The following is a 273133-nucleotide window of genomic DNA, read 5'->3' on the forward strand; positions in this document are numbered from 1 at the left end:
GATAATGTAGTTCTGAGAGCTGTGAATGACTGTTCTGTCAGGCTTTGCAGCTGAAGGATGTGAGATTGCCAGCAGCACTCCGTGATTCCCTTGCCCCCGCTCCTCCTGCTCACTGGCAGATTGGTCATGGGCACTTATCATGTTCTAAGTATTTTTTTTTGTTGACAAAGAGATTTTAAAAGCCATTCAGGTTGGTTGGTTGTTTTTAGCTTGTCTGAAGAAGAAAATTAATAGGCACAGTGTTAATGCTGTTATGTCCCTGAAGACTTTGTGGATATGGTGGAGAATAGCTAGAAAAAAAGACATTGAAATACTTTTGTCTGTGTTGAAAACTGTACTAGAATAAGTGCCTTGGCAAGTTCTGCCACGTTAGCAAACCTTTTAATCTATAAATCCAAGGTACCACATATGTGATTTTTGCCCTCCACTAAGACCAGTATGACTCATGAGTCACTGTGTTTGAAATTGTAATTACCTTGAACATTACTTGAACATCTTATCTGCGCTCTGCCCATTCCTCTGTTTCTGCTGGGGTGGTTGTGATGTTCTGAACTGGTGAGAAGGCTGCAGCACCTGCCTCTTGTTCTGAAGCCAGTACGACACAGCTAAAGAAATGGCTGACTAATATTCTCTAAGATTGCCTATCAAAAATCAGCTCATGCAGTCTCTCACATTGCTGGCAGACCCATCGCAGTATGTGAATGCGTACTATGGATATATATTTCCTTAAGCTTTAAAAAAAAGTCATATTTTTTAATTGTAAAATTGTTGATCTCAAAGGAACACCAGAGTAATCTGCCTTTGTTCATGAACACCAGCATTCAGTTACTGCTTGCTTTGAAAGTCTTCACCCAAGAATGAGTTGCAAATAAATACAACCTCCTCCCATACTATTTGCACTCTCGTTGCATTGGAGGTATGGCTTGGCAGTGCTTTTGAGTACAAATATTAAACTCCCAATTGACAAATTTCTCCTCTGTGCTGGAAAATGAGTTTTCTGCCTTTGGATGAAGCCACACTCTTTCTGACTTAATTGCATTTGCTCTCTGTATGGAATGGTGAAGTTCAAAACATAGGATGAAAATAAATTAAATTTAGTATTTAAAAAAAAAAAGTTTTGATCTTTACTTGATGCAGAGAAGTCTTCAGAAAAACGTGGAGGAGCATACTGCTCTGGTGACCCCTCGTTTTCAGTATGAGGAAGCGTGCAGTGAACTCTCACTACGCTATATTCTGGTAGTGTTTGTGGTTTGGACCTGTTACAAAAATATCTAGTTTGACATGATTAAAATTAGTACAGCGTAATTTTACTTAAGTAGTTCTTTTGAGTTAGGACTTGTACTTCTGCATCTTTTTTGGCTGGATTGAATGTATATCACCATAACGTTAAGTTTATCCTCAGTATGGTCATTTCAGCTGTAGCTTAGAAATGTGCTGAACATTATTTTCCTTGTGACACGTGTCTGTTCAGGAACAGATGATGTCAGAAAGCAAGAAATCTTTGTGTTGTGCAAAGGAGAGATGAATTAACTAGGCCTGCTGCAAATGTGTGTTTAAAAAAAAATACTGTAGTTGCATTGGGAAAAAAAGAATTGAATATGTCCCCAGCTGAAAGGAAGGGAGACGACAACTTGATAAATTTCTAGAGTTTTTATGTAGTGTTTTTGTGATGGTACCAAACCACTATTACATTTGGAGATGTTAGTGAAATCTGATGTGATTTTTCTTTTTTTTTTTTTTTTTTTTTTTTCCTGTCTGAATGTGTGATCACTGGGAGTTTTCTCCGTCATGAAACAGCAGTGGTATGGAATTAATGACAGTAGGTAAACACAGTGCCTTCTGTGGAAGGAGTGGAAATGAGGAAGGGTTGAAATAGTTTCAACAACTTCTCCCTTTATTATCTACACAGTTGAGAAGTGAACACGTGAGAAGAGATTCTTCTCCGCAAGGTGTAGAGGAGCTTTGATGTAATGATTAACTAATTGGAGAAACTTAGTGGGTAGCAAGATAGTTAAGCAGCTTGTGCAGTATGCAGCTGCCTTGAAATGTCTGGGATTATGGTTGAGAGCTGGAGTTTCCCGACAAACTAAGAAGCTACCTCGTACTTTTTTACTTTCATAGAAGTAGATCTTCTGGCTTTTCATCTGGTGGAGTATCTGGTAATCTTGACTTCTGTTGTGGTTTTTCTCCAGTTTGCTTGCAAATGAAAAATGTAATTGCTGATAGAACTTTAATAATGCAAATTTCTTAAGGAAATTTAAATTTCACTTTTTTTTTTTTTGCTAATCGCTTCGTTATCTCAAAGATTTTTGAGGAAGCAGAAACAATGGATAATGCTAGTCTTGGATTTCTTATTCTAAGTATTTACTCTGACAGATCCTGATATTATTTCAAGATTTCCTTTAAAAAAAACCCCAAACATTTGTTTTCCATTTGTCCTGTGCTATTTCTGTCAATTCTGTTAGTTCTCTCACTGTCGATGTTTTCTGACTGAAGCAGTTTAATGTTTGTTTTAGTAGTTGCTGTAGATCTTTGGCTTAATTTTTATTTATGCAAGATTTTAATAAAGTCAGTCTCTTAAAATTTAAAGACAAGGTGATTTATGTCTTAGCTCTGGTCCTAAATTAGGGCAAAGCTATGTCCAAACATGAGAAATCTCCCTTTTTATGTCATCATTTTCATTGCAGTAGTTGGAGACAAGACCACAGTTTATTTTGATCTTGTACTTCCTAAAGTTGGCCAAAGAATGTACCTATCAAGTTTAACTGCTTCTTGATAATGAATTTAAGAATAAAAATTTCATTTATTTGAATAGTTTTAGCATTTTTCCTTAGTAAAAGATATTAGTATAGGTGCTTTTGCCACTTGAAGGTAAAAGTAAATTGCAATGATAAATTGTGCACCTTTAGGAACATACATTTGAAAAGAAATGAGAGTTACGTATGGGAACCTTTGCAGAGCTCGTAACTCTTTATTTTATCTGGATACACACATCCTATGAATGTAGTCTTTGGGACTTTGTACACTTCAAGATAATGTTTACTTTTGTTATTGCAAAGTTTGAATATGTCATGTTGCCAAACTATCATTAAATTTATTACAGTAAATGACAGCATTTGTCTTTAAGTCTAGTTTTGGAGGAAAGCATTCATGTAAGGGCATCACAATTGATGAGTATTTCAGCAATATTTTACACTTAGAAGTTATTATCTTAAGCGATTATCCTGAAGAAGCCTGAATTTCTGGGTAATGGCCTATTAAGGTGTTCTGTTTCTTTATTTTAAAGCCATATTAAGTTGCAGTATGTTTCCGTAATTGATTAATATAGAGAACACAGTCACATTAAGCGAAACCTCAGAAAGTCACCTTGTCCATATGTTTTTCCCCTGGGTAAATGTTTGATGTGGTGATAGAAATTGATGTAAATTATACAAAGTAATCACTGGTATCATGGTGCTACATGATACATAGCTGTATAAATGTCTTGCGTAACAGGAGACAGAATTTCCTTAATGAAACAGAGCAGAACAACTTCTTTGCAACAAGTACAAAATCCTTCTGGAAACCTATTTTTAATCTAATTTTTACTATTTTTATGAGTCCATTACATTAGTCAGGTTTTTATTATGGAGCAGAGAAGTTTTTTGTTGGTGGTGGGTTTTTTGGGTTTTTTTTTTTTGTTTGTTTGTTTGTCATCTATGACAGCAGCAATACTAAATAAATATCTTAATTCTGTTGCTTTTGTATTCTAGTGAGTCAATTTGAGCGTCTTGGGACTGTGTGTGGGTAATCATTTCTCAGGAATCTTTCCCTTGATTGCACTTTATTATAAATATATTTTAGCTTAGCACTTAAAGCAGCAATATGCCTTAAAAATATCTCAGCATCTTCAGGATGATAATTTCACATAGAATGAAAGTTGTACCTGAGAATTTTCGTGTAGACTGGAAATAAAATAATTTTTTTATTTCCTCAAGGAAGTTATATATAATTAGTACTGAGCTGGGGAATTTTTTGTAGGAAACTTTTCTGTTTTGTCTATATTCAGAATGGAGTTGCATCTCCTTTTCTGAGACTGTTAATGGCCTTAATCTGTTTTTGTGATTTACTTACAAAAGGCAGTTTTAAAGCATGGCATATTTGAAGGGACATACTTGAATTCATCTGTGAAGAGAATAAATATAAAATTTTTATAGCTATCCTGAAACTATCCAGCATTTGTAGCAGAAGGCTAATTTTTAGGAATTCTTGTGAACTACAAGGACAAAAGTTCAGTAAAAGAGGTCTTGTAAAGAGTAGCAATTGGTAACTATGGTGACAGATGTCTCACTGTAGCAAGTCAGTCAGCTATATATAAACCAAATTATTTGTAAATTAGAACTCTTCCTCTAGATCTCATCTTTTTAAAATAGCCTTTTGCATCAAAACTAGTGACATTGATGTAGAGAGAGATCTATTTTTGTACCGTGGTGTTAATTTTGTGGTAAAACATTTTATGTTGAGGTTTTTGGAGAGTATCTTGTCATTCTGCTCATTTTGGCAGTGAATGCATTTCTGGATTATTTGCATAATCTACGGATAGATCAGCACTCATGAGTAACTTTTACCTTTTTGGACTACTTTATTCCACACCTTCTGTTTACCACAGAAAACTTTATTCAGTAAGAGGAATGAATATTGTGTACCATGCCTAGGATTCCTTCAGGTCACGTCCTTCAGCATGAATCTTCTACATGAATGTACTTATTACAGAATTTTGGGGAATGAGGTGTTACTACATAATAGAGGATGGTCAGGACTTGTTCTTCTGTGACTGGGGATCATATTGCATTTTGCAGTTACAGAATGTGATTACTGAGAGGAGTTAACTTCACAACTGTCAAGTTCAGTTACAAATTGTTTCTAGAAAATAGGAGTTTGTGAGGTTACTTGAATGCCAGTAGTTCTGCCAGAGGAGGGTGAGGGCAAATAGGTTAGCAAGGGGAACCATCCGCTGATGTTTCTATTCGTGTTGGTTGGTTACAGGATTTTTTTTTAGTTTATTTAAAAAAAAAAAAAGACAAGGCTGTGCAGAGTTTTGGATGAGTGCAGAATTATGGAGTAAAGCGTTGTTTTCACTATAAGCTATCACTTTAATATTGGTATTCTGTGATGATAATCTTATATGAAAGAATTTTTTCCATATAAATTACCATCACCATATTACTACCGTATTTTTTTTTCAGAAGTTTTGTTGTTCTAGGTGTCTGGAGTGTTGATAGTTCCTTTTAGAGCTAAAGTAAATAAAAGTAATCTGAAAGTGGGTTAGTGATGTTCATATGGTTCTGTACTGACCATTGGGGTATTGGAAGTTCCAAGAATTGTAAAGCAGTTTGTTTACTTACATTTTATGAAATCAAAGATGATGCAGGTCATAATGTTTGTTTGTTTTTTTTTAATTTACTCTACCTTCAGCCAGCTATCTCCTAATACAGAGAACTCCAAATGCAGGTGGTGAAATGTACTTTAAGGTCTTAAGATTCTGACATATAGCAATTGACAAGAATGAAGCCTGCTCTCTCTCGTTCTCGTCTTGAATGATGCTGCTGTTGCAGGAGGTGTGATTATATGGCTTAGGAACCAGCTTCTAAAGTATGCTCATTTTTAGCCCAGGTCATTGTTATGTACCAAACAAATTAAGCAAACTGAAAATGATAGGAATTCTGAAACCATGCTGAGTTGTGCAGCTGTCCCTGCCATTGAGCCAACTTTGCTTCATTCTGTGATGGGTAAGGAGCAGATAAGCAGGATGGTGGTGGGTTCAGCTGCCTCATTTCTTTTGTCTATCACCACATGTGAGTCAAAGACCTTAGTCTTGAATGGTGTAGAGATTGTCACAGATGTGTGAGACTATGGTTTGAAGTTGGGGACATCAATGCATAATTACAGCAAACTTTCGGAGACAAGCGGTAGAGATGTTAACCCTCATTCTTTTTATATATATATATATATATATATATATGCACAAGCTTTAAATTTTGAGTATGCGTTTTTGCTTTTGTTTAAAACCAGAGAACTTGGATTGTGATACAATTTGAAGTCCTAAACTGAAACTTTTAGCCAACCTCTTTAATATTAATTACTTTGAAAAATGCAACAATACTGTGTGAGACTTTTATTGTGTAATAAATAGCCCAAACCATTTAAATAAAATGTTTTCAAGGTCCACATAGCTAGTTCTAAAACTGAATAATTAAAAAGTATTGCTTAATGTTTTTAGTAGCCTTTCTGTTAATAATGACCACTTCCTAATACAAATAAAAAAAAATTAAAGCATTTAAGTAAGTTTTATGTTTTTAATATTTAAATATAGAGCTATTGACTAATAGTAGCCTTGAGTCCTCAGATTTTCACCTTCAGACCAGTAAGTTTGGTCTATTAGCAAATGTGAGATTCGAATAGTGAGTTTGAAAGTAAATACTTCTGCCTGATGGGCACAACAGGTAGGAGATGATATTAACTCTGCAAACATCCTTTCAGGTTTTTCTTTTTTTTGTGAATGCTTTTAGTATATGATAATTTAAAATTCCTCGAGGTGTAAGTGTGTCTGTAGAACTCACCAATTAAAATAAGCATTGCAATGTCATGTGTCAAAAGAAAGGTCTGTGCTGAAATGTTTGCGGGTACAACGCACCTGGAAATGTTTGCTCTGCTTTGTTCAGGAGGGTGACATTTTGCTACTGAGGAACATGCCAGAGCAACTCAAGGTGGTAGGCAAACGTATGTTTTGTGCAGAGTTTAAGCTTTTAGTGCCTCTCAGTATTCGGCATTGCCCCTCTACCTAAGGTGGTTCCTCCTGTTCCCCACAGATCCAACCTGTCTTCCCTTCCCTGTCAGAGCCCCTGTGTCCGTTTCAGGCAGTCTGCTGACTTAGCTCAGGCAAAAGTTAAGCTGAATGACAGGGCCTGCAGTGAACTTCAAAGCACTTGAACTATCAGGACACAGCAAGCAGCAGAAGGATTAATACTTTACAGCACTTCAAATAGATCCAGAAAAGGCTGAACTCTGTTTATACCCGGACTCAGTTGTGCTGGCACAAAACTGCTTGTAGTGCCACAGTTTATTTTGCTTGACAACAGGTATGAGCAGCCAGCAGGGTTGTCCTAGCAGTACAGTCAACAAAACTTCAAGGTGTAAACAGATACAGAACAACTTGGTCAGCAGAACAGCATATTCCCTGCTGTCCTCTCCCTCCTGCCTCTTGGAGCTACTGGCAGGTTTGGAAGGATAGCACTGAATTCATGGGGGTAGCTGAGGATTTTAACCTTTTTCATCAGAATAGCTGGAGTTACATAAGGCTTACACTTCCAGTTGAAAACTTAAGAGTGAATATTTTTTGTTCAGTGCTATATCAAAGAAGGTTATTTTTTTTTCTTTTATTCCTTGATTGTGTAGAAAGAGTTATTAAGTTTATTCTTTTCCAAAGGAGTTACTGAAAGCTACTAGCAAGTTGTGCTTCTCTCTGGGGATCTTGAATACTTACAGTTCCTGAATAGCCAGCTGCCACTCCCCCAATCTGTTCGATCTGACTGGAAAATCCCTTTCTTCACAGCTGGTCACTTCTAGTTTCATAGTGTGTGTCTGCCTCAGGTAGCTAGAATCATTTTAAAAAAGGAGATTTGCTAAGAACTCAAAAGTTAGTGTGCTAGTTAAGAGCTATTAGATCCATGTGTTTAAGAAATATAAAACTAAATAGAAAAACAATTTTGCTTGATGTGCCCCACCCTATGAATTATGCTTTCTTATGGAGAGAAATACTTCTACTTCCTTGATAGATGGGTGGAGTTAGACAAGTGAGAGGAAAGGAATTCAGGATGTGTCTAAGCAGACCAGAATGAGGAACTCAGTCTATTGGCTCTGGAGATAATTTAGCATTTGAACTTCTCTATCTTGCAGCCAAAGGACCGACCTGGAATTCGGTATGGTTTGCACAGTGTACTCTGCTAGCAGATGTGCTGCTCCCAAAATGAGAAAATATTCTGTGTTAACACTTCAAAGAAGATAAAATGATCTTTGAATTGTATGGGTGAAAAAGCAGTCTAGCTGCATGTGATAAATGTTGGCCATATTGGTTTGATCCTGTTATGTATTGTTTTAAAATCTTTGTGCACAATTAAAACTGTGTAAAGCCAATGTACTTCACCTCCTAGTAGAATACTTAGGATGACACAAATAAACAAACACAGTCCTACTACTACTCAGTCCAATTTTGAACTGCAGTATTACTCTAGGGCAAGTATTGCAGTTTCCAGATTCCTATTTGCTGCGTTTGAGTACTACCTTTTGTGCTTCGGGGGTGCACTTGTAGTGCCAGCGTTAGTTGTTCAGTGATTGATCATGTAGTTTCTAGCATGGGTAGGGGAAGAATCTGTCATCATAACTGCAGCATTTTATGGCTTAACTACTCTAGCTGACAGCCTTGCTGCCCCTTTGTGGTAGTAAGCATGGCAAAAATAAAGGTGTCGTCTTGGTGGCTATAGTTCAGAATTCAACAAATTAATTTAAATCTTTCTGGTTTAAACTAGTGCCTCAAAGCTTGTGTAGCAGGGCTCTGAAGCACATGGGAGTAGTATATACTTCTTTTACACAGGAAATAAGAGATGAGGAAAAGAATAGTAAACTAGGAGGTCCTGAAATTGGGGTTCTTTTTCTACATTAGTTGTCTAGGCAGTTAAAATATATTGAATGAATAAAATACATTAATGATTGACTTTCTGTAAAAAGCAATGGCCTACATTTTGGTGCTTATTATTTACTTATTTCAGCTATGGAATAAGGCTGAAATATGTTTAATTATATGCTGTGGTCAATGTCTGCATTTTTAGATGTAAAATTTGCTCCTCTTCATGGAGCAGATCTCACATCTCTGCAGACAAACTGTCTCAGTTCTCCAGTAACTCTCCTCACTGTAATTCTCAGTGTAATTGTCCTGAACTGCAGTTTCAAGCTGGGTTAGATGGAGTAGCAGCAATGTGCTCTTAAAATGAAAAAGGATGGCTGTATATTGTGATAGTAGATGTTATGTGAGTCTGTCTTGATCACCATTCTTGATTTACTGCCTTACTGCACTACTGGTGCTCATTAATAGAGCAGTTACTCTTTAAACATTGATTTTTCTGTTGCCCTCTGTGTGGAGCGCTTATTACCTCGTACCTTGTAATGAACAGTTATACAATAGGAAGACTTCTGATGGATTTGACTTCTGAGCCTGTGTGTGATTATTATGCACTGCTGTTATTTTGAGATTAACATTTTAGCTTTCTCAGAACAAAATTTAAAACTAGCAGTTTAATTAGAAGTTCATTTGCAATGATGCATTTGTCTACACTTCAGGCTAACTCTAGAACTTCATGTTAGATTTCTAGTTTGATCCTCAGTGAACTAATGCAGTATATTGAGAGAAATGCTGTGTATCATGAGGATGAAAAAAAGGCAGTGCTAAAAGCAAGTATTGTAGTAAGATACTAAACCAAAAGCTTGTTAGGTGTTTGTTCTACCATTGTGTTGTACTGTAATTAAATCCAAGTAATTAAATCACTGAAGAAGCGTGCTGCTTTCTTTTCTAAATTTTCTGTGCATTTCTGAATCCATGTTTTGTCTTCTCTGCGATCATTCAGAAGTGTCTCATCCTGTATCAGGAGGGTGTATGGCTTGGGGAACAAAACGCTTCATGAGTTTCTCACTTGTCAGCCTAAGTAAGGGGTCCTCTTCAGCCTAGCTCTTGGAAGGTGTTACCACAGTAATTGTTAAGCAGAATTATTTTTTGTTGTTGTTGTTTGGTTTTATTTCTTTGAAGAAAACAGTTACCTACATTTCATAGGTGACGTTAAAATCCGACCTTCTGGAGCATAGCAATTTTGCAACTTCCTCAGACCAGCTAGGATTCGTATGTTGTATGTGCATAAATTTAATGCATTATAGTCTGGGATCTCTGTGGAATAATTTTTCTATTTCAGTAAGCAGGAAATATTATGAATTTTTTACAAGGGGGAAATTGTAGTGGTGCCTAGCTGCATGAAAATAAAATGTGAACTGTGCTTTACCAAGTTGTTGGTACTTTTCTGAGTCATTGACCTAGAAAGCAATGGAACTTCAATGGAATAAGATTTTTATACATCACGGGTCAGAGCAGAGGAGGTACTTTTGTTCAGTTTGCAAAACTGAACAGTGACTTGAAATGTGATAAATACTAAATTCGTAAAGTTAATACATAATTCCTTGCAAAGCATGGAAACAAACCATATTGCAGTTTCTAAAGATCGACTATGCTGGAGAAGTCTGAGTGTACTGATGAGCTACAAGTTTTACTTTAGAATAAGGTCTCCATGAGTTTTGTGGAAGCAGCGTGGTAGGATATCTGCAGTTAACTGAGTTTGCTAATGGGGTATAAATGAGAGAGGATGCAAACAGTCATGAGAACGTAAATTACTAAGAAAGAAATGTGGCTTAGGATTTATTTTTTTTGTCTGAGAAAGTGTTATGATATTGGAGAGTAAGTGTCTTAAATAGTTTTATGTTACCTTGTATTTTAAGAAAGAGGGGAAACTAGCACTCGAACATACATACAGTTGTTAATCTGAATTAAGGATGTAATAGTTCTTTAACAGTACTCGGAAGCTGAGTTGTTTTGAATGTGTGTGAGCTACTATCTCTGCTCTGAATTGGGCTAGTTGTTAGTATGGGGCACAGAAGGGCTGGGACTTCAGTTTTATAAGAGAGGTCTGAATTATCAAAGCAAGCATAATTAGGTCAGTATACGCTCCCCTTTTTTCTGGCCGTACTGGCTTAAGCACTTCCTCATATAACTTGCATCAGCTCTCAGAACTGGTTTGCTGTGACTAAACAAATGCTTGAGCCAGTAGAGCTGAAGAGGTGGTGGTGCAACTCAGCCATGAGAACTGGGAGAGGGAAAGATTTATAGTTACTCTTTAAGCTGGCACTACTGCTAAAGTGCGTTGGTTTGCGCTGGAAAGTAGGAAAACAAATGGTGCTGGTTTCACAGGAGGCACTGTATTGCGTAGCTGCTGTTTTGGGAATTGGAGAACCCACCAAGGATACTGCATGGTTAATAGTACATTAAATGCCAGTATATGACCACAAATACTAGTTACTGTACACATGTGTGTGTTTCGGGGCTTGTACTTGACTTTGTTTTTTAAAGATAACTTTTAGTAATGATACAGAAGTGATGGAGGGATTGACCTTTAAGATAATTTGAGCTAGTGAAAACTAGTATGGAAATAACCTTTGAATTTGCTACATGAAAGGGAGCGGCACTCTGGGTTGCTGACCAGTTGCTACGTTAAACACAAGATGACTGAATCGTTTTTGCTAAATCTTGAAGTCAGTGTTTTTCTGCTTAGACATCAGCTTATTAACGTGTCGCTGGTATCATTTATTTCTTTACTAGATGCAGCAAGAAAGGTATTTTAATCCTGTTTGTAAAGACTTCAAGAGCATCACTTTTCTAAAAGTTATACAGTAAAATTCAGTAGCATACAGTTAAATGGACATCGGTTTAATAATATTCAGTTTAGTGTATTTTCTATGGCCATTTGTTTACAGAGATTTTTTTCCAGTTTGAATTTTTGGAGTCTACTGGTATTTTGTAAGTTTTGTGTTGCTGATGCTCTGTTGCACCTTCCTTTTGTGTGATCACTCTCTTGTATTGCCCTCTGCTATCATGTCCTTGCTGCATCTGCAGGTTCTGCAGAAGTGTGTTTACAAAGGGAAGTGATTAGTCAAAAATGGGAGGGATAAAAGGCAGGTGTTATGCATAGGAGAGGAAAGGGTGGGTGAAAACAAATAAGCACAAGCGTGTTTGTTTCTCCTTGCTTGTGACTCACTTTGTCATAACAGAAAGATTTTCAAATGGAGCAGAACACTAATTGATAACAAACAGGAAGTTAAAGAAGAATTCTCTCTGCACTGAGCCGTGAGAGGGTTCAGTACTTTCAGATTAGTAAATTAACAAGCTAATTAATTTGGCTTTTAAACTTATAACTGTTATAAAAGCTATATTATATACTATTATTATATATTAATATGTAATGTTTCATAACATGCAGAGTATTATTTAGAGTAGGGTAAGGCTGGTTGTTAATGCAGTGAATGCAGCCATAATTTCTTGATCTATCCATAATTTGTGTTTACCTTCATCTTTATGAACATATGACTATTAATTATTATTTTCTTTAATTTAATATCAAAGGCATATATGTTGGAAAAAATCTTTCATGTGCTGCTTTTCATCCTGTTATTACGTACATCTAGCTGCGCTTTCCTGTGCTGGCATTCCCCTTGATGACTGTATCGAGTCCCGTCTTCTGAGGACCAAGTGGTGTTTAAGCTCTCAGGTTAGGGGCACCGCTTTGTGCTACTTGAGGCGAGCATGTAGGATACATCTCATACGCTCAGTGTCATTTTCCAGTAGGAGATCTAAAGAGCCCTAGTGCTGGTCTGTCACTACAATTTAAACTCACCTTTTCCCTCTATACTATTTTTTTGAGCTATATATAACTTTTTTTGATAATAGAGGCAAATAAAGGCATGGAAAATTTTGCAGGGAATCCTGAAAAAAAAGTCAGTTGCTTTTGTAGGAAAAACATGTGAATACATTAATTTCTTTGAAGGCAACATCTCTCCTCCAGCCTTATGCTTGCTTTGGGACTTGATGGGATTCCTTTGAAATGCCTCCCTTCCAGCATTCATACTGTCCCATCAGGTTCCTGTAATAACTATTGTCATCTTGAACTATGAAGGTGACTCCTTTGAGTAGTTACACTTGGCAGGTTGGTAACATTCCAGTCCCTTCTTTCATGCCGTCTGCTGATCAGGTCTCAGCCAGTGACTCTGGTCTTCTGCCAGGTGACTCACTTGTAACCTCTTCTCAGATGCAGCAGTTTTGACTAGAAGTCTTGTGTCATAAGCAGTTTCAGATTCAGTAAGTTGCTATTAAAATTTAATTAACTCTACAAATGGATATTTACAAAGATACCTGATGATGTAGCAATCTTGAGATTAACTTAATGGTGTGAACTAGTATCCCTGAGAGGTAAAAACATCCTAGTTGTTTGTTTTTTTTTTTTTCTTATTTTCAGGGTGGTCTCATCTTACAATTCCTTAATTCTGTCTTCTGCCAAAGCTTTTTCTGGTGCCCTCAGTGCTAGTCTTTGCTAGTCTTCTATAATGGAATACCAGTACCTTAAATGTATGAGCAGTTGGAATTTTTGTGTGTTCACCAACATAAATATAAATTATTACATATGTGTGGCAGAAGGTGGTGTTGCTAACAATGTCTGATCCTTTCCATGCAGACACTAGATTAAGCACAGTTTGTAGGAATTATTTGCGTAGTGTATGTGCTAGAATTCAATCATGTGGTAAAAAAAAAATGTAAATAGAATACAAATATTTGTAGATAATATGAAGATGTTGTATCCTGAGGAGGGTGTTTTGAGTTTGATACATTTTCGTCTTCTACAATGGGGTGTCAAGCTATATTTTATAGAAAACAAATTTTTACTGAGAGCTTAAGTTTCATCATACTTGGTTTGTTTTTTTCAGATAGTTTTCTTTTTTGTTTGTTTGTTTTTACAGTTCTATCTTCAAGACACTAAAAGTAGTAATGGTACCTTCATTAATAGTCAGAGACTGAGTAGAGGATCTGAGGAAAGCCCACCATGTGAAATTATGTCAGGTGACATCATCCAGTTTGGTGTAGATGTGACGGAGAACACGCGGAAAGGTAAGGGTATGGATCCTTTTTTTGTTTGTTTTTTTTCAAGTGTGTTTATTTAGAACAGCTTATTACAACGCAAACTTTAAGAGTAAATGGTATTCCTGTTGTAAGAGATTTTTCTTGTTACCCTTTCCCTCCTTTGTGCTGGCAGAGACTCTTGTTGCCACGTTGTAAACTGTCTCAAGAAACTGCTCTGCTGAGAACACCACCCCTATATCCACACGGCCTCCCCAAATAGATTTTTAACTGGGTTGTTTCCATGGCCCACCTTGTGTGGCTGTATGTGCTAGTGCATGTAGTGGAAATGCAGATCCAGAAATGGAGGCTGAGCTGGGACCACATGTTTAGCTATTGCTTCACTTAAATTGACTCACAGCAATTTTAAAAGTGCAGCATGGACATGTGTGCATAGTGCTGGAGGTGGTGGTGGTGGGGGGGTTGAATTATTTTTATTTTAGTTTTGTAACTACCTTTCCTTCATACTTACAAACCCTAAAGTTTCAGCAAATAATGTGGCAGAAGTATGAAACTGCATTTCTTGACAAAGTACTCAGCATAAGTTTGAAACAGGCTAATTTAATTCTTGTCAAAGTACCTGGATACCTATTTTTTTCTTTCTGTGACTACTGATTTTGGATTCTGCAGGTACTTTAAAATGAGGATAGAAAGATGTTACTAGCTCAAAAATGAGGTGATGAGATTTTTGTTTGTTTGGTTTTCTTGCTGTCCTTTTCCCAGTATTGCATGTTCAAGAAATCTTATATTACGGTAATAGCTATATGTCTGTGTTAATCAATAAAAATGTGGGCTCTATCTCTTTTCTTTTGCATTTATGTACAGTGTTTCAGGAGTAATTTCTCATACTTTCTTAAGACTGGTCAGTATGTGAATTATTAGGGTGTAATCAATATTGTCAAAACTTTCCAAAGTTAGTGAGTGTGTTACTTTCTGTAAGCATCAAACTTTTGGCCACGTTCTGAAGAATCCTAATCCAGTAACACAGAAATTTGGCAATAAAATGACAGAACTGCAATCACTGCTCTTCCACTTTACTACTTTTCTGAACAACACCTTCATAGAGCTTATCCTTAAAGAGGAATGGATTAGGAAAGAATGAAATGAAAGAATTGTATTGATTTTTACACGCTGATGGTAATTTTTTTTAATAAAAACAAACAAACTCACCTCACAAACCAAACCAAACCAAGCTCTTAAAACCCAACAAACCAACTCATAGTACAATAGTAGAAATTTTAAAGGGCATTAAGTGAACAAAATAAAAACATGAAGCCTGTTCCATCTGTTACTCGCAAATTCTATCAGTCTTTAGCCATGCAGGTTATAGTTCTCAAAGTCTGAAGTATCAGAGGAAGGTTAATGAATACATGTTCAAGGAAAGCGTTGTTAAGCAATGGTTAAATATTTTGTGCTGAAGATCTGCTGGAGCAATAGTTTTTTTTGAGTCATTCATGGTAGTGAAGGTTACATTACACTGTTTCACTTTTCTGAAAAATGATGTTCCGAAGGTTTAACTCCGGGATGTCTAGTTGGAATTGTCTGGGAGTTAGTTAAAATGTTATTTCATGTGGAGTGATTGCAAGTATTTATTAATACTAGCAATATACATGGAATAAATCAGAGGAATGCATTGCATCTAATTAACCTGGAACTATTAATTTGACAAGATGCTGTCCTCACTAAACAAAGCTATATTTCTTCATGTGTATTTATACCTAAAGCAATTTTTATTTTAAGATGTAGTTGGAAGAAAAAATGGAGTTCACTTGTTTTATCAGCAATTACTTGCAATTAGTCTATGTGAAAGTTTGCGGGAAGTTAATCGTAAGCAAGTTATTGCCAGAGGTTCTTGCCAGTAGTAGTTCTTCCTGGTGGTTTTATGTTAGTTTTACAAAACATGATCCCAGCAACCTGGCATTTGGCTAATGAGTGATCAGGTTGTGCAGCCTTCCTTTTCCTCTTCCCTAGCTTTGAATGTTGGAACTGTACTCATGTTACTCGTGAATGTGTTGAGCTAGCTAATGAGGAAGAGCATACAAGTTTGCTTTCTTCCCTCTCCGTGCTCCCGCAAGCAATGACTGAAGATTGTATCATCATGCTGAGGCATGAAACAGTTAAAGTGTTTACCCGTGAATGCAGTTGGAATGCATACAAACATTTTTATTTCCACCAGTTCATTTCAGTAAGCTTAGATGTTACTGTTAACCTAATCTAGTAATGAAACAGACATGAAAGTATTTCTTAAGTTAGTGATTCTGTTTAAAAACCATATTGCATTCTGGTATTTACATAATGCCTTACTTGCACAAGACATTTCAGCATTTTGCTGTGTAATTATAAGGTAATGGCAAAGGCAGAGTTTACTTGCCTATGCAAATTCTGAATTGTGTAAATATTGCTCGAATACATTTATTTTTATTGTTCAGTCTGTGTTTTAGTAAGCAGTTTCCTTGCAGTTACGATGTTAGTTTGGTTCATTAAAACAATGGCATGTTCAGTATGTGATTTTTTTCAGGATAACTTACATGAGCACCGATACTCCGTGTTCTGCTGCTGAGCTGAAGTCGTTAGCAGGCCCAGAGAAATGTTTCCAACCCTCCCGCTTCCTTATTTGTCCACTTGTATTATGAACAAGCACACAGGCCTGCTCATTTCCCTCTTCTTAATACAGTGCTTGTCTATTAATCATCTTGCCGTGCTTTCCCCTGTGTTACTGTGGTTTAGATTCTTCCACCGCTTCCTAAATTTCCCAGTCAGTGCCAGGGCATTCCAGGAGTTAGCTGGCGGTGACGTCCCCACGAGGAAAGGAGCAGCAGGCTTTCAAGTAGGGTCAAATAATACCCGATGATTTAGTTCAAATACAGTTTATGCACTTTTTCGTCTAGCCAAATTTGGACTCTTGTTTGTAATACATCTTTTCCTTTGTGGGGTGTACGACAAGGGCTGTGCAGATGAGGAAACCCTGCGCATTCAGGTCCGCAGGGGAAGGAGAGGGGCCGATTCTTAGCGCTGTTTTGGTTATTGCCACGGCTGCTGTTATCACGTTAACAAGTGAAAATAAAAATGAGAGCATCGTTTGCAAATTGGCTCTCCGTGAAGCAAAAATTTTCAGACAGACAAAGATTATTTCTGTATTCTCGTTTTTTATGCTCCTTGGGAGCATAAACCCCTCATCAGGGCTCGGGGCAGCTCTTGGTGAGTTTTGGGAGTTGCGTGGCGAACCGTGTGGCCGTCAGGTCACACCGGTGCCGCACGTCTGTGGCTGAAGTTCCGCGGAGCAAACGGAGCAGGGGTCGGTTTTTACGCCGTTCGGGGCTGGGAAGCGGCGGGGGGAGGCTCCGGGCCCCGCTCCCGCTGCCGCCGCCGTGCCCGCGCGGACGGCCGCCGGCCCTGGGGCGCCTTCTGGCGGCGGCGCCGCCGCGCTGCCCGCGCTCGCGCCTGCCCGTGGTCGGGGCGGGAAGGGCCCGCGGCCCGCTCCCCTCGGCGGCGCGGAGGTGAGTGCGCGGCGGGCAGCGGGACGCGGGGGAGGGAGGGAGGGTGGCAGCGCTTGAGAAGGGTTTTCTTCATCCCGTCTGACAACCAGAGGTTGCCTTCCTGCTGCTGCTTTTTTTTTTTTTTTTTTTTTTTTTTTTTTTTTTTTTTAAATTATTCCCCAAAAGGAATAGAGGAATAGACTTGCGTTTAAGCAATTACTGCTATCCAGTCATTGCTATAATAATGTTTTATATGTTGCTTTACCTTTCCCGTAGGCTGTCTCATTATTCTGCCTATTATAATGAACTGATAGCTAAAAGGCAGAGTGCGGGCTTTTTTTTTTTTTTCTTTTTTAAAATTATTTTTATTTATAAATCTATCCAAATGCTTGGTACCTGTCTATTTGACATCCTCTGCTAAATCCTCTTTATCTCTTAATTTTTTTTTACACAAAGAAAGCTCCTGCAGCTTTTAGGAGATTTTTTTTTTTTTTTCCCAGTCTAAGTGTTGATGGGGAAAAAACTTCAGAATTTTATAATCTCACAGCAGACCCACCTGATATATGACCTAAAGGTAAAGCTGTCTATTGGTCTTTAATTTCAGGTACCCTAATACTTCTTGAAATCGCTAATTTCCTCTTAATGCCTTAAAGGAAATATTGTTAATTATTAAAACTGTGAGAATTACATGCTACAGCTAGTATTGCTAATATATTTTTTTTTTATATTTTTGCAAGAACAGATTTTTGAATTCTGAGGACTTAAGTCTAAAGCCAAAAAGACCCTAATACCCATGCATTAATCTATTCTGAGAATGGGATCCTGGCTCTTCCCTGGCATGTGAATTTCATATTTTACCAGGTCAGCTTGAAAAACAAGGTGCTGTAGCCAAGAGGATACTTCTCCAATTCTTTAGCTTTTAGCACTGCATAAAGGTTAAGAACAACTCTTTTTAGTTGGATCATTTCTCCTGTATTTTTAGATTCTATTGAGGTAGCTTCCTCAAAGACCTATCTTGATTCCCAGTAGTACTGCGGAGTACTGCCATTGTCCTAGTCCTAAAACACCCATTGCCCTTTTTTTTTTTTTTTTTTTTTTCCTCTTTCCTTCCCCTTCCCCCAAGGGGAGATTAACTGTTTTGCCGGTATTAATAACCGTGAAAGTAGAGCAGCTATTTGTCTTTGTATGTTGGTGGGTGCTTTAGCTGTAGTGTTAGATGATAGGTGACCATATACTTATTTGCATCTAGCTTGCAGTAGTATTTTTTTGGAACAGTGTCTGTCTATATGTCCATGTAATCAAAAAGTATTTTTACTTTGCAAATCATAGAACCATACTAGGAAAAAGAACACAGAAAAACCCAAACTCAAACCAGATGTAATTTGACTGTTTGCAATGTCCTTGAAAGTGGTATCAGTAATGTTTTTCGGAAACATTGTGAAGAGAGATTGAACTTAATGTAATAATCAAATACTACATTTCCTGCTCTTATTCCTTAGGATCTTTCTTGAGTTCAAAGAACCTTGAATTTAGTCCTGGAGAAGCAGGACTAAATTTCTCCTTCTGAAATGAGAACCATTTGTCTAGGGCTATGCATTAGATGTGTGTGTCAAGCATACCAAAACACAGATATATTGTCTTCAGTGATGCTGCTCAAAGTGTTCAAGAGGATGTACTTCTGCATGGTTCCTATACTCTTCCTTTGCATTCCCTTTTTGATCCTTGTGGTTGTAAATAACAATCACTTGGCAAGTTCCAGGTGTTGAAGTGAGTGTCTAGTGACATGAATTGGATGTGTTAAGTTTTAAATCCTGGGATATGCTCATTGGAATCTTGCCAAAAGAGTAGCTCGTTATTTTGTTCATACTTCTGCATTCTTGTTACCTAGCACAGGCAAGGTGCATGCCTTTTTTCTCATTTGTGATCAAAACATACAGTTAACTTTTGTAACTTGCTGCAGTAAAGACAACTTGCAGGCATTGCTGCATGTGGAAGAATTGGAACTGGAACTGCTTCACAGCCAGGACTCGGTACACAGCGTAACCTCTTCAAGTTTCTAATGATAAAGTTTCGTGTCTCCAGAGGAGGGCTGAGAATGCAGACCCAGGCACTGGTGCTTGAAGGCATTCATGCCTCTTCTTGTTTGCCTGCCTCACAGTTTCTTAAGGCAGTTCACTTGGTTACTGTAACATTAACCGTTGAACTTACAATTAAGTAGTAACAAATCATGATGACTTAGTATGTGTTTCTTTTCAGTTACCCATGGATGTATAGTCTCCACAATCAAACTATTTCTTCCAGATGGAATGGAAGCTCGATTGCGATCAGAGTAAGAATAAGTATCTATTCATGTGTAGCAAAATTAAGCTGCTGTATAATGAGAATTTGATGGATTTTATGTTTCAAATCAGCATAGGAACAGTTTATTTTCCTGTGATCATGTGAAGAAAATAATGGGGAGCATGGTTCTTTTGCAGGCATTATGAAAAAGAAATCTCATATGCTTGTTGCTTTTAGGAATTAAGACAACTCTGAAAGAATAAAGAAGTTCTATAAAAGAATAGAAAAGTTCTTATCAAGTTGGACTTTTCTGACTGGCTGTGGTTTAGTGTACTGGAATGGGTATTACAGACAGGAAAATACAGGAAAAAGGAAAGCAAATGAGCGTTCTCCTTCCCTCTTTTTTTTTTTTTTTTTTTTTTTTATTCGATATGATTATTTTTCCTCCTTTAAATGGAGTTAAGTGAAGTTAACGGTGTATCTGTGTGTGTACACGTAACACTGTGTATTCTTCAGGTTGGTAATACAGTAACGTGTCCTTGTGGGGCAGTTATTTGGTATCACAATGAAGGAAAGTTTTGCCTGGCGTGGGGGAAAAAAAAAGATAGAATATGTTGGATGGAATAATGTTTGGAAACTCTGAGAGGGTTTCTGTGTATATGTGCACATTTTGGAGAAAATTTCGAAGAGTAGTAGAGACAAAAAATGTAAAGATTTTGTTTGCAGTAACTGAATGCCAGTTACAAATTACATAATTTTAATCATATTTTATCCTTAGCAGTTGTATGTTTTTCCTTGTTTATTTAAATATTCTTTTATCATTAGTATCCAGAAATATTTGCATGAAGCTTTAGGATATCTTTACTTCTGGGAAGATAAGTCAAAATAAATTATTATGGGAAATTTTCCATGTAATTGCATGTCCTAATAAGAAATAGTAGAAATGTGTGGTATTAAATTTTTAGTTCTGTTGAAGATGTGCAAGTATAACATTTGATCTAGTGGAAGTGTACAAAATTCTGTAAATTACCAAATATTATTCTACTCAGTTTGTTGAATTTGTGAATGAGAGTAGTATATCCACTGTCTTTTCATATCTATTATTTTGTGCGTGTAAATTTATTTAAATCTTAATAAATTAGTTTTTTAAAAGTCAAATACTATGTAACCACTGAAATAAAAGTTGTTTTTTAGAATAGACCTTGCATTTATAATTTGAAAATAGTTCTGTAACTTTGAAAAAGTTGCTCAACATACTACTAACTGGTTTTGCACAGGTGTATATTAACTCTTCATTTTTATCTGAAAAATAAACTTTAAAATGGAAAACATCTTGATTAAATGAACAGTAGTAGGGATCTTCTGAATTTTTGAATTGCCATTCTGCACTTTGTGTTCACTTCTTAATTTTTTTTCTTTAGTGTCATCCATGCTCCATTACCAAGTCCTGTTGACAAGGTAATTCAGTAATTTGCTGGTTTCTGCCTTACGTGGACACATGCTGTTTTCTGACTTGTTATGAAAATGAAGAAATGGTGAAGTCTAGTTACATGTAGATATATATTTTCCTCTGCCTGTTTTTACCTGGTTTAATATTTTGTGTGACATTTAAGGTAGAGAAGGTAATGCAGTGTCCCGGTGTGTATTTCAAGGTAGCTTGACTTCTTACAGTATGGCATCTGAAACATGGCTTTTGGGGGAAAAAAAAAAAAACAAAAAAAAAACCAAAAAAAACCCAACATATTTATGTTAAGATGGTTAGGTTTCCAGGTACAGGTTGACTGACTAACAGGTCTTGGATATTGCATGACTTGTTACTTGATCTGTGAGACCCAAGAGTAGCTCATGATTTAGTGTTTGAATGAGATCTGTTGTCTTTGCATCTGGTTTTTAATGAAGGAGGAGCTGCACTGCACAGGCTGGAAACGGGGTGTTCCAAAGGAAGACTGAGACCAAGCCTCTCTGCTACTGTTGTACAGATACAGCCAGAGTCACTCACTGCAGAGTCGTGGAGGCAGTTTAGTGTAATTTTTTAACTCAATTTTGATAGTGTGGGTGACTTGTCGAAAAGCTGTTAATAGGTAAACTTTTGACACAAATAATCAGGAATTTATCTGTCTAGCCTCTAAAAAGGATTAACTTAAATAGGTTCAAATCAGAGTTTTGAACATGAAGAACAAAATTTTTAGAAACTAAGGAAATGTATTTGTGAAGTCATCATCCCAAGGAGTTCACAGACTTTGCATTTAAATTGAGGTTTCAAAACAGCGTATGTAGCTTGAATCTAGGGCAAGGGCAGAAATTCTGAGGAGGGACTGCAGATGTAACTGTGAGAAAAACAACTTCAAATTTATGTCAGTGTAGGAAAAGCCTACAAGAATTAGTAAATAAACACATTTGCCACCACCGCACTCTCAAGTCCGGAACAGTTTCTGGGACTATAGAAAGTATAAAGTAAGACTTACCAAAAGCCAGACTTTGTCAAGCGTGGCAGAGGCGATGGCACCGCATAGTAAAACTTCCTTCAGTTGCATGTGAATAGAAATGAAGTAAGGTGATGATGCTAATATGCAGCAAGAACAATTATGATTAAAGATATTGTAGATATTCCCCAAATCTGAAACAGATGGTTATAAAGGGAAATGATGATGAGTAAGTTAACAGAAAACGTGATTAAATATGTGTGTTTGGGGGACGATGACATTGAATTGAAATATGAGAGACACTATTTTCAGTTTTGGAAATCCCTGCTTTCTGTTTGTCCTTAGGATAAATGGCTTTACCTTTGTGCACCTTGTTTATTTTTTTGTCTGTTTAATCTCAAATGAAACAAAAGCTTTCAAGTCTTTGGTGCTTTGGTGGTTCAAGAACTTTTAAAGTCATTAACGCAGTGAGGCCTCAGTCCAGATTTGGGAAGTTCTATTTTTTCTTTTTCTTTTCTTTTCTTTTTTTTTTTTTTTTTTAAAAGATAAATAGTGGCAGAACATGATTGAAAATGCCTGTTGTTAGAGGATCTTAAATTTACTTACATGACTGGATTTAAATGATGAATTTTGCATTACTTGAGTTTAATGAAACATCCAAAACAATCTTTGTTCTTAAATTCCGATATTTTTCAGGTTGCTGCTAACACTCCCAGTATGTATTCTCAGGAATTGTTTCAGCTTTCACAGTATCTACAGGTAACTTTTCTCTTGACAGCATTAGTTTGGCTGAATATTTAATCTTTGTTCAAAACACAGAACTTAGGCTTTGTATATCTTTCTTTAGCTTGCATTTTGTAAACTGGAAAATGTGATAAGCATTTAACTACCTTTTTCTGTAGTGAAATATAAAGCATTACTGCCTAGAGAGGTGGTGGATGCCCCATCCCTGGAAACATTCAAGGCCAGGTCGGACGGGGCTCTGAGCGACCTGCTCTGGTTGGAGATGTCCCTGCTCCTTGCAGGGGGGTTGGACTGGATGAGCTTTGAAGGCCCCTTCCAACCCAAACTGTTCTATGATTCTATGTTGTAATTGAACATAGTATACTTCTATGTAAACTTTTGGGGTTTTGCATGAGCAGTATGAATGATGACTTCTGTGAATGAAACGTGAAAGCTCCCTGTTTTATAGAAGGCCCCCTGAATGCTATCTACCTGCTTTTCCTGGCCTTTCCCCTATCCTACGTTATTGCCCTGATATTCTTCTGATCGTAACATTTTTTGCATCATCCACTGCTGTGGATGTACTGTGTACACATATAAAAGTTTTGTTTCCACCAAAGAGTGACAAAACAAGAGGTTATTTCATGGGTCAAGAACTAATTTATTTCTTTGAATGTAATTTCTTAGTATGAATGTTTTTGTCTCTGTGTTTATTGGAAAGTATAAAGGAGGGAGCAGTGCTGGCAGCTCTTCTTTCTCATTGGCTTCACCAGCCTTTTTGTACCTGCTCCTGTCTCAGGTTTAGTAGGTGTGGTTTTTTTCTTAAGATGTCATGTCACAACAGGGTAAGACTGCAAAATGGCAACATATTAAAGTGAGGGCTAATATATAGAAATAAACTGTTTAGAAAGGATCATAAAATCAACTTTCTGGAAAAGATGTGAAAACATTCTTACTGGTAATTTCTGTGTAGCTTTATGTATAGTTCTGCTGACTTACTTTGGCTGTTTTTCTTTGGTAATGGCAATTTTTATTTGTTTACGTCAATAATGAGGCTTTTGAGATGGATACTAACATTATATGTGTTTGCTGACATAGCAGGAAGCAGCTCGGGCAGATGCTTTTTCTTGGGAGGCCAAATACATACTTGCTCACCAATCTGCTCATTCTCTGTGTCCTGGAATTGTTAGCAAAGATGCTCTTCTATCTTACTGTCATAAAACAAAAAATCAAATAAAAATAATAGTTCTTGCTTGGCATTTTTCTTTTGTGACCTTATTTGAGGATGAACAGCTCATTGCATGGGAGCTGCCAAGCTGTCTTTTGTTGTTTACAATTTTGTTACTCAAATGAATGACAAAAGTCAAAGTGGTTTTAAGTCTTGGAAGAAAAAACTTGTTACTGTGTGTACTCAGCATGTGCAACATATGCATGGAAAATGAAGATTTTTAGAAACTTGAGGTTATAGATAACATTTTCTAATTAAAATATCTAAATAAATGTATGGATGGATAAAATGGGATGTGCTTATTATAGTTTTGAATGTCTGACAACGTTTGCTACTCATACTTCCTTTTGTTTTTTTTCCTTGTATTTTGATATCTCTTATGTTGCTTCTGTTTTTCTCAGTTATTCTAACTGAATTGACTGTGCTCTGCTCTCTTCGTAGGAAGCCTTACATCGGGAACAAATGTTGGAACAGAAGCTGGCAACCCTTCAGCGACTACTTGCTGTCACACAAGAGGCTTCAGATACTAGTTGGCAGGTATCTGCAGGCATGCTTTTCCTTTATGGACAGAAATACGCAGTAGCATATAAATTTTAGCTATTAACTTAAAAACAATGGGGGATAAAGCAGCAGAAAGAATAAAAAGCTTATGGTGGTTCCCTTAAACTGTGCAAAAGATAATGTTTAATAAATTTAGTAATTATGTACCAGTTTGAAATAACTATTAGTAGTAAATACGCCCAACAATACTGAAGTCTTTAAAGCAAAGCTCTACTGGAACTCCGTAAAGCACGTGTTAATACTAAGGTGATACTTGTTTTCTGCTAGGCTTTAATAGATGAAGACAGGCTGCTATCAAGATTAGAGGTTATGGGAAATCAATTACAGGCATGTTCAAAGGTAAGTGGTTCACTTCAAGTTGAATGCTAGGAATGCTGAAAAATAGCCATTTAACTAGATTTAAAATGATTGCATGAAGTACAGAATAGATCTACAGTTTTCATACTATTCAGATTATCAAAATTGCACAGGCTCATTTCAGAAAGTTTATGTTCTAACTGCCTTCCTATAATTAACTCATTTCAAAACCCTTCAAAAGAGCTATTTTTCAGCATTTTTTAGTGTGAACTGGTTTCTTTTGTGTATGCATATAGACATGTATGTACCGAAATGCAGAAAAGCAATTTATCTTATCAGTGAAAAGTAATCATTCTGTCCTGTTCCCTGTGGGTGTTTCTTTCCAAGTAGGGATTTGAAAAAAGGCATTATAAATGAGCTGACTGATATTCCGAGACAGAGTAACAAGTGTGTCCTACCTTGAATGTTGTCTAGGCCATCTATAGCTGCCTTAAATTTTTATTTTTAATAATATACTCTCAAATACTTACATTATAAGAACTTTTTTTGCAGGTCCTGTTTGAGGTCTTTCAGAAGGGACCTTGTAGGTTTCTGGTCTGTTAAATAGTAGGTCTCCTAGGCCTGACATTGTCTTAGTAGTGTCCCAAAAAACCCCTGTAGTTTTCCTGTAATCAAAGCTGATCATTGAATGTGTGCTGCCATATGTACAGATCAAAAAAAAAGACTGGTTTACACCCAGTCAGGTCAAGAACACTTGATTTCTGATTTGTCCATAACATTTTACTATCTGCCAGAAATTGCTAAACATTTTGGAATAGAACAGATACTTACCACAATCTAATATATTTAATCATCAAAATAGTGATTTATATTCTGTCTTTGTATCTGAATTTTCTTACATGTACAGAACCAAACAGAAGACAGTATACGAAAAGAGCTTATAGCATTACAAGAGGACAAACACAACTATGAAACAACAGCCAAAGAGTCCCTGAGGCGGGTCCTTCAGGAGAAAATTGAGGTGGTCAGAAAACTGTCTGAAGTGGAGGTATTGAAGTTTCATGCCTAGTCTTCTAGAAATGCTGAAATAGTTATAACTGCTGCTACTTAGATCTCTGTTTTGTTGCCTGTAATACGCGAGTATTTGTTGTACTGTGGCACTTGTAGTATATTAAGTATATTAAGTAGTAGTGTTTTTTCTCCTGTTGGATGGTACCTTAATTGTTAAACAATTAGTGAGAAACTATTCTTTAATCTTCTCCTTTTTCTGCTAGGTTTCAAAATTCATTAAGCTATCTTACAGAAGTTAGTATGTGTGGGAAGTAAGTGAGGGGAAAATGACGTACATACATTAGAAAAAATGCTGTTAGACCTTGTTTCAATTGTGAAACTTATGGAAATGTAAGCTTAACCACTCATGAATTGCACTTAAAAATGAGCTTTTAAGATAACAAAGTGTTAGATGCTTTCTTCAAATAAAATTTCTGCCTCTGTAATACCTCTCATTACTGTATTTTGCTTTATTTTTCTCTTTCTGTTGTCATTAGATGTACTGTAAGACTTAATTTCAAGTGCTCAAAGTGTCTACCCTCTTCATGCTTTTTAGAGAATGAGATGCATGTAGTGCTGTAATAAATAACCTTATGAGATTTCAGTTAAATGCATGTTTTCATATTGTAATAGTTCTTGACAGGTTTGTTAATTATTGGGTTTTTATGTTTACTGCTAGCTTTCTTCTCTTTTCCAATCCTGTACTAAGAGAAGAATCTTCTGACTTATTTGTTATACTTTTTCCTCTTTACCTTGACTCTTAGGGCAGAAATATTAATTTAATTTTAGTAAGAAATTTGTTTGAGTGCTTCCTGCCACGTCCTTTTCTCTCTGTACAGAAGAATCATTGGCTCCTGGTTGATACTTGACCTTTAGTAACTATTATATAATGTAGTTTTGAGTGCACTTTTGTTTAAAGGTGTTTTGGTCGGTTTCAGTGGTGACAAACTAAGTCAGAGCTTGTTACAAAAAAAAAAAAGTAAAAAATTTTAAGAATGAGGAAATAAATCTTGAGCTATGAGGAGGAAACTCTGTCCGCCACTTAGTTGTGCTGCTGTCACCAGCTGATGCGAACTTCTGGAACATTCCTTGCCTCCTGAAGAGCAGGTGCCCCTTGAGTAAGGGGCTCTTATTTTAGATGCCTTTCCACATTGTGGAGTTCAGAAAAAAAATTAGAACACTTCCTTGGAGGTGTTTAGCTTATATAATGTGTTAAATCTTCTTTTGCTGGGTGAAAAGTATGATGAAATCTATTGATTACATTGAATCACAAAATATAAAACTTTCACAGCTTATCATAAAAGAGAAGAGAATGAGGGAGATGGATCACACATTTTAGTTCTTTATTCCTATCAATCACAATTAATTGTGTAACCTACAACCTGTTGTTTGGTTTGTTTGTTTTTTTTTTTTACACATGCATGAAGCTAATATCTTCTCACATCATGTATTCTTTGGGTAGAACATTACAAAGGTTTGTATAAATAGTGTTTTTGCCAGGACTTGATCAGTTTGTTTAGCCTTAGTGATTAGGAACAAAGCAGTTCAATATGATTAGTTACATATACTATTTGGGAAAAAAAAAAAATAGATCAACTTCAGTGTTTGATAGATTATCAGTCTCTGTTGTTTTTTTACTTATTGCATAATAATTCTGTCTTACAGCGGAGTTTAAGTAATACAGAAGATGAATGTACTCACCTGAAAGAAATGAATGAGCGGACTCAGGAAGAATTAAGAGAATTAGCCAATAAGTACAACGGAGCTGTAAATGAAATTAAAGACCTTTCTGACAAGTTAAAGGTAATGACAGAATTTAATCGTCTGACTTATGGTGATACTATAATGTGTGGAACAAATAACCACAATTTAATATCTAATGTAGCAATCAAATTAAGAAACTTTTTAAACAACAGGTAAATGAAAGAAAGATGCGCACAATCTTTTACATATTCTTTTGTTTTACATGTAATGTAAATTGCTGAAAAAGTTCTCTTTTAATTCACTTTGAAAGTTACCGTATTTTTAGAGCTCCAATATATTTTACTATGAACTTACGTACGGTATAAAACTTTATATTCAGCTGCTTTTATATAGACAAATAACTTTCAAGTTAAACATCTTACAGTTAATGAGAATGAAAACTAGAGTTGGAAATAAGTTTATATTTTGTGTTGCCTCTTTGTGCAGTTACAAACGTAACTAGCCTACCACATAGTAATAATATGGCTTAGCTTCCAAGGAGAAGGAGCGTGCTGTCAGGTTTGTTATTAAACTAAATGTCTGAGTATATTAAAATTTAAAGGTACTTCATTCTGGAGAACAAAATATTCATAGTATGTTAAAGTCTGTTACCAAAGAGTCTCCTATCTAAATAGGTAGATGATGTGAAGGAGGAAGGTAGTTGTGTTCTCTTTGTAGACCTGAGACAGTTGTTGCATTTGTCTTGGATAAGTACTGGAATTTGAACTTAGGTTCTTTGAGTCTGTGGTGGTTTAGCCACCTCAGACAGAAGACTTTTCTTCCCACCTTAAAATGATAAATTGCTGCTCTTAAGGCCATTGATTCCCCAGTTACGATTTAATTGGTTTCCTAATTATGAGTTAATGACTGATGATGATGATGAGTATACACAGAAGGATCAAAATTGAAACTTATTGCCTAGCTTTGAGGGAGGACAGTCTTTGAAACTTATGGTGAAATCCAGCAAGGAAAGAGATGTGGCTTTCAATTAAGTTGGTCTGTGCAATGTACATTCAGTTCAGAAGGAGTTGGGTTTTGGTTGATTTGAGATGTTGGGAGACTTTGGGTGTTTCTTAGTTCTTGGGCCCTGGTGCTGTTCTTGTAAAACTTAGGTTCCTCAGATAAAAAGTTAATTAAAATATTTTGAGATTCATTCTCTCTGTTACTGTGATTGAAGTGAAATTTATAGAAAAATATCAGTACAAAAATTTTGCATTGTTTCAATTTTCCTTATTTGACTATCAAAGAAAGTTACTTATGTAATTTAGTTATACAAAAATCAAGAAACTTATTTACATGCTAATTTTTATTTGTTGGGGCTTTTAAAAATCTTTTTTGAGCAGGTAGCAGAAGGAAGACAAGAAGAAATCCAACAGAAAGGCCTGGCTGAGAAAAAAGAATTGCAGCATAAAATAGATGAAATGGAAGAGAGAGAGCAAGAGCTTCAGGCAAAAATAGAAGCTTTGCAGGCTGATAATGACTTCACCAATGAGCGACTAACTGCTTTGCAAGGTTAGTCACTAGTGGGGAAGAAACTTTGGTTATTTGTTTTTCTTTTAATCTGTGAAATATCTTTTTCTTGGACTTCTGTTTACAGTACGGTTAGAACATCTTCAAGAGAAAACTCTTAAAGAACACAACAGCTTAGGTAGGTGTGATCAGTTTCTTGTTTCAAGGTGGTTTCCAGATTTTCTGTTCAATTACATTTATAATTATTATCTTGTGGTCTGAGAGTCTGGCAAAATAATGTTTTACAGGTATCCCAGTAGTGCATCTTCTTGATATCACTTGTTAACTTTGAAAGACGTGGCCACAGCAGAATGTCAGTAGAGGGCACTGCTGTCGTGAGTGTTCAGTCTTCTGGGTCATTGCTCAATTTAGAGCTCTGTTTGTGCCACTGCAGCTCCAAGATTTTGAAGGCTTGAAGGATTATGTATATAATATATAAAATATTCTTTGTATGATAGTAACCTCATGTATATTTGAACAAACGGACACAGGATCTGTAGTGTGGGAAAACACATGAAATTTTGCCTGTTTTGATTAGATTAGGTACTTAGAAGAAGGAGGTAGTATGAAAAGCCAGATGCATTTCACAGTGCTGTATTTATAAGGAAACAACACCCAAACCATTTTACTTGGTTCCACAAATAATACGCTTTCTTAATCCTAGGCATACAAGTTGACGACTTCATACCTAAAATTAATGGGAGCACAGAGAAAGGTAGTGTATCTTAAGGCTGCCTTTTGTCTTATGATTGATGTTTGAAGTTGAACAAAATCAAAATGTTCTCTAAAGTTTTACTTTGAATAATATTCTCTTTAAAAATGAAATGGAATTTGTCCACTCCTCTGACCAGCGTTTTTTGATTTAGACTTTCAGTCTAGGTATTTTTAGAAAGTTCTGTAAAACGTAGCGAGCCAACTTGGAAGCAGTCTTTTTTTTTTTTTCTTTTCTTTTTTTTTTTCTTTTTTTCCCTCTTGTTTTTGGACTCTCACTGGAATCAGTAGGAGTCTACTTGAATGATGTCCTACTTGTGGCACAAGAAAGTGGAAAATTCATTGACTTTTTTCCTCTTAATTTTGTTTTCCTTTGCAACACAGACATATCATTTTTCTAGTAAATTAAGTATGGTAAGTGAAGTCAACAAAATATATTTTTTTTTCTAGCTATAATGTTTGAAAAATGTGAGTATATTAAATATATAAATAGTGGAAACTAACTCTTTAAAACTCAGGACTGTCTATGTAAAACAGGAAGGAATACAGATTGAACTAACTGGTGGGGTTTTATTAAGACTAATTAGTTACAGCTAAGTATCTTAACTAATATGTCTTAACATACACTTGAAGTTTCTTTAAATGAAATTGTCTGATAAGACTATGCCAAATATCACATATAGCATAGATTATTCCAGCTATAACTCTAAGTTCACTAAATTGTTCCATTGGCTACGATATATTTGCCCTCTTACATTAATTTTAAGTTTTTCCTTGATGTAGCTTTCTTGAGCATTTGCTGTGTCTTGCTATATAGCGAAAGCTCTGAGGAAGGCTGGTAGTATTAGTTGGAAGGCTGGGGCACTTATGTAGACAACTCATGTTTTTAACTAATATTCACAGTGTTATATACATTTTTGAAACAAGATTTTAAAACTCTCTATGCTCTAATTATTAGCTTTTTACCTTTTTTGGTATTTCAAATGAAGAGCTTCTTAACTAAGGGAGACTTAATAGCAAAATAAAATAAGTTAATACTGTTAAATACCGACAGGAACTGTACAAAAACCTCCCCTTAATCTAAGTAGATCATTAAATATGATGTTCTCAATTTTTGTCAGGAATGTCTTGTTAGTTTTTAAAATACTGCTGCCTCTTATCAGTCTGAGTTTAAAAACTATTAATAATACTATTTTAAATTTGAATTATTATGTGATTATAACAAATATAATTACATCACAGATACTTACTTTTTTTTGTCAAAGTTCAAGTAATCCCTTTTTGACTTATTTTGGATTGCATAAGAGTCAAAATGTCATCGGGATGGATACATGAAAATAATAGGTTCCTCCATCCTGTGAGTAACAGTAGAACTTAAGCTTAAACCTACGAGTTTTAGGAAGTTGTCTGGCAATTTATCTTCCTTTGTGAATATAGACAACATATAACTGCTCGTTCAAGTTCTCTTTCTGTGTGTTTATACAGTCTATCACCTTTTTCTGACAATCTACCACACCACATACTATTCTGTGTTTTAGTGTAGTTTTCCATTATTCTATCTGTTGTACCACATTATTCTGCATCTCTGCTATACCTGGTCCATCCATCCACATTTCTCTGGCATTCTAGAACTTGCTGGCCCATGTTCTCTTCATGACAGTCTGTGCCTTTCTGTGTCTTCCTGTCCTTTATCTTGCCCTTGTATAACAACAAATAGGCAGTAATTTCCTCTGCCAGATTTTGGATTTTGCTCTCTTGAAAGCAGCAGGAGGCAGTTACTGTGTTGTTTTTTGGGTTTTTTGGGGTGGTTTTTTTTTTGTTTTTGTTTTTTTTTTTTTTTTTCCCTGAGTAGTCTTGCATTGTTTTAGAAGAGCTAAGAATTTAGGGTTTATAACATAGATTCAGCAACTTTGGCAGTGAAAGAGGTTGTAGATGTTTTGCATAAGGGAAAGACTTCACAGAAGTCAAAAATTCAAAAATTTTGGGTTTTGTGCTAAATAGCCTGTAAGGGAATTCAAAAAAGTCTCCTCTAGCTGTATAAAAAGGTATCTATACCTTCCCCTCGCCTTCATCAGAGGAAAATGCTAGGAAAACAATGTGAAATGAGTATGCTTTTTAAGATTTCTTTTGTCTCTCCAACTCTCAAAACTTGAGGTGAAGTCCTCAAACTGTGTTTATAGGTATACTACGTATCTGTTCCAAGAATAAGGATTTTTAAATTAACTTTTTTTTTTTCCTGTAGCTGTCTGTAACATTAAAAGAGCTATACTTCAAGTAGAGGCACTAAGAACTCATGTTACAGTCTCTCTAGAGTCTTCCTTTAACAAAGTGGATGATGATGATGATGGTTAGGCATTCATTTTCTCTCATTGCACATGCAGAAATTCTGGTACAGAAGAGTAACTTACACATCAAGCCACTTAAGAAAGGTTATGTAGAACTGAGTTATTTAAATAAGTGATATGTTTCTCGGTGAGTTGCATCACACCTAGCTTTCATATTTAAGTTTTGTGAGCTGTATATAATATAAAGAAAGACAGGAGAAATTTGTCACTTACAGGATCATGTTAAAAGCCTAAAAAAAAAAAAAAAGTTTAAATATGGAAAATACGTGTTATAGCCATGGTGCTGTCTTTTAAAAGCCCTGTCCTTGTGGGTTAGGAAAAAAGTTTACTTTTTAGAGTAACTTTGGAATATAGTAAAGCTTAGTATTACATATTTGATCTTAATGGCTACGCTTCTGATGTTGGAAGTTAATGATTGAACAATTTTGTTAGTGTAGCACATTTTGCCGATTTGTTTACTAAAAAGCAACCTTTTTAGATTGTGAGACTCTTGAGCTCAAACGATTTTTGAGGTTCTTTAGAAAGGAAGTGTTAGCACCTTTTTAGTTGAAGATGCAAAGTTCTGATGGAGTTGGGAGCTGAACAAAGTCTCATAGAAAGACCTGGAAATTGAGCCCAGTTTTAGGATCTCTGCTGTATAACTGTCCTCCTTTCAAGAATTGTTGTTTCAGTGCAGTGAAACTTTGTTTAAAAAGTAAAGGGAGTTATTGAATAACACTTTCAAAATAAATGTTGTTGCATTTCAAGAGATATGTCTTCATGTCTTCAAACATGAAGAATGAAGAAAAACTTACTAAATGCCCTTTTAAAGCAAATAAAATGCTGAAGAATATAGGTTAAATACATCTTTCTTATTTCTTCAATGTTTGAATTTGCTATTTGCAGTTATTTGTGATTATGAATTAACAAATGGGAGGAACTAGAGACTTCAGTGCTATGGAGTTGCATGTTTCAGTACTGTATCATTTGTATTCTAAATTTACTGTGATTTAAATATAACTCCATGTGCATTAGTATTTTTGCCTAAATTATGTTGTCATCAATGGAAATTTAGTGGAAGTAATTTGTCATCACCTAACCTAGAAGAATGATACAGCAAATGCCAAATGTAGGATGTTTGGACTTTTAATAATTAATTGGTTCTTACTAAATTTTGTTAAAAGAAGTTGTTTTTTTTAATAGCTTCTATTGAGGTAAGGGGCTCTTTATTATGTTCCAGAATTGCTGTTAGGTTTTAGTATTTAAAAGTACCCTTTAAAATGCAGTTAAAGTACTTCTTTCTTCTGATCAGTTGAAAAGAGTAATCTATTTTCAAGTATCACTCAGACATCATTTCAGTTACGTGTCTTGTCTGCTTGCATATTAACCCAGATTTCAAAAGTTCACTGTAAATACACATTTACAAATATTGCTAATATACCTTTCAAATTTTTTGTTGCATCAATTTGAAAATGATGAGAAGGTGTAAACCTAAGTGTTTCTTTCTTTACTAGAGCACTTTCTTTCAAAGAGTGGAGGGGACTGCACTTTTATTCATCAGTTCATAGAATGTCAGAGTGAGTACAAGAGTGTTCATCACATTTGCTTTAAAACAAAAAAAAATCAAACCAGAAAACCCAGAAAAGGTGGATAAAAACAAAAATTTGTCACTACTATTTAATATTTCTGTAGTAGCAGAAATTTTCTAAGCATGGAATTGTGGCATTGTGATAGTAAGCAGATGCCTGTAGTAGTCAGTGTATCTTTGCTCTTGCAAAGCGATGATCACATTGTATCTTCTTAGTAGTTAAGCTGTTGTTGTCTTCCGACCAATAAAAAGTCGGCCACACCATGTTTAAAACTGAGTGTAATTTTTCACTTGTTACAAAGTAAGAAGTTGAAAGCCTGACATTGTCAGTTTAAGCAAGCATCACAGGCAGCAGTAGGACAGAGATAAGGTAATGATGACTTTTCTTCATTTCGCAGGTCTATAATTTCTTTGATAATTAAAGATCTTACACATTCTTCAAATTAGCTGTTAAAAAGAACAAAAAGGAAAACGAGACCTTAATTTTTATGTGGAAATCTAAGAGATTCTTCTAAGAACAATAGAACAAATATGCAATACCGGTCTTGAAAAGATGTGTTATTCTGGAATGAGAAACATGTTTTTCAATGCAAATGGCTTTTGAAAATGAGTAATGAAACAATGCAGTCTGCGTATCTATAATTAAAGAAAAACTTAAGTTGTTAACAGTTTTTGTGCACTGGGAGAAAAATATCATTAGGATGACGACATAAGAGTGCTATTAAACTTCAGAGAAAACTTCTTTGTAGCACAGAGAATTATAGTTTCAGAGATAACCAAAAACTGTAGCTTTAAGACATGCAGCAAATACTTAAGTGTAGAACAATATCATAAAGATTGGAAATATTGAGAGAAAATATAGTTCATCGTACAACACTATGCTTTTTTTTTTCACAGAAGTTTAGGTATTGGCAGAGGAGCAGGTTTATTATTTAAAAAATAATAATATTATTAAAATACCAGAAATAGGAATCACTCATTGAGGTTGTGTTATATAAAGTGTGCTGTTTCATAATAGAAGCAGAGGAGTTAAAACTATAGGCTCTGCAAACCATAAGAGAAATGTAAAAACAAAGGAGATTTGAGACAACTGTGCAGTTTGTCTAGAAGAGACGGTTCTGACTTGTGCTGGTACAGCAGGGAAAGTGCGCATCCCCATAGTTCCGGGGAAGAAGCACTGGGAAAGCCCAAGCAGAGAAATGAGGAAAAACACCTTGAGTCAAGGAAGTGGAGTGTGTAAGATAACACAGGAAGGAAAATGAGATTATTAAACAATCTGGTATTCATACCAACAGTTGCTACAGAGGTATAAGGCAATTGAAAGTTGCCTTCAGTTAAGAACAATCAAGACCTCAAGATACTAACCCTAGAATTTTTTTGGTAAGGGAGAAACAATAGGACACTAAAATCTTAGTTGCAGTCCAACTTGAATGCTTAACTTGGGTAGCATTGTTTATAAAATCTGGCTTCTGTAGGCTCCTAAAGATTTTGTTTTCATTATTTTTATTTTTCAAGCAGAACAGGCTGACTATATCATCCAGTAACCTGTACTGATCTACAACATCTGTAGGATGTTACAAAATCTTGCTCTGAATGATCTGGGAAGTCTGTTACTTTCTGATCATTACATCCAGTTCACTTCTTGTTCATTTCATAACTTTTTTTTTTCAGTAACCACTAGTGAAAAACAGTGACATCAACAACAAAAGTCATGGTGCTTCCTTTTGATTAGTACGTGGTAGGAGTTATTACCAGAATGGTGATGATGTATAGATGAAAGATTGGATCCCTGACTAGCTTCCTATCTTTAGCTCCTAATTTTGTGATTTTTGCCTTTATGATTTTAAATGCAAGTCAATTTCCTGCCCTTTTACTAACTTAATTTTTTTTTAAAGTTTATCTCTCTAAAATTAAGTAGTTTTTGGATGGATTGAATGACTGTTTTCTACTTTTCCATTAATTTATGACCTGCAGGTGACAAGTAAAGTTAAAGCCACTTAGTATGACTTTTTTCATATGGTTTGAAATTTTTGTATTGGGGGCTGGGTTTCCTTTCACTGGTCTTCAAAACTGGCCTCCTTCAAAGACTTATTTGATACAAAAACATAAATGTTTTGAAGGTATGTTACTTAAGTGATCATTGTAATGTTAACAGATCTTTGCTATTATATTACACATAGCGATAGGCAACCTAAATCTGAAGGGGAGTCCGTACCTTGAAAAGATCGGAAACACCTAAAAATGTAAAGGAAACCTGCCTTTGAACTGCATTCCCCAGCAAAAAGAAACATAGACTGTCTTAAAGATTAACTGAAAGCTTAACTTCAAAGCAGATTGTTTCAGTAAAAAATATTATTATTTATTATATATATAGATAACTCTTAGCGTTTAGTTAAGTACTGATTGGATAGCATGAAAACTAAAAAGTATTTGTGCCAGAAATTAAAGCTAGGACTTTGATTTATATTTTGCTAGACAAAAATGCGCATCTTGATTCAGGAAAAATGTGGATTAGTTAAAAAAAAAAATCAAGTTTATGACAAAGATTTCTGAAATAGTAATATGAAGATATGCAGAGATCTGAAAAAGGGAAGTTTAAAAGATGCAGGTACATCTACCTTTACTTTCCAATTGTTCTCTGGATTTGACCAATTATAGTGACTAGGCTGGTAACGGAGTGCAGAATAAGATTCTGTTTCACTCAGTGACATCAATATCCAATTTTCTGTTTGTTGTCTAAATATATACAGGCATGCTGAAATAAACTATTTTTTGTTGGCTTTGAAATATACTAATGCTAGCATTCCGAAAACAGAGAGAATGCTTACTTGTTTTTTAAGTTCGGAGAGATGTCAGCCACCAAGTGAAAGACACTGGTTGTACCAGCTTTTTGTCACGCTCTGCAAGGGGACTTGTGTGTTACTGCTGAAGTTCTTTGCTGAAGAGGTAGCGTCAAGAAGAAAACTTCTGTACAAAAGTTGAAATTCATAATGGAGACTAGAAATCGGTAAACCACCATGGAAAAGAAAAAAAAAAGAAGTCTGCAGATTTTTTTAGTCATAGAAATTGGGAATTCTTAAAAGCGTAAAAAGCTGCTGCAAAGGTTTAAGTTTAAAAAAACACCTGGGTCAAGAAGACTAGTTTCTTTGTTTTGTACTCTGATGATTCTGATTTTAACAGTTACTGAATTGTGAAAACTCCCAAGATCCATCAATTCATAATACTAAGTTTTCTTCTGTAAACTGATGATAGAAGCTTATTTTAAGCTAACAGTCTAGCACAGATGAGGTGTTACCGCTTCCGATCAGGCAGTTGATAGCTCCTTTGAGTGTATGGCTTTTTCATTCAGCTAATTTTTTCAGACATGTGGGCAGAACTCCTCAGCTGCGTTCTTGCCGACTTCCTCCCCACTTGCCTTCCAGCCTCAGTTGAGTCCTGGAATAATCAAATATGAAGACTTTTGTTTACAGATTTTTAACTTTTTTTTTTTTTTTTTTAATGGAAGAGGGCTCATAATATCACTCAGTAACTGTTCACTTGTGGCTGCAGTAACTTGATTCCCTCCACAGTGCCTTCCTCAGTCTAGTCACAGTGACTCTCTAGCTCTGATGAACTCGAGACTGATGACGAGTGATCTCCTACAGTTAACTTGAGACCCAAAGTCAGTCCTGAAAATCCAGTGTGCCCTTCAGTGTGTTTCTGAAGCAGTATTTGTAAAATGTTATAGGAATACAGGACGATATTTGTAGCTAAAAGTAGACGGAGACTGGTTTGTCTCACTGTGGGGGCAGGAATGGGACAGGACAAGCTTTTGGCCATGCAAACCCTTCTTCAGACCTTATGGCTTTTTGTCTGAAAGCTTATCTGCTGTCTGGAACTGAAAGATATCTCCATGCAAATGATGTCCTGCCTCTGTCCTTAGATTGTCATGGTTACAGCAAGATGCCATTGGAAGAGTACAGAGACTTCTTAATCTTCAGAGCTACTTGAAGCTGTACTAAAGCTCACTATTGTTTTGGTTTTTTTAAGTAAAATTTTGAAAAATATTTACTCTCACCTAGCTTCCTTAATCTGAGCTCTCCTGTATGCGCTGTTCATCCAGTCTTCTCTGGGTCTCAGTTTCTGTTAGCAGCACATGGGGTAACCAGCAAACTCACTTCCCTGCTGCATGCTCGGGGATCTGGCAGGGAGAGCACAGAGTGGGGGCAGAGGCAGCTTCAGGCCTGGTGTTTCAGGGGGTGTTAACAGCTTTCAGCATTGTCTAAATGGCAAGATCTACTGCGTAGAAATGTTCATGTGATCTGTAAGATATGTGACTCCTGATGATTTTGCATGTTGGCATCGCTAGCTGGTTGTCAAGTAATTTGAAATAATGAAATCTCCTCTGAAAAAGAAATTAGTTACTGGTTCTTTTGGTGTCTTTGATTAATCCAAACCTTTTCTTCCCTTGGTGTTACTGTTTGCCTTTGTGTCCCAGCTGGAGTTAGGATGAAGTTAGCAATCTGGTCTCAAATTCCATGTTCTAGGTTTTTATGCACCTGTCATACATGAATAGGCTTCCCTGTCAATCTTATGTTTAAACTCAGTTTTGGTGAACCTGAATGTGATGTATGCACAACTTTTTCGAAGTTTGTGCAGCCCTCTTTTAAGTTAAGAAATGCCATTTCTGTGTACCTTTCATAGGCACTGTTTAAGAAGTTGTGATGTGGAAGTGGCTTCTCAATTGCTGTTCTACTGTGGCATATTTCTAGATTTCTTCTGTCTGGTGGATTATCTATTTCAGGCAACCAGCTCTTAGAATCCCTTTTTGATAACTATAACTTTCAAATTTATTAATTATTTATTGATCCCGGTTAGATTTTTTAAAAGTCATAAAAATTCATTTTCCTTACTTCTCATTAGTGAACTGAAGCATTAATAATGTAAGCTAATAAATTGCAGAAGAAACAATTAGGCACTGTATCACAAAGTTCCAGTAGGCTTGTGTGCTCTGTTTCATTATTCTATGCCAGAATAAAGTTTTTGTTCAAGCCTGAGTAGGAAGTAATATTATCAGCTTTTAATTTGGTCATGGAATGTAGTCTGCGTGGATGTGTGCAGGGAAAAGCTTGCTTAATTTGAGCTTGGAAAGTAACACTTATTTTGTTTGGCAGACAAGATCATAGATGAAGGACATCTAACCAAAGTGGAAGAAACAAAGCTTTTGAAAGGTTAGACTTCTGGATTATTTAACTGTTTTTGAAGCATGTTTTTGTGTCACTTCAGTGCATGTTCTGTCTTAAACTAGCAGTTTGGTTTTTTTGTTGCATACTCACTTAAAAAAAAAAAGTGAAGGGGAGGTATATTGTTTAATGAACTCTGCTCCAAATACTTTTGTAGGGTAAAAAGATTTAAAAGAAATAGATTTTGAAGATTGAGTGCATGAAATGCTAGTCTCAGTTTTGACTGAGTTATCACCTCAATGTACATTTTAAAGAGTATAATAACTTTTATAAATTTATTTAAATCTTTAGTGCCTCTATAAATTTCAAAGAGATTTTTCTTTTTATTATGGAACTAAATAGAAATAATGTTTGGCCTCATTTTAAGTTTTAAATAAAAGTGTATTTTAATTTTACTTTTTTCTAGCTTACACCTTCATAACTTTAAAATAACTATTAACCTCCTAAACATACCTTTTCCAAGTAAAATATAAATGTGCATCTCTAACTCTTTTCTGTATAAAAGCAGTAAAATGTAAGGAGCTAATTAGAAAATATTTATATTGTCAAGGCACAGTCATCCTTATCTTGCTATCCCAAAGTCAGGAATGCTCCAAAGTGTGCAGATCTGTATTTCCTATCTCTCTAATAATGTAAGATTGTTTGGACTTGTAGACTGGCTCCACTCTTGTAGCGTTTTATTAAGGTCTAGACATACTAACACATTTCTTTACCCTCTGTCCTTTTGCAAAGTGTTACTGTATTATTATGTTAGCTTGTTAAAAGTTCTGGTATTTTAGTGACTTTTTGGTTTATCTTCTCGTAATGTATGAAACTGCACCTTTAATTTATTTCTGTACATGAGTAAGCTATAGACAACACGCCATGTTTGGCAAAAGAATGCATACAATAACTGTAACATAACACTTGCATGCCAGTTATCTTGCAAAGCGGTGAGCTATTTTTAGTGTTTGTTAATGTATTCTAACTCATCGAGTAAGTATGATGTCAGCACATTTTAATATACTTCATCATTTTGGCTATATTTATTCAGCTCAGTTTTATTATGGGAAATAGGGACAACTGCTGTGAAATAATACAGTACAGGAAAGAGTTTTGTGCTTATGACTCTAGTGCCAGAAGAGAAAGCAGGTTTCTAAACCATTTATCTTTTTGACTTCTGCTGTTTCAGATGTAAAAACTGAGGTATCTTTCCTCTTGTGCCTCATCTTGTTCCTTGTTTCAGGGGGAGGAGGATAGGAGGGAGGAAAAAGCTGGTGTACCCGAGGGTGGTGGGAGGGCAAGTGCGGGAGGGAGGTGGGGAGAGAGATAATTTAATTCAGTGGTTGGACCTTGCAGTGTTCCTCCCATTTTGCTCAGAGCAAGAAAGCTGTGTTTCCATGTATGACCAGATATGGTAAAGCTAGTTGGATACAGATACTGCTCAGCTTAGCACCTCTGGAGTGGCCACTAATAGAAACGACATGGGTGAGGCTTTTAGGATATACTTTTCTTAATACTTTAAAAAGAATATATTACTTGGTTTAGTAATTATTTCAGTTTAATGGCAGTCTTGTGAGCTTGATTCTGTGTGATGCGTGTAAAATGCTTTGTATTGTAACATATTTAGATATTACTTAAAAACCATATTCCTAAAAATAGGAAAGTACCTTTTTTGTTTTAACCAAGAACCACCGCCAAACTTGGAGTTTTTAGCTACTCCAGTCATAATGAACTTTTAAGTCTGCTGAAGTCATATGAGAGATGTTTGGAACAGCTGCCAGGTCCGAACCCCTAATGCACTTTAAGTGTATGGGTGCTTTCCCCTTCTCCCTCTCCAGTGATTTCAGTTACATTAAGATTGGAAGAGTCTGGCTCTTGATCAGCTGCTTTGTTTGTACTTGCGTTCTGTTTCGTGTATCAGTGGATGTTATTCTGGCACAGAGAAATAGAAAACTTTTCATGTTAGATGAAGAAAACTTTTTTTTTTTCCCCATTAACCTGTCTGTCTTTTGTCATCTTGTTGATTTTTCCAATGTAAGTGCACAGGTTGTCTTCAGTTTCTGCTTCTTTCAGTTTGGGGGTATTTAGTTCTATTTGTTCTCTTGTTACTTGAAAAAATGATGCACACAAGCTTTCTCATTACTCCTTTGTTTTTTACATATTTTCATATACTAATTCTGTTGGTATAACACAATTTATTTATTGCTGTTCATCTTTCTTCCCATATCCTGGTACTTTTCTGTTGCACGTACAGTATCTATATGTGAAGAAATTATTTGTGTTCGCTCTGGTTTTCTGCATGTGTGGTAGAAGTAAAGTCTCTACAGGGAATGTTGTGATTATGCCTTTTGATATATATCTCTCCACCTGGAACTTGAGACTCAGAGGAAACCTCTATTACTCTATAGGTGGGCGGCGATGCTGTCAAACCAAGGCTTTGCATAGTCAGCCAAGAAAGACCTCATTATGTATAACCTCGCCTGCATGTTAGTGACATGGTTCCTCACTGATAAACTTACTGGGTTTCCCCAGCCTAGCTATGGTGTACTTCTGTTTAATGGACCCGTCAGAACTGAACTGGAATGACTACTAAAAAAAAAAAAATTACAGCCTCGTAAAGTGTTTAGACTCTTACTCTGGGATATTTCTGTGTGGGGAAAAGGATGTGCTAGTATAATTAAGTCCCCTTACCTTTTGAAAATGTCTGGTCTCCGTTAAAAATCTAGAACTGGTCAAAACAAAAAAAAAGAAACAAAACCAACTGTCTGGCTTCGCTAAGCTGCATGTCATAATGTGGTGAATTGTGTATGAACAGACAATTCATGAAGGTATTTTTTTGTGGAAAGAACATAGACTGCCTTCTCTTAATATAATTTGAGCTGGAAATTCTTTCTAGAAATTAGTGTATTAATTTATATTGCTGTGATTCTTTACTGGTTAATACCCACTTATTTTTAACAGTAGAGTGTATACAAGACTTGTTGCTGCTATTTTATTTGTCCAAAATACTAAAGCACAGTTTTATTCTTTACAGCATTTTCTTTACGACTTGTTATAGTATCTGTATTGTTCTGGTTTTCTTTTCTTATTTGTTCCCTGACTGAATCAGCTTTTGCACAGAGATCCAACTGGCAAGAATACAGCTTTAACAAAGGTCAAGCTGTGCGGGAGGCAGTTGCATCCCCTGTTAGATGCTGGGCTGGATTAATGACTGTGGTAATGCTGATTCCATTTTAGCCCAGACTTACAAAGAAATAAGCAACCACCGAGTTCTTAGGTGTTTCTTCAACTATGTTGTTTTCTGTTGACATTTAGCAGTAGTTAAATATATAGATGTGTAGAAGAAATTATGATTAAAGAGTCTGCACAAAGCATTTACTGATTTTAGTTGATTTCTCTTGTCTACGTTACAGAGAATCAAGCAAGAGTCAAAGAGTCTGATTTGTCGGACACTCTTAGTCCAAGTAAGGAAAAAAGCAGCGACGACACTACAGGTAAGTGTTTGAGGTTCCTGTAACATCTAATTAGTTTGAATTAAATCACTTAATCACGAGAATTTTCTAAAAGACCAGAGGAGATGTGTATTACGCAGAGCCAGATACAAGCTTAGAGCGGTATTGTCTATTTTGTGACTTCGTAATTAACTCTTGTAAAGTAAGAACGTAAAAGCTTCTCTTCACATAAAAAATGTATATATGAAAACTATCTTCAATCTAACTGCTCTCTCAAAGATGTGAGGCTTTTTTTTTTTTTCAGATGCCCAAATGGATGACCAAGATCTAAATGAACCTATTGCTAAAGTAGCTCTTCTAAAAGGTAAACAAATTTATTTTTGTAACTTTAGAAGCATAATCTGTATATATATCTGGTTTACTTGTTTTTTTTATCAAATGTGCATCAAAGTAGAGTGCTGAAATTCAAATGTTTTAATCATGGTAGGACAAAAGAGTTGCATTTAAATATCAATAATGATTCCTTTGGGGGATGTGGAAAGCATACTTCTAAGTATTAGTAGTTAGTATAGAAATAATTTGTACTTAAAGCTAATTTCTGCTCTCACAAACACTGTTCTAGGAATTTACATGCTGTAACTTCAAGTAGAGTTGAGAAACAGTTTCAGCATACACTTAAGTTAGGGTTAATAGCTGTGAGGAGGAGAGATTATTCTGTCACTGACGTATTTTAAGCGTTAGCAAATTTTACTTGTATAGTTTCCATCACTGTGAGAAATGCTTCTCCTAGTTTGCATCTCAAAAGTTAAAAAGAAAATCTAGAATTTTTTTTAGTTAGCACACTCAAGATTTGAATTTCATTTTGGATCTGTATTTAAAATTATTGCTGAGCCTTGGCTTTGAGCTTCATAGCTATAAAATTAATTATTCTACTGGTCTTTACGCTGAAGGTATGTAGTTAAAACTTGATTAGCAAGCTAATATTTACATATTCATGAACTGAAAAATTTTGTGGAGTATTAATTAGTTGTTACATTCAGCAGCCTGAAAGTTAATTTTAAGCTTTATTTACAATTAGACATTTGATAAGAGCTGATAACTGATGCTTATGTCAGAATCACAAGTAAAAAGAATGTCACGGTTCTTCATGGTGCAGAAAGACAGGAAACCATAATGAATTTTAAGACATCTGTAAAGTCACCTTTTTCCTGTAGTCGTTTACACTTCTCTAATTTTATGACAGAACGACTTCCAAAAATTGCATTTATTATATATATTTCCAAACAGCAAAATTAAACTTGAGTTTGATATTTTTCCAGTGGGTATCAGTTCAGCAAAGCAGTTTAAAAAGGAGTGTTTGAGATACTGAGGATTCATTTGGATTTTGCTTTAATGTCTGCAATTAATATTAACTATATTCAGTGACTTCCTCTGTTAGAAGGTAGAATCTGGTAATATTGTTTGTAGTGATTATGGTAGTCTTATTTTTGGTAAACCACTGATTCCTGAATTCTGCTTATATGCAAGTGAAGTCTTCTGAAGTTCTGTCAAAAAGGTGGGGTTTTTTTAGCAGCACAAGACCAAGATAAGGTTGCTGTGAGCATTCTGCTTCCTGGATTAGAACAGTCTCATGTCGTAGCAAGGATCGGGTGTAGTCACCCTTTCTCTGTCCAGGGTATATTAAACTGGCAGGGAGGGTTAACTGAACTCTCAGAGGTTATTTAAACCATAACCATTACTGACCTTCTAAGTAAATAAGTAGAAAAATACCTATTTGCATAGATCAGTTTGCTATTGAATTGCATATTGCAATGAACTAAAATAATTGGAACAACTCTTTCTCTTGAGGCTATTTATGGACCTTCTTATTTTGCTCTCATGAAACCATTAAAAAATATCTGTACAATGAATCATTTGCCCTTGTAATTTTTATGAAGAGCCCATAAACCCACAGTTTTGTTTGAGGTTTTGTCAGAGAGCTACTTTGTATGCCGACTTTGCCCTAAAAAGGATCCTGTTTGCCACAGAAAGACTTTCAAGTGGATTTGTTATGCAGTCATATAATTAAGGAAGAGTGAGAACATTTCTGATCTGGCCGCTGTTTGGAATGTGGAAACGGCTGCTGGAAAAGGCAGTGTTCCTTTTTGTTTAACTGTTGGAATTTACAAAACAAATTTATGGAACAAGAAAACGATAGAGACTTTAATTGCTGTAGTTTCCTCCAAGTGTCTTTTCCATCAATAAATTTTGAGTGCATTCAGGATTTGTTTTAACTTTCTATAAGTCAGAATCTGGCAAAAGGGGAAGGGGAAAAGCTGTCACAGATAGGTAGAACTGCTTTTTTTCCCCATGAGGTTAGCAACTTCATTAGCAATTAATAACAGTTCCCTGGACACTTCTATTTAGATAGGCTGTTTCTGACTACTTATTGCAAAGGTAAAAATCAGATAAATGTTAAACAAATGGAAAGAAACAATAAATATCACTGGAAAGTCAGTAGTCTTGTTCTTGTCAACTTCCTTTATAGCTTCCTAGTAACTACAAGACTGATCCGTGGGGTCTTAATAAAAAGTGTTTTCAGTTGACTATTTGCTGAATGGTGGTAGTCTATGTAACACACTTTGAAAACCAACAACTGTCTGTTGATTTTAGGAACCATTGTTTTATGTTACAATAGCCAAATATTTTATTTTAAATACATGATTCAGATTATTTTATGTGGATCTTATGAAGGTGAAGAAAAAACAGGGTTTTAATTGTTTATCTGGCTTCACCTGAGTATTCTGAAAATAGTCACCTGAATAACTTGAGGAATTCTGAAAAATTCTGAAAGTGAACTACTGTGAGACCTGGAGAAACACAGCATTCTCATAAAGTTGCTTCCACAGGCCAGGCACATACAGATAAGGGATCAGTTAAGACCACAGCCTATGTGTGGCTCTGTATAATCTCTGTTACCGAAACAAAAGTGTACAGGCAGATGTATAAGCAGAACTCTGTTAATATCTTAATGTTTGTAAATATTAATTTAATCTTGAGCTTTGCTTTTATTTTGACTTTATTGACATTTTATTTTATAGAGCCTGAAATTGCAAAATGTTCGTTCACACAACATCGTATTTTTTAAGGATTTGGAAATGGTCATTTTTCCCAAAAACTTAAACCATGGGTTAGACTTCTTTTCTTGGGCCAAACTGAAGGAGGAGAAATTTTCATGTGCTTTGGGAATGATTTGTACAGATTGTGCTAATTTTTTAAACAATTTTAAGTCAACCAGTAGAGTTGATACTAAGGAAAACCTCATTGTGTATGTATGAAACAAAGTGGTGTTAATTAAGGACCTTTGTTGTAGCATGGAAAACAATCTGATCACAGATGAAAATTTTCCATGAGCTAGAATAAGTGAATGACAGTTTTCAAACTGTTGATTTTTCTTTTTTTTTCTTTTTTTTCTTTTTTTTTTTTTTTTTGGGACCCTGTTGTAATTAATGATAGAATTGTTTAGACTTCGCTGAGAACAGTTAGTCCAGTGCTGAGTGCTTCTGGAAATTGCTCTAATACTTCTTTAATTGCAGCCTTTTACATTGGTTCTCCAACCAAGTTTTAGTGTTGAGTTTGCTTCTTGAGGGAACTAATTCGAAGCCTGATGATATTTAGTAGTTCCTTTATTTATAAATTAAGCAATCCTGCGCACTAAGGAACTTTTTTTCAAAATTAGAGTTAGCACAAAAATGATATTTGCTTGGAACTAAAAGACATTTAAAGACATTTTCAGTTTGTATGAGACTGAAAAGCTGTTTTCTTCTGCTTATATTTCTTGGCTTTTGATTTAGAAGCATATGGAAATTCCCCTATTGCATTTGAGTAGGAAAGATGTGCCTTTGCTAAACTGATTATTTTGTCCCTTGAGTTCCTCTTCTCCTTTGAAGCAGTATTATCTTTTATGATGTTTGCTTTCATTGATTGGAAAATACTGTCCCCCAGAATGTTCATTTAGGGTGTTTATTGTTGGATTTGGGACACTGCTTCTTCATCAAGCATGATTTGAGCATAATTTGTCAGCTTCCTCGTCCATTTCTTCTGAACAGCCTCATTAAGGAGAATTGAAAGTCTAATTGCCCCAAGTCTTTATCCATGAGAAGCTAAGAACAAAACATATTCAGTAAAGAGAAACGGGGATTTGGAACTCAAACTATAAAATAAAGTATTTGGGTGAAATAGGTAGTCCTCTTTGTTCTTTCTGCTCTCATAATTTTGTTCTGGAAAAGTCTAAAAGCACATGTGTGCCCTCAGCTGTACTCGATCCCCACAATTAATTACTGAGAGAAGAAGAAAAACACAGCCTCTTTTCTTAGAGGGATACAGTGTGAGTACTTTACATGATTTGATAAACAATTTTTTTAAATGCAGAAAACAACAAACTATTTTTTATAGTTACTTTATTGGTGACGTATGCAGTCAAATATGGATGTCAAAAGTATAATGCTGAACTAAATTATAGCTTGTATTTATTTTTTTTGTTTGTTTTTAGTGAAAGGTCCAGACAACCAAAGTAATTTATCTTTAGGGGTTTTTATTCTGAGCAGTGTGCCTTTATCATAACTCCACATGGGCTGTAGTGGTAGATGTTTATTAACCAGTCAGCTGTGTAACACACCTACCCGATTGTTCTCCCTCTCCTGTGATGTACAACTGGGCTTTTTTCACTGATTTCCCTCCTTTATCTTTCTTACCTAACTGGCTTTATATAAAGTTTTAGCCCTCTACCTGTATAGTTTATAAATGCTGTTTGTGCTTATTGAAAGGTCTGTTTCCACACAGACACTGCTTAAGGAAAACTTAGTGAATGAGAGTTTCCTGGATCCAGTTCCTGGCGTTGCAGATGCCTGCTGGCTGGAGCGTTGTCTTCCTCTTTGTTGCCACATCTGGTTTCTAGTGGGTGCCCATTAGAGGACACTGCTGTTAGTTACAAGTACTTATTTTTCCCTCTTTTAAATCCCCCAAAACTTCAACTTTAAAAATACTTAATTTGTCTGTGACTGCAAGTCATCTCTTACAAGCCCAAGAGGTATTTAATATGCATTTTAGTTAATATAAAACTTGTAGGGAAGAGCAAATGTTTTTATTTAGAGTTTAATAACATGCATAGGTATCTCTTTGTGTTAAAGGTATACCTAATATTTTAAGACATACTTAAAAAAAATTTAAGGGCAAAATCTAGCTTAGTATTCACTAAGCCACTGAATGAAATAAGGGAGGGTAGACTTTTCTTCATTTTCTTAAATTTATTTTAGAAAATTTCCCTAAATTTTTCCTTTCCTTGTAGTTATGGCCCACAGAGGGAGAGGGGGAAGCCAAGCCTTGCACAGTAGCAAGCCAGTTGGCAGCAGCAAACAACCCCGTAGGAGCTCTGCAGAATCTCTTGCAGCTGCCTTGGCAGTACCCACCCCTCGGTACAAGGCTGGGTCTGTGCGTGTCCTGGTACGCTGCCTGCCAGCGCTGGGACACGTGTTAGGAGCAGGACTGCGGGAGGGTGGGCTTGGGAGGCAGGGGACATAGGATCGTTGCTGGTAAGTGTGTGCTGGAAGAGAAGGTTCGAGAAGTTTCTTTTTAAAAACAGACAAGTGTAAACACAGTCCAGGATTGACTTACGCTGCTTGTTCCTTCATTTTCATCAGTCCGGGAGGCTGTGTCAATCTAGATAGTGTTTTTATAAACTCTCTAATTTTTGTTTGTTGTTTTTTGTTTTCTACTGCATGTTGTATATCGTGAATGCTTTGAAGCTTGTGTATGTTTTCCTCCTTTTAAAAGTATATTAATATTTTTGCTAATATTTACCTAATCCAATTTTGATTTTCCTTTCACTTTTAGTGATTTGAATTTAAAAATTGCCAATCATCACATGGCAGTGCAAATTAAAATGATGTACAAATTAATGATTTAAAGAAAATGTTCTTTTGTCAGATGAATTGCATGGTGCACAATCAGAGACTGAGGCTAAGCAAGAAATTCAGCAACTGCACAAGGAGCTGATTGAAGCCCAAGAGCTAGCTAGGACAAGTAGACAAAAATGCTTTGAACTTCAAGGTGAGACCCAGCTCAACTTGGTTGTTTAGGGTGTCTGTTAAAACTGTATTTATCAGGTAGTCTTAAAAGGGAGTCCAGTTTTGCTGACTGTTAGATAAATTTGTTTCATAGTATTCACATCTGCTGCACAGAATGTCATTTTTTCTGGACTCTATATACAGTCCGATTGAGCGCTGACGTTTTGGTTCAATATAAACCAGCATTTTTTATTAGTGGAATATGTACTTGAACTCCATGTATTTCATCCTTATAAAATATATACATCTACAGATATTGATTAATCCTTGTTTCAGTCAGATAAGGCACATAATTTAATGTATTCAGTGGTCGTTCTTTGTTGAGATTGCCTATCAGATATGTAGCTGTGCCATTATCCTCAGCAGAACTGAGGGTTGGTAAAATGCAGTTTAATTGCGTGTTGTTCAGTGTTCTTTATGGGATGTATTAACAGCTTTTTTTTCCCCTCCTTGCACACCAGTTTGCAGTTAGCACACATGGAGTTTTTGGATCAGGCAATAGATTATATTAATTTCAAATTAATTGTAATACTACCACAATAATGGAATGATGTCTTTATTTATTAAACTACTGTTTTTATTAAACTACTTACACAGTTACTAGCTTTGATAACTTACTGAAATAGTTTGGTTTTTTTTTTTAATCTTTTCAGTTAAGGGGAAGTTGTAACTAAAATTAATTACAACTGAAATACTTCTTACTAACAAAAACTTTTGGGCACATTTTCACTTTCATTTGTAGCACTATTGGAAGAAGAGAGAAAAGCATATCGAGTGCAAGTTGAAGAATCTAACAAGCAAATAAATGTTCTGCAAGGTAGGAAATATTTTTTTTTTCACCTCACTCTTTTAAGGATCATATATAGCTTTGTTTGTTTCTGCGGCACCATAAGCACTGATAAAGGAAAATGTGAATTGAGTGTATGTTAAAAACCTGATTTATTTCACCATATCTTTGAATTTTATTGTGAAATGTTTCCTGTTAATTCCTACTATTCTGGTCATAACTTAGAAGATGCAAAAGACCTAATCTGTAATGAATGTCTCTTCTCCTTCCTCTCCCTCCAGTCTTTTTCAGCTTTGAATGATCTTACTGTGACTATTTTATCTTCAGAGCACTCAAAGTTTAGTCTCTTTTGTGCCCTCAATCTCTTCACTTCATTGGTAGAATCCTCTTAAATAAAGTTTTAATCGCTCCAGATCTGCATCCATCAGAGCATGCAGTAAAATTTCTGCAATAGAGAAAGACACTGTCTGTGCTTTTTGAAAAAACAGTATGGCCAATCATGCTTTTTCAGCCTAAAATAATTACAGCAAAATGTAAAATCTGTATCAAATATTCTGTATCGTGTTGTCGGCCTGAGCAAGCATTAGTTTGAACATCTACTCAGCCATTGATTGTTATGAAACTTGTAGGAGCTTCATCCCTTAGTATCTTTGTCAGCGTATCATTTGGTTTGGGTCGAAAAATGTTGGAAGGCAGATGCGCAGACAGGCAGAGGGACTAACAATCCTCACTTCCTTAGGAAATCAAAATAGCTTTAGCAATTTTTTTTTTTTTTATGGGCAGTAGTTTGTTGTGGAATGTGGTACTTGTCATACACTGGTTACACTGAGAAGCTTATATAATAGCACTGTTTTATATGAATGTTAGCAAAGAATATTTACGTTTTTTGCCATTGCTCCTGTAAGAAAGAGGAGCTTACGAAATACTCATTTTCAGAACAAGAGGAGCAATTTTTAATCTTGTCCTGCTAGTAGTGAAATTTTTCCAAGTCAAAAATGCTATAGCAAAAGCTATAAATTAAGATTTGGTAGTTATTTCTATGCAGGAAAAAAAAATAATAATTACAAGAAATCTATGAAGTTTACTTGCGTTCCCCATGCTGTCCTTTTTCCCCTTTACTTCTGAAACATTTCATTTTAAATGTGTAATTCTGACCCTCTACATATCTTATAATAGTTTTTCAAGTGATGTTGAGAACTTGGCACTTTTCTTCTCAGAGCGGTTCTTCAGTAATTTAGTAATTGCATTTTCCTATGTTAAAAATCAATGAAATACGTGTGCACTCTGGTATGTGTTCTTTAAAAAGCAAAACAAAGACACTGGGAAAATTAAACGCTTTGCTTGCATCAGTCAAGGTTTTTAACTATAATTGTGTTCTTCTTTCTTTCATACTTCCCTTTCCTCTGTACTGTACTTTTTTTTTTTTCCCCCCAACTGTTTGCACTGGATTCTATTTGCATGTGTGTTTGTGAAAAGTAGTTTGTTCAGAGCTGTGTTTAATAATGAAACAGCTTTGAATGGGAATAATTTATAAGGTTTGTTTTATGCAGAAATGTGAAATAACCTAGCATGTATGTGACTGCTACACATTTACAGTAAAGTGTAAATGCTAAAGGACAACTTATAGCTCAGTATATTCAGTGCAGCTGCCCCTTTCAATTCGACATTAATCTTGTGCTTTGAAAAATGCTTTTTGCAAAGAGGAAAGGTAATTATTATTTCCTTTACCACATGATGAGACTGGGGTAGAAATTGGACTCTATGCCTCAAATATTTATAGATATCATAAGTTACCTGCTGAACAGGCAAACATTTGCAGTCTAACTTTGCAACTGTTTGGCTTGTCACGGAAGCTTTCCTGCTTTTGCTCTTGTCCCCGAACCTCACAGTGTCCTTGTTCCATAATACTTACTTTGCTTGCAGTGAAGTTTGATCTGAACCTTGGTTTCAGATTTTGAAGAGTTGATTTAGTATCCCACACATAGCACAATCCCATCTGAGAAAGCTTCATCCAACCATAATTCTTGTTTCTTTTGACTCTGTAATACCTGACCCTACATACATGTCTCTTTAAGGGTACAGCATTTGACACGTTTAATATCATTTTCAATTGCATTGGGATTCTTTAGTCCTGTTAAACACCAGAAGTTGAGAAAGGGAGTTATGTTTTTTAGATTTTCCTGTAAATACAATTTTAAAAAATATTAACATTAATGTATGCTTTCCAGCTCAGTTGCGAAAGTTACAAGAAGATATTGAGAATCTTTGTGAGGAAAAGGAGAATGAAATATCAAGCACTCGAAATGAATTAGTCAGTGCTCAAAATGAGATTCTGTCACTTCAGCAAGTAGCAGAAAAGACAGCATCGGAAAGAGATACAGATATTTCTGCGTTGCAAGACGAGCTGCAAACAGTGCGAGCAGAACTCGAACGGTGGCGGAAAGATGCCTCGGATTATGAAAAAGAAATTGTCAGTCTGCAAGCCAGTTTTCAGCTCAGATGCCAGCAGTGTGAGGAACAGCAGAAGGAAGAGGCTACTCGTTTGAAAGGTACTTGTTTAAAAGGGACTTGTTTGTCCCAGACCAGGGCTGACAGTAGCATCCTTCACGACGTGATGAATGTCAGTCATTCAAATCACTGTTTATCTGTCTCTCTGTAGTCATTTACTGTGTCTCTCTGTATATACACGTGTGTGTATTTATATCTGTGAGCCAAGGCTTGTAGTGTTACAAAAGCTGTTTTGCACACTTCATTAAATAGTAATTGTCAATTATGCTTAAATTAGCTTAGGTAGCCTTTGCTATCAAAAGTAGACCAAGTATAATTCCACTTATAAAAGATGGAAAACTTGTATTCTTTGAGGGATTGATCCTGCAACAGATTTCCGAAAGGACTTGTGTAACTTCTGTATATTTTAAGCCCATAAATGGGTAGCTTCTAACCTTTTTATTTTTCTAGCAAAACTTTACTTGAGACAAATAACTATTTTATGGCTTAATAAAACTGTTCATACCATCTCATTTTTGACACAAAAATGTTAAAACAAATTTAAAATTCAAGCTTTATTCTGGACGCGTGAGGTAGAGATACACAAATATGTTGTGCTGAGCCAGCATAGGGCTTCTTTTAGGCTCATTTCTTTGCATTTCACTTTACTTGTAATGCACCCACATCTCATGAGGGTTAGTTGAGATCTGCTGCTTCAGGTCTTGGAGAATCTGCTCATAGAGTTCAGAAGCTCATGCTGAAACTTTGTCCATGCCACAGAGAAACTGGCATATGTAAAATATGCTTTACATTCTGAATTGGTTAATCTTTGTGAAGTTCTCAGAGAAGCCTTTTTCTGGTTCAGACTCCAGTGTCTGTCACTTTGTTACTAAGATGTATCTAGCATTGATTTTTATCTGTTTTACTAGGGACTCATTTATTTCAAAGGTCTCATTTTCATCCTTTAGTTATTGCTTTGAACTTAAACATTTAAACATTTAGTTATTGCTTTAAACATTCTGTTTCTTTTAGCAGAGGCATGGTATCTAGTGATTCTAGTTGTTTGCTGTTTTTGAAACTGGGAAATTTTTTTTCTTGAAATACACTTTTCTGTCACTAGAGTAGACCCATAAACAGACTGTTTTCTACTCCTTTGTGCCTTAGAAAAACCCCACTAGTTTCCATTAAAAAAGCACACTAGCTTGCATAAAAAAAAAAACAACGTGGCTCACAAACCTCGTAACAGTAGAAGATGTTGTAATGTTTTATAGGTGCTTCTGAGAGAATTCACATGACATGATTATAATCAAGTGTATTTGAGATTTACTACTGATACCAATTTTTCCTCCATTTATTAGCTGGTGATACTTGGAGCAGTCATGAAATAATTTTACTCAATTCAATTAATTTTTATTTGTTGCAGGTGAACTTGAAAAGTTGAAGGCAGAGTGGAGTGCTCTGGAAGCTGAATGTGTTACACTAAGGAAGGAAAATACTTTGCTTACATCTGAACTTCAGCGACAGGAGGAGGAGCTTTCTAGGTAAGGAGACAATGAATTTGTCTAGGAAGGTAAAATAGTAACTGAAGAGGTTTTTTTGTTGTTTTTTCTTCCCCAAAGTGGTACTAAATGCCTGATGATGTTTCAATAAATGTATTGAAGTCTTATTTATATCACAGTATTGGGCTGAGCACACTTTCATGCCAAATTGTTACACTGAGCTATTTTTTCTGTTTTGCAAACGCTTCTCTATCACTTGTCAGTCATGTTATATGCTCATAAGGTAACCTGACTTACTCTGCTTTTAATAAGGACTTGGAAATGTGCATTGTGGAAGTATTTAGGTTTAACACTTATCCTTCTACTTAAAAGACAGTAAACCACATAGATTTCCTAACCTAAAATTTTCTCAACATTCAGTGTGTCTCATGGAAGTCTGTCACATCATAAATAGTAACGATGGGCAGAAACAGTGTTCTGTATCATCTTTTACTTAACAGAATAATACAGATCTTTTTATTGCAAGCTCTATACCTATTGGGAGGGATTTTAGGGTGTAGGAGTACTTTATTCTACTGTACATCTTTTGCTGTTTGAGCACATGACATTGCTAAAGGCTATCTAAATCTTCTGCCTAGAAGTAACTTCCCCTCTTATCCCTTCATCAGCCATTGTTATCTTGTTTTTCAGTTTCAGATATTGGAATTTCATTCACAAAGTAAATATGGGACAGTGATTTTTTTTTTTATTTTGTTTTTGTTTTTGTTTTTTTTTTAAATTGTGGGTCAGAATTTTAGCATCATGCTTAGATATCTCTGGTTTTTTGTTTGTTTGGTTTGGTTTTGGTTTTGTTTTTTTTTCTTCTGGCTTCCTCACGGTTGTAAAACCTAGTTGAAAAATTTGAAATTTTCAACAGTAAAACATCTCTAGAAGTAATGTGTTATTTTACAGGAATCAAACCTTTCTTTTTTGTTCCATCATGCCCTGATTTCCACTTGTTTGGGTTTTTTCCATATGGAAGGTCACATGAGCAAATACGGGATTTGCATAATGGCAATATGTGAGATCTCTGTTATTTTTCTTTGTCTTGCACAGGCACAAACTAATACTAATTGGTTAAGTTATTACTCTGAAGTTTAATTTAGGCTTAATTTAAAGCTTTCTATGACTATTACACAATTGTACTAAACACTTTAAGAATATACTAGCTTTTAGCTTATGCAACTGGAGTAAGCAAAGAAGTGTGTGTGCAAATAAGTGAAATACTTCTCAAAGCCTTGGACAGGCTACTTCTGATTACAAATTTGTTTCAAAATACTTTGGAGTATATAATAAATACTTAGAAAATAAAACATGAAATAAACTAAAATTTATGAATGATACATTAGTAAAATTCTAGTTATGATTAATTGTACAGACTAAGCACATACATTTAAAAGCAAAACTGTGACCAGCCTTTTGTATCGGTACTTTGTATAGGGAGTCCATGGTGATCTGCACTTCTGCGATTGCTCTAAGCTAATATTTCCGTAATAAATAAAAATAATGTGTGAAGCTTTGGAGGATGAAAGGTACTTTAAAAAAATCTTGTTTGTTTAAATTTAAAACACATGAAGAATCAATTGGATTTTGTTTTTCAGCTCTCAGAAGCAGAGTTTAGCGCTAACCAGCGATATAAGTGTTCTTGAAATGTCTCGAAAGGAACTTGAAAATCAGATGGGATCTTTGAGAGAAAAACATCAGCGGGATGCAGCTAGTCTAAAAAGCCAACTCAGTGAAGCTGAGAGTCAAGCAAAAGATGTTCAGAAAGAGGTAACACAAAATGTTATTTCTGTTTTGAGATAATATAATGCCTAATGACTTTGATTTTTAAGCCAAAAGAAAAGGAAGAATGTAAGATTTCTAGTAATGAAGTTTTCTCATACTTCTATTGTGAGTACTTTTATGGTAGTTAACAATATGTCAACTGGGAATTAAATAAAAAAAGATTTCAGATAAAATGACTTGCATGTCTTTGGGGAACTTCTTCAAGTTTACTTTTGTGCATTACCTCAGTGAATTTACTTTTAAGCTGTTCAGACAGGTACACTCTTATTCAGAGTCTTCCTGAACATCATGATACAGAGTTTCATTAGCTATTGTGGGTCAAAATTAATTTCTTTTTAGTCAGTATGATCTTCCTAGTTAGATTTAAATTATTTTATTTGGCAATGGAACCACATGTTCTTTACAGAAGTCTCCTTTCATCTTACTGCATCACTAGGCTGCTCAATATGATTAGCAAGTGCCTAAGGAAAAGATAGCATTTAGAGCATGTATTTCATCTGCTTAGCCTCTAAAGATGGGCTGGAAGAAGGTCATGGTCTCCAACAATTACTTGCTTTCTCTTATGAGCATTTTGAGTTAAGTTTTGCCCAGTCACTGCTTTTAGTTTCTTTTGCAGTCCTTTGCTTTGCTTTGTCATTAATTCATCCATGTCACATTCCTTACCGCATTCAGAATTTCAAAAACCCGGTCTTGTTAGTCTGTGTTTTTGTAATCAGATATATGTGTAAAGATGCTTAATCTTTTAAATTTGTGGTAAATGCCAGTGCTGAGAGTCGTTGGTTCTGACCTTACTAGTTCCTGTCATGAGGACTACTAGAAAGCTTGAGATCTACAGAAAAAAATTAGTGTGAGTTTGAAAGAGGAGAAGCTGCCTGTACTGTAGGAAAATGAGACGCATTCACCCAGTATTGTCTGTACTTGACCCACGCTGAGGATTATGGCATGATAGTAATACGGCATAATATTTTTTAATGCCTTTCTTGCTCTTATGTTTGAGTTTGCTGTGTGGGAAGAGTGTTTGATGTACTTTGTACAGAATATTGATTTTTGTACTTATTTGACTGTGTAGGTATTTAAGCTACAGCCTAGATGTAAGACCACTATTTAAATGTAAAGAACCCTTGTTCCCTTGTTTCTTGTTTTGTCTTCATAGTTTTTACAGTCTTTTCCAAATGATAACAAGTAGTTGTTTGGGGTGAGAGATGAATTAAGGCCTTGCAGTTACTTCATATTTCCTTTTTTTTTTTTTTTTTTTTTTTTTTTTTTTTTGTTATCCTAGCCCCTCAAAGTCAGGGACAAAAGTCTTAATTTAGGGGAAAAAAAATATCTAACCTAAGATTTATCTACCCTGTTTTTATGAAAAGAGAGTTTACTGACAGGATAGGAAGCTGTATGCTAATCAAGTATAAGCATGTGTTGGGTGTCCAGGGGTCCGCAGACTGTTTTCTCTTTGTCTTTAGTATGAAAGAACACAGACTGTGCTCTCGGAGCTGAAGGCAAAGTATGAGATGGCTGAACAAGAAAACCAGTCACTCACAGAAGAGCTCAAACAATGTAAAGAGAACCTGAAGCTGCTACAAGAAAAAGGAAACAACGTAAGTCTGTATAAAATGTGTGAGGAAGTCAGGTTATGACACTGGCAATTCTGTGTAAGTGTCAAATAGAAAAGAATGGACTTTAAAAAAAAAAAAAAAGCTGTGTACTGTATTATAAACAAAATTCCCGTGCAAATTTGCAGGTCATTACACTGTTACAGTTATACATGCAAGTTAAGTTTACAGTTTTGTGACAGTTTTAGATATGGCTTTAGATATCTGGTCTGTTGAAAACATCTGGCTTAAATACTAGTGAACCAGAACAAAGTGAAACTTTTTAATTTCAGAGAATGATACATGGGTAAAAGCTGAGAAACCTGTATCCAAGTGAATTAAGCAATCTTTTTCAAGATGTTTTTATTTTATTAGTGTTTATTACAACGGATGTTCCCTCCTTGCTCTTGCTTATGCTTCTTAACAGTGGTTATCCCTGATCGACTCATGCTTTAAACAGTGCAGTTGAACTGTCCTTTCTACTCGCTAATGAAAATATTATTTTCCGTTGCAATTAATTTAAGAAGTTGTATCATTAGAATTGAGTTTACAGCTATGGACAACTTTTTTTATACTGCGACATCTGAAATCCTCCAAACCTTAAGTGTGTGGCAGACACGTTATAAGATGGTCATTTTAGATACCTTTCTACCCTGGAATGGCTGCTTTATCGTCTTCCTGTACTGCCCCTAAGATCACTGTAGCCTGAACAATTCCTGTAGTGGACAGTTCAAACCAGGAGGATAATGAATGCTCTGTAATAACCTTGTAGAAAACTGTTTCTCTGACTATGAAGAAAGTTTTACAGGTCCTATGCTCTAAAATCAACTGACTGCTAGATGCCCAAAGTTTGTATGAGTACTCTTGCCATAGCCAGTTACTGAAGGTAAACCTCTAACATAGTGGGGCTGTCAAAGATGTGAAGAATTCAAAGCTTTTCTCACTTTTCTCAGCCGTATTTTCAGGAATATGATATTACAATTCTCTTGGAACCTGCTTAGAATTCTTCTGCAATGTTCAGGTAATACTGGGTTACTAAAGTAGGCAGTTACTAAAGTCAAACAAACATCCCAAAAAAACTCCATTCTAATAGAAGGATCACACTGAGTAAATAATTGTGAATATGAGATTTTCTGCTCTGTTAAAAACATGAACCTCAGGATTAAAATGATCAGTGGAAAAAGGGGGGATAGTAGAGGGAAGAAATACTATGAAGGGAATTGGCACACCTGATGAAAGTGGAAAAGCTTGCAAGGTAAGGGAAACTTTAGGAAGAATTTGAGGTGAGTATTTAAATGAAATCGGGAACCACAGCAGAGGAGGAGTTATGACAGTTGAAACCTGGAGGTCAAGATATGATGAAGAGCATCCAACCATACAAGGACTTGCAGGACAAGCTTACTGTTCAGGCAAGCATTACTTGCAATCAGTAATGTAAAAGATATCTATCTTGGGGATTATAGGAAGCATCATGGATACTGGGCTGAGATCCAAGGTCAAATTTTTAAAGTACCGTTGTCCACTTATGCTGGAATCATTATATGCTGCTTCATTTCTGAGGACAGTGTCCCACAAGGTGACTTCCCACTATGGGATTTGTTCCTTTTTGCGGCCCATCTGTATCTGAGTTTGTATATCTTCATATTCTAATACAGGATGCACATTTTTGATAAAGCACCTAGTTAAATGTTTCTCAACGATAAGATTTGTTATACACTGATAGGTTTGTGAGGGGAAGAACTTAATCGTTTGGAGGCAATTTCATTTAATATGGTGGATATTTATCATCTGTTTCATTTGCCAAGATGACACAGCCATGAATGTGTATAACTTTACAAAAAAAAACCCAAACCTAAAACAACAAACAAACAAACAAAACAAAATATGGAATTGTTCAGTGACCTAACAAGTGTTAGATAAGACAAGGCTTCCGTACTCCATTTGGAATATCATATAACTATTAAGTTTTTTATACTGAAGTTTTACTTTAAAAAAAAGAAGCAGTGTTGTGTTCTGAAATGCTTAGCAGTGCGGTGTACCTACTTGTGCTTGCATGCTTGTAGTCACTGATTGTTTCCTGATGCGCTTTATATGACAGATTTGTTTATGTGAATGGTTTGAGAACATTAGCTGCTCTGGTTGACTTAAACTTCTGGCACTTTTTTGAACACTGCTGTGATTATTTCTACCAACATGCGCTCTCTGGGAAGGTGGCACTCTGATTTGTGGCACCAATGACACAAAAATAATCCTGCATGAAAATGACTTGAATAATTAAGCATCATTTGTCTATTAAATATTTGCCTTGATTAAAACAAATTTGAATTGAATGGCAGAGACTAGAATACCTTCTAAGATTCTTGTGTTTTGAACCATATTGGAGGTTCTATGATTAAGTAACTTCTACATATTCGTAACAGAATGAGATTTTATTTATGAATTACAATGTTTTAGAAAGCCTTCAGACATGAATTTATTATTTATTTGACTGAACAAAATCAAGGTGGCTTCAGCACAAAAAAAGTTCTTAAGAAAATACTTAGCATGGTTTGAATTTAACCTCTGTGTGTCTGTGTGTGTGCACGAATATATAGGCTAGGTTAGGAAGACATGTCTTCCAAGGACAGCTTAAAAAGAAATTAGGTCCATTTTTGCCTTTAATTTATCATATTAAGGATAGAGGCTATCCATCCAGAATGTGAAGTAAAGTAGTTTACAGTTAATTTAATGTAGCTGAGAAAATGTGTAGATAGTTCTAATGAGGCCATAAGCTATGAACCCTGCCATCTTACCAGCTGGTAATTTGGTCCAGCTGCAGCATTTGATCAATTTTCAGAATTGCATTTGGTCACAAGGCTGATGACCTCCAGAGATGCTGATCTTTGTGGTATCTCTGATAGAAGTGTACTTCCCTGCTTTATAGTAACTTAGTGTTCGTTGTACAGTTGTGTTACAATCTCATGGAAAAGTTGGAACTGCTGGGTTCATCTGCAGACATAGTTGTAATTGATTCACTAATGGAGGAAAAAAGATTGTTTTTCCTGGAGGCTGGTGATGGAAAATGGGAAAGGTTAACTTGCAAGGAATGAAGAAGTAGCTGAGAAGTTCAGTGTCTGGTATGAGTCTTTCTGCCTTAAGAAATCCAGATGGGATTTCCTATCACTTAAAAAAACTAAAACCAACTATAATTAAGATACAGGCAAATCAGCTTAAGACTTGTATTAGTTTTAAGTGCTAAATTCCAAGTTGTGACAAGAGGTTTCTTAGCACATTTTCTGCTTACTTCCCTTTATTTTTAAACATCCCTGTTCATTTGAGTAGAATGGTGTACTAACTTTGTATACCAGATTAGATAATGCTGTATTGTGTTAGATGTCTTTAATACATTTCAATTAAAACAAAACTCACTGACTTATTTTCCCCTCTCTAAATCATCTTTACCTGATTGATTTATAGCACAAAGTGATTTTTAATATCCCTTCCCTTCTTTAGCCTTCCATATTACAACCCGTCCCAGCCGTATTCATCGGCCTAATCCTGGCTTTCCTGTATTGGTGTTACGGCCCATTGTGGTAGCGAAAGGTACAAGCACTACTGTTCAGTCGATGTATGTTTGTCCCTCTCACCTGTGTGTGCCATCTCTGTATAAAATAGTGCATGGTGAAATGCTCACAGGTATTTCTTTACCTGAAGCAAACCCTTCATTTAATATGCCATTCTGTTGATACTGACGAGCTGAGCAATCAACTAATCATTTAACATCTGTGTGATTTCTTTAATTCTAACAATGAATTTTGTTCTAACTGGTTCTGAATGTGCCTCTTCTAACTTGGTCTCAGTTTGTCTTAAGCAAATGCACAACTTTTTGCACAATGCTGCAATGCTAGGGCATGTAAGAGAGCTTAATTGCTTAATTAACTATGGAAAATGAAGAGTTTGCCTCTAAACAATAATAAAAATCAACAAGCTTTGGTTCCTATTTATGGACTAAGAAATTCCTTTCTGGCTCTAAACACTTAAATTTTTCTCACTGTTGCTATGAAGAAGACGGAAAAAAAAAGACGAGAAATAGGTGGTTGGTTTGTATTCTGAACTCTCAGCTTGCATTTCCTCTAACGTCTCTCACTGTGTCCTCCTCTTAAAATGCTATTGTTGTCATGAAATGTTATGACAGTCCGTTAGAAATGATGTTGTTAGGATCTGCCGCAAACTAACTTCATAGAACTGGATTTAATCATTCAAAAGTTAAGTTAAAGATGTCAGTACTGCATAAACTTGTGTCTAGCAATTACTTGGCACCAGCAATGTTTTAGACACCTTAAGCCCTCACTTGTTTAATAGCAGATTTCTTTGAGGTGCGTACGGTAATGAAGCTGGAAATACGGAACTGCCAACAGTTCTCCTGATGATCCTCAGTCATGAAGAGTTGTGGAGTTCCCTTTGCTAGAGAAACACGGTTTACTGTGATGCTGGAAGTCAGGACTAGCCTGCAGTAGGGCTCAGGGGTAACATTTTAGTGATGCCTATCAACAGGTACTCAGGACTTTCAGGAACCACGGTGTAAACTGATCAGTATGAATTAGAACAAATATGATATTGATTTTTTTTTTCTCTCCACACAGAGACAATGGCCTTGGATGCCTGTGATGGCAGCTTTGGTTGCTGTAACAGCCGTGGTGCTGTACCCAGGCCTAACCAGAGCTTCTCCATGAGAACTGTTGTTGAATCCATACACCGTCCTCCCTTTAGAAGCTGGCAACATTCATATACTGAGGGAAAACAGATTAATTCTCTTCCTTTTTACCTCTTAATACAGCACAGCTCTGCGTGAGAACAGCAGTAGGGTCATTTGCTTTAAACTGTATAAAATGTATCTGTCTATAACGAGGGAATAAAATTGTGATTCATCATACTGTGAGCAATATTTTTGCTTACAATTTCATGCAAGTTTTAAATTAGTATGTTGGGATTCTGAATACTATAATGGTGGCCTAAAGTAGGCTTTTTGGTACCAAATTATTTATAATGGCTAGGGTTGTGGACACTTACTTTAGAATCTGATTGCCAGATTTAAAAGAAAAACACATTTCTGATTTGGACACCCAAGCCAAGTAACTTTGCAGATACTTGGAAAAGAGATACAGTGTGCTCAGTGCCTTTCAGTACGACCTTTTTTTTTTTTTTTTTTTTTTTTTTTTTTTTTTTTTTTTTTTAAAAAAAAACAAACCAACAAACTAGTATACCATTTTACTTGCTGTTAGTCACTGAGCTGTTGGGAACAAGACTTAAGAATACCACACCTTTTGAAGGAAGTATATTTTTCTTTGATAAGGATTGCTTTATTAATGATTTTTGGGAATAAACACAATTCATATCCAGCCTTAAAGAGATAGAGATATTGATGGTGAAGACCAGCCTAGAGTATTTAGTGTGCGCGTGTGCGAGTGTAAGCATGTGTGTGTTCTTGAGTGAACTAAGGTATTTCTGGGAGCAAGTACTCGGTCATTTGATGGACATAGTGCAGTGATTCAACTTACGTTAACTTCAGTTTGAATGTAATTTATTAAATTTCATATATTTAAAGAGATGCATTCTTTAAAAGTATGAATACTTTCTCACATATCACATGTATCAATTTATTTTTTCAGTCATTTGATACTTCCTGACTTGAGCTGGAGAAGCTCTTTAGATAAGATTTGTTGACGTAACTTTATTAAGAGAACTGCTACAGTACGTCTGTGATTAGCTGAAAAAACATCTAAGATACATAAAATACTACAAAATTGGAATCATATACCTGGTGAAGTATTGTCAGGTGAAGATGATTTTAGTTTGGTAGTAAAATTTTGTGCATCCTCATCACGTGGCTGTAAGTAAGATGCAGTGGTCCCCATTACAAAGTTTATTTTCCTTATCTAAGTACTATAACTATTGCTATTTGCTGACTTTTGGTGGGAATCACTGTAGTTAGTGCTGAATTAAATGTAGACTATAGTTGTCTTGTTCAGCTCAACAGTTCTGTCAAAAAAGTTTATTAAAGACTTAAATAATATGCTAAAGAATGGTAAAGTAAAATGGCTCTGCTAAAGGAAACTTCAAAATAGGGAGGTAATCTCAGCAATTCAATTGGCTTTAAACAATGTTATGGCAATCGACAGATAGTTTAAATATTTAAATAGAAATTTAGCCTATAATTTACTGTGTGAGGTTTTAAGGGTCATTGTCCTTTAATTAAAGATTCTATCTTAAGTTACATGGGATTTGCTAATGGGAGGATTGCTAGTTGGAAAATATAGTCCACAAGTGACTTGTAGAAAATAAATATTGTCATTTAGTTTACTCATTTCATCCTTTTCAGTTGCAGGAAGCCACCCACCCACAGAACACTCGTATGCCAGTGGTACTTAGTACCTCTTGTATATAGGTTATTGCAAATATTGTTCTGAAATGCTTAACTTCAGAATTACATTTTTTAAAGTAAATAATTGTTTTAAATCTATTTTGTAAAGATATAAAAATACAATAGAATTTCTGGAGTACAGATTAAACTATTTGCACTAACACACGTGATGTGCATGATTTAATAAAATAACTTTACTCTCCCTATGCATGTTTGAGTTGAATGTCATTTGAAAACAGAAGATTCATGCTAAGTTTCTCTTGCACTAGATATTGCCACAGTTACTAGGCACAATGTCTGCAGCATGTCCAGTAATAGAAAAATACTTTTTTACCTTGTATTTCACATTTGCACTGGTTTCAGTTTTTTGTCCAGCTGATTCTGGCTGTGGTTTTCAGCAAGAAAGTGGGGAGGAGAGCACCATGGAAGGCTTGGGAGCATTATTGCCACGGGTGGGGGGGAAAATAAGTGTTCAGAGCTGAAGGGTGGATTGTGCCTGTGGCAGAGGTGGTGAGATTGGAGGAGCAGTGGCTGCAGATAGTGGGGCAATAGTGGAAAGACCTCCTAGGAGAAGGGAGCCTGATGCTGCCTCCTCTCTTTAGCATCTTGAACTCCCTCTTTGTCCCTTTTTCAGCTGCTGCTTCCTTTCCAGTGGATTCTGTTCCCTCCTCCTTGCTGGTAGCATGTAGATGTGGTGTGAGGAGGTGGAGTGGAGCCTGGTGGAGCAGTGGTCCCTCCTGGCTGGCAGTGGGGAAGGTGCTGAGTTCCCTGGGACCATCCTCGGGCTGGGCCCGCACTGCCAGTTGGTGCCCCATACTGAGCAACACTGCCTGTGACATAGGTTTGTTCCTGTATTAAAGACAAATGTGATTTCAAAAAACTTTAGAGCATCAGGGAGCTGAAATTGTTGAGACAACAAATGGTTGTATTAAAGGAGAAAGATTTCTAATTCAATCATGTGCATGTGTGCATATTTATATTACATACACAAGTGCATAGTACACGCTGCATGGGGGTTTGTGCTTACAAGTGTACCTGTGGTTCCCTAATACAGTGCCTTTCCCAGGAGTTCTTGACATTTGCATGTTCAAAATGATCAGGAATGAGCTAAAATGCACAGCTCACTCTTTTGGTGTGAGAATCCCTGGAGAAGGATTGGATAACTGGGAAGCTACTGTTCTTCAGTGCTTTGATACTAAAGCAGCAAGTGGAGTTATTTTTCAGGCACTCTGTGCACAAACTTTTCCACTTTTTTGTTAACATTTGTTTATGGTAGATGTGTGTGCTCTCTTATACTCACATTTAGGTTCTTTTTAGTTGCAAGGCTTGATTAGCTAAGCCTTGGAGTTACTGTAATGAGGAGCTTCACACAAAGATGCTCTAAGTCTGCTTCTAAAATAAGTGCTCTGAGCTTGCACTGAAGTTTGTCATTTTTAAAAGATTCCTCATACTAGAAAAATTAGAGTTGTTTTATCAGTTGCTAGTTCAATTTGGAAGATTTAATATAATAAAATATTGAACACTTCTTCACTTTTGTCCTGGTGTTGTCCCTGAGGCACCTGTTTATAAATTTTAAAAGAATTCTACCTACATGGGGACTACGACAGCAGGCCTTTTATTTAAAAATATACATATACAATATTTTTTAAATAGTGTAATTTTCCTGTTCCTTATAGCTGAATTAAATGCATTCTTCCAGAGTCCTAGCCTGATCCTTCTTGCAGAATCTCTGGATTTTTTGGTGCTAAATGGAGAATTGTGAGCCTGCACAATATATTGCAAAGTTTTTTCATAAAACAGTCTTAGTGAGACTTAGTATCAAATGGCTGATGGCTGAAGCAAAGGTAATCATCTGTGCATGTATTTTTGGGGTATATTCCTAAGTTATTTTTATTTTACTAATCAAGTCTTCTGAAGTATGTTACCTGCTCATGGTTTCAGTGTGTTTTACATAAGATTTTGAACGTCTCCTGCCTTAATCTGTAGGGTTCTACTACTTGCAGGAATCATTTCTTCAGCTTGAATCTTCTCCATGACAAACCCACTGCTGAGATTCATTCCACCAGCAGCATCTGAGTGCTTTAAAACACCAGGTCACCACAATGGCTTTTGGGAAGCCGCTGTAGTTTGCTCTAGCTCTACAACATGGGCTGGCTGCTTTCCACCAGGGGCCTTTTTTTCCCCTCTGGCTTTTCATCCACCATTAGTATTTCATTAGCAAGTGTCTCAAGATTTTGAGTCTCCATTGATACAGCAGTTGATAATATGAAAGAATTAGAAGCCATATTCTCTCCCTCTGTCTCTCAAGCATATAGCTCTGGATCTGAAGTGTGATTGCTTCCAGCAAACAGCTGCACTGAATTCCTCAGATACAGTTGATTAACTCATCCCAGTTCTTCTGTGTGTGCTTGTGGACACAGAATTCCTTTCTTCTCTGGTGGGGAATTGTGCTGCAGTATGGGTCTCCCAGTTCTTCCTGCCTTTCTGGGCTTTTAGTTTACACCAATTTGTTCAAATTAGTGAGCAAAGTTTTGCCCACGGAGCCAGATTCCTGTGCTTGGAGAGAGGGTGGCACTGCTACTGCTTTAAAAACAGTGGGTGCTCCTAGTATTGGACTAGAGGCTCCCAGAAGTAGAAGACAAATTAGCAATTGAAACGCAGGTTCCAGTGGTAAGAGCCACCAGAGGCTCCATTTGTTGGTGAAGGGAGAGGGAACTCACATCTCTTCGCTTTTCTGGATATCACAGTCATAAAACTTCACCAACTGATTTTAACATCAGAAGCATAATTCAAGAAGTTAAGTGTGTATTTTAGAAAAAAAAAAAAAAAAAAAAGTCTTGCTTCAAGAACTTCAGAAAAAGAATCAGTCACCTCTTTAGGTAAGTTACTGGAGCAACTACTGTCCTTTCAAAAAAAAAAACCCATAATCCACCCCTGTGTTTGAGTTCATCTCGCTTTGGCTGCCAGCCACTGGGTTTCAATATATCTCTCTTGGAGGATGTTCTACTGCTACGAATGTTGTCCTTATCCAGGGATTTGACATGCTAAGATCAAAATACTTTCCAATCTTACTTTATAGGAATTTTTTATTTTTTTCTTCATCCCTCTAGTTTTTATTGTCAGGTTTTTAAACTACTTTTAATTTTCTGAATGTTCTTTTTTGAAGAGTAAATGCCAGAGCAGAACATGTCCCTACAGTAATGACCTTACTAACATCATATAAATATAAGCTTTATGTCCTGCTCAGCTATTCCTGTTTGGCTGTCTACGAGAACCCTTTTTGGGACTCACTGACTTCTAGCATTTGAATTTTCATCTTGTGAATCAAATCTGTGCATTCCTCGCATCACCCCAGCCCCGAAGTATCTGACTTTGCAGTATTGTTTGTGAAAAAACCACTGTAGGCAAGCAGTCCAAGGCAGCAGCCTGTTCCCATTACTGTTCAGCGCTTCATCAATGAGTTTGGCTTGTTTTTTCTCCTCTTCAGGTTTTAACAGGGATGACTACTGAAGCTTTTCTAGGTTGTTCATCGTACGTGGTTGGATGATAGTGAGCCAAAACCAGATCCCTGCAGCACAGAAGGGAAAATACTCTTACAATAATTCCTTCGCTTACTTTAGCAATCTGTCAGGTGGTTTTTAATCTGGATTATTAGTTACAGTGCTAGTAGTGCAGTGATCACTTTTACTGGAATGTCAAATGATTTACCAGTACTTATTCACATTTTAAAAAGCTTATTAAAGTGAAATTTTATTTTAAAATGCTTTGACAGGCATGAATTATCCCACATTCTTGAATTCTGTACTGATTGCTTCCCATAGATTACTCCATGATTTGCTTAGATCTTAAGGTGAAGCAAAACCAATCCTTTTCCCAAGATCATACACTTTACTTTCTTCCTTCAGCCCCATCACATTACTGACACTTCCCTCTCTAAGGCGTTTCTGTTTCTAAATGATTCATGTGACTGTGTTTAAATTCTTTTACTCAGTTTGGGTCACCATTATTCCCAGTGCTGGGAATGGAACACTTCTGACGCACCGAGGGGGTGTGTGCATGTGTATACGTTGCTGTTCTGAGGTTGCGCTTGCATGTGGTAAGATAGATCATGATTACTTGCACTTAGCAACCATGCCAATGGAGATGTAATTGAGATTCTTGGTTAAATAATTCTCAACTATGGGAATGGAGATGTTGGTGCAGACATGTAATTTATTATGTCGGGTGACATACTGAAAATGCGGATGTGCTTCCATGCATGTTCTCTCTTCATCGTGTCCGATGAAGATGAACAAATCCAAAGCTTCGGTAAAACTAAAAGTAACTTTTTCTTACCTGATCATATTAATTAGTAACTTGAGAGAAAAGGGTTAAGTGATCGTTTATTTTTGTTCTGTTGGAATAAAACTTATGCAAAAGCTAGCTCGTATTTGTTTCAGTACCTTCTGTTAAGAAATTCCCTCCTCACCCCTCACCCCAGAAACACCACACACATACTATGAGTGGTTAAGTACTACCTTCAGTATGGAATGGATTTACAATTTTAATCTTTTTGTGCTAGATAATTTATGAAGTTTATATTCTATTTATATTTCTTGTAAAGAGTTCTTGCTCTGGAAAATACTTTAATTGGGTATGTCATCAGTTTTGGTCTGACAAAACTACCTGAATAATATAGTGACTCTTATTTTAAAATGTTCCAAATATGCAATATGTCATTTGCGATGAATAAATGGTAAAAATTATGAAAATAAATTTACAACACACCAGAAAGCTGATTTGCATTGTACATAGTCTTTCATTCAGCCTAACTCCAAATTTCAGCCCTCCACAACATCCAAGTAACCTGCCATGCTCTGTTCTATTGCAGTAGAAGACAAGTTACTAGTTAAGGTAATCGAGACTTACTTTAAAATTGGGATCTGTTTACGTGTTTGTGCAAGTGGGGTGCACAGCCGTATGACCTTCCCCCTCCGTGTGATGTGGCAAAGCAGTGCTCCGACAGGTCTGCGTGCAACCCAGGGAGAGGGGCTGGATGGCATGGTGTGAGTGTAACCCTGCTTTGTGCTGCGTGTTTTCTAGTGACCAGACACCCTCAGGGTGTCATTCACAGATCATCCTTAGGAAAACCTACAGTCCTACAGTCTTTAACCTGCACTGTGAATCGGATGCACTTCTGGAGCTCTGCTTCAGCGCTGGCTCAGGAGAAAGGACCTTTACTGAGTCACTTACGTAGTTTTCAGCAAGTTTGAGCAGTTTGAGGAAGGGAAGTCTACTCCCTGTTTGGATCCACCCCAGGGTGCTGTTTAAGTAAGCGTGGTTCCACTCCAGGCTGTGATAAGTCCTGGTGTCACAGCCTAGGTAGCTCCCTTCTGTTTCTCTGTTTAAAAACTTAACACCAAAGTTGGCATTAAAACATTCTATTAGCTGTTCAGGTTTTTTTGAGGGGGGAAAAAAAAAGCCTATAAAGAGTGTTAAATATGTCTGTCTAGCTGCTCTTCATGGGATGCTGTTGGTAGTAGAGATCACACCTAACATCTACCAATAACTTTGTCTCGAATTCCTGTCTCTTAAATACCAGCGCAGAGCGCTTTTTCCTAGACCAAGGAGGCAAATGCTGAATTAGTTTATTTCTGAGTAATGCTATGGGTAAAAAGTAGTGAGAAAAAAAAGGTTTGCTTATTCTTAAAGATTCAGTGTCGGTATTACAGGCTTGTTAGGTGTGGTATTAAGGCGTTGTTTTTTTCTGTTGTGTGTGTAGCAGTCACGGTTGGCAGTTTTTCTGTTGCAGAACTTGACTGTAGTCCAGCTGTAGCTGGGCATTGTAATAGTCATTAATTGCTCAGGTTTTTTCACTTCATAATTATTGTAATGGCATGTAAGTGAAAATGCAGCCTGCAGCAACTTCACAGTGATTTTTCAATTCACCTGCAAACTTGGATTGGCCGGGTGTTGGGGCTACGCTACTTGTTGCAGCAATTGTATGTCCCTCCTCTGCAGGCTGCTCCCAACAGTAGTTCTCCCTTAGCTTCCAGTACTTTCCCATTGAAAGGGCTCTCATCCATCTGTTTAAACAGGAAATGTGAAGTTGCTGTCATGGTGCACCTGCAGGGTAGTATCATGTTTATGCATTCCTTAATTATGTCCCAGCCAATAACAAATTGTTAACAATCTCCCATATTACTTTATGTGAAAAACTGCTTATGCAGGGAGCGAGGGTGTTCCTTAGCACGCCCGTGTCCCTGCTCAGGAGGAGACTTAATAGACAAATAGCAAAAAAAATCTTTGTGACTTACATGGTGTTTCTCATTTCAAATCTAGAGAGAGTGGTAAAAAATTACTTGCCCCAAACTGATGCATCCCCTGGTAATTAAGAAACAAATCCTGGGATAATTCCAGTGGAACAAGTGCTTCTGGGATATTTCTTTGGTGAGAACCGAATTGCTCTGTCAGACGTGCAGAATGTTGCATCTGCTTGGAATGTGGGTCTGCTGGGCATCTCTGCTCCTCACCACACTTAGAAGGGCGAGGAAATTCATCAGTGAAGCCTTTGATGTAACGTATGTCAAGATGGAAGATGAGACTGCTGTACAGAGATCTTTCTCGACTGAGACACCTCAGTTCTACTCACATGCGCATGGACTCATCTAACAGTGGTGTTCATTTAATGTAAATGGTTTCCAGGTCCCATGAAATACAATTCACTGGAGATTATTAAAGCATGTTAAGTTTTTTATTCTAAAATAAAGAACAATAATTGAGCATTTAGTCCTATCCTGCAGCTATGTGGGTTAACTTTTCAATTTCTTGTACTGTAAGTAGGGCTTCGGCTAGATCCTGCTGGCTGTGATACTTCATCAGAAAACTGCTATATTATTCTTTAGATTTTGAGCACATATTGGAGGTCTTCAGTCCTTTTGGTTGTGAAGATACTGTAAAGATACCAAGTTATAACTGTTTAATGTGAAGGTTGCATCCTGCAGCCTCTGAAGAGCAAGCTCAGAAAGCAGTCTGTCTGTCCTGATGAGTGTTACCATAGATGTCCAGGCTCCAGGTGCGAGCAGCCGTCTCCAGTTGAGGAGAAAGAGGATGGTGACTCAGGGTGGAGTCACATCCTGTTAACTCTTGTTAGGGACACCACCACTTCACCCTTCCTGGTTCTGACTAATGAAGATGAAAAGAGGTAAAAAGAGGACAACTGAAATACAAAAAAGGGAAAGCCAGTCCTTCAGAGATCCGTACAGAACACTGTAGCAGAAATAAGTTGGTGTACCAGAGCGTTGCATAAAACTCAACTTATCTATGCAGTCTGTCTTAGCAGGATGAAGCTTTGTGCTTCTCAACGCAGTTTTAAGGGGAGAGGTTCAGGTAAAACTATGCCAGGCTCTTAAAATTCAGCATGTTGGAAGGGTAAGTTGGAGTTGAGATGTGCGGTGCTTGCTGTGTTCACAGATCTCTGCTGAGGCATCTCCTAGTTTGCAAGAGGGAGTTTAAAAAGCTTCCCCAAATGTATTGGCTGCCTCCCAGTAACTTTTAAACTGACATTGAAGCTGGAAAGGTTTTTTTTTTTCCTTTTCTTTCTGTGCTGCATTGCTCATTGCATGCAAAACTGACTCTCTAAAGCAAGGAGCTTCTACTAACAGCTTGAAATGTCAAAATACAAATTTCAAATACATTTTCTCACATATTTCATGATGGAAAATACTTCTATGGCCTTCTGGAGGGAGGTAGTTGCTGCTTCTGTTTTTCCTCAAATATGTCAGGCTATTTTTGCTGAAGTAAGTTACTTGTCATCTCCCATATGTGAAAGCCCTCGTATCCGGAGTTGTGTTGTCTCCGAATGCGCCACCTCAGCGGCCCCGTGCACTGTGTGGTGTTTTGGTTTCATAGACAATAAGCCGCTGCCCTGGGAAGCGCGGCCTGGCTCCTGTCACTGTGAGGTGGCTGGAGCCTGTGGGAGGAAGTTCCAGGTGTCTTGAGAGGAAGGAAATGAGGGGAAAACAGTGCATTTTGGGGAAAGTTCCCACACAATGCAAGGACAGGCGTGGGGCTGGGAGGCCATCAGGAAGGGAAGGGCCAAGTAAGCAGGTCTGGGAAGATCGGGGGTGTTCCTGGGTTTTACCTCGGAGGAGAAAAGTACTGTTCAGGCCTTGAGACAGCATCTCCACCTTCTCTGTTCCTGTCTGCCCCCTCCCTCACTGGCATGGTGGTGGAGAGCCTCCAGCCACCAGCTGCCCCGTGCAGGGAGAAGCTGGCCCTGCCTGGCTTTGGTGCAAGAGAGGGGCCTTGGAGACAGGATCTGCCTTCCTGCCCTGTGCCTGAACCTCGGGGGAAGCCTACTCCATTCTTCTTCCCTTCCTGGCATTGACCTGTGGGGCCACTGTGTCCCGAGGCTTCCTCTTGCCCGTGCGAGCTCAGCACCTTCCACTGCCACATGTGCGCTGGGCCCGCAGGCTTCCCTCTCCCCGAACGCAGAAGACATCTGCTTTTTGCAACAGCACGGAGATGGCGTGGAGCCTTCCTTGCAGCATTAAGCAGGTGAACAATAAAGAAAGTAGCTGCCAGTTAGGTGCTGGTGGTTTTAATTAGAGGCACCCTTCTAGTCACTGAGGTCTCCAGCAAGCAAAGACTTCTGTCCCGGCAATTGCTGCTGCAGGAAATGTTGTGGGGTAGATTTGGTGGAGCTCATCTTGCAGAGCACAGATGCGTACGCTGCCGTGATGGCACGGGGCCATTGCAGGCGTGAGCACAGCCCCAGTAACAGCGGCTCTGCTGGTCCAATGCCAGAACTTGTTGTAGGGCACAATGAAGGGTGGACCTGTGCCTGACTACGTCAGGAGAAGGTAAGATCTGTGGACCTCTTCTGCTGTAGGAGGAATGATGTTGGTGTCAGTACGTCCTCTGCGTGGTCTTGGTACTGCTTTGGCTAAATTGTGCGTTTCGAGTGAGATGCCTTTGATGCATCTGTCGCCTCATTCATGCCTCATCCATGGAGCTTTGCTGAAGCCATCCCTATGGCTGATAGACAAAGATTCTTTTGAAACTTCAAAGAATCTTTGTTCTAGTTTTGTTTTGTCTGATTCTCTCTTGTATATAATAATGTACGTAATATATATGGAAAATATTATCTTCACTTAAATGTTTTGTTCTCTATACACATGCAAGTGGAAAATGCTTCATAGATACTTCCTGCAATCCCAGAGATTCAGACAATGCAGTTCACAGTACTGTTTTAATCTACGTTTAATGTTAAATAAAATGAGTTTGTTAATTTTACCAGAAGCAGATGTCAAGTATAGCAGACTCAAAGCAAAAAAAAAACCACAAACCAACAAAGCCCCCCAAAACAAAAGGAAAAAAACTTGAGGCAGCCCTCAGTGTGTGGCCTAAGTGCAGCAGTCCTTTTGACTCTGCAGCCCCCAGCTGCGCTGCTAATTGGGCCCTGCTTTCCACCCCCGACAGCCCTGGGACTGTGTGTGCTGCCCAGAAGGAACCCCCGTTACAAGGCGCTGTAATACTCCGTTGTTACGAGGATGTATCTCTGTGGGAAGAAAAATTCAGTTCACACCCTGTAAGTCCAAACTATAAGGTAAAAATAATCCCTTTCTATTCTCTCCTAAACAGAACTGCTCCTGGAAAGCAGAAACAAACCCTAGTAATTGCTCTATGTCCCTGGAGTCCTTAACAGAGCATCTGCAGACATGACAGGAGCAAGACCTGCTACGGGATCCCTGCAGTTCTCAGCAATGGCAGAGATCAGTTCATGCGTTACTGGTTGAGTGCTGTGTGTCTGCTCAGTGCTGTGGCATTACAAAGAAGATGACTTTATTTTCCTGCTGCAAGGAGGTTGAAATCTTAACATCCTGAACATATGGAAGGAGAGTTTGCTCTGACTGTCCAAAATCTCATAAAATGTAAGCTGGGGGGGAGAGGGGAGGCCACGTGCATGCTCGGTGTTCAAGAAAAAGCTCTTTGTGCTTAGTATAATGGCGATATTTTTCGGTTGCAGCTCTCCTGTGCGGAAGTTTAATCTCCCTGATATGGACAGAGGGAGATGAGAACTATATCACTTTTACTTTAGCCAGTTTTCTAAAAACAAAAGAAATGTGTGTCAAGTATGTGTTTTGGGTACTTTTGCACCTTTTTCATCTTTCTGTTTCTATTTATACCCTGGCCAGTTCTTACACTCTCTGACCTGGTAAGAAAGTTAGCGTGGTAACAAAGCTTGTAAGAGGGAAGAGACTAGTTTCCTAGATTTCATCTGAGCACCATTACCTTTATTAATACAAATAATGACATCATCTTTTATTGCAGAACGGGAACCTTAAACAGTTATGGGAGAGCAAATTTTAGGAACAGTGTCCTAATGAGACATATGTGATTCATCTTCAAGTGTGCGTATTTAAGAAAGACGCTGTATCCTGAGCCAAATCAGCTCTGTGAATCTGACTTTACTCCTTTTCAAACTGTAATTTATTAGCAAAATTACTCACTTTTTTTTTTTTCTTTTGAACTATTTGAAAATTGGTGCTTGCAGCCTGCTGGGGAGTGCTAGGCAAAGCACAAGCAGCTCTTTTGTTCTTCCAGCTTCCTCCAGAAATCTGCTTTTGCACTCCTCCAAAAGCCTTTTGTAAACGATGCCTGAACCATAAAGTAACGGTAACCACTGTTTCATTTCTGGGATTCAATGTGTTAGTCATTCCGAGTGGTGGTGTTCAGGGCACTGATGAACTGCCAGTAAAGCGCTTGGTTTCCTACCAGAGAAGTTTGCTGATGTCTGTCAGAAAATATCCCCACGTTCAGATTGAGTCTCTTCTACATAACACAGCGTGGAGGAAATATGCATCCTTTTTGGCCAGAGCTGAAAAAGCAAAACGATACACCACAGTATGGCTGTAGTTGCTGCCAAGGGTGAACATCTGCTCTACAGCTTGTCATTCAGCTTTTAAAGACGTCCTGCGAGCAGCCAAGTGCACTGGCCTGGCTGAGTTTTGCATCTGTTTTGTACCTGAATGGGCGATAACTCGCTCCGAAGGGGAAAGCCGCAGACTGGCAGGCTCCACCTCTGCGTAAGCTGCACGTTGGCAGCAACACACCGGTCTGTCTGCTGCCTGCTGGAGGGAGAAAACCCTGGGTTCTCCTCACTTGGATTTTCTGTGCCATATTTACTGAAAATAATTGGTCCTGTAGTGAATCACCATGGGGAAAGTAGACAGATGCTCCCCGTTTCCTAGCACCTGCCTGTGTGCAGGGACATGGTCTCAGCGTGCCTCTCGTCTCACTGTCAGTGAGCAACTTCTTCTGCACTGGTCGTGCAAGGACAGAAGACTGAAAGTTGTTTGGGTTGGTTTGTTTGTTTGTTTAAAAAAATGGAAAAGTGTTTAGCAAGCATTAGTGATTGTTTTCAGTGAGTTTGTTTTCAAACTTGACCTCATGCCCTCAGGAGGCTCATTCATCCTTACGCCCCTGCCTTTACCTCTCTCCTTTCCTGAAGCTTAGGAGAAAGCTCTTCTGCCACCCCCCCTGCCCTGGCCTCAGCCCCTTTCCTTCTGGACACCGGACTTTGCTTGGTGCTGTTAATGAGGAGCAGGACCCCTGTCTGCTGGAGAAGTTGTGCCGCATAAATGGGGGGGTGCCATGGTCCCAGCACCCTCCAGCTGTATCCTGAGCCTGCATACCTGCTCTCCTCTCTGAGTTGTTTCCTCAGTAAATTAAGACAAATTTGCAGCCAGGACTGGCTCAGCAGACTTTTGGGTCAGATCCCTGATTTCTCTCATCTGGTCTTTGCCTTTTTCCTGTTGCCACTCACGACGCTGCCAAGCTGTCAGCTGGAGCGGGGAAGCGCTCAGGGACTGACCCATCAGCCTGGTGTCTGGCCCTGTGAAGGGCTCTGGTGCTGCCAAGTTGTTTGGAGGAGGCCAGCAACTTGGTTTTTATGGCTCCTGCCATGTTTCATTTGCTCTAAAGCCCAAGTCTCACACTAAAACCTGTGGAAGACCGCATCTGCAGATGTTCTGTCTGTTCAGTTCCCTGTGGGAGCAGTAGTTCCCTGATGGCACTTCATGCCTCATCCTGAGCTTGTCGGGTGTCTTCACCCTCATCTCAAAACCGCAGCTTTTATAAAAGCAGATGAGCCCAGCCGGCGTCGGGGCTGAAGTGAGATGTTTTAGGGCATCTCGCAAACATACGTCAGCTCCTCGCTGGGTCCAGCATTGTCGGTCTTGCAGCAGTGCCCCAAAGAAATCCTCCCCAAAGGGCTCAGCATTTCCCCTTCTATTTGCATGAGTCTGCCCAGCCTATGGGCTGGTGTCCTGGCTGACATGAAGCAGTTTTCACTCTTCCTGCTTCCAGGAAGGTGGGGAGATTTTGACCAGTTTTGGAGAGGCTGGCCCTCCTTTGGAGAGGATTTTGGGTGCCACAATTCGTGTGACGATTCTCAAGAGTACCCTTGAGATACCATTTATCTAGAAAATTTGCTGTGCCTGGTAGCTTTATGGATGCGTGTTTCTTCCCTGGTCTTACTGAGATCCTGGTTAGCCATCTGGAAATCTCATCCTGTGATTGCTCCAAAATCTGGAAGACCTTTTGTAACTACTAATCCCAGAAACAGATTTTCCCTTCATCCTGTCTGTCAACACAGCCTTTAACTTATTTTTATGGGCTTCAGCACATGTTTGAGGCATCACTGCCTTAGGATACGGTCTATGTTTTCCATACTACTTCAGTGGTCCTCATATCTACATATAGCACTTTCTGAAGAAGGGCTGTTTACTGGGTATTTAGCAGGATCTTCTGTGTCCTTCAAAACTCGGCACATCTCCATTTGCACATCTAGAACAGGAATCAGCGTGACTTAGCGTGCCATGAGCATGAAATCCTGGGAAGTTATATTTTGTGATGCAATCTATTTTGCTTCAACAGAACTGAGTTATGCTTTCATTAATAAGATGTGATAAAGATCATATTAAAAAGTACTGATCCAATTGAAGCAAGAGGGGTAAAGCAAAAAGAATATTCTAAGCTAACTGGTGCCATACTAGGCTTAGTTTTTTGCCTTCTTTTTTTTTTTTTTTTATTAATGCCTTGTCCACTGGTGATTGTTTACCCACCGAATAACTTGTGTATGAAGTTTGCTGTATGTGTCTTAACTGCTTTATGGAGGCAGCAGGACATGGCAGGTAGGAATTGATCCTGTCTGCAGTGAAAGGTGTCTGATAGAGAGCCAGCTGCATCAGGGTTGTTCAGGAGGGTCTGTGTTGTGATCTTGCCTTGAATCGTGGCCCCGTGTTCCTGCACGAACATAAGGCCCTAGAGAGGAGTTCAGAGAAACTTGTAGGATGAGGTCTGCAGGACATCCTCCCCATGGCTGGAGCATGCCTGCGTAGTGCAGAGGACAGGAAGATGTCTTTGCAGGTACGCAGACCAGATCCATAGGCTCACTTCAAGTCCACAGTGCTTGCCAGTTTGTTGGCATTTGCTGCTTTGTAGGAGTGGGCCCTGGACTGCGTGTGCTCCTTGAGCCCATCCTTGGGCATTTGCATCATGTAAAGCCACCCTCTACCAGTCAGGAGTGACACAGGGAGAGTTGCCTCCTTTTTCTCTCTCATTAAGGAAGAATTCTCAAGAAATGTAGAAATGTTTCTTGTTCTTCTAGAACAACAGAAAAATTGACCTAATTGCTGCTCTAAATATATGCCCATGGCCCCTGAAAGGCCCATCAGGATATAAAGCCACCAGTTCCAGTTCTCATTTTTTGCCAGAACTTCAAAGCCTTTCCTTCTATGCAGTAATCTTAAAACTAGTCCAAGAAAACACTCACGCGATTACTTAGATATTCCAGTTATGCCACCAATATGGAAACTTAAATTATTACATTTTCCACAGGCAAAGCTTCCATCGTTAGTTAAACACGATGGTCTTCTGCTCGCTTGTAGGGAAGATACAACCTCCTTTCCATGGTCTGAGAAACGACTGCTGCTCATAAACTGAGCCAAGAGCGATGACTGATGGATGAAGAAAACGGGACCGTAATGCAGTTACCAAAGTTCTGTTTAGGCTTTGAATGTTTTTTTTTTTTTTTTAATTATAATCATAACCTTCTCCGGAAGAGCAGCTTTGTATGGACTAGCCAGTACTTATTTAGTAAACACTTTGCTATTTTAGTATTTGAGATTACAGTTACCATCTCTATCAGTTATGCATCACATCCAAACTTTAGAGATGAAAGTTCGTGTACCTCAATTGATTAAAAGCAAAGTTAGTTGGGCAGGACCCTCTCCTATCCCCCAAGTCTTAGTCTGGTTTTGAAAATGTTGTGAGCTGTAGTTCACCTGCCTCTGCCAGCGTGGCCACGTGGAACCTGGCAGTGTGTCCATTTTGTTCGCGAGGCCGTTGTGTAGGCTTAATTTGTGTGTACTCAATGAGCCACTGCTGGTCTGCTCCAGAGATTATAACTATATAATATGAATGTAATATAAAATTGAGAGGGATATGGGGTGGTTTTTTTGGGGGTTTTTGGGAGTTTCTTGGTAAGTGCTGTTATGCAGGCAGGGTCTGTTTTGGTTTTTTTTTTAATTTTATTTTTATTTTCTGCTGGAATGACCTCATGGTAGCACTTGATCTTGCAGTCAGGCTGAGGTAGGTTTGTCCCTTGACTGCTGGGCCCAGGAGAGCCACAGCAGATGCTCTGCATCCTGGTCAGGAGGAATTCCTGGAACGCCGAACGGCAGCCACCGGGGTCAGCAGAGACCTGCTGTACTTAAAGTGGTTTCAAGGGCTACAGGAAATGTGGTCAAAAAAGAAGAGATCGTTCAAGGATCGTTTAGATGTAGAGAATTCCTCCTGGTTAAGCAAATATCCTGCTGAGTTTCTCCTGGAGAAGAATTCAATGTGTAAGGCATGTATCTTTTCCAGATTATGAGGGATGGGATGCAAGAGAGAGAAACTTCTATTTCTACAAACTTAGAAAGCATGTGGGCCCCAAACTCTTTTCCCAGTTGGAAAGTTTGCTGTTATGAAAAGGAAATAGATTTTTTTATAAGCAATATTTAATTCAAGCATTTGGCTAATTCTCCTGCTGCAAAGGTTTTAGGTCAAAGTCTGATTCACTGATGTGGAAGTGGAATGAAAGGGATTAGGAGAGGAAGCAGACTCTCAAGTTAGGAAAACTCTCTGGTTTCTTGTCCACTAATCATTATTTTCCTACCCATCAAATGTACATTTGACCTATGTTTCTAATTTAAGTGTTGTACAGAAACTTATTCCTACAGGCCTTCTTTGCTCTTTTTCTGCCCATTGTCATCAGTTCTGCCATGGGTGTGTTCCATTTTGCTCTTTCAGGAAGGGATCCTGATTTTTCCATATTTGGGGAAGTTTCTGGACGTGACGTACAGATGCTGTGAATTTATACATTTATTCCATTAGGTTAGAGAATGGAAAATCGGTGGTTTATTATTCTTATTACTCATTAAAAATAGTTGTTAAAATAGCGCCCTGCTCACAATGGGATGTTCTGCGGTAACGCAGGCGCTGGGGGAAGCTGGAGCCAGTACCTTCCTTTTGCTGCTGCGCGTGTCTGTATTTGCATGGGTGCGTGTGTTTTCTTCAGAATTCCTACTGGGACCACTTCGGGGATCCATCTGAAAACTGTTCTTCTGGCAGTAAGGTGCCTCTCCCTCTCTCTGTCCTTGCAATCTCCCCATGTGTGTGTGACCCCCAACTCCTGGCAGCTCCTGCTAACCACCGCCCCGCTCCCTCCCGGCCTCCAAAACCTTCCCTTTGTCCCTTGTCGGTACTCTCATTGCTCGGTCTTAGAGACCTGGCAGTCATCAATCAAACGTTGCGTACAATATCCCGTAACATCATGAGCGGTGGCTGTGAGTGCTTTTCCTAACTGTGTTCATAAAGCAGCTACAAAAAGAGACTGTCAGAGGAGACAGGTCCACCTCCTGCCCTGCCTCTGTTACTGGGGAGCTGTGATGGATTTACAGCTTTCATAAATGCAGCAAACAGCATTGCCAAACCCAGTGGTTTATCTGGGGCCACCCATGTGCTATGCAAAAAATAGCTCGGAGAAAAGAATGAGGTGGGTTCCCCCCCCCGAGTTTGCAGTAATTACTTTGGGAGTAATTACGTTGCTCAAAAGAAGAAGAGCTGCTTTTTGTCTTGTGAAAAAATGGAGATAAGAACAAGGGGAGGTTACATGGGACAAGTCCTCAGGCTGGCGGCAGCGGGGCTCCAACCCTGCCCCTGCTCTGGAGAGCGGGGAGCCAGGTTCACCTCGGGGCCAGTGATCAGCTGGGTGGGAGTTTGCCAGTAGATTGAGGGCATCCCAGGAGGTCACCCAACAGGGAGAAAACAGGGGGCTTGGCAGTGCAGAGGACCTCATCGTTTTTCTCCCGGTTTTTACCATGTAATTCATGCTTTGCTCTGTAAAGCATTGTGATATAGTTTGTGTAGATTATGTAAAATAAATTGTATTCTATTATATTGAGGAAATATGAAATGTAAAATAAAGTGAAAGGATGCAGTAAAGTAGCTGTGTGGTAACTGGACCCCCAGCCCCTGGTTGCACTGGTTGTCCCACTCCCCAAGGCTGCAAAGCCTCTGGAGCAGGTCTGTGCCATCCCTGGGATGATTTAGTTTTCCACATGAAGATATGATGGTAAATACATTCTGTCCTGGACAAAAAGGGAAGCACAGATCAAATTCTGTCGCACTTTGCTCACTAGCAGGACTTGTCTCCAAGATCTGAGGTTTTCCTCCTGTTTGTGGCGCTGTGCAGCTCTTGTCTCCAGGAGTTTAAAGAACCAATTTTTAACTGTGCTTCAGTTTTTTGAGGCTGGAAAAGCTCTATTATTGCTGCAGGCAAAAGAGGTATGTGGGGCTTTTATGGACAGCATGTGGCAATTTGTAACCCGGGGAAAATAAAACCTCAAATCTCCAGGGTTTGTATGGGGAGAAGGCTGGGAGGGTGGTGAGGATGACTGCGAGCGCTTCAGATAGGCAACTTGCTATTGCAGAAGGTGGAATCTGCTGGAAATGCTAAAGTCAACCTTTTATGGGAGCAAAGATGTCATTGTGAGCTGCCCAACACCAGGATGAGACCCTGCTTCTGTATTTCGTCCCTGAGACACAAATTGCAGCCCAAACCCCATCACCTGGCATGCGTTGCAGGAGATCCAGCCTCCAAAGGCCATTGGGAAGAAGAGCCCTAAATCTCAGCAGCTCCTGAGCATGGCTGCTGGGTCGGAGGAGTCGGACATTTGGCTCCGCAGGGGCTGCCAAGGAGGTCAGCGCAGGGGGGCTGCCGGCACAAATCCTGCTCTATGGGAATTTCCCCTCTGAGCGACTGCTGCGCTTTTTAACCAGAAGATTAATGGAAGGGGGCCATGGAAAGGGCCAGAATGCCGGGTATTAGTTCATTAGTCTCCAAGCAAGCATGCAGCCGGTGAGTCACCAGCACTGCTTCCTGCGCGCTGACGCCGTGCTTGGAGATCTCCCAGCGCCGAGTGATCTGGCCCAGCCCTGTAAAGGCTGGGAACTCGCAGGACCAGATCACCACATGCTGTGACTGCGGGCTGTTAATGCTATAAAATAAAAACTAATCTAGATTAATTACACCGCACATGTTACTCATCTATAATCCTGCTCCTCAGCCTCTTCCCCTCCCGGCGCAGCTCCCCGTTGGTGTCTGTTCCTCTCTGAAGGTGTCCTTGACTCCCTTTGGGTTTCTCCTTTTCTTCCAAGGGCTGGGAGGAAGGTGCCTGCTACTGGTAGCTCTGCCCGTTCTGCTGGGGTGGACCCGTAGCTGAGTATGTGGAGGCGTAAGTAGCCGGTCAGAGCTGTCACTTGGCTTTGAGGGGTCAGCGGCCGCAGCAGCGGTTGGTGATGGCAGCAAGGCGCCGCAGCACAGCAGGGCTGGAAGTGCCGCTGGTGTCTGACAGCAGAAGTGATGGTCCCATGAGAGGACGCACACAGGATGTGTCTGCTTCCATGGTTTTACAAAAATTCACTGCTACATCCCACAGAAACAGGTTGAAAATTAAATTCAGTGTGGAGAGCCAGCCTGTAGCTGCCACCGCTTCTTACTCAGAAACAGAGCGTTGTGTCAAACCAGTTGTCTTCCTCGCATAAAAGCGGTGCTTGTGTGCAAACTCATGCGCTGTCATGGGCCCGGCCGGTCCTGGCCACAGCGCTTTGGGGTGAGCCAGCCCTTCACTGCGCTGGAAGGGCCGGGAGAGAGAACGGGAGAGCTCGAGCAAAATGCCAGAATTTCTCATTCCTAAAACACGTATTACACCCTGGTGCTGCCCCATGGCCAGGCAACAGAAATCCCAAATACAAGGCCGGAGCTGGAGGGCTGGGGCATCCCAGGTGGCCTCTCCAGCTCAGCCCCCAGCACAGGGGGTCCCAGCACAGGGTTTGTTTTGCAGCTCGGAGGGACCCACATCAGTGGTGACCGAGCATCGTCACCTGCCTGTGCGGCAGCAGAAAGCTGCTGCCTGTCCTGCTCTACTTGTAGCAATGCTCAGCTCTGGCAAATTTATTGTTACAATAGATGCTAGGAAATTAAAAGGTGTCAGCTCGACAGATAAGCATGGAGGATAAGGTCTGGTTGCCGTCTGGAGCTCCTGGCAATGTTCCTGATGACTCGAGTGGGAGAAGCATCAAGACCCTGATCTCCTGAGATGATGAAGAGCCAAGACTTGCTAAATCCAGACAAAATAAGCCAGACTTTTGTTTAGTTGTGAGTTGTTTCAGGCAAGAAGAGGTTTTGAAAGAATCTTTGTACCTCACAAAGGATTGTTGTGCTTTCATGTGGTGCCAGCGGGATCAGAGGATGCTCCGGTGGGGTCCCCAGGGTGAAGCATCCAGAGGTCCCCAGCTCCCTTAGGAGCAGTGGTGGGTTATGGGCATCATCCTCGTGTTTACCAAAATATTCTGAACTGTTTTCTGCTGCAGTCACTTCCAGCAGGTGTTTTTGAATGTGGCGACCATTTGTTCTTTTCCCAGCCCTTGTTTTCCTTCTCTCTTCACCTATTTGAATGTTGCTACCACAGGAGAGTGGACCAGGAGTGTTGGACCACTGGGCTGGATTTTTTTTTACTTTTATTTTTCTATTTTTTTTTAAACAACTGCATTTTTAAATTACGTGTTTGTAAGTATAGACCTTATTTTCAAAACAAAGCCCATCGTTAACTTTGCTAACAGCTGTTACAAAAGAGAGCTCAGACTGGAGACCTTCCACATCCGTAACTCTGACCACATCCCTGCAAAAGAGTGCAGAGGACTTCGTCCTCAGGGTACGTCCAGGAGAAGCTGGTGAGCACTGCAGGGCTATAAGGGGCTGTGCTTTGAACCACTTGTTTTAGCCTGGTGTCCCCAAGAGAGCCGGGCCCTAGCTCGAGCAATCACTTCACTTGAAATTGGTGAAAATATTAAACCCCTGGGAAGTGAAGGGCCCCCTCGAGAGAAGCCCCCAGGGACCTGGTTAGGAGGGAAGGGGATCGACGGCAGCGCTGGCGGTAGCCGAGGTGGCAAAGGCCAACGTGGGGCGGCCACGTGGTGCTGGGTATCTTGGTATAACCAGGTGCTGGGGATGTTGCAGAGGAGGTCTCCACTCCCAGTCCCCACGTGGGGTCAAGCTCTTCCACCAGCTCAGTCATCCCCAGCACCAGTCTTCCTCAAGAAAACTTGCACTTTCTTAAATGGTTTAAATACTGCAATTTGGGGAATCTACATGTTGTCTTGGTGAAACAGATCCTGTCAGCACCCGAACCCCTTCACCCTGTGCCTCAGCAAGAGGAGATCACGGATACACCTGGAGTTTACAGGCAAACATAACGACATGTGTGCAGGTACGTTCTCAGTGGCACTTTGTGCGTCTGCTTTAAATTACAGCAAGGAGTTGGCTATGTTTAAGTGGACTCAGAGGTGAGACCGAAGAAATGAGGCTTAAAATTCAAAGCAGTCCAACCTGCCCCGCCGCGGCATGACGGCCTGAGTAACTCGCTGGCGTCCAGCCACGGCCCTGACTCCTGGGAGAGATACTTTAGAAGCTCCCCACATGGGCAGCTCGAATGATGTGCACATGGGGGAAAAGAAAATAGTGTTTAATTGAAGCGCTGCACATGTATGTATGTTTTTAGGATAAACAAAACATATTGGGCAAATATTTATTTCTGCCCCTACTGCTACAAAGCAAACTTTCCCACAGCTTTTGACAGAGATAATCTGGTTTTTAGCCACAATGGTGAATTTGGAATGACAAGTTTTCATTTTGAATGTTTCGGGATTTCCTGATTGGTTCTCATGCAATTATTTTGATTAACAGTGAGGTTTTCAGACGAACTTGAAAGGGTCTCGGAGGCTTAGGAAGAACCTGGCTCTCTGTTACTTCTCTCTCACTGGGATTATTTTCCACAGCTTTCTAGCACTTTAATAAAATTATTTGGAAATCAAAGAAAACTCCATCTTAGAAATATTTCATATCTCCACCCCTTCTAAGAAAGGTTTCACTAAGTTTATAAAAATGCCTGTTCCCATATAAAAAGCGATAAAAAGATTAAAATGTAGGGCTATAGTAAGAATGAAAAAAAAACATAACTTTTTTAATGAAAAGGTGTTTTTTAAACAAAAAGATTAATGCTTTAGATCGTCATTTCTGTGAGAAGGCAACATCTGAAAACAGAGATGAAGTGTTCAGGGTGTGTTTCTGATTAACAAGGAAATGAGATCTCAAACTAGGAACCTCTGGATGTTTCTCTTCAGTTTATAAACATAGGACCTTGCTTAAGAAATTAGGCAAAAGTCCATTAATGTTGTTTGCTCAGATTCCATTGTTTTATTCTTATCATTTGTATTTTTCACCCTTTTTTTCAAGATGATGTGTAAATCTCAGACTAGCTTTAGAGTGTCCGTGCCAGCAGATCCCCACTGCGCTGCCTGTCCCTGCACCCCAGCCGATGGGAACGGTCCTCTGGAGCTCCCGTTCCCCCCAGAAAATGCCGTCAATGGCAGGTAGCCGTAAGCAAAGTGATGTGTAACGTGCTTGTAGCCAGCGTACCCTGGGCAGAGTCCAAATCAGCCGGGGCTGCACCCCCTTGAACTGCCCCCCCGAACGCCTGCAGCCCACTGGGCCCCCTCCTCTGGGGAGGGAAAAATAGGAGACCCTGCTTCTGCCCAGGAGAGCTGCACGGGGAGGTAACCCAATCTCTCTGTTGTCAGCTGAGAAATCACCAGCATTTAATGCAACTCCTTAATGAACCCCCTCAAGCTCTAAGGCCAGGGTGGCCGGGGTGCTCGAGCTGCCTTGTGCCGGTGCCCCTCTGTCCCCCCAGCCCCAGGGGAAGGTGGAGGTTGATGTCGAGCAGGCGAGCATCAGCGTTTGCGCTGTAAGGCTGAGAGGCCGCTGCTGGGACAGGCCCTGTGTTCACTGTTCACCTCCTAGGTTAATGTATCACCTTGTAATAACTTAAATGTAACAGGTTTAAGCATCATAGTGGCAGAACCCAGGCAGGACTGAGAAGGATGGCTTTGATACAAGCTGAGAAGCCTGTAAATGAAAAAAAAAAAACCCGGTTTTAGCTTTCTGTGTGAAAGTGAAGCTTTCTGAGTTCAAGCAATTACACAACCGAACTATCCAAGTTCAGCGAACGCGTTAGCTGAAGGTAAGTACGGTTAGCAGCCTATTTTCTTTCACACCGCGGGGAGTGGAACCGTAAACCGTGCATCTGATGTGATCTCCGTACAGATGGGTTTGAAACACTGGCTCTGCTCTAAAACATCACTGCTTTTGCGGTGGACTTTAAAAAAAAGTGTATTATTGCTGCTAACATTATGTGTACGTATTTTAAAAGTAATTTCCCTGGACTCCAATAAAGTGTTCTAACAGAGTTTTGTTCTCTAAACAATTTTAACCCGTGTTTTGCCTTTTGGGGAGTGCTTTTGGCCCCCAGGCAGCACAGAAGAAAAATTGCTGGCTAAGTAACACCAGATGCAGGAGAGACTGCTGGCCGCTAGAGAGCTCCCAGATGAGAAGGGCTTTCAGGCTGGAGTACAAATGTGTTTTGTAATGAAAGCAGAAACCCTCTTGTACTTCAGGACATGGGAACCAGCCATGAAACACAGAAAGGTTTCTTGCTTGCGCTGCAGCGAGAGGCGTCATTATCCGTTAACTACATTTTTCGTACTTGAAATGAAAAACCCCAAAGCTGCACTCTATCCTGAGCAAGGCTTGAGAAAATACCTTAAATGTTGGCCTTTAAGTCAAGTCATGTAGTGGGGCTGATCTCAGGGGTGACTGCAGAGCTGCCACAGCCCTTCGATAAGGGTGTCTGTGCGGGGAGTACGTGCCGGCCGTCGTCTCGCGTGCTGCCAGCGGTGAAGCCCCGAGGATGCTGTGTGTCACCTGGAATTACAGCGCTGCAGTCAGAGTCTCTTGCTGTGGGGAAAAAGGGCGGGGAGGCACCTCTCCCCTCTCTCTCCCCCTAGTTGGGCTTCTCTTTCATCGAGGCTCCTATTACTGGGGACAGAAGATGCCTTTTGTGTAGCTTGGGGTGCCTGGGTGCACAAGGGGGTTGGCCATGGCGTGCACCCGTAGTCCTTTGGGAATCACCCAGGGAGGAAGAGACGTTGATGGGTGCATCCACCCTGGAGCAGCTGGCTGAGGTTCATGTTATTTGTATAAATTTGTGTAATGTTTATGCTAAAATGCATCAGATTCACTCAAGGGCCCAGGCAAAGCCCCTGCCCCAGGGAGCTCACAAGCGAAGCCCAGATGCAGGGTGCAAGGTGGGACGTGCTGATGTTGGAGCCATGGGTTGCAGGAGCCTTGTGTTTGTCCTTTGCTCTGAGCACTTCGTCACCAGCGACGAGGACCAGTACAGACTCCTGCGGGTGTGTGGGCTGATGCACTGGAAAGGATGCGGAGATTAAGCAGGCGTGGCAGTGCTGCCTGGGCCAGTGTGCAGTGTGCCTACAGGGCACTGCAATGTCCCGCTGCGCGTTGGGTCTGTGAGACACCGTCCACCGCGGCTTGGCCCTGCTGCCTTCCTGCCAGCCCCATGAGATGCTCCTGTCCATGCCATGCATGGCCGTTCCCGTGACGGCCTGACCTGCAGCCTGCCCACCCAGCATGTCCTCCCGCAGAGGAGTCTGGGATGTGTCCATGCCTGTCCCTTTCCTCCGGCTGCCACCACAGCCATGTGTGACAGCAGCTCCGAGAGCAGAGTTTATATCGAGCCATGATTTCATACCTAGCAAGCAATGTTTGAAAAACCCTTCACCACGGCCAGACTTAGCTCCAGGCTTTCCTGGGGGACAGGAGCCCCAAAATTCCCATTTTCCAACTCTGAACATTCTGTGTGGGGCACGTGTGGTGGCTCAAGGTGAGGGCAAGCCTGCAGCAGAGGACAGAAAGCAGCACCTCAAAACGCAGAAGGCATTTCCATTGCTCAACAGCTGTACAGCAGATCAGTGCAAGAGGAACATGGAGGTCAGGGCTGACATCATCATGTAACCTTTTTATGCATCTTACTGGAAACAGCAGTATTTTGAGTTCCTGGTGGCTGGCCCTACCCCACCCTGGGTGTTTTGGTGGCACTGTCTGCGGGGCCAGTGCCAGCACACAGGGAACTGGAAACCCAGTGGGCTGCGAGGGCTAAGCAGGGGCATCTTCTTCCTTCTGCTCCTTCATGAGCAAGCACAATTTCATCTTGAGCTGGCCCACCAAAGCCCATCTCAATCCCTGGGAACCTCTCTCTGATCAAAGTAAGGAGGGAGGTGGGTGCCCAGGAAGGGGCATGGCCAGGCTGGCGGCTCCTGGCTGCAGGCCCAGGGCTAGGATGTTTTAGGGCCACCTCCCAGCATGTCCTCATAGATCCAGGTTTGTCCTCTGCCAGAAGGGATTTCCACCCCCTGCGATTTCCCAGGGGCTTGATGAGAAGGCAAAAAAGTGCTGTCAAAGGTTTTCCCCTTCCCTTCCCAAGCATAAGCCCCTGGGGTCCCCAGGGGGATTTGGGCAGCCACAGGAATGCGTGGGAATATGGGAAGCTTCGGGATGGGGCTTGGCGGGGGTGTAAGTTGTTAAGAGGAAGGTTTCACCATGGGCTTCTCTGCAGCAAACTCACCCCCAAGTCTCAGAGTAAAAACCACCCACGCCAACCCCTCACATCCTGGTTGCACTCAGGTGCACATCCTGTTTTTTGGCAGCCTGGCGCAAGGGTGTGCTCAGAGTCCCTGGCAAGGGACGAGCACGGAGGCGCAGCCAGCCCTGACGATATTTTGCCTTCCAGGGCGTGAAGGAGTTAAATTTTTCAGATGGAAAATGAACTGAAGATCAAACCAGCAGCCTGGTGACCTCCCGCTGCCGGAACAGCAGCGGCTCCCAGCCCAAGCCCGGCAGTTTCATCCATCGGCTTGGCAGGGAGCGGTGGCCGGTAAGTGCGAGGGGTGGCCATGGTTGGGTGTCGCGCGGGACCTGCCCTCAGCTCCAATGGGACCCCTGGGGCTGGGGCAATGGCGGGGCGCGATGGTCCGTGGGATGGAGGGTTGTCCCAATCCACTTCAGAGGGGATTGCTCAAAGCGAGCTTGTCCTAACAGCGCCTGGGGAAGCGCAATTTCTTGCCTTTTGGGACTGCCAGGCAGCAGATCCTGAGGCTTTGGGAACAACACGGTTTTGTAATTGAGCTCCTTGCATGCAGCAGGGGAGGACGTTGTAGGTTTGTTTCTCCCTGATGAGGAGGGAATGATGGGCATATTCTTTAATCCTGTCCTCTAATGATGGACAGTTATTTACCAATAAATGCAAAAAGTGTGGTGTGTTGGTTTACAGTTTCTGAACAACGAAAGATCTCGGTATAAATAGAAATTGGCTTTTTTTTTTCCCTTGAGCTGAAAACATCGTGGTTTGATTCAAAGTAATATCAGGCATAGGCTGTTGTGCTAGATCTGTGTTGTCTCCCTGGCTCTTCAGTTTACCGAGCAAAAGCAAACACTCACTGGTTCAAAGGCACTCTGTCAGTAATGCAGGTGTTTATTCTGCAGTAATAAAGTGGTGCAGTCTTACCTAGGATTTGCATAAACATGTATCATATTATTTACATTGTAAAATGTAATGATTTTACATTATAAATAATTCCTCTTGTTCAGAAATCAAGGCTGAATCAAAACTCACAATAATTTCCGGTGAAGAAACAAGGATTACACTTAGTTCAAAGAAAAGCAAGTAGAACCACATCCCTATTAAATGAAAACTGAAGTAGTACGTTGTTCCACACGTCCTGAGAATACCTTCAACCCTTATGGCGTTCCATGTTTTTCCTTAGAAAGAAAACAGAATATATTTCCTTAAAATCTGAGACTTTTTATTTTTAATTAAACTGATCGCGGGATGGTGTCTGAAGGAGGTTGCCGGGCGGATGGCTGCTAAGCAGTGGTTTCTGACCAGGCGAGTGGAATTGCAATCGCCGTGTTTCAGAGTCAGAAGAGCTCAGGTTGCTCTTTACTGGCCTCCCAGTCGCTACAACCAAATTCCCACAAGGTGTTTTCTGGCCAGAGATGAGGCTCTTGATTACAGAAATGCAGATTTCCTGGTAACTGCGTTTGATTTATTCTCTGTATCACGAAGGGCAAGTCAGTGTTATTTTTTGGAAGCATTAACTCTTCCAAATGCTAATGTGTGGGGAGAAAGGAAACAGCAATTTTAATTTTCTCTGTAACAACAGCCCGCAGGAACGTGCTTTGCAGCGAGCGCAGCCTGCCAGTCCTCCTGCCTCAGCCCCAGCGCCCTTCCCAGGGGCTGCTGGCACAGCCGGGGACCCCTCCGCTGGCCATCCGAAAACCAAGCAGAGGAAGCAATAATCCGAGCAGGGGAAAGGAGGCTGTGTGATATGATAAGAGGGGAGCTCAGAAAAGTCATTAGTAGAAACACAGCAGGAGCCCCACTCCTGAGGGCACCCCAGAGACAGCCTGCAGCTGCTCAGCAAGGCCAATGGGGGATTTGGGGGCATCTCCTGGGGCCAGGCAGCACCTGGTGTAGGTGATGTTGGATGGGTCCCTGCTGTTTTGTCCCTTAGGACAGCCAGGAAGGGATGCTGGATGCTATGGCTTTTGCCATGCAGCTCGTTGGCTCGACGCCTTCCCGCAGTGGTGGGGTTTGCCCTGCCGACGTCCCCGTCTGCCCTCCTTGTGCGTAACTGACGTCACACGAAACGCCCGTAGGCCGACTGTAATGCGCCCAAGGGGAGCAGAACCTGCCCGGGCTGGTGGGGTTTATTCAGCAGGGACTTGACGCTACTCCCACCCAAGTGGATAACAAAACTCCCATTGATATTTTTAATTTATGTATGACTTTCTATGGACTCTGGATCACCACTGCAATCGTGCCCGGAGCGTGCGTGTGCGTGGGGGTGCACGGTGCAGCCGTGCAGAGGAGTCTGCTGTATCCTGTTTTTGTAAAGGGCTTTTCCTCTTAGCAGTTGTAGTGAAAACAAACATGTGGGAGAACAATAGGAATTTTTTTTTCTATTTTCCTCTACATTTTCGAATACAATAAAGCAGCCTATTAAAATAAAATAAGGCGTGGTGACAAAAAAAAAGGGATACCTATATGTTAATGAGGAAAATAAACCTAATTACATGAACGTGCAATCACAAGCACAAAGGTCATTTGCCTTCCTGATCTCAGCCTGTGTATTTGCTGTTGAAAGCCCATTTGTTAAATACCTTGTGAAAACAGGGCACTGGCAAAGCAGAGCAGTTCCTGTGTCACAGAGCTGCTGTCTGCAATAAAGGAGGGTCGGCTTCACACCCCAGAGAAACACCCTGGCGCGCTGCTGCCGGACCTCGCTGTCTTCCGAGTCCTCATCTCAGCAGGGAGCAGAGGGGAGTCTGCAGAAAGGATTTCCTTTCTTCGGATAAACCGGGAGGTATTTTATTTGTTGTGTCTAAAATATTTTGCAATAAGCGAGTAAGAGTAATTCTAGTTCCTGTGGAAATGGATGTAATAGTAAGACATTAATTCTGTCTAGGAGTAAAACTTGGGATCAGTGTTCCTAGGACAAATTACCCCCAAGGAAACAGGGACTGTGAAATCAGTGACGAGATACGATGTCACAGGCGGGACCACCACCTGAAATTGTTCCTATTTAAATTACACGTGTTTTAGAGAAACATCTGATGTTGATTTTTCCATGAGAGAGGTGGAGGATCTACTGTAGTAAGCGGAAAGGGTACAGTGAGTTGCTCACAAGGTTAAGTCGCTCCTGTTTGCAATTACATTTCCCTGGTGCATGGCTCTGCCTGGCTGCAGCTTTCTGGCTGAGTCCTTTTCCCTCTGGGGAGGGAGCACCCCTCGCCCCCACACTGCTCTTCCCCGCAGCCCGTGACTGCGTCTGGCTTCCAGCTTCTCAGCACCAACTCGGGCTCCTGAAGTCGTTCGCTACAAGATGGGTTTTCCGTGCCGTAGCCGTCCTCCTCGCCACTCTCCCTTTTCTTGTTGTCTTTTCTGGGTGGCAAATGCCACACCTGGATGCAGCTTTCCGGTATGCTTGTATGGGATAAGATTATTGATGCCATTAACAAACTTCAGTATTCTTCTGACAGAGAAACTTGCACTAGACTCAGAAAAATACGAGATAAATTTCACTTTTGAAACAGAGCACATCCATGGCTCTCCAATATTGCAGACTTGGGTTTGCTTTGTGTTCGGCTGTCACCAGTTTATTAAGCAATCGCCTGTTGTCACTGCTGCCTGGAGCGTGGCTGCGTGTGGGCACCAGGGTGGGGACGCCTGCCTGGCCCGTCCATCCATGGGCGGGTCAGAAAGCCTAGGGACACATAGATTTCATCCCAGTGTGCGTCGTTTCTCTGGAGATCAAAGCGCTTTGTGATATAAATACGAATTTGAAGGGATTGTTTAAAGGATGGGAGAAAGGAACAAGGGTCAATAGTGTCATAATACTGGACTCAACATTATTTAGGCGGTAACATTTTGGATTTATTTTGAAACAATGTATCCTTTCAAGAATTGGTTTGCTTTTATTCTGTTCTAACACATAATACAAAGTCAAAAAGAACAGTTTTGAAGTGCTTGAAACTGAGGCAAGCAGCTTTTTACCATCCTCCTCCTGAGAACCGTATGTGTTGGGGTTTTGGCTCCAACTCATAGCAATGCTAAATTTAAAAATCCTTTCAAAATAGGGCTCAACCTTTCTCACAGCTCTCTTCATAAAAAGCTGAATGTTGAAGCGATAATGTTCTGAACAAAGAACACTTAATATAAACATTTAGTTTGTACCAAATAAATTAAATTGGGTCTTACAGTCACGTTACTGGTGACAGCTCACACAGCCTGCACCCTTCCCCTGTAACGCAACAGAATGAAGCAAATATACATCGTTGGGAAAAATTCCTTCTCTTTTGTCAAAGAGCCCAACTGCTGTCAGCAAACATATTGTGGGAACATGAATCTGGAAACAAACAGATCATTAGAGGGTGAGTTAAGGTTTTGTGATTTAATTCTAAACATGTTGAGTGAGGGAACCAGAGATATGCAATGCCAGGAAAACCAAGCAGCAGAAGGGTTTTTTTTCCTCTAATGAAAGCTGGTATTTTTATTGAACACAAAGTGCTTTGGGTGGCAAAGATGGTTACATATGGAAAATATGAAGTTCCGTTTGTTCTGGAGAATTATGAAGATCACTTGATTAGAAGTAACATTGTGCCGATGCAAGTTTTACATTTTTTCCTTTGTGGAAATTATTAATCCATTTACAGAACTTTATTAACAAGGTACAACCATTTTCTGATGTTAGAAAGAGAATGTATATGAAGGAGCTCTGCTTGCACAGAAAGTATTGACTTGGGCTTCTGCAGTCACATCTTTGGATTACATCTGTGCTTTGCTCTATGGCAACTGTAACGGGGCTGAGAAAATAAAACGCCTTCCCCGTTTGGAGCGTTTGTGGGAAGAGCCTGCGCCGTGACCCGGCCCTTCAGCTGTGCTGTCTGTGGTGCGGTCAGGCTTTCAGTTATTTAAATGTTGAGTTTTATTTGCTGTCAATTTTATAGCAAGGCAGAGGTTGATCAATAATTCCTTCAGTTTCCTGCCTTCTCTCACAATGCTGGTTCAAATCGTTATTAACAAACCAACCCCCCTCCAAAAATCCCCAGCCAGCTCTGTGAACACAGCCCTGTGCTCAGGGTAGCAGTTACGGGGGATGCATGGGATGCACTGATGCTCGTCTCAGGGTGAAGGACCAGCTTTTTGCTGCCCTTCTTTTTGGCCTAGGAGAGAGCACCAACGCAGGAGTGGGCTGTGAGAGCACGGGAGCACTGCCGGGAGATGTTGTGCTGCAGCGAGAAGATACCAGATGACGGTTTCAGAAAATCTGCCCGTCGGGATCTGAGGCTGCGTTCAGAAGTGGTAACGGCCGGGATAATGTGTTTGTTTATTGCAAACAGGCATCTGCAGTGGCCTCAGAGGTCTGCATGTCCGACCGCCCTGCTACATGCATCAAAACCCCCATGAAAAGTTTCAGCCCCCAAATCAGCCTCCAAAGCCAAACAGTGATGGTATCACATTCGCTTTTCATTTCTGTGTGGGCACCATGCCCGGGCAGTTATAACACAGCTGATTCTGATTTTCATATAGTTCATTGTTTACTTATGACTTACTATAAAGTGGAGCTTGTCTTATTTATGAGCAGCCATGAAGAGATGGGATTTCATCCACTGGGTGATGACTCATTCATTGGGTTGGACTCTAGCTCCTCATACGTGACATACTGTTGGATGAACAGCATTTCTGCGTGAGCCTCAATTAAATGCAGTGAATGGAAATGATTAGTAATTTGTTTTTAAAATCATGTTTGTAGTTGGAGTTGCGCTGGTTTGGCTCCTGGCTTGTTCTACCGATGTGCACAAGGGCAGGACGCGTGGCTGTGCGGCTACGGTGGAGAGGTGATGAGCAGCATTTCAGGGTCAGACGTCTAAACGCGTCAGGGGCGAGTTTCCTTTGTTTCTGTTGCACAAGGAAAAGCTTTGCAGCGCTGGAGTGTTTGATACTTTCTATGAACTTCAATGACTGCAACATTTCTCGTGCTGCTGCAAACAATTTGAGAAACTAATTTGTAAAATCACTCATAAAAATCTCATGTTCTTTCTGCAATAATAAAGCTTCTCAGCTGGAAAAAGAAATACAAAACTTCAGAAAGAGCAGCTCAGCAGGAGAGTACTTCAGCTGCTCTCGTCTCGGGCGTGCGTTCCCCTCCCGTGGGTGCGTCATGCCAGGGAGTTCGGCAGGAAGGATTCACACACAGTCAGAAATATCGCCCGCAGTAACGCTCAGCTACGTCAGGAACATGAAAAGCTTTTTAGAACCTTTTCCCTCTCCTGCTCACGGCTCTCATGGATGGGACAGGTACCAGGGGAAATGCTGGAGGAACTTCATCGCAACGAGCAGTTGTTACGGCTTACAAGTTTTTGCAGCCAGGAGCCCTGCCAGCAGAAATTTATGCCTCCATTTCGGCAGTAACGAGGCTTCCCAGGGCTTTCGGCTGGTGGATGGCTGGGAGGCAGTGGCAGGGCGTGTGGGGGACTCGCCATGACATAACCGCATTCCTGCGACATTAGGAGATATTCCCAGGCCGCGGCAGGGGCAGCACATCCCCTTCCCTGCCTCCAACCCAGCCGTGCTTCAGCAGTTCTTGAGGCTCAGGGAAAGCGAGTGAACCCTTCGCCTGCGGTGGGTTCGGGCGATTTCCCTGCTGCAGGGTTGTGGGGATTTTTATCAAATTAAACTAATAACTTGGTTCGCGGGGGCTCACCTCATGCTGGAGCTGGGAGAGCTGGCCGGTGCGCTGCGCCGAGTGGGGCGCAGGGCAGGTTGAGGGCCAGCCATGGCAGGGCCACGCGGGGAGCGTCCCGCGGCAGCGGGCACGGCTGTGGGCGCTGGCAGGGGCTGGCTGGGCTGGCGGCAGCCGTTGGCAGCATTGTGAAATGTTTTACACTGGCAGGCTGAGTCCCGCGTGGGGCACCCAATGGTGGCCATTGCCTCGCCGTGCCCCGCCCGGCTGTACGGCACAACCGCGGTGCACAGCTTCATTCCTAACCCTCAGATAATTTACAGGCTTTTACCCAGCCCTGGTTTGAAGCGCCCTTCGCAGAGCCCTCTAGGGCAGGGATTGCCTTTACTGCATCCCTTTGCCTTCCAAGGCCAGCGGCTAAACGGACTTTGTGCTCATTAGTGTTTCTAACAGTTATCAGAGGGGTTGGGATTTGCCGGGAAGGGAAACTGTGAACTTCACCAGCCACTGCTCTCCTGCCTGGAGTCTTCTAGGCCGGAGAACAAATGACGAAGCTGTTTTCCAGTTGCACTTCACCAGTTTGCAACCACTTCATTACGCCCCCCACTTTGCGACTGGAAACTTGCTGCTGTCAAGGAACCAGGGAGAGGATTTTTGCTTTGCAGAAGGAAAATTTGCTGCTGCTGAGAGGACTGTAGGAAAGAGAGTGGGCCAGAGCCTCCTCGAGTTTGTGTGTGGCTGGACACACCACTGCCGACGCTGGTGAAGGAGTGGGAGGAAGGCTCTGGTAGGGCTTAACCAGCTGTCACAGGGCAGGGCGCAGCTCATCCATCTGTACAGAGTTCCCGGGCTGCGGCCGCAGCGTGATATTGTGCCAGCCAGGCACTGGCAGCACCAGTGGGTTAACAGCCAGATTTGTGCTTTTTCTCACAGAAGCGAAGGCTCTCGCTGCAGAGCCTTCCCAGCTACTGCTCCCAGAGAGACGGAGATAACACAGGTGTGCTGGCGCGCGCCCCGCTCCGCCCGACGCTGTAAGACACAGTCACAGCAGGGGCTTGCCAGCCAGCACGGCTGGTGCCAGAAGAGCCAAAGTCCCTGCAGAACGGAAGGAAAGATTTCCATACAAAGTTCAACAGAGAGGAGATAGATCCAGAAGATCATTGCTGTGTGGAAAGCAGGAGAAGGGGGCTTCTTGTGGGTACACCTGGCCTTGCTGGCATGGGTTGCAAACCTGGGGAGGGGGTTGTTCTGGTCCCCAGAGGGGCTACTGCCACCTCCCTCCACAGGCTGGAGCCTCAGAGAGGCCGGGAGCAAAAAGGGGCCATCAGAGGGGCCTGGGCGGCCACGGTGCTGCACCCGTGCAAGCAGCCAGTGCCCCTGAGAGGGCAGCGGCGATGACCCAGAGCTTTGCGAGGCTCCCGCAGCTCTGCCCGGGCACTGGTGGGGTCCCAGCTGCCAGGCTCACACGAGACTCCCACGTAGCACGACTGGCCCCAGCTGGATCGCCTCCAGCCTGCTGCAACCCGCGTTATCGCCACGGCTGTAAAGATAAACCCACTCACCTGAGGCTGCTGTACTTGTATCTCACTCGTCCCTCGCCCTTCCCTAACAGCACCATTGCGGCAACGGGGCAGCTGACACTAGGGAACAGTGACCACCCTCAAAAAAGGGTCTCAGGCCATGCCCCAACCCTGTTCCCCTGTTACATTTTGCTCTTGCTCATTCCAATTAGCAGGACTGGCCTTGGTAGGGCTCCTTTTTTCCCCTCTGTGTCATACCAGCCTCACTGCTGATGTTTTAACCCGCGGGGAAGCCCGGTGCGTACGGCTTACAGAGGGGAGGCTCCTTGCCGGGCGCACTGTACCAGATGGCCGATGTGAAGTGCAGTGCCAACTACTGCAGCATGGCCGAACTGCCCTTGGAAATACATCGTTCTGTGGTTGAAAAGGATCTGTTTTTACTTTTTGATCCTTTCCAATCAGACAGCGCGTGACTGGGCTCATTCTTGCTGTTATTTCTGGTTTCAGGTCTCTGCCAGGCACGCAAGGAGCAAGAGGCACCAGCTGCCCAGCTAGCTCCACCAGTAACACCTTTCTGATGCCATCTTCTCCCAGTACCATACCTTTTATTGCCTTTTTTTTTAGCTGGTGATTTTGGAGCAGCTTTGCAAAAGCTGGGAATCACGGTTACCCTTGTTTTACAGTGAGACAAGCAGGAACATGGGAATCACAGGTTTTGCCCTATGAGACAAGAGCAGAGCCAGAGCAGGGGGCCCCGCGGGAGAATCTCAGAGTTCTTAGGAAAAGTTTGTACCCAGAAAAGCTCCAGGGAATAGGTAAGGCACAGATTGTGCTGTGGGGATGGGTGATCTTCTCAGCTTTCTTCCTGCCCTGTTTTCTCCCTTCTGGGGACTCCAGTTTCTCCAGCCAAACCCCGCGAGCCCTCCCTGGACACGCAGACCCCCAGTTCCTGCTGGGGTTTGTGCCAGCACTCACAGCCCAGGGGTTCCCGGGCTGCCGCCCTCCTCCCACCCATTCTCGGGGTGGCGTCTCCCATTATTTTATGGGACAGTGGCAACACCCTGCCCTTTTCCCCCGGCTGGTGCTTCTTGCACCCGCGCACCCGCCTCCGCCTTTCCTCCTCGCAGGGTGTTGCTGGGCAGAGCTCAGCCGCAGGACATTGTTATGCTGCAATATATTAACGGCAGAACTGACTGACAGCTGCGCGGGAGGAACGATGGCTGGAGGCTGGCAACTGCTGGCCAGGTCCAAGTGCTTTTCTTCCACCCTTTATTGTTCCTGATTCTCACCCAAATCAATGTGATGCTGCCCACAGAGGCATCTGCCATTCCTTCTGGTTCTGCGACATGTTTAAAAGGTTAGCTCCCTTTCAAGCAAAGAAATGCCCTCAAGTATATGGCCTCACACACACAAGTGTTTATGGAGGAAGTTAAATTCTCTAATTGCTTGGCTGGATTGAGACCAGGCGGCCAGCGCCGCACCGGGCTGAGCAGGAGAACAATGCATGGCCCTTGTGCTCTTACGTGCCGGCCAGGGCTTATCAGCCCGTGGAGGGGCTAATAAAGCAGCTTTCAAACTGAGTCAGTAGACTTAAGGCTTGTCATGCAAGATTTCTGTCTGGGAATATTTTTGTGAGAAATGTTTAGAAAAAAGAAAGGAAAGTGACTTCAGCCTTTTGCAGAAAGCAAATCCATTTAAAGTCATTTTTTGTTGATTATTCACCATCATGAGAACATCACAGCGGAGACGGTCGATACGAGCACTGCATAGCATCATGCCTTTCCTCTGAAACAGCCAGGATGTGTGTGTTCTCGCTCACCCCATGTACTGGCATCCTCATCTGTGTGGCTGCTGCATCCTGGGGAGCATGCCAGGAGAGCCGAACGACCTCCCCCTTGGCCGCACGTAGGTCAACAGTTTTGTTTATGTCACACAGAAGGGCTTCGGTTTGCTTAAAAAATATACACTGTTCCCCTGGAAAGCGTTCCTTCCTACGCTTCATCCAGCTGTCCCAAGGAGGAGCTTGGCCGCTCCTCTGCAGTCAAACACAACTATTCGTCTGTATCCCAGGTTAAAGCAACTCCCGAAGAGTAACCAGGGAACACCTGGAATTTCTGCAGTCCATGAGCCCTGGCAGATGTGAAATGTTTTATTCTGGTTTTACACCGTCACTTCTACAATCTCCACCCCATGGAGTAAAAGCATGAGAAAAGAAGCTCAAACCCTGAGAAAAATGGGTGTGCCACCTTAGGAAGAGAGCCCTGGTTGCTCTGGATGCAAACACAAGCAGTAGGTAAAGCTGGAAGTAAGCACAGAAAATGTCTAATGAGGACCGTGCCTGCGGTATCTGATACGGGCAGGAAGCTGTGATTAGCTGCATACTGGAGCATTGTGTGGTTTTGTATAGGACCTGACTTCCCAGGTCATGAAATCAGATCCTGAGTTATTTTAAAAATGAGTTGCTATTTCAAATTATTTTTCAACTTCGTGTTTGATATGTCAAGTCATGTTTATTTGGGTAAGCTATGTTTCGCTCGGACACCCACAGCGCGGCCATCGCTGCGTTCTTGGTGCTCGGCAGGGGCTCTGGCTGAGAGCAGGCGCTGCCGTGGGGATGGCTGCACTGCCAGGCACCGTCCCCAGGTACCAACACAACTTTCATTTGGATTTTGCAAAGAGAGAGATGCCTATCCATGGCTGTGAGTATACACAGAAGACGGTTTTCACTTAAAACCATCTTCACAAATTAGAAATAAAATTAAACACCCTGTGGCAGTTTATCAATCAGAAAAATAGATGAACCTGGAAAAACAGATGAACTTCGCAGCATTTCCATAGGAACAAGCAGCGAGGGTATTTTGGACAAAGAAGCGAGGTGAATTCCTGAATGAGACACATTCCCAGGGAATGCCCTGTCCTTGCTCTTCCAGCGTGTGCTAAATGGATGCCAGTTTGATTGTCTCCCCTGATTTCTGCTGCTCCAGGATAGCAAAAAGCACAAGCAGCCTTGCTCCTGCGCCATGTACAGCCTGTGTCCAAACCAGAGCTTTAAATTCCAGCTGTGAGTCTTCCTGGGATCCAAAGCAAGAGTGGCACTGTAAGTTCTGGCAAAGCACTGTTTGCCAGATGGATGGCTGCTTTTGGCACCAGTTTCAGCTTCTGAATACATATCTAATGCAGCAAGATACAGATATATATACATATAATGCAGCAAAACCTCTATATATACAGAAGAAAAATCATATTCTTCCAGACACAGATTAAAAGAATGCCCCAGACACAACTGCTACTACAAGCAACTGTTGCCTAAATAGACCTTCGAATGACAAATTTCAATACAAATTCCAGGACAGTGTCTTACATTTTCAGCATACTTCTAGAGATTTCTGCGCCTAAAGACATCCCTCTGTCCAGTCTGGGCTGAACTGCTGCTGCGTGCTTTCATATTGCTGTCTTTCCTGGATACCAGAGGTAGGAGGAAAAAGAAGATGGAAAAACTCAGAACAAGTTGTATCAAATGTCCTAGCCAATATTTGTTTAATGCAGAACTCCTTTGCCTTCCACAGAGCTGCTGAATAAGGAAAATGCAATTCATGACGCAATCCATTGAATTCATGCTTTGACTTGAATGACTTGTCTCAGTTTTACTTTGCTTGGTAGCGATCATGGTAACAAAAGGAGAGGCTTAATGACTACTTCATCAATCAAAAAGAAACACTTCTATTGTCTTTTAAAACGCAGCAAATAGTGTACGAAGGGAGGAAAATGCATGGGGTGTTTGGAAAGCTTTGACGCGGGAGGCTGAGCGCTGCTCCCAGGGACCCGGCTGTGGTTGCTGTGCCGGGATCAGTGCTGCCGGCTGCGCGGTGATTCCATTTATGGTCACGTAGTCACCAAATCCCATCGAGTTACGGTGCACGCGGCTTCTGAAAAAAACCAAACTTTAACTAGTTTGAGCCTCAGCTTCTCTGTCTTTAATGCTGCTGGCTGAGTGCTGGGTTAGCAGACGAGTCTCCCTGCGGCGCTGCGAGGATTAGCATCTGCACAGTGTTCTGAATGTGCTATCATTTATTTTATGGCATTTGTTGTGCATGGCTTTTGTTGCAGTGCACAATGCTGTCCTGTGTTTGGATAAGGCTATTACATGCCAAAAACTTATAAATATTTAAAATCTCCTGATAAATTTCTAAAGCTAGCTGGGTGCTGTAGCCCATGGCCCAGTTATTCCTTTTCCAAGCCATTGCCCTGACAACACCCAAGCTTCAACAGCCCCAGGGTACAAACCCTCAGGGTGCTGCGGCTTTGACAGGAGACTTCAGAAAGGATGGAGGGATCTTGCTGACTTTTCACCACACATTTCTGCTGAGATGTGTTACATCTTCAAAGTTGTTTGTGTGGGGTTAGTTGTAGTGTGGGAAAAAAAAAAACCATCAGTGCTCCTCACGTATTAGCAGCACCACTGAAATCTTTAAAAGATGACATTTCTAGTTGGACAGGTCCTCAGAGAAAAGTCCTTCCACCTGCGAAGACTCAGCCCTGAATGCTCAGCCATGGCCCATTCCTGCTCTAAACAAACTGTGCAGATATTGGATTAACATTTGATATTAATTCTGATTCTCGTCCTTTTACGATCAAAGTAAGCTGTTGCTGAATAACGCATGGAGCAGAGAGCACGTACAGTGCCCCAAATGGCCGTGATCTCTCACAAATAGCCCATGATTCGGAGGAATCCAAGAATGTATCATCACATGAGACCATGATAACGTTGATTACCCAGAAGCAGACCTCAGACTTCATTAGTCACCCCATCATGCGCTGCCTGTCCACTGATGTCAGGGAGGGCCCGCGCCGCCGCGCCCCACACCCTTCTGCTTTTGCAAGCCAGGCTTGAGCAGACCTTTCCTGGGTGAAACAGCCGGTGGTCAGAGCTGCTACTTCCCCTTACTACTAGGATGCTCCAAAAAACTAATGGCAAGTGTCCGCTGCAGATTCCCACAGTACGCTTCCAGGGCCCCGAAAGATGTGATAAATAATCTGTGCTGAGATTAAATTTCCATTAAGGATTATAACGGATTCCAGCAAGAGCAGCAGCAGACCTGTAAAGGCCAGCCAACTTTTATTTAGGTTTACAGTTTAAACTATGTGCCTAACTTTTTTATTCCTGGACTCCCTGTAAATTCACAGAGCCTAACGCCATATTCTGGTTTAAGAGACATTCTTCAATGTCTTTTTGCCAAAAATAGAGAAACCAAATGCCGTTGCAATTCATTCCATTTGTCAAGGCTCTGTTTTCAAACCCCAAATATTCAGAGCAGTTCTATGATAAAACAGTAAGCATGCGGCAGTGGAAGACCTCTGCTGCTGAATAAATGGGGTCTTAAGTCCAGCCTTGCAGTGAATTATCATGAAGAGGAGGGAAGAGTATTTTTAAAACAGTGGAAAAAAGTTAATGCTGTGTTTTTGCAACTGCTTAAAGAGAACCAAAAAAACAATGACTGTGTTCTTCCTTCCTTATATCTGCATCTAGTGAGCAAAGGAAGAGCCAGGATGGAAAGATCCTCGTCATACAGGACAAATCAGAAGAAAAAAGTATTTGCCCCAGAGCGCAGTGTTGAAATCTCCCTCCCTTTCAGCATATATACACACGTCCACGCAAACATCTACCCGTATATTTATACACATAAGGTATTTCTGCAAGGCATACATGAGTTCATCTGTAATAATATACAGTACCAGGATGGTATTCCAGCAAGTACAGCTTCACGGGTTAGCTTGTTTTTACTTCTCCTGCTGATGAAACTTGAAACACATGTTCACTTGTGTTAAAGTGCCTTCCAACGTAATTTCAAAGGGAATCCAGTTTTTCAGGCCAAACATGACCCCAAGAAGAATCTGATCACTAAGCAGCACACGGCAGAGGAGGACAAGGCGTTGGTGCCGGAGGAGCTGCCAGCACACTGTCACTGCCACAGCGGGCGCCAGGCTTGTGGCCAGGCAGCTACCAGAGACGGTGCCTCTCCTGATCTCGAACACGCGTGCAGGCGATGGGGTGCATGCAGTGGCTGCCCTCCTCTGCTGCCCATCATACAAAAATGTGGCTCAGACCACAGCTGTGAATTGGAAGGAAGGAAGGAAGGAAACAAGATCTGTTCCTCAGAGCAGAAATTTTTTTTTGCCTTTTTTCATTCTCTTCCCATAAAGCAGTCTTTGTTTCCCAATAATCATGAAAGCAATCAGGATGCAAAAGGCTGAATTCTGTCAAAAAGCCCTGTGATGGGCAGGGAAGGGCAGCTGCAACATGCTGCTGCATCCAGACCACCAGCATCCCACCGACCCCACGCGGTCCTGAGCAGCAACAGCCCCAACCACGTCACTGCCCTTCTGCCGAAACTGATGGGGCGAGCTGGGCTCGCAGCTCCGCACCAGCGCTTCGCAGGTCCTTTTGTGCCTCAGTACTGCTGGTGGGATGGATGGATGGATGGATGGACGGGGTGGTGCAAAACCACTCAAAGAAACTGCTGTCCTCGTGTGTGCAGAGCATGTCGTTGCACATTATGTCATTGGGATGAAAATTTTCTTTGCTGGGTCTGTGGAAAAAAAGATCTTTATTGAAAATTTTAGCTAAATATATTAGTTAAAAATGAAGGTCTTGATACTGATTCGCCTTTTTCCTGTTTAACTTTTAAATACTTATTTTGTTACAGAAAAAAATGGCTGAAGCTTCAACTTTTCAGTATGGCCTGGGCACAAAACTTTATTAAAGACAGTGTGCATTACTAGGTGCAGGAGTGGAAAGGAACTGTAATTAAAATGTTATAAGCAATCAGCTAATCCGGAGGTGGAATGGTTGCTAAGAAGTCCCAACCCAGGCCAAAGTCAACAAGCAATTAGCATCTATTAAAAGATGAAGTATAGGATGATGGGAGAAAAGCCCTTGAAAAAAAGGCTCAGCTCCATGTTTCCAGCCTGCTTTCCCCTGGGCTGGACCAGCCTCTGCCGATGGCAGCGAGCTGCTTGCGGAGGCACAGCCTGCCCCGGCTGGGACGGGCCGTAACCGGTGCTGCTCTGTAAATAAAATCCCTCAGGTAAAGTTGGTTTTTATTTGAATCCTTCTTGCTGGTTGGCTCAATAATTTGAGAAAAGGACAGTTACTGCTGTGCCATGAGATACACCTCACCGTTTCAGTATATTAAATCTGCTCTCTGATTTCTCTGGTATTTTTAAAACAGGAGGTGATGCTGCCTATTGGTTGGGAAGCATCCCACTTTACCTCATCTCCGTCTTTGCTTCTTTCTTATTTTCTTGTGAACAAATTTATTTGATAAAACTTACATAGTCTGGGAGAAGATGTTAGGTCACTGGACAGAAACCACAGTGCTATAGTTTAGTAAAGGCGTTAGAGTAAAACTGTTAGAAGAAAATCATTGGAAATCTGCATTCTAATCTAGCAACGAGTGGCTATGGTCATCTTAATTAAACTAGACTTTATTAATTCTGTTGTAATGGGTTTGCTCTCTCTGACAGGCTCCCGCGTCTTTCAGTGTGACGGCCTTGATGTGAGCAGGTACGCACGCACGCACTTCGCCCAACATCGCTGGAGCAGCTCCTGGCAGCAGAGCCAAGACCGTGAGTGCGTGGGATCAGCGCCTGAGGGGAGGGCGAGCGGGTGGGCGCGGGCTTCCCGCAGGGCAGGGACACCCAGGGACGCCCCACGGCAGCTTTCACTGCCCCGGCGAGAGTCATGAGACGTCCGGGCAACCTGCAGAGAGTCAGCGTGTAGCGACGGCAGACGGGGCAGCTCTGGTGACTCTCTCACCAAATGAGTCAGCGGCAAGCCACTGCCTTGTACCTCGGCAGGGAGTGGCACGGCAGGAAATCGGTCACTATAGTGGGGTGGGAGGGTGGAGGGGAAAGGTGAGAAACCCCCAAGAATTCGAGCCTCCACCGCTTTTTGGAGTGTCTCTTTGCGGTAAACGGTTGCTAAAACCGCACACGGGTGCCCAGCACCGTGCTGCCTCTCGGGCCAGCGCAACCAGCCCCCGCTGAGCCAGGCTGCGCCCTGCGCGCCGCGCCCGACGGCTGCGGTGTTTTACAGATGTGCAGCAACGTACCTCTCCCGCACCGCCCCGCCCCGCCCCGCGCAGCGCAGCCCCAGCGCTGGGGTCACCCCCGCGGCCGCAGGGCCCTGTAGGGCACCGTCCCCGCCTCGGGGAGGTGGACGTGGGACCCAGCCCGGCATCTGGGAAGCCCCCCCCTCACCCCCCCCGCAGGGCTGGTGCGGCGGGGCGCGGAAGGCTGATGCACCCGAGGGCGTGCCGCTCCCGGCGGATAAAGGGCGGGCGGCGGCGCGGGGTCCGCGCAGAGGCGGGAGAGCGGCGGAGCAGCGCGAGCCGAGCCGAGCCGAGCCGAGCCGAGCCGAGCCGAGCCGAGCCGAGCCGAGCCGAGCCGAGCCGAGCCGAGCCGAGCCGAGCCGAGCCGAGCCGAGCCGAGCCGAGCCGAGCCGAGCCGAGCCGAGCCGAGCCGAGCCGAGCCGAGCCCCGCGCTCCTTCCTCGCAGGCGAGTGGGCGCGGCCGGGCGGGGCGGAGCGGATCGCGGAGGAGGAGGCGGAGGCGGAGCGGGGCCGCGCCATGAGCACGCAGGCGCGGGGCCAGGGCGGTCGCAGAGCGGCGGATCCCGACGGCGAGATGCCGGCCACCGAGAAGGATCTGGCGGAGGACGCGCCCTGGAAGCGGATCCAGCAGAACACCTTCACCCGCTGGTGCAACGAGCACCTGCGCTGCGTCAACAAGCGCATCGGCAACCTGCAGCACGACCTGAGCGATGGGCTGCGCCTCATCGCCCTCCTGGAGGTGCTCAGCCAGAAGCGCATGTACCGCAAGTACCACCAGCGGCCCACCTTCCGCCAGATGCAGCTGGAGAACGTCTCGGTGGCCCTCGAGTTCCTGGAGCGGGAGAGCATCAAGCTGGTCTCCATCGGTGAGCGCATCCCCAGCGGCTGGGAGCTGGGTTGGGTTGGGTTTTGGTTTTTTTTTTTTTTTTCCTCACTTTATTGGGCTTCCCCCCCCGCCCCGGACCCAGGGTTCTACCGGCCGCGCTCCCCAGGTCTGCGGGGTCAGACGCTGAGGAATCTCTGCTTTTTCTTTCTTTAAGGAGCGAGCTTTGGTCTAAAGCTGTGTGTGCCGTGGGACTGTCCCACAGCCCGGCTGTCAGCGCTCTCCTCGGTTTCTCTCTTAGTCGCTGTTTCCTAGGTGAGGCTTCCCTTTCAGGTCGTTTCCCGGAGAGCCCCAACGCCCTGTGCAGCCCCTTTCCCGCCGAGGCAGCCGGGCCGGGGGTGCCCGGGCTCTGGCAGGGCGCTGGAGCCCGGCTTTTGCGGGGCGAGCTGCGGGGAGCAGCGGGAGGGGATTTTTCTTGCTCGGTAGAGCCCAGTAGATGATGCCAGTCGTTCAGGTTAGCGTGGGCGCTCGCCGCGGTGCGGCTGCAGCTGTTGAACGGGCTGCACATTCTCCTGCACGTTCTCCTTCGGCTTTCTGCTACGGTGGGAAACGTGTGAGGGCCTCTGCTAACGCCCGGAGACGGGGGCTGCGAGCTGATGCCCCCCCCGGCTGTGCACACCGTGCGGGGGTGCGGTGGCCAGGTAACCGGTCGTCTCCTGGGGAGGTGAAAGCCGTTGGCACGCACATCACATCGCAGAGGATCCCTCAGGAATGCGTGTGGTGACCGTTTTGGGAATGGCTCAGGTGTGGCTGCAGTACAGCCTGTAAAGCAGTAATTGGAATGCCTGAGAGATTTCTGGGAAGGAATGTGAATGCCTTTTCTAGCTCTTTGCCAGATAACTCTAATTACTGCCTCCCAATGATTCTGGCCTGGATGAATTGCACAGCTGAATTTGGGTGAGTGCAGCCCTGCTCAGTTGCCTAAAACTCTTGGCCAAGGTGAAAACTGTTTCCTTTCAGAGGCTTTAGCTACAGTAGCAAGAAAGTACAAACTTCTCCAGTTTGGGAGAGACCTATCCCTCTTTGGAAGCCTGTGGCTGGGTGGGCTAGGTGGGTACCCTGTTGCTTCTCTCTGCTGATGTGTAAAAAACAGCTTTGGACGAGTGGAGACTGGGTCTCGAATGGCTGATTATCCTCCTGGGGCAAAACAGCGAACAACTTACTCACAGCTAGGAGCAGAGCTGGTGCTAATTATTTACTGAGATGCATTCCCTCTGCACACAGTGGGGTTTGAGTTGTGGCTGCTGACTGCGGGCCGAGCTTGCTTTTGCTAACATCAGAGCTCACCTTTCCGCCTCAGCCACTGGAATTGCTCCTTACCAGCCGCCACGCTGACACTGTCCGAGTGCTCCCCTCCTATTGTATTGTTTGCCCTGGAAAAATGTTGCTGCTCCAGCTGCTTTCCTATTTATCTGTGGGACTTCCCGAGGGCTGTGGGTTTGGGAGATCAAGGTCAGTCCGGTCAGGCCTGGCTTCCAGCGACTTCCTTTCTAGAAATGCTGCTGTGGCGGCACAGCTCCCTTACAGGATTAGACTGGGCTGCAGGGTGGCCATAATCATTTAAGACTTGGCTAACTGTATTGCAGTTTACTTGCATTGTGTTGGCTGTTTTTAAAAAAAAAAAAAAAAAAGGCAAAAACCAACCAAACACCCTACAAAATGACCAAAACCCAACAACAAGAGGGGAAAAAAAAAAAAAAGAAAAAAACCCAAACAAACCAAAAAACCTGTCATTGAAGCTTTGGAGAATGCAATGGCTGTGGCTGCTGGTGCCTTTGCCATATCCCAGCCTCTGCATGGAGGGGTTTACAGCTCCATCCGTGCTGTGCTGCCAGAGCCAAGTGGTAGCACAGGAGCCCAGCCCTACAGTCCTGGATAAACTGAGCTGCTCCTGAAAAAACATCCTGAACTCACTTTCCAAAAAAGATGTTCAAAGCAAGCCTTGCGGTACTCCGCTTGGTTGAAGGGCGTGAAGCCCACAGCACCTCTCCTGCGGGCACAGCGTCGACTGGGATCACTACCTGCCCCCAGTGCGTTTCTCCCTGCAGGTTCTAAAGAACATGGAGCTTTCTTTTTGTTTCTAGTTTTTAGTCTCTTCTTTTGTGTTGCTGACTAAAGAAGAGGCCATTATGGGGTCTGGAGGTATGTACTAGTAGAGGCTTTTAGGAAGAGAACTTTTATGACCAAGTTGGTGTTTAGGGCCAGCTCTGAGCCAGATCAGCTGGGAAAACCTGACAGCTGCAGCTACTGGATTTCAGGCATTAATAATGCCATCAGACCTCTGCTAAGTGGATGCAGTGCCTGTTCCAGTTATTATTTAACTTCCAGGAATGTTTTAGAAGCCATGTATTATGGCTCAGCTACTGCTGCTGTACTACAACCCCACTTTCAAACCTTTTTGGTAGCAAGCTTTTGGCATTCAATTTTTGTCCATTTAAAATAAGTCTGTCTATGCACAGAGAAATCAGTTTGTTTATAATGTCTGACCACATCCCTTTCTGGATGCACAGTTAGCAGTCCAACCTCTTCTGCTGCTATTACCCCTTGTTTAGTCTCTGCTCAGAGTCTGTTGGTAGTTTCAAGATGCTCTTCTAGATGTGAAGCACCTTCACTTCAGTGCAGATGTGACCACATGTGTGGTCTACTGTAAAAATGACCACAGAGCACATGGGTGCTTTTTGCCATCCAGCAAAGATAGGATTGAAAGCTCTGAAAAAGCTGCTCTTGGGGCAAGTGACTTGAACACAAAGAAGTCTTCTGCTCAACATGAGGTAGCTGCTGTGCTACTCAAGTGTTAACAAGTATTAAGTCTAGCTTTTTTTTTTTGGTTTTTTTTTGTTTTTTTTTTTGTCTGCTAGACTGAGATAATTGCAGATTCCTGGGTGCTGAGTGGCGTGTGGTGTGACAGGCGCTGGGGAGTAGGATGCCAGGAATGCAGAGCACAAGGGCTTTGCTCTTGGCCGAAGGAGCTGATTGACTCCACAGATAACTTTGTACGGGAGCCACATCGTGCTTTGGTAAAAGCTGCAGCAAGTGGCTGAGAAGGGAAGTTGAAGCTAATTTGGCTCTGAGCTTTTTCCTAGGAACCCTGATACCAGGCAATAGGAGTCAACTGATTTAGCTTAGAAACAGAGGACTTCAGTGTCCGAAGCCTGGCAGGCAGTTTCGGGCTGTTTCCTGCCAAATTGCTCCTGAGCCTGCAGCCAGCAGGTCCTAGGTGGATGTTCTGGTGCTGTTTGGTGCCTCCTGGCAGTGTCCTGTGGTCATTGCTTGCCCAGCAGCCCTGAGTCACTGGCAGAGGCAGGATGGGTGCTGAGCAGCTGGCTTGCTTCTTTGGTAAAACTGCAATCTCTGATCAATCTGACTGCTGCAGTCTAACTGAAAAACATGTGGTTTCTCTTTGCCAGACCGTGCTTTCACCAGATAAGTGAGCCAATCTGGCTTGCCTCCCGACTGCAGGGTATACCAGGTGCCAGCCTCAGCTACCGTTGTGTGGTTGGTTTTAAGGTTTCTCTTTGTGGTGGTCCTGAGTCCCACTGCAGTGCCTGGAGGGAGCTGAGCCATGCCAGGAGGGAGATGGCTGAGGTTATAATCATGGTCTGTTGGTACTTGCCTCGTGGAGACCTTGGTGTCTTGGGATGTCCCAACTGCAGGAGTGCTTCTGGAAGGGCTGCCTTTTTCTGACCGAGCTTAACCTGTGTATCAGGTGGGTTTTTGGTGAATGACCGAGTGCTTGATGAGTGCACTGTGCTCTGTAGCGCAAACCTCCAGCGTGCTCTAAAGAGGGAAGTATCTTGACCTGTGAGTCCTTTGAGTACCTCTTTGAAATCTCATTTTAGGAAAACGGTTAAAACCCAGCTTTCTTCCCAAGCTGTTGATACACTCACTGAAGGGTAACAAAGCAAATCTTAAATTTTTAGAGGAAAATCCATGTTTTCTAAAACTTGTTAAATGTGCTGTCCTGTAATGCCTAGAGCTAGGTGCTTGAAAACTGAAAAAAGCAAAAGTTATTTTCAGCCTGTATACACTTAGGGTCTCTCTCTGTCTCACTCCAGGTGCTATTAACACATCATGAGGAGGCAGTCAAAATACACTTGCATTTTGTCTGCCACTTACCTGTGACTTCCCCAGAGACTGTTTTCTGGAAAACATCCAGTGTGTCTTGGAAGCGGGTTTCTGCTTCTTGGAAATGTGACACATAATCCTTCCCCTCGAAAATTACTTTTGATAGACTGGCAGTGGGCCTCACTGCTGGAGACTGGAGGGGGCTTTGGTTTCTGAGAGTGGCTGATTTCCTCCGGACCTTCTGTTTCAATTCTTGGACTGCTGGTCTAAAGAAAAAGTGGCTTTGCATGAGCTATTTGCTCCAAGTTACAGGAAACTTTAAGGTAGCTTACACAGACTGTTCTTGCATTCTTTTACATATGAGCGGAGACTTGTAAAGTGATCAAACTTCAGTAAAATTACTTGAGACCAGTTAGACTAATGTGCTAAACAGCACTTTCATTGAAGGCACTGAACACTGTGCCAGCTATTCAAGAAGGACTGAAGTCTTAACTGCTCCATATTCTAATGCCATGTCTTGTATTGACTTACATGGGGATGTTTAAATCTAAATGGGTCAGGATAACTCTTTTCCTAGTCTGCAACTGTAATCTAAGAAGGTGGTTAGCCTTGTGTGTGGCCATGCTTCTGCCTTGCCAGTATTGTTTGGCGCCTGCTCCAAGCCAAGGGAAGCAAAATTGTGATCTCTGAATCCCCCAAGCTGCCCCTCAGAAACAGACTTTGATGTGCAGCTGGTTTGGGACCTGAACAAGGACCTACCAAGCTTAGACCACTAATTATATATATATATATATGCTAAGCGAGCACACCGGAGTGAAACTGTGTGTTGCAGGCGATGCTGGTGTGAGCAGACCTCCGCTGTACTGTGACACGCGCTGGGTCTCTGCCGCCAGCATCAGGCGGGCCTGCCTGTGGACCTGCCTTCCTTTACTGCCTGGCGTGGTACACAGCGCACGAGTACGGCACCTGACCTGTAAGTCATTACAGTAATGAAGATGCAGAGCTCAGTGACGCGGGGTTTGGCTCTGTTAGCACTTGGTACCGGTGTGCCTGGAGAGCCTGTCCCTGTGGCTGCTGCTTACAAAGCATCAAGCCTGATTTTGGCTCTTGGTGAGGTAGCCAGGCTTTCTGTGGAGAAACCTGTAGATTCCTGTGAGATTTTCTTCTTTTTGTGTGTATACTCTGATAGTACTGTGGGTCCTCTTCCAGAGCACACATCCGTGGGGAGGGTGAGTCCTCTCCGTGCCGGTGCACCAAGGTAGTGATGGGCACGCGTGGTAGGTGGAAGTAGGGGAGGATGTGTGGCTGCAGTCTGCTTGGTCTGGCAAGAGAAACAGAATCAGATGTTCCAAGTGTGTCTGTGCTGGAGAAGGAAATGCTGTGTAGCAGAGTGTTAATGGTTGGGGGAAGAATCCATAACAAAATATATGTAGAAAAGGCTGAGGGAGAATCCTTCTGAGGAGATCTGAGCAGTCTTTCCTACAGCCTTCACGATATGGCAGTGCTTGCAAGGCTTACTTTGTTGCAGGCTGTATTCAGTGGGGGGAACAGCTATGTTGTGTTCCCATTGTGTTTGGAGAAATAAGAGTAACAGTTTTAATGAAAATACTGTATCTGTGAAACTTGTGGTAGCTGCTCCTGTATCTTTTCTCCATCGCTCTAGTAGTGTGTGTGTGGTAGAGGTGAGTACTCGCCCACCATTCTTGCAACGGCCGCCTGGGTGGGGTGAGCAGAGCTGCCCTTGCTCTGCTGGGAACTTGACCTTGGGTTCAGAGTTGAGTCAACTGAGATCTGAGGTTATCTCTTCAATGGGCTAAGCGAGCTCTGCCTGATCATTTGGATTAATGCAATGAAGCTTGAGTGAGGTTTTTCCCTACCTCTTGCTTCTGGGAACTTGGTACAGGGTTTTGTGTTGTGTTGTTTTTTTTTTTTGGTTTGGTTTTTTTTTTCCCTCCTTAAGGCAGAAGTTTCTGTAGCTCGCACTTCTGTCTTTTTTTTTTTTTTTCCTCCTGAGGAAGGACCAGTGCTCTGTAATCTCATAGGGAAGATGCTTTCTTCCAGGTCATTATTAGGAGATAAATCTTAGTTCCTGTACTTGAAAGCCTTGCAGCAACTGTATGTTGCGTCATAACCAGATGGTCCTCTGGGCTCTGATGTGGTCTCTAACCTGTCTGTGGGCCTCCCTCAGCTTTCTGTCTCTCCTGCAATTACCTGGGAGTTTTGGAGGTGTTTGTGTAATATCTGGTACATCATGCCTAGGATGGGATCTGCTGCAGTGGGCTTTAGGTTCAGCTATGCATCACAGTTCCTTGTGTAAATGCTGTTCTGTGAAGTCTGACATCCGTAGTGAGAAGTATGCAATGCCCCATTCCCGCTGTGCGAGTACATGGCAACTGTAATGCTGGCAACCACTGCAGGAATAAACTGGATTTTTTTTGTGTTAGAGAAAACAAGCTAGGCCACTTCAAACAACAGCCAAACACAGCTTTGCCCAAGTTCCTGGGGAAGCAGGGGTTGGCTTGCACGTCCTGCCTTGTGCTGAGTAACAGAGCGGACACTGCCCTGGAGCTGCCTGGTGTGGGCAGAGGACGGAGCAGCTGAATCCCATCTCCCCTGGTGTGATGGGTTGGGGAGGTTTGGACCTCCTGCTGATATTGCCCTTGGAAGAAAGCAGCCGTGGCTCTCTAATGAACCCTCTGAGGAGAGTGGCCACACATACTAGTTGCTAGTGGTGGCTAGTTGCTAATGGGATGCTTCCGCTGAGCTGGATAGGTGATGGTACTGCTGTTCCTTACAGCTCTCAGAAGTAGATGACTGATCTAATGGGAAGGAACCAATAAATACTGAAGGCAATCCCTCACTTTAAAGCATAAATTCAGCTGACATTTCAGAGTTGTTTTCTCTGGGTCACTGAAATATAGGAAGTTTTACTGATCAGCCTGTTGAGTTGGTAGTGGCAGAGCTTTGAACATCCAGGCTGGGATCTTTCTTGCAAAGGGACAAGCTGTTTCCATCTAACAGCACCAGCAGGTTGCATGAACCCTCCTGCCAATGTTACCCCATAATAGCACAAAAATGGCTGCGGGCTGCAGTGACATCATGGGCTGTGGCTCCTTCTCCTTTGCTTCAGGGCATGCCATAAATCATGACACATTTATTTGTCAGAGTGTTGAATTACTCCAGCATGAGCTGGCTGGGCTGCGTGGCAGCACAGCTCCCAAGCGCTGGGCCCTCCGAGGGTGACGTGGGCACAGACGGCCGGGCTGCTGTGCTGACACCCAGCCTGCTGTGCTGCGAGGGGAGAATTGGGCAAGAGCTGCCACAGCAGCAGCGCGTCCCAGCATCCCCCAGGCGTGCGCTATCGGGCGGCGCGTTGCTGCAGACGGTGCTTGCGCAGCGTGGGCGCTGTGCTGAGCCACCCTCTGCTCTGGCCACGCTGTTGGGGAGGCTCTTTATGTCTTCTGCAATCCTGGGTGGGGTGCGAGCGTTTGCAACACTGGCTGCAGGCCCTCTGCGCTGCTGCAGAGCAAGAACCAAAAGCAGTGGAGCCACCCTTCCTGCTAGCCCGCAGCTGGTGCGTTTCCACCCGCTTTTTGTGCTGAAATCTGGGGGGGCTCGTCAGAGTGTCTGCCCGCGAGATGAGCTATTACGTGCTGTGCTGAAACACCAACTCCTGTACCTTGTGTAGGGGCTGCAGGCATGGCTGGAGCTGGGGTCTGCTCCAGCCTGGCCTGGGCGTGGGATGCTGGTGGCCGACTTGCAGCCCATGGCGATTTCGGGCCCCCCTAGGCGCTTGCAGCTGCCTACTGGTTTTGATTAGTCTGTGGCCGCTCTTGTGAGGAGACAATGTGTGTGTCTGTATTTCTGAGGTGATGTTAAAGGGCACTGTCGTGGTTGGTGGGCTGAAGGCGAGCCGTAGGTGGCGAGCGGTGAGCGGTGTTAAGTAAACAGGCTTTGGAAGTGGCCTCTGGACCCCCGCGGCAGAAGGCATGGCGCGGGGAGCTGCTCTGAGCAAACACCCATCCTATGTGCATCTGAAGGTTATTCAAATACAGAAGAGGAAATACTGTTCCCCTCGGCTAGATAATAACGTGCTGTATCTAGGCGTCCTTTAATTGGTGTAATTAACTGGTATACATTCCCTTTTCTCACAGCAGTAGGTGCAGCAGTTTTAGTGGACTTCCCGCAGGCAAATACTGGTACGCCAAGTCTTGGAGCTGGTTTAGGTCTCAAGGCTAAAATGCTGATGAGTATGTGTGGAGGCGCGGGTTACCTTTGTGCAGATTCTCCTGTTGTTATAAGGTGAGCGGTAGCAGCAGGTCACTCTGGGCTTGGACTGCAGGAGCCAGGAGCCCAAGCTGGGGAGTATGTGCAGGGTCCTGCATTTTTCTAATGCATCTTCCTGGCTGGCAACTGTCAGTGTAACAAATATGCCTTGTGTCTGTCATGATCTGAGACACAAATCTTGGATTAGTCTGACTGCTTTTCATCCTCACTACAGAATGAGGAACGCTTGCTTGCTAAATAACGTTGCTGTCTAACTGTTGTCTCGATGGTGCAAGGTATCAAGTGTTGCTTCACCGTCATAGCTAGACAGTCAATTTCTGTAGGGATTCCTTCTCTTTGTAAGACTCAGAGTAATTCTCCTTGTCGGTCTCCCAATTATTCCAAAGCCCAGGCACCTCTGATCTGGATGCTCCTGCGGAGCTGCTGTTTGCTGGTGTCACTGCTAGTCATGGTGGCTCTCTGAGCAGTTGTCACTTGCTCAGACGTGGCTTGTTATCAAATTCCTCTGTGGGGGAAGAGTTGGTGTCTGCGCATACTTACATACTGGCTGTGGGAAGACTTGGGATGCTAATCGTGTTGTTTCAGCTTTGTTCCGGCTGTTGATTAACAGTGTGGCTGCATGCAAATATCTGATAGCTTATGTAACTGCTTGAACAAGATCAATGATTAATTAAAAGTCAAATAGAAACAGCTTTAGCTGTCTCTGAGGATTATTTCTTTTGGTAACTTTTTAGGCTTGTGGTAAAAATGCAGCTATGAAGAAACAGAAAAACTAGGCTGGTGACTGCTAGGGAAACTTGTGGTGACTCTTGAAAGGGCGGTGACTTCCAGTGCCACAGCCCGAGCTCAGCAGTGCCAGACACTGCGGTTGTCAGATGTCAGAACAAAGACATAGAGGCTTTTAAACTGGGACCACAGGACCCTCTATAGTGGTGCTGTCTTAATGCTCTGTGGTTACTTAGCCCCATGATATCTAGTGCTGGCTGAAGTGTTTGGCACTGTTAACAGAGGATGCAGCATGTGTGCTGGACAATTGAACAGCTACATCAAATATGGGTGGCCAAAGGGAGAAGGGTAACTCCTACCTCAACCCAGTACAGCTGCTGTTGGAGAAGACCCTGGGGGGGAGAGGTTGTCTGCATGATGATAAACCAGGCGTGGCTCATAGGTAGCCAATTACAGTTCTTGCACCCCAAAAATGTTGGGAAAGGCTCAGGTTGCCTTCCAGTGATTCAGATTCTCCCCCAAAATGCAGGGGTGAAGCACTGATTGAAGTTCTGCATTCAGCTCGCTGCCACGGTGAAGCCGGGCTGCTCAGCTCTGCCCTGGGTGCTGTCACACCGGGTGATTAGTGGCTGCTAAGCGAGCATTACTGAGCACGCTAATGACTTGCAGACATCTGCAGTTATGGAGATATGGGACTCCTGGACAAGGGTATAGCAAAGACCTTGTCCGAGAGAATTAACCACATCGCCTCTGGGATCCTCACTTGAGCCTATCCCAATGTACCACTTTCTGGGAGGAAGCAGTCTGGAGCTGTTCTGCGAGGGTCAGCTCATGAAGGTGGTTTGCTCTGCCATGAAAGCACCAGAAGCAGCAGACTCCAGTGAGGAGCTGCTAGTTCAGGCCCTGGAAACAGTGGAGATGTCTGGGCTTTCCCAGGTGGAAAGCTCTGCTGAACAGCCCTGACTCAACCAGGGAAGCCCCCTGAAGTTAGTAGCGTAAAACCCTACTTCAACAGATCTACTTCAAGTTTTGCTGTGGTTTTGTAGCCTAGCTCTGAGTTCAGTGTGTAAAACTAAAGAAATACCTCCTCTGATATAGAGAAATAACTGAAGAAAATGATGTGCCTTTAACAGGGTTTTAATTGCAAGGAGGAAAAATGAACTGCTTCACATGAAGTACTGCAACTATTGGTTGAAAACACTGCCTAAGGCAGAGGAAGCTTAAATATTTTAATTAACTAGCTTTATTACTTAAACATAGGCTTTAACAAGCTGCAGAATATTTCATACTCACAAGAAAAGTAGCTCAGGCTTCTGAAGCAGTACCTGGACAGCAAAAGTATTCAGGGTCAGATGTAGAAGCTAAAAGGAGCGGCCCAGTCTTCATCTAGGAGTAGGACAAACACTTGTGTGGCTTTTGCTCTGTCTGGATGGAGGTTACTAAACATTTTCATGGTGGAATGGAGGAATTGATAACAAATGAGGTGGCCTGATGCTGTACCTAACCTGGGAGGTGACTGGCAGGGGTATGCGAGATCAGGTGGAGCAGCGTTGCTTGCGATGCTGCTGCACCTATTCCAGCTCTAGCATAACTGCCCCTAGAGCCAGCGCTTTATTTCTTTGTGTTGTGTGAAAAATGTGAAACACAATAGGCCTGCAAATGTGAACAATGTGAGACTGCAGATTAAAAATGAGGTTTTGCAGCTGGTGAGGATTTGGGTAATTGCCTGCACCCTGCTCAGTCAGCATGTGTGTGGTGGAACGCTGTCCCCGGAGACTAGGGAGAGAACTGTGAGCTTGTGAAGTTTGGAAAGCCTTGTGTGAAGCCTCTAGTTGGAAGATTTGAAATCCAGCCTCTGCAGAGGAAAGGTGGCATCCCTCTGAGTGCTGGCTAGCTCGGAAATGCTGTTAGCAGCCAGAGCCTGTTACGGCCGAGCAGCTCCAGACAAAGTTGGATTAGGCTGATGGTGTTGAGAGAGCAGAACTACTCCTGCCTCTCTCTGCCTCCATCCTCCTGGACGGCTCCCGTGCAGACCCCGTGCATGGCATGGGACCCACAGTGTGGGAGAGCAGCTCCGAGGGCCAGGGCCAGCCAGCTGGCGGCAGCTGGGGTGAGCGGGGGTCCCGTAGACTGCTTGGAACGATGCAAGACTCGCACATCTGCAGAAGCCCGCGCTGTGCGGTGAGCGGGTACGTGGTCTGCACAAGCGTGCATCACACAGCTGTGGCTGATATGTGCTCGAGCTGTACCGTTAGTCCCATATGGTGCTCGGAGACCACCCGTGCAGGCTGCGCCTCTGCGGATTCACCACCGCGCTCCTGCTGGTGAAGGCTCCTCTCAAAAGAGGTCTGTCTGATAGTGGCTGCCACCGTCGGATCAATTACCTGGGCCTCAAGCCAAGCGTCTGTTCCTTATGTTAGCGGCTTGTAGCTGAAACCGTATAAACACAGTGCTGTCCTGTGTGGGATGTTAAACACACAGGGCTTAAACCTCCACCGTGCCGGGGCGAGCTGTGCGCTGTGTGCAGATGGAAGCGTGTTTACTGCTGGGTTGCACAAGTACACAAAAATATGTTCAAACAACTTCACTGCTTTCCCCAGAAGGACGGGAAAGCTGCTTTCTTCAAGAAGCAGCTGCACAACACTGAATATTTTTTTTTTTATTTAAGCATTGATTTTCCAGGAAGAAAGTGTCCGCCTTCCTTCTTGGACAGAGGTGGCCCTGGCTGCCAGTGGAGGGGAGGATAGGTGTCTGTATGTGAAAGATCACGAAGAATTAACAACTGCCTGACTTACTCAGAAAAGCATTGAGACATCTTCACAGTGGTCATGGAAAAGCAGCAGAGCCTGCCAGGGCTGCACAGCGGCTGCACGTGTTGGTAGTGGCCGTGCAGCTGCCCTGAGTGTCTTCACTTGGTACGCAGCCGTGGAGAGCAGCCTGGCTTGTGCAGAGCTGTCACTGACCCCTCCTGACGGCCACTCCCATGGCAATGCTGTGGCGGTGGCCGGAGAGTGGAGGCAGGGCGACGGCTGATTTTGGGCGTTTCGCACCACCACGGCGGGGCTGGGTGGCAGCGGCCTGGTGAGACGCGTTCTGGTGAAACGCGTTCTGGTGGCAGGGCTGCTCTCAGTGCTGTGTGTGTACTTGCGTCTGCATGTCAAAATGAACTGTTGAAACAGCGCTGATGTTGGAGGGAGATTTCCAGAGTGACTGTTTCTATCTGTGGTGGGGGCACAATTGCACGTTAGAGATTAATTACCTTTCCTGTTGCTTCTCAGGGGAATGGTAGGACAGAGCTGGCCTGCTGATAAATTCAGGAATAACTTTGTCACTAAGCTACAGAGCCTCTGTAGCAGGGTGTCTGCGCTTAAACGCTTCAAAACAAACCTGCACGGAGTAGTGCTGTTAGGTGCTCACAATCAGTGATTACCAAAATTGAGACAAACCACAAATCTTTTGCACAGCGAAAGCAACTGGCAGGATATCCTCTGATGTGTCACCAATCCCAGGCCACAAAGTTTTCTCCAGTCCTGAGCTCTCTGATGCTGCAGTGTGGGGTGGAGATGGGTTGAGCCATGCAAGGCTGCATGAATGGGGATTTCCTTCGAACAGCCCTGCACACACTGAATCGCAGTCAGTAAGATGATTCAGTTTTTCCATCTGAAACCAGAATTTTGGTGGATGTTGGGGCCAAGGATTTCCCCAAACAGTAATCACTTCTGATAATTTCAAACGTGTTGGTTTTGGCTTCAGAAACTCCATCCATTGCAGCTTTTGTGCCTGGCGTCTGCCGCACAGAAGATGTTAGACAGCCCTATCTGAATGGGCTCATTTATCTCAGCAGGATTTTACATGCTGTTTCTTATAATTATCTTGACCTACCCCCAGTGTGAGTAAACATGCTCTTCAGTAATGCAGAACGCAGAGGTCACACTGGTGTCTGGAAAACTCTGGATTACTTCTTGCTCTTCAGCCTCACTGGGGCATTTTTCTGTTGCAGCCGCATCTCTTGGACCTTTTCCATCTCCAGTGCGTGCTGGTGCCTGGTGGTGGACCTTCCTGTCTGTCCCCTGCACTGAAGCTTGGTAACCTTCCTTCAGCAACGTAAGATACAATACAGAGCTAGTGACTTGTCACCTAATGTCTCTGCCAGCCCCGGGAGGTCTTGCAAGAGCCAGCCGGGTTGTTAACCTTGGTGCCACCTGAAGTGACCTGCTGAGATTTAGGATTACCTTAATCCTGCAGAGATGGTTACAGTACTCTCATGCTTCAGAGGCTCTTCTTAGTTTTGTTGTGTTGCAGAATTCTGACTCCAGCTGTTTTTATCAGTTCAGCCTTGCTGATCAAGGCTTGGCTTTCTGGTTGCGTAAGCACATCATGTGTTGTGAGGAGGCGCTTTTTTGTTTGCACACATGTATGGAATAACGACCTCGAGTTTATTGGGCTCCTAGACAAGCATTTTGTGCTAAGCTTAGAGAATTTTGCATTTGACTAAAATTTTAGTGTCTTAGTGATACTTGTTTCCTGTGAATTGGGTGGCGATGTTGCTGACCCGGACATAGCTGCCTGCTCTGATGGGAATGCCAAGCCTTGCTGTGCTGTGGCAATAAATGTACTGATCCCTGGAGAGCAGAGACCTGGCACAGGATCATTCCCCTTTCACTCCCATGCCCTGCCCAGTGGAGGGAGGTGTAGTTTGTGTTGGTTTCAAAAGCCGAGCCAAGCATTTCTCAGCAGAGTGTGGCAAAGGCAGGAGGACTCCTTTCTTCGCCGCCTCCCTCCATCATTTAACAGAAATCTACTTTCCGGTGTGCTCATTTTCCCACTGCAGGGACTTTCCTTCACCAGTCATTCCCAAATGATTAATCAGCACCCGGGTGGCTTGTGTTGCCCTGTCCCCATGGCTTCCTGGTGCCTCCCACCTCTGGGCTTTGACTCCAGGGCTGTGGGAGCGAGCAGCGGCGTGGACCCAATCCTGCAGCCCTTCCCACAGCCCGATCCCACGCTGCCTGGCCCTTTCCAGGGGCTTTCCCAGGCAGCCTATTGCCTGTGGGATTGATGCAACCGGTCTTCGTTGTGCTGCCAGCCATGCCATCCTGGAGGATGGGGGGCTGCTGTGTCCCCCCAAACCGGTGGGGAGCAGGAACGTCCCGTGCGGCCTCGGACTCCCTTTGCGCAGTGAGGCAAGAAGGGGTTGCGAGCCTGTTCCTGTCACTGCCACCCAGCTTCCACTCCATTCTCCCCCAAAACACAGAGCTGTGCAATCGAGGGTGCTGAATTCCAACCGCTGCATTGGGCAGCAGCACGGGGCAGTTCCACCATCCCTGGTAGAGGCAAGCAGGAGCCATGGTGTCCCAGCCGGCACCGGAGGGTCGGTGGGATGAGCTCAGCAGCAGGGAATGCGCTTTGCTGGGCGCAAGGGGAGCCACGCTTACAGGGCCCATTGTCGGGGCGGTTTTGGCAATGATGTCATGGACAGCGGCGTGCCGCAGCAGGCCCCGCGTGCTTGGGAGGGTGGCCAGAGCCCGCTTCTCCATCGACAACACGCGGGCATGGGGAGCCACAGGTGGGGCGCGGGGGATTTACAAGAGCAGAGAGTGTCACGGTGCCTCGCGCCTCATGGCTGCCGAGCGCTGGGCTGTGTCGGTTAACGAGCTGAGCTGGGGTTTTGGGGTCAGAGCGTGGCGGTGGCGTGCTGGCTTGCTGCCCCGCGGAGCTGGCGAGGGGCTTGCTCACTGTGAACAAAGCAGCACTCATGGAAACTTGCTGCTGTACAAAGGCTGAACATTCAGACACTTTTTTTTTTTTTTTTTTCCCCTCTATTTTTTTTTCTTCCCCCCGAAAAGGATCTCCAGTAATTAGCACAGCATTCCTGTATGCAGCTCAGCTGGGTATGTGCACTGCAGCCCTGCAGTGGTGAACAGGGACCTGCTTGGCAGTTAGCAACTGAGTCCAAAATAGCCGGTGTGAGGGGCAGCTCTTCTGTGCTGCATCCTTGCTCGCTGGCACTCCCATCCCGGCAGCGTGCAGATAGTGTGAAGCCCTCCTTGTGCTCCTCGTGCTGGTGGTGGAGATCCTCACCAGGAGCACTGGCTGCAGGAATCGGATGTGCCCTGACACCTGCCCGAGGCTTTTCTTTAACATCAGATCCAGACACTTATCTTCTCATACCCGTAATTTGGTAAGGTTAAGGAAACAGAAACCCTAGGTGTGTTCAGACTGAAATAAGGAATTTGACTTCTTTCCCCACCCAACTGAACAATTCCTAACTTTGAAATTCTTAGCTTCTCCCTCCAGTTCCCTTGGGTTTCCACTTTCTCCTGGAGAGGCTGGGTTGGTTGCTGTTGTTGTTATACTGCTGGCTTAAACTTGCGTCATGTTATGGTTTTCTCTTCTGGATGAGAGACTTAATGGGCACCTGGAGTCCAGTTAAGAGGTTGGGCAGAGCTATTTTAATGTCTCACTCCTGTGAGCTTCACTACTTTGATTCTTTTTATTCTTTTCTGTATTAAAAGCCTATGTTGTTTTGTTTTGTTTTGTTTTTCTCCCTTTCCAAGCCTACACTGAAAGGGCTGGATTTGACCTTTGTTTTACAGTTGCCTGTCCCACCTCATCAGGCATCCTTTCCAGAGGCCCAGCATGCACCCGTAGACAGTACAGAGCGGTGGGCGATAGTGGCCTGAAGTTGTCTGATCTGGGTGGTTTTAAATCCAGTTAAAGCAAGTACTATTGAAAACCTCTGAACTGTAGCATTTAATATCTGAAATCCTAAGATGAGTCTAACAAAGGAATTTTTTTTTTAAATAGCCAGACACTCTGGTAAGCATAGAGGAAAATGGTTTCCATCTCCTTGCAAAAAAAAAAAAAGTCAACATTCTTTTTCTGTCCTCCTGTCTGTGCCCAGGTCAGCACTCAGTTCTTACAACCCTCCAGTGAAAAGGCATTCCTCCTCCGAAAAACTCAGCTTGTAAAAAGCTTAATGGATCTGCTCTGGCCATGGCGTATCACTTACACTTCCTGAAGATACGCTTCCTCAGGTGACGAGTGCCCTGAGGCTCGTTAGTGAAGCTGAGCACTGGCTGTGTCTTGGCAGGGTGCAGGAGCTAAGCTGGGAGCGGATGGGCTGAAAGTCTGCTGGTGTTCAGGTAAGCTGGATGCCGAGGAATGACTCTTCTACGGGTTGCAGCACCAACGGCGAATGCTGCTGAGAAGCAGAGACAGTGGGACTGGAGCACATTGCCGTTAGAGGCTAGCAGGTCACAGCCAGGAATCCACAAAACTGGCCGGAGCTCAGCAGCCGAAGCTCAGCAGCCCGGTGCCAGCGCTGTGCAATTGGCACAGCCTGCGCTTTCCCCGTGTAAGCCGGCGGCACGCAGGCAAGCGACAAGCTGTGTGCCCCGCCCTGAGATGCGATGAGGTGGACCTGGGCTTCAGGGTCACTGGAGGAAATGGTTGCAGTATGTTCTCAAAGCACAGAGGAACCCGTGTAATTGATTTAAAGACATATTATCCCTACAGAGGATGTTGCTAATGTCTTTAGCAGGCACAGTAAGTCTGTGAACACATACTGTATGCCTCAGCAAAGAATTTCCTTAGACAGCGTGCTCAGCTCAGTCTCATCTGCATACTTCTGTTTCATGTGCATGCAGCGTGGAGCAGGGCTCGTGAAGAGCTCGGTTCAGTGTGGAGTTTCACTGTTGCAGAAGATTAAGCGCTCGTTAGGGCTTAAATTTTTCTGTCTCAGTTGCTATAGCTATTTAACAATAGGTGAGAATAATCAGAGGTAGGAAAGTACTCAGAAACTTCAAGATACCAGGATTTAAAATTCCTACAGTCTGTACATAAATGATCCATGACCGAGATGAACTTTGTGAGCTATACAAAATTCCTTCTGTGTCTGGGAATGGAGTAGGGGCTGTTGAGACTGCTCCTTTGTTTTGTAATAAAGACCATGCCGTTTGCGTTCTTCCTCCATATAATGCATAAAACAAAACCGTAAATGGGGAAGACATCAAGATTGGAGAGGGTGACTGCTTTTTAGAGAAGCTGGACGCAAAGATCGGTGCTGGTTGTGGTAGAACTTCCATGTGTGGAGATGAACAGCAAAACTTTGGAGATGCCTTTGCCCGGACAGCAAACAAGCTGCGTTGACTGCAGCCGCAACCAAGACACTGGCTTTTTTTTCTTCTTTTTAAAAAAAAAAATGCTATGCAAAAGTTGTTTTTTCAGTCCTTCACTTGTTTCACAAGCCTTTGCACAGTCTGTATGACTAGCTGGATTTAGTAAGGAAGCTGTCTGCTGCGGTAGCTTATCTTGTTTCCACTAATTGTCTAACAGAAAATGACTTGCAGCTCTGCTGTAGGGCAGGGTTCAGGGAGGGGTGCCACCGTTCGGGTTGTGCTTGTGCCTCATCTGAACACAAAGCAGGCTTGCGCATGAGCAAAAGACACTAGTCACAAACTTCTTTGTAACACTGGGGTTTTTTAGTTGTAGGATAATTGAGTTTTGAAGAGGCCTGATGAAGGCCATATAGCTCAAGCCCTGTGCTCTGAGTGCAGGCCCAACTCGATGAGGTTGCTGAAGGCTGTGTCCAGTTGAATTTTAGTATCTTGGAGGATGGAGGCCTTCTGGACTCTGGACTTCTCTTCCAGTATGCGACAGCCCTTGGGGAAAAGAAGTTTTTTTTCCCTTTTTCCCAAAAATCTGCTTGGAATTTTCTGTGTTGCAACTTGAAAACCCTTTTGAGCTGAGAAGTGAGAGGACTCCCAGTATGCAAGATCTTTTGATTTGATTTTATTTTTTTTTTTTTTTTCTCCTTTGGAAACAATGCTTCTTCCAGTATAGAGCTGTCTGAAGTAAAGGGTGTACACTGGGCTGGGGAAGAGCCCAAGGAGGACAAGTGAAGCTGTTCTGAAAGATGTGTGAGGTCACAGAAATTTCTCTTGCAGCACTAGTTCTTGAAATCGAGCAATGATGGATTGTGAGTTTAATAACTATTCTTACAGCTCTGAAGATGCCTAAAACTAAATTGTAACGTGCCCTAGGTGCTTAGGTTAAAGGCGAAAATACACTGAATTTGCTTAGTCACGGATATTGTGACTTAGTTGCCCAAAGACAGCTCCCTTTAAAGAGCCGACATCGAATGAGAGAAATTACCATCCTGCTGGCTATGGCACAACGCTCCAGGTAGAGCTGAGGGATCTTTACTGGAGTAGAAGAGTTTGCAAGCTTCACATCAACGCCAGGTTACAGTCCTGGCGCCTGCTCCTGGGGCAGCTGCAAGCATGAGTACAGAGGACCAAGCTCTGCAGCACTGGCGCATCTCCACTTGGTAGGTTGGCTTGGGAAGTTTTTCGTGGCCCAAGCTGTAAAAACGACACACGTTTGTCTCGGGATGGTCACATTGCTGGCTCAGGCTTGTCACGCTCCTGGCTGAGGGCTGGGCACTGTAATGTCCTTCTTTGTGCTTTAAGGAGTGCGCTATTAACAGTCCAAGTGTAACGTACCGTATTAATATTTAGTGTAGAGCAAAAGCTGTAAATCAGCTTGAGCAGTTAAAACTTGGTTTCTTTTCAAGACTGAGACTGGTGGCGTGTACTGCCGGCCTATGGAATCGCCATAATCCATTTTTTTTTTGGGCCGGTTGCCACTTGGTTAATAGGATAATAAAAGGGTAAGAATTACAATCTAGACTCAGAGGTGTGATGGGGGAAGCAAAGGAGCTCTGGTTCAGTCTGTTTTCCTCTTCACCCTGCCAGGCAGCCACTTAAATCCTAATAGCTGACTAAGAAGCAGGATACTCTTACATAAAACTTATATAGTAGGCTATATATAGGCTTTTTCTTTACAGAAGAGTGAGTGCTCGCTTGTTCGATGCTGCTGTTGATTCTGCAGAACAGCTTAAGTCTTGCTGGCAGGTTTTCCCCAGCAGTCAGCGTGCGGGTCCTGCCGAGCTGCGTCCCGATGCCGGGAGCTCTGGGCAGCGGGCGGGCCGCAGCCTGTCCCTGCGGATGGCTCCTGCCCGCGTGCAGCTGGGCCGGGGCTGCATCTCGCTTCACAGCTGTAGCTGTTTTGTCGATGCTGGGTTGCCACCGGGTGCTTTAAGGGGAGGAAAGCAAGTTAGAGTTGGGGTAACTGAAGTGAAAATGCACACTGAACAGCGTAGGCGGGAGTGAAGGTTCTTGTTAGAGCCAAACTTGAGTGTTTCTGCTTCATGCTGGTTCTGGACCGTGTGTCTAGCCATGATGACTTGCAAACTGTCTGAAAGTGGTCATCTAGCAGCATTCACAAATTTGGAGTCTGCAGCTGAGTATCAGCAGGACTTGGATGTAACAGCCCAAAAACTCTTAGTTCTAATAAAAAAAACCCAAACAAACCCAAACTTTCACACTTTGGCTGTGCTAGATGGCACCTCAAAAGCTGTATTTGCAGCTGAGCTGAAGTCCTCCTAAGTACTGGTCTGGAGTGGGCGAGAGGTCCTCTGGCACTCGAGCTGTGGGTTCCTGCTTTATGTCTGGGCTCTCCATAAAAATGTGTCCTTTGAAAGTACAAGTCGAACGGCCGTCAGCAGGTATCCTGCTCCGCTGTGGCGTGGTGGTATGACTCAGCTCTGCGGGAACTTTGATCTCCAGAGCACACATCTCATACTGGGTCCAGTGAAGCAGTGAGCGAGCGCGCTTCGGCATGTGTGTAACGTCTTGCAGATGTTCACATAGGCATTGTAATGTGAATAAAGCAAATTACGCAGATGGCCACGCTTTCTCCAAAAAAGGTTACATTAAGGCTGTCTACAGTGCTACTGTAAAGAATTTTTTCAGCCCTGCTAAATTATCTTGGCGGATGAGATGCGACAGCTCGCTTCCTCCACGCTGCGGGAAGGCGGGGATCGGTGCCTGTTGCCCGTGTGGAGAGGGCTCCTTTAATCTGCGGAAACTCGCCTGGTGCTGTGGAGTAAACACGTGCACTCCGTTTCAGCTGAAAGCCGGGAATTTGTTCCCATCTACCGAATTAATGAAAGCTGTGTGCCAGACACTGCTGTTCGCGCTGCCGGTGGTGGAGATGTATCCTCGAGCGGCTGGGCACTCGCACTGTCGTTCTGAAGCACGGCTCACAAGTGTGCATCTCTGTTAGCTCCAGAGGAGTAACTGAGACACGTAGCTTGAAGGGCTCTGTAAAGCTTCAAAGTGTAGATTATATGAGTAATAAGTATGCCTAAAAGTAATGTTCATAGTAGGAAAGTAGCATTGCAAGATCTGCTGTTTGTATAATCTGTTTTTTAGCCTGGGATGGCCAGAAAACGTGTCTTGAAGCAGACCAGGGACTGGGGAGCATCCAGTGGAAAGCCAGCTGAGCTGGGGTGCACGGCAGCACCTGCAGCAATGGTTGTTGGTGCTCAAGTGGCATTGGGAACATATTTTTTGCACTGTTCCAAAATCTTGGCTGTGTTACACTGGCAGTGTGCACTTGGAGCTGGGGGCGGATGCCTGCGAATTTGTTTGTGCTAAGTGGGTTTCAGGGTTCTCTGGACCAGCTCTGTGCTCCATGTGCAAGACCTCTTGACAGATACTTGCATCTTAATGCCTGGGAGACCTTACAGAGAATACACTGAATATTTTCAGTTGGTTAATTAAGAGGGCAGCAAGAAAGCAGAGGGTCTTCCAGAGAGGCTGAATGTTTGGGTGGAGCAGAGTTTTACACCAGCACTTGGAAGGCAAACCTCCTTTGGGCCGGACTCTGGTCTCTTCTTAAACCTGGAGGGTCCTTTTATTTCGTGATAGAGATCATGATCCCTGGCCGGCCAGAGGCTGAGCTGCCGGTGGGATTGCCTGTAGCTGGGAGCAGGGCGGCTGTGGGAAAGGCGTGCGGGCGGCAGTGCTGGGTGCTGATAAGGTCTCCTGTCCTGCCCAGGAGTTCTTCTCCCTCCCTCCTCCCCACCCCAAACGAAAGCAGACAAGCCCTCCTACAAGCAGGCTTGGAAAAAATTACATCATGAGATCCCTATGCCTGTCAGGAAACTGGGAAGCTGTAAGAGCTTGCTGACTTTGCTCACAAAGTGCAATCATTGAGATGGCACCAGCCCCGGGGAGGAAGAGCCGTCCCATTCCTGCGATGACCTTTTGCTGTCACTGGGGCAGCGGCCCCGTGCCTGGCCTCTGGACGAGGCTGATGCGACGGGGTATTTTTGCTCTCAAAGTGAAGCTGTCTTATGTACGGGCCCTTTTTCCCCCAGTCGAGGACCACAGCCCAGCCGTGCCCTCGGAGATGGCGATGGAGTGCTGGAGGAAGCTCTGAGCGTGCAGCCAGTTGCTGCGGGAACCGCAGTGCATCCACGCTCAGATGTTATTGATGTGCTGTAAATATGGAATGGTCAGTTTGTATCTCGAGTAACGTGCGCCTAGCAGCGTGCTCGGGGTGACTCTGTCCCGCTGGCTTTCCTCCCTGGAAATGCTGGATGGCTTTCCAAAACGAGTTTACTTGTAGCATACTAAATCATCGCTGCGTCCACTCTATTAAAAATGCCGATGTCGGTATAAATCTGAAACTGAAGCTTGGGGCCGTTTCTGGCACCAGGATACAATGGCTGGGGTGTGCTCCAGCACCGCGGTGCGAGTGGGTGGTCCTGCCGTGGGAGTGCGGGATGGAGGTGCTGCAGGCACGGGCAGTGGGGGCTCACACTGGCGGTCTGGTTTTTGTACGTTCCAGCCCTTAATTCCAGCTTGCGGAGCTCTGGCACTGTGGTGAGCCTGCCAGCAAGGTTTGGGATCTCTCGTGTAAAATGCAGCTCTTCCTTCTGCTCTGACACAGATTCTTTCAAGAAAGCTTTCCCTAATAGGTTGTAGGGGAGCATCTTCCCTCCACTGACCAGTTTGCAGCTCAACTAGAAAAGGGGGAAAATGGGTAACAGCAGGGACTGTTTAGTTGTTGCTAAGATACATACTACTTACATGATGTGGACTTTTAACTTGGAACCTGTAATGAAAACCCAGCGGGGCTTAATCACCTCGTAGCTATCTGTTGTGTATCTCAGACTGGATGTGGAATCAGCAGTGAGCGGTCAAGTGGCAGACACTTATCGTAATCCTGTAAGATTAATCAAAACTCGTGTTAAAAGAAATACAATATAAATAAAATCTGAGTAGGAACCAGATGTTAACTATCCAGAAAGGCCAAACGCCATTCAAGGTCTGAAGCTGCAGTGTTATCTGTTCAGGACATACCGCCCTATTGTGAAACCGCAGAAACATTAACCGCTTCGCCTGAGCACTGGGTTAAAGGGGACACCCTGGTACTTGCTGTTCTTGGTCCCTATTCTGTATAATCACTTGTTTTGAGTCAGGAGTTTTTTTGTATTGATAAAATGGTATTGAGTTGCTGTTGCGCTCTTTGTAGCCAAAGAGGAGCAAGTAAGGCGTGTCCGGTGGATGTTGGGCATGGCGAGGCTTGGCTTGGAGGACTCTACCTGTAAACACTCTGAATTTGAACTGGAGAAGGCCATTGACGTACGGAACACTTGTCCTTTGGTAGCTAGGACTCATTAAGCTCCCTGTACAACTATTTTGGTGGCATGAAAGCGAGTCTGTAGCGCTGTAGTTGTCTTTACTCCGGCATTTGCTCTGGAAGCTGGAGAGCAGACAAAAGCTTCCAGGTCACTTGTGGCTGGGAAGGGATTTCTTAGTAGTTTCCATTGTAATGGAGGAAAGAACAGAAAAATGCTATACTGTAACATGTTGCTGTGAAGGAAAGGATCAGTCAGGCTGAGGGCATCCTGTAAAGTTGCAGAACAACCCTGGTTTGGTTGAGCTCGGAGAAACTGGAGCTGTTACAAGTATGGTGCAACCTGAGTAGCAACTACAAGTTCAAAGGGAGCGCATCTGACCTGGGGCTTGCTAAAACCAAAGTAAATTGCAAGAGTGTTCACAAAACTGTAAAGGTCACTTTGTAAGGCCAAAGTTATGCAGAAAAATGTCCTGCCCCTTCAGACAACTTCAACTTCTTATGACAATCTGATCTTGAGGCCCAGCATCCTTAAACTCAGCTGCATGGTGTTTCTTAAAGTAGAGCTGCAGCACAGCCACTGTGGTGATAAACTTTTCCTAGGCTAGAGGGTGACATGGTTTTGCCAGAGTTGACTTTTTCTTTTCTTCTGACTCAATTTGTAGTGTGAAGGGATGACTGTTTGTGCAGACAAGAGTGTCATGGTGCAAAGGATGCTTGATGGGTCTTCCACTCCCCACTTTGCCATTTGTACCCAGGTCATGATATATCTGGACTTTCTTCTAGTTCCAGACTCTGGCTTTGCTGATCTTCATAGAATGGTTAGGGTTGGAAGGGGCCTTTACAGGGCATCCGGTCCAACCCCCCTGCAAGGACATCTCCAACCAGATCAGGTTGCTCAGAGCCTCAATCCAACCTGGCCCTGAATGTTGCCAGGGATGGGGCATCCACCACCTCTCTGGGCAACCTGTTCCAGTGTTCCACCACCCTCACTGTAAAAAGTTTCTTCCTTATATCAAGTCTGAATCTATCTCCCTCTATTTCAAAACCGTTACCCCTAATCCTGTCACAACAGGCCCCACTGAAGAGTTTCTCCCCAGCTTTCCTGTAGGCCCCCTTTAGATACTGGTAGGCTGCTATCAGGTCTCCCCAGAGCCTTCTCTTCTCCAGGCTGAACAGCCCCAACTCTCTCAGCCTGTCCTGATAGGAGAGGAGCTCCAGCCCTCTGATCATCTTCTTGGCTTCCTCTGGCATCGCTCCAACAGGTCCACATCCCTCTTATGTTGGGAGCTCAGCACTTTTTTTTTTTGTTACCATTTTTAATGCAAACTATTGATGTGTGTGGGGAGGCATGTTTCTGTATATAAATGCAGTTTCCTAAATGGTGCTTTAGGTATGCCCTGGGGTTTTCTGCCATTCTTGTTAACTCCATCACATCCGGTTTAGCCTCTTTCATAAGATACAAATGCCATTAAAAATACCAGGTAGCAGTTATCATACCAATGCAAAATAACAGAGATCTTAAACCGCAGATTCTCCTAAGCTTAACGGGTAAGTCACACCACCCTTGGACTGAGCTTTCAAGACAGCTGGAGAACACTGAGTTTTTGGGCTCCTCTTTTTCCTCCTGTCTAAGACAGGACATGAAAAACAGTGTCTTTGCCTGAGCAAGTGCCTGCAGTGAGCTGAGTTGCTTCTCTTGTCCTTGATTACCTGGGCATGAGTGCAGGCACAGTATTTAAAAAAATAGCCTCTTTCCTTTAGGGTGGGAAATAATCAGATGTGTGTCTTTTGTCTTCCAGATAGTAAAGCCATAGTTGATGGAAACTTGAAGTTGATCCTTGGCCTGATATGGACCCTTATCCTCCACTACTCCATTTCCATGCCAGTGTGGGAGGATGAAGGTGATGATGATGCCAAGAAGCAGACCCCTAAGCAGAGGCTGCTGGGCTGGATCCAGAACAAAATTCCTTACTTGCCGATCACGAACTTCAATCAGAACTGGCAGGATGGCAAAGCCCTGGGGGCTCTTGTTGACAGCTGTGCTCCGGGTAAGTCCTTTGCTCTGAGGTCAGTGTTCTCCTCGCTCGCTGTCCTGGTGGCTGCTCTACTGTTCCTGTGGGAGGAGGTTTTCCCTGCTGAGCCGGAGGCGGGAATGAGGCTTTCAAGAAAACCCGAGTCCGAAGAGGCCAGCTGTGGGAAGCAGCAGGCTGTAAACAGCTTGGCCGAGAGAAATACCGGCCTGAAACAGAATGTGTGATTGCATTATTGGAGGCGCCACGTCTGAGCTCTGTATTGGGTACAGGGGACAAAGGCGCAAATGCTGGCTCCTGAATGCGAGAGAGACTTGTTCCCACAGCAAATGCCAACAACCTTTCAACTTCAGGGCGCAGCAGGAGGCTTCATGTGTTCTCCTGAAATAGGATTGCAGAGGGAGCAGAGAGCAGCCAGAAGCTGTACGCTACCTGAAACGTCAGTGTTTAGCAAGCGAAGGCTGTGCTTCTGGAGGCGAGTAATGTGATGAAGTGTGAAAAAGGCACGGTTTCCTCACCTCCTTGTAAAGCAGCCTTGCTAGTGCAGTTGCTGGTGTTCATCTAATGTATGCTGGGGTGCTGTGGCAAGCGGCTGAAATCTTCTTTTCCAAATTTGCTGCAGGAGAGCCAGTGAAACATAAAGGATGGCTGGATGTATTCATGCTGAATTTGAAGGGCGTCTTGCCTAGCTTAAATTTAAAGCAGTGCAGTTGTGTGGCTGACTGAAAAGCTATACATCCCTTTTGTTGACAGGCAAGGTGGGTGGGGGTCTCTCTGAGCTGGCTGTTACTATCTGTGCCATAGGGGCCCATGGAGATGCCAGTTGTTGTCTCAGAAATGTTTTAAATGAGCAGCATGCGCTCATCTTGTTTTCTTTACTTCTGCAAAGCTCCAAATGTCTTTCTGTGTAGAAGCATAATACAAGTGGCTGTGGAGTTTGTACTTGGTTTCTTCAGCTAGGGAAGCTCGTTTGCAAATAACACCTAACAACCGAAATGTACTTGCAGGCCTGTGCCCTGACTGGGAGACCTGGGACCCGAAGAAGCCCGTTGACAATGCTCGGGAAGCCATGCAGCAGGCGGACGACTGGCTGGGCGTGCCGCAGGTGAGGGGTGCGGGCTGCTGGCGGGAGCGCAGCCGTTAGCTTTGTGCTTGCGACTCTCCTGAATTCAGATTGAGGAAAGCAGGTGAAGTTGCTTGGACACTTCCAAAAGTTACAGTTTACTCGTGTGAAATTGCCTGAGAAGGGGCAAATTGTAATGAAATACGTTGTTATTCAGAGCTGTGGTTGTAAGATGTTGTGTAGGTGCCACCACGGAAGGCAGCTGGTGTCGCAGGGTGTGGGTGGGGTGGGGGGGAAAGTGCACGTGTGGTGGTGCCTGCTCTGTTAGCCCATGGAGTGACTTTGTTTTGCTGCACTGAATTCCACAGAAGACAAACTCTAGGCTAGGAAATCACCTGCAAACATGACTTTCATACAGAGAACAATGTATTTGTAAACCAGTTTGTTTTCACACTGATAAAGTTGGACAAAGTGCTGAAGTCTGTGAAGCTGTTGGAGCAGCGTGTGTCCTGGGAGCAGGAGAGGAGACTGGTCGCAAGTTTCACTTTGCAAGCACTGCAGTTCAGAGCTCTAGCACACAGGATTATGAATTACTAATTCTTCCTGTTTATTATCCCTGTGTTGCTTTTTGGGCGAACATAGCTACCGTTGTCTTGCCTTGCTACTGTTTAGTTTGTCGTGGTCTCCTGAGAACCCCTTATAACCAAGGCACAAAAAGCCCCCAAACCACATTTGGACCATAATGAGCTGCTTGATTTTCTTGCTGTGAGATAATAAATGATGTTGTGTGTATCGAAGGGAAAATAAATGTAAGAAATCGCATTAGCATGTGGGAGTTCTGAAATGCAAGACTCTGTGTTATGGCTCGGTTTCTGTGTTGTTGACACGCGGTAACCAGGCACTGGTACAATGTACTTAATTATGCTGTCTTTCAGGTTATTACCCCTGAAGAAATTATCCACCCTGATGTGGATGAGCACTCTGTAATGACTTACCTGTCCCAGTTCCCCAAAGCCAAGCTGAAACCAGGAGCTCCTTTAAAACCCAAGCTGAATCCAAAGAAAGCAAGGGCTTACGGCAGAGGTAAGGACTCGGTGAGCTTAAGCTGCACAGAGCATTTAACTCTTCAGAAAGCTGGGTGGGGTTTTTGCTTATGTTGAACTCCAGACCTACTGTAACTGACTTCAAAGTTTCACTTGTATACTCTTGGTGTGGTGCCTAGTTTCAGAAATACGTGGAAATAGTCCAAAAGACACTCCTAGTTCTAACATGTAAATTCCCCAAAGTCTCTGAACCTGTTTTGCAAGCTGCCAGCCTTGCAGCCCACAGCTGGAAGAAGGAGCATGATACGGGGCTGAAACAACCTTGGTGTGAAACTTAAGCTAGCAGTACTGCTGCTGATGGTTGTTGACCTAGCAGTGAATGCTTCTTGTGATAAAGCACAAGGAAGGAAAAGGAAAAACCTCCTTAGCTCTGTGTGTGTCTCTGAGCAGGCTGTCTGTAGAGGCCGAGTCTCCAGTTTCCGAGGCTCGATTAGGGCCACCTGAATCTAAATAAGTTATTTGAATTGATCAGTAGGTGTGAATATTTTGCTCATGCACAAAGGTGGGTTGGTAACTGTTCAAACATTAAATAGTGCCAAGCTTTTGTTGTAAAGGCTGTTTGCTAATTGGAAGGACTTGTCCTTAGATGTTTATGCAACTGTAGATCTACATAGGCATTCTCATTTTTAACTTACCTTTTAAATGGATAATTTGTGGAACTTCTGATGTGGTTCTACTCTAGATTGGAATGCAATCACAGCTAAATGAATAACAGATTTTTACCTTTAATGTGCTTGGCGTGTAGCAAGACGTCACTTATGTGTTACACTTTGCTCTGCATTCCATCTTCCAGTTTCAGAATTGGATGTACAAGAGTGTAATGGAAAGAAACAAAACTTTTTTTTTTATTTTTCCCCTTCCTGTTTTTCTTGATTTTTTTTTTTTTTTTTTTTAACCTGATTTTCCATTGAAACAACTAGTGGAATGAGTGGACACAAACACTATCTCTGCACTGAAGAGCAGTCGCTATAGTCAGAAGTGGGTATAGCACTTACCCTAATTTGGTTTTATGTCCTTTGGTGCTTTCCACAGTAAACAGCAATACATAGACACATTTGACAGATATCAAATTTATAGATTACCTGTACTCCACTTACTGTGTAAATGAATGACCAGCCTGCCTCAATCTGTCAAGTCTGGCTTTAGTCATGTCCTTATTCTTTCAAAAACTGGAATTGTTTTGTTGTCCACTTTTGCACATACAGTGCTCTAGAGCCATTGTAATGGAAACTGTAAAGGTGAGCAGCTCTTCTTGAAAGATTGGTGTTTTCCCAAAAATGGAAACACTAAATATAAATGACAATTCTGCCTGCTAACGTGTGTCAGAACCGAAAGGTGACTCCAGCAGCAAGGGGCTCACTGCCAAACTGAGCCAAGTCTTTTGGACAAATGACTAATGGGTCTTCAAGCTTCCAGAAAAAGGTGATTGTCAGGTGCCAAGACAGTCAGTCTTAATTTTTTTATTACTGTTCTTCCGTGTACTACAGTAAGTTATTCATAACCTCCCAATGTGAATCTTAGTCGTAGTGCATCACTCTGGACACAGCGGTGGTTTACTGTGGGGCAGCTGTGTATAGACCTGATGTGAAGTGAGCCTGCAGAGGTGCTGTACATGGTTGTGCAGATCATCACTGATGCACTATGAGTTCTCATTTACCCAGCCAAAGCAGATCTCTGAGAAGAGAGCAAAATCTAGAAGATAAAATCTAGGCTAAGAAAGCGCTGTTACTAATGCTGTCCTGGCTGAAGCTGTCTTCTGAGGATAAGTAAGGAAGGAGGGATACTTAACTCAAATACTGCCATATCCCAGTGCTTGTGTGGTGGACTGAAGATACTCAGAGCGAATTTATAGCTGTATGAACTAGATGATAATCTAAGGCTTAGTTTGAAAGAATGAATATGCCAATTGTTAACACCTTATCAGAATGCTCAGATTTCCTAATAAAAACATGATCTTCCTTGCATTGCTCTCAAGTTATTGTTTTCTGAAGATAAACAAGTTCAGGAATTTTGTTGTTCACAACCACTTCCTTTATAATCTATCAGAAGTTGCACTTTCCACTAATTGTGCTATGGAGCAGTAGTGCCCAGGGTTTTATGAATAAGCCAGGGAGTAATTCCCTTGGAAGGAAGGGTATATATGTTTGGGCTAGTCTGGAACCAGCAGCTTTGGGAAGTTCTTCCACCCACTCAGTCTGACACCACTATGACAGGTGTCATGACCTGGGGCTAAGTGTAGGGAGATGATGAAACCCTGCCGGTAAATGCGTGCTGTGGCAGGCCCTGTGCTGAGGAGTAGGGAAACTCTGATTAAAAGTTAAATGGAAGTGGCACTGAATTGTGGAGTTTTCGTGGTTTAAAGGGGTTCCTGTATACCACTTGTACAGTGTTCACTCTGGCAAAGTAGTTTCAGCAACTTTCAAAGAATAATAAGTCTGAGCAGTGACTGGACAGCTGAGTTCTGAAAATGAAATAAAATGGGACAGTGTAGGTAAGAACTGTCTTGCTTAAGTAAGTCTTTGACCCTTGGCTTTGAGGTAATGCCTTTACCAGAAGGTTTCCTGAAATTTCTCTCCTGCCTCTCTGGTTGCCCTTCCTGTGTTGCAGCGCTATTACAGCATTTAGCTGTGTGAAGCTGAGCAGCTCCTAGAGAGCAACTAATGCATGTATCGCACTCGCTGTCAGCATTGGCTGGGCAGCCTCCAGCTGTGGAGGTGACCCTCGCTACGTTGCTCAGGCAAACGGGACAAGTTGCTTTCACCCAACCCGAAATACCAGTTGGGTTTCTGACTCAGCTAGAGATCCTGTGATGAGTTGAGTGCCAGTGATTCGATCAATTTTGAAAAACGCTTGTATTGTAAGAGTGAGGGTTATTAAGAGTGTGATGTTCTGGGCAGATGGTGAAGAGGTGTCACACCAGCTTGGTGCTGGAGGCTTATGTGAGAGGATGAGTTGGACAGCTTGTGTGTAGTCTCTGAACTACCTTTTGGGTCTTATAGCAGCAGCTAATCCATTGCTCTGCATCTACCTCACAGGGATTGAGCCTCATGGGAACATGGTGAAGCAGCCTGCCATCTTCACAGTAGACACCATCAGTGCTGGGCAGGGAGACCTGATGGTCTTCATAGAGGATCCAGAAGGAAACAGAGAGGAGGTATGTATGTCAGATATTTTGTGTGGAAAAGCAAAGCTGGTCCGAACACTGAAGTTTTTACAGTAACCTTAATCTTTCACAAGTGAGGTATTAACAGATAAGTAATCTAAAAAGAAGTTGCAAAATACCATCTATCAAAAATGCAAGCCTCAGGCTTTTCCTCCTAATTGCCTTACTGGATGAACTGGAAAAAAACTTCGCTAGCTGCAACTAAGCAACACAGCCTCAATGTCCAGTAGTTGCAGTGCTTTAGCTTGACTGGCCAAGTACATTCTGACACGCTTTTAGATAACACACATCACTAAATCACTGTCTGCCCTTACTCATTCTGCAAGAATGGCTAAAGCAGCTATTTAGATGCCATGAATCGTTTTGAGTTAAAATACTGGTTTTAATGTTTATAGAAACTTCTCATCCAAGTGCTCCACTTGATCATGTTACAACATTCCAGAAAAATACAGCTGTATGTTGGACTTAGCGTCTCCTCTATTTTGGGCTCCCTTAGTAGAGCAATTAACAGCAAGGGAGAGGACTAGGGTGGGGAAAAGGTAGCTTGCTTCATCTCGTATAAATACCAAACCAATGGGGTTTTTTCCATATAAGAAGAGGAAGTAGCAAGTGTCCCTGCTCCCACAGCAACATATCTCTGACATTGCTAACTCAGGAAATAGTTTGCAGTATCAAATATTACCCAGAAAATTTAGACTGGTGTGCGTAGGCGCAGCTCAGCAATGGATGTGTTTTCTCTCCTAGGCAAAGATAACGCCATCCAGTGACAAAAACAAGACCTATTCAGTTCAGTATGTGCCAAGGGTTACTGGACCTCACAAGGTAGGTTGTGTGTCAGTAACCAGTGTCCTTTTGCTAAACGAGCTGCTCTGCCAGTTAATGTGAGGGTTGCGTGTTTACTGACGGGGTAATAGCCACTCTGGGCATCCTGAAGAAAAAGTAACCTGATGTGGCCTTAATTCTCAGTCTGGGCTATTGGGCTGCCCCCTTCTCAAGGGCAAAGAGGATTTATTTGTTGGAAGAAAGTGCGTGGGTGTTTGGGTACCAAGTACTACAGCTGGCTCTCCTCTCACATTGGGCCACTTCTTGCAGCTTGTGAAGCCAGTTTGGTGGCTTGTCACAGAGCTGCAGAGGAAAGTACCAAGTTTTTTTTTTTATAAGGCGTTTCTTTGCTGATGCTATTGTGTGCCAGAGGGGTTTTGCAGATAAGGTTTCCCCACCCAGTTCTGTCCCCAGGCACCTGCAGAAGCAGGTTTACGATGGATGATCCCATTGCTTGGCACTTGTCTGATTGGTTGGTCCCCACAACCAGCCTGAAAAGATAAATGCAACTGCTGCCACTTCATTGCTGGATGGCGATCTGCTTATTATTGACACATCCAGATTCAAGCATCCCCACTGGTGTGGCTGGCCCCGTGTGATCAGTAGCACTTTAAGGAGGTGGCCAGCAGTTATGCTGCATGGACAGGGTGAAGGTTGTGGGATGGATGGTCTCTCTCACCTCTGAGGCATAGACTGTCTGTGCTAGGAATGCAGGTGCTTGACCCCACGCTTGGCTACGTGGTGGTGACGCTGAGCTCTGCGTCCGCCCAGCGGGTCGGAGCTGATGCTGTCTTGTCTCTAGGTTTCAGTCCTGTTTGCCGGGCAGCACATCTCAAAGAGCCCCTTTGAAGTGAACGTTGACAAAGCCCAGGGAGATGCGAGCAAAGTAACAGCAAAGGGACCAGGACTGGAGGCAACAGGAAACATTGCCAACAAGCCTACCTACTTTGACCTCTACACAGCAGGTAAGCAGGATGAACGAGTGCTGAAATCCTGCAGTTTCCTCAAATGTGAGGAGAACCTAAACTTGGGAGGAATAAACAAACTGAGAAGTGGATATGGGATTTGCAACCTCATCAAGTTCGGAGGTGAAATAATAGCCAGGCTACTCTGGAGGCTTCAGCTGTCTAAAGTGGTTGAGGTATGGAGCTGAGCTGGGGTGGGAAGGTGCTAAGGATTACCGGGAAATTTGCTATGAACTTGCTGAATGGCAGCAGGCAAGTTCCTGGTTTGTTTCTTCCTCCAACTCATTTTAAACAAGAATGTGAAATGCCCACCTCTGAAGGATGATCTGTGAGTAAACTCTAAATGCTTAATGTGTTCTGTGTTTAGCGTTACAGAAAGAATCTGCCGCAGTGCTACTTTGAGTTCATACTTCAATGACGGACTGGTTTCAACCTCTCTTGTAATTATTAGAGGGCCACTGCCTTCATTAGGGCATCTCCATCATGTGGCTTGTTGCCTGCTATTAGGCCAATGCTGTAGCCTAGAGGAATGACTCAGTAAGATGCTACAAATGCTAATTCATTTAGAACAATGTGAAACTACTTAAGGCAGTTACTTGAAGTATTCAAACACCAAAATATGCCGAGTAGCATATTTTAAATTGCCTTCTGCCTGAGGGTGCTTAGAAATAAAATTAAATGTGGTTATAGTGAGGGGAAGTATTATGCAGCCTCTAATTGGGAGAGGGAGTGGTCTGAATCATGTAAAGACATGTCTGGCCTCTGAAAGTGTCTGGAAAACTGTTTTTGTTGCATGATGAGTTGATTAAAATGTGAGAGGAGCAAGTCTCTAAATAAAAGTGAGTATGTATAGTCCGTCAAGAAGGATCCTTGTCCAGACCAGCGTACATGTTGTCTGAGCTCTTAATCTAAACTACTTCAAAGGCTGAGAGTTGGAACCGACTGGTAAAGTTGTGGGCTAGTCTGTGATAGAGGCACAACTGGCTGGTAGCAATACGACAACTGGGCTCCATGTGCTATAAAACTGTTGTGAAACCCTGTGAATGGAGCAGCAGAGCCCTGTCAGTTTGATGACTTCATGGAGACACCACCATCCTGTCTTGGCCCCTCCCTACTTGAACATCTGGTTGCTGTCAGAAGCAGCTGAATATTTAGACTGTGCCTAGGAATGGTAGCAGAGGATGGCTGGCTGAGCGCAGACAGCTGGCTGTAATCCTGCACACATGCATGTGGCTGTGGGGAAGCCAGGGCTCAGCTGGGCTTGTTTCCTTTGCAGGTGCTGGTGTGGGTGACGTGAACGTGGAAGTGGAGGATCCTCAGGGGAGAAGCCTTGCTGAAGTTGCAGTAGAAGACAAAGGCAACCAAGTCTACCGTTGCACCTACAAACCTATTCAAGCTGGTCCCCACATGGTCAAAGTGACTTTTGCTGGGGATGCAATTCCCAAAACTCCTTGCACTGTTCTCATCGGAGAGGGTATGCTTTTCAAAAAGGCACTGGAATGTTTATGGTCGCTTTTCACCTCGGATAGGATAACAGAATATGCTTGAATCTTGCACTGAACATTCTCTGTACCTCAACATCTTAGACCTGATGCAGTGGGTCACCTGGGTATTCACAGGGTAAAACAGTGCTCTCTAACAGTAATATGGCTTTTGTTGCTAGTTTCCTTTCTGCCTAGACCTCCGAACGTTAAGCTGCCCTTTGTGTTTTTTTAACTATTTTATGCAGCTGTGCAGTGTCTTGCTGTTTTCCACCTTTATTCCTCAAATGACTATATTTACTGTTTTCCTCCTTATCTGACACCTAACTTGCTTTCTGTTCCATCCTTACGTGCTCCTATGCTTTTAGATCTCTGCTCATCTCTCCTGAGCTACCCTCCATTTGTGGAATTTTGGACTTCACTGCTAATGGCTTCATAGTTGGTAAGAGGTGTGCAGGATGCTCCGTCATGTTTGCTTTTTGTAAGCTTCTAGCCTGCAGCTTGTCCCAGCCAAAAGGGTTTTTTGTTTTGTTGGGGTTGGGGAAGAAAGTTGCAAGCGAACTGAAGCGATGTGTGACCCAGTCAGTGAAACTGGCTTAACCACAAGCTGCCTGACTCAGTTGTATAAGGGCTCTGCGAGCCGTTCCGCCTCCACGTTAGGCACGCTCCTGTTTGCTCCCACTGAGTTTTCAGAGCTAGCAGATGGCATGCGATCTTCGCTTGCACCGTCCAGTGTAGGACGCGGAACGATGTTGGCTGCTGCAGGGGTGAGCATAAAACTTGTAAGCTATTGAAACGAATAAAAACCTAACGAACTGCTTGGCAGACTTGTCCTCCTGCTGTAAGCACGGCTTATTTTGGGGAAATGCATGTTGGGATTACACTGCTGGGAAGCTGTGATTATTTGTAAGCCTCTTCAAACCCTTCAGGTCTCTGGAGTTGAAGACCACGTGACGGCTGGGATTGTGTAACAAGAACTGTTCATAAGTGCGCGTTAGCTTATTTATGTAGCCACTCAGCAGGCCTGGAGAAGTGCTTGGACTAAAGGGGTCAAGCGTAAGCCTAAGTTCAGCCATGTGTAACCTACTGCCCCTACCCATGGCTGCTTCAATCTGCAGAGGACTTGGTGGCTTTGCTTCTGAAAGTGTGAACTGTGACAAGCAGGAGGTTTTGACATGATGTCTCTTAATGAAGCACGTGCAGAACTCATCTCTGCTAATAGAAGTTATTCCAATCATGTGCTTCTGAAAAAAACAGCACAATAATACTGTTCACTGGGGCTTATCTGCAAAGGAGAACTTCAGCTCCTGCTGCAGTGTGCCTCTCAACGTGAAAGGCACCGAGAAGGTTGTGCCTCATATGGTGAATGAGTGCCTGTATGTGATAGCTTTTCTATTGAGAACTGGCATCAAGTTGCATCAGGCCTTCAGTGTTTGCTTTAATTCTAAAAAATGGCCCTTATAGGGTGTCAGTGTTGCCTGGCTGCACCAAACACTACTGCCCAAAAGCCATGGGACGTAGACACCGGCTGTGCAGACTCCATGTCTGTCTGCCTTACTGCTATAATGTTAAAACCTGTGCTGAAAGCTAAGCTGTGGTTGCCCTGAGTCAACATTTAACTAAAGGTGGTTCCAAGCTGGCTAGGCGACGTGCATGTTGAGAATCAAAGGCGGTATTGATGTCTGAAATTCCCTTGCAGCCTGCAATCCGAACGCCTGTCGTGCCACCGGTAGAGGCCTGCAGCCCAAAGGCGTCCGCATGAGGGAAACGGCCGACTTCAAGGTTGATACAAGGGCAGCAGGGAGCGGAGATCTCGGAGTGACTATAAAGGGACCAAGTAAGTGTTCTGGTGAATTTGTGCTGTGAGTGTGTTTTGGAGAAGGAGGTGAAACAGAGTCTGTGAAAAGGAAGAGCAGTAAGGAGATGGTGGCCTGATGAAACTGATGGGATTTCTATCACCATAGAAAAACCAGTTTCAGAAGGGTTTTTTGGTACTTTGGGTCTAGTGTGACGGTTTCTATCTGCAGGGCTACGTAAAATTACACGTTTTTTAGGTCTCTCCATTTTAATGCATATCTGTTAGCAAAACTGAGAAAATCCATCTGTCTGCCTGCTGTAGCCTCCAAGTTTTATGGGTTCACATTGTATCTTCATCTGATCTGTGGGAGCAAGTCACACTCCAGGGTCTCTGGCAGGGTGAGAATCCTGCTCCCATAAAGCTAGGAATGGTTCAGAGCGGCATTCCTGGCTGCACTGGACGCTCGGGCACACGAACAGGGGAGGAGAGTGTTGAGGCAACATGTAGGCTGACAGGGAGACCTTCTGCCAGGATCTGTCCTCAGGTCCTTTGCTGTGTCCTGAGCTCTGGATGTGGCCCTCTTCCTGGACCATGGCAGGCTGGGGCGATGGGAGCGCTGGCGGCCGCTGGCTTGTGCGGTGGGCTCCTGGGGCTGCCGGCAGCGGTGGCTGTGCTGCTGCTCTTGGGGAGCTGCTGTGCTTGTGTTGTGCTTGGGAGCTGGTCACCTCCCCCCGGCTGGGATGGTATTAAAAGGTGCATTGTATTGCCTTCACCTCCTCCACACGCACAGTGCTCTGACTGTGTGGCTTAATGCGGCTGGGGGGGGAAGCAACAGACGTATCAATGTAAATTTTAGCCTATTAAGCTTTTCTCCCTAAATTCTTCATCTTGAAGAAAATGAAAAGTAGGCATTCCCTGCATACTTGTGGTTGCGAAGTCTGACAAATGTTAAGCTTTTTTGTTTTAACATATGACATGCATCATACTGCAGACTAAGAAAATAAAACACAAGGGAACCTATTAAGTCTGGTAACTTAAAATACTTTCTGCTGTATTTCTTCTGGAAGTGTTTGCTGTCTTTGTCCTAGAGGGCAACTAGAACTAACTTCCCTTATAACCTGACCTTTTTTTCTCTGGTGGAAGAAATTTATTCTTGCAAGCTAAAATAAATACTAGAAAACATGAACTTGTCTGAGTAATTGAAAGCAGGATGGAAGCTGTTAAGTTTAATGCTGAACTGATCTTTCAACAGAGGGCTTGGAGGAGCTGGTGAAACAAAAAGGCTTTATGGATGGTGTATATGCATTCGAATATTATCCAGCTACCCCAGGGAAGTACGTTGTCACGATTACGTGGGGTGGGCACAACATCCCAAAAAGGTGAGTTAAGAGTAGGTTTTTTTGGAGGGGTTTTTTTTCGCTTTGGTGGGTTGTGTAGTTGATGGGCTTTTAAAGTAATGCTGACCTTCAAAGAAACTCTAACAAAGTTAACGGCAAGCAGTTGCTGTGACAGTTTGTCCACAGCTTGTTTCAGGGCTGCAGCAGCTTATATTGAGAAAGCTTTGGTGAGTGATTCACATCAGTCTTGCTAAACCCAAAACGATGAATACAAAAAGTAATAAAACTTGGTGGATCACGCAGCTTGGACTTCGCTGTGAGTTTTTGAAGGGATCTGTTATTTTAGTGTCCAGGGTAACAGCAAGCAGCGCAAGCCAAATGTTTGACACTCGGGATGTCTGGTGCAAGACGTAAGCACGTGATGGGTTGGATGACCTCTCTACTAGAAAGACAATGTGCTGGGCACTGTGCCACCACATGATAGCTTCTGTTAATTTGGGAAATCCAATGTAAAGCCTCATTAAAATGCCTGGGGAAAAAACATGGATGCTGTCTTTGTCCTCGTTTCTAATCCTGTGCTTTGGTTTTCTCTTGTAGCCCCTTTGAAGTTCAAGTGGGTCACGAAGCAGGTCCTCAGAAAGTGCGAGCCTGGGGGCCAGGACTGCATGAGGGGATTGTGGGCAAATCGGCTGACTTCGTGGTAGAGTCCATTGGCACAGAAGTTGGTTCTCTTGGTATGTTACTTTACTTAGTTTGCTTGAAATATTTATATATTGCAATGCTAGCATTGAACACATGAGAAACAATAGCTTTCCCAGCAGTAGAAGAACCGTGTCTGTAAGATGTTCTGGTCTAAAAATAAGCTTAGAGTAGCGAAGGCAAGTCCTAGAGACAGGAGTGTGTGTAATGTGGAGTGTTAATCTGTGGTTTTGTGGGATGAGAGCCAGAAGGGAATGATGGATTATCTCCTATATTGCTGAAGAAGGGTGATAGAGAGCATCAGTCATGGTTATGGCTAATAAAAAGCAGTTTAGGGAAGCGGTGTTAAATCAGCAGCCGCCACAAACCTAACACAAGGAACCTACTTGTTCCTTTTTTAGGCTTTGCGATAGAAGGCCCTTCTCAGGCTAAAATTGAGTGTGATGACAAGAACGATGGCTCATGCGATGTGAAATATTGGCCCAAAGAGCCTGGTGAATATGCTGTGCACATCATGTGTGATGATGAGGACATAAAAGACAGCCCTTACATGGCCTTCATCCGACCAGCTTCAGGAGACTTCAACCCGGATAAGGTGGTGTATAAGAATTCCCCCATGGCATAACCCATCTTTGATAAAACTGCACCGGAGATGTTTCTGAAGGCTTCTGGTAATGGACTTGACTCTTAAGCTGCCTCTACTTAAAGCTGTGAATTTGCCCTGCTCCAGCCAGATATTACTCAGCTTTTTCTAATAACACTGTTGTGGTTTTGATTTAATGTAATGAAAACTTGCTGAATTAGTCCAAATTCTCAGCTTTCACACTAGCCTCTACTTGTATCCTGTGCTTCATGGGTTTTGTGGGAAGGGGAAGGTCTTTAGAAATAAATCACGTAGTTTTACTTCTCTTTCTGAACTGCAAGCTAAGACTCTTGGGGTGGTATTTTTTTAGGTGAAGGCTTATGGCCCAGGCTTGGAGAGGACTGGCTGTATAGTGAACAATCCTGCTGAGTTCACAGTTGAAACCAAGGATGCTGGGAAAGCACCTCTGAAGATGTATGCACAGGTAAAAACCCAAAGGCAGCTATGTGAAACTTCAGCAAAAGGGCTTTAATGCTGCTGAGGAAAATGCCTTAAGTATTTCTGCTTACTTACACACCACTTAATTCTGAGCATGTGTAATTCTCTCAAAGCTCTGTACTTTGATCTGTGTAAAGTAGTCAGGCAGCAAACCTAACTCAAGACAAGGTGACTTCTTCCTGGCATATGAAATACATGGCTTTGCTTCTTTACTTGGAGTCTTCTTAGCAAAGCAAGCTGTGATTTCCTGGAGTTCTCATTTGGAAGCAGATGAAATGTCTCTGAGCTTGTGAATCTCAAGCAAGCTTGTTAAAATATGTGTTGTAGGATGGTGTTAGGAATGAGCAAGTGTTAGATGAGGAAGACTTACAGGAGTGTAATTTACATGTTTCTTCAGTATTTCTGAGCTGCAGTTCTGGAAAAAAACACACATTCCTCACATTTTGGAGCATTCTTGGGCTGTTCAAACTATGCAAACATTTTAAAAGTACCTGAACTGTCTGCTTGTACGTACTGCTTTTTAGGATGGAGAAGGAAACCCTATTGATATCCAGATAAAGAGCAAGCCTGATGGTGTATTTGCCTGTTCCTACATGCCAGTTAAACCAATCAAACATACAATTTCTGTTGTCTGGGGAGGAGCCAACGTGCCAAATAGCCCATTTAGGGTAAGTACAGAGATTGATATTACTAGTTTTAGTAGCAAGTAGGACCTTTGTTCTCACAACTGCTTGTCATTACAAGTGGGATGATAAAACCCTTCTGTGAACTTCAAGGAAGTGTGCCCTTCTGCTGGCTTTTTTAGGAATCTGTCCACTTGAAAAAAGCTTTCTGCTTTTACAAGCTCACTTGTCAGAGGTCTTGTGTGAGTCCAGCTGCAGCCAGGGGAAGTTGGGGCAGTTAGTTCTTACCTTGGTACTCTTTTCCTGTAGCCTCTATCCAAGCAGTGGTCTGACTTGGCTGTGATTGAGTGTGACACAGATGTGTGATTCTGACCCTTGTGAATCTGTGTAGGTCATTATAGGTCAAGGGAGTCATCCTCAGAAAGTGAAAGTGTTTGGACCTGGCGTGGAGAGAACTGGCCTGAAAGCAAACGAGCCGACCCACTTCACTGTTGACTGCACGGATGCAGGAGAAGGTAAAGGCAGGCTGGGCTGTTGCTGTGGTATCAAAACCAGAAGTCATCCATGTGGGATTGTGTGCTGGTTTTCCTTGTTTCATGGAAAAACCTTGGGAAGCAGAACATCACAATTCATTGTGATCCGTTACATCAGTTAACGAGGTGATTTGAGCAACTGTTGGAAATGGGAATGTGCTGGCTGTTGGTTAGAATGTCTGTACCGTCTGGTAGCAAAACCTCCTTTTGCTTTTTCTAGGTGATGTCAGTGTTGGAATTAAGTGTGATGCTCGTGTGGTCAGTGATGAGGAAGAAGACATAGATTTCGACATCATCCACAATGCTAATGATACGTTCACAGTGAAATACGCACCACCTGCCGCTGGGCGCTACACTATTAAAGTGCTTTTTGCAGGAGAGGTTTGTAATCTCTGTTTTACAGCCTCGTGTTTCTAGAGTCTGTTTATCTGCTCTTTGATCACCGAGCACCTGCCACTCCACAGCTGGCTGTGGTGGCTTACAGCTGGCTCCTTCTGTTTCAGCTCATGTGCACTTTGTCTGGTCACTGTTTCTAAAAACAATTTCGTAGTACAAAGGTATGCAAATAAGAGGGGTTGGCTGGAGACACTCAGATTCAAGCACGTGATGTGTTGGGCTGGCATAATGAGTGTGATCTCAGTGACGGGGAAAAGCTACTTTCTAAAGGTTAGAAAATCTAAGTGACTCTCCGAGGAACATGGAAATAAAAATAACTGTTCCTTAAAGAAAAAAGGGGTACGGGTCCCTGCAAACCATCCAGCTGTTAACTTTGCCCTAGACTTTGAATGCAGAGCACTTAGTAATGCAGAGCAGAGTTTTTAGGTGGGATGAAATTTTACTCAAGATGGTGCTGGAGTTAAAGCAGAAGTATCTTAAAACTATTAGCTGTCTAGTTTGGGCTAGTGAAGAGTGACCTGGTTATGTTTAGAGCTGTGTTTCTGTTGCAGGAAATTCCTGCCAGCCCGTTCAGAGTAAAAGTGGACCCTTCGCATGATGCCAGCAGAGTGAAAGCTGAAGGACCTGGGCTGAGCAAAACTGGTGAGACCTGGGTTGAGATGCTGTGGCCGGTGCTGGACCGTGGGGGGCTGTTGCAGCTGAGCATTGCTGGGATGCAGTGCTGGATACTGCTGGGTGGGGTGCCGGGCGATTGGAAACAACTCCGTTCCCTTGGCGGTTTGCTTGAGCAGGCTTCATAGGTACCAAATGCTTCTTGGGAAGAGTTCCCGTGTATGAGCTTTGCATAAATAAGAATTAACATTTTTCTTCAGGCGTGGAAAATGGCAAGCCAACACACTTCACTGTGTTCACCAAAGGAGCTGGAAAAGCACCGCTGGATGTGCAGTTCAGCAGCCCGATGCCGGGAGAGGCGGTGGCAGATCTGGATATCATTGACAACTATGACTATTCCCACACTGTTAGGTACACTCCGATACAGCAGGTAGGTCTGACTTCTGCAGGAATGCAAGAGGGAATGGCTCATGTTGCCATAGTGCCATGACCTCCCTCCCTGGTATCTGTGCACAGAGGAACAAGCAGATAAAACTTAGCAGGGTGTCTTGTTCCCTGGGATCCCTAAAGCCTGCAGGACAATTGGGATTGGAAAGCAGTAATGCAGTTTTCTGGTGTAATTATTGTTAACTTGTCACTGTTTTTTGGGAACAAGTGAGATATTGAAGCAGTAGTGCACAGCACATGTTGTTATTCTGCACTTTTTCAGTCAAAGAGGAAAGGTGGCAAACCTTCCTGGGGTCCCAAACAGAGCTGGCTGCTGCACCGGCTGCTCTGGGCTGCAGTGGTCCTGCAAAGTCGGGGCTGTGGTGTGCCGCCTCTCAGCAAGCTGCTGTTGTCAAAGGAGCTCTCGTGCAAATCAGAGCGGGGACAGAAAGCACAGAATTTAGGTGACAGCTCCCCAGTAGGAAAGCAAACGAGTCGCTGCTGAGGAGGGAAGCTGGACTGCAGATTAAATGCATCAAAAGTATTTGTCTGTGTTTGAGGTTTGCCCTTGAGTTGGAAAAAAACTCAGTCTAACTCATTTTGGTTCACAGACAGATGCTTCCTAGCAACACCATTAAAGAGCTGAAAGTGGAAGCTGCTAATAACTAGAAGTATTTTTCCTTATGCTGTGCTTGAGTGTTTGTAAAGGGGCATTTAACACCAGAATGCATGAATCTCATGTATTTCTGAAGACATAAGTGCTGTAGTGCTGAGGTGAAAGTGTTTTTCTGCTCTTGTTCTGCTGGACAAACGTGACCTACTCGATCATCTGCACCAGCTTTCTGGAATATAGCTGTATAAAAGTGGACTGATATGGAGGACTGCAGCATTATTTATCTGATAGGGCTGGATTAGCATTCTTGGAAGCACCATAGAGCTAGCGTTTGTTTTTGGATAAAGCAGTTGCATGATCTCAGGATGTGGCTGGCATGCCTATTTGGAGAAGCTTTTGCTTTTTCAGTCAGGGCTGGTATGCAGAACGGAGAAAAGTTGCCTGAACTCTGTGTGTGTGTGTGTGCAGTACTGTATTTGCTACGTTTCATGTGAAAAGCAGAGATGAAGCAATCCGGGATGCCCAAACCAGGTCTCTTACTTGGGTTTCCCATCTGGAGGAGTACCTTGGGTCATGGAGGAGCTGTGGACTTAGAGGAGGTGCTCGTAGATAGCAGTGGCAGGAAGGCAACGGTTAAAAAGAGGAGATGAAAATAGACTGCACAGTAATTAGAGTAGCCTTGTTGTCCCTCCAGGCTGCAAGTGCGTAGGTCATTCCTGGATCCTGTCTTTCTTGGGTTCATAAGCAGTAGCTTACAAATGAGACCCTGGACTCTTCAGGGCGGGGGGACGGACTAGGTAGTTAAATTCCTGAGGGACCGCGTCAGCAGCAGACAAGCCCTGGTTTAATGCTGTTTACTCAGGCTTATCTATCTCGCTTGCGGTGTTGCTACAGCTACCCGTATGTGTGTTTTTTAAAAACAACCAAGGATAATCGTGGAAGCTATTCACTAGCTTGCATGAAACATCCATGATTATTTCACTTGGGAGCTGAACTGGCCAAGAATGAAAAGTAAGCAAACAGTGAATATAGCTAAAATATGGACTGCGGTAGGAGAGAATAAAAGGAGCACACATCGAGGGCTGGAGCTTGCTATGGCTGTGTGGTATTCCAGCCAAAATACACAAGAGCATTAATCTTTCTGACTTGTACAGCTTAAAACCTTGGTATTTCAAATGCTGTAATAATATGGCCTCTTTGCAGGCTTGGCTTTGTCCAGCGTCTCTGTGCTACAGAAGGGGATACCTGGTCTGGAGCGCTGGGACATCCATTCAGCTGTCAGGTCTGAGCGCCGGGAGGGTGGGAGCCAGCCTGAGTCGGAGGTTTTGCCAAGCAGCTTGAATATAGTCTAATTAAACGTTGGAAAGAACTGCCTTTTTCTCTCTTCCTGCATTAAATAAAAGCCATTTAATAGTTTGAAGGGCTGCAGTGGGATGAGAGCTTGAGAGTCCATAAACCAGTAAGTTTGGCTGTGGTCAGCTAAAATGAATCAGGTGAAGTGGTTTCTCTACTGCTCAGATGTTAGTGTGTCTGTCTGAAGTGAGCAACTGAGCTAACTTGTTAATTCTCCAACTAGGGTCCAATGAAGGTTTTGGTGACTTACGGTGGTGATCCTATCCCTAGAAGCCCGTTCACTGTGGGTGTTGCTGCTCCGCTAGACCTAAGCAAAGTTAAAGTCAACGGACTTGAAAACAGTAAGTACCTTTGGGCTGGAAGCCTCATCGCCTACTCTGACGAGTCTCCTGAATCTGGGAGAGCTGACACGTCCTGCTGGGACAGAAGCGGGCAAAACAATCTTACTTTTTGAACTTGATATGGTTGGGGATCAACAAGCCCTACCTTCATAGCTTGACCACTCTGACTTAACTGGTCCTCTTGAGGACTGAATTTCAATTTAGATCTTTTTGTTGTTGTTGTTCTTTTGGCAAAGATTACATAGCAATGTGGACACAACATGTGTTGGGCTTTAGTCCCTCATGGTGAACAGAGCTAGATTCTTCCCCAGGCTGGGCACTTGCTGATGAAATCTGGTTTCCCTGGGGCTAGATGGCTGTTTGTTCAAATATACGTGACTGCTACAGAGTGTCATTCATAAGGTCTCCTTATTTTCTAAATAAAGAGATTTATTTCTAAATAAATGAAAAACTTCTAAATTTCTTCTTTATTTTCTAAAAGCAGAAGAACTTAGGGCTATGAAATCTTGTTGAGTTCCGGAAATCAGCCTTTGATACTGTCAGGCTGTGTCTTACAGGCTTGTTTAGCGCTGGTTAACCAAGCACGTCTTTATTTTTCGTTTGGTTTGGCAGATTTTTTGTGCATGCAGAGGGATGCAGACTGAGCAGGGCTCTGCCAGTGCTTGCTCCCTTGGTGGTGTGTGCATGAGAGATTTCTTGGAGCACTATCTGATGTGGAGTGTTTAATGTAGTAATATGAGTTTTGTCTTTTTTAGGAGTGGAAGTAGGGAAGGATCAGGAATTTGTAATTGACACCAAAGGAGCTGGTGGGCAAGGTAAACTGGATGTTAATATTTCCAGTCCTATGAGGAAAGCTGTGCCATGTCTGGTGGAACCAGTTCTGGGTAAGGAGTGCAGCACTGCAAAATACATTCCAAGAGAAGAAGGACTGTACGTAGTGGATGTGAGCTATGATGGCAACCCAATCCCAGGGAGCCCCTATACTGTAGAGGCCACGCTACCTCCAGACCCCTCCAAGGTAAGTGAACGGTTTAGCGCTGTAACTGATACCTGGAAACTGAATTGTGGGTTATTGCATGAGGCTTTGCTTGGTTTTGGCCAAACCAGACCCAGGAACATCCTTACTCAGAGCACTGAGTTGTTCCTTTTGCAGGCTCCATGTCTCATGGAAGTCATTCCTATAACACTGTATTTGAAAAAGCATTGAACTAGTTAAGAATACTGCAAGCATCCTGCATAGTGTGGCAAATACAAGTGTTGCTCCTAATTTAATAAAAGTTGACCTCATGAGCATCTTGATTGTATTAATTGAGGTCCTTCTTTCTAAGGAAATAGATTTCAAGAAAAATGTGTGTACAGTCATCAAATATTTTAACATCTCTATCTTTTATGGTGCGTGGCTATATAAACCCAACTATGGTAAGAGTATGAATATCCTTGCCTAGAAACCTCTTTGGAGGAGAGATACCAGTTTTAGAGTAAACTGGGAAGAGTGGCAAAGGAGATGTTGCTTTCTGTGTATTTTTAAGAGCTTGTTAAGAGTCCTACATACAAACAAGTCTAACTAGGCAGTCTGTGCTGGCAATAACATGAAAAAATGAGTTTAGCTCAACTGCATATCCTCTTCTAGGTAAAAGCTCATGGTCCAGGTCTTCAAGGGGGCCTCGTTGGAAAACCAGCCCAATTCACGATAGATACCAAAGGGGCAGGAACTGGAGGTTTGGGTTTGACGGTAGAAGGCCCATGCGAAGCTAAAATTGAATGCTCAGACAACGGCGACGGGACCTGCTCTGTCTCCTACCTGCCTACGAAGCCTGGAGAGTATTTCGTAAACATTCTCTTTGAAGAGGTTCATATTCCTGGTTCGCCGTTTAAGGCAGACATTGAAATGCCATTTGATGTCTCTAAAGTCATTGCCACGGGCCCAGGTCTCGAACGTGGTAAAGTAGGTGAGGCAGGGCTGCTGAATGTCAACTGCACGGAAGCTGGTCCCGGGGACCTGCGGGTGGACATGGTGTCGGATTCTGGTTCCAAAGCCGAGGTCCAGATTGATGATAACAAAGACGGGACCTATGTCGTGACATATGTGCCGCTCTCAGCTGGCATGTACACAATCAAGATGAGATACGGAGGAGAACAAGTGCCTAAATTCCCAGCGCGGGTCAAAGTGGAGCCAGCTGTGGACACAAGCAGAGTTAAAGTGTTTGGGCCAGGAGTGGAAGGGAAAGGTGAGAATAACTGTTGTTATCAGAGTTTGTAGGACTTGCAGTCCTTTAGCCCCCACGGAGTATTCTGAGCATTAAAAATTGTAAAAGCCTTGCGTGTTCCCGTGGTGACCCTCAATTGGGGTGTTTCTTTATGTTCCCAAGTGAATTGTTTATCATGTTGGTTCACAAAATGTTCCGTCATTGGAAATACATGCAGTTCTTGAAGAGACTCTTCAAAATGTATCTTGCAGATGTCTTCCGAGAAGCTACAACTGGGTTCACTGTGGACGCTCGACCTCTAACGAAGGCTGGCGGTGATCACATCAGGACACAGGTCATGAGCCCATCCGGCTCCCCCGCGGACTGTCTCATCCAAGACAATGCCGATGGAATGTATTTAGTAGAGTACACACCGTTTGAAAAGGGTAACCTCTGGGGTTTTCCTTTTTTTTTTTTTTTTTTTTTTTTTCTTTTAAGTTGACAGGGGAAAACCAAGAGCAAGCAACTCTTCTGATTGATTTCGTCTGGGAAGCTACTGAGGTCTGCCAGTAACTTGTTGGCGTCTTAGCAAGGTTTTTGCCAGTGGAGGAGCTAATTCTGCAGGAAGTAGCTCTAATTTAACTTGAACTGACTTTACAGTAATTTGGCTTCAGAAGAATAGTGCGTAGATGGTATCTCAGTTATGAAACACTAGTGAAGTCTTGTGAAATGTGGGAGGAAGCTCTTACATTTAGGTCTGTAGCATCTTGTAGAAGTGATGTTAAGTGATGACAATATTTAGGGAATTCAGGACATAATTTCCTTCTCTTCACAGGTCCACACACAGTCAGTGTAACGTACGATGGTGTACCTGTGCCAAACAGTCCCTTCAGAGTGAATGTGACAGAGGGCTGCCATCCATCACGTGTGAAGGCACAAGGACCCGGACTCAAAGAAGCTTTCACCAATCAGCCAAACGCCTTTTCGGTTGTCACCAGGTAACCGGGCCTACTTGATCCTTAAGGAATGTCTGAGGGAGGGAGGAGTGTAGTGGGCTCTGCAATGCAGGATGCTAAACCCAGTATAAATATTTATTAAAAGGCCAAGCTGTGTCCTTTTGATTACTGTGTGTGCTACTTCATCGTGTACTGAGCGCTCTGCTCTGCACAGATTAGGGGCTGATAGTGGTTGAGGGTAAAACTCTAGGAAGATGCCAGTGAGGTTATGCTGAACAGCTTTGCATGCCAGAGCAGCCTGAAGGCTGGACGTCAGAAGTCAGGTTACTGCATTTCCAGTAAGGGTAAAAATGCAGCCAGAGCATGCAAAGTCTACAAACCTGCGTTAGACGCAGGTAATTCTAACGCTGTCCATTTCTGTCTTGCAGAGGGGCAGGAATCGGTGGCCTTGGAATAACTGTTGAAGGACCTTCAGAGTCTAAAATTAGCTGTAAAGATAACAAGGATGGGAGCTGCAGTGCAGAATATGTGCCCTATGTTCCAGGAGACTACGATGTTAACATCACCTATGGAGGAGAGCATATTCCTGGTAAGAGCTCTTGCTCAGTGGCTTTTGGAAAAGGAGAGACATTGGGCTCAGGACTGGGTGCCTTGGCTGCATCTCACTCATGCTGGGGGATGTTGAGGTTTTGACTTTGTTTTTCCTGGGAATTTAAGCAGAAACTGCAATGGCATTTGTTCCTCCCACCCAGCAGGGAAGTGTGGAGCGCTTTATGCTGTGGTGCAGTAGTTTTGGGGAAGGGTTAGAGTCTCTTCTGTTCTGAAATGGCTTCTGTGGGGATGTGGAGGAGTCTCGTTGAGACTGTAGCACCCACAGAGGGAAACAAGAGAGTGGGTACAAATGAGTGGGACAGGGACAGGCACACTAGCCCTTGACAAATACCTGATGTTAAGAAGTGGTGTGTAATACATTAGCTCAAGAAAATAGCCCTGTGGTATGTGGAAGCCTTCAAGACTCTGTTCTGCAGTAAGATGGTCTAATGGGTGAGCTTGTCATGGGAATGATATTAAACACTGCAAGTTTGGGTCACTACAGAAAGATGAGTAACTATGTCCTAAACCAGATGTTTACTTGTGTATGCGTTTGCACTGGATGTTTAGTTGAAGTGAAGTAAGTTTAAGGAATGTTCCAGGTATGTCTGGCATCCAGCAGTTCACAATTAAGAAGGATATTTTGCTTGATACCAAGAATTAAATGCTCCAAATTGCCAGACGCGTTTTGCTGCAATGCTCTAAGTTCTTATGCGCTGTCGTACAGATTCACCTAGGTGTTTTCACCTAGGTATTCTTTCCTAGACATTGCAAGTGAGCCTGTTCTTTCCCGTTGGTCCCATTTTATTTGTCAACATACTGAACTTGGTAAAATGTGAAGGAAACAAGTGCCTGCATGATGCTTCGTTTGCGCGTCTGGTTTCTTTCATGTGTTTTTTTCTGAGGTGTGAAAAGCAGATGGATCACAACTGAATTTTTGCGTAGACGGTGAAAATGTAGAAGCACCATCGTTACACTTTTGGCTTTTGCAGAAGCAGAGAAGTAGCATAGAGGCTGTAGGGTTGTCATTCCTGCATGAGGTTGAGGGACAGTAATAAAGAAGCCTAAGGAAAAGCAGGGAAAAGGACCTTTGGTTTCCTGTAACTGTTAATTCTCTGGTGTTTAATACTTGCTGCATTAACTTCCAGGCAGTCCTTTCAAGGTTCCTGTGAAGGATGTTGTGGATCCCAGCAAGGTGAAGACTGCAGGACCAGGTCTGGGAACAGCTGTTCGAGCCAAAATCCCACAGTCCTTCACTGTAGACACCAGCAAGGCAGGAGTAGCACCCCTCGAGGTGCTGGTGGCAGGACCCAGAGGTAAGAACCCAAAGTACTCCATCCAGCTGTGCCCCCGTCTCTGCATTTGGGTGGGTAACATGGTCCTGGCCCTGCTTGCAAAAGTGGTAATACCACCTGAATGGGCATTTCGCTCTGTTTCTGTTCGTCTGATGTGTGCACCTTGACAGCTGACCCATGTGTCATGCTGTAAAAGGAGAAGAACTGTGTAGTGCTGGTCTGGGTAGTGTCTTTGATGGCTTTATCGTAATCTTCAGAGCTGGGAGAAGTGACATGAGTAACCATCACTGGTGAACAATTGTGGCTTAGATTTAGACATCAAAAAGTAAATCCAAAGTGTCACACATAAATGGTGAGAAGCCTGTGTCACTGGGTTGCAGGAGTCTCTGAAATATGGTGGAACCTCTCAGTGGTCCCCAGAGAGCAGCAAGGCCCTCAAGCGCTAGCGTTAATGATGTTTGCATTAACCTAGGGAGCTGTGTCTCGGTGGCACAGTATCTCGGCAGCGTGTACCTGTTGGCTGCAAGTCTCACCTTGCTGGGAGGCAGGAGCTGCTCCCCAGTTTGAGTGTCAGGTCATGCTGGTGCACGTGCCCTCCAGGTAACCCTTCTTTAATTTTAGCGGATGAGACGGATTCCCAGGGATGGCGCTCCCCATTGAAAGCGATTTCGAGTTTCTTTAAAGGTGATCCAAAGGGTGACACTGAGACAGGTTTGAACTCTCACTAACTACTAGCAATTTGGGCTCTTGGAAATCCAACTGGCAACAGCAAGAATCATCTGGAGGAGGGAGTGGGAACCAACGATGTTGCTTTTAGGCTTTGCATGGCGATTACATGTTTCTTTTGCGTGTGCTTTACGATTAATCCTTCCTGTGTTTTAAAGCCAACTGTAATTGTAAACTGCTTTGTGTGTTCATCTGAACCGATGTGTCACATCATCTGCTGTAGATTTAGCTTAATGCAAATTGAAATAATTGATCCTGCTTTCTTAGGACTTCTGCAACTTGCAGGGCTCTCCTGCCTAGGCAGCGAGCCTGCCTTTCCAAATACCTGATTGTGAAAGGCTCATGGTGAATGCTATGCACTAATGGGCTTTAGGGCTCAGTTCTGTGCAGTGAATCCCTGTAACTACGTAATCTTGTAAATAACAGTTCAAGCAATTACAACGATTACTCATTGTCTTTCTCAAAAGATCTTCAGTGTATTTTGAGCAATTGCTCTTCACCTGGACTGTACAGAAAGGCAGATTTTTCTCCAGTATTTTCATGCTTGCTTTTGTTTACAGTGAGAAGATTGGTGGCCAGAGAGTGATGGATAACAAATCTATCTGAGGTTCATGGCTCTTGAATACAAAATAAGGGAAACTGATCACTGATCCATGCCCATTGCCTTCATTAAAAAAAAAAATTGAAATTTAGCTTGTTGCAAACTGTAAATCAGCAGTGCATCTTGGAGCTTTATGCAGCAAATGGCTGGTGAGGAACTGAGTTTTAATAGCACAGCTGAGAAAATTCTCTGTTGCTTTTTTAGGAGTTGTGGAGCCTGTTGATGTAGTGGACAATGGAGATGGCACCCACACGGTGGTGTACACCCCTACTCAGGAGGGACCCTATATGATCTCTGTCAAATATGCTGATGAAGAGATTCCTCGCAGGTAAGCTGACAAACTTAGATGAACTGAATATTTAATTACCTGATGGTGCTCTCCCAGCACATGAACACAGTTTAAGGACTAGCTGTGGTCCTTTCTACTTAACCAGTGCATCTCCTTGCACGACTTCAGGGTTTGGCGGTGGGTCGAAACTGCTGCACCTACAGCAGAGACACTGTAGGGGAGGTGTATCCACACCTCTGCGTGTGCTGTGGTAACTGTCGGCCATTGACTCAGGAGAAGGGGGCGATAACGGGTTTCCCTTTAAGTCCCTTCAAGGTGAAGGTGCTTCCTACGTACGATGCCAGTAAAGTGACAGCGAGCGGACCAGGTCTCAGTTCCTACGGCATACCAGCCAGCCTGCCTGTGGAGTTTGCTGTGGATGCTAAGGATGCTGGGCAGGGACTTCTGGCCGTACAGATCACCGTAAGTAGTTGCCAAACCAAGCTGGAGTGGGAACACGTTGTTCTACATGGATGCGAGTGGCTCTTATCAGAAATGTGCACAGCTGTACCCTGACATACTTGGTGTCCTGGAGACTGTGGTGCTGGCTGGACCTTAAGCTCTGACACAGGAAAGTCTTACACTCTGTGTTTGAAGCTCTTGAGACTGCTTTCATGAGACTTCTGTCTTAAAGTCATCACTCGGGCTATATTTTGCTGTTGGTTAACCTTATAAGTAAGTGCCCAAAATGAGATAAATAGTTTACTGGAAGATTCTGAAAATGCTGGAATTTGAAATTGAGACAGCCTTCTAGCCGTGTAGTGCAGCAAGGCCATGAGATAACATCCACACTGAGCATTACATGATGACAAATTACAAGCAAGTCTCCCTCAAGGTTGCCAAAAGTCATAAGCCGCTTAAGGAGATACTAAAGGAATGTTTTGATTTGACTTTGTTATTGCTCTTTCTGAAATTTTTGGTGCCTGGACTCCATGGCCTCAGGAAAAAGGTCTCTGGTTAGTGGGCCATAAAGCATATTTCTCAGCTCTGGCATGCCTAGGTCATGGCCTAGCTAGTCGTACTTGCCCTTCGGCATTCTTGCTCCCATGCTCCTGCTGCCTGCTCAGGTGCAGCAAAGCAGTTGCGTCTATTCTGACATACAAGTGTGCTCTTAAAGGATCCAAAATGCTTCTCAGAGCTCCCAGCCTGGCTGTGGCTTTGAAGATGGAGTTCCACAAGTCCTGCGTGGTGGGAGCACATAGGTAGTCCTCCTTGTGGCATTTGTTTGCTTCTTGTTCTGAGCGGTTAAATGTCAAAACATTTCATGAGCCTTCCTGAAAGGAGTAAGCTCTTTTGCACTGTGCCTAAAATCTTGAGTGCTTTGCAGCTTATACTCTACCCCAGGCAGTGTTAAGTCATAAAATACAGAATGGGATCAACATGCCGTTCTCTGTGAGCAGGCCTGGAAGACCTTCTAAAATGCTTTACGCTTTGCAGCTGGTGGGTTGCACTGAAAGCTGTAGCTGCAAGCAGCTTTGTCAGAAACATTTTGCACAATATTGATCTTGGGCTTAGATATGAAAACTTGATGCTGAAGCTCACATATATGTTGTCTATCCATCTCTAATTCTTCTGTTTGGTGTAGAAATGTTACTTGAAGGGACTACGTAGACCTGCTTTGAACTGTAGACCTTGCAGCATGTCAGGAGCTGGATGCCTTGTCCAGGAGGATTGGCAGCAGACTCTAGTAATGCTTCCCCCTGACCTCAGACCGTTCAGGCAGTGCTTTGTCAGGACAGAGCTGCACGGTCTGGCTCCTGATCTGTGCCTTAGGGACCTGGAAAGCATTCTTCGTTTCCAGCAGCAATGTGACAATGAAGCCTAAAACTTCTTACAATTAATATCGAGTTCATAAAAATGGCTTGCTGCCTCTCATAAACATTCTCGTATGAAGCAAAGGACAGTTAATGATAGCACTGGTGGTTTTATATCTATCTGATACCTTTTTGCTTCTAATAGTCTATTGACTATTAGAAGTATATAGTTAAATATATTTCACTCATGGACTAGTACCTTCTAATAGTCAATAGACTATTAGAAGGTACTAGTCCATGAGTGAAATATATTTAACCCTCAAAAGCTGCGGTTTTGGATCTGTTTGAGACTAATTATGGTTGTGAACAGAATTGCTGCCCTGCTCAAGGCATTAATAACCAACTTCATAGTGCCTAAATCTTGTGGTTTGCATTCCTCAGGATCAAGAGGGCAAACCCAAGAGAGTGGACATTCATGACAACAAGGATGGCACTTACACAGTCACCTATGTCCCTGACAAAACGGGTCGCTATACGATTGGTGTGAAGTACGGTGGAGATGATATCCCGTCCTCTCCCTATCGGATCCGGGCATCTCCAGCTGGGGATGCCAGCAAGTGTTTGGCCACAGGTGAGTGTTGGCTCCTCTCCATTGCTGTTGTTTGTACTTGGTGTAAAGCTGCCTTCTGAGCATGGTACAGTTGATGTAACGGGTGTAAGACGCTAGAGACTTGTGTAATCTGGCTGCCCTTACAAGAGGGGCTTTCCTAAAGATAAAGAAGCATCCACCCTGTGGATGAGCAGAGATCTCTTGCAGTCTTCAGCAAAATCTTTTGAGCTGCCTGAGTTATAAACAGCCAGATGTAACTGGAGTCTGGTGCTTATTTTGACCTAGTTAAATCCTGCTAAGAAATGCAGTGAGGTTGATTTAAGAGTAACACATCTGCACATGTTCACTGCATCATGCTCCTTGCACTGCGAGCGTTGCAAGCAGCTTCTAGTTCCGAGCAAGAACAGGAGTAATTCTGAGGGTGTAAATAGCTGGCTGCAGTTAATAATACTTACATTAGCAAAGCCTGTTCAGGCTGGATGTTATTCGTGGAGACTTCTGCTGCTTTTCTATCTGGACAAGGTTGGCTAGAGTCTGAACAGACTTTTGAAAGGTGTGAGTGGAAGGACAGAACCTAAACATAGAAGTTACTACGACTCAAAAGAAATCATTGCCTTGGTGTAGGGGAGGGACTCCAAATTTGTTGCTGTAGGAGTGCACTTAGAGCTTCAACCCTTAGCCGTTCTCAGGATGAGTGGTCATCACGCAGCTTTGGGCTGGCCACCATGGCACGCTGCCACCTCCCAGCCAGCGCAGGCTGTGGCAGGGAGCAGAAGTGACAAGAACTAGTTACAAGAATGCCACTGAATGTTAAATCCCCTGATTTAAACTTAAATAAATAAATAAGGCAAGACCAAAATGAACAGGGAAACTTAATCTGTAGTTGTAGACCTGAGAGAGTGTCTGGGCATTGTGCTGACCTGCATCGTGCAGTTAGAGCAACCTGGTGTCTGTATGGCAGCTGACTGCTTTCAAGCCTGTTTGAACAGAAATCTGTTCCTGGCACAATGGAAAACACAGAGGGGCAGGTATCCCCTTTGCTTCAGAATTTGTTTAAAAGAGGCCTTAATGGCTTAATCTGATACTCTTCCAAGTAATTCAAGTCGCTAGCTATTCAAAATAACTGTGATGGAGATTACTCTCAGATGCCAGCTTAAATTTCCCCTTTCCAAGAAATGCCTCCGACTCTCTGCCGTGAGGCTGAAATACAATCGCTGTAGGAGCAGATGCTGGAATACTGTCAAGGTATTAAAAAGGGAGTTCATTGCCACTGGAAAATGAGCCATTTACCTGGTAACAAGCGGTGGTCAAAAGCAGGAGTATTAAATATGTACTGCAAATAAGACTTAATAGTTCTCATTTAAACACAGCGTTCTTCAGGCTGGATCCAATTGCTACAGTTTAGGCATTGTTTCATTATTTTCTTTTTTTGAGATGTGTGGCAGAACAGTGGATAATCATTTGTGGGTGATGTAGGAGGAAACATGGCTGTGGCTGCTGCTGTGCTTTTATAGCTGCTTACACAGAGAGGTTTGTGTGAAAGCGGTGACAGCCGAGTCACTGGCTGGGGCAGGAGATAGTGCCTTTGGCTCTGCATAAAGGAGTGTGATGATAAGAGTATGGGTTAAGGCATCGCTTTCTTCAAACTTTTTTTCCCCTCTGTTCTCATCCAGCCTCTCTGATTGCAGAGGAGAAAGCAAACTGGTGGCCAGCTCTTGAATGCCATTGTGCTGACCAGTGCTACCAGTGTCGCTTGTACATCTGCTCCCAAAACCATTTTGGTGCTGTGCTTCTCAGACGGCCTGCCTGGGAAAACTGTCCTCTCAACACTTTCTGTAACAAAAATTGCCTTGTAGGTCCTGGAATTGCACCCACTGTGAAGACTGGTGAGGAGGTTGGTTTTGTGGTAGACGCCAAATCAGCAGGGAAGGGAAAAGTGACGTGCACCGTCCTGACGCCAGATGGGACAGAAGCTGAAGCAGATGTTGTTGAAAATGAGGACGGGACTTACGATATCTTCTACACTGCCGCCAAACCAGGAACCTATGTGATTTATGTCCGCTTTGGTGGAGTGGACATTCCCAACAGTCCTTTCACCGTCATGGTAAGCCCGCTCTGCTCTGAAAATGCCTCCCACTCAGATTCCTGCTGCCACATTTTATTTAGTGATAGGTTAACTTTGTGTATAAATGGTTTTTTAGGTATTTATTAGACTAGCAGGAGCTAATGAATCCTTGTTACTTGCAGAGCTTACTTTGAGCAGGCAGTATGGTTAGGTGAAGAGCAGTAAAAGCCATCAGAGGTTGAAGACTTGGCTTCTCTGAACAAATTCATTTTTCATTTCCTGGCCGTGTAGTAGTTCTTCTAAATTAGGTGTAAGGGTGGTTGTAATAAGCTTCTACAACTAATTACTTCAGCTGTTGTCAGATACAGAGCTCTGACTTGTCCGCCTCTTACTCATTATAAAGTTTACCCAAAAATAAGGAACGGTCTGCTGACAGATCCCAGGGAAGCAGGCTGTTAGCTCTCACTTAAAAATTATTTGCAAATGCTAGTTAAACTGCTATGGCCAAATCTCCCTCCTAATTATGTAACTTCCAATGTGCCATACTTCACGATGTTTAGGTTTAAAAGGTGAACAAAACCCCAGTCTCTGTCAAGAGCAGACTAGGTGCGTCTCAGGGCTCACAGAAGCACTTCATGTGAAGAATTCTCAGTGTTGGCAAAATGAGCCTTGGTCTTGTACTCTCAGCCAAGGCAGCCTCTGGCGCATCTCGGTCCGTGAAATCAAGTGGCCGTACTTGTGCTGAGTCTGGCTGGAGCCCGCAGCGAGTCCCTGGGGCCAGGCATGCCGGCTCTTCCTACTTGCCATCCGGCAGATTGCTACCGATACTGATGTCTCTGAAGATTTCCATGAGAAAAAACGACTCCCTGGATTGCTGCTCAAAACTCACCACAGGAAATGCCTCTTGAGGTCAGAGAGCCTGCTCCCAGCCAGCCAAAATTCCCACTTCCTAGCTGACTGATGCAGTACGTGTTTGACTTGGGTGTCTCTGCTGGGGACTGAACAGTGAAACAGCAGTATTTCTGTTTTGCATTGGTTTTTTTTAATGGAGTCTTTCCATGCTTAAGCTTCCAGTGGGTTATTTTGTTAGGGTGGTTTGCAGTGGTGTAAGTGGGCAGGAGCAGGGGTGGCTGAGCCCTGTGGAGCTGCGTGCGTGGGTGTGAGCCCCAGCCGCTCTTGTTGCGTTCAGTGGGGGAGATGGGAATTTGCAAGTCATCCTCTTGGCATGTCTGGTGGGAAGAAAGGCTGCGCCGGGGGAAAACACATTCGGTGCCTTGACGACGCTGTCCTAGCTATGAATCAGAAGAATAGCTTTGTAGCTATGACTGGACGTGGGCCGGGTCATTCACCCAAGTGCACGAGCTGGGAGCAGCCTTCCCACGGGGACAGGCTCCCCTGCCTCCCAGCTCGTGCACCGTGCTGCGCAGTGCTTGGGGACTTGCATCTTAGGTTTAAACCTCTCACTTCCCTCCCTGCACCAGTCCTGTAAAAAAGCAACTCAGAAATTCAATTCCACCAGTGTTTAGGCACAGCTTTCCAGCTTCCCTCTCAAGCTCCCAACAATGGGATGTACTGGCTTTGTCCCATTGCTACATGGCTGGTGGCTTCTCCTAGTGTCCAGTACCTGTGGGTACAGGCAGTTTCCCAGCTCCTCGGGCTGGATTCCAGGTCCTTGCATTGGTGAGAGAACTGGAAGTGCTGTGCGGTGAGAGGAAGGTGTTGAGGAGCTGGAAGGAGGTGTGTGTTCTGTACTGTGAAAGGTGGGAATGCCTCCGTGCCAGAGTAACACCTAACCTGCCTTTACCCCTGCCCAGGCTGTAGATGGAGATGATGCCACTGTGCGGTTGCAGGAGCCACTGGCTGCCTCTCCCCCAGGATTCCGCCCTTGGGTACACAATTTTTACATTTTTCAGCTGTTTTTCCCCATCTGTGTTCCATTTCAGATGACAGCCTGCTTCTTGGGACTGCTTGAATCGCTCTGGTCATTGTGTTCATTCTTTCTGTTTGATCAATTGTTCTTGGGATCCAGACCTTGTTTTTTCTTTGCTGCTTGAAGGGAGTCTCCAAATAAAGCCTCATTTAAACATGAAGACGATCATTACACGTACAGCTTCCACTTCTGCAATGTCTCCTGTTGGCAAAAGCAACCACCTGAGTGCATCGCTTTGTTTCCCAGTAAAATAGCACAGTGTCTTGAGTCCAAAGTTGTGTTGTGAAACTTGTTTCTTTTGTCCATTTTGTGTTGCAATCACTCTGCCCATTCAAAAATCACTTTCTCTTCCAGGCCTTAAGCAACTAAATCCTTTCAGATGGAGCCCCTTTGGGTCTTGCATACGCTACATTGTCTTCCATCCCTTTGCGTTACATTTTTATCTCTTAACTTTTTTCCAGCATGTCTTCCATTCACACCGTGTTTGATTCACTCTGCTCTGTGGTGTGGTGGTGTTACAAAGGAGAGCTTGGCCGGACGCTGCTCTGGTTGAGCCCACTCCTGTGGCTGGCTGCGATAATCACAGCACGCTCTCTTCTGCTTGTGCTCACTGTTGAGTTGCTCAGTGCTTGTTGGGGTCTACAGTCCTTTTTCAAGTGTCCCATCCTTTTGCTTCCTTTAGGTCACTGAAGAAGCTTATGTCCCAGTTGGAGACATGAACGGCATGGGATTCAGGCCCTTTGACATGGTTATCCCTTTTGCCGTGAGGAAAGGAGAAATAACAGGTACCTGGAGTACGCATAGCCTCTCTGGGAGGTTTTGCTTTTTGTCAGCATTGTTTATCCATTTGCAACTAACAGTCTGGGTGGTCTGGACCACAGTGTATAGGGGAGGATTGTATCCCACCGGCAACTTAGTTGTTTAATTTCACATCAAGTGATACCCGCTGAGGATGAGTAGGATACACCCCACCAATGGTTTGAGTGAAACGAGGGGATTCTTGGTGCTGCCATGGTCCTCAGTGTTAGGCTGTGAGCTACTGCACTGTAGGACTTGTTGCTGCTTTTTCCCCTGTGGAGCAGCTACATGCATCCTTGATAAGCTCCATTATTTTGTGCAGATGCTGCAAAACAGTCTAATCCTGCATTCCTGTCACATACCTTCTCCAAAGCAGATGACCCTTCTTCCACAGGTCTGGCAGCTGAGAGCATCACCCCAGTAACACCCCAGTTACACTAAGCTCCTGCACACATGGGCTGTGTCCCCTCCTGCCCTCTAGCTTGGCAATCCCACCTCAAGCCCTGATCTGTCCCTGCTGAAGGCTCAATCAATCTTTCTTTTTCAAAAGAGCCGCAAGAGAGGGAGCGTCTTGCGACGAGGTAGATCAGTTCCTTTTCTGGGGCTTGCCATGGAAATTTCAGTGCTGAAGCAAACAGCCCTGCCTGTAGAGTCTGTAAGGTCACAGAACTGCTTGCCAGATGTCTACGGCTGCATTGTATTTGTGTAGCTTAAGTAGAAAACATGTCTGGTTAGTGTTCCCATTAGTCTCCTATTTGTGCCTGTGGGTAAGGAATTTAACAATTTAGAACACTTGTTTAAAATGGCTAGACAATTCTTTGTGGGTGGGAGAGGGGAAGCTGGCAGCTTCTTCTGTAACTCCCATGGTGGCTTTTTGTAGGTGAAGTACACATGCCCTCTGGAAAGACGGATACGCCTGATATTGTGGATAACAAAGACGGCACAGTAACAGTGAGATATGCTCCTACGGAGGTCGGCCTGCATGAAATGCACATAAAATATATGGGAAAGCACATCCCAGGTGAGTCTGACAAAGCAGGCGACGCAAATCCTGGTGCAGTGTCCTGCTCGTGCATCTGCTCCCCGGGGAGGTCTGTATAGCTTAGCTGTATACACTGCAGTAAGAACCGCCAAGGACGCCATACTGTTCGGCAGCAGTTCATCTGCAAGCAGTCCGGAGAGCAGCTAAAGCAAAGGAGTAAGTGCCGGCACATGTGAGCTTTCATTGTGGTTTAAAAGTACCAGCCAGGCTTAAAATGGATTTTGGTTTTGGAAACTAGCTTTTGTGGCATTTATTATGAAGAAGAAACATACAATTTTTGAACTTCCATTTTTTTCGGGTTGAAATTTACTGCCGTGGTGCTCAACAAAACTAGCAGTTACAGTATATGTTTATCCTTAAAACTGCATTGGCCTAAAGTCTCCAAGCTGTGGGGAGGACTAAGCGGCTGAAACACTATAGTTACTCTTTCCATCTCATTGCAATAAAATAAAACACACATGCACACTATGCTGTAATCTTTCTTTCTTCCTGGCTGCTTCTTGACAAACAGAAACCGCTGCCTTTCATTCCCTTTCTCTTCTCTTCTTTGTCCTTACTTCACCAGCTCCCCAGCCAAAGCTCTGCCTCGCCTGGAGGCTGGGGCTGCTCCGTGGTTCTCCGGGCGTGCCGGCTGTGTGGGGCTGAGGTGAAAAGAGGCAGATCAGTAGAAGGATGTGTAGACAAAATACTTTCAGCACTACCTGCACTGGGCTGCTGGTTCTGTTGGTGTACAGAAACACAGGATAACTTTGGCTGAAGCAGGGAGGCTGATAATGTGATGCTACTTGAGTATCTTCAGCACTTTGTATGGATACAGCACCTCCACAAGCGCCAAGCTGTCAGAGGTATCGATTCAGGAAGACCATTACCCTGCACCTGGACGGAAGGATGATGTGCTGTAATGTTGCTTTCTTGAAGTCTATCATGAATCAAACTTTCTACTGTCTCAGCTGCAAAATTTAGCTTTGGAGCTATCTGTGCCTTTTTTTGAAACCATTACTGGCTGTTGGTGACTGTGCTTTTTGTTCTTGTGCACCCACTTAGCTAATCTGAGGCTGGCAAATATGTTTTTGGATACCCTTCAAATTTGCTAGTTCAGGTTCATTGAGTCAGACAATGTGCTGTGCTAGTTCCCAGTTCTGAGCTTCCAAAATTCAGGATCTCTGCCTGAACTGATAGCTTCTGAGTCATATTCTGATTGAATGTGCTAAAAATAAACTTGTAACGAGTAAGAGCCTTTACAGCATCATTGAAGCTTATCTCTGGTAATTTGAGTAACAATTTGTCATGACTGAATGTGGAGCAAATTTTGGAGAAGTATCTTTTAAAGATGAAAGGGGAGGCTTTTTTTTTTTTAAGTGCATTACAGTAACATAAATGTTCTTCAAAGATCAAGTAGTGAGAATAGCATTGAAGATTATAGATTTCAGTAAGCATGAGAATAAGATTGTGTTGAGTCAGAGCAGTCTGATGTCTGTTTTGTTCTTGTAGTCCACGCCACTCATCCTTAAAAGTGCTGCTTTTGTTTTGTGGGGTTTTTTTTTCCATTTAGAGAGCCCTCTGCAGTTCTATGTGAATTATCCAAACAGCGGCAGTGTGTCTGCTTACGGACCTGGCCTCATTTATGGGGTTGCCAATAAACCAGCAACTTTCACCATTGTCACAGAAGATGCAGGAGAGGGTGAGTCTGTTCTTTAAACCCATCCTACCCTAAGCTAGGAACTTCTTGAAAGTGATGTGCATCAGGATTAATTTGCATTCATCTGTCCAACTATATATCTCTAGTGCAATACAAATGACTTGTGCAAATATCAGGTGAAACTGATTTCACCAAGCTGTAACTTGCAGTGAAAGCTGTCTTAGTCTTCCCGAGAGCAGTAGAGGTACCCTGTAGTACAGCATGCAAATGATTAATTTAATAAAAAATGAACTGAAGGCCATTTAGATCTAGTGGATGATGACTGAATCTGGAATTGCTGTTCTGTAAATCTTAACAGACTGAATACAGTTGTGCTCTGGTTGGCTTGGCCTGAGCTCTTTTTGCTGCTGTCCTTTGAAAACATGCACCTAAGTTGCATTTTCAATACCAAGTCTTTTGACTTTGTGTGCACAAAGATTTACAGAAGTGCTGTTCTCCCTGTTTCCTAGGTGGGCTGGACTTGGCCATTGAAGGACCTTCAAAAGCAGAGATCAGCTGCATTGATAACAAAGACGGGACGTGCACAGTCACGTACCTGCCCACTCTACCTGGAAACTACAGCATCCTGGTCAAGTACAACGACAAGCACATCCCAGGCAGTCCGTTCACGGCCAAGATCACAGGTATGAAGTTTACACTTCTGGAAGCACTTCATAATGAAAAAATAACCTCTGATAGTATAGGAGACCTGGTTTGTGGCAGGAACATTAAGTCCTCAGACTTGTTCTGCGCTTAACCTTGTAATATTTTCTGACTCATTGCTCTTTATATATGCAGATGATAACAGAAGGCGGTCCCAGGTTAAGCTTGGTTCTGCTGCTGACTTTTTGTTGGACATCAATGAGACTGATCTCAGTCTCCTAACAGCCAGCATTAAAGCCCCATCAGGTCGCGATGAGCCTTGCCTTCTGAAGAGGCTACCCAATAACCACATTGGTAAGCTCTGATAGCCTTGATCTGAGAGGATGAGTGGGTAGTATAGTAGCCTCTACTCCAGTTTGCTTTGCCATGTGAAATGGCTGACTTCTCTGCTCCCTCCCGGAGGAGCGTTGTCAAACCAAGCAGTTAATATTGTTTGGTACAGCGGGCCAAAGACAGAAGAGTATGAGACATGACCTCATGTGTTAGCTTACATGTGATGTGCCTGGTTGTGATTGAAGTGCTTTGTGTCAGCATATGTGAATAGCTTTGTGGCCCATTTGAGAACAACAGTTCAACGTGTGTGAAGAGAGTGCTCTCTCAGTATTTCATTTCTTGGTGTGGTCAAGTACAACATGCATAAAAAGTTAAGTTTGTCACATTTCTCTGCTTTGTAGGAATCTCATTCATTCCACGGGAAGTAGGAGAACATCTGGTTAGCATCAAGAAAAATGGAAGCCATGTTCCAAACAGCCCTGTAACGATCATGGTGGTCCAGTCTGAGATAGGAGATGCCAGGCGAGCAAGAGTTTTTGGACGTGGCTTGGTAGAAGGACGAACCTTTGAAATGTGTGACTTCATTGTAGACACAAGAGATGCAGGTTAGTTCCCATTGCACAGGAACTGTGAGATGGTGCAAGATGTGTATCCTCTCTAAATGACAGCATTATCTTCTTCAGTGTGCGACCACCAGGTCACAAGCTGCAAAGCAGCAGGTGCAAATAGTGTATTAAGCATGCATGGTCTTGATTGTCAGTTATTAACTACAGACAATGCTATTAACTTCTACAAAGCACGGTCTTGGCTGATGTCTTCTGTTACAGCCAACAGGGACTGTCACTGAGGCACTGATGAAGCTTTTCTTCTGTTTGATGGTGCCAGTTCTGGTATCATTCTGTACAGCAAGAAGGAAATGAGGAAGATATTTCCCTATTGTTTAATGTGGAGCCTAGGCCACAGTCTTTGAAGCTAACTTTTCAACATTTATGAAGTGAAAGGGATATAGTCAGAGCATTTTAGGAGCTGAATGCATACTATACCTTGAATATCTGACTATTAGGACTACAAAAATGTCATTAAGGCATTGTGCAACTCACCTGTGCCCATTCTGATACAAACCTACCAACTAGCTACTGCTGTGAGTTGGGACTGTTTTATGTCAAATTTATCATAGCGCTATGGAAATCTGAGGCTAACTTAGCTGTGTTGTAGGTTATGGTGGGATCTCACTGGCAGTTGAAGGACCCAGCAAGGTAGATATCCAAACTGAAGACCTAGAAGATGGAACTTGCAAAGTGTCCTATTTTCCAACCGTACCTGGCGTGTACATTGTGTCCACTAAATTTGCAGATGAACATATCCCAGGTAAGCAGGAGTGTTCGGCAACTTTCTGGTTAGTACAACAGTAGTCTTAACTAGCTGGCTGGTGCACTGGAACTGCAAGGTGGGTTGTGTGATCTGGCTCATACCATAAGTCCCAAAGATTCAAGGAGGTCCCACCATTACCCTCCAAAAGTAGCAAGCATCCAAACCTGTTCTGGTGCATTTCACTTAGACCTGACTGTTAGTTGGCTCTAAAACTTCCACTATGATGCCGTACAAGTCAGAGGAAGCTTTCAGTCCTCCCCTTGATGCAGTGTGTGGTGAGCAGAGGAGGAATGACTTATTGTGCTACTTACAGGCAGCCCATTTACTGTGAAGATAAGTGGTGAAGGAAGAGTTAAGGAGAGCATCACGCGAACAAGACGAGCTCCCTCTGTTGCAACAGTAGGAAGCATATGTGATCTGAACCTAAAAATTCCAGGTAAGCAACATTCTTATCCCCATAACCATAACTTGCACTTGTGGGTGTACCTCCAGCAGTGGAAGCAAGTGTTGTTAAGACATCTTTGTATTAAGATAGTTTAGGGAAGAAATGCTGGTAGTGCGGTCTCTTTGAACGGTTAAAAATAAGCATAACCATGATCAACATATGGGGAAATAAATACTAAAGGGGCCTTAATCTGTTCTGTGTACAGCAGACTGGAGAGTGAGTTGCACAGCTCACCCTGTCCCCAGGGGTTTAGGATCATCATGTTGGTTGTTAAGTGTTTGTACTGCTGTCTGGCAAATGTGAATTACGTAGGCCAGTCTTAGCGGGCTGCACTTATCCAGCCTCTTCATCTGCCTCTGTAGCACCTGGTAAGCTGTAACTGGCTGGGCTTGCTGCTCAGCAGCCCGCATCTAATTGAGCATACACCTTCATGCCTCTCCTGTAATTTGTACTGTGTAAATCGCTTGAGCTCAGGCCCTGCTTCCATAAACAACATACCAGAACCCTTTGTCACTTTCTAATCTGCATTTTTTGTTCTCTTCTTGTTAGAAATTGATTGTGGGGATATGACAGCCCAGGTAACTAGTCCCTCTGGAAGGAACTTTGATGCAGAAATTGTAGAAGCTGACAAAAACACCTATTGCGTTCGCTTTGTGCCACAAGAAATGGGAGTCCACACTGTGGATGTCAGATACAGAGGGCAGCCGGTGCCAGGCAGCCCCTTCCAGTTCACCGTGGGTCCGCTGGGTGAGGGAGGAGCCCATAAAGTGAGAGCTGGAGGCCCAGGGCTGGAGCGTGGAGAGACGGGCATTCCAGGTGAGTCCTCTGCTCTTGCTAGACTCCAATGCCTGTTCTGGACAAGGCTGCAGTGCAGTGCGGTTTCTGTTGGCTTCTCCTCTTAAGAGCTTGAGAAGAGCTTAATGTGACACCATAGGATCGCTCCAAGCTAGGAGTGGTCAGTGGAGAAACACAGAGAAATAATATTGCTTCATCATGCAGACGGGCTAGTTTGGAAACAGTGCTCACCCAGAATGAGCTTGAGGTTGTAAGGTGTGCTGTGCTGTGCAGGGCTGATAGGCTAATTCAAGGCTAACAGCAGTTTCTCCAAGAGGCTCCTAAGTATTATCACCCAGGAAGATGGGATGAGGTACCATTCCTCATACACAGAAATATAGGATGCTGCATGGTCTGTTAGGAAGAAGCTGAAATCCAACAGCAAACTTACACTTGTGTGCTTCAACAGCTGAGTTCAGTATATGGACACGGGAAGCTGGAGCTGGTGGACTGTCTATTGCTGTAGAAGGCCCAAGTAAAGCAGAAATCGCCTTTGAGGACCATAAAGATGGATCTTGTGGTGTATCATACATAGTTCAAGAGCCAGGTATGCACCAAGACCAAATTGTACTGAAACAACACTGTATGCTGTTTTTGGAGATAGTAAGGACACTCACTGCTTCTTTTCTCCCCTCAGGCAACTATGAGGTCTCCATAAAGTTCAATGATGAGCACATTCCTGAAAGCCCCTACCTGGTTCCCGTCATCGCTCCCTCCGATGATGCTCGCAGGCTCACTGTCACTAGCCTTCAGGTGAGACATAAGGAAACATCTCCACAACTTGCCACACAGACTGATTTCGTCCTTGTTCTCTGAGACCAAAATGGTTGTCCTTTCTTCTTAGTGATAGCCTTGCCTTGGCTGGTGCTTGTTTTCAAGTTCATCTTGCAGCCAGAGAGAGGATTTTGGCAGCTGGCCCTTGGTGACTTGGGCTGTTAGAGCTGGCCCAGCTCTGGCTAGCCAGAGTTTGAAGGCAGAAGGCTCAACTGAGTGTATCACAGGTGGTAATGCTTGGGTATTAAGAATAAAAGACTCTATAAATAGTGTTGGAGGAGCTAAAACTTGCTTTCCACCCCGTTAGCTAGGGGAGGCCAAGGAGAACTGAAGCATGAACGTGAACCACCAGTGGTCATGCTGGTACTGAGCTACTCAGTTGGCACATGGACTGGGGAGCTGGATTTCCACGGGTGAGGCAGCGTGGCTGGGGCATTGCTGCCACTTCATGTGGGTGGATGGAGGGGGCCCCGCCATGAAGTCAGAGCACAAATTTGCTCTGACTGATGTCACAAAACCACACAGTTGCAGCTCAGATAATTCATGAATGTCAGTGAGTCTCAGACTGAATCCCATCTTTGCAGTTGGTCTGGGCTCATCTGTTAACCTCACCATATTATTTGTGTGTATGTGTGTGTGGTTACGTTTATTAAAGTACAAGTAACATTAAAGACCTGACTTAAACCTCCAAAGCCAGAAACTTGGACGTGAGACTGAGAATCTGTGTCTAAATATACTACTCAGTCCACCTCGAGTGGTGATAACCTATTAGTACTTCAGTTGACGCTTTTTTTAAAAAATATATCCCAGCTGTGGTCCCCAGGAGTTTGCCAGAACTGCAGGACTCCTCCACCTTGGCTGTGTAAATGAATCATGACAGCCTGATCCAATGGTATCTCTTCTAACCAGGAGTTACAAGGGCGTTAATTAGTCGCTGTGGTATTGATGTTTCTCTTGTGTTTCATTTAAAGACTCTTTGACAGGAATGCTTCCTTCAATTAAGTCCTGGAGAGGCAGATAAAGCTGAGTATTTGGTAATGGAACGCAATGTGCAGCATCAGCCTCCACTAAACCCACATCAGGGACTTGCTTTATACATTGTACCTCAGTTCTACTCAGTTGTATTTATTTCCCTCTTCAGGATTTAGTTGAAAACAAAATCAGGTAAAGTATGTTCAGCATAAAATATTACTGCTGGATAGCTGCATGGGCTGCCCTAGTTGAGGACTGTTGCAGCACGGATGCCGAGCTGCCTCGCCTTCCATCGATGGCCTGACAGCACGGCAACATCTGGTTTCGTGTTTTAAATTACTTTCGCATGTTAAGATGTCTTGTGGTGGTGTTCTAAATGTAGCCTCTTGTGGCAAATATAAACACGCATATTACTCTTTCAGACAACTGGATTATCAGAGGCTTTTCCCCTGAATGAATCTGGGATGAATGAATGGGCTGAAAATGAAGCTGTAGCTTAAACATCCTTTAAATCAAGTGCCCGAATACTGGGGGCTGGCCTCAGTGATAACGGATGACTAGTCTCGTAAACCTCCCTCTGCCTGATTTGTCAGAGTCGTCTGGGTTCAAAAATGGTCTGTTACTGTAGGAGAAATCAGCCTAGCCAACGTGAGTGAGTCCTAAACCAGCGACTCCCTAAGAGGGAGAGAGCTTCTGATCTGAGAGTTAATGCAAGTTGCAACTTTATGCCTTTTGTTGAAATCTGAAAAAAAAAAACCCAACCGTGCTGAAGTGGTTATTTCCCTGCCACAAATCTTGTGTTGTCTGAAACAAGAAGTTTAAATTTTATAATCTGACTGTTGCATTCTTAGGAGTCTGGATTAAAAGTTAATCAGCCAGCATCCTTTGCTATAAGGCTGAATGGGGCAAAGGGCAAGATCGATGCTAAAGTCCACAGCCCCTCTGGAGCTGTAGAAGAATGCCACGTGTCTGAGCTGGAGCCAGGTGAGCATGGCTTTATGTTGGTCAAAACAAACTGGGTGACCTCCAAAACATGCTTGCTCCCCATAGTGAGGGGGTGCAGTCCCTTTGGCTTGCGAACAGTGTACCCAAGGGACAAGCACACCTTGCTTGGAGAATGACATCTTGGTGTCAAGAGTTGTTCCATCAGGTTATGTCCGCACTTTTCCTAGATAGCTCATGAAATGACTGAGCCCTAACTTGTGTGAGATAAAGATACTTAAGTCTTGGCTTGCCAGTGAGAGTACAGTGATATTAGTCATAAATGAAATATAATGTGGTTGTTGCATTTAGCCAGGGAAGAAGTTTATTTTTCAAAGCTATGCTTTCATCTTTGACTAGTAGTTTATTTTTAATTCACACTCACTCCTTCTTTTGAAACATCAAGGAAATTGAATATAAGCAAACACCACAGAAAGCTCAACACCTGTTTCAGCAATGAGCTTTTCTTTTCCACTTGAAGTCTAAATGAGTTATGGTCTGTGCTATGGACAGACAGCAGCCATCTGACTGGGGAAAGATCAGTCCCTCCTCTGGGTTAACATGCAATCAGAAATGTTAAATATCAGCAGATTGTTAAATTACTTTATTAAACAAAGGTGCAGTGCGTGTGGTGTCAGAGCAGTGTGCTCAGCCCACTGCTAAGATTTGGCTTGCTCCTACCAGCTGCTTTTCTTCTCTGCGCTGCTCCCTCAACCGCTGACAGGTTGGGCTGTGATTAAGCTGTCATGTTTAGTGCATGTGTGAGGCAAAGAACCCTAAAACTCACCCTGCAGACTAGATGACAGCTGAGATCAGGTCCTGGTAGACAAGGTGAAAATGCAACCCGTGACACCTCCTGTGATAAATACACATTTTTCTACTTAAATAGGAGCTTAGCAGCTTGCGTAGCTGAGTTTACTAAAGCTGAGACTAAAATATGTTGAAATGCTACAGAAGCCTTGCGTGGGTTGCTAACCAGCCCTGCGTTGGGTTTAACTGCTGTTTTATTGTTCTCTCTGATGTATCAGAAAAGCCACTTCTCTCTTGCAGATAAGTATGCCGTTCGGTTCATCCCCCATGAAAATGGCATCCACTCAATTGATGTGAAGTTCAACGGGAGCCATGTCGTGGGCAGCCCTTTCAAAGTGCGTGTTGGCGAGCCGGGGCAGGCGGGCAATCCCGCGCTTGTCACAGCATACGGATCCGGCCTGGAGAGCGGCAGCACGGGTAACTCTTCTTTTGCAGCTCGATACAGGCCTGTTTGCATTTTGGCTTTCTGAGAGAGCCAGAAGCTGTTTGTAGGCGTATTTTTATGACTTTACCTGCTAAGGCAGCAGAACTAACCCACATGCTCTGCTGATCTGAGCGCAAGCTAATCTTGCTTTCTCGCATGCTCCTCAAGTCTTATAACCACTGATTAGTGAGTCTGCAGGCTATACTGAGCCTTAACGAACTTAAAACCTCTGTAAACCAGCAATTGCAGCACGAGTTCACTTAAATGGGCTAGCAGCTGGGCTACGACTCTGCCGGTTAGCTTAGCTCCACATCAGTGGTATCTTGGAGCTCTGGAGATGCTCCGGCTCCCTTCCACGTGTGAACATGACATCTGTAGAGGCTGGAGGCTTTTGTGAACGCAGATATTGAGTTGGCTGTCTAGTTGAAGGAATCCTGTTTCACTTGTACACCCCTATTCATTAAATGGGTGCAAGGATGTATCCAGTTACCTTTTGTTCAGTGCTTGTACCTCTAAGAAGTTTTGAGTTAAACGTAATATGAAGTGTAAACTTTAGGGAGTGCAGTGGATTGTTCTGTTTGTGGTCTGCTATACGTGCTTCGGATGCAGCATGAACGCTGACTCCTCTTGGAAATCTGACACCTAGGTATCTGCTGTGGCTGTCCCATCTGACAGTTCTCAACTCAAGAATGTAGAATTTGGGTTGTTGGGTGTTTTAGGTTTTTTTGGTTTTTTTTTTTTATGATTTATGGCCTTTGTAAGAAAATATAAAAACATTCCAGGATATGCACTTTGGTTTATTTAATCGTGTGCTTTCTTGGGCCGTGCACACAGGGGAATAACAGAGTATAATTGTGTTTTGAGATTTTATTTTTTTTTTTTTTACCTTTTGAAATGCAAGGCTGTAGCTAGATCACTTTATCCTTTTGTGGATTCTATTTTATACTTTTTTTTTTTTCTCCCCCTCACTGGAAAAACAATACTGCAGTTATTCATTCAAAATTTCAGCTGTTCTGGAGAAACCAAGTTGGTTTTGGAAATGTGTGGATATACTATATAAAATAAAGCTATTATAGCATGTGCTGCTTTACTAGGTGGAAACAAAAGCACTCATTAATACTAGCCACTGATGCATCAGGGACAGGGGAATTTTTCTCCATCTATAAAGGTGCTTGGGGTTGTTTTTAATCTAAATAGACTGTTTAACTTCAGCAAAGTTACTCTGTGCCCCCTTGTTGAATTCTGGCTGCTGCCAAAAGCTCCGTGCCCTGGGAGCTGCTGAGCAGCGTTTCTGAACAATGATCTAGTGTAGAGGTTTCAATAGCCGGTGGCTGAGCACCTGAAACCTCCTCCCAGGAGGGGCATGAGTCTGCAGCGTCCAACAATGTGAGCCTTCATTTGGGGCACAGGGGAAAAGCAGTGACTTCAGAGCAAGAAGTCTTCAGTGAGAAGCCATGAAGCTTGCTGGCTTTGGAAATTAATTTTCCTCTGGCTGAACAGTGCATATTGCAAGCTGGCCGCCTTACCTCCCAGGCAGGTGATGCCAGTGAGATTTACTGCTAAAGCACTGGAAGATGGTGCAGTCCTCTGTGGGAACTGGATTCTTCCAGCACTGCAAAACAGCCTCTTGTGTGGAGAGGCTAGAAACTTCTCCCCAGTTTATCACCACACTTACATGCTTTAGTTGCAGCTGTAGTAAACTTTCCCATAACCATCCTGGTTTTGATTGAGCTTGAGCACTTTACTCCTCCTCAGCAGAATCTGATACAACAGCCCAAAGATCATAAATATTTGAAGCCAGAGTTTGACAGTAAATTACTTGGGGGCTGAAAGCCTTGCTTAATTTGTTCTTGTGTTGCTGGCATTGTGGCTTAGTATTAGCAGCAGTAATTCAGCTGTGTTAACCAGATGCTGTAATTAAACAAGCTTTTGTTTCCACAAACTGCTTGGAGTGCTGTTGCCAAGCAGTTGAAACACCCGTCTCCTCCAGGAGATCTCCTGCCCCTTGTCTCTCGCTCTTCACTGCTGATTTATGGCCCAGGCAGTGAGATGGCTCCGAGCATTCCCGACCTTAGCCGTGTAGGAGGTTGCGTCGGCGCGGGCTCTGACGCCTAGTAGAAAGGCTCTTTTTCTAAGAGTTTTCTAAACCAGTCTTTTGATGCCAAAACCCTTCCATTTTGGTCCTAAAGGGCTCTCATGACCGCTTTTCCCGCCTGCCCCACAGTCACACAGTGTGAGCTGTGGAGGGAGCCACGATGCTGGTGGGGAGGCTGCAGGGTGCAGAGCCCCCAGTCGGGGCTGGCCTGTACGAGGATGCTGGGGGGAGGCACACCATCCCTCCCTGCCTACAGCCTTGTCTTGCACAGAATTACCCGTTCCTATGTATTAACAGGCTGGCTTTGTGACATCGGGTGTGAGGACGTGTGTGTCTTACTGTGCTACGTCTTTCTAGGATTGCAGTCGGAGTTTTTCATTAACACGACCAAGGCTGGTCCAGGTACCCTCTCTGTTACAATTGAAGGGCCATCAAAGGTGAAAATGGACTGCCAGGAAACTCCAGAAGGTTACAAAGTCATGTACACACCCATGGCTCCAGGAAACTATTTAATTGGAGTTAAATATGGTGGACCTAACCACATAGTGGGCAGCCCCTTCAAGGCAAAGGTTACAGGTAAAAAGCTAACCAGTATTTACTGTATGCCTGAAGTAGTTTGTGTCATTCAGCAAATCTGTTCCTCTGAGATAGTGTAGCGTTCAGGTCTAGATGCCCAAACACATGAGAAGTGAAATGTTTCTCCCCATCAAGTCCAAAGCCTGGATGAGGCATCTCAAAGCAGGCTACAGGAGCATTAGTCATGGAACTTAGCAGCTTTTATGCCAGGGCCGTAAAACAGCTTCAGGGGGGAATACTTAAATCCTGACCTAGCGTTAGGGTATTGCATTGGCAGTAGGGAAATATTACTTATTTACCCATTTCCCCCTCAAAGCCTGAAACCTGGTTGCCTGTAGCATAAGTGATGCCCCTCTTGGTCTCATTTTGGTGCAGGTGTCACCTAAGCAAAGGTCAGTAATGTCTGGGAGGCTTTTAGATTATATGAGGAAGGTTGGTTTAGGAAGCTCTTTCTCTCTTCAGCTCTGTGTTTAAGCACAGTCTGGAGTTCATCTCTACTGCTGCCCCTGAGCTAGTGAACCCTCTCCTGGTGCCCGTGGCGTGGTGGTGTTCTTGGGAGCGGACAGCAGGGACTGCGCTCCCCTGGGCTGGGACATGCTCTGCTTTCAAAATGGGTTATTGCAAAATTGCACCTGCTTTTCTGCCAACTCGAGTCATTTTTGGCATTTGGTGATTGGAGCACAATTAACTCTTCTTAAGCAGCCAGCTTTGCTTAATGAATCCTGAAGTTCCCGTGGTCCTTTAACCACTCAAGGGCTCTGGGAGGGGATTGTTGCCAGCATTGCTGGAAGATCTCAGCTTAAAAACCCAACTAGGAAATTGCTCCTCTCCGAAAATGCATTTTGGATGCAGAATGTATGCTGGTCATTAGGAGGATTTCGAAATCTCCTTGTAAATGCCTTTCAGATGGGGTGAATCTGAATGTCAGAAATCTTTTCTGTTTCCAGGACAGCGACTCGTTAGCCCAGGCAGCACCAACGAAACTTCTTCCATCCTGGTAGAGTCGGTGACAAGGTCGTCAACTGAAACTTGCTATAGCGCCATTCCCAAATCCACCTCCGATGCTAGCAAGGTGGTTTCTCGGGGAGCAGGACTCTCAAAGGCTTTTGTGGGTCAGAAAAGCTCCTTCTCTGTTGACTGCAGCAAAGCAGGTATGGGTACAGGAACCAGCGGAATGTCAGGGTGGTTTAGCTGGACATTTTTTTTGCCCTAAACCAAGTTGCAAAGTTAAAATTCAGAGCTGGAGGAGATTCAGAGCTCTGGTTCTAAAGAAAAACTCAATGTTACACAGTGCTCACCAAATCAGTCCTAATGTAGAGGCCGTAAAGATGCCAGTTCCTCTCCAATGGCTTTATCTGAGCCAGGTGCTCCTGAGAGAAACACCAGGGTTATGGCATGAGAACAAACAGGTTGCTAAACTTAAGCAACTCTTGTGGTGCATTGTAGCCTGTAATGCAGGCTGTTCCCATAAGCCTTAAGCACTGATCGTCATCATCTGGGAGCTTTGTGGTGGATGGATTACAGGCCAGCCGTGTTCATTGGTCTCCGCGGTTAACTTCTAATGAAGTACTTGAAAGCAGTGCCTGCTCCCTTTCACGAGCAATGTTCGTGTCTCCTGTGCTCTGGTTAGATAGTGGTAGCCTGTCAGGTCTGGCAAAATGCACAAATAAACCCTTGCCTCTATGAGGGTAGAGGCTTTTTTAAATAAAATTAATTCTTATACCAAATAAGCTTAGCCATACCTCAGACTACCACTCTGTGAATTAAAATAATAAAATCCTTGTGTTATGGAGCTAATATATTATGGTACAGCTACGCTTGTTTACTTAAGCTTAGGAATGCTAACAGTCTGTTATTTTGCTGTAGGTTCAAATATGCTGTTGGTTGGTGTCCATGGACCTACAATACCATGCGAAGAGGTGTCCATCAAGCATTTGGGCAGCCATCAGTACAACGTAACATATGTCGTCAAGGAAAGGGGTGACTATATTCTGGCAGTGAAATGGGGCGACGAGCACATCCCCGGGAGTCCCTTCCATGTCACCGTTCCTTAAACTCGCCAAGTGTCAGAGTCAATCTTTGCGTTTGCAGTTCAGATGTAGAGTTATACTGGGTGCAGTCCTGTTGCAAAATGCAGTATCTAGATACACACAGCTCACATTTCAATATGGTCAGAAGTAAACTTTGTAACGTTATTTTTTACAAGCATTTCACTTCTATCCTACTTACCAACCTAATGTCAATCTATTTAACGTCCTCCTCAAATCGTACCTTTGCAGTACTGTCCGGGTCACTGTTAATGTTTGGAGAATCGTGTGGATAACTAGACATTAATTTCCCTTGTGGATGTTAAAGTCTTTAGATGTTAATTGAAAACTGGAATTTGTCTTTGTAATTGGGTATCTTAACTACTGATTTTATTTGACTGGAGACTTTAAGTTTTAGTTATGGAATATGACTTGGGCTGTCCCCAGTTCAAATTCTTTTCTGTAAAGAAATGAGGTAAAACTGGTACTATAATAGGTGCCTTTGTATACTTGATCAATTTTAATGCTTAACATTATAAAAAGCTACTAAAAGTGGCTTTACCACTCAAATTTAAAATGTTTCTGAAAATGCTTTGCTAATGGTTTACACTTAGGAAAAGTTTCTTTTATAGCAAACCAAAAGCAGACTGAAAATGACTTCCTGGAAGCTTTCAGCCTTTCTATGTTAACGCTTTGTAAATCAAGACAGGTAGCTTTTTGGCCATGATGCTAGCAATGCTGTTTTAATTAGCTTGGGATTCTGGTGAGATTTCTGTAACTTTACAGGTAACTGTCCACACTCTTTTTGTTATTTTTAAGAACAATCCCCGGTTTGGCTGGCTTAAATAAAGCCCCTAAACTTGCTGAGCCAGGCCTAGCTCTCACCTGCGTGATCCAAAATCAAAGCAGGTCGGAGCACAGTGGTGCATTGGAGGATGATCAGCGGTTCCCTGGAGGCTGTGGGCCACGTGAGGAGCTGAGATGGTGCAAAAAAGCCAGCCTGGCGATGGGATCCCACATCTGTAGTTGGGTGTGGGGCGGGAGGGAGGGTGAGTGTACGAATTTACCAATAATAGCAATACCAATCAACTAACTTGTCTTTGGTGCAAGTCATTTTATTATAACTCAGTCCAAGGAGATATGCCTGAAGCACGCTCATCTTTCCTGAAGTCCCCTTCGTGCTGCAAAAGGCACTCCTGCTGAGGGCCAGGGAGTGAAAACTTCCATTATAACTTCTCTGTTTGTCCTGGATTACTCCATGCTACTTCCCAAGTGCGTATCTGAATTGCTGTCAGCTGCTGGGGCTTTAGTAAACTCTCCAAATGAGCTTTAACTCTGTGATTAGGAGAAGGTAGGATTTGTTGAAAACCTGTTGAAATGTCACTGTCTGTCCCTACGGAGAAGTTCACGCTTATGGTTCTTTAGTTAAGTGTGGATGCACTACTCTCCAGCACAGTCGTTGGGGAAATAAAGGAAGGTTGGGGTTTTTTTACTGTGCTTTTTTTTTGTGCCTTAATGTGAAATGCTCACTACATTGTAAACTAGGAAGTAAAAACAAAATTAAACTGGAATAAAATGCAGGATTGTAAAATTGTATCTTATAACTTATTAAATAGAAATGTTTGCTTCATTAAACTGCATGTTAAATCCAACATTGGATTCTTTTCATATGTAGTCAGTGAAGTTCAAACTAAAACTACAGCATGCAGAGCTTCAGGCAGACCGAATGACCCCTGGCTCACAAGCCGTGCAGGTAGCTATGAAAAACTTGGGCATAAGCTCATTGCTGTTCTTTTTCTTTTTTTTTTTTTTTTTTTTTTTCCTAAAACAAAATGTCTGGCAAAAGTTTAAGCCATGGTGTAAATGTACTGGGTGGCAGCAGGTAGAGTGTGAGTGGGGCATGACGCGGTGGTGCTGGTTTTCCCCTCCGTAGACCCCAGGTACTGGGGCCGTGGAGCTGGGGAGCAGCATGTCCCCAGTTACAGGTCTGATCCCAGGGTGCTGCCAGCGGCACCCGCCACACTCCGGCCTCCCCGGGGTTGTTTGCAGAAGGTGGTTCCCGGCATGGCACTGCACCTGGGACCCGCCGGCTCCGGCACACGGCCATGGAAACCAGCAGATGTTTTCCCAAACACAGCTCCTGCTGGAAGCCCTGGTGAAACCTGAGATGCAGCAGCTGCCAAGGACTTTCCTGCCCCAGGTTTATCAGATTATTTCGGTTTTTTTTATAGTTAACTGTGTTTCATTAGCTTTGTGCTATGTCAGCCTGAACCTCCTATTTTGTGTTTTTAAACAAAACAAACCTGGATACAGCTGTTGGGTTGAGTAAACCTTGAGAGCCTTGTGCCTGTGTAAGTCCTACTTCCCAGTAACTCTGCTCTTGTCTGGCCTTCTCTTGCCTATGGCTGCTTGATGTCTTGGTCTAGCTGAAATTAATGGGAGTCGTCTGTGAAGTTGATGGACCCTGATTGTTACCTTGTCTAAGGTTACCTCCAGTAAAAGCTGAGCTCTGCTTCAAGTGAGCAATTCTGCCTTGCATGGGCACTGATAGCTGTGGGGTGACCACAAAAGTTCACTTGCTAAGGACAGCAAGCACCTGGTGGTAGTGATGATGAGAAGAGCTTCTGGTGCAACTTGGCTGTGTCAATCTTTGGCAACGAGGTTCAGCCAACTCCACCACCTCTGGCAGCTGAGGACTGACTTTGTGTTGTGCACAAGTGGTGCTTTGGGGAACACTGTGCTCTGCTTTTGATCTTTGGCACCGTGGTGAGGGTTTCCATGTGCAGTGCCGACCTTAGCAGGCAGCTGTGGGGCTGGGGTGCTGGTGTGTACTGGGTTACTGGCATCCCAGTGTCTCTTCCTGGGTAGACTTGCAATGGTATGAGATGTACTTTCTTCGTTATTTACTGAGGCCTGGTATGGGGTTTTTCACCTCTAGCTGTGGAATTATTTATTTCTGCCAATTTTGTTGAACTTAAGTTCTTTTTCTTTGTTTATAATTGCTCTCCTTGGTGGTGGTTTGCAGTAGGATTTGGCCACCTGCTGCCTGTGAGTCCTACTGGGAACTCCTCCATCCCTCTTCCACTGGCCCAAATTGTCTTGCAAGCACATGGCTAGATCTGGCAGTGCCCTCAGTAGCCACCTGGACCCTTGCCTGGTGGTGGCCAGTGACCCAGGGCAGCCCACAAGTCAGGGCACCCCCCCATAGGAAAGCGCACTGGGACCCACTCCAAGAGGATCACCAAATGTTTTGGCAGATGATGCAAGGTAAGTCCTTGCAGCACACCAGTTACCTAGGGATGGCAACTGTCCAGAGCAGCCCATCCTCCTGTCTGGTATCGGTGGTTTTTGATGCCAGAAGCATTTGTCCATCTCAGTGGGCAAGGAGAAGGGGCCTTTGGAGATGATGCCCTGGAGCTGCAACTCCTCTCAACCCACACACTCAGCCTGTCCTTCACTCTACCCTGTTCGAGTCCACCCTGTAGCAGTCCTGGTGCTGTGCTTGTTCCTGCTGTACCCTGGGGTCTCACCTACATTTGCTGCCCCCTGGTCTTCTCCTTTGGTGTGGAGAGCTGTTGGAGTTCCCTCTTCAGACCCCTCTGCATGTCCCTGGCCTTTACTCCATCTCTTTCTGATGGCCGTCACTGGAGCCAGCATGGCAAATATCTTGTATCCTTGGGTGTTGCTCAGAACTGAGAACTGCATTTTGTCTGGTGCAGCCCTGTTGCAGAAACGCGATTAGGAGAGCATCCGTGGCTTCTGATCAGCGCCTTGGAGGCCGCTCCTGGGGGAGGCGAGGTGGTTGGTGGCCCCTCCACACACACAGTGTGCTTAAACCTGCTGACAGCATGGCCCTTGCTTTCTGCACACTCACAAATGTGAATGCACGCCTTTTGTTTTATGGTGCCTGATGCAAAAGATGCACGAGGTCTCGTGTTCACTGGGGGAAGCAGCTTGTTACAGGCCTGGCTCTGTCAGGCCCGCTCTGACAGCGGTAAAGGTCCTGTTTTGCTGTGGGTGTCCTTCATGCTGGGCACAAAGCTGCCTGCTGCAGTGCCTGCCCCTGCGTCATTTTGGGGGGAAAACCCCTGGGCACAGCCACTTCCAGCTGCTGGCCGGTCCCACACTGCAGCACACACTTTAAATTTTGCCAGCCTTGTAATTTGCCCCTGTACTACACTGGCAGCACGGGGATTCACTTTTCAAAGTAGCTGCAGCCATTTTGAAATAAAGCATTGACGTGCAGCTCCTTCCAAAAGGCATAAGGTGCTGTTTCTGCTCGGCTCCTTGCCTGGGGCAGGGGAGGAGGTGACCCACCCAGGGCCTGCCCAGAGCTGGTCGGCTCCTTCAGCCTTTGCACGCCGGTACAATAGCTCTCAAGCCGTTAGTCACCTGCTGTACCATTCCTGCAGTATAATAAACACTGGATGGTACCATTTTGGGATGAGGCACCAAGTGCCTTGCCTCATTAATGATCTAAATCGTGTCCACTGTCACGCGTGTGCTGGTGAATTTGTGGCAGCGGGGGCGTTTGGTGACCGGCAGGGCCGGGCGCGGGGTGCGTGGGCAGAGCGGGGGCTTGACAGTACCTCTGCCCTTTCTGGCATCAGTGTAAGGGATTATCTTTAATAAATTAAAGATACATATCTGTATTTTAATATTTTAAATTATTAAGTCTTTAAATTATTTCAGACTAATCTTTGAATTATTTTACAGACATAGATGTAGATATATATATATATAAAGATAATCCAGCATACTTAATTTTTCTGGCAATGTTACAGCAGCAGTGAGCCTCCAGTCCGTGCCAGGCTGGGACTGCGTACTTTGTGTGTCTGAAATGGATCTCCCTGCGCTCACCAGCCAGCACCGAGCTGCTCTGACGTGTGTCGGGTGTTTTAGCGACGTGGATGGTGAGGCTGTTGCTTAGCAGGACTCTGGTTTTGGTCAGATAGTGCAAACCCTGTAATTAGTTTTCCCTCTAATTGTCTGTGGAAAGTGAGATTGTGACATTTCCAATCCAGAACCTGCTTTTTTCTCTACTCAGTTTTAATTTCTAAATGTATTTGTTTTAAACTGATTTGACTTTATTTTCAATTTTTTTTTTACTCTGCATTGAAATGTAGTTGCAATACAGACAATGCACCTTTTTCACTTAAAAAAAAAATAAGGGAACGAGCTATGTATTAATCACGTTTAAAAGCCTGTCCAAAGTGGTTACAGACAAACAGACATCACTTGACAGAAACTGGGATGGAGTTGCGTGAAACTGTTAATTCAGGGAATGGCACAATACTTTTTTACACAGTGCTTTTTGTTTGTGTGAAGAAAGACTCTTTCCAAAGCCTTTGTTATCATGACAGCTGGCTGCACTGCTCTCTCCCACTGGCCAAGAGAAACTGGTTGCCCAGTTTGGCCTCTGCCAGGTCCGGGACAGCTCTGGACACGTTGGCACGCAGGGGATGGGTCTTGCAAAGCTGCCATCAGGATCCCCAGGTGTTTATTCTGTGATCTGTGCCAGCTGGCTGGGAGGGCTGTAATTTTTCTTAGTTAGTTAGTTTTTCTTAGTTAGTTTTTCTTCTATACATCTCCTGACCACATCCAGAGGAGCAGAAAGGAGTGCCTGCAGTTTTGCCGCTGACAGGGGAAGTGCCACTGGAGTACCCATCCTCATGGTATCATGGCAGGCTGGGAGCAAACCCGCCTGATATCCACCCCTTTCAACATCAAACTCCCCAACTCCTGTAAGAAAGTGTTTATTTTTAAAAATAATTTTTTCCTTGTGTTACAGTAACTTAGAGATATTCCTACCCCACCTCACAGCGAGGTACCACATCTTCATGGCTCCATCCGAGCTGGAAAGAAAACAGCAGGACAGGCTACAGCAATTTTTTTTTTTTTTTTTTTTCCTCTCTCCACAGCCTGCAGTAATTCCTAATACTCAGCAGGTCCCTCTTGCAGAAGGTTATCAAAACAGCCCCACTGCCAGCTCTCCCTCTAGTGCAGAGCTGTTTCCCCAGGGCCTCCTGGGAAAAAGCTTTTAAATGGCTTTTCAGAATTTCTCAGACTTTCAGAGTTAATTTCCATAGTCGTGAATTTATATTGCACACTTAGAAAAAACATTGTCACTAAATCAGGCTGGATTTATAGCTCATGTCGCTATTAATTCAACCAGGATTTAAAGCGCATTCTTTATACAATTAATATGTGATTTTAAAAAAAAATTGATAGGCAAAATATGATTTAGCAGTACCCAGAGGTACGTTTGACAGCTCTTTCCTGTGATGAACTGCCTTTCTGCAGGATCTTGGTACTGCAAATATTTATATGCATGCTTAGCTGGAAGCCTGTGACTCCTCCGAGCCCCGTGGAAGAGCTGGGAGGGTATTTCTTTCTGACAGTGATGTCCTGCTAGGGTATTTTTTGGAGGAGAGTGGGATTTTGCATCTGGCTTCAACTGAAAATAGCTGAGGTCAGACCCCTCTCCCAACTGAGACGCACAGAAAGCGGTCACATCTCAAATGGCAGCATTTGCAGAGCTTTGCAGGGGAGGTTTCTGGCTCCTTTGCTAGTATGGAAATTAATTCCTATAAATCTGTCTCCCAAATAACAGAAAATACCCTACAAATACCAACAGCTGAAGCACTATATTTAAAATGACACTTGAAGTATTTAACCTTGGGTTTTGCACCAGCTCAAAAACCAAACTGCAGAAAGAGGACGTTTGTGATTTTATACCAGGTGAGAGCGGAGAGGTTGTGTCGCTTACCCCTCGGGGACGGTGGCGAGGAATGTGGGCTAAATCTGGCCCCAGGAGATGCAGAAGGAGCTTCTGGTTCAGACCACAGTTTCCCCCAGCACCGGAGACAGGGGTCGGCAGCATCTGCCAAAAGTGGGCACGGCGAAGAGGGGATGATGGGGCTCGTGTCAGAGCAGCCTCACATTGCCCCCGAAACCAGGTACAAACCGCCAAAGGGCAAAACCAGAGACAATGAAAGACATCCCGAGGGGCTGGGCAGGCTGGAAAGGCTGGGATCGCTGCTGGACTAAACCAGCTGCCCTGGTGCTTTTGGCGCAGGTGTGGCAAGGGCACACTGAGGTGTCCCTGGGTGGATGTGCCCCATAACCCCCCGTCACCTGCCAGCACCCACTCCTGGGAGCCACTGCCTGCAAGCAGGGCAGCCTTGTAAAGGTTGGCACAGCGTGCTTCCTGGTTAAACAGCCATGCGCAATGAATAAACAGGCCTGGAGCCAAAAAATACCCTACCTTTTTTTGTTGCAAAGCTCCTTTGCAGTGAGACCAGGGACCCTGTGGGGTCAGCTGCGGGCCAGCTCTCACCAGTGAGAAGGTCTGTGCAGAGGCACGTACCGGGGGGGCAGGTCTGTCAGTCCCAGCTAAGGATGGAGTTGTGTTGCCTTGCTGTGACTGGGTTTGCTGGCTGGGCTGGGAGCCTGCAGATGCTGGGATTTATAGCGGTGCCACCAGAGGAGGCCCTCGTGACACTTATCGGGTGCACGGCTCCACATTGCAGGGTGGCCAGACGCCCTTGCAGGAGGGAGAGACTTGTGTTCTCCTGTGCAAGGGCCTGGCAGAAGCTGTGGAGATATTTTTAATGACCCACGGGTGGAGAGGGAAAAAAAAAAGTGAAATTTCATATAGTTTTCCTTTTTGAGTAAAGGCAGGGAAAAGATGACGGCTGTCTTCACCTTCTGCTTTTTCAGCAGAGAAAAGCCCCACCAGGGACCGCTCAGCACCGTGCTACAGCGAGGTTGAAAACGAGCTCCCCGTGGGTGCCACGTTACCACTACCCGGGGAGCCCCTGCTCCGCTCTTGGTCCTTTTCCGTGGCAGACGCTCAAACAGTGAGCGGCCAAGTCCAGCCTGGGGCACCCAGCTGCTCCCTGTGATCTCTCTAGGTGCTGAGGGAGCCATGAAGCAGCCAGGCTTGGACCAACTGCTGGTTTGAGCAGTCCCACGCTGGTAGGCTTTTTGATTTTTCTGCATTTGATATTGTTATTGGTGCTACCGGCCTTGCTGTGTGATACCACAACACAGCCTTTCTTGGGACTGCAGCTCAACTGCTTGCTGCACATCTGTATGCAGCGGTACATCTGTATCTGTGCGCATCTGTATGTCCAGATACAGGATGCATACGGGTCCCAGCCCGAAGGCCATCAGTGGTGGCTTTGGCACCTGCCTCTGTTTGCCCATCGCCCACATGGTGGGGAAGCAGTGGGAGCTTTGGAGGGTGTTCAAGCTTGAATTGCCCATGTGTGTGCATGTTAGTGCACAGTTAGACTTTAAACCCAAATAAGAGAGGCTGGGCTGCACATGAGTATTGCCATGCCAAAGGGCTTCAGAGCTAGGGACACTTGCCCTGATGCAAAGAGAGGACAGTCCCCAGTCCTGCTGACCCCTGTCCTTCTGTGCAGTTCATTAAACAGCATATCTCAGCATGTTTATCTGATTGATGGTGGTTTATATCTCATTTCTTAATGTTCCCCTTGTGCCATGTGTTCAACTGCAGCGCGTGCTGCGTTGGTCTGTGTTTGGGGATATACAGACCCTGAATGAACAAGCCGGGTGGATCTCTTTGGGATTTTGTACCAGCTCTCCTGCATCCTTGTTGCTGCCAGTACTTAAAAGAAGGTACGTAGAGCCTTGCCTGGGACCAAAGGGTCAGCAGAGAGGTGCTAGAGCACTCTGGGGTTAGTGGGGAGCAGTGCCAAGGCCAGGGAGAGGACACCAGCCCTGTTCAGAGGAGTCTGAGGTGCGGAAGGACAAACCTACCCAGTGAAGATGATGGAGGTTATGCAGAAATGGCAATCCTGCCTCTGGCTGCTGCTGTTGGGTCCTGGCGGTTTCCCTGCCAAGGGATTCACTCCCCCACGGCAGCAAAAACCATACTCGTGTGGGTTTTCACACAGTGAGAGGCAGGCCTGGCTCATCCCTGCAGGGCAGCAGGGACCTCCCATGGGTCTGCGGGAGGGATGAGGGGGTGTCTCTGTGGGGTGGTGGAGACCTCAGGTCTGTGGGAAGTGAGGATGCTTCCAGCATCCTGCATTGGAGAACGGCTTTGCAGGGACCCACACCTGAGGGACTGAGGGCCTCAGCACTACTTGTTCAGCTGGACCTTATCTGATCTGTGTTCTCACCTGGCCGGGGCTCCTGTGGAGGACACAGAGTTTTCAGCTTCTGAAGACCCTCTGTGCTTCTCTTCCAGCCATGATCTGAGACCCAGCTTGAGTGAGACAAAGTCTCTCCAGGCCATTTCAGATTCCCTGTGTAGAACTCCTCTTTGATCAAAAATAAAGCTCAAGAAAGTTTCATTTATCTAAATTCTGGCTGCAGAATATATTGAGGCTCCTGCAGGCTGGAACAATTGAAAAACCCCTTTGCATTTGGGACAACTGGGTAACAATCCCATGGTGGGGAAAATCCAGAGATGACATAAGCTGTTAAACATTTTAGGACGTATTTACAATATTGTCTAAAGAATGGATGGAATATACACAGGCATGTCTATAGAGACCAACTGCTGACTGTACGAGATTTGGACACCTCCCAGCCCCATCAAACGGTATAAACAGAGCGCAGATGTTGTCTGTCTGCTTTGAGTCCCACAAAAGTGTGTCCCAGCTCTCCACGGAGGAGCATCATTTGACGTTAAGATGTCTCTCTGCCAGTGCAACGCTCAGCCTCTCTGCAACGGCATCTCCAGGCCAACAGCCGCTAACATCACGCCTGAGGCTGCAGCCGCTGCTCTCTGGCCACGTCTCTTGTGCTGGGTAATGGATTATATTCAATATCACAAACAAAAACAAAGATTTTAAGTAAAACTTAGTCATAATTACATTTTTTTTTCATGATTGAATGTATCCATTATTGCTTTCCTGGAGTGTGATTTATTCCTTTGTGCACTGCTTCTTTCTGAAAGCCAAACAAGAGTAGGGACTTATGTGGGCTAAGACGTGAGGCCAGAGGCTCAGACTGATTTCAGCCGTCACATGAACCATTGCTGCTGTCAGCCAGACAGTGGCATTTCTATAAAAATCCTACTGTAAATATTTGTTCTAAATCAGGCTCTTTCTTTTTGCCTTGACAGCAGTATAACCAAGGGGGCTTATGAAATGCTGTATCGTTTTGAGATTAATTGCTACTGAAAGTTGGGGGGGTTGTTGTCTGCTGTGCACAACTCTGTCCAGGACAATCTCCTTTCAATTTAGTTATTTTCCTTTAAATTCTTTCTCTTCAGAAAGTGAGTTTCACAAAGGCCAAACTGTTTTCCTCCCCTAAGAGCGTATCTCATTTTCTAGCCCTCCCTGCCCCGTCAGCAGACAAACGGGCGGGTGTTGATGAAGCGAGATTGATGTTTGCCTCTGCTAACGGTTGGATTATTCCCACTTTTCAGATGCCATCTGTGTGACAGGGTTTGGTTTGCACTGAAGACAGCCTGTGGGCTGAGCTGAGAAAACAGATTGCTGCACCACTGTGTTAAATAACCATCATTAAAGTCTGGGTCATCACAGAACTTTAGGCTGCCATAGAGGTTTTTTTGGGGGGGAGGGCAGATGCAGCTCACTTCCATGTCAGGATGCTGAAATCAGATTTTAATTGAAGTTTTGCTCACACTCTCTGTTGGCAGCACTGTCCCCTGGGACAGGAGGGCTCCACAGGACTCCTCACCCACGGTTTGCGGGCAGGGTGATGGCAGCTGGCAGGCAGGCAGGGGTGGGAACCGGCAGCGCTCCGCTCCTGCTGCTCCCTGGCTGGGTTAGTGCGGAAAAGGGGATCTTGCCGCCTGTCCCTCTGTCTTTCATTTCTGTCTTTCCCCAAGCCCTCGGTGTGAAATGCGTGGAGATCCCTGCCCTTCAGCCCTTACAGAGGAAGCATACACAAGTATTTTATCCTTGCAGTAGCTCTTTACATTTGGGATCAGTATATAAATCTAGTGTGCTGCTGCTAGCTACTTCTATTGTACAAGAGAATATATCTAGCTGGTTTATTTTTATGTATAATAAGGAAAATAACCCAAAGGTTTAATTCACCTTCTTACCCAAAATATTTGGAGTTTAACAATATATTTGGGTTTTTTCCTACTAAATATTGCACTTACTGTGAGTATGTCTACACTAGCCCTCTACAAGATCTGTTGGCATCCATGTATTTCCACACCATGTGAGAGGACTCAGCACTCTCATGACCTTGAGTGACGGCTCTTTCTTGGTCTCTTCTTCTTTGAAAACTGCGATTCCAGCCAGTTTAAGAAGCCTCTTTTTGCTTTTAACTCGAACTCTACAGGGAAGTGGTCGCTTACCCCGAGTGCCTGCAAGACAACAGCACAGGGCGGGTTGGAAGCCTCACTGTTTCCAAACCCTGCCCCAGGGGGCTTCACCGCAGAGGTGGGGGTGGCCGTGGGGAGTTGCAACGTGAGTGCTGCATCACTTTGGGAAGATGCAATGGTTTCATGGCCAAAACCACGTTCAAAAGTGCCTGGATACCATAGGCTTTGCACTCCTGTGCTAGCCCTTGCCCCACTGCTGTAGACGCTATGGTGTACCTACCTCCTCCTCGGTCATCTGAAAGTCCTGCTGGAAATCAAAGATGTTGACAGAGTGTGGCATGACGGCGTGGATGACCTTCTTCCCGCTGACCACGATCCTGCAAGGAGCAAGGGAACGCGGTGCTGCTGTGGGGTGCCTGACCAAGCAGCAGCCACACTGCACCGATCCGGTGTCCAGAGAAGTGGCCTTGATGGAGTCACAGCTACGTATGGTTTGTCTTTTCCCTTGGGCTTACTTAGAGATGCCAGCACATGCTTTCTGCTGAGTTTGGCTGATTGCTTTCTTTGGGAGTGAAACACCTAACACCTTGGCAGGTGTTGGCCTAGGAAGCTAACGTTAAATGACTTGTATCTAAACCCACCCCAACAGTGCTGCAAAGTTCAAAGCTGTACTTTGGATACGAAAATCACAAGACACCAATGACTGGATTTTCAGTAAAGTCCTGCTTTGATCCAGAAGCTCCTTCTGCAAGAGGTTTAAGCCTTGACTTACTCTGAGCTCTAATAAGCTGATGTATTATTGTCCCTGCCAAGGGAGATGTGAGTATCAGCAGGACTCGCCATGTGCCCAGGGAAGGCAAGGCATCCTTCCTCCTGAGCAGAGCCAGACCTTGTGAGCAGAGCCAGACTTTGTGTTTGTCAATCCAAATTACAAATGCAAGCACAAAAACCACGGCACAAAGCTGCCATGGAGGAGGCAGCAGCGCCTTCCACCTGGGTGACTGCAGAGCTCCCTGCAGATGAGGAGCACTGTGTAATTCCCTGCCATTTGCCGCCACCTAACCCACAGCAATGACCAATTCTTACATTAAATCTTGCCCTTCCTGCAAAACAGCTTGCCCACAAGCCTGCAAAGCAACTAGAAGTATTCAGATCTCGTTTCATTCTGGACACTGTTCTACCTTTGAAGGTTTCATACTTTATCTGACAGTCACTGACACTTTTCCCTATATTTTTTTTCTCAGAAAGTCATAAACAGGGAATGGTTTGGCAGAGAATCCTTCACCTGTCATACGGGCAGCTTGTGCTTCTCTTCACTGTTGTGTCGTTTTTGTCGCCGATTAGCCAGACAAATTCGGAGTAAGTCCTCAGCCGGATGTTCTTCCACTGCTTTTGGGGAATGTAGCTACATCCAGCATTAAAGTCCCCCATGAAGATGAAGTTCTGGAAGGTAGGAGGGTTTTCAAAAGTAATCATGAGGACAGCTCTTCAAAAGAAGACCAGCAAGGACTTTTAAAGTCAATGGATGCTCCAGATGGCCCATACAGCTCAAATAGTGAGCACACATTGAGTGCAGTGGGGCTTCTTTCTGCTGGGCACACCACTGAGGCATGCTGATAAAACACCGGTTTTATCGGGAGATAAGTTTACTGATTAAAACATGGAGAACTCAGTGAAAATACATCAAAGAGATACTCAAAGTTTGTTATCAACAGATTTAAGGTTGCCAGGCTGTGAATAGTGAATAGCATGCCAGGTGACTCAGGACCAAAGCCACTGTTTGTAGCTTAGATGTGGCAACTAACCTCAGTTTTCCAGCGCTCTTTTACGTCTAAATACACATCATAGAGCTCATCAGTCTCCCGTACCGCTGTCTCCGGTGTGGTGTGCAGAGGGATTATAGCAAACTCTCTGACAGCTTGAAACAAGGTAAAAGAACAGGAAAAAGTGTAATGGTTAAACACACCCTGAATCACAAAGAAGCAGAGGTTGACTTGGAAGTAAGAAGGTTTTTCTGAAGGAGGCAGCAGCCCCAAAGGGAAATGCTGCTCTTGTAAGGAAATGCAGTGTGGGGTGAGGATGCAGTGCTTGGGTGCTGCGCTTGCCCCATGAGAGTCACCAGCGGGAGAATTATTTGTTTCTGAAACATCTCACCAGTTTTTGGAGACTGGAACCAGACAGCAAAGGGCTCTCTGGAGAAGGCATCCTCGTCCCCAGGCTGGGTGTCAGGGTACTGGTAGGTTTGTTTCACTGATACCCGATGTTGCCTGCAGCAGAATGAACAAGACAGAAGATGTCAGGCTCCCAGCTTGCCGGGATGTGTCCAACACTGACTCTGTGCTCTGATCCAGACCCTGGGCCATGGTCTGGGATGGATACAGCCAGGCTGGGCCTGGGACAACCCCCACACCCAGGCACAGCCCACCCCACCCACGCAGCCTGCACCTCTCCACCTCACTTGGAGCAAAGCCGCCGCCGTGTCCAGCCCGTCTCTGCAGGGCTGCGACGCGGGTGGGCAGGGTAAGGGGCTGGCTGGCTGGCAAGGGGAGCTCGGCACCTGTAGATGAAGGCGTACTGCTCCTTGTAGCTCTTCCTTCCCAGCCTCTCGCTGACCACGCAGCTGTATTCCTCCTTCGGCCCCTTCAGCTGGCTGGAAGGAAGGACAGTGGTGTTCCTGAGTTTATTTCTGCATTCACAAGGGGCTGAGGAGGAGATTATTTCAGCTGTGCCCAAGGGTAGGGGACATTGCCTGCCTGGCCTCAGAGGTGGGCGGCAGGGACAGCAAACCCTTCTCAGGACCGGTGTTCTGGACTTGTGCTCCATCAGTGGCCCGTTTACTGCAGCCGTCGTCTCTCTCAGCTGGGTCTCACATCCAGCCAGGCGCACGCTGCTCTTTCCCTGGGCTGTCAGTGCGGGCAGGCAGTCGCCACCCTAAAGCGATTCCTAACCCTGCTGCAGCCCAGTGCTGCCGGGCCAGGGCCTCTCCCTCCCTTCTGTTTTCTTTTGAGAATTAATCTTTAACAAATTGAATCTAACATGGTTATTTTTATTTAAAAATACGTGTCCTACAAGGGTCTGGAGCTGGCTTTGCCAAACTCTGGTTCCTCCTCAATGGCTGGGACACAGCCCAGACCCTGAGCTTTCGCCCCGGTAAGGTGGCGCTGAGCAGAGCACTGGCTCTTGCCAAGCGTCTTTCCCAATATTTCCCTACTCTCCCATGGCCACCCTACCTGGCAAGCTTCTCCACCAGGAGAGGACAAACCCGGTTCTTGTTCTCCTTTATCTCCATCAGCAACATGATGTCACAGCGAGAAATTATCTGCAAAGGGGGAGGAGCAGAAGCAAGTTTGCGCACAGTGGGTTTTGGAGGATTAGAAAGAGGTTAGGAAGAAGTGGTTACTGGTGTGGGGGAAGTCCTTTGTGGAAGAAGCAGCACTCAGCCTGGGATTGTGGGAGGGGGGCAGTGACTGGAGCGAAGCCCTTCTGCTTTCAGAACCACCTCACGCCCACACAGGAGCTGGGAGAGGGAACTCAGGAGCTTGCGCTTGCCCCTGAGGAGGAAGCGTGGAGGGGAAGGGGTGGTGAGAGCCGCTGCTGTGAGCTCGCTCTCCCTCCGCCACTTCCGGGGTGCTGCCCCCGGACCCCACCACCCACGGTCATCGTGCTTTTCTCTCCTCCCTGCCCCTTGCCATGTAGTTTGTCTTCTCTGCCTCGCACCGGTGCTGCGCACAAGCATCCCAACTCACTGGGTGCCCAGATGGATGAGGCAGGAGGTTTTGGGTGACATTAAGGGGAGCCAGCTAGGGTCCATCATCAACCTGCTGCCATGGTTTTCATCCTTTTTATGGTAGAAGCACCCCTAGGGTCCTACAGCTGTGCTCTGCCTTCCAAAAGCTGCCTGTACTGTCAGCATTCGCCTGGCCCAGTCATCTGTTACAGACCCCTCTGAAAAACCCTGCAAAGCCCAAAGCAACCCCCGGTCTGAAAACAGAGTCCCGGCACGCATGGGCTGCAGCACCGCAGAGGAGCCCCAGGGTGCTGGGGTGAGGGGGAGGCTGTCCCAGCCTGGCTCAGCTCCCAAAGCCAGTGCTGGGATTCCCTGCGGGAAAGCCCGGCTCACCCCACAGCCTGGAATGCTCAGGGGCTTCTTTCTGCCCCTGGTTTTGTTTCTCTTTGAACCTCATGTGTGGCACTTGTGGAAAAAAGCTGCTTTTTGCCCCCTGAAACTTGTAAGAAACTAATAAATCGCCCATCATTTAGCATATATTGCCTATAGTGCTGACAGTATAGGAGGAACGGTCCAGAAAAGCAAACGCCAGCAAACCCCTCTTCTCAAACCCCGAACGAAAGGATTAAAGCCCAACGAAATGGTGCTGTTCCTCGCTGCTGCCCGTCGACACGCGCAGCCGTCCCGCTAACGCTGGGCACCGCATCCTCCACCACTGTGCCGCCTCGGAGGGCACTTGCAAAATGTGTAAGTGCAAAACTTGGTTCTGTTAAAAGCTGAGTTATCTTCAGCTGCTGCGGAGGAAGCCTGACAGCGAGGGTTTTACATAAATTAGCAATCAGGCTTTTCAATTTCGTACCACGCTCTAATATGATACTCTCTGCTGTCCTGAGAATACGTTTAATTAGACAAGAATATTTCAGAATAATTAGCACATAAGCAAAGTAAATAATGTATCACAAAACAAAGCTCGGTGGATTCAAAGTGGAAATTATTTTTACTGCGCACAGAGGTTTTCCTCCTTTCCTAACTCCATTTCCAAAGGAAACAGCGAATGTTGTTTCTGTTACATTCCCATGCAGGCTAAAATAGCAGCAAACATCCTACTCAACCACAGGTTGATTTTTACTTTAAGAGTATAAAATTATTTTGATTATTCACTCAGGATTTTTACTTGAAATTAAACTGTGAAAAGACAAATAAAAAGTGCAACATTACACAGCTAAGAAATCCTTGGAAAGCTCAATGTCTGTCTCATCCAGGCAAATGAACGTACCTTTACCACGGCATTGACGACTTCAGGTCTGGCTATTTTAGCTTCTCCAAAAGACCTCACATTGAAGGAGCAGATTTTTAGGCTCAGAGATGGGTTCAAATGGAAGAGTGAAAGCCAGATGAAGAGCAACATCTTCAGGGACCTGGACAAAATGAGTTGCTGCGCATGTGCCTCTAAATATATATCCATGTGCGTGTGTGTGTGTGCGTGTGCATCCGTCCCTCTGTGGCCAGTTGGGAGGCCAAACCGAGCAGTCAGCTGTGTCGATCACAAACATGAACAGGAATCGCCGTTTCCTCCTTTCCCTCACTTCCATCTCCCAGCACAGAGCAGCATGGAGACTTCGAACTTCTGCCTTGGGGAAACACCAGCTCCTGCGAGCCAGTTTTCCCATTCTGGACCCCGGCAACACTCCCTACCAGCTGTGGGATGCCTGCTGTGCCTGGGCACCTGCTGGGACCACACTGGGCTCCATGGGTCACCCCAGGAGAGAGATCAAGAGCCTGCAGGACTAGGAGGTGGTGGGGCAGATGGTGAAAGGGTCTGGGAAGCAGTGGTGGGGAGAGAGGGGTTTCTGGAGGGCACTGGTGGTGGGCATGAGAAACCCCCAGTGAAAGGCAACAGTGGTGGGACACCCTGGGAACAGAGGTTTTGACCATGTCTATGTTTTGTTCTGCTTTCTTCGTGGTCGGAAGGTCACACCAAGAGAATGTGATAAACCATCCTGCGCTTCAGGCCACGTGCTTTTATCCCCTTCTCCCTTTGCTCAGAGCTCTGACATGCCCTGCTGCCGGACAGTTGCTGCGGGATGGCCAGGTTCATTTGCCCACGGCTGGCAGGGCCCACTGGCTCAACTGCCGGGTGCAGCTTTGGGGAAGGCACTTGATGCTTCCAGCGCTGCCCCCCAGACTCCCAGCCAAGTGTCCCCAGCACAAGGTCCGGGCTGGTGACCCAAGGCGCATGCACATGGGTCTGGCTTATGCCATATGGCAGAAGGGGACACATGAGTTTGGCCAGGGTGACACTCAAGTGAGGATGCTGTGGCTTGGGCGGCTTTTGCAGGGAAATCATCTCCCTTCTTCCTCTGCCATAGAATCATAGAATCATAGAATGATTAGGGTTGGAAGGGACCTTCAAAGGTCATCTAGTCCAACCTCCCTGCAAGGAGCAGGGACATCCCTGGCTAGGTCAGGTTGCTCAGAGCCTCATCCAGCCTGGCCTTGAACGTTTCCAGAGATGGGGCCTCCACCACCTTTCTGGGCAACCTGTTCCAGTGTTCTATAACTCGCATCGTAAAAAATTTTTTCCTAATTTCTAATCTAAATCTACCCCCTCTATTTTAAAACCATTACCTCTCGTCCTATCGCAACAGGCCCTACTAAACAGCCTCTCCCCATCTTTCTTGTAGGCCCCCTTGAGGTACTAGAAGACTGCTATAAGGTCTCCCCGGAGCCTCCTCTTCTCCAGGCTGAACAGCCCCAACTCTCTCAGCCTGTCCTCATAAGAGAGGTGCTCCAGCCCTTTTATCATCTTCGTGGCCCTCCTCTGGACCCTCTCCAACTGGTCCATGTCCTTCTTGTGCTGGGGGCTCCAGAACTGGACACAGTACTCCAGGTGGGGTCTCACCAGGGCAGAGTAGAGGGGGAGCCATGCACCAGCCCTCAGCTGGAGATGCATTTGTTGGCCCCCGATTGGGTATAATGGCAGGAGGTATAACAAGAAGTCAGGCTAAACGTCACCTTCAAGTGTCTTGGATTTTTCTCCCTGTGCTTACAGGGTGCTTTCATATCCTCTCTCCTTTTCCTGAGGACAGCCATGAAGGCTGCTCGCACCCCACTGCACTGCCTGCACGGCCACCCACGCAGATCCAGATCCAGAAGCACCACCTGGGGAGTGGGCTGTGGCTCTCTGGGGTGCGTGCTGTGAGCTCAGGAATGGGCACCACAAATCCGTCTTGGCTAGATAGCAATTAGGAGCAATGGCTGCTGGCAAGGGGCGTGCTGCCACGCTGCCCTGGTGCTTGCTGATGGACACGGGTACCTGGGGAGCAGGCGTGCGACCCACCAACGTAGCAGGCATTGTACGGGGCTTGCTCTCCAATGAGCCACCGTGGGGCAGGATGGGTGCTGGAGGAAACTAATAAAGAGGAGAGGAAAGTGACGGCGGTAGGGGTTGTAAATCTCCTGCCTGACCTTGCAAAAAGCACAGCGTGAGCCGAGGGCTTGCGAGGGTGGCTGCAGCCTCAGGGTCAGAGTTATTAAAAATCCAGAGCTCCCCCTAAAACCAGGCTTGTTTTGGCGACCCTGGCATCAAAAAGCAAACGCTTGTTGTGACACTTATGACGGCTTTAACCCTGAACCGCGGGGACCCGTCTGCGTCGACGCTGTGTTTGTCCCCAGGATTGCACCCTTATCAGGCTCCCCTTTCCCCTCCAGCCCAGTGTTATCAGCAGGGCAGGCAGCAGCGAGGTGACCTGCGGGGGGAACGCGGGGAGCTCACGCTCCTTTCCACGCTGCTTTATCTCTCTATTCACTGTACTCCCTGTGCGTGTGCTCTTTGCTCCTTATCAGGCCGTAAAACCAACTCGGTGCAGGCTCACAAACCCTCCCGGTTCAGGGATGTCCTGGTCTTGCACAAGAGGGGTGAAGCAGCTGGTGAAACCAACCTGGGATGGGTTTTTGCCCCTGCCCTAAGAGGTGCTGAGTGAGGGGCTCCACCTCCAGCTACGCAGCACCTGCGGGACGTTTCCTAATAAAGTCCCTCCTCAGCCTCTCCCTGCTCCTAGGGGAGAAGAGGCAGGAGATAAGGCTGCAGGCCATCAAAGCTGATTTGGGCAAGAGCTTAGCATGGTGAGTAGGTGCTGCCAGGCCCTGCCTGCTGCTCCAGAGGGTCCTTCAGCCAAACTTTGCTGACAGTTTGTGCTGGGTGCACAGGGGACATGGCTGGTGTGTTGCTACCTCTGGAGCAGTGATTCAGCCCTCTGTTATCTTTCCACTCCCAGGAAGGTGCTGGGGGATGGATGGGGTGGGATATGTCCCCATATCCTATGTCTGCTTGGAGTCCCTAGGGGACAGCAGTGGGGTGAGGGCCCAGCAGTGATATGGGGGTTCCTCCCCGTCCCTTGGGTGCAGCTGCTTCTTTCCAGGGGGCACCCGCAGCTTTGTTTTTGCTGGCAGAGCTGGACCGAGGGGATCTCTGATGCTTCCTGTGCCTCCCTGGGATGGCTACAGGCAGAAACCGCAGGAGCCCACATCCCCTTCCGCTCTGGCAGAGGGAACCTATTTTGGGCTGAAGGGACAGTGTGACTCATGGGGGGCACCTGTGGGGTACGCGGTCACCCTGAGGCTTTGCTTGGCACCTGAAAATAATGCTGGAGTTTTATTTCTCATCCTGTGGGCAAAACATGGTGGCTGTGGTGGGGTCTTAGCAATGGGGACACCAGTGCTGCTGTGCGCCTTCCGCAAAGGGCGCGGAGGCTGGCCCTGGCCCCTCAGGGTGTCCCTGCTGCCCTGTTTGGCACCCCCATATACCTGTCCCCCCCAAAGCAGAGTGTATCACTCTGGGGAAGCACTGGCAGCATGGGCAGAGCATGATGCTGGGGTGCGGGGAGAGACGCAGCGACCGGCACCTCCAGGCTGGTGCTCCCCAGGTGCCACCACAGCTCTGTTTTCTGGATAAGGGACCCATGCGCTCCCCTTCCCCTGTGCCAGGCTTTAACGTGTTGGATGTTTCTTAATTCTTATCACTTTTACACAAATTGCAGCTCTGTCAATATCTGCTGCAGCGAGGGGAGGTCTGTGGGAGAAGCAGGAAGGGCCAGCCCCCAAAGTCCCCAACGTCATCGTAGAAGTATGTTCCTTTGGGTAAACGAAAGGACCTTTGGGCTCTCGGTGACCTTATCACAACCATCAGGCAGAGCATTTATCTCGGACTCCTGGAATTCCAGGTTAATAAGTATCAAAGCAGTGCAGCCAGTTTGTATTGCCGACGTTCACAACAGGGCTGCAGACCAAATATGGCCATTTGGGAAGTGGCTTCCGTGTCAGTCTAACGGCGGTAAGTGTCCTGGCGTGACCCGCTGGAAATTCAGTGTGATTGAGGGTAAAAATACACTGTGCGCAAGATACACGGCGTCCTGTGAATCAATAGGGTCTTCTTCGACTCTTAATCTTTATTTATAATTCTGGAAGGTGTATGTTCTACTTAATAAATTACTGTCAGGGCATAATTCTTTTGCCGCTACAGGACTCTGATAGGGTTTTCTTCTTTCAACTTAACATGTCAGTATTGCTCAAGTAGTGGCTTAAAGCGTAAAAGCCTGCCTGCTAAAGCAGTTCAAGGAAAAATGCCTCATCGTGTTTTCAGTTTCTTGAACGAGGCGGCTTAGCTGAGATGTAGGAGTGCACGCGGTGATCTGAAATAAAAGCTTTGACGCATGACCACTAGACAAGGCTTTGAAGCTACCCCTCCATAAAGATATTGCAGCTACGAAATAAGGAGGTTTTGGTGACAATAAGGACACCCTCATTGTTAGCAGTTAAAGATGTAATTAAGATGTGTGTAATGTATGCATTAACTTTGCGTAGAGTTAAGAAAGCATTATTTAAAGCTATTAGCAGGCAAGTAGGTTTTGCTTTATAACGCTTCAGAAGTCAGGAGGACTCGTTCCTGCGTTTGTCCCAAGTTGTGCAATGGAGCCACAGCAGAGCGATGGGGCGGCTGCCCAGAGTGGTGTGCGGAGGAGTTATTTTACCCCTGTGCTCACTGAGAGCCGCTGTTTGCAAACCAGGGTGAGCCAAGATCTTATCCCTGCCCTGGAGGTTGAATTTTGGCAGCTGTATGTCATTAAAGTTGCCTTCTGCTCAGGGCATGGCAAGGTGTTCCTCAGCAGCAGGTCCCACGGGCTGGGGGTCCAGGCTGGGTTTGTGGGGCACCCGCCTGCCCCGCTGCCCTCCTGTGCCCATGGTCCCCTGGGGATGGCTCACGGCATTGTGCCGCGGGGCCCACATGGCATGAGTGGAAATAGACGGGGAAGAGTCATCCTGGCAAGATGATTCACTTGCCAAAGCGGCGTGCCATCGCTTGTTATGGTTGCGAAAAATCCCACCGTGCTCCCTGGGGATTCATCACTCAGCAGTGGAAAATAACATGGAAGCCTTTCATCTGGTGGAGCAACGCTGCTCCTCCGCTTGGTGAGGTAGAAGCTTCAGTTCTCCACAGCTCCCCTGGCCTGAATCCAACCTGAGCCTCCACCTTCCTATGGAAAACAAGATTGTTTATGTGCAAGTCTCGCTGCCTCAATTCTGGGAACGTAGGACAGCTAATTCTGACTTCCCCCCCTCCACCCCCAAGGCTACTCTGATTTAGAAAGATTTCTTTTTTTTTTTTTTTTTTTTTTTTGTCTGGCCTGCTCACAGCATCAGAACTGTGCTCCTGTGCCAGTGGGAAGCCCAGCTCCTGATGCTGGGATTAGGAATGAGGAATTTTCAGCTGAGGGCTGGGATAACTGGAGCTGGGCTCCAGAAAGCCAGAAATCTTAGGGGAGGATGCAGAGGTGACTCGGTCCTTGCCAGGTGCCGCAGCGTGTGATGAGCTGTGTCTGTTGGCTGAGAGGAGAAACTAAACACGTGGGGCAGGTCAGTGCAGGTGCTGCCCTTTAATTTGAGCTTGTCACACTGCAGCCACCCCAAAAATGGCTTTGCAGAGTCCTCAAGGAGGTGCCCAGGGAGCTGCTGGGCTTCCTCTCAAGCCTGAGGCTCACCTGCTTTCTGGGGGGACAGGGTGCCCAGCCACGCCCTGCGCTCCCCCACGGCTCCCCGTGCCACCTGGAGAGCCCAAGGTCTCCTCCGCTGTGCTGGGATGGAGAAATGGCCTTGGCCACTGCCTGGCAAAGTCATCATGGTGCTGCCAGCCACCTCGCCAGGGCTGTGACCTGTTGAAGCCATGGCCTCGTCCCAGCAGTGGCTGGCTCAGGAGAGCCCTGGAGATGCCTCCTTTCCCCATCGCCACTGAAGGAGACACTGGACGACTCCTCCCTGTGGCTGCATCCTCATACTGGGATTGTGAGAGCAGATTCCTCTGTTAGTTCGTGACTTATTTTGACAAAAATCCACTGCAGGTCTCTGCTTCGGCTTCTCTATTTTAAAAGCCATCGTTCGCTATGACTATTTCCAGGGGCATTCCAACCTGGAGCCTGGAACAACCACCCGGTGGGTGACGCACCCCGGCGCGAGTCCGTGCCGCCCCACACATGTGCTGCGGGAGCCTGGGGCTGCGCGCGAGAAAGCTGAACAAACAAATATGACTGCGCTGTGTCTGCTTGGGTCACCTCAGTGGAAGCTCATCTTGTTTCAACCTCGCTTGGCAGGGAAGCTCTTCAAACAAAACCCCAAAAAAGCTGCGTAAAGCTGTGCCTCGCCTTCACCAGGCCACCTAAAAACCTCGATTTCGGTTATAAATCTCTCCTGACAGCTCAAGCTTTTGGTTATTGTAGTAAAATCTGACACGGAAAGCCCTTTATGCCAGTTCTCTTGGCTCTCCCAGCCTGCCAGACCAAAGGTTCATCCTCTAGCAAAGCACAGATGCAATGAGGATTTGACTCAATTTCCTTGCAATTACTCAGGAGCTGATATCATTTCCAATTTAATTAAGTTTTCTCATATTTTTGGGCATATCTTAAAGGTGCATACCAAGCTGATAGGTGACCCAGGGGGAATGAGAGTAAATCTGCTTATAGCAGAAGAATTTGGGTGACAGTTTTAAGACAAACAAGAAAACAGACCAGATTTTATATGCAGGCTGAAACACAGCTCTTGAGAGCAGTGTCATCTATTGGGAAGAGAGGGCAGGTAATGGGCTTGTAACCTAAATGGCAGGCTTAAAAATTCTATTTCAGGTCTAAAAGTATGAGTGGTATGCTCCAATGTCAACCTTTGGACCTTTCCCATGGGAAATATGGCAGAGCTCTGTGCTCCCTGGTCACAGCCCTGTTCCAGGACCTGAGGAAGGGACAGATGTCCCCTGCCCCAAGGCTTGCTCCCATGCGTGGCCTCTGTGAGGGGTGCAGCGCTGCGTTCCCCTTTGTGTCTCCGTGGCAGTTTTATCACATCTCCTTTGCATCCCTCCTGTAACCCCGATTGTATCCACCCTTGTCTATCCCTGTCGTAACCCTGTTTCAGGCATATCACATTCCCTTTTTTATCCCTGTTGCATCCCCATGGCAACCCCATTGTACAATCTTTAGCCTCATTGCATCCCCCCTGTACCCCTGCTGTGGCTCCTTTGCATACTCCCTTACATCCCTGTTGTGGTTGCTCTGCGTTCCGCGCTGTTACCCCCTTGCATCTTCTTCCTGTCTCCCCTCACGCCCCGTTGCATCCCCCCCTTGCACTCCCTGTTGCGTAGCCTCTCATGCCGCGGCATTGCACCCCCGTTGTAGCTGTGTTGCATTGCCTCTTGCACACCCAACTGGAGCAATACTTTACCCCCAAGCATCCCCTATGTCTTGCATTCCTCTTGCACCCCTGTTGTATCCCCATTGCAGCCTCCTTGCATCCCCCTTGCAACCTGTTGCAACCCCCTTGCAGCCTCTTTGCATCCCCCCTCGCACCCCTGTCATATTGCCCATTGCAATGCCACTGTGTCCACCTTGCAACTCAATGGAAACCTGGTTATGTCCCCCAGTTATACCCCTGTTACACCCCCCCCCTTGCACCCCTGCTGCCAGCCCTATTGCGTCCCTCCCTTGTGCTCCCACTGAATTCCCATCGCATCCCCCTGTTGCTGCTCCACCGTATCCCCTCCTTGTACCTCCCTGCAGCCCCCCTCCACCCCTCTTGTAACCACACCTTGTATCCTCATGGAAGCCCCATTCTGTCCTCCTCCAACTTTCCATCCCTGCTGCACCCCTATAGCGTCCCCCCTTGCGTATTGAAGTCCCATTACATCCCCCCACGTTGCGGCCGTCTTGCAGCTCTTTTGCCCTGTATCCCCCCCCTCCTGGCACCCCACTGCAGCCCCCTTCTACCCGCCTTGTACCCACATGGAAGCCCCTTTGTGGGGGGAAGCCCCCCCCCCCACCTTGCACCCCTATTGCATCCCCACTTCCAACCCCTCTCTTCTCCATCGCACCCCAGTTTCACCCCCCTTGCAAGCCAGTTGCATCCCCTCTACACTGCCCCCCCCTCCTTTCTCATCCTCCTCCTCCTCCTCGCACCGCGCACAACCGCTCCGCATCGCCGCCGCCGCGCTCGGCTGCGCCCCCGCGGAGCCGCCCCGGTACCAGTAACGGAGGGAGGGCGCAAGGGAGCGCTGGTTTTTCACCGATCGGCGCTGCCATTGCGGCCCGGCACGGCTCGGATCGGCACGGTGAGAGGCGGGGGCGGGAGTGGGATGTGGGGCTGACGGTAGCAATGCCAGGATTTGGGGGGGACCGGGGGCGAGGGGGGGGGCCGAACGCCAGAACTGCGTCTGGGTTCCCCTCCACGCCCCCGGTCCCCAACCTCGGTCCCAACCCTTAGGTATATATATATTTTAAAATATATATATTTAAAGATTTAATTAATTTCCTTTAAAATGCCCCCCCCCCCCCAAAATAATGAGAAAACAGGGCACAAAGGGGAGGAGAGCGGCATTGCATCTCAGCTGCTGATGCTTGGAGGAGGCCATCATTTTGCTGAGGAAGGATGCTTGATAGGTGGATGTGTGCTGGGAGAGGAGACCTAGAGGTGACCCCCCAGTGTCCCCTATCCCATCCCTCCCCACTGCTTTCCTACCCCCCACCCCGCAGGAGAGGGCTGAGTCCAGGCGCACTCGTGACATCAGATGTGCCGTGCATCCTCCACTGCGTGCGTGTGCGGTAGGATGGGGATGGTGACGGGGTCCGGAAGGAGGACAGGTAGGTTATGAATCTCTAAACCAGCGGCTGGCTGGCAGCACAGCCCGCTCCAGTCGTGCTGTTCAGCCGCCTTGTCCCCAGGCTGGCTGGCGATGACGCTGACGGCTTGTCCCTGCCTGTTCCCAGCCTGGAGTGCAGCAGTGGGGATGGGGGCCAGCCCGGACTCTCCATCTCACGTTTAGGAGCCGTGTTGCACATACCGATGGGTCAGAGATGCATTTTTTGTGAAACGGCGCTGCAGAAATAATGATCTCATTTCTGCCCTCTATAAATAAATGAGGGTGAAAGGGCACATTTCCTACTCCCAGCCCTCCGGAGGCTGGATTAAGGTTGAGGGCTGGCTGGCTGATGGACAGAGATCTTCCAGATAGTAACAGATCTGAAATTATAATTTCAGTGTGACGGGCATCTAAAAGATCAGGCTGCAAAATATACCTCTGAGGAATTGCAATATTAGTTATGCCGTCGTTCATGGTCAGTATTATTTTTCTGGCTGTTGAGGATGCAAAGGGAGAAGTGGTTTCCAAGGGAAATGGCTTACTTGGATATTTTGGGTTTTTCTTCTTACATGGTTAGCGATGTGAGTCGGGGTTTAACGGGACCCCATGTCAGCTGCTGAGGCCCACCAAAGTCCCCTTTTTCTGCAGTGGGATCTTAAAATTGGTCGGTGTTTTTTCTTCTTCTTCAGCTCTTTGAAAAAATTGAAGTATGCCTGAACGTGCTGCTTAGCTTTCAGCTATTGGGAGTTTCAGAATCTGCTGTCGGTGAGCCATGGGCTGCTTTGGGCTCAGGGAGCAGTAAGCGAAATGCTGGGCGCAGGCAGCAGCCCCGGTTTTGCAGCCCGATCCCGAGGAGCACAGCCCGATACAGCCTTCGTGCCTGGATTTTTGGCACATCTGATCAGTGAGCGTGATTCCTCACACATGCGATTCCTGCCTTGTGAACACTCTCCCTGGCCTTGCAGAGGGCTGCGTTAGCTGCCGCTCTCCCCTTCCCAGCTGAGCCCCTCAGCCTTGTGAAGGTTTTTGTGCTGCAGCCCCCGACGTGCCCCCCGCCCCGGGTACCCCTTGCCAGCTCTTGCCCGGTCACAGAGGTTGGCTCTGAGACCTGCTCTGCCAGAGATGCCGATCCTGGTGAAGAGCCTCCTGTCTCCCTGGGTAACAGTCCCAGCTGCTTTCACATTTCTGGGATTGCTTTTTTTTTTTTTTGAGCTAAATGCAGTTTTTTATCCCCCAGACTGGAGTGTGCTGCTGCTGCATCTTATGTGGGGCTTGGAAAAAATCGATATATACCTCTGAGTTGTGCTGTTGGGTCTTCTCCGGCCTCCCTGGTGTGACCCACTGAGATTGAAAGAGAAAAAATACTGATGCGAGTTCAAACCTTGCTCACAGTAATTTGTTGTCCATTTGTCTGGGGACTGTCATCAACATGCTGTCCTCTGTAGCAACCTGCAGCCCCCTCCTGCCTCTTGGCCCCTCTGTTTGGGGATGATGAGGCTCCTGCTTGGATTTGGTGCAGGACAGGAAGCAGGAGACAAGTGGAGAGGTGGAACCTCTGTCCTGGGACCATCCCGTTACCTGAGGTGGTTTGTTGGGGGGTTCTCCCAGGTGGGACATGGGCCACAGTTGTTGGTGCCTGCAGCTTGGCTGTCAGCGAGGGAACCGGTGCTCCTGGTTTGGCATCTCACGCCCTGCCAGTGCGCAACCCGCTTGGCCTTATCGCGGTGATCACAGAGCATTTATCAGAGTTGCCTAATTGATGTTTGTGAGTTAATTTATGAGGTGCTTGAAGACCCTTCCAAGAAGTGGTAGCAAAGCTTGGGGCCATTTGCTGTGACTCTTGGTCACAGGGCACCAGTCATGGATGAGCTGTGGTCTGAGGAGTTACAGCTGTTACCAGAGGCCTTGCTTTTATTTTTAGGCGCATGATGTCTCTCTATTTGGTAGCAAAGGACCGTGCCCAGGCCTGGGGTGATGCTGCCCGCTCCCATCCCTGGCACCGGTACAGCAGGGAGGGCGATCATCCCCTGTGCAAAGCACCATCACAGGGGGTTGGCACCATGGGTGCTCCTGCGTGGCTTTGGGGAGCTAGGGTCCCCACTGAGCTGCTGGGTGCAGGGATGGCTTTATGGGGCTGGGGGTGCTGGGGACAGGGGCAACGGTGGCTGTCCCTGACTGCGGAGCTGGGCCTGCCGGGGTTTTCCTTCCTGCTGCCTCCATCAGAGGCAGCCATGAAAATCGGTGGTGATGCTCTGCCCACGCAGAAGGAGGCTTGGCCGCGCTGCCGGGCTCCCCCAGCATGCTCCTCCCAGGGCACCCATGGCCGGTGGGGGCCCCGAGCGGGGCTTGCTGGGTGCGCGTGGCCGGCATTGGGCGCCGGGGCTCACGTGGTGAGCGGCGGCTGCCATGGCCCTGCCGAAAGACTCTGGCACAATGGGGATGGGAGCCCCCCGGGGTGCCCCTGGCCATAGAGCCACAGCGAGGGGGATCTCTCAGGGATTTTCTGTCTCAAAGCAGCTCTCGGAGCTCGTGTGGGTGGTCTCCAGTGCTCCCACTGAGCCTCCGGCGTGAATTTCCACAGCCAAAAGCTGCCGGTGAGTTTGGGCTGCCGTTTTCCTGCCTCTTTGGTAATTTCCTGTGGCTGCGTTACGCTTCAGCCCGACTCGCACAGGGAAGGCTTGGAGGGGGGCTCGGAGGGCGCTTGGAAGATTACATTTAAGACGAAGAGGAAGGGGATGGGAAGCAGCTTAGCTGGCTTTGTTCTATTAGCTGTCATCACCCAAAGCGCAACCATGAGCGCCGTTTCGCTGGGTGCCGCGCAGCCCTGCCCCGGCGGGGGCTGCTGGCGCTGGCCCTCCCTGCCGTGCTGGCTTTCACTTCGTCTCCGATGGCAGCTTGCACTTTGTTCCTGCTTGGAACAAGTGCCCTCCTTTGGCTCTGTTGTACAAAAGAGCGTATTTAGATAAACAGGGGAAAGGTTGATCAGAAGGTGAAGATGAGGCATCTTGTAGGGAAGCCGGTGGCTTAAATACCCCAAACTTGCCCGGCTACGGAGTCTGAAAGGAGGAGAAAAATCAGGAGTGTAAGTTTAACCTTTTTTTTTTTTTTTTTTTTTTTTTTTTTTTCTCCCTCTTCCGACAGTGTTTTCAGACGCCACCACTACCCACAGCAAGCAGGACCTGCACCGAGAGGAGGAGGGGATCTCTGCAAAGTAAGCTGGGCTTTTTAAAGGCTTTCTCCTTCTTGTTTTGCTTTCCAAGAGCGCGGAGGCGGAGGTGGTGGAGGCGGAGGCCGTGACCCCGCGCCGGGAAGCACAGGGGCTCCCACCGCCCCGCGCGTTTCCCCTGCTTTCTCCTGGCTGCAGCCTTCTCATGGCCAACAGGAATGATGGCGATTTTCTGTGCGTAATTTCTTCCCTGCTCTAGCGACATGGCGAAGGGCAGCGAGCGCGCTCGGGTGGGCTCCCGTATGAGGTTTATCTGTCACACAAAGTGTTTATCTGTGACCGAGCCCTGCAGAGATCAAAGGTCGTTCTACAAAATGTTAATTAAACGAATAACGGCATGTTGTTGAGGCTTGAAGAAGGAAATGAGGTTTAGCTTCATCAAGGAGCTGCCTGGTGGAAATATTTACAGTATTCCTCAAATTTCAGTTATTCTTTTCCCTGGGGAAGAGGGCAAACCTGGATGTTGCTTCGGAGGTTCTGCAAACTGTTTTTCTTGGTCGTGTGTAATGTGGGGGTTTGATGCAATCCAGCGCGACGGTGTCGGAGGGAGAGAGGATTTGAGTGTGGTGATTCTGTTCCTGCTTCATGGGGTAACATGGAACGTGTAACATACCGCATATCGCCGTGAGTCTGCAGGGAGCAGAAATAAATCTGCCTGTCCTGGCACGGAGAAATGTGGTGGTGATGATGAGGGGGGGACGGCTGGTGGGAGAGCTGGCACTCAGGATGTTTCGTTTTATAAATTTGTGACAAAAGAGCTAGTGCCGAGAGAAGGGCAAGACGTAAGGTGGTTAGCGGAGGGAATTAGAGGAGATGTGTGTGCAACAGGGTTTAATCTCTTAATGAGAAAAATATATCCCAGCTGCCTGCGGTGGGGCGAGCTCAGGGAGGAGCGCAGCATTGTGTGAGAGCTCACCCCTGCGCCCCGTGTCCTCCACCTGCCGCCCCTGAGATTTGTCTGGAGGATGCTTGGGAGCCAGGATGGGGACCTGTGATCCACAGCAAGTGCAAAACACCCGTGGGGCAGGAGTGAGGGGGTGGGGGCAGGGGTGAATTGGTCTCAGATAAGGGCTGGTCGCCAAAGAGTGCCCTGCCAGGTTGTTTCCTTCAGTTCCTGAGCCCATTAATAGGCTCTGCTCCCTTGATTAGTTGGTGCCCGTGTGGAGCAGTAATGAGAGCGGGGCTCAAGCCATCAATTCTAGGTCAGTGGTTGTGTGCTGGGGATTTGGGATTGGGCAGGGGGAGGGGAGCCGGAGCTGCATGCCTGCCCCCAAAAAGCAAAGTGGAGCCTGCCTGCACCCATTGTTGGGAAAGGCTGCCTGCACCCTTTTGGAGTGGGGGGGCAGGGGGGGGGGGTGTGTGTGCTTCCCCCATCTGCCAAGCACCCCAAGGGCTGCATCACCCCTGGCCTGTTAGGCAAGCTCATTGCCCGCTTGAGATGTGCTCTTCTGAGAGAATAACATTGCAATAATTAGATCCATTAAGGAGCCAGAAGAAGTAATTGAGTTTTAAAACTGAAAGAGACTTTGCCACTCTCTGGAGAGGTATCCTTTGCCTCTCGCAGAACGGGTTTCCTCTCTCCCTGGCAGCAGAGATCTTCTTTAGCATCGACTTGCCATAATTTCTGGTGTTTAACTTCTGATCCTTCCCTAAATGCGGGCAGGTGAGGCCGGGCAGTGACGAGCAGCATGGACCTGGATGTGTTGAACATGTTTGTCATTGCCGGTGGCACCCTGGCCATCCCCATCCTGGCCTTCGTGGCCTCCTTCCTCCTCTGGCCCTCAGCGCTCATCCGCATCTACTACTGGTGAGTTCACAAACCTGGCTGGGCTGATTTTAGTGCAGGGGTGGAATTCCTGCTGGTCCCTATACCTTTGCACAGACCCAGGTGCATGAAGAGCCGCTGGGCAGCAAGGTGGTGTGGACATGGGTGGGTGTTCCTGCCCATGATGGCGACAGGAGCAGGTGAGGTGGGGTTTTCCACAGGCATACCAGCTGTGTGTAGCTTTAAGCATCTCTGCTTAAAGTGGCATTTTCTCATTGCTTGTTTGCTGCTGAGACTTACGTCTGTCGAGGCAGCCTCAGCTTGGCTGTGGGATGTCTCCAAATGTTTCTGGGTTGTTTCCCCCAAGGAGGAGAAAATATCCTCCCTTTTTCTTCTGGGCTGGAACATCAGAGAAGATGGAGTGAGGCTTTTCCTCACCCCTTGCCTCTCATCCTTTCCGATACCAGGAGGCAGGCACTACACCCATCAGTCCTCGGCTGTCCCTGGAAATCTGCGATAAGCACGCTGTCGGCTTTCCTGTCTGGGTTTGTTGCAGGGGAAGCTGGAAGAACGCTCCCTTCAGAAGCTGGGGCCGGCTGCCCTCACGTGCTGCTGGCAGATGGTGGCTCCTGCGGTTTTGCTCACGGGGTTTTCCAAACCAACGTGACCTCCTGTGAGAGGAGGACGTTGGCCCACCCCAGCACTCAGATTCGGCAGCGTGATGAAGCCTATTTCTAATGGCACATTTATTAGCAACGCTTTAATCACAGCATCTAGGGGCTGAGAGAGGAGGAGAATGAGGGGAGAATTCATTCCCGTTGTGCATTGTGTGAGGACCTGCAAGGGCTCTGTGAAGGAGAGCAAGTGGTATGACAGCCTCCTCCCCTGGGGACATCTGGGCTGCTGGCCTGGGGCAGGTCCAGACAGTACCAAGTTTGTCTGTCAAAAGATATATGTTTTTTTTTTTTTTTTTCCTTTGAATGTATGAGCGGCTGGTGGAAGCCAGGGAGGACCCTGGTGGGCTCAGGTTCAGAGGAGGATGGCCGGAGAAACGCTGCCACGTGTGGTCGGGGCAAAGCCTTCGGAGAGCGAGAGGCAGGGGTGGCAGGAGAGGGCAAAGGAGGCGTGAGGGGCTGATGCGGGCAGCTTTGCGGAGCCAGGTTGAGAGGGAGGTAGAGAAGATGCTGCTGCCTTGTCCTTCGGGGTTGCAAATTCGGGGCTGAGTGAAAGTGCACTGCGGGTAGGTCGGTCTGCGTTTGGCTGAGGGAGGGAGCGTGTGAGCAGAGATGAGCAGGGCTGTTTTCTTCTGAAGGGTCGGTGCCCCATCCCTCTCTCTCCCAACGTTTCTGGCAGCATCAGCATCTTGCAGGAGTAACTGCGATGCTCTGTGTTTCATGGGCACTTATTTTCTTAGGAACAGCAGGTGAGAAGAATGGGTTTACTCTTTACTCCTCCTTTCCTATTTGCTTCTTTCTGAGTCGGCCTTTTTTGGGGTGAAATCATTGTGTTTCCCCATCAGTAGAGGCAGGGGAGGGGACAGGCATCATGCCACTTTGCCCCCCACTTTCAGCCCCGTGTGGCTCCAACTTTTTGGCACCGCTCCTGGGAGGTCCCCAGGAGGTCTCCAGGGATCCTTCTCCCTGCTCCCACCACTCGCTGATCTCCTCCTCGTTGCCTTTCTGTGTGTCCTCAGCCAAGGGTCACGCCGAGCCCCGGTCACCGGCGGCCTGGCTCCCTCCCCTGCCACTAATGCACCTTCCCGCCCGCCATGATGTCCGGGGCTGCCCCGCTGACCCTGGCCCCACGGCCGGCCTGCTCTGCACGCTCTGCTGCCAGGGGTTAATCAGTTTAGCCGCTGCCGCTAAGCGCGTTAACACCTTGCAAGGGATCAGTTCAGCTTTGCACAGATTATTTTGCCTTCTGCCAAATTGATCCATCGGGATCAGTTGCTAAAAATGTTATCATCTTGCCCATTGGTAGTTTACACCGGTGCCTTTGAGGCGAGGACTCTTAAGACACTTATTCAGGGAGAAATTCACCTCTCCTTGTAGGACCAGCACAGAGCCAGGATGCTGCCTAAGCCCCGCTAACTCCCTCCAAAAAGGGATTATGCTAAAAGAGGATTGCGCTATGCATAAGCTTTGAGTGGGCAGACAGCTAGGACAGCCCAGCAGTGCTGGTGACCTTGCTCTTGTGTCTCAAATAAATTCTGATATCACGTATAATAGTATTTGCTGGTATCTTGGCCATCAGGAGTAGCCCAGCAGTTGTCCTGACAAGGGTTACGTCTGAACGTAGGACAAATGCAGTGAAGCGAGCCTGCTCCTCCGCCTTGGACTGCACGTCTACATCATGTGTCCAAAGTGTCACTGATAATCTCTGCCCAGGTCCCTCTGGCCAGCAGTTTCACTGCATCCTCTTTGAGCAGGCTGTGAGCCTGTGCTGGCAGGAGCTGTCTGCCGTCTTGCTTTCAGAGGAACCACCTGGGTTTTCTGGGGGTTAATCTGGTATCTTCAAGGGTGCTTGAGCCTGTGTAAGGATAGTCCCCTCCAGTCCTTCACGTGTGTGTAAACACATGAGGTCACCTAGTTGGCATATGGTAACTGGGTCTCTGTGGTGCTCCTGGAGGACACGGTTGTTTTGGCTGGGATCGATGTCCTTGTCTGTGTGGTGATATTGTCCCATGGCTTCAGGGCTGGAAGGTTGTGCCCAAACAAACCTGTGACAGATCCTCCTTACCCACCTGGAACAAATGCCTCCCTTGGCCTGTCTGTCCCGCACGCTGCCTTGCCGTGTGTGCTGCCTTCCTCTCTTGAGCCTCTCTCCTCATAGCAACATTTAGGTCTTTTTTAGCTTTGGAGTTGTTATTTTGGCTCACTTCCATTGCCAAATTAGTTATTTGTGGTCTTTTTTTGAAGCTTTTAACAACAGAGTGTCTCCACGAGCCATCTGCAATGCAGCCACCAGTACTACAGGTGTAAGAGATCACGTGTAAGCACAGGGTCTGCGTCTGAGGACCAGATGCTCAGAATTATTCACAGTTAAGGCTGTGACAGCACCGGTGTGAGCCCAACCTAACTGGCCTTAGCAAACTAGCAAATCTGCAGCTGAGTTTGGACCTGTCCCCTGGCTTACATTGCCGCTGGGCCCTGGTCTTGCCTCACTCACTGGTGTTTTCTCCTTGTTTCCAGGTACTGGCGCCGAGCCTTGGGTATGCAGGTTAGATACGCAAACTACGATGACTATCAGTTTTGTTATTCCTATAGAGGGAGACCTGGATACCGGCCGTCCATCCTGATGTTACATGGGTTCTCAGCCCACAAAGACATGTGGCTGTCGATAGTCAAGGTGGGACTCCATTTCTATCATTTTGCTACTTAGTGAGAGTCAATGGTCCTGGGCTTAGGGGCGGTGTGGGGACTCAACAGTTGCATGCGTGGGATGTGATGATTGCTGTAACATGCTGAAAACACCCAACTCAGCTCTGTGCTCGTTGCTTGTTGGATCCCTTTCACGTCTATGACATGCAGAGCTGCAGGGGAGAGCAATATGTGCCTGCTTCCTCCATGGGAAACACATCTTGTCCATGGTTTCTCTCATCATGTCATCCTCATCCATCAGACTTATTGTGGTGCAGGAGTTAACCGAGGGCTGCTAGGAGGAGAGCGATCCCCCCTTCTCCCACACATGGTCACCAGTTTCCATCCCTGGAGTTCACAGCCGTTCCCCTGTGCCGTAACTGCCCCTGGTTTGTTTCTGCAGTTCCTGCCGAAGAACCTGCACTTGGTGTGCGTTGACATGCCCGGGCACGAGGGCACGACTCGCTCGGTCTTGGACGATTACTCCATTAGTGGACAAGCTGAGAGAATACACCAGGTAACGCCCCAAGGCTGCATGCCCTCTGCAGAGGGATGCATGGGTGTGAGGGATGCAGGGATATGAGGGATGTTAAGCCCCGTGAGCCCTGCCTCGTGCAGTCCTGCTCCCTCCCTTCCCAGGCAGCCAGAGCCACCAGCCTCAAGCTTTTGAGCTGAATTTCTCTAATGACCCCACGCCGTTGCTTCCTAACAATGCTCCTTCTGCTCCCCTGCCAGTTCGTGGAGTGCATCAGGCTGAACAGAAGGCCCTTTCATCTGGTTGGCACTTCCATGGGGGGAAATGTTGCTGGCGTCTATGCTGCTCAGTACCCAGAAGACATTTGCAGCCTGACCCTCATCTGTCCTGCAGGTGGGCAACGCAGGGAGGGCGAGATGGGGAGAGGGCAAGCAGGAGCCGGTGCAAAAGCCCAGAGCAGTGCTGGAGGCAAAACAGGCTTTCAGTGGAAAGCACTATGAAATAATTTGTATGTGCAGTCTGAAAATCTGAATGAGCACGCTTCCAGGGTGCAGGACGAAATCACAGCCTTGTCCTGACTGCTCTTCTCTCTCCAGGGCTTTGGAGTCTGCCCCGCTGTGCCGTGGTTACAGCTGGGACTAGGGCAAACGGGACAGGTCCTGCTCTGGAGGAAAATGTACTTCCCCTTGGGGTGGCAGCCGTTTCGCATGGCACATCCGTAGCCTCTCGGTCTGGAGGGGGAAGCCAGGTGGCAATGGGAAACGTCTCCCCAGGGACAGAGGGCTGGGGGTCTGGGAGCTGGCAAGCTTGTTCCTCCCAGCTTTGGGTGCTTTGAGCATCCCTCCGTTCCCCCTTGGCCGGGGGGCTCGGGGAGCCTGGGCATGACCTGCTGCAGGAGACACGGGGGATTGGCAGGGGGGGTTGGCACGGGTTGCTGCAGCCCAGTGGTTATAGCAGCTCCTTCCCCCTCCCACACAAGGAAAGCGTCTTCCAGATAAGAAATAAGTAACGAAGCAAAGTGAATGTTACCTAGCTACCGGGCTCTGGGGGCGGCGAGGCTCCCGCTCCGCTCTGGGAGAGGTGCTGGCTGACTCCCCGGTGTTTCTGGACGTGAAACCTCTGCGTGGGGCTGCAGAGAGGTTTGGGGTAGGGCTGCGGGGGATTTTCACTGCAGTGGTGCCTGCAGATGGGGCTTCAGCAGTTTTCTGTCCAGCAGTGAGCTGTGGCAGGCTGGGTGCGGGCATTGGCGTTTCCATCCGCTGGCCACACAAAAACAAGGGCGACAGTTTTTGCCAGAGCGTTCATGCACGTCTGCAGGGAAGCTCTCGGGGCTCGGTGGTGTCAAGCCCTGCAGGAGGGAGGCTGGGGTATCTCTGGCTGCATGCTAAGGTTGCTGCATGTACAGATTTTTTTCTCCCCCTCTTCCCCGCCCCCCCCAAGGAGTGAGCAAGCGGGAGGCCAGAGGCAGGGAGGAGGGAGGTTGGCACAGCGATGCTCTGTTGCTGGGGGTGTTGGGGGTCTCATCCAGGTTTTAGCTTGTGCCCCCCTTCTCGTTCGACCCAGGCCTGCCAAGTACCACTGAGAGCAAGTTCATTAAGCAGCTCCGGGAACTGCAAGAGTCAGAACGCATCGACAGGATCCCTTTAATTCCCTCGACGCCCGAGGAGATGGCGGACATGTTGAAGCTTTGCTCCTACGTTCGCTTCAAGGTGCCGCAGCAGGTGAGGAGCCCAGGCTGGCTGTGGCAGCCGGGAAAGGGGGCTTGGAGCTGGGGAGCGGGTTTGATTCTCCCCAAGCCTGCATGGTGGCAGCCGAGGCGATGCTGGGAACAGAGCTGGTGCTGCCATCCCCACCTTCGCCCAGGTGGGACACCCCTGGCCCCACTCCCAGCACCTTTCCAGCTCTTTCCCTTCAAACCCACTTCTCCCAGCTCCCTCTGGCAGTGCCTGCTGAATTTCCTCCTCCCACAAGGTCTTTGGCAGCGGGCTGGGATGTCAAAGGGTTTTTTAGTTAATATGGCTGGCAGGAAGCATTAAAAAACTAACTAAGGCAGCTGTTGTCCAGCCTGGAGGGGGATTGTTTGCTGCTTTTTAAGCAAAAGCAATGGAAATGTCAGTCGCCTCATTGTCAGGCGAGAGCAGCTTGGCGAGGGGCTGGCCATTAAGCTGGCTTTCCTTAGGAAGTCTGGGATGAGCAGATTGGAGAGTAAGAAAAAAAATATAAGCTAATGCCAAGACCTTTATTTTTTTTTCTGGCAGAAGAATAAAAGGAGGAAGAAAAGCACAGTCATGGCTCAGGCAGCCTGCTGGCTATGGATAGCTGGCCTGGGGGAGAAATTTATGATGCAAACCTAAAAGACAAAAATACTTGTTGCTGAAATAGATGTTACTTAAGCACGGTTACGACAGCCAGACGTGCTTAAGACGGAGCTCACGCCTGGGCCAGGCTGCGCAGGGCACGTCAGGGTGGAGCAGGCGTTGCAGCCGCCTGGCATGCTCGTGGGCACGCTCGGGCGTCCTCAGCCCCGTGTAGGGTGTGGGTCCCCCCCCAGCGGCTTTCCTCTGCTCTCCCTGCAGATCCTCCAGGGCCTCGTCGACGTTCGCATCCCACACAATGACTTTTACCGGAAATGTAAGTGTGCAGTGGCAGCCCTTCTCACCAGGCTTTCCAGACGGACCCCCATAGAAACTGTCCCCCGCCCCGTGTCCCCTGCTGCCATCTGTCCCCTGCTGCCTTGCTGAGCATGGGAGGGGGCAATGTCGTGAACAGATTTGGGGATGCATCTTGGCCACAGGTAGCAACCCACTGCCACCCCCACGGGTGATAGGTTTGCTGCTTTGCCCTTATCCTGGGTTAATTAATACTGATAGCTACGAGGACACGGGGCTGGAGGAGGATCTCTCTGCAGAGGGGCTTGGTGGTGGTGCAGGACTCAGCCTTTGGAAGGACAGCCCATCGGGGGTCTCTCCACCACCCCTGCCTGGGTGTCCCAGCGAGGAGACGCTGGCAGGGCTGGCCACAGGGACCCCTGCGAGAAGGGAAACCAAAGCATCCCACTTGCATGGGACTGACTTTCCTCTTGCCCCCACCAGTGTTTTTAGAAATTGTGAATGAAAAGTCCAGGCACTCTCTCCACGAGAACATGAGCAAGATCAAAGCGCCGACGCAGGTCATCTGGGGAAAGCAGGACCAGGTACGTGGCTCCCTCCACCTCTCCCATGTGACCATGACTCCATCTCTGCCTGCATCCACTCGTAGGGGCATGGCATGTGCTGGGAAGAGGAATAAAGTGCCAGCAAAGAGAGTTGTCCTGGCAGCTGGGGAGAGATGTGCTGCTCAGGGCGAGGCAAAGGCATGGGGCTTTGTAGCGCTGGATACGGAGGGAGGAGTGGAGGGGGAAAGAGGCAAGCTGCAGGCGTGTAAAGGGCCCTGTAAATGCGAAACTGCAAGCGTTTGCTTGCAATGACCCCTTTGCACTGAGCCAGCAGCCAAAAAGCATCGAAGAGAGTTTCCTGCCACATGCTGAGACTGGCATCATGCAGCCTCCCTGTCCCATCCCCAGGCGCGGGAACTGCGGGACAGGGCTGGCATCACAAGGATTGTGTCTGCATCCATGCTCAGCATCTCGCTTGGACTTGCACAAGCAGCTTCAATAGGGTTTCTGTGGTGCCCAGCAAAACCCAGCTCTGCCTGTGGGAGTGACTGGTTTTTTCCCTGCCCTCCAGGTCCTGGATGTTTCTGGCGCCAGTGTTTTAGCAAGCGCTATCCCGGACTGCCACGTGTACATCCTGGAGAACTGTGGGCACTCGGTGGTGGTGGAGCGGCCCCGCAAGACGGCCAACCTCATCCTGGAGTTCCTGGCGCTGCTGCACAGCATGGGCAACAACAAGAAGCAGGCGTGAGCGTGGCGGGGAGCCGAGCGCCCACGCCGGGTCTTTTAAATTGTAAAGTACTGCAGCTTTTGATAAGTTCTCAGGGATCTTGTACGAATCGGGGTGAATGTGCCAAAGTCCCTGAGGAAGGCAGAATAACTGATACCTAAACCTATAGCACCACCGGCACAGCGACCTAGGGGTCATTGAGTGACCTCCATAGATACAGGAACAGAAGCAAAATCTCTCCCTTTTCTACTTAGAGATAAAGTAGGAACGAGCCGAAATCACCAAGCACTAGCCATGCAGTGTGCTGAAGCTCCTTACGCAGCCGCCCGTCTTACCCGAGTTACCGGCACGTAGTTGTTAATGACCTTTACCTAAACTGTGTAAGAAACGTAGGAAGGAGGAAGCGTCCTGGACTGAGACTTACAATATTTCTACTATTAGAGTCCGTCGCGTTGCATGCTGCCGTGCTGTAAGAGAACCCCAGTGCTCCAGGCGTCTGCTCGAGTGCTCTTTGTATAGCTCGTTAACTCGTGATTTATGCAGAAAACAACAGAAAATTTCATGCGTGGAAGTCCAATGACTGTATGTGCAAAAATGTTTACACTTTGAGTGGGTTTTTTTAAAATCCCCGAACAGCTCCTGTGTATATGTAATGCCTTAACATTGCCCGGGGTACGGCGTCCGTGCACAGCCCGCCTCGCCCAGGGGATGGTTCCCCTGAGGGTGAACATAGTGAGTGAAAACTCGGGGTGCAGACAGCGTGAACAGGAGGGATGGAAACCGCCTGGGGCCATGTGGTCCCTGAGCCTGAGTCAGCAATAAGCCTGTGGGCAGGGTGCGAGTCAGCAAGCTCGGGTGAACTCTTGTCTCAGCTCTTCTACTACGTACACTGCTGAACATGTTGCTGTAAATAATGATTTTCTTAATGAATTCCATGAATTCTGTGAATGCCAGCATCACCGAAACCAGGCGTGAGGGGTAGGAGCTGTATCTGCAAATAGCCCGGGCGTGCGGGTTCCTGGGCTGGCTGGGTGGCGAGAAGGGGGACAGAACCTGCGAGGCTGTGCGTGGCGGCGTGGAAACGTACGGTGTCCTTGTGCGCCCTCTCAGTGGATTATAACTCCTGGCCAAGTGAAATTATAAATAGAAACAGGCAATGCAGACGAGCTACGCTTTGCAGCCTGCAAGGAGATGGATGGGGACGGATCCTGCACCTCCCCAGCTGCAGTCCTTCACCGTGTGTCCCAAGGCGAGAGGGCTGGTCCTGGTCTCGGCAGGACCCACGGCTGCTGGGGGGCAAGGCAGCACGTGGTCCTCCTGAAGGCAAAGCAGCGGGTGGCCGTCACCCCCAGGCCTCCTCGTGGGGTGGCACCGGGTGCTGACAGCCATCTTCTCCCCGTCTTTCCGACGCACCCCGATCTGTACATACATCTGAAACTCCCCATCAGCTTCTCTGCTCTTTTTAAGAGAAGAAACACTGTTCTTTTAGGAAAATTAGCAATTTGGTGTTAATGGCTTGGTTATTGTTTCTACTACAGGAGTTGATTAAAAAAAAAATTGCTGATAGTTTTATGTAGTAAAAGACAGAAGTTGTTGGGTATCTATATGGTTTCTCATACACCACAGATTGCTGTATGCACAGGATTTATATGGCTATTAAAATCCAGTGGTTCAAAGAGCCCACCGTGCAATTATTATTTTTCCTTGGGGATGAAGGGGGCTGTGGTGTGGGATGGCACACGGGACAGGGGACTTGCTCTGCTGCTTCTTTCCTCCCCATGTTTCTGGGAGATACAGGTTTTGCCTCAAGAAATATTTGATAATGTCAAGAGAGATGATGAAGACTGGGCAAGCTCAAGTCTCATCTCTTCAAAGACAACAAGAGTTTTGCTTTTTTTCTTTTTCTGAAAAGGAGGTGTCCTAAACAATCAAGAAGAAAAATAAAACCCCACGGGGCAGGGGAGTTAAGTTTTAAGAGCAGATTCCTCTTCAGAATGGAAGTGTGTTAAATACTGATTTTTAGCTGTAGTTACAAGTCTTGCTTGTCATTCATACAGCATGCTAGGAATAGTGTTACATCAATATTTCAGCAAAAGTATGTACATTTCTGCCTTCCCCAGGGGGCTGTTGAGGCCCGGCAGCTGCTTGGTGTGATGAAGGAGCTGCAGGGAAGGCTGGGGAGCATCCTTCTGGCACCTTGTCCCCCTGCCGTGGCATCCCGGCCATGCTGCTGCAGTAACGCAGGGATGGAGGTGATGGTGGCTACAGGAAACCTGTAAATTATGGCAGCGCAGGGGCATGGGAGGGGCCTTTTGCCTCTGGGCAGGGGCTGGGGTGGTTTGGGGCATCTGCAGTATGCACCACAGCCTCTCACGGCTCAGTAATAAAAACCCCCTGGTCTGTTTGGGGTGGGGGGTGGTTCTGGGTGCTGGCCCTGCTCACCTCAGTTGCATGGCCGAGGGCAGCTACTGCTCACCCTTGCTGTGCCCGTGCCCCTGCCCCTGCCCAAGCCCACCTGAGCAGCAGCTGAGCCCATTGAGGAGAGGCAGGGAGGGCAGCTGCCTGCACCTGGAAACGCACCTGAAACCACACCCGATAACACGGCTCCTATTCCCAATAACCCTCATTTCCTGCTGGGAGCCAGAAAAGCCCCAGCCCATGAAAGGGCTGCTCCCACATTTTCAGCTGCTTCCCCCTTGGCGTTGTGCTCCCCGTGAGCCCCAGACCCCACTGAGGTAAGGCTGTATTCCCGGGCTTGGGAAGGGGCAAAGGCTCCTGCTGCTAGCAGCGGGTTTGTCTGTCCTGAGGGCACGGCTAGGGAAACCAGTGGATCCCAGTTATGGTGAGCCTGGGCATTGGGAACCTGCCCACAGCCTGAGCACCCTGGCATGGCAGGAGGGAGGGAGTTTGCCTTTTGTTTTGTTGCTCCGTGTTTAAGCATTGCTTTCTTGTAATTGCATGACTAAACCAGGTTTGTGCTGGGGAGGGAGGCAGTGGGGGCCGGTATAAAAGCCAGGTGAGGAGTCAGCCCTTGGCTGTTACGGGTCTTGCGAAGGCGGATTCACTGTATCCCAAAAAGAGGTTGCAAAACACGACAGGGCTGGCTCGCTGATAAACCTCGTGACACCTCCCAGCGAGCTGCTTGCTGCCGAGCATCCAGGGCCACGATGGTGCCCATCACCCTGCTCCTGGGGTGCCGGTGGGAGGGAGCAGGAGGGATGGAGCTGGTGGTGGGTGCTCCTAGGCACTTACTGCCAGTTGTGCCCAGCTGTTGCTGAAGGGGAACTGTAGTGCCCCCAAAATATGGGCAGCCAGGGAAACCTGCTCTGCACAGCTACAGCCAGATGTTTGTCTGCAGTGGGGAAGCATCTCCTTCCTCCAGCAAAGGAGAATAACCACTTCTGCTGCCTTGTGGGGGGGTTCCACCAGTGCAGCCCTGTGTAGAGCGTCCTCTGACAGGCAGGGCGATGCTCAGGGTGTCTGGCACTGTGGTTTGGGTGCTGCCATGAATGTCCCCAACCCTGGGAGCCTGTCAGCCGGCTGAACCTTCCCCTGGCTCAATGTGTTTCACAATCCTCTTGGACACCAACTCTGTTTTTCCCATGGCAGCCTGGATGGGGGTGCCCCAGGACATGGCCCTTCTCACCCACTGTGGGAGGGGGCACCGCAGCCCCCCACCCATGCCCCTGCACTCCAGGGTGCAGTGGAGGCACGCGTTCCCCATTACGCCTGCCCCGTGATGTGACAAGGGTCCCCTGGCTGGACCCTCCGGTTGAGAATTAGGGCAAACACAAGGAAAACATACAGGATCTGGTGGGGGCTTTTCTTTTGGTTTTTGGTTTTGGTTGTTTTTTCTTCTGGGAGGCCCTTTTCCGAACCCCGTGCTCTTGAGGACGGTTTGGAGTTATTCACCACGTGCTTGCTGGGCCACCAGTGCTCGGTGGCTTCTCCCAGCCATTCCCTGCCCAACAGCACTGCCTGTCTGCTACTTCCAGCCCGCAGCTGGAGGCGTGGACAGCGAGCCTGCGTGTTCCTTCTTACAGAAAAACTTTTTCTTCAGCCATCTCTACAGGGTCACTGCCTTTTTTTTTTTCTTTTTTTTTTTCAATTTTTTAAAAATACCTGGCAAATAGGCAGAGACGGTGGCATCGCGCCACTTTCTGAACCCCACTCTTTCCCAGAAACCCTTTGTTCCGCTCCGCAGAACGCTCCGGTGTGCTGCTCTATTGATTTTATTTGTGTTCTTGCGTTCTGGGAAAAGCTGGGTGAGCCAGCAGGTTTCTGGTAATGGGAAGGGGCTTTGTGCTGCCCACCCAGATGCGGGGCATTGCCTTGGCCCGGGCTCTGGACCGCTTCAGTGCAGGTGACCTGCATTCCTTGGCAGCATAACACAAACTCCTTGCAAGGGGCAGAGAACGCAGCTACAGGGGAGGCTTCACCCTTGGCCTCTGCCTTTGCCACCCCAGCGCTGGGGAGGCTCAGGAGGCTCAGGAGAGCTCGGGTGCCAGGTCAGAGCCTGTGCCTGGCTGCTCCACAGCCATCTCACGGGATAGTAGCCACATAGGGCTGGGAGAAACCTGGAGAGGCCATCCCTAGATCGACTCCTGCATCAGCCCTGAATGACCCCGCTGGCGCTGGACATCTCACCACGGCTCCCAGGCGCCGCTGGGCTCACAGGGAGTCCTAATGTGTAGCCTGAATCTCTGCTGAAATCCAGGCTTGTTATTTCTCCTCTCCTCATCAGATGCTGGGAGCGCATTCATAACGCCCTGCAACACCCTCCTGTGTGTTTGCAGACCTGCTGTGTCCAGAGTAAAATCCCGCAGGCTCTGCCAGCTGCTCCACCTGTACCTGGACGGGTAAGGCAGGCGGCTGGGCCCAAACTCTGGCCTTGGGCTTTGCTGCCTTCAAACACTGGGTGTCTTGCTTCACAAGTGTGTTAAGAGCAAACATCCTGGGCAGCTTGGTTTTAAAATAAATAAATAGTAGCAGTAACAGCAACGCCCCCGAACAACGTTGCTCAGGCTGTGATTCACCCTTTCCTGCGATCTTACTCTCTAGCCTGCCTTCCCACGACTGATTTTTCATACCTAAGAGCAAAATCCTGCACCTTCCAGAATTACATCCTCCTTTCTTTTCCGTCTCTTTTTTTTTTTATCTGTTTGACAAATCTCCAGCGCATCCCCTTGGGGTGGTCTCAGCCGTGTATTCATTAAGCACCCTGTCCCCAGCTTCCCTCTCCATTAGTGAGCTAATGATGGAGCTGCGGAAAACAGCGTCTCTCCTTCCACTGCCACAGGGAACAGCCCATAATGAGTGAGAACAATTTTGCCCCGTGTTCTGCAGCCACCTTGCAGGCTGAGTTAATCTCTAATTTCCTTATTCTTTCATTGGAAATGACACTGTCTCTCTTGCCAAAAACCTAACTAGAGAAATGCAATCCCTCAGGGGCCTGTTACCCTATTGCAAAAGAAAATTTATTTGGAGTAACGTGAATCATTCTCGTTATCTATCGCCCTGCCAGTTTCTAGGTGCTCTGCATCCCCTTTCCCAAGCTGTCCTGGGACACCACGGGGGCCACCTCCAGATCCGATGCCCGGAACAGCCACCTGCCTTGGGGGAAACAACCCTGGGTCGTGTCCGGAAGGTTAGGAAATATTTGGAGTCCTGGTTTTGACCCCATAGGCAGAGGAAAGGTCACTGGCCTGTTGGGACAATCGGGTGAAGGTCTTCCTTTGGAGGGCAGGTGGGGCTGTTTGGGCCATGGGTGTTGAGGACAGGGAGTCCACGGCCACTTTGCACCCGTGGGGTCCCCGCCCTCCACACCCGTGGCATCCCGACTTTCAACACGCCGGGTCCCCAGCACTTGTGGTGAAGTGGCACCAGGTGGCAGCAAGGGACCAGCGTGGGGAGATGCTGCAGCACCCTGAGGGGAGCGGAGCGGAGCCCTGATGCTGCACAGCCCCACCTCCAGCCTGCACCCAGCGCAGCCCAGCACCCCACCCGGGTTCTGCTCCGTGCTTCGGGCCGGTGCTTGGACAGAGTCCGTACGTCCCCAGCCCATGTGTCACGCGTCCAAGGGCAGAGCCCAGCAATCCCATCGTGTGTCTCGAGAGCTGCGTGCTCTTGGGGTCAAATTCTCCCCTTCCATAAGATGTCCAGACTTCGAAGTTTAAGGGCAAGTCACTCCTTAAAGGAGTTAAATCATTAACTTGTTTTGCAAGAGCCCTGATTTGGCCTGCTCTGTGCTCCTGGGGATGCTGTCACCTGCTCGTAAAGGCGGTTCCTGAGCTCTGGCTCAGAGCAGGGATGGCATGAGGGATGCGAGAGGAGAAAACTGAGGGGTGCTGGCCTGGAGCACCACAGCCAGGAGCGATGTCAGTGCATGCACCCCATTCCCTGGCAGGGCTGGAGGAGATGGGGGCTGTGCAGCATTTGGGATCAAGCCCCCTGTACCCCTGGAGAAGCGATGTCTGGAATCTCCCTGCAGTGTTGGGAGCTCCCGACCTGGATTCGGTTAGCCAGAGAGGCACCCGGTCACAGGCTGCCTGGAAATGTCACCTGTCCCGCTGCCTGACCGCGGGTCTCGCTTTGCAGGAAGCCCGAGCAGGCGGCTCTGGGTGGGGGTTAGCGCAGCGCTGGCGCAGAGCAAATGGGATCAGCAGCCTCTTCCTGTTGTGCAACTGCTGTGCAGCCCACAGAGGGAATTTTTGGGAGATTTGTCAGGGCTTTTGTGTTTCCAGATAATGTTTATTTGCTTGTTTTGGGTCTTGCTTCCACGAACAAGAGAGGGAGTACAAACCTTCCCAAGTCTTCCGTGAAGCGCCGTGTCCCACTCTGGGGGGGCCTCTGTCCCACCCCAGCATCCCTTGCCCACCCAGCCTCAGCTTCCCCCAGGCACAGCTCCCAGCTCCTGCTGGCTCTGGAGCTGGGATTCTGGCACAAACATTATTTACAGTTTCGCCTGGCAGCCTGCACGTGTTTGGGCCCTTATGTAATAGTTCAGCCAGGGTACAAGCCCGTTCATCCGTCCCTTGACTGTGTGGGGGGCTCTGGGCTTCGGGTACCGACATCCCCACCCCAGACCTTGCGCTGGGGGCAAAGGACGGCTGAGCTCATCCCACTTGTGTGCAGGGCCCCGGGTGAGCTCTGCCCATGGGGCTTCGGGCTCCTGGCCAGCTGTGGCTGAGACGCGAGCTCCCCTCTGCTCCAAAAACTGCTGCTTTCCCGTTCCCCAGTTCCAGCTTGGTCCTCTCCTGATTGATCCTGGGGTGCAGCTGGGGCCAGGAGTACGGTGTGCAGCTGTGTGCTCTGACCAGCATCTTCTAGCAAGACCCATTGTTACTTGATTTCTAGCATTTTGGCTGCACATGCCCATGACCTCACTGCATTTCTGTCTGTGGGTCCTGGAGCAAACGCGGGGCTGCAGGCGCATGTCGGGGCAGGAGAGCTGCCTGCCCTGGGGAATCGGGCTTCCACCCATGGTGTACAGGGGGTGAAAGACAGGGAAAAGTTGGAAAAGCTAAGGTGGGTGCCAGAGCATGAGGTGTGCAAGCAACACAGGTTGTCCGTGGTTCAGCAGGCATTGGGGCACGGGCAGCACTTGGAGAAAGAAACCCTGGGAGAAGCTACTAATGCTGGCGGGATCCTGGTGCCCACTGGTGTCCTCACCCTTGCGGGATGAAGCCCCGCTGCTCGTGGTGCAGTTGGCACATGTGCCAGGCCCCGGGGTGCACCGCTCTGTCAGCAGCGGGGTGCAGGCAGCTCTCTCCCCATCTCTAGGTGCTCAGGATGGTGGCAGGAGCAGGGTGGTCTCTCTGTGTGCCAGGTACCATGGTGGCATAAACAGCAGCCCCCCAGAGCAGCCCACACATAGCTGGGTGGGGGGGAGGGCTATGGGATGGGGTGGGTGTTCCCCTCTGGCTCTTGCTTTTGGGTGGGCACTGTAGGGAAGAGTGTGGTCCCCCCCACTGCAGCGATGGTCCACCAGCAAAAGGCAGTCGGCTCATGAAAGGTGTCTGGGGTTGGGGAGGGAGGTGGTGGGTCAGATGAAGCAGGGAGCATCCACCTGCAGAAAATGCCTCTGCTTTTTCAGGCTGTGGTTTCAGCTCATCCCCAAAGCTCCCAGGAGCGAGGTGACCGTACTCTCGCACTGGATACTCTAGAAACCAAGCACTTGTCACTTGACTGCACTGCGGCCCGAGACGCTGTTCTCGGTGGGTTTGCCTTTAACTGAGCGAGGCGCCTGCCAAAAGAGCAGCTCGGGATCAGCTCCAGCTTTCCCGGGCATGATCCCGTGCCAGGCATAGGCAGAGGGAGGCCAGCATCTTGCCCTGCTGACCGAGGAAGCCTGGCATGCCAAAGGCCGCCGAGGGCTGGCGGGCGGCGTGCCCAGGCAGCGCCCTCCTGCCCGCTCTGAGCTGCGCAGGCAGGACCGTGTGTTTAAAACCTCGTGTGTTGGCACTGGGGTTGTGGGTCGCTCCCATAACCTGGAATGTTGCTGGCTGTGCCAGCGGGTTCAGCCGGAGTTGTTCATGTTGTTCCAAGAAACTAAGGGATATCTCAGAAAAGGGGGCAAATGCCTGATGCTCCCTGATGCTGGCCGCAGCATCGTCAGCCAGCCCCTGGGGTGGGAGCATCACCCTGCTCCAGGGAGGGCAAGCCTTCAGGGAGACGAGCATGAAGATGTAGGGGGCACTGGGAAGCGCCAGCCTCTCGCCAGCAGTGCTGGGAGGGACTGGAAGAGACACAGAAACCTTCGTACAGTCCCAGATGCTTTTTCCCCATTATAAAGAGCACAGAAAGCTTTCTTGATAAGAGCTGTAAATCAAACCACAGGAGTGGTTCTCCTGGGATGTGTCCTCACATCCCAGACAGCAGGGATGGGATGTGACACTGGTGTTCCTCTGTGGTCCGGTCATGGCCAAAGCTCCTCCCATCCTACTGGGCCGCAGCTGGCGTCCCCGCCCCTAATGCTTGGAGGAACAGAAGCTGGTGGGTGGGGGGAGCAGGGCCTCTCTGGTCCTCTCTCAGATACCAGGAGCAATGAGGTTCTTGTAGCTCCTTTAGGGAAATCAGGAGCAGTTTATCTAAGGTCTAGTCATCAGGGGGTGGGGGTCACTCTCCAGGACAACGCATTACCTCAGCTGGAGTGACACCCCCGCTTTGTTGCCAGTGGCAGCCAGTTGCGCATTTCCAGGCTCCATGCAACCTCCCATTCTTCATGATCCCCATGTCCTTCAGTAATCTGCCCCAGGTTATTTGTGGGTCCTGTGCAGGTCCACCCAAAAGTTGGCACTGGACCTCCGCTCTACTGCAGCCCTGCCAGCGCCACCTCTGCGCAGCCAAATTTTGGCCATTAAAGCCTGTCTGAGCACTTGCAAAGCAATCTGGCTGTTGTATGCTCAGCTGACTGGTGCTGCTTAGTGTTAAAATTGCACAGAAATTCCCTCTTTAAATTGTATTCACAACAGCTCACTGCTTTACCCCATCTCAGTCGTGGGGCTCACACCATACACAAGTCGCCCACCCAAGGTGCCCGTTGCTGAAATCGTTTTAGATGTGGTCAAACCCAGTCACATTATCATCTCTGCATCATCAGAAAGGGCATACAAAACCCAAAACTAAATATAAGATATGACATCATTACAGGTGCTTGGCCTCTTTGGGATGAGTGTGGGCACACCTGGCCCAATCTGGGGCATCCTCACACCTCTCCCAGAGCCCGTCCCACCACGAGCCTGTGCCCCCAGGGTTCATGCAGGGAGCTGAAGTGAAGGGGAAATGCAGCAGTGAGAAGGCTGTCCCCTCTCCCTCCCGAAGCCATGGTTTCACCAGAGTGTTTTGGGGGAGCGCACGGCAGCTCTGTGAGTTCTCCTGTTGGGAAAAGCCTCCCGGCGCCGCTGGTTTGGTTTCTGTGGTGGCTCCCTCTGCTAAATGTCTCATTACGAGGTGAGTTAGCGTTTTCTGGTATTTTTAGATGCCACTCAGCAGAGCAAACACAAGTGCTTGGGACTTTATAATTAAAGCCAGCATTTTGGCAGTCAGATGTTGCCGAGCTGGAGCTCTTGGTTTGAAACCTCCTTCCCGCAGAAGGATGCGCGATGCCAGAGCCACATCCCGGTGAGGGCACGGCCGTGACGGGAGGGAGAGAGTCCCTGTGGGTACCTGTGTGCTCTGCCAGGAGGGATGGAGGACTCAGGGGTCAAAGCTGGGGTGGGCTCCATTTTTTTTTTGAGGCCTGTGAATCTGGAGCCACTCATCCTGGTGCACCAGACATGACCCAACAGGTTGGGCAGAGCCTGCATGAGCCAGCAAAGCCTTCCTCCTTCACAGGCCGAGAGAGAAACCTGAAATAACCTCGTTATCTTCTGCTTGATCCAAGTCAACATCAGCCCCAGCTATAAATAGCCATGTGTGTGTCCAGGTGGATCAACGCTGGGAGAAGGGCTGTCCATAGAGGCTGTGAGGGTGGGTTGCAGGGGACAGGGGCTCAGTGGAGTCACTGTCCCCTGAGGGGGCTGACCCCACTGCAGGGGTCTCTGCACCAGGCTGCAAAGACGCTGCTTTGCCCCCGCCGAGATGCTCGCTGTGCTGGGAGGGCTGTGCCCCCAAGTTTACCACTTGCTGATAGGTGAGGAGGTTCGGTCCCATTGCAAAACAGGTCCCAAAAATAGTCTAGTGTGAGCACTGAATAAACATCACCCCACACGCCCTTGCTGACACAGGGCCACATGCAACTTGTCACCTGAAAATCCCCTGCGCGATTAGGGGGGTCTGCTATCTTGCATCGGTTTGAGCCGTGGGGGTCCCACGTGGCCTCATCCTGCCCGTGGTCTCACCCTGTGCTGCCAAGCCACACCACACCACTCAGGGCTTGCTGCAGCCCCCATGATGGCTGAGAGTGGGCTGCCGGCACCCTCTAATTTAATACCTGCACCCCAGGTTTGGCTGCTCCACTGTGCCAGCCCCCCCAGGGATGCATGCCTCCTCCCAGCTGCCAAACTCAGAGGAAGCTTTGGGATGGGGGCAGCAGATGAAACCGCTCCTCTCAGGAGAGAGCAGTGGGGCCAGGTGGGTCAGTGGAGAGGAGGAAGCAGCCGGCTGGGAAGTGGGAATGGGAACCCACGCTGCTCCTTGCAGGTTAAGGAGGAATTACTGCACTGGTTAATCCCTTCGCTCAGACACTGGCAACGGCCAAACGGGAACAAATCCCTGCTTTGCCAAACGTGCGTGCATTCATGCTGGGAATGGGCTGCTGTCCCCTCACAGCATGGCCACCGGTCTTTGTCCCCATCACCAGGAAGCAATGCCAAACCAGTGCGTATCACACGGGTCCCAGCACTGTCTCCTCTGGCCTGGCTGGAGGATGCCCACTGGCTGCGGCTCTGCCCGGCTGTTCTGGGCTGGGAAACCGCTGCAGTGGCACACCGGGTGGGGGAAATGATGCGGGGATCCACAGCGTGCCCGTGGGAGCCTGGCCCTCGTCCCGGCATCAGCAGGCACAGGCGGCCGTGGGACAGGAGGGACCTGGGGCAACCTGGCACTGCAGCATCTGCCCGGTAGTGGGTTTGGAAACTGGTGCTGCTGTCGGGGTGAGCCCCCAGCCGGGGACTGTTTGGGGCTCGGTGGCACCAGCAGCCCCTTGCAGTGGGGCTGGGGCTGTGCTGGCTTTGCCGCTGAACCCGGGTGGGGAGCCCACGGCGTCCCCCATGCCTCGCGCTGGGCCCCGGCCAGTGCCCTTGCGCTGGCTTCTCCAAGCACTGAAATTAGCCACCGACATCAAAGAGGAGCGGGAAAAAAAAAAAGAGAGAGGTAGAGGCTTTGTTTACTTGAACCAAAATAATTTGTGGCAACGCATCTTCCTCCAAGGCAAACAGAGCAGGAGCCTGTCTGAGCTAATTTGGGAAACTGAAAGGGTGTTAAATAAAAACATGAACCTGTAACAGGGAAACAACTGGTTTCCTGCGCTAAAATAGAGCTGCAGACGCCGGTCAGCTTGATTTGGAGAAGCTGGGGAAGGGCAGGGAAGGTGGGGTGAAGTCCGGGGCAGCGGGACGCTGCGTGGAGGCACACCTGCTGCATGCCAGCGCAGGGCAATAAACCGAAACATCACCCCGTGCCGAGCCCTGTGCCAGCAGCCAGGGCCGGCCTGTGGCCCCCGTGGGCAGGGCTGGGGTGCCTGCGTGCGTGGGGTCTGCTTGTGTTTGTATACAAGGGTTTGTGATATATACACACACACACACATATGTGCGTGCGTGTCTGTGTCTGCCTGCTTTGCTTGAGGCTCAGGCTGGGGACCCAAACAACCCCCAGGAGCTAATGTGCATGGCCAGGATTGCAGGAAGTGAAGTGTCCCCTCCTATCATCTCACCGCTTGCAGGACCCCAAATGGCTGCTGATGTCCCCAGCACGGGCACTGGCCCTGGAAGGATGCATCACTGCCCTTGGCAGCTGTGACTCCAGGGTCAGCGCACCCGGGGGACACCCTCGCAAAGGCTGCGTAAGGGTGCGGGGCGGCAGCACCCCCGGCCTGGCAGCAGACGTGCCCTGGGGAGGGGTCCGGGTGCTGCTGCGGGATGTCCCTGTCCACCGCATTTCTGCTGCAGCTCCTCTGCGCGCACCGGGCAGCCGGGGGAAGCCCCAGGCTGGGAAATGCCACTGCGTGACGCAGAGCGGGCAGCCGAGCCAAAGCAGAGGTGACTGCGGGTCCCCACGCTGCTGGGCGAGGTGGCAGCAATCACCACCTCCCGTGGGTGCTGAGCATCACCGCGCAGCTACCGAAAGGCCTCTGGTACGTCACCACATCACCAGCACCTGCTGTCTGCAGAGGTGTGACTGCAGGGAGCTGGATAAGAAAACCAGCTGCTTTTATGAGCACAGTGGTGTGTGTTTGGGCAACGGGGAGGAGAGGGTGCGTACATGTGACATTCGGACCTGGTGTGGGAATAGCACAGGCTGTCCTGGGCTGCAAAGACAACCCATTCTGGTGGGTTTTCATGTGCTCCAGGAGGGACCTGGGAAACACCCCCAGTGTCAAGCACATGAAGAGGGACTCCCCAGCACTGCAAAACGCTGAAGGAAGCCCTCCACAGTGCATTGGAGGAGGTGGGATGCCCATCGCTTCTCCTGGAGCAGGATGGGGATGGATGACTGGCCGGTGGGTTTGCTGGGGGCTGCACCCCGCAGCTGCAGGAATGTTCTCTGTCAGGGAGAGCACTCTGCCCAGCTCCAGCCCTGCTGCAGCTTTCCTGTGGCCAAAAGCAATTAAAAAGTTGCCCATGGAGTCAGGCGCTTAATAACAGCACCTAGCCTCTCCTCCACAACCTCCTGGGACGTGAGCACGGTCCTGCCTGTGGTGTGTGGCTATCAGCAGGACTAAATGACCTGTGATGGGGAGGCACCGAGGTCCCAGATGCAAGGGGCCACAGAAATCCCATGTCAGTAGCACTGGGAATTGTTTTCCTCCAAAGTTTTCCTGAATCAAAGAACTGAGCTTTGGCTGTGCAGGGACGTGGGTTCGGCTGGTGGAAGGGTTCTGAGCAGTGAAGGATGCATGTTCCCAGGAAGGGACGGACTTCAGCCCTGTTTTTTCAAGCAGAAATGTGCTGCCTCGCCGGCTGCCTTCTCACTTTCTCACCCACTCAGGGTTTTGTAACTTGGCATAGTTCAGCTTCACCGCCCCACCTGCTCTCCGCGAAGGGGGCAAAGTCCCATCCTGCAGAAAGGGATTAGTTGCTCATCAGTATTTTTAGCTAGCAAAGCCTGAAATTATCTGGAATTGGGACAAAGGGGAACGCGGTGTCGGGGAGGTCAGAACGGCAGGGGCAGCTGGCTGAACTGGGCTCCTGGGCAAGTGCCCAGCTGGAGCTGCAGGAGCGAATACCAAGGGAAACCAGTGCATGTCCGAAATCCAAAGCAAACAGAGCCGCCCACACCCTGAAACCTGCACCACCACTAACGATGGGGCCAGCAAGGCTCCCGGGGCCACTGGCACAGGTTGGTACTCCAAAGAAAGCCCATGTGCATCAATTTGTGCCAGCTTCTTAAAATAACCAGAGAGCAAGCATGTTTAGTGCAACCAAAGGCAGTTTCTCTTTGGCATGATCCCAAAGCGGAGGGCTCCAGGAGAGCCATGCTGGCTGAGCCGCAGCATCTCCTCACCCATCTCACCACGGACCAAGACATTTTGCAAGGCTGAGCCGCACACACCGCTCTGATGGCTGCCCGATGCCACCCCGACCTTCTCACCTGGGGCAAATGTAGGCTGATGTCATCGTTAATGATACCACACATGGGTTTTCCTCCCCGAGGGTGTTTCTTTAATTGAAAAATTGGGCTGAGGAGAGACCTTCCATCAAGTGCAGTTAATTGGTGACAGGAGCAGGGAGTTTGTGGGATGCCAGCCCTGATGTAGGAAGGGAGGGAGGGAGCCAGGGTAATTCAGCACTCCCTTCCCATCCAGGTAAATTGGCAACACTTTAAAAAGAAAAAGAGGATGATGATGCTGGCTGTGCTCTGAGAGAGCCTCTTGAGAGCTGAGTCATGGTGTAACTGGGCCGGGAGATGTTGCAGCTGGAGGCAAGTAACAGGGAACGGGTAGGGGACAGTGTGGGGACATGGCAGAGGGAGCTGCTGGGCTGGTGAGGGACTGCTGAGCCCACAAAACACTGCTCTGGCACTGCCTGGCCTCCAAGCAGGGCTCTTCCCTGCTGCAAGTGCCAGCTGCCCAGCAGTGGGGCTGAGCAGGATGAGCCTGTGGCCACCCCTGGGAATCCCCTCAGTGCTCCGGTGCAAACCCCCAGCTGGGTGCCAGCCCTGCTCCCTATCCCTTGGACTGCCCTCGTGTCCCCATTTGCCTCTGACCAGTAACTGCCCCTGCATGGGGACCTGCCCTGCCCTGCGTGCCAGGCTGCCAGTGAGCGGGGAGCACCCACGGTGGCACAGAGCCGTGCCAGGCGCTCAGCTGTAGGAGCAGTTTTGCAGTACATGAGCCCTGCTGCTCCTCTCTGGGTGCGCAGACCCCAAGAGCCCCTGGGATGTGAGGGGGACCAGATGGCAGGGCAGCCCCTCTCCGTGCCCTCTCTGAGCAGCGTGGCTGCCTGTCCCAGTCCTGTCATGTGCTGGTGTCACCTGGCAGAGAGGGAGACAGCGTGGATCCCTGGAGGGATGGCAAAGCTGTGGGCATCCCGGGAAGAACACACTGCAGGGCTTGTCCAGGGCAGTTACTGCAGCTGGCGGTGCCAGGGCTTGTACTGGCTGGCATGGCTCCATGACCGGCAAAGAGCTGACGGCAGCAGTTGGGGCGATGATCGCTGCTGCAGACCCTGAGAGGAGCCTTCCTCAGTGCAGGGTGTGAGGGGGACCACGCAGGACCAGGCTGCCCAATAGGCCCAAGGGACAGCGATGCATCCGGAGAAGGAGCTGGCGTAACCCAGAGCTGCTGCCAGGATGGCGTGGCTCAGCCATTCCCGGGACAGAGGACCTGGGGCTGGCAAGTCTCTCGGGGAAGCCATCCACTGGCTCCAGCGTCAGACAGCTGCGGAGGGGGAGCATCAGTGCAGGGCTTTTTCCTGGAAAATCATGAAGTGTTTGACTCAAGTCATTCCCCAGGGGACATGAGCACAGCCTGGTCCCTGCTGAGCTGCGCGGCAAGGAGGTGATGGCACATCTGTCAAGGTCACCCCCTGCGTGACATTGTTGCTTCGCGTGGCATCAGCACAGGGGGACGCCTCACAAACCACGATTGAATGGCCCCTGCCGCCCGCTGCCGGCACGCAGGATCGTGCACTGGGAGCAGCCATGAGCGTGCCCAGCCAGAGGGAAGAGGTTTTGGGTTTTGCTGCGTGCGTCACCAGCCCAGGGGGTGACTTCTCTGTGGCTTCTCCCCAGCATGCTGGCAGATGACAGCCAATTTTGCCTGTCCCCCCTGCTGTGCCCTGGCCACTGAGGCTGGTGGTGGCTGCTGCGGGAGCCCAGGCTGGGCCGCTCTGTGCCTTGCTCCTCTCTGGATTTCTCCCTGTGTGGTTTCTGCAGAGGGTTGAAGGCTTTGAGTGGCTGAAACCGGCAGAGTCAAACCCAGAACTTGTCCTGCCCAGCTGGGCTGCGCGTAGAAGTGACAGTGGGGACGTGGGCAGTTGCCTCCTCCCGTCTGCAAGAGCTCTTGCTGCTGGGCCGGGAAAGGTTCACTTCGCCAGGTGTATTATAATCTATTAATTAGGTAATAGACACCATTGGTCGAGGTTTGGGTTTCACCCGCTGCGGTGTCAAACGGAGGCCAGGCTCTCAGCTTGTCCCCTGCCCTCATTAAAGGCTGCGCTCCCCGCAGCCGTCGCTCGGGCGGTGAGGGCAGCGCTGCTGCCTGCCCTGTCCCCATGCTCGGCGTGGGCACGCGTTGGTACGGCCATTTGTGGTGCAGAAGCTTCTCCTCAGGTCTCAGGGATGGGAAAGGATCATGGAGGGTCTCCAGGACATCCCCCAGGATCTGAGGTTGAGGCATGGGGGACTGCATGGAGGTCGGGGTGACCTTGGCATCACCCCATGCCCAGGGTGCTGCCAGCCAAGAGAGACAGCGTGTGCTGCCGGCTGGCATGGCAGCGGGGTTGCAGTGCTGGCCGTGGACCATTCCTGTTCCCAGCACGCCCACGGCTATTTTTACAGCCCAGAAACATTGTGCTCCCGATGCCATCGGTTAGCAAAGGTACTGGGATGGATCAGATGAACAAGAGCAGCTTCCTCATGACCTGGAAAGGTGCAGGGAGCCAAGGGCTGGTGCTGTGGGGCTCTGAGGACCCCAGACTTCGTTAGCTGTTGGGGACCCAGGGGCTGTACCCAGAGCAGGGGTGACGTGCAGCCAGGCTGCCACTGGGATGCACTTCCAGCCTGGATGGAGGAGAGCCGGCTGCCCCGGGAGAGCTCGCTGCATTGCTGCTGGCACGTCTGCTCGCCGCTGCATCTCCCCTCTTCTATTTTAATTGACTTTTCTCGTTTGCTGCATTGCTATTTTGTTCTGAAAGAGCTTTAGATCTTTTTACATCAGACCCACAGGGAGGAAGCAGGGCCACCCCTCCGCTCTCCCTGCTCCCTGGCGTGAGGAGGCCTTTCTTCTCCCCCTTTATTTTAGTGCTTTGATGTCCTTATAATTTATTTTTGCAGCAGAGTTGTTTTCATGATAAAATGGAAATGTTTCCTGTGGGTGGCTTTAAAATGAAAGGCTGAGCAAGGAGGCTAAAAATATCCCTGCATGAGCCGCTGGCTGCCTGAGCCGCTGGGCTGGGCAGGGGCCGCCAGTGCACTGAGCCAGCGAGGGGACCTGGTGGTCCCCAGGGCTGTGACTTCATGGACTCTCACAGATGGTTTATCCTCCTTGCACCAGAGCATGTGAGCTGGTTCACGGGGCGAGCTCTGGGTTGCTTTTCTCTGGAGCAAAGCTTGGTTATGCTGCCTTTGGGGCAGAGACGTCCTCTCTCCTGGTGCGAGCCCTTGTTGGCTGGGTGGGGACAGGGAGAATCTCCACGGGGCCATTACTAATGGCACAGAGCGCATAAGGCAGCAGGGACAGTGCCAGCGAGGGGGTGCTGAGGCCCCCAGCCTCTCCCCACTGCCGCGAAGGAGAAAGCCTGAAGCTGATGAGCAGGATGAAGGCCCTGCCTGGCTGCCAGCCCCAGCCTCTCTCCCCAGGGGTGCACCCAGGGCTGCCTCTGCGGGAGCTGGATGTGTCCTGGGTAGGATGTGGCTGTCAGCCTGTATCCACTGGAAGTGATGCTGCTGGGGAGAGCTCTCCCAGTAATGTCTGTCTTTACATCAACAACTCTCCTGCTAGTGGGAAAGTTCACCCCCATTTACCCTGTTGACTCATCTTCCCTTTCATCTTCTCTCAGATGTAGCTTATTATATGGGGCTATAAATAGGGTTTGCTTCTGATTACTTGTGCCCAACTATTAGCGTTTCTCGCCCAGGCGTGACATGAGCAGATAGCCTCCTGGCAGGGATGCGTAACGCTTCTTTATGGCTGTGGGGATGGGAGTGGGTGAGTGGGCTTGTCTGGGGCTACCTCCTTCTTTTATTTTTGATGGCAATAGCTCTGAGGGTGCCTCTGACTGAATCTCATTACAGCATCCCTTTCTGCTGCTCACTTGCATATCTTCTGTCCTCCAAGTGCTTGACCCCAAAATCCCACTGCCATGTGCCAGCACCCCACTAACGGGCTCCCCCTGTCTTGGGGTAACAGAGCAGGCACCCCGTCCAGGCCATGACCTTGCTCCAGAGTAGCTGTGAGCAGCTGGGCAGCGTGACACCTCCCGGTCCCTGTCCCTGAGGATGGAGACAATGCAGACACTTTGCAACTTGTGCTTCAGTCACATCTCAGCAGGATCCAACCTATTTCTGGAGTGTGGCTTCAGAGCCCTGTAAGTGTGCCAGGGATGGCAGGGAGACCATCGCAGGAGCTTTATTCCCTGCGCAGGGGCTCTCAGGCTGTGATCGAGTGACGAGGAGATGCTGGCCCGGCACAGCAACGCTCCCGAGAGGCGGTGGCGCATCACGCAATGTCGTTTGATATAAATAGATGGGAGGCTGAAACCGAAAGCTGTAATTTCATGCCAGCACGAGACAGGAGCGGGTAAACACAGGTGGCTGCTGCGTCCGCCAAATGAGTCCCTCCTGAAAGGCAGCACAACGACACGACTGGTGTCCCACAAGCGTGGCCCCGTGACACAAATATCCCCAGCATGTCTGCAAGGTGGGGAGTGGGACAAAGGCACCAGCAGAGCCCACAGCCCTGCTGGGGTGGCACTCAGAGCCAGCAGAGCTGATGAGGACCTTCAGCCTCCTCCTCCATCGAAATCCACCCCCGGGAAGTTATGGACATTGAAAACCCCAGCAGGGATTGAGCTGACCCTGACCGTGAGCCCTGCAGCACTGAGGATGCTTACTGGGGTAGCGGTCCCTGCAGAGTTTGGGGTTTGGGGGCTGGTGATGCAGCTCACATCCCCCGAGGTGCGGCAGAGTCAGCCATTTACTTGGAAATTACTCTCAGCTGAAGGCAGGCAGGTTAAATTGCAAATGAAAGTAAAATATTTACAGCATTAAAATTAGTGCTGTGATCTGCTGGGCTGGGAAGCCTTGTGCACCAATTCCTGTGTTGCACAGAAACGTTTGCAAGCTGGCGGCTTTGCCGCACTCCGGTCCTGCCACAGAGAGCGTGGACCTGGCTGCCCTCACTTCCCAGTGCTGCCCTTGAGGGATACCAGTTCCCTGTGTGTTTTTGGTGCCAGTCCACAGTGGGTGAAGGTGCTGGGGTGTACTGCCAGGATTTTAAGGCCAGGAAGAACAATGATCTCCATTTAGTGGATCTGCTCCATAATAGGGACTATTGTGACTCTTGCATTCCTCGGTCACCATTTGGGTGGTTAATTACCCTTGCTCTTAAGTAAACGGATAATTGTGCCTTATTGAAGGGTGGATGTTGAAGAGAAAAAAGACGGGGTATGGGCTCTGCTTCCCTCATTTCCAGCTGCTCCTCCTGGCCCTGCCATGCAGGATGAGGACCGAGGGCTGGTGCCAAGTCGCTTGCATGGGGCTGCGTCTCCAGCCCATGGGCCATCGCTGCAGCTCTGCCCTCAACCTCTTCTGACACTTCAAGGATGCTGTCTCCGTGAATCCGGGGTGATTTTTGATGAATATGTGTGACTCGGTGAATAGGGAATGGATCACTTGCCAGCAGGGCTGGCGTTATCGGCCCGTGTGAGGGAAATGCGATGGGAACAACCAGTATTTATTAAGGAGCTGGCACTGGGAGGGAAGCACCATGGTGAGAGCCCTGGGGAAGCAGCTGGGACCAGAGAGGCTGGGTTTCCTAGCAGATTTAGGCAGCAGCGTTTGGGTGGTGGAAGCAGAAAACCTTATTGCCCTGATTACTGCTGCGCCATGGCTTCTAGTTTTTCTTTGCATCTATGGCCAGAAACTTAATGGTTTTAACATCACGGTTGAGATACTGGAAACTGCTCCAGCGATAAGAAGCCCGTCAGAGTAGGGATCTGTGGGCTCACTTCGTGTTGCCCCCAGTTCTCCATTTCCAAAGATAAGAAAGACAGGAAAATTAAAGAACCATAAACCGTCATTTTGAATAACTTCTCTGTCCACCTAAAATAAAGGGGGAAAAGAGCCTGAGCGTGTTTCCCATCTTCCCTGGGACAGCATACAGCAGCGAGGCTGCCTTGCAGCTGCCCAAGTAGAGATGCAGGATTTTGGATTCTGCAGGCGTGTAAGGAAAACTCTCCTGGATGGGTGCTTGCACATCACACGGGTGCAGTCCAGCTCTGCCTGTGATGCCGATCGGCTGTGGCTCACCCGCATGGCTCCGGCTGTGGCAGGGTGGCACGAGCTCTCCCCCAAGAGCCCCAGATAGGGCTCTGAGGGGGCCACAGCCCTTGCTGAGTGGCACAAAGCGTGTCCCCATGGGGTGATGTGGTAACAGATGACAATAATCCCTGTGAGCTGTCAGCAGAGGCTTCACAAGCAAGCAAGAAGTGAGACTCCTGTTGCTTTTGCGAGGACAGGAAACCCGGCGCGAGTCCTGGCCGGCTTGCTGTGGCTGATGGCACGTGTGCACGCTGCCAGCCTCGTGCCTCCCCACCGGCACGGCACCAAGCTGCCTGTGATGAGGGAACCAAAACCCTGTGGCCAGGAGGATTTTGCAGGCTTTTTCATTAACCTTGGCCCAAATACAGTTTGGTTTAATAATCCCTACACAGATTGCCCAGATCAGGCATTTGCCTCCTCTCTGAGATGACAGAGAGAGAATCATCAGGAATATTTTTTTCAGGTAACTTTTCCACCTCTGTGACCCCACTGACAGATTTGGCCTAGGAAGGGGGGCAGCAGCTCTTGCTCCATGCCAGGCACAGCTTGCGTTCCTCCCATTTCTACCACGGTTGCTGCTCCTGCTCTGCCTGGGAGCCTGCCCTGCTTTGGGTCAGCCTACAACATATTTGATTTTGCGGTCAGTGACAGCTGCTGGCGGGCCTGGCCTTACTCCGTGTTTACTTTTTAAGCAGCTCAATGCAAATACAAAATGAACAGCTTCCTTGGGCTGCTTTAACTGTTTCATTATTCCTGCTGAGGAATTGCGGATGAATTAGTATGAGGCTCCCAGCCTCCACGCAGCTGTGGCTGTTTGCACTGGCCGAGGCTTTGGTCCTTCTCCTTAATCCTGGGTTTGGTTATTGAGCCCTCAGTAATAACTGCTTCATGCTGGGCTCACATATAATCTGCAGCATAACTCTGTTACTCCTTTTTCCTTGGGGGATGGAGAGGATCTTTGCGGCTCTCCGGTGACCTCCTGCATCCTCTTCCCTCCAGGGAAGGCAATGCCAGCCCTTCCCGGGGCAGAGGCACGGTGAATACACCCTCCAGCCCTTCTCCGTCGGCCAAACCCTTCCGCTGCCTCGCTGGGAGAGCCTTGGCCCCACGGTGACAGGCAGCCAAGGAGCGGCAGGAGGCCAGCAAGACGTCATCCCTGTGCTGGGAGCACACGCTGTTCCCTTCTGCAAATGACTCGGGAGGAAGGAATTTAACTCAGAATTTCCTCCTTCAGAGCTCCAGCCCTTGTTCTGGGTAGAGTCTTCTGGGAGAGAGATTTTGGCCAGCTGGGATGCAGGGGAAGGGCAGAGGGTGGCTGTGGGGACTGGGATGCTGCTGGGGAAGGGTGCTTGGCCAGCTTGGATCCCCGTTTCCTCATTTCTGCTAAAGGCTCCTGCACAGGTTTCTGTAACCCTGGCTACCAGGGAGGCTCGGAGATGGAGAGGTGGGGAAGAGAGGGGTTAAACCTCGTGTGGCTCAGGCAGCCCCTGCAGATCCCAAAGGCAGTGGGACACAGTGACAGTGCCAGCCTGCCTGGGGCACGCGAAGCATTTGCAGCCTCGCATGCCGAGGGCTTGCTGCGGAGATCCCCTGCCTCTCCTCGCTGCCCCGGGGCTGCATCGCTTGCCCTGGGCTAGCTGCCTGCAGCTCTCCATCCAGGGGCTGCCGGGACTCCCGCGCCCAAAGCACAGCGTCTTTGCAAAGAGCTGCAAGGTGAACCTGCCTCTTTGCCGTGCGGCTGCTTGTGCCATCGCACAGCCTGAGCCACCCTTCCACGTGGCCGGCCAGCACGTGAGTCCCTCTTGCCCAAAAGCAAGAGCCGGTTGCCAGGCTGGAAATTGTGGCCTCCCTGCAAGAGCAGCTGTCTCTCTTACTTGCTCCCAAGCTGTGATGTTCTGCTTTTGCTTGCTGCTGTTTCAGCTCTGCAGTGGTCTGGGTACTGGGAACAGCCAGCATAATCAGCGCTTTCGGTGCCGCTTGCTCATCATGGACATTGAAGCTCTTTGCGAATTTCTCCGTAAGAAGTAGGTCAGCACAAATTCTGTCTTTGGAAGGAGGAGAAGCACAGAGGATTAATTAACTTGCTTGGTATTGCAGAGCCAGGCAATGGCAGTGCTGCCAGAAAGCATCCCCCGGTCCTGGCGGAAGCAGGGGCTCTCGCGGCAGGGCGCTCCTCCTCCCCATCGGGCACCAGCACCATCGAGATGCTCCTTGTTTGCTCCCCTAAACCAGGCTCCGTTCGGCAGCTTGCGAGTGCAGCCTGATCATCTGCTGGCCAAGTGATAAAGTTCCCATCCTACAGCCCTGCGGCTCGCAGGCGCTGATGCCTGGATGTTCACAGCTGGTGCCTGTTTCAAAGCAGCAGAAGCTGGCAGTGATGTAACCCGGCACTAAAAATAGCCTGAGGAAAAGTCCCTGAAGCGGCAGAAGAGACTGCAGGGAAGGGATAGATGGGATATTTTTTACAAGAAATGACATTCCCAATTGATGCTGATTTAGTCCATCCTCTCGGCACTGCCTGGAGCGCTGGTGCTCCAAGGGCAATGGGCCAGGAGCGTTGGCTACTGCCGACCCCCTGCGCCCTGAAGACCTGATGGAGCGTGTTCATCCCAGGTAGGAGAGAGCACCGCTCGTCCCCATCCTTCCTGACTCTCACGTGGGTCTTCTGGTTTGCACCCTTAGCCATGGAGAGTTGCTGGGGAAAACTATAGCTAGGTGGTGGGCAGGATGGAGAGCTGGCAGCAAGGGGCAGGAGGGTGCAGGTCCCAACAACGGACACGCACGTTACAGCGTTTTTTGGCAGAGGACAGGTCTGCTACGGGGTGGAGCAATCTCCTCAGGAAGTCCCCCATGAAATGACTACAAAATCTGCAATAGCTGAGCTTGTTCCTCCATGGTGCTCACTGCCCAAGGCTGAGCTTCCCGGCATGGCCACAGCTCCACAGGGCTCGCAGCCCTGGAGCTCGCAGCGCCGTGGGCTCTGCCGTGAGCACTGTCAGCTCCTCAGTGGGGACAGACTTTGACTGGGGGAAGCATTTTGCTCTTCCATGAATAAAGAGGATTTATTCTGAGGTGAGCTGGACCTCCTCATTTAGGAGAACCTGGTAGAGGTTTTCCCATGGCTTCTCCATGGGAGAGAAAACTGGAGAGTGTTGGGGGGGCTGCCTCTAGGAAAGGGAAAGGGAGGGAGGCTTTGGTTCCTGTGGCAGGGGGTTAGTGCTGGAGTACGAGCCTGTGGTTATTTGGTCGCTGCAGGCTTGGCGGGCAGGGAACGGAGCTGCCGGTGAGTCTGTGCCGTCCCAAGCCGGAGCTACGCTTGGTTTCTGTGAGGAAGCAGGTATTGCAGACAGCGCCTGGCCCATCTGCAGCGAGATGGATGGCTGTGAGTGAGGCGTCACAAACCCTCTACTTCCTGCACAAAAGGAACCTTGTGATGCGTGAAATACACACAGTTCCCCCCAATCGCTATTTTTGCAAGCATTTATTTCTCTCATTTGACTTACTGGTGCAAAATCTTGCACGCATTAAATTGGCTGAACGGGGACAAGAAATTTTCTGTAACCTTCATCAGGGGCAACTCAATGAGGGATGACTACAGCTGCTGAGCCAAAGCTTCTGACCTTCTCTCGCCTGCAAATGCCTTTGAAAGGGTCTGGGCCTGGCCCTATCCCACAGAAATGCAGCAGGAGCAGGATTTGGGGTGTATCTCTGGGCGAAGCCAGGCTGTGCAAAGCAGCCACAGAAGTGAAAATGGAAATCGAAAGCTGGGGGCGGCAGGTTTAAAGCAGCTGAAGGACAAGGTGACTTACTTTGATCGATATTTATATCTGAACTGGCTTTTCCCTGCCCTATATAGTCTGCACTGCTGCATTGAGCAGCTCTGGTGGCATTTCGGTAGCACCAGGCGGGTAGGCGTGGTGGGGTGTGTGACAGTGGGATGCCAGCCAAATGCCAGTATCACCCAGCTCGGGAAGTTCCCTATATGTTCCCCAGAGGAGTTTCAGCTCTGAGTCGTGCTCAGTCATGCTGGGGAGTTGGGGTTGTTTTGGTGGTGAGCACAGGAGCTGCTTCATGGCAAGGTCTGGGTGTGCTGCTGATGACCGAGGGTCTCTGGGCAAAGCCTGGGAGCTGAGAGGAAAGCACAGTCCCAGACGCAGGAGTCTGGCCCTAAGCACCACCATGATAAACATAATTATTCCAGAAAAAAAATAACACAATTAGAGATAATTATTCCAGCCTGCTGAAGCAGCCCTTGTGCTGCTGCCTGGCCCTACGGGATGGGGAGAGGAGCAGGGGGATTTATTCACCAAGGACGGGTTGAGGGAGGCTCAGAAAAAGGAAAATCAGATGGTGAAGCTGCAGGAGGACAGGCGCTGGGGGACAGAGCTGTGGCAGCACACAAGCACAAGAGGAAACCGAAACTGCCAGCTCTTTCCGGCTTCAGCTGTGCCTGAGGCAGCCGCCTCGCTTTGTAAGACCGGCTCTCGACCACGGAGCATGGCAGCGCTGACATGGAAGGCAGGATCCAGGGGCTGACCCAAACCTGTGGATCTGGGTTTTCACTTCGGCTGCAGAGTCTGCAGCAGGGCTGTGAGCTGCCCTAAACACAGAACCCACCAGCCTGGCAGATTCCCAACGCGTTCTCCCAGAAGAGCTGTAAGACCACGCGTGGGTGATGCCACCGTGCTGGAGTGGCCATGGCTCCGTAACACCAGTCTTGTGCAAAGCGGGTGTGTGAAGAAAAAAAAAAAAACAAAACTTAGAAAAAATTGTATGGAAAAAGCCCTCCAGCTTCTCCTAACCTTTGGGCACTTGCTATCTATGTATTGTTCTTTTCATGTGTCATTTGGCAAGTGGTTGTTTTATTCTGCAATAACAGATGAATTCTGCTGTTGCAGCAGTTACTAGGTAAGGGAGGGGAGTGAGGGGACATAGCACAAACCAGCATTTTGTTACTGGGAGCCCAAGCCAGATCTCCGCTGGCAGCCCACAGACAGCATCTCCAGGGCTCAGTGTGGCTGGGTGGGCAAGCCAGGACTTCTGGGTCTGGGGGACTGATCCAGGACCCCCAGACATGGGTCTGGCAAGAGTCCTTGCTCTCCAGAGAGGCTGAAGATCTCGGGACAGGCCAGGAAGTGGTTTGCATGCGTTGCTGGCTCAGAGGCAGCTCTTTGTCACTCCTCTCTTTTCTGGTTGCTCTCCTGCATCATTCCAGCGGAGCAGGCTGCAGCTGGCTGCGGGCACACGCCATGGGGCCAGGGTTCTGCAGAAACCCAAGAGGCGCAGGCAGGCCGGACTGTGGCATTCAGCCCTTTCCTGGCAGGTAAGCAGCCTGTGTGGCCAGGCACTGCTGCCGTCCCCGTTTTCAGCACGCTGTGTGCTCCCCGCTTGCCTGAAGCATAGCCAACAGATTAAACCTTAAACCATAAGTTACAGATGGTTTTGCTTGTGGTTCCTGAGATCTGGTCAGATCAGTTAAAAGGAACGTGGGGTGGAGAAAAACCTTTCTGTTCATCACAGCCTTTTGCAGGAAAGCACAGATCCTTCACCTGCGAGCCCTGACGCCCTGGCTCGCCGAGTAGCAGCTGTCAGCTCTCCCTCTCTGCAGCTCTTGAGAAATCCCAGAGCTGAGCTTCCATCCCAGCAAACAAAGTCTGGTTGTGTTTTTCTCCTGTGACTCATCCAGCAATTTGTAATTCCTCAGGAGTAATAGAAAGTGCCTGGCAAGGGACAGGCCTGCCCAGCGGGCAGCTGAACTGCCGGGGCTCAGGCAGCTGGCTTTGCTGCCACCCCATCGTTATCCCTCTGCTTCCAGCTCCATTCTCATCATTATTATTTTTGACCCTGAGAGGACTGAGGATAGAGCGTGGAATCTATTTCCGTGCAAGACATCTTGAAAGCATGACATTTCCCTGCTGCCTTATTAAATTAAGTGCTGTCCTCCTTTAGTGGCCTGGCTTTTTGAGCCCTGAATCAGACACATTGTCTGACGAAATGTTTTGCAAGTAAACAATAACTGGAACCATGTGTATTAATTAGAACTGCCATAGGCATGGTGAAAATGGCATGGACCACACCATCAGAGCACAGGATCGAGATTTTGAATGAGGACTATGCAGTTAGAAAACTGTCTTGGGTTGGAACTGAGCTGATTTGGTTAGACGGGGCTGAATCTTTTTGGCCTTAGATCTTTTGATTCAGGGTCTCAGTTACCATATAAATTAAATTTTGCAACCTTCATTGCGGCAAGGATAATATTGAACTAGGGAACTTCATAACATTCCTCTGCTCTCTGAAAAAGGAACAATTCCTAGATCCTTAGCAAGGGAGACAAAAAAAAATGAATATGCATTAACTTTATGCTGAAGGGTGTTTCCTCTGGATCATGGATCTGACACAGCCCAAGGGAGAGAAGTTTGCTCTGCCGCTTCCTGTACTGAACCAGTTCTGTAAGTAACGGGAAGTGCTTGTTCCTTTAAACTGTCAGTCTGGCACCTTTCACCAGCTCTTTAAAAATGTGTGTGTGTGCGTGTATGCACACACATAACACACAGTGAACACAAGGGAGAGGAAAGTGTTTGTGGAAGCAGGATGTTTATTGCCTATTTATTCTGCGAATGGCTTTGCCGGTGGCAGAAACAGGCACCTTTCCGATCGCCTGTGTGAGCAGATCCTCATGGGCTTAAACGCTGCATCTCCGTTGTCGCTGCATCTTCCTTGTCGTGGCGAGAGGAGGTTGCTGTGCAGTGACTCCCAGAGCTAAGCGTCTTACATTCAACAGCCTCACGCTGTGCTCAGGGTGAAATCTTCTCAACAAGTGATGCGGGGTCACCTGGAGTGCCAGGCAGCCAAAGAATCAGCCTTGCTTGCGTGTCTCGGAGCACGGCAAGCTGGAGGCTAATCCCAGAGCCAATGGGATGGGGGGCTGGAAAACCATCAGGGTGTTTCGACGTGACCATGAGCCCTGAGCGGGCAAGGGCAGCGAGGTTTGTCAAGACAAGCTCGATGCTGACGTCTTATTACAGGCATGAACTGCATCAGGGAAGCCGATCGCGGGGGAGGTAGGAGATGGCTGAGTGACTCTCAGCCTGGAGTTGCTCCCCCGCTAATTAAGAGGAACAGAAAGAAGCACAGCGAGGAGCAAGGCTTGAGGAAACCTAATGCTGCCATGAGCATGTGGGAATATTCCCAGCCTCTGGAGGGATCATGCAGCCACCCAGTGGGGAGGGGTCCCATGGAGTGGCACCTCAGCTCCCCTCTCCCTGTGGCTGGGGAACATAAATCAGACATGAGCCTTGGACCAGCTCTGGGCTTGCAAATGAAGATTAAAACTAGTAACATGTATTGATAATCTCTAGCCATAAATTACAGACTTGCTTTCTCACAACCAGCTTCAGCCCAAAGAAACTTGGACTTAAAACAAAATCTTTAAATGTCCAAGGAAAGTCACCAGTCTTAAATGGTGAGAGACACATAAGAATGCAGATTTTGAACCTAAAATAATCATGATGGTACCAGTCAGATAAATGAGGAGACTTTGAACAGGCAGCCCTGCTTGGGTTTAAATGTCAGCCTGATGGACAAGAGCGGCATATTTTAAGCAGTGAGAACCAAGGGGTATCGTTGTTTCTTACACAAGACTGTACGCGTGCTTGTACTTTAGAACAAAGAGAAATCAGAAATCTCTCGCCCTCTGACTCTCTTTGGTGAACCGATGCTCACATCTCCAAACCAAGGAGCCATTCCGGAGCCAGAGAGGCTCTCTGCCCATGCAGGGACCGGCAGGCGGGGAGCGGAGGTGGGAGGTTTGAGCTAGATGCTCTATGCGCGCGGCCTGCTTGGCAGCCCATGGCCAGAAAGGCTGGGTCCCTTCTGGAAACAAAGGATGCCTTTTGCTGGGTGTGTTGCACAGCAGAATTGTGGTGGCTTGTGCAGCTTTTAGCTCTCTGACCTTTATTTAAATGAAATGCAGAGTAATTTGTATGTAAGTGGAGTTGTTCCATCTCATTAGCATGATTAAATAGATGGCAGAGCGTTACTAAATTCATTGTCAGAGAGACTGTTGCTTAGTAATTTAAACTGCAATAATCTCATTATTCAATCTTTTTTCCTTACAACGATGGTGGCTCTGTTCTTACAGGCGCATTCACGAGCTTGCATGCAAACCCCTATGACTGCGATGGCATTTAAAACATTAGGTCACAGGCACAGAGAAGTCATTCAGGGTAAAGCTGAGTAGGGGGAGCCTCCAGGACTTTTGGCTGTGTATGCCTGTTTGAGATTTTCGGTGGTACCGAAAAAAGAAACGCAGACCTAATGGGTGTGCTCAGGCATATGGCCCTGTAAGCCTCCTCTGCTTCAGAGACTTCTCAGATGCTCTTCCTCTGCCTCCTCAGTGGGACAAGCAGTGAAAGTGCCCCAGCAGCCAGGCCCCAGTCACGCCCAAACTAATGGCAAACGTTGCACATGAACAGAGATAAACTGTACTCAAGCAGGCACGGAGCCAAAGTTAACAAGAGCCCTGTCCATGCCTGCTGCGGCCTGCAAGTCACGGTGTAACTCTGAAGATCCTTACGGGCGCAGGAAGAGGAAACCCAACTCACCCCGCAGAGGCCTGGCACCAGGCTGAGGGTGCCTGGGTGGGGGCTTGAGGCTTGGGGACCAGGCAGGGCCAGCTCTGGCTGAGGCCTTTGCCTCGCAAAGGTGGCGGCCGTGCCCTGTGCTCTCCTCACGAAGATGGAGGCCAAGAGCGTCAGAGGGGATGCTCCTGCCCAAGGTCCTGCTTCCCAGGCCCGGGCCGGCCATCCCCAGCTCCCTGTGGCTTCCGTGGAAGGGGTGCGCAACCAGGCCGGGCTGCAGAGCCACTGGACGCCTGGAGCCACCGAGCGCTGCCCGGGCCTGCGGCACCTCCGCCCGCACCGAGCCCACCGGGCCGCCCTGCCCCGCGCCCGCCGGCTGCCCTAGCAACAGCGGCGCCGGCGGCTGCCCAATCAGCGGGCGGCGGTGCGGGCGCAGCCAATGGGGAGGCGGGCGGGAGGGCGGAGCGTGCTGGGGTGGAGGAGGGCCGGCACCGCACCGCGCCGCCATTTTGACATCTGAGGAACAAAAGAGGTGAAGCCGCTGCCGCTGCCGGCCTGACAGCAGGTAACGGGCGCGTTCCGCCGCTCCTCCGGGTCTCCCAGATGGTCCGCTCGGTGCCGCGGGTTCTCAGCGAACCCGCTGCCCCGTCCCCCCAGCCCCTGCAGTGCGGTCGGCTCTGAGGAGGCGGCTGGGGGCTGCCGTTGGCGCCTGAGGCGCGGCGGGACCCTCCCTCTGCAGGCCCCAGCCCCGCCCGCCGCGGGAGGTCGGTGCTCGGACCGGGGGAGGCGGGAGGAGGTGGCTGCCCCGCTCCCCGCTGGAGATGCTCGGCGGCACCGTTGGGCGTGTGGCGGCGGCAGGGGGAGGGGCATTGCCCGGGCTCAACGGGAAGCGGGGAGCCGGAGGGGGCAGCGCTCTGGTTTCCCATTGGGAGAGAGGAAGCAGGGCTCCGGCCTGGTATCACCCCCGGCGGGGTGCGGGTTTGCCCCGGGATGCGTTGGGGCCGGTGGGGGGCGGACCCCAGCGTTCACGGAGCATCCCCGTTCGCACGTCGGATCGCGCTTCCGGCCGGGCCTTGCCCCGCACCCCCGCGGGGCCGTGCAGGGCGCTGGGAGGGTTACCGGGGCCGGAGGCTTTCGGCAGCAGCGGCCCTGGCTCAGCGCGGGGGTTCCGCAGTTGCGCGGTCTTAGGTGGCTGGGTGACCCCCGAGCTGGTTGTCGCCCCTTGTTGTTACTCAGCAGTTCTCATTTGTCTGAATCATAACATGTTGGTTTTCCGTTTTACCTGGGTGATGGATATGCTGCGGGTTTGAGCACTGTTTCATACACTCGGTAATATTACGAAATGAAAAAAGGGTGCTTCGGGAGGTGTTGCATAATTGGACGTGCTGCTCACGAATACCACTTTTCTGTGTAAAACGGAAATACTGGGTGATGTCTTGTTAAGTGCTGTTTTGAGCATCACAGATTTATAATACCTTCTTAACATGGCTTGGAGCCCTCAGGCTCTTAAACAAAACCACTTACGGTTGAGGCTTTGAAAATCGGCATACTCCTTAAGAAAATAAATGTTATCGTTGTGATAGGATAACAGCCTGTTGGTAGTTACACCCTGATGTGTCCTTGACCTTAATTCCAGTATGAAAAGTATGCGTGTTTAACACCGATATCTTTCCTGATATATGCTGGAATTTAATTGCCCTCTGCTTCTAGCCTGTCTGTTTTTTTTTTCTACACAGTGCCTTATGTGCCCTGTGTACTCAGGTGTTTTAGAAACTCATCCAGTGCCCATATGCTTTTTTAGACTCATGAACATCCAAGTGGGCAATTCTGTGTCAAATATTGTAATTAAATTTTGCTTTAATATTTATTTCTGGAACAGTATAGCTATTGTGAGTTTGTTTTAACTTTTCAGTCAGATTACGTGTTTTTTTATCATTACTCAACACTTAACAGTGAAGTGAGTAGAGCAGTTCAAATTTGGCACTTAAAAATAACAAGGTCAGAGTTATTTTGGCTTTTAAATGTCTAATAATTGGTGGCTTTGCTCATAATGTCGCTTATATAAAATAAAAACTATTTGTAAAATTAAAAATTGTCTTTAAGTTGAAATTACTTTGCATGTTTTCAGGACTTGTGACAACATTAAGGAATGGAAATTACGTTTATATACACATGCATCCACACACAAATATGTCTATTTTAAAATGAACTTATTAATTTTCTTACATTTGGCCTGTTTAGCATCTTCCAGCTTGTTACAATTTTTTCTTGATTAAAATATATTACAAAATGAGGAAGAACCCAATGATCTAACTGCCAGAATTTAGGAATATTTCTTCAAAAAAAGAATAATCTTAAATGCTCAGAAGTGTCTCCTAGTTAAGGATCGTGGGAAGGATTTCAGGGCAGGATTACAGCCATTCATATGTACTTGTTTGTAAAAATTTCAGACCTTAAACTTGACCAGGTAGCTTTTCATAAATTTATGTTAATACCTTTCATTGAAAAGCGATTTTTCTACACTTTCTGTCTTTGTTTGTACCTTTCTGAAGTAATAGTCTTGTTATCTTGTCTGTGGTACTTTGGTCATACGAGTAATGTAAGCTTTATGTTGCTGTTTCTTTTTGAAGAAAGGTAGATAGGGTCATCATAGCAATGCAGTACAGTAACTTTGGAAGGAGCTGGAAAACCGGATAGTGGTCAGTCACATGAATGCTGCGCTTCTTGCTCTCAAAAGTTCTTTCCCTATGTCGTAGTTCAGGCCTGATCAGGACCAGACTACGCAGTCTCTCTCTCACTCCCCCCACCCTCCGAGAGAACAGGGAGAGAAAATATAAGAAAAACGGCTCAAGGTTTGAGATAAGGCCAGGGAGAAATCCTTAAAGTTACCATCACAGGCAAAACAGACTCGACTTGGGGAAAACTATTCATTTATTACTACAAACAGCAGGATAATGAGACAGAGAACAAGATAACCTCCCCCCACCCCTCCCTCTTCCCGAGCTTAACATTATCTCTACTACCTTCCCCTCCTGAGCGGCACAGGGGGGAAGAGGGAATGGGGGTTGTGGTCAGTTCATCACATGTTGTTTCACGCCGCTGCTTCATGGTTGGGGGAAGAACTCCTCGCATTCCTCCCCTGCTCCAGCGTGGGGTCCCACCCACGGGCCACAGTCCTTGGTGGAACTGCTCCGGCGTGGGTCATCTCTTCCACGGGTGCAGTCCCTCTAGAACAGCTGTCCCAGCGGGCCCTCCACGGGCCACAGCTGCCTTCAGGCATCCAGCTCCCCCGGTACGAGGTCCTTCATGGGCTCCAAGTGGATCTCTGCTCCTCCGTGGACCTCCATGGGCTGCAGGGGGACAACCTGCTCCACCATGGTCGTCACCACAGGCTGCAGGGGAATCTTGGCCAGGAGCCGCATTACTCCTCCCCCTCCTTCTGAACTGACCTTGGCGTCTGCAGCCGTTCCTCGCAACAGGCTGGTAGATGTCTCTCAGAATCGGGCCCAGTCGGCTGCCTGGCGAGAGGCCAGAGGGTGAGGCCTGCAAGGCCCATGAGGCTCGCGCCTCCCCCTCTGCGCCTCTGCCCCTGCTCAGCTTCTTCACATCTTCTCTTCTCTCTTTTTTTTTTTTTTTTTTTTTTCTGTTTTCCCCTTCTTAAATACGTTATCGCAGAGGCATTATCACGAGACATTCTGCTACCAATCGGCTCGGCCTTGGCCAGCAGTGGATCCGCCCTAGGCCTGGCCAAGTCCACTGAACAAAGGGGAGCGACTTCTAGCAGTTTCCTACAGAAGCTACCACCTTAGGCCCCCCCCTCACTAAACAAAACCACGACACCCTACCAGTTACTTGCAAGGAAGACTTCAGGTTTGTCATGCATGTGGTTTTGAAAAAAAAAAAAAATTGAATGAGAAAAGATGTTAAAGAAGAGAAACTCTGCTACCTGTCAGTGGATGGACTTCCAGCCAGGTCACTGGTATGATGGTACTTTAATTGTTCTCTGGTCAGCTGGGGATTGTGAGAGGAGGTAAGGAGTGCTGCTCCTGCAGCCAAGTAGTGCCTACCCGACAGGAGCAGTTCCGGGTCCAGAATAGGTGAAACAAGTGTCTCCTTAGTAACGCTTCTGATGCTATCCTGCACGGGGAGCTGCGCATTGGGTGGGAAAGGCGAGGGGAAAAGGCAGGGCTTTGAGATAAAGCATGATTTGATGTGGTTTTTAACGCTAAGCCGAGATGTAGCTTCTTCCTTTTTGTAGTTCATTGGTTCCCTTAATATTTCTACACCAGCACTTAAACACAGAACTTGTTTAATGGGTAAGAATGTATTCCAAAAGTTCAGATATTGCATGAAAAGATTGAAAGGGCAGAAATTGAATTGCAACTAAAAATTTTGACTTGGATGCAGTCTACTGCACAAGCTGTCCCCAGAAGTGTGAGAGTAAGAGCTAAGCTGTGGTGTTTGAAGATTTATTAGGCTGATATTTTATATTCGTAATAATTCTAATGTGTCTAATGAGTGTGAGTTAGAAACATTATCTGAAAGCTATCAGGTATTTACACTGGTGTGTGGAAAAAACTTGCTGCCTCTCATTCAGTTATCCACTTATCAGTTGTTGAATTTGCTGATGCTTAGCTTGTCCCTGTTGGCAAGAAGCTGCAGTTGGTCTCCAGGCAACGCAGGTCCGGCTGAGCATCTCTGTGCCTTGCTTGAAGAGATGAAAATTTTCCATTGCGGGGAGAGGATTTTTCCTCTCACTAATTCTTTTATCTGGCTTTCTGTCTTGCCCAAGGTTATTGTATCTTTGAAACAATATAGGGATAGTTTTCAAATATTAAGAGGCTACATTTCTTGTTTGGATGTTATTTTTGGGCCTTTCATACTAACTATTTTGCTTCAAAATAATTCTTTTCCCCCTCTTTTGCAAAAAAAAAAAAACCTGTAGGACACAATATCATGTGCTTTAAGTACCTAGAAATTTGTCCTTCTGCAAAGTCTGAAATAGTAGAAGACATAATGGAAGCAAAATTGTTTGTTCAAATGAAGGTCTAACATTGCTTGTGTTTAATCAGGTGTTTATGAGCTTGAGATCATCACTGATATCTCTTGCAGCTTCTTGACTTGTGCAGCACTAAGTGTCTGAAGTCCTGATCGTGTCTCAGAAAGACGGGCATGTGCCGTGGTGAATTGTTGGGCAAGAGACAGCTCAGACGATGGCTCGTTTGGAGCTGTTTAAGTGCTCATCAGCCAGTTAACAGCCCAAACAGAACAGGCAAGTACTGAATCCATGCAGTAGCCTTTGAGCTGCACTGCCTCTCTTGGTCCCTGTCTTCTGTCCTGCTGTGGTAACATCCAAAAAGTTGAAAGAAACTGAAAAAAAAAAAAAAAATAGATGACTTGCTGAAACTGGTTAATGATGCCCCAGGTTGTGGGGATTTGTAGTGAACAAGCTCAGAGACAGAAGGTACAATTATGTAGGCTATTTTTCCTCAGAAAATCACACTTAGGAGAAGCAAGGGGGAATTTATGCCAGAATCTGTATTGAATGAGCACAACAAAAATGTTAATTTTATTTTCTTGAAGCACAGAGGACTTTGAGCACACCCAAATAGCTGTGCAGTGCTGTGTGCAGAAATTTTCTACAGTGAAACCTTATCAGGAATTGTGAGCGCTGACTAATTTCATGCTTATTGAAGATGACCTCTTTCTTTTAACATTTGCTCTTTTCCTTTTTCATATATTTTTTTTCAGAAGAACAATGATTTATCTGCCTTGTGTTTTGGTTATATAGAGAAAATGTTATAGCATTTGTGTTTGGTTTTTTTTTTTAATGGTGACATCAATTAGATTAATGTAGTTCCTTGTTAGAAAGATCAGAAGTGAAACTACTGACATGACAGACATCATTTTGATGGTGGCTCTTTCAGAAGGTTGATTCAATTTAACTGGTGATATGAGGTTAAATTGATGAGGGGATGTGTTCATAACTAGTATTGCAACTGGGAATCTGTTCAAGCTAACTTATGAAAAAATTTGGATCTGGCTTGGTAGAACCAGTCAGTTTTCTGGAGACACATCTGTGAATCTTAAAGTTGAGGATATGGCTCTAGCTGAGGAGAGAACACAATGGTTTGGAGAATAATTTCAGAATTCATGGAAATAAGTAGTCTCTCAAGGATGAGGGGTAAATTAAGTGAATGCTGATTGTGCGGCAGTGAGCTGCACGGTGAGAGGAGGACTGTCTTGCAGTTAGTTGTTATGTTGAAACAAAACCTTTCACCTATTTAAATGTAAATGCTGAATGGTGATTTCTTGTTTTAAAATGCAAATAATAATTTAACATCGCTAGGCACAGTTTGCTTCCAAAAATTAAAAACTTGACATCTCAGGGGTTTGGGTTTTTTTTGTTTCGGGTTTGTTTTGTTTTGTTGTTGTGTTTTGGTTTGTTTTTGTTTTTGTTTTTCCCTCCTGACGGTATGCTATTTTTTAGACATACAGAATTGGAACATGAGCACGGTGTGGATGGCGGTGCTATATTGCAGATTTTTGAAGAGAAAAGAAGGTTTTGGCAATAATGCTGTTTGGAGTCTTCCCTTTTTGGTTAATGATGGTTTCTTTTTGAAGACAGTTGTGCGAACCACATTTGCTTGTGCTGTAGAGTCACTGGCTGGTATAAAAATTGCCTGTAAAGCAACAAATGTGTTTAAGGGAGTAAGACTTACTATAGTTGTTTTTCCTTATATTTTCTCTCCCTATTCTCTCGGAGTGTGGGGGGAGTGAGAGAGAGACTGCGTAGTCTGGTCCGATCGGGGCTGAACTACGACAATGTCATAACCTAGGCTAATAAAACCGGCTCTTTTGCATCATTAAATGTGTTTCTACCTGCGGGAGGATGAGAGCAATACAGCCAGGCTCCGGTGAAAGCTTCCTTTTATAGATTACTGAAATTGATAAGATTTTTTTCAAGTTGTTTTGTACTGCTATTTGAATATGTAAACTGTATGAGATTAAAATGGATTAATTCTTTGACAGGGATTATTATAGTGAGCCTGTAATTGCCCCCAGATGCTGTACTATGAGAAAGATGAAAGACTTTTTTGTTGGTGGTGGTGGGTTTTTTTTTGTTTTTTTAAAGCGTTTTTGAAGTACTATCCAGGTGTGCTTGTACAAAAGGTCCTTGCCCCTTTTACTTGGGAGAAGCTGTGCTTGAAATGAATTACATTTACCAGGGAAAACATTCACTATTTTCTCCTTGGTTTTATTGTGCCACATCAGAGTTTTTCTTGTAAGAAAACAAAAACTCCATCTGTCATGGCAGTCAAAAGTGAAGTCTCAGAATTGAAGAATCATAGTTTAAAATATGGATGGGCATTTTAAGTCTGATTAAGTCTGGGCTACTGCTCTACCCTTTTTTACAGAAAGGGACTCAACTTCTTCATTTAAAGTATACTGATGGTATAGATGAATATACACATAATGGAATGCATGAAATATGTAACTGCATTTTGAGCACCATTCTTCCTGTAATATTTTATTTATAGATGATCTTTGCTTTGTGCTCCTCTGGAAATTTTTGCTGAAGGAGTTAGACTGGATTGTAGGATTTGGGCATTTAAGCTTAAATTTAACAGTCTTGTCCTGTGGGCTGCTAGTGCTTATGGTTTGAAAAGCATTAGGGATTGGGATTTCTGAAGGGAATACAGGCAGAGAAAATCTTTGTGTAGTTAAGAGAATGTGACCTTTGAAGAGGACTTGACAGTTGTCCTCTTGAGCAACTTCTCATACGGCAAATTGGTCACAACTCAAGGGCCGGTCACAAAGATGCCGTGTTCTTTTATTGAATGGCGAGAAATGCAGTTCCTAGACTGCTAAATTCGTGGCAAAGAGAAAGGCATAGCCTTGGATTTATTTTAATCTCAATGCTGGAATTTCTGGGGGTTTTGGTATCTTGAGTAACACTTTAGTGTGTGTAATCCACACAATTTAGCTCTTGCTGTCATATTTTCAGAAGATTAAAGGCTGAATGCTATTTTGGATTCTCCATGACAAAGGGCTGTATTGTCTTTTTATAGCAACTGGTGTTTTTAGCCGCTGGTGCCAGAATACTGTTTTAAGATGGATCAGCTTCTAAATAGGATGTTTAAGTAGCTTAGTTTTGGTGGTTCAGGTTTCTTAGTTTCCATGGCATTTTTATTTGGAAAAGAGGCTAGTTCTTAAATTACACAATCCCTGGAAGAACTGCATGGGTCAGAATTGCATGCTCTTTTCTGGTTAGTAACCTGTAACTTGGCTTTATTTTAGTTCTGGGGAGATAAAATAGCTGTGCTTGAGAGGTAAAATTCTGGCATTTCTCCAGAGCTTTGTGTATGCAGTTGTTAAGCGTACAGATTACAAATGGTGTAGGGAAAGCTGAAAGCTGTCGCTTTTTGTAATCTTGAAATATTAGTTGTACTGAGCACATAACCTCCTCGCTGAGATTTAAGAAATTGCAGCTGAAGGGCTGTGTGCATGCTTCTATTAGAAAAAGCTAGAAGTTCTTGGAAGACCGCCTTGGTTACTTCCTTGCTTTCCAAGACACAAGCATTGGGGAAATTAGTTTCTCCTAGTAATGTAGAGCTGGTTTAAGGAAGATAAAGATAATGATTGTGCATGAAGAACAATAATGGGACATTATGTAACTTCAGATGTATTTATTTTTATTTTGCTTACAGTTTGCTCACAATATGTTCTGCTTAGATATATTGATGTTCTGTAATTCTTAGTTTCATCTGTTAAAGTTCTGTTCAAAAATCTTTGTATTTGCTACAAGAGGTGGCTCAGCAGCAGTGCTGTTAAATTTTCAGGTGTTAATGCATATCTTAACCTGTGTGGCAGTGTTTATTTGTCATAGTAACTACTGCTGTGTTTGGGTTATATTTAAAGGAAGACAAAACTAGGACTCCGTGTTTAGAGAGTAAAAGGAGATAGCATAAAAATGTTGTTAGTTTAAAAAAAAAAATTTGTGCTGAAAGATACATCTTTGTATATGTTAGCATCTGAGTGCCTCATCTTTCATTTCTGTGTTATAGACAAAATTCTTGTGGATAGAAGAGGCTTGATTCCCTCTTTACAAAAAGTTGTATCTACCAAGGGTGCTGGCTTACTCTTGAAGTTCGTAAGAGAACAAGATCTTGAATGTAGCCCCTGGGAGTCGTCTGCCATCGTAGCCGGTGTTGGACTGCCCCTTCTCCCCTTTCAGGGAGGGGGGAAAAAAAAATCTAGAGTAGTACCTTTAGGTGTGACATACGTGACCTGAGGTCCTCAGAAGAACCAAGGGCATTTCTGGATGTTTCTCTGAACTGTAGTTTTAAACTACCTAGAGGCTATTTGAATTAGTGTTTTTGAGGATATGTTTAACTGCTAAATGTTTAACAAAAATGTTGGAACTTTTTTTTTTCCTTAAAAAAAAAAAAAGCTAAATACTTTTTCAGCTGTGTTTGGTGTGTCAGTGATAGATGAGCTCTGGCACAGAGCGTAGAATTTTCTTAAAATCTAGTGCCAGTGGATGTTACTCAATTTTGTTGTTAAATTCCTCTGATAATATACCAGGAGAAACATGTACAACTTGGTACAGGGAATTCCTGTAATTAGTATGGAGAAGGGCAGGGGCTGCTGCTTTAATTTGTTGAACTGATGAACAGATACTTTCCACCTGATTATACAAGCGTGCATGCGTTCTTGGTGGGAGTCTTTTGTTTGCAGTCTAATGTTAAAAATAGGAGTAGATTTCTTCCTTGATGGGCCAAGACTGCTATCCAGTTAGCTCTGTCACGCTCCCAAGGGGTTTTGCAAACATGTTTTGTAGTAACTTTGTGCATGAGTTCGTGTATAAGTCTGGGTTCCTAGATTCAGTCTGTTTTGTAAAATTAAGTACATATGAGGATATTTTTTTGTTTTATCTGGAGAAATTATTTCACTTTTTCAAACTACAACAATGTGTTGCTGCAGTTATCAGCCATTTGATAAAGACAGATTAAAAGAAAAAAATTACTTTATATCAGCACTTTTAACAAGGAGGTGGTTTCTTTTGTTGATCTAGCCCAAGCACCCTACATTCAACAAGAATAACTTGCTCTTTTTTAGCTTTTTGTATCTGTAGGTGGCTATAATAGTCTTCACTGTAGTGCCTGACTCCCTGACTTCTCTCGGAGGGTGGGGGGAGCGAGAGACAGACTGCGTAGTCCGGTCCTGATCGGGGCTGAACTACGACAATCATCCTCATGGTTTACCAGTGAAGGCTATGGAAAAGGTATTTCTGCTTGGAAAGTAAACGCACGTGTAGGTGTGGAGGAGTTGGTATTTTATTCTTGCACTTGTAAGTGTTCCTGCTGAGTATTTTTACAAAACCTCATGCTTACTCATCTCTGAGTACAAGTCATGTGGAGATAACTTAATGGTTGTTACATTGATTGAATTGCTGCACAAGAGCTTAAATAACCTTGACTGGTGTAGAAACATGTAGCTCAGTGTGTTTGGTTTTGCTTGGGTTTCTCTACACCCCTTTCCTCCCCCGCCCCCCGCCCTGCCCCGTCTCCATAAGTAATGAAGTAGAATGTACTATCAGAACCACTTGGTTTGATGAAAAATAAGGGGTTTTTTCCACTCTAGTCTTTAAATTAAAGTATGGAGTACTTTTCTGAAATTCCTTATGGGTCTGGGTATTTCCAGACACTAGCCAAATTCGTCAATGTTACAAAGACCTACAGCATCCTGCTGCCCTGTGTCATATTTTGTTCTTGCATTTAGGGAAAACAGAAAATGAAACAACTAAAAGCCAATATGCTCACCTGTGTGATATCTCCCCCTCGACTTCATGCTGTGGCACTGCCCCTCTTCCCTCCGCAGTGTTGAAAGCTAGTAAGTCAGCTGTATTAGATTTGCATTACTTGCTGTTTAGGAGTCGGCAATGTTGATGCACTCTTGTACTGAAGATAAACTTTTCCCTAAAAATCAGTTACCAGAGTAAGTGTTTGCTTCCTGTAATTTGTGCGGAAATTAAGGCTGCTTTTAAGGCTTTTTGCAGAATTGTGGGATTCATATGAGCACATTGTATGCAGGCTCTACATTTCTGCCTTAGGGAGATAAAAAGTTAGAAACTATAGCTTTTATTGCTTAAACCTGGTTATATTGTTACTATTAAAGATACAAAAGGCTTTGAAAACATCCTGGTGTGGGACTTGCATTCTGTTTAGAGGTATAGTGCCTCCTCAAAGTTAGGAATCTATTAAAACAGTTGTGATAAATGAATGCAGCAGATGACTGGACACTAGAGGATTTTAGTATCTCCATTCTGGTCTTAAGAACTTCTGGAGCTGAACAACCAAACTAACTTCAGTTCATGAGCCAAGCAGCAGCTAAAGTGAGTGTTAGAAACAATTCCTTACCAGTGTTCAACAGGATACATTTCCTAGTAAGTGTTGTGTAGAGGAATGGCATTGGTTTTTGTCAAAATGAATCACAAGTTGTGGAAGAACTTTGGACCTGAGCGTATTTAGTGTATCTAATGTTTTTTAATATTCCGATCGTGCATCCTCTGCTTTGTATTTTGTATTCTTTGATTGAAGGTATCTGCCTTGCTATTTGTAAACTGAACATGTAGTTTGCTCACATAAAGACTTGTAAAATGCCTATAATTATTGCAGCTTGATAGGTGTATTGTGGGTTCACACCACGATTATTCAGTTGTGAAGGGTCGTTCTCTTTGAGCATTGTAATGACTTATCAACTCAGACCTGAGGTACCTTTTCAGTTTTGTGCACGAAACAGGTGGTGGGCTTTCACAAACATGCCATACACTTTTGGCATTGATATTTGCATCTTCCTATGTCCTTTCTCAGCTATTTTTAATTTCTTCCTGAGTATTCTTTGGGTTGAAGCAGCTTTTTCTTCGGCTTCTGTAATGGGTCACTGACACTCTTTTCTTCTCCTGTTGGCTAGCTGGGCCATTCCTCTGTTTCCTTGGAACCTCAGGAAGAGGCTTAACTTTGTCTGGTTCAGTGGGATTATAGCGTCCTGCAGGAGCTCTGGTCTGCAAGTTGCTACCCCGTCAGCTTCCTCTTTGCACTACTCAGTGAACTGAGAAAAGGACTGGCAGAAGGCTTTGCTGCTTTGCTATTTCTGTCACTGTAAAGCTGATCTATGGCTATTTGGAGCTGCAGATACTGACCACCTAAAGTAAAAAGTCTGCACTTGAGAACGCCCAATTTTAACAGATTGGTTAGGAGGACAGCTCTGCAGGAGTAATTCTGCTATTGCAAAGTTTTGGGAAGAGGTGTTATTTTTGAGATTGTTATGAAGCAAGGAGCTGCTCCTTAATTGAGAGCTGTGCTCTCCAGAGGATGTGTTAGTTAATGCAATTAGGTAGGGAACTAAATCGAGAATCTGTAATGACATGAAATCCCTTGCAATGAATGCCGTCACCTGAGATTAATATTAAAAGTCTGAAGACATGAGTTCGCTGCGGTATTCTTTTGATGCTCATTGTCACATGTGAATGAGAATAAGATGTCTGTACTTTCCACTTCTGTTTTACAGATTTGCATTTTAAACATCTTTCGTTGCTTACTGTAAGAGTGACATTGCTCAAACTATTGTTACTGTGTCGAGATGAGGTTTTTATTTGCTTCCTTCAAGTTATGTCAAATTTCTGTCTTAAAATGTTTGACATGTGAAGGAATAGTACATCTGTGGTTTTTTTTTCTGATGTGTCCTTTGAACAAAAGATCTTAACTAAAGGCACTTAAAAGCACAAAGGAGGAAAACGAGAGGGTATACTGAGCCTGTATTTGGCATCTGGGAAAATTGACTGAAACCAGCTGTTCTGTGCTCTTTCTTGCTCAAAGAGCATTGAAAACAAGCTGGGTGTAGAATCAGAGGAAAGGCAGTGAAGAACTGTATTGTGCTTATGCTGGTTGACATCAATGCCACTGGAAGCTGTTGGTCTTAGGTTAAGGTTTTCATTTCTAAGGAAGTGGAACTAATTTGACATACTTTTGAGGTTGTTTATGGGGAAGGTATTTATAAATGAGACTGTACAAAGCATTTCTGATGGGCATTGCAATTGTACTCCAGGTCCTGTTATTGTCCTGCCTAAATATTGCATAACTGATGGGTTTTTTTTTATATCAGAGCTATAAAAAAAAACTTGCTTTGTTATCCCTTGAATGGGAAGTTACACTGTATGATGTGCTGCCAGATCTTTTTCAGGAAACAGTGAAATAGCGTGAGTAGTCCTGTGCAGTTCCGTGCTTGGCAATTCCATTGCGGAGTGAATGTGGTGCGCCATGTGCAAGTACTGTCCGGACCACTGGGGTGTATGTGAAAGCAAACAAGTTGAGCTGCTGCTAATGAGCTCTCTGAAGATGCATTGGGTAAACAAGGTGTTGTGTATGGTCTGTGTTGGAGGTGCTTTTTGATAGGGAGTCATTTTAATAGCATAAACATTTTCAAAGATTAACTCCTGATGCAACTCTGAAGCAGTAGGAGTAGGACTGACTAGATGTTTGAGGGTCAGGGATGTTGCAAGCTACTTTCTAAGTTTGAATCGCTGCAGCTGCCAATCAGTGCCTCTCCATCAGGGTCATTATGAAGGCAGCCCCATAATGGTACTGCTGTCTTGGAATGAGTGGCTCTTGTAATGCTGATGCACTGTGGTGCTGTTAAAAGTGGCTGTGCCAGTGTAAAGCTCTGTCACCACAGGATCTTGTACATGTATAACTGCGCCTCCCCCTGAAAGCTGGCACTCTTCTGGCTTTCCCTGGGAAATTCCAGAAGACTGGAGGCATTGTTTGCTCTAGGAAATCCTGATGAAAACTCTTGAGACTTGTAAAATTGCTGGTGCATTATACAAACACAGGCTGATTCTTAAAATTTTTCTAACAGAAAAGAAGCAACTCTAGTCAGAGCTTATGCAGGACCTAATGTGGCTTGCTAAGTGTGTATTTGGTGAAAGTTTGAAGTGTTACGCATCTGCTGGTAAGTGAACTTAGAGTCTAACGTGAACGGTATGGCCCTGCGTGGAGTGGGTGGTGGTCCTGTGGGGAGACATCGAGCAGGTCTGTGACTCTGGGGCACAGTGCCACCTCCTGACTGCTGCAGCTGCCGAGGTGCGTTGGAGTGCCTGAGGTTGGAGGTCAGGCCGAGGTACGCGGCTTTCCCCCCTGTCTGGGCACCGCGGTGTGGCTCAGTGTGGTTGTAGTTAATAGGCTTTTGGAAATGGCGTGTGTCCTGAGTGGAACAGAGAGGTTTTTTACCTGGGTGTCTCTTAAGTTGCTCAGTTGTTCATGTTGAGGTAGATGAGAAACTTCTCTGGGGATGCAGGAGCTGCATTATAAAAAAATACTAGGAAGTTAAAAGTAGTACAGATAGAGATGGAAAGTTTACTGATTTTGCACTTATCTTAAAATACAACTAGAACATCACAAGATAGTATTATTTCTGGGAAATACTAGTCCAGATTAAATTGTACAGTCTTTCAGAGGTGGCCTGAGGTTTGTTTTCTGTGTTAAATAATTTGCTTAAAAGCTGGTAACTTTTTGTCAACGAAACCTCTTGAAAGAAAAGAGGTAAAAAAAAAAAAGCTAACTGGTGTGTAGTGAGTAACTATTGATCTGTTATTCTTAGGTGCAGGTAAACATTTCCAGGAGCTGGAGTTCAGTTGATTGATCTGTTGTTTCTTTAAGCAGTTTAGTTGTTTAATTCGACTAATGCCCTTATGCACAGGGCATGCTGTAGGCGTCCACAGTTCTGTTAGCGCCGCCGCTTTAAGCCCGCAGGTCTCTGCTTTCCAGTTAATGTAAAGCTGTTAAATATCTAAGGAGGACAAATAAAAATAGACCTGTGACCTAGAACACTTTGTAGTCTCTTTGAATTAAGTGCATTATTGTTCGTGTAATAGTCTTCAGACAAAATAAGTACAAAGTTGTTTTTAGCTGCAAAAAGTTAATCATTAAAGCTTGGGTCTAAAATTAGAACAACATGACTTAAAACTTTACTGGAAGGTAAAGACAGTCATATTTTGTGGTGGGTTTTTTTGGCGTTGCTTCTTTAATTGCGTATTGAAGTGCAAGTTGCATGGAACGGGAGGCTGGCCAGAGCAGAGAGCAGCGTGTAGCGCGGCTGCAGACCCTTTGGATGCCGATGGGGAAACCTGCTCTGCCTTCTGCTGCGTTTGTGCAAAAATGAGTTATTGGACAGTGGCTTGCTAGCATGATGGTTTTTGTTGGAAAAGTCAGCATCTGTGTAATATTTTGAATATCTGATGTGTTTTGAATAAGCCAGTGAAATAAGTGTCCAGCCTGGAACCGGCAGGTTTCTGTGGCTGCTGTCACTGGAAGGGAGGAATTGCAAACGGGCTGTAACTGTGAATTTCGCTGGCTGGCTGGGGTGCCTGCTGTGAACCCTCAGCGCGGGGCAGGGAGGGGTTGTTGGGAACGCTGATGCGTCTGGCTCTGTGAACGGACGCTGGAGGGCGTTAGGAGTAATTTGAAGTAGGACTCGCCAGGATTTAACATCAGTATTTTTAATTAGGGGAGGGGGGGAAGAGCAAGGAGTTTCATCTGCAGCGGCCGCTAACCAGCGCCGCCGCTGCGCATGCGCGGACGGGCGGGGCGAGAGTCCCGCGGGAGTGTCCGCCCCGCCCCGCGGCGGCTCCCATTGGCTGGGACGCGCTGGGGGGCGTGTCCGCGTGTACCCGCCTGGCTGCGCCCGAGCTGAGCCGCAGTTCGCGGCGACGTTAAGCGAGCGGCGGAAGCTCCGCTCTGCTCCCGCGGCTCGGAGGAGCCTTCGCGGTCGGCACCGCGCGGCAGCGGCTCTCAGCCTTGCTTACCCAAACCTCAGCGTACGGGGGGACTGACGGCCCGGCGCTCTCTTGTGTTTGTTTCAACAGACTTTTCGATCGGAATTAAACACCTGCAGGTCTGCTCTGAACTGCTTTCACTACTGTCTCCGCCTTCTGTCTAATGTACTACAAGGATGAGCCCAGCATTTGGAGCTATGGAAGTGGAGCACTATTCCAAGGGAGTCCTGCTCGAGCCTTTTGTCCACCAAGTTGGAGGACACTCCTGTGTCCTCCGGTTTAATGACAAGACCATCTGTAAACCCCTTATTCAGAGGGAACACCAGTTCTATGAGACTCTCCCAACAGAAATGCGTAAATTCACTCCACAATATGAGGGTAAGTTACCAAACCTTAGGATGGGGTTGGGCTTTTTCGTTCTGTAAATACAAGTGTGCTGTGCTCTCTGTTATCTCTGAAATCTCTTCTGTGTGGAAGAGATTTTAGGGTTTTCTTTTCATGTATTTTGATGTTGTCTGAGGCAGGCTGTGGAGATGCAGGGTGGAAATGCTTGCCAAGTTGGTGTTTGGGCTGACTAACAGCATTAGAGTAGAGCAGCTCTGCTGGTGATAGCCCATATATCTCCCTTAGGCACAGGTAAGTAGCTAACAGCTTGTGAATGCTTTCAGTAATTCTCTGCTGCTTTTTTTTTTTTTGTGGATTTCTAAATTTGTTTTTTTCTTTGCCACTCGTTTAATGTTTGTTTACAGGGATTTGGTAAGCTTGGTGTTTTGTGTAAGCTTAGTTGTGGTCTCTTTTGTTTTTGAATTTCTGCTCTGACTCTCATTTTGATCACAATAAATACATGTCAGTAAGGTGTCTTGTTGAATATTTGCCGTGTTGTTTCTGCTATTAAGGAAATGAAAATTCATGGCATTTAGGTAGGCAAGGATCAAGCAGCTGTGATGAGGCTGAGTCAGATGTTATGTAGGAGTGGAAATTCCAGTTCTCCTAAGCATTGCACTAGTTAACAGAAACACTTTTCTTTCTCTTTGCTATTCCATCAACTACTGCCTGGTGATTAATAAATAATGTCTGAAGCACTTTTTAAATGGAGTTGCTTTTTAAAGCATATTGAGTTTTAACAACCATAAGGGGGGTGAAGTTTTGCATACCTTTTGTGAAACTGACAGAAGACTTCAGAGGTGATGTTTCAAAGTTACAGTCCCTGCACATTTACAGAGACTTTTTGACACATGTGACTACAAGTTCTGTTGGACTGGAAGAAAATGCAATCTTTGAATGATACATCTCAAAATGTAATAGAATAATTGTACTAGTGTATATGGGTTTTTTGGGGGAGTGTGGGGAGGGATTTAGGGGTAAGGGGCCTCACTTGGTCCATGTCTGTTATTTTTTTTTTTTTCCAGGATAAAGCCAAAAGGCCATTTTCTAGCCGGCTTCCCCCTTTTTTCCTGTTGTCCTTTTCTCTGTGGCAGCAGGACTGTCAGTCAGAGCTTCTGCGCTCCTTGCCTCAGCTACTGTAGGTCTCGGAGCCGCCTGCCCAGCTCAGAAGTGCCAATCTCTCGCCGAGACCTCTCCCCTCTGGCCTAGTGATGAGCTGCAAGGACTGTGCAGACTGACTGATATGAGAATAAAAAGAGAGGACTGAAAAATAAAATTAAAAAACAATTCAGACAATTGTTATGTCTTCATTAACCACTGAAAGTTGCTAATGTAGCACTGAGTGCATCTTTGTCAGAGCATTCCACTAAGACGTTTAAAATGCAATGCAGTACTCTAGAGACTATCGAGGGGAGGATGAGGAAAAAAAAAGATTTTAAAGGTTCACCATGTTTCTGTACAACACAGATTTGCTTTGTATTGCATTTTTGTTACATATTTCACAAGATTGCTGCATAACCAGTATCAATAAAATATATTCCAAAAAGGAGAAGAAAATGTATGATGTGGTGATTAAGTGGAAGCTTTTGGACTAGTTTCGATTGTAATGTGGCATTTTCCTTGTTTTGCTCTACTTGGAAATTTTCCTTTCCCCTCGGGATCTATTAATTAAATCTTGTTTGGATAAGGGCTTTTTGCTTTGCTGTCATGCAAAACCTAAAGCTTTTGGTGTGGGGTTTTTTTTTTGTGCAGGTCACTTTTCGCTGCAAGATGTTAACAAATGTTTTACATCTCGCTTAGGGTCAGACCAGTCAAGTTTTTTAAATTAATAAAAACTTTTATTAATTGAAATTGTCTCCTGTTATTATTTGATTGTTACTTGACTGCATCAGAGAGAAAAGAACCTTTTATATCACTGTTTTGTCAATATGATAAATTGTTTTTTGTGAGGTGTCATTTTTGTCTAGGTCTTTTGATATTTGTTAGGTTGGCAGATGAGGTTTGGCCTGTGCAAGATAGAATCTAAGGACCAGGGTAAGAGACAAAAACAAAAGTTGCTATATTCTTAGTGTAAAATCATGTGTTCTTAAAGGCTTGCTTATCACTTCAGCAGTTCATAACTGTCTGTCCTTTCTCTCTTCAGGTGTTGTGTCAGTGAGCTTTGAAGAGGATGAAGATGGAAACTTATGTCTAATAGCATATCCATTAAATGGGGACCATGATAACTTAGAAAACTTAGATAATTCTGACTGTGAACCCAAAAGTAAGCTGTTGCGATGGACTAACAAAAAGACAATGTTGTTAGAAAATGAGAAGATATCTAAGGAATGGGTCCGTCAGCACAGGAAAGAGGAAAAAATTAAAAGGTAAGTTTGATAGGGAGAACTGGAATGCAGAGCATTGAAGCATAATGATTTTTGCTGTCAGATTAGGATCTGTTATCCAGAATTCCAGATAATTCTCCAGGACTTTTGACTTTCATTTTCTATTATTGTTTCTTTTGGGTTTTTTGAACTCTTCAGTGCAGACAGGTTGAGTGGTGAAATTAATAATATCCTCATCCCAGTAGCATGTTAAGTCTTCCCCCTGCTGTGGTCAATTGAAAAAGGTTTCTCAATCTTATTTTTGAAGTTTCCACAAGAAAAGGAAAAAAAAAAAAAGCAAACCACAACACCAAAACAACCAACCATCTGTGAAAGCACAATAGTTGTATAAAAAAAAAAAAAAAATTGGTGTTACTACATATGGCGTATTTTTGTTGGAATCCTGCTTTGTGCTTGTTAGTGACACTTTTCCCCTTGTTCATTTATATTAATTGTGCTCATTGTGAACTGTGATGTATTGTGCTAAAAACAGTGACTTTAACAAAAGATACATCTTAAACCATATTGCTACTTCTTGCTTTACTTCTATGGAAGTAATTAACACAGATAAAGAATATATACATAGAATAACTACATGTTTTGTAACATATTTGGCTATATGCTAATTTATATTCATGTGGAAATAGCTTTATAAAGTGGAAATATTAATGATGGGCAACTTATCCAGTTGCACAGAAAGCAAAATAAAGCTTATGGTATCTGTTAGTGAAGATGAGCAAAATAGATAAATCCACTGACAACCCCTTTAAAGTGCTTGTTTTTCTACTTGACCTCTAATTTGCTGCTTTATTCTGTTTTCTAGTCACAAATTGGAGGAAGAATTTGAGTGGCTGAAAAAATCTGAAGTCTTGTATTACACTGTAGAGAAAAAAGGAAATGTCAGTTCACAGTTTAAACACCATAATCCTTGGAGCATGAAATGTCACCAGCAGCAGTTACAGCGCATGAAGGAAAATGCAAAACATCGGAATCAATATAGTATCCTTTCCTGAAAATACTTAATGGAAGGAGTAGGGCTCTGCTTTTAGAAATTTCTTGAATGTGCCAGATAAAAGTACAGTGCAGGCTTAACTGCAATCCAGAGAAACTCTCTAAAGCCATGATTTATTCGGTGGCTTTGAAGGAATTGCCAGCAATTTCCAGAACACGAGCTTTTCCAGCATGTAATAAAGAACTAGACTGGGAAATTCACATAGTTTAAAAACTGCAAGTTGTGGATTAGTTAGTGGGAAGGTTTTACAGTGTACTGTGTTTGGGATTTTCCACAAAACCAGTCTACTAATGTAAACTTTCAAAGGAGAATAGTTCTGTCACTTTGTTACTGTTTTGCTATTGGTGATCTGATAAACTAGTGTCATCTTTCCCTTTTTAACAACTCCTTAATGTTGCCTTCAATATAGAGGATATTTCAATGCCTGCACTTGTCCACTTCTAGCAGACTCTTTAGTGAGCCTTTTTGATAAAGAAAAGCTGAATATAAACTGTCATGTAGGACTGGAGCATGAGAAACATAAAAACAGTGGCCGAATCCATGAAAGCTGAAGCACACTGGTTTTTTGTGCTCTGGAACTGTAGGCAAACATCTCCACTGTGTGCATTCTGTGGAAAGAAGGTTGTCTTGTATGCAGGCTGGGATGCAACTGATTACATCCTGCAAAAAAAATCTTAGGTAAACAAATTCCTCATGTGTGAAGAGTTTCAGTGAATGGATTACTAGAACATCTCTGACTAATAAACTGTTCAAAACGATAGAAAGCATTTCGTGGCTGGTATCCTCACCATTTCACTGTAGATTGTTATTAAATTATCTAAGTAGAAGAGTGTGATATCTCTGGAATAGTATTACTACAGATATTTTGAAGTGCTTTTTAAGTTCTCTGTTTTGGAAATGGTGTGAAAATGCTTCAGTGGTTTTGAATGGTAACTGAAACACACAAAATCTTTATTTTGCATAAGAAAATGACTCTTGCTAGGCAGGAAGTACTTCATAATACCAAGTCTGTGCCTCAGGTGCTACAGTATATTTCTATATGACCCTGGTTATGTTTTCTTTGTTTTTTTTTTCTCTCTGCTTAATATGGAAATTTACCTGTCTTCTCTAGAGATCAGTGAAACCGGAATTAGATACCCCCTCTGCTTTATGCCCCCCCTCACTAAACAAAACCGCGACACAAGTTTATGTAACTGTAACTTTCAATAGGCTACGATATACTGGGCATGTCTTGGGTACGCTTGCAGTTAAGACTGTGACTCTACAATCTGTAGTTTTACAACCTGTATTCCTCGTTGTGAGGATTGTTCCTTAACTAGTCAGAATTCATTTTGCTGGAAAACCTAACGTCTCGATATGAAGTACCGTGTGTGTTGGACCTTAAGATGGGAACCCGACAGCATGGAGATGATGCATCAGAGGAGAAGAAGGCCAATCAGATTCGCAAGTGTCAGCAGAGTACATCAGCTGTTATTGGAGTCCGAGTTTGTGGCATGCAGGTGAGAGGAAAATTAATTATGTGTAGGGCAACAGACTTGCACCCATTTCTGTTAGTGGGATTTTCTTGGCTAATGTAGTCATCCCACATGTTGCTGTCCTTGAGATCATAGAATCATTTAGGTTGGAAAAGGCCTTTAAGATAGAGTCCAACTGTTAACCTAGTACTGCCAAGTCCACCACTAAACCATGTCCCTAAGCTCCACATCTTGTAAACACCTCCAGGGATGGTGACTGCCACTTCCCTGGGCAGCTTGCTCCAATGCTTGAGAATCCTTTCAGTAAAGAATTTTTTCCTGATATCCAATCTAAACCTCCCCTGCCGCAACTTGAGGCCATTTCCTCTTGTCCTATCACTTGTTACTTGGGAGAAAAGACTGACACCCACCTCACTACAGCCTCCTTTCAGGTAGTTGTAGAGAGCAATAAGGTCTCCCCCCTGCCTCCTTTTCTCCGGACTAAACAAATCCAGTTCCCTCAGGCGCTCCCGATAGGACTTGTTCTCTGGACCCTTCACCGGCTTCATTTCCTTCAGTGAGAGGAGTGAGGCTTTTGAGTATCACTTAGCAGTTTAGGGTGGCAGCATCTGCAGGAGTAACCTGCAGCACGCACTCTGCATCCGTGAGTGCGTTGTCTGAGCACAAAAACAATCTCCTGCACCATAGCAGCAATTCAAAACTGTGTAGTAAAATTACTGATTTGATGTAACATTTCAGGATAGCATAGGAAACAATTGAAAGCAGGGTCTGCCAGTACATGCATTTTGAATAAAGCATGTGGAAATTTGCCAGAATATTAAGAAGCAATCAGTTCTGTCTTGTAGACTTTGAAAAGCCACAGATCTTTCACTGCTTAAGATAGACTTGTTGCAAAGTGCAGACAAGAAGTGGCTTGGTAAGTGTGATAAGGCTCTTCGTCAAATAAGGAGATAGAGTTGCATGGACTTTCACCTGAGTTTTTTGTTTGCTTGCTTCTGTATTCCTAGAGTGACAAATGGGAAACAACTTGTTTGTGTTTGAGGCTTTTCTGAAGCCTCTTTCCTCCCACCCAGTAAATTCCAGGAATGCCAGCAGTGTTTGCTAGGACTTGTTCCATGGCATGACTATTGGCATGTTTGGTGTTCAGCTTGCTGTTTAACTTCGGGGAAAACCACGAGGCAGAAGTGGAAGTGTGGGAGCTGCATTTCTAACCACAGTGTGCTGTGATGTGAGTGTGGCCTCCTCATAGTTCACCTTCCAGTATACACCTGTGCTAGAAAACAGGGAGGAACTTTGGAGGCACCTGCAATCCTTACTTGACCCAGATGTTTAGGCATTATTGAGATGTGTCTTATAGGAAGGAATCTTCCTGCAGGAGTACCTCTGACTTTTTTAAATAGAGAGGATTATGGGATGCACCTTAGTTTTATATAGGAGTGTTTGCTGTCACTTAGCATTCTGGGAATCAGCTGGTATGGTGAGCAGAGGCAGATAAATGAGCTGAATGAGTGGCTGTGGTACAAGTTGTAGCTTGACTTTGGAGATCTTGGCTGCAGCTTTCCTAATCCCACTTAAACTCCTCATTCTTACGTTCCCAGTGGAAAAGCCAAAATCGAAACTGAAGGAATTTTCCATTTCCTCCATGCCTCTGTGTTACTCAGGCCCTGCTGGATCTGTTTTTCTTAGCAGTTCTGTAACTGTGCAAGAGCAATTGTAAGAGAGTAGTAGGTCATCTTGTAAAAGCTTTCTGTAGCATGTCTCCTTTTTATTTTCTTTTTTTTTTTTTTTTTTTCTCCAATGCTTTGAGTCAGTATTACCAGCAATTTAAACTATTCCTTTTCTCTTGTCTTGTGTGTTTGTATCTGCAGGTCTACCAGGCAGGCACTGGCCAGCTAATGTTCATGAATAAATACCATGGAAGAAAACTCTCAGTCCAAGGATTTAAAGAAGCACTTTACCAGTTCTTTCATAATGGCAAATACCTGCGCAGGGAACTCTTTGAATCTGTTATTAAAAAACTGACTGAACTCAAGTCTGTCCTAGAGAAACAGGAGTCTTACCGCTTCTATTCGAGCTCCTTGCTGATCATTTATGATGGAAAGGAGAGGCAGGAAGTTGCTGTCGACTCAGACCCGGAAGACTTAGAGGACCTTTCAGAGGAATCTTCAGATGAGTCAGGAGGAGCGTATGCCTACAAACCAACTGCTAGTACTGTTGATGTCCGTATGATAGACTTTGCCCACACAACCTGCAAGTACTATGGAGAAGATAGTGTGGTGCATGAGGGCCAAGACACGGGTTATGTTTTTGGACTTCAGAATTTAATAGATATTATTAAAGAAATAAGAGACGAAAGTAGTGAATAAACAGTGTGAATGCACATCAGTAGAAAGCACTATTGTGACTCTTTGTATTCCAAAATTATTGGCCACTTTCTGGTGGTAGGAATCTTTACAGGCTCTGCAGGCATGGTCCTGTCAGAGTCAGACTTGTTCAGAGGGCATTTACTTATATTGGTGCTGGACCTAGCACTGGCAAAACTTGGTATCCTTATTTATTTTAACTTTCTTAAACATTCCATATTTGATTACTCAGATACCTCTGTTATCCCTGTGTGTATACGTTCCAATAAAATTCTTTGTTCATTGTAAGTGCTGCTTCTGTTGTTGCTGGTGACTGGGGAGGAGATGAAGCTCAGATCTTTGTGGTGGTGTCATGCAAAAGCAGCGCGTAGGCAGCAAGGCTTACCTGCCTTGTGAGACCACGTGTGGAATAGCGCATCTATTCTGGGCCTCCTGTCAAGAGCAATGTCAGCAAGCCCAGCAGAGCCACCAAGATGGCCAGGGGCCAGAGCACTTGCCCTTTGAGGAGAGGCTGAGGCAACAGGGCCTGTGTAGACTGGGGAAAAGATGGCTCAGAGGGACCAAATGGCAGAAGGTTGGATGAGAGACCTCTGGAGGTCCCCTCCAGCCACAATGATGTGACTTTGTTAAGTGAGAACTCGCCTCTTGATCTCCAACAACTTCTTTCCTGTTTCAGGATCTTGTAAACTAGGTCTTGTGCTGTGTAACCCATTTCTGGAGAGCCATTGACATTTTTTAATCTAAGCTGAGCCTAAACACGTGTAAAACTCCTACAGGATTAGCTGCAGTGGCAGTGACTAGGAGAAAGCTGCAGAGCCCGAAAGGTATCCTAAGCAGCTTAAAATCTCACTTGGGGCAAGTAGATGGGCAGAAAGTGTCAGAAAGTGAGAGGACGGTGAGCAACTGAAATAAAAGCAACAGAGTAGCTTCAAGCCACTGCTGCCTTTTTGAGAGGAACACTTATTAATCTAACCCTTTTTAGATAAATGACCTCTCCCCTGGTGAAGGTTGTTAAGTCACAGTGATAGTGCAAAAGAAAATGGGGTGTGGAAGTGCTGAGGCGAGTGTGGGATGATGGTTGGTACAGTTGCCCAGGACAAAGCAGCAAGTTTATGTAGAAATGGAGCGTGGGGAGATGGATGATGTCAGGATCATATCCTAGCCTGTCCTTCAGCTTCCTGCAGGCGTGCCTAGGAGAGGTGGGATGTGATGAAGGTGCAGATCTGCTGGTGGAAGGTGACCCTCCTCACTCAGCTGTAGCCCTGCAGCTTTAGTTTCATATTCCCCAGCTGTTGCTATCAAGTTCTCCTGACCAAAGTCTCTCTGATGGCTGTCCTGTGCTCTTTTGTACTTTTTGAAGAGGTTTTTTACCTTTGCTCTTAGAACATTAGTTTGCATTTGCCTTTTTGTTTTGTTTTGTTTTGTTTATTCCATAGTGTTCAGACACAAACCGATGTCCGTTTCAAACGCGTATTTTTACATCTTGCAGTCACCTCACCACGTCTGCGCACGGGCCATTTCCCCCGTGTCTGCTGATCACTTGCCGTTTGCTGCTGCCTCTTGAGTCTCCGGTGCTGGGTGCAGCTGACAGGGTCCCCTCAGCTGCCCCTGTGCTGCTCCTGGCGCTGGCTCCAAAAAGCCCTGGGGAGGCAGGATGGGGCTGTTTGCTCCCGGCCCTTTCAATTGCAAAACGCTTTGGGTAGCGATCAGGGACGCTTCCTGCCCGCTGTCCCCGAGATGTGCCGTCGGTGTGAGTCAGTGCCCCGCGCACGGAGAGCGGCCGCGCCGCAACGTGATGTTTCCTTTTCGGTTCTTAGGATGCGGTGCCCTCTGCTAATGAGCTCATGACGAGCCCCTGGCAGGGCCCGCGGGCGCCTATCACTGGTGCTGCGTATGAATAAGCCTGCCTGTGCAGATTCATCTGATACACGGTTTGACTTTGTAGGCTGAAATTAGCAGGGATAAAATCCTCTAATGCACTTGTGTTACGTAGGAACTCTGGAGGGAATTCATAAAATCCGATGAGAACAATCGCATTTGCTCTGATGCAAGCTGCCTCCAGAACAAGTCCTCTTTGTTTGGCTGCCTGCAGACAGGGCCCTGGGTACAGGCAGGGAGCTGCCCTCAGGAATGCTGCCAGCAGTGTAAGCTTGGGTCTAGACCTGGTCTGAGACCAGTACGGTGTCAGCAGCCAGACCTGGAGCAACTTTGGGTGCATATACAACAATAATAACAATAAAACCCCGTGTGGAATTGGTGCTGCTGTAGGAAGGCAGGGGGACAAACCTGGTCCCTGCCCTTGCGAGCCCTGGCCTGTGCTGCGAAAATCCTTTTGCCAATATTGTCTGAGGATTAACGGAGGCTGTGCCAGCGCTGCAAAGCAACGGCAAGGTGGTTGGGAGCTTCCTGGGCCTGCAGCAGTGCAAGGGCGGGAGCGGGGACAGAGATTACTTCTTATTAGTTGCGATGAAAGCTGCAAGAGCGAAATGTCAGGAGGAAAATTCTCCTTCACCTGTACGTTGAACTAAACCGCAGGCACCCTGGCCCATACCATGTCCTCAGGGGTTAAAGAGGAGGCGACCCAGATGGCAAGTCCCTCTGAATGACATATTCTCTTGCAAAGTTCAGGAGCAGGTTTGTTTTCCTTCCATGCTGTTCTGCACAAATCCCTCCGAGCAGTTCCTTCTGTTTGTGGAAAGGCAATTGCGTAACTGCTAGCCCGGGACACGCTGGGGTGGGAGTGGGGCTCCCGCCACCCCTGCCTGTAAGCAGCCACCCCTGCCCCTGGGCATCTCGGAGGACAGGACTGGGATGAGCAGATGATGGGTCTGAGGAGGGGGTGTGTGGTTGCCAAGGGCCCCAAGGGTCGCCCTCCTGTCAGGGCACACTGGAGGACTGAGGGATGGAATAACAGGCAGCTGGGCTGGGGAGGAGACTCGAGGGCTTTTCTGTTCCTGTTTTTCCTCCACTCTTGCCAGGCTGGCCTTGGAGGCAGATGCTCTGGAGATGTCCCATCCGGCCAGGACTGGCAATGGGGTGCTGACGAAGCAGCTTGGCCTCCATGCCCCTGTGAGAGAAAATCTCCAGCAGGTTCTGGGCCATGCATGCCATGGGAACCACGGCTCCTGCCTCCGCCGAAAGCGCTTTCGCCTCCCAGGACAACTCCTGCCCCCGCTGCGCATGCTCTGAGCGTGGCTCCTCACAGCTCTGGTCCTCCCTGGGCAGTAAAGCTCTCTGCTGGCATGGAGCACTGGGAAGGGGCAGGCGAGCTGGCTCCCCAGCCTCTCCTGGGAGCACCAGGCCACTCTGTGGGGCAGCCCCACGGCCAGGCGGGGGGCCGGGGAGCTGGGGCAGCCTGTGCCCCAGCAGGGACACCCCGCTGTTTGGTGCTCCATGGAGGACGATGCTGAGCGCACGTCCCTGTTCCTCGCGGCTCCCCTGTGTCTGGTCTCCTCCCTGGTCGCTTCCTGATGCTCGGAGAGGACCCACCTTTTCCTGCCAGCCCGGCCCCAGCAAGGCCATCGCCCAGGGTGGCTGCAACGCGTGAGGCCTGACCCTGCACCGGGGGCTTTGCAGCGCCCGGGTGAGCAGCAGTGCGTGGTCCAGCCTGGCTGGGCCCTGGCCCCCAAGCACCCGCAGCCCCGCTTCCCCACGGCCTCCTCTGCAGGATGCTGCACCGGCCCCGGCCTCATGGGGAGCTTGCCCTATGTAAATAGGTCACTTCTAGCCCAAAACTGGGGTGGCTGCCGGGAATTGCCACGGGTCAGCTGGCCAGAGATGAAACGCATTCCTGCGGCCAGCGATGGCTTCTCCAGTGGATTGAGCTCCGCTTTGGTGGAGAGGCACTGGGGACCAGGGTGGGGGCTGAGCAGGACCTGCCAGGGCGTTTTGGACTTCTTTCCCCTCCAAGATGGGTCCTGCCATCGGGGAGGGACACACAAATGTATTTATAGAGCAAGAGTGAAATATTTCCTCGTGGCTGGGCAGCAGCATCCTCGCAGGGCAGCAGCCCAATGTCGCTGTGACCCCTGCCCAAGGGAGAGCCCTGCGCCCCACTCACCCCATGGCCCCAGGGCTGCAAAGTGCTCGGGTCCCAGCAAGGCACAGGGGATGTCCTGCTGCTCCAAGCCCCCCTGGGGACGTGGTGGCTCCCAGTGTGCGGGGGCAGAGAGGCCCTGCTGATGGCAGAAAAAATGGTGTTCCCCCAAAAAGACCTGTTCCTACAGTGCGGCACCGTGGCCTGCAGAACGGCCCTGGCAAGAGAAAGCCAGGAAGGGGCCGCGCGGGCAGGCAGAGAGCGCAGGCCGGCAAGGGGCTCATCAGGTCAGGCTGTGAGCAGAGAGCTTAACGAAGAACACGGTGCTGCTGCATGAAGCCAGAGAGCTTGTTTTCCCGGAGCAGAGCCACAGGGCAGGCTGGGCTGTGTGCTGCTCGCCTCACAACCTGCGGCGCCTCAATCCTTCCCGCAGCATCCCCCGGCTCCCCCCGCCGCGTTCCCTCAACTCTCCCGACCTTCTGTCTTCTTCGTTTCCAGGAAGCACAGCTGTTGGCAGGGTCTGGCTGCTCCTTCCTCCCAGCCGCAGGAGGGGCCTGGACCCTCGCCAGCCCGCTACGGGCTCCACGCAGGACGAGTTGTGCAAGGAGCCCTGCGGACACCCCGTCCCCGTGGGCACGCAGAGCAGAGCGGGCCCCAGAGCCACCCGTTGCCTCGACGCCTTCGGCTCCTCCACACACTGGGCTCAGCTGGGGAGCGGCTGCCGGCAGAGCAGCTCCTTGCTCTGTAAGGGAGTGGATGTAGTTGGAGGGGTGAGATCTCCCGTAAGCGATGCCGGTGCGTGTCCTGTCCCTGGGATGTGGGGCCGCGCTCCTGGCACACAGCCGCTTCGGTTTGCCCAGGGTCATGCACGTGGCACAGGGCGCAGAGCTGCCCAGCCCTGTCCCTTCCTCCTGCGTGTGGGCCCAGCTCCACGTCTCGCTTGGGAGGGGGGACATGCGTGTGTCCTGAGCACCAGCCACCATGGTGCAGCCCCTCAGTCCGGGCTGCAAACCTCCTTCCCAAGAGGCCATGGCCGGACCAGCTTCCAGCGGAGCTGTGGGAGCTGCTGGCAGCATCCCTGGCGCAGACGAGGGCACGTGGCTCTGCCTGAGGAGGGGCCGGGGCCGCTCCCACCCTGACAGTTGTGCCGTGAGATTGCTGGAGCGAAACGCAGGCAGGGCACTGTCCCCCCCCCCAGTTGGCCCTCGTTCTGCTCAGCAGGGTGGCTGGGCTGGTGCTGGCGTGCGGTGGGTCTCAAGGCATCCGGTTGGGGGGTCCAATCTACAGCCTTTCAACGAGGTTTTCCATGAGGGAGGGCTGCCAGGACATTGGGAAATAGTGACATGCCCAAGAGATGTCGCAGTGCCTCCCTGTCCCGCTCACGGACACCCCCAGGCCCCGCGGGACGCGCTGACAGCATTGTTCCTGGAGCCACGGGCCCGCGGTCGCTGCAGCACCTCCCACCCCGTACGACTTTTCGCCCAGAGAAGGCTGGCGGGAGTACAATAATATTTGTACACCTAAAAGTAGAACGATTGATCCCACTGCAGTTTTGCAACGTGTTGACAACCAGGCGGTGCGGAATTGTATAAGTGTACGCGGAGCTGGCGAGTTTGTGTTTCAATCATATGAGCGCACTTGTGCAACGCTTCCCCTCCGCGGCCTCAGAGGAAAGTGGGTGCGGGGGGCTGCCGGTTCTTCGGCAGAGGCTGCTGCGCACCCGCCGAGCCCCTCAAGCGCTTGTGCTCATCCTGGTCCCCACAGCTCTTGGGGCTGGGCACGCAAGCGTTATTATCTGAGGTCTCAAGTTTGGCTTTAAAAGTCACCCGCAAATGATGCAGCAGGACCCATGCTCATTCCCCCTCTCTGTCCGAGACAAATCACCTGGCACTTGCAATTTGGAGCAGGTTCCTGTGTCCTGGGCTCCTGAGGCCCTTGAGGCTCTTTGCCCCTGGTGCCTCGTACCCGGGCGCAGGAAGGTTTGCAGGAGCCCTTGCAGAGGGAACTCGGTGCCTTTCCCAGCTGGCAGAGCCAGCACACTGCACCGGGCAGAGGGAGAGGCCCGGGTGCCACTGCCACCACGTTCATGGGAGGTGGGTGGCCGCACTCCCCTGAGCTGCCTCTGCCTGCCGGCATGGCCTGTGCTGCGACTTCATGGAAACAAAGCGCCATGGTGATCCCAGGGCAAACAGGAGCTGGGCTCGCGCCAGGGAGTGACCGCGGCTCTCCTGGAGTGGGCACATGGCAGCCAGCGGACCCCGAGGCAGGACAAAAACTGCAGCTGACACTCGGGCAGGCTGGGGTGCCACGGGCAGGGGATGGGCAGGCAGGGGGATCCTGGCCCTGCGAGATCCGAGTGATCCCAATAACCCCACAAGCAGGAAGGTTTGCCGTCCTGCTCCCCGGCTGCCTGCTCTGTGCCCACCATCACGCCATGCTCTGCTGGGTGTCTGCAAGGGACCGTGACCAGGCACGAAGCCCAGACTCCGAAAGGCTCCTGAAGGATTCAGCCCCAGTCGCACCTCACGGTTCCCATTCGAGCGCCCTGTTGCTGTTCCAGCCTGACTGTGCCCGGCCTCAGCTCACCGCGGCAATTCCCAGCACACCGCCTGCAGCGCGGGCAACTGCTCGCTCCCGG

General features: G+C 46.1%; 5 protein-coding genes across 32 annotated transcripts in view; 4 read left to right on the plus strand and 1 right to left on the minus strand.

Annotated features, from left to right (window-relative positions):
• SLMAP (sarcolemma associated protein) overlaps nt 1-61838 on the plus strand; it is an 82898-nt gene extending 21060 nt beyond the window's left edge. For 4 of the 25 annotated variants that reach the window (XM_086755891.1, XM_086755895.1, XM_086755915.1 and 1 more), the window contains 22 exons: nt 13639-13792; nt 19528-19600; nt 20973-21009; nt 22671-22733; nt 24367-24462; nt 24754-24825; nt 25691-25831; nt 27499-27636; nt 28920-29088; nt 29174-29224; nt 29750-29800; nt 33635-33697; nt 38862-38918; nt 42326-42406; nt 42669-42728; nt 48329-48451; nt 49211-49285; nt 51484-51804; nt 53166-53283; nt 54882-55053; nt 56529-56663; nt 61280-61838. In XM_086755891.1, the coding sequence (XP_086612017.1) occupies nt 13639-13792; nt 19528-19600; nt 20973-21009; nt 22671-22733; nt 24367-24462; nt 24754-24825; nt 25691-25831; nt 27499-27636; nt 28920-29088; nt 29174-29224; nt 29750-29800; nt 33635-33697; nt 38862-38918; nt 42326-42406; nt 42669-42728; nt 48329-48451; nt 49211-49285; nt 51484-51804; nt 53166-53283; nt 54882-55053; nt 56529-56663; nt 61280-61369 (2340 nt within the window). In that variant the 3' untranslated portion in view covers nt 61370-61838. Of the gene's footprint in view, nt 1-13638; nt 13793-19527; nt 19601-20972; nt 21010-22670; nt 22734-24366; nt 24463-24753; nt 24826-25690; nt 25832-27498; nt 27637-28919; nt 29089-29173; nt 29225-29749; nt 29801-33634; nt 33698-38861; nt 38919-42325; nt 42407-42668; nt 42729-48328; nt 48452-49210; nt 49286-51483; nt 51805-53165; nt 53284-54881; nt 55054-56528; nt 56664-60149; nt 60240-61279 lie in introns of all 25 variants that reach the window. The other 21 variants (XM_086755892.1, XM_086755894.1, XM_086755893.1 and 18 more) reach the window with 21 other exon arrangements.
• Nucleotides 61839-89780: 27942 nt separating this feature from the next.
• FLNB (filamin B) lies at nt 89781-177795 on the plus strand. 4 transcript variants are annotated; one of them, XM_086756020.1, is made up of 49 exons: nt 89781-89988; nt 102912-103013; nt 103944-104363; nt 128755-129003; nt 129993-130090; nt 130984-131131; nt 134187-134305; nt 135059-135136; nt 135939-136101; nt 137378-137575; nt 139282-139419; nt 140633-140759; nt 141315-141451; nt 141818-142011; nt 142370-142483; nt 143022-143165; nt 143512-143635; nt 143874-144034; nt 144601-144691; nt 144922-145091; nt 147277-147394; nt 148150-148412; nt 149025-149622; nt 149853-150026; nt 150416-150578; nt 150965-151125; nt 152276-152443; nt 153044-153133; nt 153954-154077; nt 154344-154500; nt 156273-156462; nt 158298-158545; nt 160321-160395; nt 161119-161221; nt 162115-162255; nt 163829-163957; nt 164425-164598; nt 164753-164911; nt 165292-165495; nt 166106-166258; nt 166575-166697; nt 167256-167522; nt 167950-168087; nt 168178-168293; nt 170138-170270; nt 171318-171494; nt 173954-174172; nt 175120-175323; nt 176039-177795. In XM_086756020.1, the coding sequence occupies exons 3-49, from the start codon at nt 104015-104017 to the stop codon at nt 176224-176226; spliced, it is 7959 nt and encodes a 2652-aa protein (XP_086612146.1). In that variant the 5' UTR covers nt 89781-89988; nt 102912-103013; nt 103944-104014; the 3' UTR covers nt 176227-177795. The 4 variants fall into 4 exon arrangements, with proteins under 4 accessions (XP_086612146.1, XP_086612145.1, XP_086612142.1 ...); XM_086756016.1 differs by lacking the exon at nt 153044-153133 and having other exon boundaries at nt 89782-89988; XM_086756019.1 differs by lacking the exons at nt 153044-153133; nt 173954-174172.
• Nucleotides 177796-185523: 7728 nt separating this feature from the next.
• Nucleotides 185524-192678, minus strand: DNASE1L3 (deoxyribonuclease 1L3). Its single transcript, XM_010126015.2, is given in 9 exon segments — nt 185524-187419; nt 187421-187525; nt 187764-187860; nt 188769-188926; nt 189289-189401; nt 189638-189750; nt 190041-190133; nt 190714-190802; nt 192487-192678. Coding segments are annotated over 9 exon segments (1050 nt in total). The 5' UTR covers nt 192676-192678; the 3' UTR covers nt 185524-187326.
• Nucleotides 192679-206270: 13592 nt separating this feature from the next.
• Nucleotides 206271-215766, plus strand: ABHD6 (abhydrolase domain containing 6, acylglycerol lipase). Its single transcript, XM_010128319.2, has 8 exons — nt 206271-206414; nt 209564-209720; nt 210135-210248; nt 210467-210599; nt 211770-211927; nt 212783-212837; nt 213299-213399; nt 213932-215766. Exons 1-8 carry the CDS (start codon nt 206296-206298, stop codon nt 214106-214108), a joined length of 1014 nt encoding a protein of 337 aa, XP_010126621.1. The 5' UTR covers nt 206271-206295; the 3' UTR covers nt 214109-215766.
• A 43047-nt stretch (nt 215767-258813) lies between these two features.
• IP6K2 (inositol hexakisphosphate kinase 2) lies at nt 258814-266733 on the plus strand. Its single transcript, XM_010124832.2, has 5 exons — nt 258814-259240; nt 261390-261612; nt 262433-262608; nt 263945-264120; nt 265965-266733. Exons 1-5 carry the CDS (start codon nt 259039-259041, stop codon nt 266460-266462), a joined length of 1275 nt encoding a protein of 424 aa, XP_010123134.1. The 5' UTR covers nt 258814-259038; the 3' UTR covers nt 266463-266733.
• Nucleotides 266734-273133: the final 6400 nt, after the last annotated feature.

This window comes from Chlamydotis macqueenii, chromosome 10 (assembly GCF_036417535.1).
Source record: "Chlamydotis macqueenii isolate bChlMac1 chromosome 10, bChlMac1.mat, whole genome shotgun sequence".
Classification (NCBI taxonomy): domain Eukaryota; kingdom Metazoa; phylum Chordata; class Aves; order Otidiformes; family Otididae; genus Chlamydotis; species Chlamydotis macqueenii.

Excerpts from the sequence above, each read along its gene's own strand:
- FLNB (XM_086756020.1), top strand. The coding sequence starts at position 104,015 with ATGAGCACGCAGGCGCGGGGCCAGGGCGGTCGCAGAGCGGCGGATCCC. Across the intron at positions 134,306-135,058 it reads CAGAAGGAAACAGAGAGGAG|GCAAAGATAACGCCATCCAG; the intron begins GTATGTATGTCA and ends TTTCTCTCCTAG. Across the intron at positions 167,523-167,949 it reads TGGAGAGACGGGCATTCCAG|CTGAGTTCAGTATATGGACA; the intron begins GTGAGTCCTCTG and ends GTGCTTCAACAG.
- ABHD6 (XM_010128319.2), top strand. The coding sequence starts at position 206,296 with ATGGACCTGGATGTGTTGAACATGTTTGTCATTGCCGGTGGCACCCTG. Across the intron at positions 209,721-210,134 it reads TGTGGCTGTCGATAGTCAAG|TTCCTGCCGAAGAACCTGCA; the intron begins GTGGGACTCCAT and ends TTGTTTCTGCAG. Across the intron at positions 212,838-213,298 it reads CAATGACTTTTACCGGAAAT|TGTTTTTAGAAATTGTGAAT; the intron begins GTAAGTGTGCAG and ends TGCCCCCACCAG.
- IP6K2 (XM_010124832.2), top strand. The coding sequence starts at position 259,039 with ATGAGCCCAGCATTTGGAGCTATGGAAGTGGAGCACTATTCCAAGGGA. Across the intron at positions 262,609-263,944 it reads AAAACATCGGAATCAATATA|AATTCATTTTGCTGGAAAAC; the intron begins GTATCCTTTCCT and ends TTAACTAGTCAG. Across the intron at positions 264,121-265,964 it reads TCCGAGTTTGTGGCATGCAG|GTCTACCAGGCAGGCACTGG; the intron begins GTGAGAGGAAAA and ends TTGTATCTGCAG.